The following is a 240,369-nucleotide window of genomic DNA, read 5'->3' on the forward strand; positions in this document are numbered from 1 at the left end:
CTCCTCCCCCTCCCCGGTTAGCCGGCCCAATATCGCGGCCGGCAGAGCCCAGCTCTGGCACCGGCGGGTGCGGCGGTATCTGTCCCTACCAGCTCTGGCACCGGCGGGTGCGGCGTTTCTGTCCCTACAGGCCGGTCCGCTCGGCCGGCCGGCAGCGCTGCCCCTAATCAGACCACAGACCACTGAACAGTGAACACTGGCCAGTGGCCACTGACCACTGGCCACTGACCACTGACCACTGACAGGTGACCACTGACAACGGACCTGTGACCTGTGACCAGTAACCAGTGACCAGTGATCAGTGACCACTGACCAATGACCACTGACCACTGACTACCGGCCCCTGACTAGCTGACCGCTGACCACTGACCACTGAGTAGCTGACCACTGACCAATGCAGGCCATGTTTGACCACTGACCACTGACTACTGACACCACTGACCAGTGACCACTGATCAAAGCAGGCATTGTATCAATGGGTATACGCTGCTCATCTGAAATTTGATGTTAAATCAAAATAAATTTACATGTTTCCTCTCTGTGGCATTTCCCAGCGAGTGACACAGTAATTTGGGCACTCCCTGATCATCAGCGCCTGACTATACGTATCTTAAGGCCGCCCCACACTGGACCTCGCATGCGGGTTGCGAGTTTTTGGTTTTTCGGGTTTCTTCAAAATCAAATGATACAAAAGCTGAGTGACCCACACTACCATGTAACAAGCGAGTCTGCATGTTTTTAGCTTGCGAGCCACCTTACATCGCATTCCAAAAGCTCGTTTTAAGTCAACTTTCGATTTTCCTCGCAGCGAGGTCTGCGAGTTCTGCGAGGCTTGCGGGTTTTTCGTTGGAGTCGAATTTTGGTTCGTTGCGCTGGTATTGCGACTAGATGTAATTTTCTGAAGGTGCACCGGCTTCACTGTATTCATGAAGTTACCATAAGGGAACGGTCTAATCACTCTATGAATTAGTATTATGCCCGCAAACTCAAAACTCGCAAACTCGCAACCCGCATGCGAGGTTCAGTGTGGGGCGGCCTTTAGCCAGTGAGGCACTGTCTGAGAGATTCGCTCTTACAACAAAATAAACGGAATGTAAAGTGCTGACTCTCTGTGGCTCACTCTCTCAGCCGATGAAAAGGTGAGGTACGGGCAGACGATTCGCTCCCACTCTTGGTCGTTTGTCATCCAATGTCACACTGCACTGCGCACCTAAATGAAGCAATGCATGATTGAAGCAGTGTACACGAATAGCCCCCTAAGAAAATTCAATTCAAGTTGATCCCATCCCGGCTTATATACCAATTAACGATGATTCATTAGAAAGCACCGCCGTGAAGTGAGCCGATCTTACACTATCCTGAACAAATCATTAACTTCGCTGTCGATCAATCGAGGATAAAACTGCTTATGCTGCTCGATGAATAATTCAGGTAGAGTTAATTAAGTGAGATGTTCTCCAATTTAGTAAACTTGAAAGTTAAATTTGATTTCGGATATTTTTCCCCTGAAGAAAGCCGTAATATGGTGGACAAAAGAGTAAGAATGATATAAAGGCGCAGGCCAGTAACTACCCAGTAAAGCAATTGAATACCGTGGCCGATGTGACAATACTTGTATGTGTAGGTCTTCGAATGCTTTACTTTTGTGAATGCGTCTGATGTATGACCAGTTTCAATTTGCTTTCACGCGTGCTGGAGTCCACATTTTTTTTTTTGTAGTCAGATCAGATCAGATCAGATCAGATCAGATCAGATCAGATTAGATCATATCAGATGTATTCGAAAGAGGTCCACACAAAACGGTGGCTTTTCGCTCAATTACGTCATACGGTAAAACAAAAGGGAAAGCATGACATACGCACGCATGCACATATTTTTTTTTTCGAACTACTCCGCCACCCATTATTAGGTGACCAGGAGTGCCCCCACCCTCAGCCCAGCGACTCACAGCACCTTACGTTAACACCAGATAAAAATAAAAAAGGATAAGTCGCGGCACTCCCAGCTAGGAAAATTGAAAAAAAACAAAGTAAGCAAAAGAAGTGCGGGAACCGGTTAATAAATAAAGAGAGCCAAAGTAGTCATTGCTGAAAGCAGCGGATGACTGTTCTACTACATCTAAGAAAGAAGTCATTCATACATGCATACATAATTGGTTATTAGAGTGCATTCAGCCTTTCACTCCTAGAAGAAAAATCAGCAAATGGCAATCCAGTGGGGAAACATTTCTGGTCAATTCGAGCGCAGGTCAACAGCCAGACTTTCTAGGGCCCACCAGCTAAGCAGGGCTTGTTGCTGATGGACCCCTTCAAGTCCGGCGTTCCATTTGAGTGGGGACGTATCTCCTGTGTTGATAATCACAAAGGTAGGTTACATTATCAACACATCATTGTCAGCCTAGCCCAACAATAAATGCACCAATATGTCCATTTATTATTGGGACTGTCGGAATGATATCCATCACCATATCCATCACCACAAACATTCAAACACATCGAAACTGAGTGACACACTGCGACCGTGCGGCAGCAAACCAGGGGAAGCATTTGGGCTCAAATAATTTGAGGTTCACAGATATAGCTTATTGTTATACATAAGTACATGCCTGCACGTTAATACACAGTGAAGTGTTTCTCACAAATATTTTGAGAGAAACACGTTTGCCCCTACTGTGAAAGGCGGTTTTCTCTGTGCTGTTGACAGCCGATGTTTAAAAACTTTCGAGCAGTAAACAGATCATTTAGAACGGAGAGAACGGAAAACGGCGACAACATGGCTCCCGTCGTTGATGCGTTGTATGACAATCAATATTGATAACGTCAGGGGCTGAAAATAAATGGCACTGCCACGTCAGCAGCGCTGAATATATCGTCCTGCCGTGAAGGTTTCATTAAACTATGGCTAGCGAAACGAACAACCCATCAACGCGTCTGAGGCGCTCATAGTGTGGGCGGATATGCATCGATCAAGATTGGTGTAGTTCGGCAATGTATTTTAAATATTTTTGAATTATATTCTTAGAATGTCGGCGCAAGGGAGTGGATGTTTTATCACAGTTCGGTAATTGGTTGCAAAAGTGAACTGCGAAGCTTAGACTGAATTATGTGTTTATTACTATTATGTATTGCCTCAAGAGCGGGTTTCTAGCGACTAGTACCTAGTTGAGATGAGGCCTGAAAATGGAATATCAGAAGCTATTTGATCGGCAGCCTTCAACTCTCAGAATGACCTCTGCTGTCATATTCCGACAGAGTCATATTCCCTGGTCAACTCAAGTGATGAGCCGAGGATGAGAGTCGGTGCATCCAAAACTTCTGGCCGCTGGCACTCTAAGCTTGGGGCCAATGGTGCCTACTTTAGTTTTTGGTTTTGTGCTGAATAGCGCTATTTTAGTTTTGGTAGAGCTGGATGATAGAGCTGGGTTTCATGATTCACCCCTGTTATGTCCTACTTGTGGAAAACGGAAGTGATGTGCAGCGATATTGACTTCAAATTCCTTTATTAGAGATATTAGGGAACAGAAAATATTTTTGAAAACGAGACGGTGTAAGTCCATTAAAGGGACCCTCCCACCTTCAAAAAAGTTAATGAATTGGCACGAAAGTGATGTCGCTCGGTTCAGAAAGAGCGAAAATCTACCAAATTTCATCGAAAAATATTCACCGGTTTTCAAGATATTAGACTTTTACTTTTGTTTACTTTTTGGGATCTCCGCTGTTCCTAGCGACTTTATTTGAAAGTGCGGCATTTGTTGCGCGCAAAGCAGCATATACCACCGCGTGCTACCAAACGTTTTAGTAAAAGATTTAAAAATCGTTAGATCTCCGCTGACGTCACAAATTCTAAGGGGGCATACCAATGCACTAGCCCCTTAGAATCCGAAAACTGCAAGTTTGAAATTCCATATCTCCGAATTAAAGCATTTGTCGATGTTGTGAGTGCCCAAACCGGTATTTGCAGGCCATGGCCACCAATTTGGCTATCTCAACTCAAAACTAATGTTAAGGTGGGAGTGTCCCTTTAAAAAAGCTGAAAGTGAGCACTGCGCAGTCAGCAGTCTGTCTCCAAGAGAATAGCGAATTGTCTTCTCCTGGACAATTTATTGCCTGTGTAATTAATTTATAATGGTGTTACTTACAGGTATTGTGTGTTTTTCCAGATGTGGATGGATCACAAGTTTGTGTGGGACCCCAAGGAGTACGGCGGCGTGGAGCAGCTGTATGTGCCCGCAGAACACATCTGGCTCCCCGACATCGTCCTCTACAACAAGTGAGACATCGACTCCATTCAGCAGTGTAAAGGACTGATACGTTAAATATGGACCCTTGCAACTTACGCCAATGCCATGCCATATTGAATAAGGTATTACGACGGTCACAAAGAAAGGGAAATATTCCACATGAAAGAAACCCATTTACTATCTAATGAAACATAAAGCCGTTATGGTTGTCATTTCGAACCGTGATTGAGGCTTGGAAAATTGAAGAACTCGGCACAGGCGAAATCCCAGCCAGCATCCGCATTCCGCATGCCTTGGGAAGTCTATTACTGGGTTCACAATGCACAAGGACGCATTAGCCGATAATGACTTCCTCCCCCCCCCCCCCTCACCTCCCCGACATCATATCTTGAATTAGAGTTTTCAGTCTTTTTTAGGCAGTCTGATAAACTATTTTAACAATTTATATGCGTCGTCTTTTTGGGTTCTTGTCGGCTTTCATCGAATTGACATCGATAATTAGTTACAGCCCTCTGTAGACTGCGTGGTAGGTATTTTTTTTTCGACAAAAACGAGAATGAGGCAAATAGTATGCTATCGGTCATTCGGAAATCGTAACAGCAAGACGCGCGAGACTCCACATCTTAGATTGGCATCAGCACCGTATTCATTTTCCATCTAGTTCAGCAATAAAACCTAAAGGTTTATATTTGCCCCCAAAACAAACTTTTGCATTTTGTTGCCACACAAGGCGCATACTTCGTTTAGTTATAGACCCAATCGAAGGAGTGGAGCATGGCGCATCTATATGCAATGAGTTCCGACCGACTGATAGCATAGCCTTTGAGTTATTATCGGTTTTGTCGAAAAAAGAATACCTACCACGCAGTTTGCTGAGGGCTGTACAATGCACATTGCACAAAGCTGCTTAGTGCTTGTAGTTGTTTTATGACAGACAAATGAATTACCGACGATAATTTCATGAGCATCGCAGCAAAAGCTCAGTGTATCAGAAAATTAAGCACTTGGGTAAAATCAGTCGATTTAATGACAGAGCCAATTTCGAATCCAAGGAATCAAAGCGGCAGTTTCTAAGTATGCTGTTTAAGTTGCTTCACGCATTCAGTTAGCTGTGCAATTATGTTTATATGCAGTATGCACGGTTTCTATGTAGTCATTGCTTCCCCTGTAGTGGGGCTACGACATAATTCAAAAGTATTCGCGTTTTACGATCTTGGCCGCCTTACATTCAGCAACATCAGCCTACACAGCAGGTAACATTGGCAACTTTTCTCATTTCCGCTCTCGGAGCGAGCGGCTGTGAATATGCGGGCGAATGGCAGGGTCGTCTCTGGGGCGGCTGGTGGCGGCGCTGTCTGGCGCTGCGTGGGCTGGGACCGCTGTCATTGGGCTGTACCGGCCAGTGAGGTCGTACCGGTGGCACTTCAGCTCGTATACGGCGCGTCCGGCGGCCGGGAACTGCAGCGGCACCGGCCTGGCGGCAGCAGTAGAGAACCCACGCAGCTCGGAGACGGCAGTAACCAGGACGAAACCCAAACAAGAGGAGAGCAGACCAGGCCAGACCGAACCAATTAATCGAGCTTGATGGGGCCGGACCAGGTCAGGTTTGACCATATCAAAGCCTTCCAGGCAGCTCCACACAGAGCTGGATATTAGTAAACCGATGTACCGAATAATAGAAATTAGCAATAGAGCGTTTGGCAATCTCCGCATCCGAATCGCAATTTCACATCACATTTCGAGAACTGCTTGGTTGACCACATTTCTCTTGATATCTTCATTGACGTATGATATTAGTGGGACCAAACACAAATGCAATTTCGTTTTGGGCGTCTGATGTTATTACGGCCGAGTGGATCCGGTGGTGGAGCGATCCGTTGATCTGTCGGGCGAGCCGATCCAATATCGGCTCCCGGCCCGGCCGCGGTCGTTTCACCGGACAGCGGTGGCCACCGCTCACCGAAGGCGGCCCAACGGATGGCCGCATTTGTTGCCGTCATTGTGGCGCAGCGGCGGCGCTGGCGGCGCGCCGCGCCGAAGGTGGCGCGCTCGGCCGTCGATATTCGGCCCCCGGTATGCGTCTCCCCCCGGCCGGAAATATGGGGCCGGCGCCGTTTCCTGAATGCTTCATCGGTGTGTCCGGCCGGCCGGGCCGCGGCGGGGCCGATATTTCGCGGCGCTCTCTCGCTCCGTCGGCGCTGCGGCGGGCTGCACAGCGTCATAGCAGCCAGTCAGTCTGGTGTGGTCTGGTCTGGTCTGGACTGGTCTGGTGCCCATACCACAGAGGCGGGAGCCGGCAGTTACCGGACCTTCATTTTGTCCGAATTGCTCTGGGCATGTGTGAGTGCTCCCACCTCGGCACTATTGTGGGTACCGTCTCCATTCTGACGCTCCTTTACCCGTCCTTCTTTTCCTGATCACCTTGTCATCTCTCCCTCCCTCTCTCTCGCTCTCTCTCTCTCTCTCTCTCTCTCTCTCTCTCTCTCTCTCTCTCTCTCTCTCTCTCTCTCTCTCTCTCTCTCTCTCTCTCTCTCTCTCTCTCTGTCACTCTTGATTTCTCTCTCTCCTCTTGGGACCTTTCACCTTCCCTTGTGATCCCTATTTTCGCACAAGCGGCGAGGCCCACCACACTGTATCAGCGTTCCATTAAAATGCACAAAAAGCCATAACCATTGACTACTACCTACCATTAGTCGACACTCAGAATGAATCAGAAACCCCTTCTGGTCGAGCTAATCGATCAATTTATCGAGCAGTCACGGTCAATTTGTATTTGTGTGTCAATGCATACAGACGAGTTTCGTTCCGGACGCTATTGCCTCAAGACGGCGTGCCATTTGTTTCAGCGCGGATGGGGAATACGTAATCACCACTCTGACCAAGGCCATGATTCACAACGACGGCCGCGTGCTCTGGGATCCGCCGGCCATCTTCAAGTCCTACTGCCAGATCGACGTACGCTACTTCCCCTTTGACCAGCAGCAGTGTTTTATGAAGTTCGGCAGCTGGACATATGATGGCCATCAGGTGAGAGGAGCATGTGATCGGTACCATTTTGCTATTCAATGCTCTTTAGACATAAAATTAAAATCTTTTTTTTTTTTAATCAGGAAGTTTCTGTCGGCGTGGAAAGAGATATTCGTATTCCGCCTTACATGAAGGCTTGTGATAACTTAATCCTAGGTGAGATAACGTGAATAGTTAATTATTACGTATGGCCAGACATTCAGAGGGAAGCTGGGTAATCAATCATGTGCGTAATTAACGAACCGTGCTAAAATATGTATGCACGAAGTTCATGGTGTGATCCTGCACCTTGACTAATTGCTAATGCTGTGATATCTTCATTCTTCAACCCTTGTAATGGCAGGACTACTCCGTATTGTTTGATATATGAAGAGGGAGAGGGAGAGGTGGAAGGAGAGAGAGAGAGAGAGGGGGAGAGAGAGGGAGAGAGAGAGGGAGAGAGAGAGAGAGAGAGAGAGAGAGAGAGAGAGGGAGGGAGACGGGAGGAGTAAATGCCATTCAGGCAAGGCGGGTTTCATTCCGGCCGGTGCCGCGGCGCAGGTGCCACTAACTGTTGCTCTGTCATCTGCATGGGTGCCGAAACGACCGCCGCCCCCGGGGAGCTCAGTCGTAGAAAAGCAGGCGCAGTTTTCTCAAAAGGCACACTTAACATGAAAATATCTAGCCTGTGAAGAAATTTGCAACAATCAGTCAAAAAAATCACACCAGTGCACTTATTTCTAAACAAAGCGAAAATGGGTCATTTACAGAACTCACGACAGAAATGGCCCCAACTCAGTAGTTTGCCGTGCTCACTGCTCAGCTTTAGCTATATGGCTTGTCCCTTGGGAAACGTTCTGGTTCGGGTCAGGTCCCAGAACCATTTGCGGGATAATGTGGCGCTCCTCCCATACGTAAGCAGCACCAGTTCCCCCAGGCGCCCATTGACGCCAATGTCTGTCTATATAACATGAGCGGCGAACCTGGTGACCCCTGGGTGTTCTCAGATCGACCTGCGGCACATAGATCAGACGCCCGACTCCAATTTTGTGGAGCTCGGCATTGACCTGAAGGAGTATTATCCGAGCGTGGAGTGGGACATTCTCGGAGTGCCGGCCACGCGTCACGAGAAGTTCTACCCGTGCTGTGTGCAGCCCTACCCAGGTGAGAAGCAATCGCATTTGTTCACTGCTCATCTTTTGTGTGAAACTGTTCGTAAGATCGACGACTTTGCGCTCCAATAGTCTTAAGTTGGTCTATCCATGCACATCAACATTCGCATTTTTGATACAAGGTCTTAAATGGCTGGAGAAGCCTGCATCAGATCCAGCTATAAAAATAGGTCACTTATTGGTCGGAGCATTCAACATTCTCCAATGAGCGTAACATAAAACATTCAAAATTTTATCAGCAATCTCAACGTACATACGGCGCTGTTCTCGCGTATGCGGCTCCCCGGCTCAGACGACTGGAGATGTAGACTGTACCGCCGGGCACGAGAGTGTTGCGGAACAGCCTACCTTACAGTTCTCGTGGCGCACGCTCAATCTGTGCCGTTACCGAGTCGGAATGAGCGGACATGTTTTCATTTTGCCAGCGCAACTAAGTGTCTTCCGGTTGCTGCGATAGAAGCAATAGTGTTGTAACATGTTCACTACTTTGCAATGAGATAACAGATGATGATCGTGAGGAGCACAGCATCACTGACGACGCGATGCGCGCTACGCTGTACGACGCAGTAAGACGAAAAGCTGTACTCTTAACCCTATTAGTGGCAGGGGGGGGGGGTGTTTTTATCCACCCCTCAGGTTTTTCGGGAATATCTCCGAAGCCGCTGAAGCTACAATGCTGAAATTTTCTGACTTTTCCTAAAACTAAATTGGGCACATTCCCTGAAAATTTCAAGTTCATAACTTTACCAGGGGCGGCTCCAGAGCACTGGGAATTGGGGGTCCTATTCGTGAAGCGAGTCATTTGGGCGAAGATCACGATGCTGCACCAGTTTTACGAACAGTGAATGAAAGGTATCATGTGATAACATATACAAAGTTATTGTGCATCCTCTTCTGACACGTTTTTGCTATAATAGGCGGATCCAGGCGTCCAAAAAGGGGGGTTATTTTTTACCTCCCAACATAGGTGCCCTGACACCGCCTATGCATGACCAATACAATTTTAGTCGTTCTCTCATAAGAAAATTGTAACATAACAAGTCCATTGCCACCCTTTTTAGAAACAGTACCTACCAACAAAAACCTTATTTACTATACTTTTTGTGTACCCCCAATCTCAATGATCTGTATCCGCCTATGATTTTTAAAAATGCGTATTTTTAGGATCCATGTGAATTCCTGGTTCATTCTCTATCGATCGGCAAAAGTTGCGTTAAGATTGGTTCAGAAACCTGGCTGTGATAAACAGTCTAAAATGTATCTGCAATTTGCCCGTTTTTACCCCCCTCTACCCCCTATTGACATTATTTAATTTTTTTTTAGAAATGTAGATCTCGTTGAGCCAAATCGAATGCCGTTTGAATTTTGAAAATCGGCCGGTTAGATCTCGAGATATCAAGGGGGGGGGGGTCGTAAACAGCCCCCCCCCCCGCCACTAATATGGGGTAGCCAGGAGCCTGCCACTAATAGGGTTAAGTTATATCAAGTTACGCAACAAAATAGAAAAACCGAATGCTAGCAATGTCATTCCTCAAAAGTCTGTTAAACCTCGCATGTATAGGGGGGTCGGATGGACCCCCCCGATGGTTTTTCGCGAATAACTCGCGTAAAAAGCGGCCGATCGCGACAAAACTTTCAGTACCCTCACATTGATCAATTTTACACCTACCCTGAAAATTTCATGACCCTGACCCAAATGACCTTTGACCTGTGACCTCTTTTCCGAGACCATGTTTGGCCGGAATCGCGATTCTGTGTATGTCGGCTCGCATTAGCCGCGCGTTTGCAAGCTTTTCGTGGTTTCAAACGTTCAAACATGTGATTTGATGTTGCTTCCATGCATTAGGGTGGGTGTCAAGGTCACCTGAAGGTCAGGTCAGGTCATTGACCTTTGGTGACCTCGGGTGACCTCGGTTCACTTTTTCGAGCTGTACATGTTTCTACGCTGGTTTTTGGAGCTGAATTCGAATTTAGCAACCATTTGAACATTTACGAAGTAGTTTTGGTGCCTTCGTAACATGTTACGAAGCTGTCAGAGGCGGTTGACACGTACTACGAATACCCGTCACGATGCCTACTGGTTGACCTGACCTGACCTGACCCGACCTGGTCTAAATGCTTAAAGACATCATCTGTGATCAAAACTAAAACGATATTCGTGATCAGCACCCCGAAAAACCCCTTAGCAGCCACACTTTACGACTTTCTAACAGGTCCCGATTTTCCCGACTTTGGGTCATTGACCTGACCTGGAAGGTCACCCAATGACCTAGGACCTTAAAATTGGGTATCATCGGCTTCCTCTCGTCACGGGCAACACGCTCGTTTTTTCCGCGAAGCTCTAGCTCGATCAGGGGCCAAACGGCAAGGGGGGTTCGACCGACCCCCCCCCCCCCCCCCCGCCTACACATTAGAAGCTGGCAAACGCCGCACACATGCGAGGGTTAACTTCTTGATTTGGTTTTTCGCGTTCTGGCACATGTATGTTTCAAAACTTTAAAAGAACTCCATTATCGTAATTTATTTCTTTTCGATTAACGAAACTTTCTGGGCATGGCGAAATTCTCCATTGAAATGTGGAACGAGTGAACAGCTCATTTCTCGCAGATTCTGCTCTTCTCTGGAGGTCAATGCTGGACGAAAATGAATGGCATAAAAAGAAGAAAAATATTACAATAGTAAACTACTTTTAATCAGCAAGTAGTTGGCTTTATTTGAGAAAATAATTGTAATAAGAAACATTATTGCTGTTTTATCAAATGCACACGTATGTAGCAACTCTGCGTTCATTGAATGAGCTTAGTCCTGTATTCTCACCTGTGATCTGATGACGAGTCTTGCATAATGTCGGAGGGCTGAACATTTATCTAAAATAAGTTATTTATACGACGTCGCACTATGTGCTGCTATTTATTGCCTCGTTTAAATTTTAACGCAGAAAAATGGACCGTATATGTCGGCCGCCATGGCAGGTCTTTTGTGCCGTGGGATCACTTTGTTTTCACCAGCGCCAGATGGAAGAGGTCAATTCGTGTCGCCGTTTTGTTTGATGGTGACATGGTGCTCCGCGCGGAGATGTGGCGGCACTGAAGGCGGCGGACGATATGACGCTGTCCCGCCGCCAGTCTGGACAGCCTCTCGGCTCACTGCCTCGCTGAAGGCCTCGCCGAAACTTGGTTTGACGTTTGGCGGCACTTGAATACTGATGAGGCCTGGGGACTGAATCCACCTTCGGGACGCTATTTTTCACCGACGTGCCTCCGAGTGGGAAAAACTCGCCAACTGGGTCCCAGAAAGTTTCGCTCAGTCAGCATTAGTCAATAACGTTCTGCTGAACTGCGATACTAACGCGGCACTCGTCTGTTTTTGCAGATATCTACTTCAACGTGACGCTGCGGCGGAAGACGCTGTTCTACACGGTGAACCTCATCATCCCGTGCGTGGCACTCTCCTACCTCTCCGTCCTGGTGTTCTACCTGCCGGCCGACTCTGGGGAGAAGGTGGCCCTCTGCATCACCATTCTTCTCTCCCAGACCATGTTCTTCCTGCTTATCTCCGAGATCATACCCTCCACGTCTTTGGCGGTGCCGCTGCTCGGCAAGTACCTGCTCTTCACCATGATTCTTGTCACCATTTCTGTGATCTCCACCATCGTCATCCTGAACATCCACTACCGGAAGCCGTCCACGCACCGGATGGCGCCCTGGGTGCGGCGCTTCTTCCTGCAGGAGCTGCCGCGCCTGGTGCTGATGAAGGTGCCGCAGCGGGCGCCGCCGCAGCCGCAGACGCCGTTCGAGCCCACCCAGCCTCCGGGGGCCACCCTGCCCGGACAGTTTCACCCGGTGCATGCCGAGGTGGCCGACAGCGCCCGCCTGCAGGCGCTCAACTTCTTCGGCGACGAGCGCCGCTTCCCGTACGAGATCGAGCGAGCTATCCAGAACGTGCAGTTTGTGCACCACTGCTGGAAGGTGCAGGATCAGTTTGATGAGGTGAGAACACGTGAGAGGGAGCTCAATGAGGTGAGAAAATGTGAGCGAGGAGCTCAACAAGGTGAGATTGAGAACACGCGAGCAGTAGTGTTGATGAAGTGAGCACTCAGCAGGAGCCTGCGCTGAGTCTGAACGAGGTAAGTCGATGACTCAGACCAGGGTGATGGTCTGCTAGCTTCGCTGACTGACGAAGGTGATGACTCGTGTGTTAGCAAATAGCCGAGACGTAATTGGACGGCGCTGACCACGCACTCGTGACTCGCAGCGGAAGTCTGATGGTACGCATTTTCTTGAAAGTCCTTGAAAGTGTGGTGAACAATTGATTTGCCTACTACTAGTAGTTTCCTTTCCGTTTTCTCTTGCATGCAGATTATATATTTTTTCAATTGTATCCTTCATATTCCTGACGCGTTTATTTCACTCTCCCTGTGCTTGTATGGTTCATCAATCATCTCCATCAACTGAATACTTCGGAATGGGATGTTTGCCTACCTGCATGCTCCCATACGCATTAATAATGGCTGTCAAGCTAGAGTATTTTATGATAGGCGAGTCGCCTGGTAGCTTGCGACCATCAACGATTGAGTTTTCTATGGTCTCTCTCTCTCTCTCTCTCTCTCTCTCTCTCTCTCTCTCTCTCTCTCTCTCTCTCTCTCTCTCTCTCTCTCTCTCTCTCTCTCTCTCTCTCTCTCTCTCTCTCTCTCTCTCTCTCTCTCTCTCTCTCTCTCTCTCTCTCTCTCTCTCTCTCTCTCTCTTCTCCTTTCCTATTCCTGCAATGGTGTGTATGTGGCACCTGCCCGGACTGGGCCCGGCCGGTCCAGTTTCGCTCTCACCCGCTCCCCACTCGGTCCTACTCCGTGCCACTCTCTCCCATCTCTGTCCCACTCTGTTCCACACTGTCCCTCCGTTCCATTCCGTCCCACATTGCCCCACCCCGTCCCACGCCGTTCCGTCCCACTCTGTCCCACTCTTTTCCACACTGTCCCACCGTCCCACTCTGTCTCAGTCTGTTCCTTGCTGTCACCATGCCGTTCCACCCCGTTTCCAGCTCTGTCGGTATGCCTGTTTGGTCTGCGGCCCTATCAGTGCCGGTTGGCGATCTGCCATCCCCCGGCGGCGCCGCACCAGTTGAGCGAACCACGGACCGCCCCTTGTCGCCAAACGGGGGGGGGGCACTGCAAGGGAGGGCGGATAACGGTGGGGAGGGGGAGGGGGACACGATTGGGGCGGACGTACATACAAGATTTGGGGGTGGACGGACATGGTGGGGAAAGAGCGGACACGGTGTGGGGAGGGGCGGACACGATGTGGGGACATTGGGACGGACATTTTTGGGAAACACCTGTAAGACAGTAGGGGATCAGAGGGACAGGACGGGGAACAAGCAACGCATAGTGTGAGGAACCGGCAGTGACTTTACATGTAAGATATTATGGACATGTATCAGAAGCAGATTCTGAGGACCGGCGAGCCTAGCCGAGACGGCGGCCGCGCCCGCCTGTGAGTCGGTATCAGCTGGGTGCCGCCATGGCGTCCAATGCGGAGTCCCCTCCCCTCCCCCCGTCCGAGACGGCACTGGTAAACAAGCCTGTTTGGGAGCGAGCTGTGGAAGCCCCTCGAACTCGGCTCGAGTGGATGGGAGTAGGAACGATGGATTGGCTAGCTTTCCTTCAGTGTGTGCCTGTGTTTCATCCTGATCTCTTCTTTTCCATTCATCACTGATGATACTCGGGAAAGCCTGTGTCCTGAGCTATTATGTGATCAGGAGATGCTTCTCCCTGCCCCTAGATGCCCTCCTTGCGGCCTTGCCCCTCCCCGCCCGCCCGGAGCCGGTGCGCCGGCAGACTGGCTGCTACGGGCGGACGGCGGCGGGCGGCGGCTGCGGGCGGCGGCCGGCGCTCTATTGATCGGCGCGGCCGCCTGTCTGATTGCAGGAGGACCAGGACTGGGCCTTCATCGCCACCGTCATCGACAGGGTGCTGCTGATCGTCTTCAGCGTGGTCTCGCTGCTCGGCACGCTCATCATCCTGTGCGACTCGCCGTTCCTCTACGACACCACGCAAGCCATCGATATTCAGCTGTCAGAGGTCGCCCATCAGATGGGCATGTTCGCGGGCGAGGCGTGAGAGGCGCGGACATGTGGTGAACCTTGACGACCGGGTGACCTGGTGATTGACGGTGCCCTTGGTGACCTGGCGACCTAGTGACCGAGCTCAACAGTGATGAAAAAAGTGAACACAACGGTGACGGGGAGTGGGGAGCAGTGGCGAGGCTGTTCACTGTTGGTTCGTTGCTAGTTTGGCCGCTGACTGAACTGTGATCAGAGGGTGACAGGGCGATGGACGTGGCATGGACACAGAGACGACGGATCCCGTTAGAGACGAGAGTAGCGACACGTCCGGTAGATATAATGCTGGCTCTCTAATGCAATGGCGAAGGGAGAGCAGCGCGACGATGGGGAGAGCTGGAGAGAGATGGAGGGAGAGAGAGAGAGAGGGGGGAGAGAGGGAAAGAGGGAGAGGGAGTGAGTGAAAACTAGGCAGAGAAGAGCGGGAGTCGGTATCGGTTTGACAAGCGGGTGATATCGGTCGGTTACGCAGCTATGCTGGAGGAATATGCAGTGTCACTAGGTGGTGCGTACAGTGACGGAGCTGAGGAGTGGCGGAGTAAATGGGCGAGGAGCGGAGGAGTGAAGCGGAGACGTCCGCCGGCGCTGTTTTGGCAGGCTGCTGCCGGTCGCTCTCAGAGCAGCTGACGGGCCGACACTCGGAGCACGCTAAACCCGATAAAAAGGCTGACGACGTGCCACCAACTTGAGAGGAAACTTTGCAACTTGGCGCCGGGGGAGGCTGCAGCATAGAGTGATCATTCAGGATGTTTCCTTCGAAGGCGCTCGAAGTTGGCGCTCCGCGAGCCATTCACAGATAATGTGTTCGGATATTCACTGTCAGAAAAGCCACAGCGCTCCCACTTTTTTTTCTCCAAAGAGTCCCTTTAATCACGGACACGTTGCCGGAGATGGCGCTGTGTATAAAGGCTGCAGAGCCTGTGATGGCACCGGCTCAAATGGGACTGGTCCCCTAATGATCAACATAATGACTTTAGTGCTTAATAGTGCGCTGAACGTCGGACGTTTAATGCCGAGCGAACGCCCGGGCCGACTTCGCCAGCGCCTCAAAACGCCGACGAGGCGATTTTGCTTCGCAGAAATGATGCATTAATCATTTCCAATGTCGATTAGGAATAATTGGCATTTTGTTACGTTTTGTCAGCGGAGCTCAAGTAAATCGTACCTCAGTGACAGCTGTTGGAATTAGGATCGCAGACTGGCAGACATGAGCTTCCATATTTTATCCGGCAGTGACATCCCGCACGGACTTTTGACTTATCAAGCGGCATAATTGCGCTAGGAAAACACGGACGAAGCTTTATATGCCGAAGCACATTTTTACAATCAGAATTATTATAATACTCATTTGCATCGGATACATTAGATTGCACCTTTCCATGATAATATGCACACTGCTCAAAGTTCTTGCAAGATTCAGTCTGAGCTCATTACCGGGATCAATTACACGGTGCTCATAAATCATACTCACAGGCTAGATTTTAGCGTAAAGTTTTCATACAAGTGTACACACATGCAAGTGCTCAGCTCTTTTAGTCTGGCCAGCTCAAGCCTCATGCCCTGTGTTAGTGCTGACTTTGTGTGGTCTGGTAGGGTTTGTTTGTGTTTGTTTGGCTCCTTGTTACTTTTATTTAACATCCTTATTTATCTAGCTGCTGGTGTTCCAGCTAGAGCCCATTCTCGGGATTTTGCTACCATCCGTCGGAGTGGGATCTCGCTCCGCTACATCGACCCGTTAAACACGACCCTTTGTCCGTTTCTGCCGCTTCCTCGGTCCGGGTGTTGCCAGTTATCTAGAAACTCACACAAAGAACTGGCCGAGACTGCTCGCTCTATTTGTGGGGATTTCTGCCGTAGCGCTCTGTTGCCACGAAACGAACTGAGATCGTGTCACGCAGAGCGGGATACCTCCACCACATTGTGACTGGTTTCGCGGCCGGTTTACGACTGGAGTCCATTTCCTTGTTCAAATGCAGCTGGAATTTATTGTTGCCGTGGCATTCGGCAGTCTTGATGCAGCTGGAGACCAAAGCAGAGCGCCGGTCTCCCATCACAGAGAAAATGACACCACTGCTCGGGCCGGTATCGATCCACAGTGGCGAGCGCGGAGGTCGCGGACGGCCGCTGGGTCGGCTCCGTGCGGCCCGTTAGCAGGCGTTCCAAACCGAGGCACGCTCCCGACGAAACGGGACGCGTCGGCCTCGCCGCGATCCGAGCCGTTTGTCGCAGCTCTGGAACGCTGGTGCGTAAACGAATCGGATGGTTTCAGGACGAGTGAGCACAGCGCGAATCACTGCCGGGTGCGAGCAGGAGAATTCCGACAGCCGCCGCGAGCTGACCCGGCCGACAGCGGGCGATCGAGAGCCGCAAGACGTTCGTGATCACAACGATCAATAGCGCGCGGATGTTACCGACTGAGACATGTGCCACTGACGTGGCTTGGCTTTGAAGTTCTCGATCAGACAGTCGTCATTCCAGTCTCAACTACTGAGGAATAGGCTCAGTTTCTTCGAGGATGGGCTATCCGAACATGTCTAAGGGTTTGTTTGCGCATGGATTGATCGTTCAATAATAGCGAAGCCACTGAGATGCCACTGGGCTATTTCTAGGCCTCGGGGGTTATCTCGCGGGGATACTACCAAAATAGATTGCTGACCTCAGTTCGGCACACCCGAACGATGCAAACGAACGATACTCGACCGAACGACTTGCGTATAGTCCTTTCCATGACCGAGCATTGGACACCGATTTAATTGAAATTAAAAGCAAAGAAGCCAACCAATCGACATTTCATTTGAAAGGCTCTTCTAGCAAACAACCACTACCTACATAAAATTTTCTAGTTAGATAAGTACCAAACGGATCAAACGGATCAAATGGGTGCCCAATATTCCGTTGTGAGAAGTCGTGATAATGACAACTTTTATGGAAATATGGTGCCGAAAGAGATCATGCCTCGACTATATGATGGACGATGGTGTCATGTATGCAGACCTCGATTGAACTGGATAGTAACAGTGTGGATGAGCTCATAAGCGGGCACCCTATGCAATACAACATCAGCAATGTCTCATAGGCTACATAATCTGCTCGAATGTAATCGCAACTTGTTGACGTTGTCGCCACATGTCCCCTAGGGGCTCGGTGTATCCCCGGAGCCGGAGGCGGGTCCTCTGGGTCCAGGACGGGGTCCCGGTGCGGATCCTGCGGATCCTGTTCGAAGGGACCGGCCACCGGTTCCGAGTCACTTGCTCAATGTTACGCGCCGCCTGTTTCGATGGTGGTGCAGTATGCGGTGGTTGATCTGAATCTTCAAGATCTGGCAGCAATAACGAGTGTTAATTTGGCAGCTTTGGATGCGTGCGTGATCACTGATCTGTGGTGTATAAAGTGTGCGTTTTCGCGTGTACCATATCTGCGTACGTGTCTGTATGCGCGGATCTGTTTACGTTTGATCATCCCTGCTGAGCGCTAGCGATATAAATGTTTGCGGGCTACAGAGCCGAGAGAATAGAACAGCACCTACCTACACTCAATCAGTTCTTACAGTCACCCAGCTATAGCGCATACCTCTAGCATCCCTATTTTCTGTCATCCACTGTGAGCGGGACGCGTCAGACTACGGCGGTGTTATGGTGTCATCAGGCCGATCAGTAAAAGTCATCGGGCGCATTGGATGCGCTGTTCTGTACCTATGTGATGACGAGGCCCATCACCGGAGGGAGGCCAGGGTGCATATACCTACCGTTTGCTGTGGATGCATGTGGTGGACCTGAGATCGGGAAGAGACGGCTGCTGAGAGCGGCTCAAAGAGCCCGCTCTGCGCGTCATACGGGGCCCGGGGGATGTCCGGTGGACTGCGACTGACATCAGTTGGGTGTGAGACAATCAGCGAGCGAGGGCTTTTTACGTTGCAACTCCGGTGGATGTCAATAAACGGGTCGATTTCGGTCGTGTCGGTGTTTTTATCGCTCGGAGATGCCGTCTACAGCTGCGTCGCGCGGTGCTGCTGACACCGGACGCCGCCATCTTGCCAGGCAATTTGTGCGGCGGCAAAACGGCTAATAAACCTGGGCTATGTCTGTGTCTCAGAAACGCTCTTGAAGCTGCCATCGGTGCACCGCGGCGGGATGCCAGGCAGAGGAAAAGCTGAAATATGTAGGAGTGCTTGATTGGAAATATGAAGTATTTGATGTAGTAGTAAAGTAAGTGCGCATAAAACATTCCATGCAATGTAAATTAGTGTTGTAACGTAATTACCTGACTCCTGTCTGTACGACGCCGGTGGTGTAAGGAAGTAATTGGTATTAAGCTTTCCGAGCTAGCTCAGGACGCCAACAGAATGATCGACCACCATCCACAGTTCGATTTGGCCGCCAGGACTGATAACAGAAGTTTGGACGTGAAAGACGGGAGATAGCGGACATTTTTAGTGGCCCATCTGTCTTCCAACTATGGTGTTATTTGGACTTTTATGTCTCATTCTGGCTGCCCCAGCTTCCATCCCGATTAAAGCCGTTAAGTTAAGCTCATAAAGTTTATGATCATCCATCACGATAACGTAATCCACGCTAAAAACAGATGTGATCTTTCTGTCATTTTCTTAGAAACGCCGTTAAGATGATAGTTCAGGTGTCCAGACGAAGCAAGAGGTTGACATCACACAGGTCACCTATTAAACGCGTCATACAAAATCTAGGTAACCTCAATCTAAACGAAGATCAGCATCACGGGATTCAACAATCAACAAACTGATTTAACAATTGATAAATATCTTGGCACGGTACACACTTGGCACCTGTATAGAAAGCTGTCGCATATGTCACTGGTTGCAGCGAAGCACGGTCAAACAGTGCGGCGAAGCACGATCACTTGGTTATCATTCCAACAGCACTGTCACACACCATGGTTGCAGCGTAGCTATGTACAGTTCTCACATTTCTCCGACATATTTACAGTTTACTACGGTCTAGAGGATTGCTTACATGATGCACAGAAACCAGAGAGAACTAATCCACGCATATGTACAGGAACATAGTGTTATACATAGACTGCCTACATTGAAATAGCACATTGCATAAATCGAAAGTGAATCACACTGTGTTTGGCTTTACATCTTCATATAATTGATTTTTGCTTATATTAGTGCCAACATGGAAACCAGCACGATAGCTACAATTGAATTCATAACTGGTTGGATATTTATCAGAGCATAAAGGAAGCACCTTAGAGCACATCCCTCACCGTCTGGTCTCTGGGACAGATATCACTTACGCACGTATGCACATTACATGTAGATTGTAGGTACATTTACACACACATTGCGTCGCCATGTTTTTAATTTGATTCTCACTTTGGCTCTCACTTTGACTTTCAGAAAACTAGCGAAAGCTGCTACGAAACGGGCTGAGGTTAAATCGGCCTACATGAAAAAGATGTCATGGGCGAAAAGATGGGCGTTCATCTTCTCATAACTTACTTTTTAATATGGAAAGTCAGCATTCGAAAAGATTACACGACCTGCTTAGTTTTCACCGAAAAGATAAAGGAACAGGTTAACCGCAAACTACGAGCATGTGATTTCAATCGCCTAATATTGATCCACACTGACCCACATTGACATTAATCCGCCCATCGCTACACTTTCCGGCCACCTATGCACGATGCCCATGCACTCTACTTGCCAACAGTCACCGAACGGTGATAACCCCACACAGACCGACTGCGGGGACCGCTGCCATCGTACATTGGAGTGTCCACAGTGACCGGTCAGAGAGTTTGAGAAGGGAGGTGGACTCGGGAGACGCCGCTCTGTGATACAGCCGGCGCCCCACGCAGTCGGTATACGGTCGGTCGCCGTCCAGTCGCCCGGAGTCGGCCGCGGCGGCAGCAGTGCTGCCCCCTGCTGGTGACCTGCTGACTGTTGACGGCCGGCGCTGAGCGTCCGTCGCTGCTGACCGCTGACGCCTGCCGACTAAGCTGCCACCGCTGACTGACTGCTGACGGGTGCCGGACGGGTTTTCTCGTTTCACGGCTCGCTGCCGGGTGATAGGGTTATTGTCGCTGCAAGCTGCGGTCAGCGCTGCTCAGCCACCCGTCCAGCCGCCCAGCAGCCCAGCCGCTCAGCCGCCGTAGCTGGGGTCGGTGGTGGGCACCTTGATATTGGAGTACTGCGAGTCGATGGCGTCCCGCGTGTCGTACAGAGACGGCGCCTGGAATATGATGGCCACCGTGCCGAGCACGCACGCCAGAGTGAACAGCCACAGGAAGAGCCGGTCGAGCACCATGGCCACGTACTTCCAGTCCTGGATGATCTGCAACACGGCGGCACACGGGCACGGGGCCGGTTAGAGGGTAGTGGTGGCGGGTGGGCGGCACGAATAGACAGGGTCACTGGTATAACACGGACACATCGTGAGCACCGAGATAGTATCAGCAGCGAAGCGCATCTGTCCATCAAATATCGCGGCACCTGAGGCGGTTCCCGAGCGATCACAGACGAAAACCGCCGAGCTGGCCGATAACGCCGCTGCTCCGACGACCGCCGGTCACCGCCGCAGGCAAATCGTCGGTGTCGACGGATGGACCGTCGGTGTCGACGGGCGTGCCGTCCCCGTCGACGGTGTGATGGAGTGGTCCCCCGGGGAGCGGGTCCGTCTCCGAGCGGCAGAGCGTCCGTCACACACTCCACACGCCGCTTAGATAGCGCGGTCCGGCTGAAGACGACAGTGGGACCCAGCTGGAGACGACGGCAGGACCCGGCTGAAGGTGGCGTGATGTTCAGTGGAGGACAGCGTCGGGACCCAGTCGACATGTCCTGGATTGACGGTCTGCTGGACGACAGCTCCATATTTTCATCCATGATAAGAAAACTAGCAGTTGATAGAAAAAAGCACACACACCTAGTCACCATAAACTATCACAAATATTTACGCGAGCGTGGCAATTAAGCTTCATCACTGACAATGCCTCTTATGACATGAAAAAAACGATATCTTCCGGAATAAATTCAACGAAATAAGTGAAATGTAATTTACTTGAAACAATTAGTCAACAACAATACTTTCATCGATTCAAAAGACGTTTACCAAATGAAAAAAAAACATAGGCAGCGTTCGACGGTGATAAGGGTTTCCAATTTCAAAATATCGTATTAGCCCATTAGGAATTGCAGGTCTACAATTAAGTCACCAAAGTCTAGCTCGTCTCATCATCCACATCAATCAAATACAATTCAGAAAGACATAACGCTGTAAACGGCCTCCGAATTAATAAGACATCACATGGTCAACACTATTCTATCTATCACCGTCACGTAAAGGCGGGGTAGCAGCTGTTGGTTACCATGGGTCCGTCTCCGAGCAGGCTGCATTAGACTGCGTAGAGGTCATAAGACATCAATCATTTGACGCATTTTCCCTCGTCGCACCTGTACCGCATATGCTTATCTATTATAATCAATATTATCTTCTGTAGATTATTTTGATCCAGCCATGGTGCATTTCGCTTTCTTGCGAAATTGACGGCGCTTTATGCGTCCAGTGCAAGCGAAGGTGAAATGACTATGCCCCTCCAGCCAAGGCCGTCAAAGCTGCTACGATGGGGTATTCGATGGGTGCTGTCCTGAAGGGAAAGTCGATGTTTTCTGTTTGATTCAATTATGTTCCCTTCTTTGCTACTGACCGTTTCTTATTCAGTTTTGAATCTGTGATCGACTTGCAGCAATAAGTTTTTTTTTTAAATGTCCGGAATTACCCTCAAAAGTTTGTCAGCTCTCAGACAAGTCACTTCTGTTTGTCGTTCTTACTTGCTTCTGATGGCACCCGCTGATTCACTTGTCACACATCTCTCATACCGCACCTTTCCTCGCGCCAAATGTTCCCAGCAGCCTGTTCTAGCGCAGGCTGTGTTCATTCGTCGCAGCGCACCGCCGTGTCAGCGATTCCGATATTTTCGCCAGTCCGTCCGACCCCTTATACCGAGACCGCGGCGCCCCTCCCCCATCCCGCACACTCCCTCAGTTATGACGACTTCTGGTGAGCAGCGTAACAAAACAATAAACCATTTCCAACAGTCAGATTCAGAGATAGAGAAAGCACGCCAGACTGGGCGTGATGCAGCACCATGCGAGCCAACCATTCCAGCCCAAACCGACGCCATGATAGCAGCACCAGCAGCATAAGCATCAGCATCAGCAGCAGCAGCATCGTCAGCATGTCAGCAGCAGCGGCAGCCGAGGCTCAAGTAGGGTAGTGGTAACTTCAAGGGCATGACATGCAAGGTTAAATTTGTTAAAGGAAGGATTCTTTTCTAAGGGAAGGCTGATGAAGTGGTAGGCAAGTCATGTTTGGAATTTGATACGAATAGTTTGGATGAAATTTTAGAGTAGATAGGGCAGCTTTCATACTGAATCAGGAAATTCATCATATTTAAATATAAAAGAAATAACAAGTAAATGGCGAAGTACTTGTATGAACAGCATTATGACATATATATGTTTTCAAATATAACCTTATGTTCAATGATTGCGAAATGCAAAAGGTTCCAAAATTAATTACAAAATGAATATATTTCGGACACTGTCCTTCAGTTCAGAATTGCAAATTAAATCATTTAGTCACAACAGCGCCAGAATATGTCGATAACAGCTAAGTTAGGAAGTCTCACATTGGTAAATTCTCGCGCAAAATAGACAACCATCTTACAGTTGAAATGTTCACAAGGTACCCTTTCATATAAATATAATACATGTGTCCACAATTTACACATTAATTCATCCCTATCATCTATCAATCACTAGACCACAAGCATCTAGTCGTCTATTCAACCATCGAGCCATGCAATCCATCAAACATCCAACCATCCATGTACTTCACACATCACTCAGCTATAGATAATTAGACAATCAAGTCATCAAAGGCCACCACCTTACATCAAAGAGCATAAGTACTGTACCATTAAGCCATTCATTCAAACCTCGAAACAATACTCAATCGTTCAATCATTCATGTTAATCCATACATTCATACATTCATTCGTTCATTCATTCATTCATTCATTCATTCATTCATTCATTCATTCATTCATTCATTCATTCATTCATTCATTCATTCATTCATTCATTCATTCATTCATTCATTCATTCATTCATTCATTCATTCATTCATTCATTCATTCATACAACCTTTTGGAATGGAACCTTTTGCATTTCGCAATCATTGAACATAAGGTTATATTTGAAAACATATATATATAAGAAATAACTCTAATGCAAGAGCATGAAAGAAACAAAATGAGATAGCAGAACAGCGTGAAGTTCGAAATGGTTCGAATATTACGTATAGATAAGAACGAAGTGGAGTGAAAAAATAAATGAACCAGCTACTCTGTACAGTAGCGAGGAACCAAGAAGCTAATGCGTTCAGTATGTAAAGCGTTTTATGAAACACAAAAGAAGGTTCGGAGAGAAATAACAAGTAACAATTCAATACCTTTAGAGCGAAAGCATTATAAAACGACTAAAACCCTTGAAAGAAATAGCACTGGAAGAATTTGAGGACACGGAAGGGATTGATGAGTATTAGTGAGTTTGTTATTCACAATTCGTGCACCTTGTAGGGCCCTACATCAATTCGAAGGCGATTTGCGTGCATTACGTGAAAACATTCATCGTCTAGAAGTAAATTAGCATAGTAAAAGCAGATGAAGGGAAAGTATCTGTGATGCATAGGTATGAGTGATATTTTTGACAACACCGAAAAGTTAGATTGGTAACCAAACAAAACTCGTCGCTCAAAACTAAAAATGACGAGAAGTGTCATCGGTAGAAACAACTCATTGAAATGTAGAAACCTAGATGAACTATAAACTAGATGAACAGTGTGTCATTGGAGGGTGACTGTGTCTACAATCGCCTACGAATGAGACGGTGATCGCGCCGCCAAAAGTGCAGGTGACAGCGTTTGAAGGTGGGTAGAGGGGCAGAGAGGGTAGAGGAGGGCGGAGCGCGGGCGAGAGCAGCGGCCGACAGCCGCACTGTGCAGGAGGTGAGTGCAGGTCTGACAACAGCAGCAGCAGCAGCGGCAGCAGCAGCAGCGTTCACAACAGCAGCATCGACACGCATACACACCTCGAGCGAGGCCCAACCGGCAGCCAGAGAGAGAGAGAGACGCGGCGCTGAAGAGAGAGTGAGAGGGCGGACTGTGAGAAGAGAGAACTCAGGTGGAATGCGTGTACTGACTGCTCACCAGAGTCCGACTTGTTCAGTTAATGAGGGAGAGGAGGCGGGCAGCGCTAGCCGGCCGGCTGTAGCGCCGACAGCGCACAGGGAGCATGCCCAGCAGCCTGGGATGACTCGGAACCCGACTAGGACACATGCTTACCTGAGCTGGAGTCTCTCGGAGAGCCCTGCAAACCTGCACCGCGCAGTACAGAATACAGAGTTCGTGGAAAATGACCTTGAACGTAAACTAGTTGTTATTCACTTGTTATCTTTTTTTAATAAAATAATATTAAAACTAGGTAATAAAGGCCGGTAAGTAAGGCCCAAAGCCGGCGCAAGTTAGCTCATCATTGGTTAGGCCGTGTGATTAATATCGTTTAGTAGATGTGTTTATCAGCTGACCTGCGGGCGGGCCCGCCTCCTCTCCCAGCAGTGGTCAATTTACGGTCCATTTAACTGCGCTAAGCCGGCCGACACGGTCATGCGATACTGAGGGCATGCGCAGTAGCTGGAAGCCGTCCCATGTGTGCGAACCTGCACGGCACGGCACGGCACGGCACGGCACGGCACGGCACGCGGCTGAACCACACGACACGCGCAGGCAGGTGACGGCCACGTACCGCGGGTGGGCGGCCGGCGCCCGCCGGCGCCACTACGGGCCAATGTTATACATGCCCACATCCTCCGGCTCGCCCGGTGACGGCGCATAGATGCCGATGGTGCTATGGTCGATATCTATGGGCCGGCTATAGTCGTACAGGGACGGGGCGCGCAGGAAAATGAGTGCCGTGCCGGCGATGTTGGAGGTCAGGAAGAGGAGCAGGAAGAGACGGTCCAGCACGAGTGCGGCGTACTTCCACTCTTCGCGAGCCTGCAAACCACGAGCCGGGTCACGAGATGTCCGCCGGCCCCAAACGGGGAGAGACGAACGGAGAGGGAGGGAGGGCGGAGGAAAGGGAGGGATATAGGAGGGAGTGGGACGGGGACAGGAGGGAGAGTTGATAGGAGAAAAGAAGGCGAGGAGCTCTGTGAGACTGACAGGAAAGCGATGAAGGTTTACGTGTGAGAGTGGAAGGGATAAATATAGGTACAGGAAGCAGAAGGTGGAACAAACCAGGAAAAAAGAAAAAGAGAGAAAGAGAATGATAGGATAGGAGTGAGTGAGAGTGAGAGTAATAATAATAAGAGAGAGTGAGAGTGAGAGAGAGAGAGAGAGAGAGAGAGAGAGAGAGTGAGAGAGAGAGAGAGAGAGAGAGAGAGAGAGAGAGAGAGAGAGAGAGAGAGAGAGAGAGAGAGAGAGAGAGAGAGAGAGAGAGAGAGAGAGAGAGAGAGAGAGAGAACGGAAAGAAAAACCATAAGGCAGACAGAAATAGAGACGGGGACGGAAGCCTGGACCATCCCTGGACTTACTGACACGTGTTGACAAAATGGTCAACGGTAGAGCAACGGACTGAGGGACTGAGAGACATCAGGAAAAGGTTCACGGAGGACGGAGGAAACGGATAAGGGGAAGGACCAAATGTTGTGAAGAGATGAATGAAGAGAGAAAGAAAGCCTCAGTAGGGAAAGAGATAGGGGGCGCGAGTGATAGCTGTAAAGAGAATAAACATGTTGAGATGGCCACAGAGACGTATAGGGTGTGTGACATGTCAGATAGAGGGGACAAGAAAAGTTTGGAGGCAAATCTATCTTGCTCAGTGTGCTGATCTGATGCATCATGATGCATCACATGCATAGATATCCAAGATTCCCGAATGAATGCATTCGTCAACAGTGGTACGGCGACATTGAAAATCTTTGAGCCCACGTATATAATGATGTATCTGAAGATCGGCAATGATAGTGAGTGGGAGCTTTGGTCAAGAATCTAAAAAAGAGGGCGGCAACACAAACTGACTTGCACCAGCGCTTGTAAGTGACTCTTCCACTTACCAAGTGAGCCTTTTTGGAAAACACAATGCATCTCAGGATGAGTTAGATTAGTTTATTGTATGTAAAGTCATCAATAAGCGTTTTCATAGCAAGAAAGGCAAATTAATACAAGTACTTAGTTAACTTAGCATTGTGGTTTGCTTTCCAATTTTCTTTTTCGCATTCGAGCAATGTGCAATTTCCAGCGCTGCTTGCCGTTGGGCCAAGAGCTTGCATGGGTATGCCTATATACATTAATATATACATAAATGCATAAGTATGTACACGAATGTATACTTGAATAAATAAGCAGTCGGACCTTTGATATCCCTTGAACGAGGAAATTTTCCTGGCAGCAAACGACGAAGTTTAAGATTTTATGTTCCTTTCAAAGAAAAGACCAATACAAATTTACGTCCTCTTTGAACGTCTGGTAGAATATGTTGCCACAAACGTGTGACTTGAATGAGAGCAAATCAACGGAGCATTCGAGCAATGAACTGTTGGCGAATGATTCACTGGCAGCCCAACCGCCAAAGCTGAACATTTTTATGTGGGCATGTTCTGGCGTAATATTTGAGAGTTGGCGACAAACGGCCTGAAAATTGTGTGTTAGACATTTTCCCGTTTGTTTTTACAATGGCAATGTCATCTGTCAAAGCAAATAAACATAATTATTTTATTGAAACTTTTTGTTTAACCCGCGCCCTGATGGGGGGGGCCATTTTGCCCCCCCCCCCCTGTGGTTTTTCTTAAATAGCGAGAAAACGGCGGCGCGCAGCGCCGCCAAATTTTAAATACCTTACCGGACATCAATTTGACACCTTCACACAAAATTTCAAGTCACAGGTCACCTCAGGTCAGGAGTTATTGAGGTCAAACTGAGGTCATGTTCGAGTAAAAATGAGCAAAAAACATGACATCTTGAAACGCTCACCAATTCTACAGTTCACAAGCAATTTTAAAGTTCTTTATGTGGTTGTGTAGAGAAAAGACGGCGCTACAAAACTGCTATCTCGGATTTTTGAAATTTTTGGATTTTGACCCCCAAAAATAAAAAAAAAATGATTTTTTTAGAAAAACTCAAAAAAATTCCAAAAAATTTTCGAATTTCGAAAAAAACGGAATATATGTGATAGTCCCTGCGCTCTTCGATATACATACCAAATTTTAGATCGATACCTCTTTTTTTGGCCAAGTTATAGCGAAAAAACTGTTAAAAATTGATGACGTCAAATTTTTGAACTCAATTTTTAGCAATTCTAGACCTCGTAGCGCAAAACGGAGACCACCATTGAACTCCCCGTGACGAGCTGCATCGAATCGATACCCATTTTATACAAAAATATCAACTTTGAAATTTGACCTAATTTGACCTGACCTTGACCTGACCTTGACCTGACCTTGACCTGACCTTGACCTGACCTTGACCAAAACGTGACCTAAGCTGGCCCTAAAGTCTGTCTGACCCACATAATCGCATTTGTCATGTAAAATGGACCATAAAACATGTATCACACGACACTTTCATATTGTGACCCCCCAGTGACCTGACCTCTGTGACCTGACCTGGTATCAGTGACCTCAAATAGCAAAATATGTGTTTGAAGAACATTTCCCCATCGATGATTTTCAATGAAATGCATTTTACACGATTTTACAACGCATTTCTTGAAATGCCTGTAAACGGTGAAAATTCGACCTTTGACCTGACCTGTGACGTCATCGGTTTGACCGAGGTCAATGAAATTGGGTCACAAGGTAGTTCCCTGTTGGGGCTATCCAACACCGTTTACCGCTTGTCGCTATGTTGCGTGGTTCTCGAGATCTGAGGGGGGGGGGGCCAAAATGGCCCCCCCCCCCATCAGACCGCGTTGCTCGGCAGACCCCATCTGGGCGCGGGTTAACACCATGTAGTGTTGTGACTTATTTTTTTTTTTACTTTTATAACAAGATGACACAACAATTGAGAAAAAATGCGATAAGAAGTTGATATTTGAAATTCAGTTACCCGTTTATTGGGTAATTTACCTCACTTCCTAGTGGTTTTCAGTATTGGTACCTTTTAAGGTTTCCGTGATACAGTTCGATTTCGTGCCGCGGAAATAACGTTAACAATGCCGTGCAGATATTTTTTTAAATGTGTCGCTCTCAGAATACATCAGGCAGTTTGTCACACAAAGGTAGGTGTAGTCGATGAAATCGGATGTCTAAAAGCGAGCACTTGAAGGAGGGTCCACAGGATAAGTACTAATAATTGACAAAAGTATGGACAGGTCGAAGAAGGGAACTCTGAATGAACACAACACCGAGTAAATATAAATATGGACATTTTTACTTACCACAAGTACACGCATACGTTATTAGGTTACATTTAGTTTGGGTAATATAATATATTTAAATGTTTGTTAAATGATGACTGGAGGGAACGTAGCCCGAAAGCTGTCTAAGTTTAATACGGCTAACATCAATGTTAAGTTTAAAATGAAACATTGTTTAACTCCACTAAAAGAGAAGAGTGATTTGATATTAATGTGCAGGCTGTCAGAGCTAAGGCTAACAACAAAATGTGCAAACTGACATTAACTTTTGTGTTGAAATGAATGTGCAACTGACTACCAACAATAATACAAAATGAGTATCTTGTCGTCGTCATAAGTTGATACCTCGTTGGTTTTATCTTCTTCCTTGATATGTCGGGCGATGAACTGGACGCCCTCCAGCGCCCGCTGTACCTCCGGAGGGTACTGGGGCTCCTCGCTGGTGCACCCGAATATATCTGACAGTCGATACACGAACAGCGTCACTTACAACAGTGAATTTATCGTGCTCAATGATACGGTCCATGATGAGGCAGTCCAGCCAGCGAGTAATTAGGTAACATATTACGTTTAGTTTATCGGCTGTACCATTGACGTTGCAGAAGAATGCATGACATGATATAAAAATATCGGGAGTATAAGGAAATTCTAGGAAGGATACCATGACCAGAACAAACAGTCACTAATTCGCTGGTGTCAATCACGCCTTTCTTTGCTAATTATGAAGTAAAATTATGTTTCTCAGTGATGAGTATTGCCGGACATCACCTACCTGAATTTTGTGCACCACAACCACCGTTCAGTTTAAACGCAGACGGCGTGGAGTCGTCTGCGTACGGGTCCCGGAACGTGTCCCTGAAACGAGCCAATGACGTCATCAAACCTGTCGCTCCAATAAGGCAATGCTGTCATCGGAAAAAGCGTCAGATAATTGAACTCCGAGAGAGAGCGTTTGTTAAGCATTAGGCATTAAGGTTTTCATTTCAATGATTTAAACAAAACATATTTAATTGGAATGCATTACTGCAACCGACAGGCGTAAACAGGTTCACATCACCGAAAGGTTAACAAGGACATCAATCTATCAATGCTGATATGTCACGGACTTCTTAATACGACATGTGCCTGATGTAAGTGCCACTCAGGCGGCGGCCAATACACACCCGTGTAATCCCAGACAGTCGTTACTATCCCACTCACCCGGACATATACTCTGCACCGGCGGTGCACACGTGGTCATGCAGGTGCGTCTTGGGGTCGAAACTCTGCCGGCGTGGACCGTACAGAGGCCTCCTCATCAGCAAAAGACGCGGCATCAGGTACAGGAAGATACGCCGCACCCACGGCGCCATCTTATGAGTCGCTGGGGACCTGAGGACACATGAGATCAAAGTGGATTAGGTCTCATGAAAAATAATATATCGCTAAAATATTACACCCATCATAGCAAGTTGTAAAATCGCCATGGATGAGCCGTATATACTGCGAGTGAAGCATTGCCGTCTCCCAGGCGCATTTTGCCGTCACCGCCGTGACGGTATGCAGAGCCGCGCGGCAGCCAAGTTATCCGGTACAGCCTACCCCGCAGGCGCAATACTACTGGTGCCATCTAGGGACAGCGGGTGGAACTAACACGACTTCGGGAGAAGCATGCCGGGCGGCCGGGTTAATTTGAATGCTAATAAGTTGGGGATGGATAAACATTGTCTAAATAGCACGCGATGGATAAACATTGTCTAAATAGCACGCGATTGTCACAATGAAGACATGAACGCACTGCGCAGTGCACAGTGCATCTGCTACAGCCACAGTTGCGTGTAAATATCTGTACCTATTAACTAACAGAGTTGTAACATCAGCATGATGCCGCGGAGCGATAGACAAATTATACTAGCCTCCATACGGCCTACACGTAGGTAACTGTCAAGAGTCAGGTCACCTCTCTATATGTTTTAATTAAAGGGACCCTCCCACCTTCAAAAAAGTTAATGAATTGGCATGAAAGTGATGTCGCTCGGTTCAGAAAGAGCAAAAACGAATATCTATCAAATTTCGTCGAAAAATATTCACTGGTTTTCAAGATATTAGACTTTTACTTTTGTTTACTTTTTGGGATCTCCGCTGTTCCTAGCGACTTTATTTGAAAGTGCGGCATTTGTTGCGCGCAAAGCAGCATATACCACCGCGTGCTACAAAACGTTTTAGTCAAACATTTAAAAATCGTTAGATATCTGCGCTGACGTCACACATTCAGAGGGGTATTCCTATGCATTAGCCCCTCTGAATCAAAATGCTGCAATTTTGAAATTCAATATTTCCGATTTAAGGCATTTCTCGATGTTGTGAATGCCGAAACCGGTAATTGTGAGCCAGGGACCCCATTTTGGCTATCTCAACTCAAATCTAATGTTAACCCTCGCCCGTAAACGGCGATCTGCCACCTTCGCCCATGCAGGGGGGGGGGGGGTTGGTGCGACCCCCCCCCTTGGCGTTTGAAAACGGAGCGTCGTAGAGCTTAGCGGAAAAAACCAACGGATTTCTCTCGCCGAGATCTCGCGATTGGTGGTATATTTTTTGGTCCTAGGTCAACATTTGACCTACTTTTGACCGGTCAAAGGTCAAATTTTCGGAAAAATAGACTTTTTCAAATTTTCCGCGGTGATTGCGGCAAAATGGTGGGAGATATCGACTTGAAACCTTCACTATCGTGTTCCTTGATCAATTCTCTATCGTTTGGTATGTATTTCGTTTCCATAGCTCTAAAAATGGCGCGTTGGGAGCGCCGGAAGTCGGCAAGGTCACAGTCGGCGGCAGAAATTCGAAAAATCAAAATTTAAATTTTTGAAATCTGATTGTATTTTTGGATTTGGGATATCCATTTGCTCCCTATAGAAGCTAATATTGCTGCATATTCCAATTGAGGTGACAAGAATTAGCAGAATAGTGGTTCGGGCGCTTTTCAAAAATAGTACCGGACACTGTTCCTCTTGTGACGTCATAGCTCCGTGACCTGACCTGACCCGGTCAAGTTTCTTATACCATATGATAGCCAATACTTGCCTTAATATGCATGGCAAGTTTCATCACGATCCATCAACCGATGTCCGTACCACCGGCAGGAAACCTCGGGCGTTGGCACTCAGTTTGTGAAAATCCGGCCGGAGGCTGTTCCCTTTGTGACGTCATAACTCCGTGACCTGACATGACCCGGTCAAATTTTTTTTATCAAAAGATGCGCAAGGTTTGCCCCATAAGGTACCCAAAATTTGGCGGCGCGCAGCGCCGCCGTTTTTGCACTATTTCCGAAAAACCTCAGGGGGGGGGGTTGCACCACCCCCCCCCCTACATGGGCGAGGGTTAAGGTGCAGGAGGGTCCCTTTAAACTAGCTCATATCGAATTTAATATTTGCCCTGCCATACTAACTTCACTGCAGGCTTGTAAATATTTCCCTGCTCAGCTGCAAGGCTAGCCTATCCATTATCTCACTATAGTAGTCACGGTTTATCCAGTCCAGACATATATGAGCCATGAATCTTCACTACTCCGTGTGCCCAGTCCCAGCAGGGGACTTCCTGACACTGTTATTCATTACAGCCATCAGCTAAATGGCGGGGGAGACGCGCTCCATTTGTCTTCAGTTTTATCCGAGTAGTATGTAGGTTCAAAGCTCCTCGAATCCCTAGAGGCGAGTAGCTAAATGAGCGCCAACGATGGGCGAGCGCGCGCGCAGCGACTGCGACTCCGGCTGAAAGACCTCCAAGATGACGAGCGTGCTCCTCAGTCAACGCCAAATTATACAATTGTTTGGAAGACGGCAGGAACATTTAATGATATCGTAAAGTAACCTTAATTTATGCATTATTGATTCGTGTAAACTGTGAAGGATTAGGCATAATCATGGTTTATGTAATTATAGGTTTTGCAATAAAACATTGTTTAGTTCATTTCGATATCTTTATCTTTCTCTCAATATACATGCTATGGAGGACCGATGGTGCAGGCACACAATTTGAGTTGGTTCCAACCACCATAAAGACACGTCAATAGTCCACCTGAATACGAACTTACCTCTTCAACATTCAGCGCGCGTGTAATATGTCAAATACCCAACATACCACAATTGTCCCTAACGTAAAGCACAGGGCTTATGAACACCCAACGTAGTGGACACACTCATCAGATGTTATGGCCTCGGCACAGCGCGTCGCTTTGCCCAAGATTGCCCCATCTCCTGAGCGGAGCCCCGGCTATTCCACCCGATGTGACGGCAGTAGGTCAGCGTCAGCCCATAGATGGCTCTCCGGCAATAGTTGGCGCCGTCGCCAGTAGATGGCTCTGACCTTTATGGACCGCACAGTGGGTGGCGGACATTGCTGAGTTATGGGCGAGGCAAGTAATGAGTCGCGTGTAGGCTGGGCGAGTTGTGGGGTGTCAGACGCTTCCAGATTTAAATGTCGTTGGTGTCACTGGATGCAACAGGCTCATTATGATAGAGGAGCTAGCAAATAATGCTTTAATTAAAGTTGTAATTAAAAATGAACTGATGCGAGACGAAAGCAGGTAAACTTGAAAATGTCTTGCTGTCATGCTCAACAAATTCACGATTATACCTATATCAATTTTTCCCGGAATATATTTCTATGTTGCGCACTGTACACCTCTGTCATTATCAAGAATGCCGAATTTTCTTTGAGCCACTGAGAATACAATCGGTTACCGTTGTTACAGCTCATACGAACCTTTCTACAATGCTCAGAGATTTTTGACGTAGGACATATAAAAGTATGAATACGAATCACCTGGGTAAAACGAAATGATGGATCATAACAAACAAATGAATTGAAGCGAGTAAGATTTTCACTACGAATTACGATCCAATCGATTCCTATCCTCATTAGAGCGTTATATCAGTTGCCTGGATAGCGATATCTCGGTGGTTTTCTGGAAAAGTTATGGATGTGGCCACCGGCTTAGAGCTGACGTCTTGCCTTCTACTAAGTGTGAAAACGGATAGCGGGATTACCGAAACGGCCCATAAAGATGGCTCACATGCGCCGGCGGAAGACCCTTCACTTTAGTTTATGAATGTCCGATAGATATAGGGAAGCGTTCGGGATTAGCTTCACTGGGGTCCAAGATCTTCTACTGAACAATTTCGACAAAGCTTTCGTTCTTTGTTGCGTCCAACTATGCATGTGAATGCATGTTATTGTGATATTAGACAATCGATTGAATTGCTGAAAAGCTTTTATGCTTCCATAAAGCAGATAACTTGATCGGAATAGCTCAATATTTTAATAGAAGAAAGGCACGGTAGCCAACATCTCAAATATACATCAACGTTGTTTTGTACAATCATTTCGGTCGCCCATAATGCATCGCATTTTCTGTTTGTCACATACATAAGATAAGAATAAAATAAGAAAAGACATAAGAAAATAATAAAAGACTATTAACGTATCTCTCAAAGCTTGTCTTAACTGCGTCTTATGTTTTATAAAAAAAAAGACACTAAATATTTAGTGTGTTTTATATATAGCAGGATGTCCAGGACTGACCTGAAGTGGACGTTGAGCACGCCGACAGTGACGCAGATGGACAGCGTCACCAGCACCATGGTGAAGAGCAGGTACTTGCCGAGCAGCGGCACCGCCAGAGACGTCGGAGGGATGATCTCAGCCAGCAGCAGGAAGAACACTGTCAGCGACAGCAGGATCGAGATGCACAGGGTGACCTTCTCGCCCGAGTCGGACGGCAGGTAGAACACCAGGATGGTCAGGAAAGAGATGCCCACGCAGGGGATGATGAGGTTCACCGTGTAGAAGAGCGTCTTCCGCCGCATTGTCAGGTTGAATGTGATGTCTGCGGAAGAACAAAGCCGACTGTGAGTGATATGGTCAGCCAGCTTTGTACAAAACGTTGGGGCGTAACATCCTCACTATCTCAAACGACATCTTCCTTACGAGTAATCCAAATACCTATAGTAGGTACACATTACACAGTCTATACCGTCCCTACATTTTAATGAGCTGTCTGGGCACGTGCACTGTGCAGTCTTGGCAATAACACGCGGCAACGGGCAATCACCGGCCCGAGTTCACCCAGACGTGGCCTTAATCCTTCAAAGGGCTGCCTTATTGAACTGCATGTTCGGCAATTTATTTATCCGAGGAATTTACGTGTCTTGAATAAGCCTCCGTCCACTGAAAAGGGTCGGCACTCGAATAGTTCAGTCTATGTATAGCACAGGGTATAAACTACAATATGGACGATGGTGGCGATGGGTATCCGTGGCTGGCTCAATACGAAATTTGAGGCCACCGAGGGATCTGGGATGTAATACGCATTGCTGAATGATTAACGGCATATTGCATTCACTTTAGATGTAGCACTGAGCTCTGTCCGTTGACGCAATATGTAGTCTAGTCCTAAATCTGGCAGCAGAATGAATACCTTCGTACAGGATGTCTGTCCAGCGGCGCAATGCTGCTGACAGCTAATAAATCCTTAGCAGTCACTTATATGCCTCGCAATACGCTACTTGATTAGTCTACCCAGCAGCACTGCAACGTAAATACACCATCTTTTCGCTCAGCCCAATCCCAAAGAAGAACAATGCCAGCGAGAGAACAGTCTGTATCAGGTTACGCTTCCGGGAATGTTTGAGCCGTCTCCAATTAGTTTCAGGTGCCGACTCCCACTAAGATATCATCCACCAGCGCGGCGGTCGGCCGACAGCGCCGCTCGGGGCGGCGCAGTCACCCGGAGACGAGCGGCGCAGTGCGCCAGAAACGTCTCACTGCAGCGGCGCCTACCTGGATACGGCGTCTGCACGTACAGCTCCTCGTTCCGCTTGGCCGGGATCTCGAGGATGTCCCACTCGACGCTCATGTAGTACTCGGTGAGGTCGATCCCGATGTCCACGATATTGCTGCCCGACTTCTGCTCCATGTGCTTCAGGTCCACCTGAGGACGGAGGGAGACGAATGTCGTAACCGTGTTCTCCTCCGGTAGCGACCGGTTTGTCGTATATCTCTCGAACGATTACGCATACATGTCTAAACATTGTGAATGTTTTGCTTAGGAAAATTCGCCCAGTCTCATCCGCAACGTGGATGGCATTTAGAGTGGAAAGAAAAAAATGTATGCATCGAATAAATCAGTTACAAATGCGCATAATTTTAACACATTTATGCGATAAAGGGAGACACGACATATATAAATAACAGCATAGCATCAATCAGCGTAATGTCACGGGTGAAATTGCAGCATTTGAAAAGGGAGATTTTACTGGATTTCCTCGGGGATTTGACAGATTGGGAAAGATCCCAGTAGACTTTAAGCGTAATGTATTGCGGATATCGAGCAGCCAGTGAGCAGTGACCACATACATCTCAACAGATTCCAGCTCTAATTCCAATTAGACATCGGCGATCCTATGTGGACCGTAAAATCTCGGCAACAGTTGGCCGGCCATTTCACGGCGTGACGTCACTGACGGGGCGATATAGCCTCGGGCTGTCACGTGACTGCGGAGCGGCAGCCGATTGGGCGCAATGGCGGCCTCCCTGGAATTCTGGCCGAATCGCTCCGGGTCCAGCCGCGTCATCCGATCCAGGGCAGAATTTCAACTGACGAGACAAAGCCGCTGCTCCCGGCGCGGCAGGGGGATGTCGCCGGCTGCTGGCTGACCGGCCGGCTGGCCGGCTGGCAGTGGCGATATCGGCGGCAGCACAGGCCTGATTCAATCAGACGGCGCGGGAACACAGGGAGCGGACACGTATTGGATCCGGAAACACACCGTATCGCCGCCAGACCACTCGACTGGCGCCACTCCTGGTCTGCCTTTGTCGCCACACCACTCGACTGTCTCTGCAGTCCCCTGCTTGGGGGGATGATGGTAGACGCTGGCCTCTCTCTCCGTGACTGGTCACTGGTCACCCGTGAACAGACAGGGTCTGGGAGGCAGCAGGACGAAACGCTCACCTAATAGAAAGAGCAAAGTCTCAAAAGTTTTGTTTGTACATACAGGCCAGCTCAGCATTTCATTACCTCATTAGGACGCCTCAAAACGGCAGACCAATCAGCTTACGTATCTTTCCTAAGTCATTGAGAATGACACTGTTGAACACACCAAGCTCACACCTTTGAAACTCCTTGGATTGCCACGTAAGAATATATCGTACAAAAATACACAAGCGAAATTTAGACATTTTAGTTCTCCCTTAGTGCGCATCCGGATCTGCCCTTGGATTGCCACGTCCTCCGTCGTTGTAGCTTCATTTTCAGCAAAATAATAATATCATCCGAATCAATTCAACTATATGTAGTGCCGTTGGGCTCCGTATAATTTCTAAGTATCCGCTTCATTAACTTAGTAGCTGATTAGATGGTAGATCTGTGAACAAGATTACTATATAGTTTTCGATGGAGGACTAGCGTTTTGTATGCGTTGAACACAAACAGGGCAAATTAAGTGACTCAATCAAGTAATTTAAACTAATAAAGCTTTAATAATCTCATCCAGGGCTTCAATAGTGCTGCTGAAACCTTTATAATAGGCGTAGGTACCGTTCCTTCAAAGTAAAACTTTTTGTTATTTCTATATTCACAAACTTCAACGTAAGTACATCCATTAAAATGACATGGACCCTCTGTGCCAGTCTGCCGGGCGGCACTTCTGGCGCAGTCAGAGGTGACGGGTGGCGGACGGCCCGCGGGGCGGTCAGCGGGAGGGGGCAGCAGCCCGCGGGGTGGGGGCGGGGGTGGGGGGTGCGTCGGGTGCTATATCCCGCCGGGTAATTGCCCGGCCGTCGGAGCCGTGACGCCCGGCCGCCGGCGGGTGTCGGCCGAGACTGATCGATTCTGGACAGCTCGCCACCGCCACTGCCACCTCACCGAGACCGGACGGGCAGCGGCGGCGAGAACGGGCCGGGCCGGGTCAGACGGCCGCGGGGAGGGAGGGAGTGAGGGAGGGAGAGAGAGAGAGAGAGGGAGAGAGAGAGAGAGAGAGAGAGAGAGAGAGAGAGAGAGAGAGAGAGAGAGAGAGAGAGAGAGAGAGAGAGAGAGAGAGAGAGAGAGAGAAACAATGGTATGCTGCTGTGATTTCTCTATCCCACTTGGATAGTGATTTTACATAGTTAAGTTAGAAGAGTTTTAATGAGTAGGTTAAGAAGTAGGTTCTGGTAGTCTTAAGTAATCTAAAATTCATAAGATAAGTCAAGTGAAACTAATTGAACATGCAAAAGGTGTTAGACTAGATACTTGTGAGAAGTTCCGTAAATATTATTTGGAAAGCAGGCTAGATAAAGCCGGGGAGGCAGAAGAAAATTGCAAACCTATAAATAATTGCAGGACAAGTTTGCTCACAAAATAATCCGTTACTGATTTTTGTGCGGCATAATATGGGCATAATAACATCCAGCCAGCTATATTTACAAAGCCTACTTCACGGACAAACTGATGCTGCAGGTTAGACTATTAAGGCGGCGATACACACACGCACAGGGATGAGAGGCTGTGGCTGAACCGGTGTGTTACGAGCTCACTAACCGTCGGACGCGGGTTATCGCCTCGCCAGCCAGCCCGTCCGTCATTCAATGCGCCCCGCTGAATCTCCCCGAATGGGCACCCACGGAAGATGAACTGCCGCATATCTCCCAGAAAACGTGAGCAGGAACCGGTGAATTATCAAAGAAGGAGCACAAAAGAGACGCTTTGGTTTAAACGGTGAAGAGCGAAGGATTTTGATCGGCAAATATGAACGGGCAAGCTATACGGGCCCATGTAAAAGTGTTTGCTTTTTATCATCCATGCTGATTGGATCAAACAAAAAAAAGTTCCGGAAATAAATTTTGAATGTCTCACAATTCAGAAAATATTCCCAGGCCTGTTTTAACGCCATGCTTAGAGTACAAGGCGGTTAACATTAGGATAATTAATGACGTACGAGAAGCACTTCATGTGGACTTTACTTTTTTACCATTGCGTCCTGGCTAGCCAAAGCTATGGCCGGGACCTTACATTTAGGCTATTTAGACTGAAAGCCGCATTAAAATGGTGCAATCGTGTCCCGAAGGCTGGATGCCTATGGACAACCTAAACAGATGGCTTCTCCCGCTGAATGGGTCAGGCGGTGGGGTCTGGCGTTGCCACTGCCACCGGACTAGCCGCCACGATTCCGCCAATCTCTCCAATTAAAGTAGTCAATTGGATTAACGGTTCTATCCGGTCACTCCAGCCCGTGGTCTATGCTTCTCGCGGGCTGAGCAGTAAAGAGAAGCCTAAAAACTGAGATATTGCATAAATTTAGAACTTCCAACATATGTATCTAACGTTGCTTGACATGTTGTAAACATGCTTGTTCATGTATTGTTGAAAAGGTCTTGTCTAAAAATATACGTTGCATGCTGATAGACGGACAAATCTCGTACCAGAAAAGTTTTGTGAAATACTTTCAATCGCTGCCTACAAGCTATTCAAACTGATACGTAGGAAATTATATTAAAACCGATAGGATAGGAATGGCTGATTGGAATTGAAGACGGTCTGATTGCAGATAAACATAGGCATTTTATAGGCTTCGCAGATTCGAGCTATAACCAGCACGCCATGAGAGGTTTCTCAACACAGCGATACCTCTTTAAGCATAGCCTAAAGAGCAGCAAAGCAACACCGCACCCTTTCTGAACTCATTAACCATCCACATTAGCATACTTATTTGTTTCCATCCGCCAAATTAAATGGAGCAGAGTCAGAAGTGGGGTTCCCGCTGTCATAACTGACACGCCTACAAACTCCTTAGCCATCCTCGCAGGCTCTTCCTGCTCTCTGCACCGATTACAAATGTCCTTAAGAACAATGGTGTGTCCACGACTGGCATTGAGCGGCAAGAATAAGGGGAGGGGTTTATGCATAAGCATTAAAAACAATATGAAGAAGCAAGTGCATATACCGTTGCATAGCTGGCGTACCTACATTGCAAAGTTTTGTATTATATCTCGTCAGCTATCCGGTCAATATCTTTCATTGTGTTATGTCCACTCAGTTGACTTATCATTTACGGTCAATTGACCATGCCCGTCCTCTCAGAGTCATCAAAGACCTCGAGGACTCCTAAACACTGCCAGAGCCAGACCAATGTCTGAGTGTGCCATGCTCTATTCGAAGATCTCATCTCAGGCACGAATAGGAGCTTGAGAGCCAGTCAGCTCCAGAAACGATACTGGCCATTGCCTGTCTACATCAAGGGTCCTCCGACTGTCCACTTAGACGGCTACTGTCCCGTTGACAGAAGCAGCACCGCCGTTATTACCTGGAAGCCGTCGTAGGTCCAGCTGCCGAACTTCATGACGCAGCTCTGCTCGTCGAAGGGGAACCACTCCACGTCGATCTCGCAGGAGGACTTGTAGATGGCCGGCGGCTTCCAGACCACCTGGCCGTCGTGGCGCAACGTCGCCTTGGTCATCAGCGTCACCTCGTAGTTGCCGTCAGCGCTGCGGAATCACGTCACAGAGCGGCCAGGGCAGGGGGAGAGACGTCAGTATCATGGTCAGCGCTGGGGAAGGGACATCAGTGGTATACGTTCAGAGCTGAAGATACGTCAGAAAGTGTTCAGTGATGTGCCGTCAGAGAGCGGTCAGTTATGTGACGTCAGAGAGCGCTCAGTGATGTGTGACGTCAGTATCAATTTAAGAACTTCGTCATCAAAACATTCTTAAGCTAGCCTATGGGTAATGGGTATGCTTGTTCAGAAGTTATTTTCATCTTTACTGACAAATCATTATTACCTCAAACCATGTTCACTTTGGGGAGCATAACCGTACTTGCCGACTTCGCTGGGTTTAAGTATCCTTGCATACGCAGAATTAATGAGTCTTATCAACGCCACTGAGAGCACGAGGATGCTCGGGAGTTTTAATGGGGAAACTTTGTGCAGTTCTGGGAAGGGCCCTGTTACGGTATACTGACTTGTTGAAGAGGACGATGTCGGGAAGCCAGATGTGCTCGGACGGCACGTACAGCTTGTCCACTCCTCCGTAATCGGCCGGGTTCCAGCTGAGCTTGTAGTCGAACCATTTCTGTGCAGCACGTAGAGGGAGTCAGCATTGTATCTAAAAATGCAACATGCGAATGCGTAGTTCTCGGTTTATCGAACGCTTGGTTAGTACAACAGCCACTGGGTAATGAGCATACTCATCTAACTAGATGATTATCTACCCTCCCTCCCCACTCTAAATACCTTTGGCTTGCATATATTTTTTTCGAAAAGCTTGTAGCATTTCTTCCTTCCGCGAAGTGCACATGCACTCAGTCATTTGTGTGCCGCACTAGGTCCCAACCATTGCTTTGTCCGCTTATAGATCTGACCTTCAGAGGCATTACGCCTGGGACGGCATCCGTCCGACTCGGTTTGGCGCAGCGCTCGCCGCTCGCAGCTTCGATTTAAACTGCTGGTCGCCAGGGTAACATTGCGGGCTTGTAGGGATCAGAATGCAGCTTATAGATCAGTTTTGTTTATGAGTGTCTTCTATCAGCATTTATTTTCATTGCATTGCAGCCAATATTGGACATGCTTGGACGGTCATATTTGGCCAGTCCACTACACAAGACGTCTTTCAGCTTATATTTATTTTTTTCTAACATTTTATATAGCAGTAGTACTTGTGGCATTGTCCCGCTGCACTCAACTTGGCCCGTTTTTGGATATGTGGAAGCCATGTCCGGCGGGCTGTCCGGGGCTACAAAGGAGCGGTCGTCCGGCCGGTCGCTTCATTTCCGTGTGACAGCCGCGCCGTTTGTGAGGCAGTTCTGCGCCGAATGCGACATCGTCGGTCGGTGTCAGCGCTGTCTGACACTGACCGACACCGTCTGACACCGTTACCGGTCCCTCTGACACTGTCTGACACCGTTACCGGTCCCTCTGACACTGTCCGACACCGCTGCCGGCCCCTCTGACACGGTCTGACACTGCTGCCGGCCCCTCTGACACGGTCTGACACTGCTGCCGGCCCCTCTGACACTGTCCGACACAGCCGTCTGTCCGCCTGTCTGTCTGTCTGTCTGTCTGTCTGTCTGTCTGTCTGTCTGTCTGTCTGTCTGTCTGTCTGTCTGTCTGTCTGTCTGTCTGTCTGTCTGTCTGTCTGTCTGTCTGTCTGACTGTCTGTCTGACTGTCGTTGTCGCCCCTCTGTCGTCGTTTGTTCAGCTGCACTCCGCCGCCACCGCCGCCCGTCCAGGCCGATCGGACGAGTGACATCTTCCTCGACAGATCCACAGGTGATTTAACACTTGTCGCCGCCTCTCCCCTCGGCCGCTCACAGCGCGCGCGGCCGAGGGTGCGCCGGTGGATAATTGATCCGGCCTGATCATATGTCGCCGCGTAGAGGGAGCCGCGGCGCGCGCCAGGAATACACTGAGGCCATACAAGTTACCGTGGCTTTTCAGCACCGCGTGTATCAGGCATCCTTCCGAAAGACTACAGTGGCCTCTTGGCTCTTAAGTTTACTTCTCTTCATTTTTATTGGGACACTCCTCCGACATTTTAATACGGCTGTTTAAAATAGTCACTTTTAAAACAGTCAATAATGTATGGTACATGCATAGGTATTTGACACAAAAATAGGCATCGATAAGTTTTCGATTCATACTTATTTCAACCGCAAAAAATCACCTTTTTCCCATACAGGAACTGAAACAAACCACAGAAGGCAGGCAGATAGGAACCCACCTGTTGGACCCAGACGTTGGTCGTCATAATCTGATTCTTCAGGTTCTAAAACAAGAAAAACACGTTTTTAGCTACATGGATAGAATGATGTCAATAAATTGCAGGAAGGAAGTTATTTGCATTACGGAGATTATGTCGTAATTGTTCGCTGTTTAACACATTTATATTGTAACCCGCGCCCTGGTGGGGTCTGTTTATAACGCGACCTGGTGGGGGGGGGGCTATTTTTTGCCCCCCCCTCGTATCTCCGAAACTACTGGACGGATCCGAAAAATTCAAACGGCGTTCGAAAGGCCTGTCAAATTTATCGAAGGAAACCAAATTTTATTGACCTCGGGGTCACCGATGACGTCACAGGTCAGGTCAAAGATGAAATGTTTCACCGTTCACGGGTCTTCTAGGGAATGCGCTATAACACCGAGGAAAACGCATTTTGTCGGGAATCAGCGATAGGGCGTCAGTTGCCTAGTAGATATGTTGCTGTTAGAGGTCACTGGTCATACCAGGTCAGGTCAGAGGTCAGGTCACCAAAGGTCACCAAGGGTCACCACATGAACCCAACTTTACTAAGGTTATGCGATGCATGTTTTATGGCCAGTTTTTCATTTCCAACTCAATGGTGTTGGTTATAAGACCATCAGGTACGGTTTAGGTCACTTTCTGGTGGAGGTCAGGTCAAGGTCAGGTCAAAAAAGGTCAAATTTCAAAGTTGATAGTTTTGCATAAAATGGGTATTGATTCGATGCAGCTCGTCACGGGGAGTCTAATGGTGGTCTTTGTTTTGCGCTACGAGGTCTAGAATTGCTGAAAATCGAGTTTGAGAATTTTACGTCATCAATTTTGAACAGTTTTTTCACTATAACTTGGCCAAAAAAAAGAGGTATCGATCTCAAATTTGGTATGTAGATAGAAGGCGGTAAGGACTATCACATATATTCCGGTTTTTTTTCGAAATTCAAAAAACTTTTTGGATTTTTTGGCTATTATATTCAAAAAATCTATTTTTTGATTTTTGGGGGTCAAAATCCAAAAATTTCAAAAATCCGAGATAGCAGTTTTGTAGCCCTGTCCATTCTACAGCTTTTATGTCTGTATCATTTTTCTGCATTTGCAAAGCTATAGGCCTGACAGCTCTTCCCGCGAAACCCTTTTTTGGGTCGAAAACGGCAGAACATGACATCACTCTGACGTCATTTCCGGCCAACCTATCATAGCCTTTGGAAAAAATTTTTGGTCACAATGTGTAAAATTGATGTCCGGGAGGGTACTGAAAGTTTGGTGACGATCGGCGCAGTTGTTCTGGAGATATATCGAAAAGTCTGGAGGGGGGGCAAAAAATAGCCCCCCCCACCAGGGCGCGGGGTAATGCATATTACAGAAAAGACTATGTTTGGCCGTTGCGAAATACCTACTCACAACGAAGAGCATTTCTGCCCGAATTCTTATCATTTACTTTATTTGCATATCAGCAATTAAAACAGCTTTGCCTCATTTCTTTTCACTTTACATGCATTATGCATTCATTAGCTGCCTCACCAAGCGAAGCGAGAAGCTGTTCTTACCACATCGATGAGCTGCGAGAGTTTGAGTTTGAGCCAGACGGTGAGTTTCTCGGTGTTATTTCCCACGGGTCGGATGAGCCGGTTGTAGTTGCTTAGCAGGTCATCGTACAGCCGTTTGGCGTAGGGATTGGCGTCCGAGCCATCTGAAACATGGGTCAGAGACGGACGAGCCCCGTGTTAGCGGGCTGGAACGAGCCACAAATCAACTCCAGCCGAGTCGCAGACACGACCAAACGGGAGCACAGAGCGCGCCGATATTGGAGGTTCGAGAGGCGGTCCCGGGAAAACAAGTCTTTAAAAACAGGAGTTGTTGGAAACCTAGACGTTAACATAGTCATTCTGATCAATATCTCAAGAGGATTCTGCGACACAGCACTGCCTAGTCAGCGTGTTTTATGATGCACCCTCTTTCCCTGCTGTACCAGCTCTTCCTGCAGCCACCGTATCAATAATCATCAGCAGGTCATCAGTGTCACCCACGGACACGCTCCATTGGTGACACCCTCGGCTGTGTCTGCGCGAGGAGAGACCACCCCTCACACGAGAGCGACCGGGATGGGAGCCAGCCGACACTCCCCCTCTCAGCGTAGTGGCCATTGGCCACAGCCAGCCGACACTCCCTCTGAGCGCAGCAGTCAGCGGCCAGACATAGCCGACCGTCGCCCTCTCAGCAGACGACGACCAAATATCTTTCACCGCTCCACGTAGCCGAACGGTATACCGTCCACCACCCCACACAGCCAGCAGTATATGACCCACCACCGTTCCACACATCTGGGAGGTATACATACCGTCCACCACCCCACACGGCCGGGCGGTATACCGTCCACCACTCCACACAGCCGGGCGGCGTATCGTGTCCTCTCAGACTCGGCCGGTCTGTTGACTCTGCTGTTTCCGTTTGCTCTCGGTCCGGTCACAGTGACTACCTCCATCTACTCCGCCCCCGTTCCCTACCCCTCCCCCGGCGGAGCGGCGGCGCCACTCGGCTGCCGAAGCGCCCAGCCACTCCTGTTCCACCGCCCCTCTGTCGCCAGAGAAAACAGGACTCGTGTCACCGGCCGCAGGCCCTGAGGCGGAACAGCCGCTGTCCCCCACCGCTCCCCACCCCAGCGACTCGATGTGGGCTCTGACGACCTTTCAGCGAGCTCAGCACGGGCCGCAGAAGCCAATAGAGCCGATAGAGCACACTAAGTGGATATTATAAGGACGTCAATGGGTCCAACAACAGGCTCACAAGACTGACAGACATCACAAGCACCAATGGAGGACCAGCTACTTTACGTCACGTCTGAAGTCTGGACAGAGCCTGGCCTTGGCCCAGGCCATAATCATCAGCTCGTATCCCTGCCAGTGTTCGTATCCGTGTCCGTGTCAATGTCAGAGACCCGTGTCCATATCCATCTCCTAGAAACTTATAACTTGCGTTCATAAAACTTTTCCAAGAAATATCACAAACTTCGTCTGATCTTTTGTCCAAAGTTTACACTTGCGCTCCGTATTACATTCATTGATTGTATGAGTGAATCATAAAGCTTCTCGTTTCCAAGTGTCGGGAACTTGTCAGCCCGTTTAATTTCTAAAGGGTGTTCGAAAATCGCTGCTTGGTTGAGAGTGAAGTAATTCCCTCCTCGGGTGATGATGCCGTGAAACATGGTTCGTGTTGAGTCTGCCTTTCTGTCGATCTGTCTGTCCGTCGTTGGGTTGTCGGTCAGTGAAACTGCTGGTCGGTTGGTTGGTATTTCAGCTGGTCAGTCAGTTAGTTAATTTACTGGTCTGACGGTCAGTCGGACGGTCGGTCGGTCGGCCTTTATGTCGGTCGTTCGGCGGATCTGTTGGTCAGTCGGTCTGTTGGTCTGTCAGTCTGTCGGTTTGACGTTCGGTAAGTCTCTGGGTCGGTGGGTCTGTCGTTTTGTCGGTTAGTCGCTTTACCGGTCAGCCATTCGGTCGGTGTGCAGTTCGGTCGGTCGGTCGGTCGGTCGGTCGGTCGGTCGGTCGGTCGGTCGGTGTGCAGTTCGGTCGGTCGGACGGTCGGTCGGTCGGTCGGTCGGTCGGTCGGTCCGCGCTGTGCCGACTCAGCTGGCCTTCGGAGCGAGACCGGCGGCGGCTGGGGACCGCCAAGATGAATGGCGCGATAGCGGGTCGAATGGAGCCCCGCGGACTGAGGCGACGCAGCGACGGCCGCCCTCGAATCGGCCGTAAAACCACGTCACTGGCCGCTGGTCTGCTCCATTCGATATAATGAACGGCGAACGAGTGTCGCCAAACGGCACCTGACGAGCTGCGAGCGAAAATCCGCCCAGCTTGTGTACCAAGTGGGACGCGACGGGGGCGCAGATGGAGCCGGAGTGCGCTAAGCCTGTTTTCTCCAGAGACCCACGAGATGATGAAGAAGGGATATGGAGGATGAGATTGATATCGGAAAGGAGGAAGGTTGAAAACAGTAGAAATAAGGCTGGAGAGGACACAGACGAAAAACAGTGAGATATCAGAAAATAATAAAAAAATAAAACGGGAAAGATGCTGTGTACTGCTATTCATGACTTCTTGCTGAGTACCCAGTAGGCATAACTACACTGCGAGGACGGGGTATATAAAGCATAAAGAGATTATGTATGTAGACTTGAAGCAAAGGAATGAAATATAAATGCACATGCTTTAGAAAACACAATTGAACACTATTCAGGTAAACTGCGCGTTTAACAATGATGCACACCGATTTTTCGTGTAAAATATTTATGCTATGTATTGCATTAGGCATACGAATTTCCATGACAAGCAGCGCATGCTATCTGTGTGACACTATTCACGAAAAGTCAATTTAAGCCCCCTGAATAAAGCGAAATAATTCCAGAATAGTTAAAGCCATTTTATAGATTGACGTCTCAATGAAAGCTGCCATTCCACAAAGCTATGGGAATAATGATGTCATGAACGATTGCCATGATACTGATCATAACAACGATAATGGCTCGGGCTACTCTCTGGGCACCCGGTCCGGATAATCCGCAGACTTCCCGGCGATTCCGTCTCCTTCATACAGCCACCATCAGGCCATCCTCAATCTCCATCTGACCCTCATAAAGGCCCATATCCCTCCCTGACCGTCGTCAAACAGGCTGCCCCTGGACAGTGCGCGGCCCCGGGGCGGCGACGAGCGACGGCGTCGACGCGTGGCGCGTGCGCCCGAGCCGGCCGTCGCAGCCGACAATGCCGGCCATCCGTCAGTGGAATGGATTACGTCCGGTCACTGTGAAGGGCGGGCGACGACGTCCGTCACAGTCACACACAGGCACACCGCACAGGCAGCAGTCACAGTCACACGCAGTCACAGGCGGTAGTCACAGTCACGCACAGGAACAGGCGGTAGTCACAGTCATGTCACACACAGGCACAGGCGGAAGTCGCAGTCTCAGAGCCACAGTCGCAGTCACAGTCGCATAGTCGCAGTCTCACACAGTCGCAGCCAGTAGTCACAGTCACATAGTCATCGCACAGTCCCAGTCACGTAGTCACAGTCACAGCAGTGCGACTGCTGTGAAACACATCCCGAGGGGAAATCAGCCTGGATATCATGGTTGTGGTGACCGTGCTGGGGCGGCGGCATTTTGGCATGGAAAATGTAGCCAATGATACTCAAAACCAAATACTTTGGAGCATATTTGTCTGATAAAGAACTTCGATCAGAAAGTGACAGAGCCAGTCCAAGCCTGTGTAAATTCCAGCCATATAGGATAGAGCTGGTGTTCTGATTTAGTCCTGTCGTGTCCAGTATGAGCGGCCGTTGGTTCCTGACGTGCCGACTGCTCACTGAGCTCAGTGGACACGATGTGTCGTCTCAGACTGAGGATACGAGCCACTCAGAACGTCCGTCCTAAATTAATGAACTCTTAGACCTCCGGGAATACATTTCACCGTCTGCTGAGAACGCGTTCCTCCGACTGTCAAGAGCATCCCACCCGATATAGACAGAGAGTGGGCGAAGTTTTGGTGACGTAGGTCGTAGCCATCCACTTGGAAATGTTTACTGTAATGAATAAATGAAAAAAGAAAAATAACAAACAGAGCAATGTTTGACAAAAATATCCACCCCAAGAGCTGTTACATACATACCGCCAGTCTGGACACCGCCACCCACGCGCTCAGACGGATCATTGGGCGGGCCGACGGCCAGCGGGTGGGGCTCCGGGGCTTCTCCGCGAGAGTCGAGCCAACCGGTGCGCCGACCTGCGCAAATACACAAACATAACGCACACAAAGACGGTCGGCAGGCTGGGTATATGCGCATTCCAATCTATCTTCCGGAACTCGGAATCAGGCGAACCCTTTCAGTTCGTCACAAGTTATCAAACTATAATTAGTACAAATTTGATGGAGAACCTTCAAGGTTTGCCATCAATTAGCTTTCGAAAATTGTGCAAATCGTTGAGCGGGTGTATGTGGTATGAGTGCCACTCTGAGCAGGATTTTATGAAAATGGCACTACAGAGCCACCTCCTGCCCTTTTCCACATCCGATTCGTCAGTTTCGACCAATGATGATCCACTAACAATCTTGAATTCTTTCCTTAGCATTTTAAGATATGGCGTGCCAAATTACGGGGCATAGGTTTAGAAGTGTTCGCCTTATTCCGAATTCTAAATCATAGAAAGGGATGCACATAAAGCTAACCTGGCAACCGTGAAAAGCGCGAGCAGCACACAAAAACAAAACAAATATGCTTGAACACAGGTTAAAAATAGCAAACATTGCTTTCCAATAAAAACTAAAACATACAAAACGATCAAATCAAAAGAAAGCAACTATGAATAAAAGTAAAGAGATGACGGCTAAACACAGCCAGACTTAGCCACAACAGCCTTCCCAGAGGACGGAAAGAGAAATAAGCAATGAACCATGCATTCTAGGGTTTAGTGAGGATTATCAACATGCATATCGTAGGGTTTAGCCAGGGGCGCGGGAACTACTTTCCGACTGGGGGGGGGGGGGGGGCACACCATAATAGAGATCAGCCTAGGGTAGGGGAGAGTGGGGTGGGTTGTATCAGTTTTTACTCCGAGACCCATAACCTCGTAACTATCCGTGATAAACTCATTATTTCCATACTATCTCCTTCCTTGATTCTTCTGCTTTTTTGTGCAAAGTAACTTTTCCGCTACCTCTACCAGTTTTTCTTCTACGGTCTGCCGAATAGAACAATGTTTTTGATACAACTTGCCCCATGGCTTGGGTGAGTTGTATCACATGGTGGGGTAATTTGTATCACTATATATTTCACGTTTCAGGGAGTGTGCTTGCTACTGGTTTTGAACATAACAACAACATTAAATGGGGTTAATACAATGTATATGCTCAAAAACTTCACTTTTATTAGACCAAACTTAGGTCAATGCAATCCGAACGAAACATCGAAACGAACGAAACATCAACAGACTAGATGCAAAAGTGGCCCGTTAGGAGCAAAGAAGCCAACACATTGTGCCGAAATGGAACGAGTATTGACTAGCTACCTACAAACGCGAGACAGGGCCTAGCTTTCGCGATCAAAAGCAACATGCCCATACAAACATACATGTTACAACATACCCCACCCGGCTCTGATACAACATGCACGTCGCCGCCATCTTGGAAAAAAACATCCTCGTGCTCAAAAACAGCGGACAGCTGGAGAAATCCATTTTCACTCACGCAGCCTTAGAACCTACACTCACCACCGCTACGGAGATCTTTCAAATTCGTGCACATCTAAATGCCCAAAACACACATTTTCTTGCAGCTCATTTTTTTAGAATGACATTAAAAAAACATAAAATCGGCTCTCACCTCGAGACGCGTCCACCCAGCCACACGATAGAACAGGGAAATATTGCGCCCGGAAAACCACGTCGGCTGGTCGTGTCCCGAGCGCTATCTATTGGATAAGTTTGGCACAATTCGCCCTGATACAACTTGGACATGATACAACTCTCCCCGCTCTCCCCTACCTCCAAATCTAGTTTTCTCGCCGGTTTTAGGCCACTTAATTTTCACCCCTCGGCTTTTTCAACAAAAAATAAAACATTTGCAAAAAAGTGTGGTATTCCGTCTCAAACTGTGGGGCACCGCCCCCACGGCCCCAGAGTTGGGAGGGGGGGGGGCAAGCTGCCCCACTGCCCCCCCCCCCGGCTCCCGCGCCTATGGGTTTAGCGGTAGTTGGGGACAGACAGACTCAGATGTCTGCGGCTCTGCCAGTTTCGGCAGACACAACTGAAGCGTGCAGATCATGCGGGCAAGCAAAACTAGTTAGGCTTATTTTCGCAACGTTTGTCTTGTGCTACGTGTCTGTCGGGTGTTTTCTGTTCGACAGCTCACAGCAATCATAGATATGAAAGGCTTGCTATAAGGATAAACCTATACCTATTAAAAAGGACAGAACTAATGACGCGCGCAACAGTCGTCACTCGGACTACAATAGACACATCCTATCGGCTCAAGCTGGACGAATCGGCTATACAGCCAAGGCAATAACTGAATAACGAGCATAGAAATGAATGCGACTTTGATTCTAGCCGATGATTATTCGACGAACGGCACTCAATGAACAAGAGCGTGAACGAGCTTATGACTCCGCTGCCGAGTACTGGTGAGATTCAAATTCAGGAGTGGAAGATCATGTGCCACTATCGGCAGTAAATAGCCGGATTTAGGCAACAGTCGCCACTGGATCTCAGCAAAAGGCGGAAAATTGCTTCAGCTAAATTAGAGTCGTGCGACGCTTATCGCTCACTCTTCTGGTGACAGTGGCCAGCGGAAACGCATCACTCCGTCTCAGAATCGACCAATTTCCCGTACCATCAAGTCTAACCGGGCATCCGACCGACGCAATGGTCCCACCGATCCCGCCAGTGTCCCCATGGAGCCGTATTGGGGTCCCACCAGCGACAGTGTCCCGGTCTCTGTCAGCCCGTCAGCCGCCTCCCGTCAACCACCAGGGCCTTCCCGTCACGTCCCACCCTCCCCCGCCCCTCCCCCGCCTCTGTCCGCCTGCCGTCCCGCCCCGCCCCGCCCGACACAAACCGTCGCGTCGCCGGCCCGCGGGACCGCTCCAAGAAGAGATGTGACCCGACTACACAGCTGGCCCGGCAGAGGTCAGGGGTCGCATTGGGGTCGCCCGTGCCCTCGCATTGATCGGTGTGACCGCACTCACTTTAGCGAGTGGTTCGCAGCCGGCTGCGGGGGCGTACGCAGACTGTGCGGGGCGGGTCGTGCTCGCTGGATGTTACGCATGGAGTGGTCCAGGGATCCATTTTGGGCCCCGTGCTGTTCATCCTCTTCACGAACGACCTGCCACAACACATACCCCATGGTAGGATCGTGATGTATGCTGACGACACCCAATTCCTTGACGCTGACATCCCATCTAACCTTGAAGCACTTAAAACGCGCATTGAAAGCTCTCTCGCTATTTCACTCAAATGGTTCACACAAAATCGGCTTAAAATCAACCCGACTAAGACAGAGATGACCATTTTAAGATCTTCCCGTCAGACAGTCCGTTCGGACTTTGCCGTTCACTTCGGCGGCGATGAAATTCCTCCCAAAGATAGTGTCAAAGTCCTGGGTGTCGTCATTGACCAACACTTGTCTTGGAGCTGTCACATTAGCTCAGTCGTCCAACGGTGCTACTGCGTGCTAGTGAGTCTTGCGCGTAATAGGCACAAACTACCAAAATGTGTCAGGCAACTTCTGATAGAGTGTCTCGTTTTCCCCCACATTCGTTATTGTTTAACAGTGTGGGGAGGGTGTAATGCAACCCAAAGGCAGCGCCTGCGAAAGGCCATCAACTTCGGTGTCCGCATTGTGACCGGCCTCGGCAGACGTGAACACGTCACGCCATCGCTGCGCGATCTAGGGTGGCTGAGTATCGAGGAGATGATAGCTGAACGTGATATTGCCACCATGCGCCGTCTCATCACCTGCCCCGACGCTCCTGAAATGCTGCGCCGCCGAGTGTTGGCGCGGTCCGATGTGTCCTCTCGCCGCACACGCGCCAGTGAGAGCGGGCAGGCTGAACTACCCCGAGTACGGACTGAGTTTGCCAAGCGCAGTTTCCTCTACCGTGCGGTGAAGGCTCTGAATGCTACGATGTAGCTGGAGCTCACCTAGATTGGGTGCGATTTTATAGCAACGGCCGTTTTTTACTGTCTCATTTATCGCCTTTTATCACACGAAGTGTATTGTATTGATGTGTTTTAACCATCACTTTTGTACTGACGTAGACGCTATATAATCCATGTCATGGAAGGTCTTAATACATTATCTATCTATCTTAGTGCCGATCTTCGTGCGGCCAATGACGAGGCGTGTCGCTGCGTACCGCACTGTGTGCGTGAGATCAGCGCGTGCACGCTGAAATTGCGTCCAGGTATAATGACGGGTCTCCCTCGGCTGGGTCTTCTCACTGGTTCCAGTAGATGATAGCGTCATGGCAGATGTGAGATAACTCGGCTCGACATATCACTAGAACGGGAGGACGGTTTTCTTTTGGCTTTCACGTATAACTATCGGCGTTAAGGCCAGGAACCAAAATTACAAGCAAGGCGTATGGTTTCAGAGATGTGAAGATATACCGCAGGTATTCCAGAAATGCTTACCCAAATGCAGGTTATTGATATACCAGGAGGTAACTACTGCTTCTCAGAAAAAGTTAAATATTGAGCAATGAGCTCGCTGGTCACACATTTCAGCGCTATACCTGATATCATTTAAACAGTCGGTGCTAGAGGCTACATTGCATGATAACTCAACTCGAGAGCAGAGTCTCGAGAAGAGTCCGTATCCCGCAACTATAGCTTAGTCGATGCCCAAACTCGATGCGTTTAAATGCAGCGTTCGTCTCCAAACTTTGTCGTCTATCCCGAATATCTCATTCGGACGGAGTGAAGACCAGAACAACCAGTCTGAGATGCATGTAGAGCAGGGGTCGGCAAATGGTGGGGCATGCCCCCTTTGGGGGTAATGGAGCCCTTTCGGTGGGGGTAATGAGGGATTCTGAGAAAGCCTATCTTTTTAGAGTTTGTAGCTCCAGTGATGGAGCCATCGTGACTGTTGCATCCCAGGGTTCAAAGATTAGCCCAGGCCAAAGGCACAGCACACATTGATTAGATACCAATTTTCACGTACCTGCTCGCCTCACCATCTCACCCCTCCGTACAGTCGTTCAAAAGCAGCTGCAACTTTTAACCGTCGCCCGTCTGTTGGCGTTTCAACAGCCGCTAACGTAAGGGGGAGGAGTCGATCGGACCCCCGCGGCCTCTCGGACTCTGATATGGAGCTGTGCATAAAAAAGACGAGCGTGCTACCCGTGACCATAGGAAGCCGCTGCTGCCCATTTTTAAGGTCTTTGGTCATTCCGTCTCATTCAAGAGGGCAATGATAAGTGTCGAGAAAATCGGGACCCGCTATAACTTCTTGAAGTGAGATTTTATGGCTCAAGATGATCTCCAGAAAAAGCTCATAAGCCAACGGTCATTATGGGTCCAGAGGCCAGTTTTACCAACAGAAAAATAGCCGCCTGCCGGAATTTTTGCCTAAAGATCGTTTCACATATGGAACGTAAACGGTAAAGCCCTATCCGCTTACGAGCCCATCGCGTTTACGCTCCGTATGTGAAGCGGTCTTGAGGCAAAAATTCCGGCAGCCGGTTATTTTTCTGTTGGTAAAACTGGTCTCAGGTCATTATATTTTCCGGGCTGGCGAAAAAAAAAAAAATGATGGGCTCGAGGGTACAATTTGGTCGTGATCCAATGCCTTTTACGTTAGCTTTTAACGAAAAACCACCCGCCGCCCCTATACGTACAAGGGTTAATGGGATATAGCATAGGCGGCGGAACGGGGAGGGCACCGGGGCACCGTGCACCCTTTGATTTTTGCATTTTAACATTAGCCCTATGGGCGTTGCATGGAAAGAATGGGACCAAAAGTCGGCAGTGCTCCCCCTCCCCCTTAATTGAAGGTGTTCCGCCGCTACTGGGATATAGGCATTAAATGTTTTATGGAGGAAGTGTTGTTTTAAATTTGATGCATTGGAAATGCACAAACACCCAAAGAGTTCCAGGACGGTATGGAATTTCAGTAAACTTAGTTGTGTCAGCAATGGGGTCTGGTAGGTGGGGGTAATGGCCCTGCCTGGCGCCCAAAAAGGGGGCACGACCCCGAATGACCTGCCGACCACTGATGTAGAGGGTGCCGACTTCCGTAACAAGTCCAAAGAAGATTGGCCTTCCACAATAAGGCCATGTTAAATGACGTGACTCGGGAGGTAAGAGTCTTGGTGATGAGGTATGAAGGATATGGGAGGGTCAGGGGACATAAGTATTGTTGCTGTAAGCTGGCATGATATTGATACAATTATTTTGAGCCTTTGCCTGATGATTGGTTAAATTGAAATCCGTCTGAAAGTTAAGTTTTATTATTCGTCGCAGTGCGGTGGGAAAGGACAGACTGTTGAGTGTTCATTGTCCACAAAACACTTGCTTCATAAGGGACCGAACAGCGACGGGTTGTCAGTCCCCTAGCTTAGCCGTAAGAATGCACTTGCAGCAAACCGCTTGAGATAACTATGGCAAGGTGTGTAAGATAGGTATAAGACAAACAATGTAGACGGCCATTGGATACGTGTATGAGCTCATATCGGGTAAGACCAAATGTATAGCTCGGCTGTCATTGGTGGCTGCAAAAAGACGGATAGCTATGACACAGGGCACTTCCCGGTTGGTATAGGTAAGCATCAGAAGTATCAGCAAACGGTATGTTACCATCACCACCGCGCCGCGGCGCGGCCCGCAATGCACACTGACGTGACCGAGCCTCTGTTATATTACACGCGCTGTTTCCCATTATCAGTCGGGTTTCCGCACCTCTGCAGACCAAGACAGGGCTCGGTCAATAACGTCTATTAAAATTACTTCGAAATTAATACGCCACAAATCATAGAGCATGACGTCATTATATAAAACTTCAGCTAACTGCTCATAGTTGTTCCAAAAGTTCGGCCTTTTGCGAGTTGAACATTGTTGAGCGCGACGCAAACTATGCATGTTAGCTTTCTTTTGCTGAGTCTTTTTTCTACAGGACCCGTTTAGACCATGCACGTTGCTATCTTTAGGTCAATCCCGTGAAGGTGTGAACATCATCAGCTTCAGTCACTCACCAGTCACCGTTAGCTGATGATCGCCCCCCCCCCCCCACCCGTTTCTCTCACCTGACCTTCCCTCTCGCATTCTGACGAACGGAGCGAGAGACACGGGCGACCGAGTGCACTGAGGCGAAACAGAAAACAGTTGAGAGAAGGAATGCACTGCTGAGATGGGGCCGGGTAGGTGGGTGGAAAAGGCTGTGAGCTGCTATCACCTCCGTCACAAACACAGCCATCCCGACCTGGCCGGCTCACTCGCGCTGCCTGAAGTGAGCCCGACACCCCAGCGCGTGGCCGCCCGCCGATGACGTCATGGCCCCTCCGGCGGTCAGGTCAGGTCACTGCCCCGCGCCGGCACTGACCAGCGCGCTCCCGGACCCGACCCCGGGTGATATGAGCAAGTGTGTGGTGCTACTTAACTAACATTTCTTACGGGACATCGGATGACAGGAGACAGCTAGGGAAGACATTGGGCAGACTAGACGGATGAGTGAGTCGCAGTGACTGAGCTCGTCAGTCGTCCCTTGGGACGGGCATGTTCCGGTGGGGCAGACCACTCAGCCACTGAAACGGTCACTCCTGAGGAGCATGTCCTGTGGTTCCAGCTTGGAAGCCGTCGTCCCGAAACAGGAAGGTGTCATCAAGGATGATGGTGAGTTCGTCCTAAGGATAAAAAGGACGAATTTACTCTGGCCAGTACCTATAGTCGCGCTCGACTTATGTAGAACATGACGAGACGTCTAGTAGTGCACGTAACCGGAATGAAGCGTATTAAAACTCCCTTTTCCAGTCTAACGACTCTACGAGCCCCCGACTAGCGCCCATCCAACACCTCTGACGTCGACGGTCCATTTGCCTCAGAGCGGTCGCTGCTGCTTCGTTGGGTACGCGGGGAGCATCCGGCGGTCGGTTAGGTGACCCAGATCCAACTGAACGTTTCGCAGCCAAGTCATAGCATCTGAGGGGTTGCAAAAAGGAAGGGAGCACCAAGAGTCGCAGCGGATGCGCCGAATGGTCTCAATGCGCTTGTAACGCATGCAGCGCACATGCATGCAGCATCGCAACAAACCGTTCTGTTTGCCGTCCTATAGGCAGCCGGAGCCGGTGAGTCTTCACTCAATATACCCTGAGTCTGACCCGCGCCGTCGCCCGTACCTCGTCCTCTGGTCCTGGGCGGTCACCGTCTGGCCGAGGTACTCACCGATCAGCGCCGCCACCAGGAGCAGAAGCACGACCGCGGTACTCGAGCCACCGCGCCGCTGCATGTCGCTGCCGCCTTGCCGACCGCCGCCGCCGCTCTCCGCCCCACTCCCAGCCCGGCGAGCCGCCGCCGCTCGTCGTAGTTCGGCAGCCTCCCGCCAGGCGGCAGCACCTGACGCCACTCCCAACCATTGATCGACGGGAGAGGGCAGAGCGGGGACCAGCAGCCGGCGGCGACAGCTGGCAGGCAGAGCAGAGGCAGCGCACACGGGAGGGTACTTTGTGGGCTGGGACCTCCCTCTTCCTCGATTCTTATGTTAGCAGTAATTTACACGATATCTTCCTAAGATCGGGCATAGACATCGCCATCGGAACCCGATTTTGTTGCCACTTTTTGCCTTTATCCAGTTTATCGAAGCGTGCATAGCCATTGAAATTCGAAATAGGTAACTGTCATTCCAACTAGCAATAAACCTAAGCATAAAGTAAGCAATTGCAGAACCAATGATGACCCTTTTATGTCTTGAGAAATTTCGCAAGTTTTCGCAAAATTTCCGCTAGAAAAGGTGGCAGCACTGAATCAGCTGATTCACCAATGGCACCGCGGCATAAACAAAATTTAGGAGTTGGGGTGATGGCGTGCGTGGGAATAGATAAGGGAAATTAATGTATCATTGTGTGCTGATGTCCTCCAAAGTGTCATGTCATGAACTTCAATAATGGGTCTATTCCATATAATGAAGGATCTGGAGACGAACATTCGATGTGCGAGCTTGATTCTAGGAATGTGTCCAGCGAGGATGAGATCAATCTCAACAATCATCCGGAGCCGCAAGCATCGACGTCTGAATCTAGAAATCAAGAAGACGATGAATATATTTTTGATGTTCTTTCTGCCGATGAATTAGTAGAATTCATGCTTGCGGAGATCAATCAAGTGAACGAGATCATGAAGGTAAGGCCTTGGCTGGCTGGAGATTGTGTCTCCCTTGATTGCCGATAGATCTGCAATTGCTTATATTCGTTAGATTGACGAACTAATTTTAAATTTATTGCGTTTGAAGTGAAGCAGTGGTACGTATTTGCATATTGGATTCGCTAAAATTGTTGACAAAAAACAGGTCTCGGGATCGCTTTGGTATGCATGACTTTTGTCAGCTGACTTGAAAGTTGAAACGCGATCAGATGACGTCACTGGGGTGGCGAATGCTAAAGCCTTTCCAGCACTTTATGCGATCTAAGCATTCGTCATTTAAATCAAAATTCCATTACAAATGGCGAAGTAATGTCTAGCAATCGGTAAAGCATGCATTTTTTTCTAACTACATTTCCATCGCTGCTTGAAACGTTCCGCCCATTTTCTGCGTTTTGGTCAAAGGGGAACGGTCGGCTCCCTTCCCCATCTATGTATGTACAGGTCTCGCGAGATTAAGCGGTAGGTTTTGCACTTTTACATTTCCGGTTATATCTCAGAAACTAATCGATCTACGATGAAGCCATTTTACACGATCATGGCCGGCTTGTTACCCAACAAGTCGATCGCATCTTCAACACTTAAAAGCTTAAGACGACGAAGATATAGCCTGAAGTACACTAAATTTTCTAGGTGCAAAACCTACTGCTAAAACCCGCGAGACCTGTACATACACCAAATATCTAACGCGCTCCCACCGTATCCCTCGTAACTACTGACTGTATCCCGTTGATCTACCGACTACCGTCTACCACCGCACCCGCTGACTTTTTTTTTTTGCTCGGCCAGCCTAGCGCCAGTCTCGAGCGGTGGGACAGTTAACCCGGCAATTTTGGCCGGGATGCAAAAGTTACGTTAAACCGGTTTATATTAACCCGGGAGCAAATAACAACGTGGGAGCCTATCGCATCCAGTAACCACCCCGTCCATTGTTCAGTGACCACTGACCAGTGGCTACGGCCGCATTCGCTGTGGGCTGTGGCTGTACTCGCATACCCTGATTCAATTCATTCATACCCTGATTCAAATCCAACCTGATGGATTCGATACCTACCTATGTATACCAGGTGACCGGCCGGCGGCGGCCGTGTGACCCCGTCCGGCATGAATTCTCATACCGTCCGCAATGTGTTTCCCCAACCAAAACGTTCTCCTTTTTTCCATACCAATGTAACCTACGTTGCCACGATGTATAGTTAAGTGACGTGACCCAGAGCAGCAGGTGGCACAGAAAATACATACTGGGGTCGTGCATGCATGCATGTATGTATAGGAGGTCGCGGGGCGCCTGGACCGCAGCCCGGGCCACTATTTCACGTCCACCCGGCGGCGGCTTCAGGGTGCAGTTGATGGCCCCGAAAGTGCAATATGTATGCCGCCCGCTCAGCGGGTGGATTAAAGTGCCATGGGCTGGAACGGCACGGCATTGCGCTTGGTGTGTTAACCACGCCGTCCTCGCTGAGGTATATTTCCCAGTCGGAACCACAGTGAAGCCGTACATATGTTCACTGCACAACCAGTGTCATATTTATCTCGTACAGACGAGCGTGGTTGGAATATCATATTCTTGAGCCCTTGCACGTGGATGAGGCATTGTCTGTGTGGTGTGGCTCTTTATCACGCTATTTTAGCGCAACACTACCACGGCGCATAATATATCGTTTGGTTGATAGTAATATTCGTTCGTAAATGAAAAAAATGCAAAATGAAAAAATGACAAAACGAAAAAACGGAACGTGAAATAGGCCCACTATTCTTAAGCCTAACAATATATCTTATGTTGCAACATTTTGTTTGAGTTTTTATACTGAAGTGCTCTATTTTTCAGCTGCCAACAACGATGGTACGAATCCTCTTGAATCATTTCAACTGGGACAAGGCCAAGCTTTTGGAAAGATTTTATGATACGGACCAAGAACAGCTCTTCAGGGAAGCTCATGTAGTCAGTCCCTTCATAACAAACAAGGTCTGCTTCGATACGTAAGGTATATTTATTTTGGGTAATTTTAACCGTCCTTCCGTATGCTAGTTAAGCTATGTAAATAAACATCAAGGAATGCTTGAAATAATTTATTTAGCCTTAAGAAGCAGTAAATGCGATACTAAATCGCAAACAGCAAACGTACACATGTGAGCATGTTCAATTTGTCCATGCCTCGTGTGCAATGTTGACGCCGACAGATAATTAGGAACAAGGCACTTCGCTTTTCCGGATGCCATGTTTGTGTACGTTGACATGTCGCTATTCATCTTATGCAAGTGCTCAATTATATACTCATGTACGAGCACATTACTTGCTCTGTCGGCTGCTGATGGGAGCTCGTTTCAGGCGACCGGTCAACCCCAGTTGGGCGGTGTTGAACAGTGTGAGATTTGCCTCACCGAGCAGCCCTCTTCGGTGAGTTGCAGGGCGAACTTACGAGCGGTCCCCACTGGTGAGTCAGTCGCAGTCCAGTTCTTCAGAATCATCTGTCAGAGTCAGAGCTTCCATTTTACCACCGGCTAATATGAAAATCGCTTGCATTCTGTAAGATTTTTATTTACCGTTGCGGGGTAAAGTAAGGAGAGGCTGAGCCCAACTGATGAAAATGAGAAGTCGTATGTCAGCATGTGGACATCTTAGCTGGTAGAATGTAAGCGAGAACCTTCAAACGATGAGCAGTTCATCTAGCCCATGCCGTCCTGACTCCCTCCGCAGGCTATGTCCGGCCTGGCGTGTGGTCACCGGTTCTGCTCGGACTGCTGGTCCGGCTACCTCACCACCCGGGTGATGGAGGACGGCGTCGGCTGCACCATCTCCTGCGCCGCTCACGGCTGTGACATCCTGGTCGACGACGAGACGGTGCTGCGACTGGTGACGGAGCCGCGCGTGCTGGCCCGATATCAGCGCCTCATCACCGACACATTCGTACAGGTGGGGACCGGCGCGGGGTGGATTACCCGATGACAGTCCACGCTCATGGCCATTCAGATTTCGAGCCATCGAGTACTTTAAGTATGTACAAATGTATCAAAATATCGATTGAGAACTATCAAATCTGGCGAATTGAACCATGCGTAGAGCGTTTTACTACGAAATTGTTTTAATAAAACGGCTTGTCAAGTAAAAGATAATTCACTCATTTCGTTGCTGAGCCAGTATATCGCTCGCCCCATAGCTGGGATACTTCGCCCACTCGTAGCGCCTGTTGTGCCTTCGTATCCTCTTCCCGGAAACTGAGAGCTCCGTAAGTTGATCGTTTATCGGATTTGTCCGTTCCAAACAGCCGTCTCGCTGCTGAGGTAAACAGACTACGTAGTCTAACTTGCTGCGTTCTCGACGGCGCAACGCTTTTAGAAATTACAAACTAGCAAAAACACGCGTGCTGGAAGAATATAGGGCTAGTGGTGAAGAAGGCCGGAGTCGAACTATTTGTATCGATGATGTGTTACCCAGAATTTGCGGTATGACATCTTGAGCCTATAGCGGTGCGGGATTGCGGGAGCGACCTCTTTCTTTCACTTACTAGTCTACGAAAAAAAATAACGTGATTGCACGTCAGAAGATAGATTTGTGTAACCGCCGTATGCGCTGGTGTCTGCAGAGGCGCAGAGTACCCGCCGTCTGCTCTATATAACTGCCTTCTGTGCTGGTGTCCGCAGTGTAACCGCCGCCGGTTCTGTTCACAGTGTTAGTAGTAGTAGTAGTTTATTAACCTTCGCCCCAGTGGGGGGGGGGGGGGGCATATGTTACCACCCTGTCGCGTTTTTTTGCGTATAAATAAAAAACCGCGGCGCGTAGCGCCGCGCCGCTTGGCATAGCTTTTTGTTCATCAATTTTGGGTAATGTGTGAAATTTTTGACCACAGGTCATGTCAGGTCAGGTCACCAGGTCAAGTTAACTGACCAAGCCTAAAAAAGTTTGCAATCATGTCCAGCCTGCAGTCTTTGTCAGAAAGGTTTTAAACTTGGTGGATTGCATGCTGTTATGGGCGCCTACAATTTGTATATCTCGGATTTTTTTTATATCCGTGACCTAAGGTCAGGTCAGTGGCGTGACCTTTCCATTACAAGTCAATGGAGAAAAATGAAAATGCCTCTAGATCCGTGTGTACGCATCGGAACAGTCCAAATATTTCAGAATCACAATGATTTAGTCCACTCGTGATGACCAAGGTGTCATTTTTGCTGATAGCCTCTAGACAGGTCATCTGAGGTCACTTGAGGCTACAAACAGTTTTTTGCCAATAACTCGCGATTGGAAAGAGATAGAACGCTGGGGATGGTCTCATTGTGTTTGTCTTGTTGAGACGCATCCACTGATATGCAACATGACCTTTGCCGGTAAGGCCATGACCTTGACCTGAGGTCAAATTTTCAAGTTGACCTTTCGAGGTCAAATTATAGTTCATTCGACGCGTCTCGGCAAGGGGAACACGATTCTGAAAATAGAAATGTCGTGGCTTTTTGTAGTCGAAAGTTATTGTCGAAAAACACTTTTCGTAAAAACAGCTATTTTTGGAGTTTTTGCCCTCTGCAGGCTAAACCGTTGACCTGAGGTCAATATTGATAATAACCTTTTCAAAACAAGAGTTCAAAAGCTATCGTTTGCTTTTCCATCCGTTTTTCTAGCTACCATAGTTCCTGAGATAGCGGCATGTTTTCTGAGAAATATAATGACAATTGGCAAAATTTGACCTTTGATGACCTCTGGTGACCCCAATATTGCTCTAAGGTGAAAAATGACCGAAATACTTTCAAACGTACGCATTGAGAGCTATCGACTGCTTTTTACCGCGTCTTTCTAGCCCTCTTAGTTTTTGAGATAGAGGTGGGTGGTAACATATGCCCCCCCCCCCCCTCACTAGGGCGAAGTTGGCTGAGACCGCCACTGGGGCGCGGGTTAAAGAGCCATCCACAAGACAAGTGGCTATTATGGCCTTCACGTCAATAAAATCGGATCATAACATGCAGGGTAAAATATACACTCACGATGTTACACAACCTGAAATATACATATAGCTCAGGATAAAAAAAACACCACCTGCACGGCATCATGATAAAAAACGCGTTCATTACGTGTCTCGTCTCGAGAGTAGGTGGGCCTTCAGGGCTCGCCTGAACCGCGGACCTCGCTGGTTCCGCACCGACATGGGCAGATCGTTCATGAGGTGGGGCGAGCGGTATACAAACCGTCGCCGGCCCGCCTCCGAACGGATGGGTGGCATGTGCAGGAGATCGTCCTGTCTGGTGTGCCGGACATGGCCATGATGGTCCCGGTTGAGGCAGACCTGACGGGCAATGCATTCGGGCTGGCTAGAGGAGAGGACTTTGTCAAGGAGGCAGAGGGATTGGTATTGGAAGAGTTGAGACGAGTCGAGCCACCCCAGCCTGTCTCGCACAGCTGACACGCGGTCAAACTTTCGTTTTCCCGCGATCACGCGAGCCGCAAAGTTGAGCAGCTTCTGGATGGTTGCGAGGTTGCCAGCGCTGCCGCTGCCGTAAACAGAGAGGCAATAGCGGATGTGCGAGACGGCCAGGGCGGTGACTATCTCGGGAAGAGTGTCAGGAGGAAGGAAGTGGCGGAGCTGGGATAGTGTTGCGAGGATACCGCAGCATCTACGCGAGACAGCCCTCACGTGCGCGTCCCATGACAGGTGCTGGTCGAAGACCACACCAAGATTTTTGACCTCAGTGCTGGGCGTCAGGCACGTGTCCTGGTATCTGATTTTGATCGTCGGGAGGTTGCGCAAATTTTGTCTAGAACCAAAAGTGATGAGTTCGAATTTGTTTACGTTAACCTTTAAAGGGACCCTCCCACCTTCAAAAAAGTTTATGAATTGGCATTAAAGTGATGTCGCTCGGTTCAGAAAGAGCGAAAACGAATATCTACCAAATTTCACCGAAAAATACTCAGCGGTTTTCAAGATATTATACTTTTACTTTTGTTTACTTTTTTGGGATCTCCGCTGTTTCTAGCGACTTTATTTTAGAAGTGCGGCGTTTGCGGCAGATGTTGCGCGCAAATAGCATATACCACCGCGTGCTACAAAACGTTTCAGTCAAACATTTAAAAATCGTTAGATATTTGCGCTGACGTCACACATTCAGAGGGGTATTCCTAAGCATTAGCCCCTCTGAATCAAAATGCTGCAATTTTGAAATTCAATATTTCCGATTTAAGGCATTTCTCGATGTTGTGAGTGCCGAAACCGGTAATTGTGAGCCAGGGACCCCATTTTGGCTATCTCAACTCAAATCTAATGTTAAGGTGGGAGGGTCCCTTTAAGCCGTTCGCAAGGAAGTAGTTGCCAAGAGAGGAAAGGGTGCTTTCCATGCGCGATGCAAGCGCTGGAAGAGCAGATTTAGGGCCGGAAACCAAGACCTGGGTGTCGTCGGCGTACTGGATAACCAGTCCATCGGAGACGTACAAGCTCAAGTCGTTGGCAAACGCGCAGAAGAGGACAGGGCCGAGGCTAGAACCTTGAAAAACGCCCTGGTTGATGGGTAGAGGAGGTGAGATTTTGACGCGGCCATCAGAGGAAGTGAGGCTTACACTCTGCGAATGACGGGAGAGATAATTTTGAAACCAGGATGTGTCGACGCCCAGCAGCTGGAGTTTTTCGAGCAATTTAGCATGACTGATAACATCGAAACACTTGCTAAGGTCAATGAGACAAAGAATGGAGAGAAGCCCAGAATCTGTAGCAGCAAGGATGCTGTCGGTGACGCACGTGAGGGCGGTCTCGGTAGAGTGCTGCGGACGGAAGCCATGTTGGGTTGGGGAGAGGAGATGGTTGGAGGAAAGGTAGTAGTAGAGTTGGCGCTGAACTGCCCGCTCCACTATTTTGGCAAGGACTGGGATGATAGAAATAGGACGGTAGTTGGAAGGATCGGCAGGATCACCGGACTTGTGGATGGGATGGACGAGGGAATGCTTCCAGGATTCCGGGAAGATATTGGAGATGAGGGAGAGGTTGACGATATGGAGGAGGACGTGACTGATGGCGTTGAAGGATAGCTTGATGGTTCGAATGCAAAGTCCGTCAGATCCGCGGGACGGGGAGTTGCTCATGGAGCTGATGATGGCATGTAGGGTGCTGAGCGTGATCGGATGTAGCCGGAAGGCGCAGGCTCCCACCCTGGGCAGTCGCGGGGGAAGTGAGGGGGGCGGACCCTGCGCGGCGAGCTCGGCGGCAACGCGTGGGCCGACATGGACAAAAAATTCGTTCATCTGTTCGGCGGAGATGGTAGGTGGTATCGTGCACGCTGTCTTTTTACTGCCCAAGGTGTCAGCCGCGCAGCGCCAGACAGACCCACGTCCCTGCTGAGACACGCGGTGTCCGATATGGCGCCGCTTGTCTGCTCTGAAGGCAGCGCGGGCCACACGGTTCGCCTCCCGGTACCCATCAGACCCGTGACCCCACAGGCGCAGCGCTCGGGCGCGGTCAGCCAGAAGCTGACGCGTGTCGTCCGAGATGGGGGGAGCGGAGGGGTTGCGCAGTTTCACAGTTCGGACAGGGGCGTGACGCTGAACAATGGGGGCGAAAAGACGAATAAAATGAGACCATGCATCAGAAATGTTTGAGGCTACAAAGACGCAGGACCAGTCGATAGCAAGTAAATCCGCATCAAAAGACTGCATGTTGAAGCGTTTAAAAGAACGACATTGCACGACGCGTGGCTTGAGACGAAAACGAGGGACACTGATCAGAACACGAGTAAAAAGGTGAGAGCTAAAATGGCAAAAACGAGTTCCCCTTCGAGCTACGATCTCTCGGTTAGTGATGATGACGTCTATGGCAGAGCCGGATGAGAATGTCGGTTCGTTGATGTGGTGAAACATAAAATATTTCGATACAAAGTCGCTGAGAGCTCGCTTCGAGGGTCCAGCCGCAAGCCAGTCACAGTTTAAATCTCCGGCAAGCACTACGTCACACTCTGGGCAATGAATCAGAGCATGCTGATACTGCTGCTCTAAAAGAGTGAAGTCGGCATCGAGTGCAGCGGCGGTGCGACGAGGCGGGCGGTACAAAGCGGCAATGATTAATCTACGATTTTTATCCCAGGTAAACAGTGACCAGAGCGATTCTAGCTTACAGTTTGGATCGTCAGAGAGAGGGACTTTGATCGGTTTCTGCACATATGAGTCACGGAACAGAATGGCGACACCACCGTGACCGAGTGGCGCATATGAGCGGTCAGAACGTTTCAAAGAGTAACCTGGAAAAGTGAGTAAGCGGTTTGGTACAGATGATTTCAGCCACGTCTCCGATAAAACGACAAAATCATAATCAAATCGGGTAAGCCGCCTGTGCTGTAACCGCCGTCTGCGCTGTAACCACCGTCTGTACTGTCCGCAGTGTAACCTCTGCCTGTGCACACTGCACAGTGTAACCGCCGACTGTGCTGGTGTCCGCAGTGTAACTGTTGTCTGACGCGCTGTACTGCCTGCAGTGTAACCGCCGACTATGCTGTGCTGTCCGCAGTGTAACCGCCGGCTGTGTTGGTGCCCCAGCCCGGATTGCGGCCGCGCGGTGCTGGTAGCCTATCCGGACGCCCGGCCAGTCCTCTGTAGCTGTGGACACCGCTTCTGTTTCGCGTGTGGCGACCTGTGGCACGAGCCTGTGCGGTGTCACCTGCTCAAACGGTGGCGGAAGAAGTGCGACGACGATTCGGAGACGTTCAACTGGCTCTCCGCAAACACCAAGGTATGTGACGTTGTGATATTTAGGAACATAAGAGGCAGCCTTGACCATTAGGGATGGAGATTGTAATCGTTTCTATATCTAGGTGAATGAAACCAACTACACAATCAGTTTTTCATTCAAGAAAATTCACTTGCACCATTCGCACGGCATTTCGCCACGTTTTCCGGCAGGAATGTCCAAAGTGTAAGGTCACCATTGAGAAGGACGGCGGGTGCAACCACATGATCTGCAAGAACCAGAGCTGCCGGGCGGACTTTTGCTGGGTGTGCCTCGGACCCTGGGAGCCGCACGGATCGTCCTGGTGAGTCACGTGCCCGGCTAGCCCCCCTCCCCCCTTACTCTCCCACCGCCGCCACTGCACTCAGCCCGTCGGTGCACCCGAGCCATTACTGTGCGTGCGTTGGTGGTAACGGTCGGACTGCAGCATCGATTCGGTTCTATGAAATCCGGAAAAGTTTCGACGACTTTGACTTCGCCAACTCGACTGCCGTATCCGTGTGGTTTGCTATTCCACTATGCGACCACATCGTAAGTTTCTTTACATCCCTATTCGTACCGGGCGCCCGAATTTCAAACCACCGTTGTTACTCCGGTCACAGCGGCCGGTCGCTCCGCCCTGTGAGGCTGTAAAGTCGTCCTGTTCTGCCGCTAGTTTACCGTCCGTCACATCGATCTTTGGGGCGCATTGGCGGCACATTTCCCGAGTTCGGGACACGGTGATGGACGAGCCCTCAAACTCGTCCCAAGCCGGTCATTGGCCCGCCGAACTTTGGCCACGAGCCCGCGACGGTACCATAATATCAGACTCATGACACTACCCTGGTCTGGGCTTATGTCCTATCCTGACACCTGAAAAGATCTGCGTCAGATATCGATCAGGTACCGCGGCTGTGTTGACAAGGTTTTGTGGGCGTTGAGGTAACCCCACTTTCAGGAGAAACGCACCATATCATGTTTTTGTTATGTGCTAAACTGATTTCAATGAAGGTCTCCGATATCTCATTGTCCGATTTCATGTAAGTACCCTTTAGGATCTTCAGGTACAGAATACAGATGTAACTGTTTTAGGGCATTGGATGTAGCATTGCTTCTTCCAGAGGCGGATCCAGCTCAGAGGTTTGGGGGGGGGGCAAACCATAAAAATTTATCGATTCTTTCCATGCATCGTCCATAGGCGTAATGTTAAAATCATGCCGTTTGGGGGGGGGCAAATGCCCATTTTGCCCCCCCCCCCTGGATCCGCCACTGGCTTCTTCGACTCTGGAGCACTGTGCTTATGTTGCGTCGTCACCCTCAGGTACAGCTGCAACCGGTTCGACGAGGCCGAGGCACGGGCGGCGCGCGACGCCCAGGAGCTGTCGCGCGCCGCCCTCAACCGCTACCTGTTCTACTTCAACCGCTTCATCAACCACAGTCAGTCGCTGCGCTTCGAGAGCCGGCTGTACGCGTCCGTCCAGCAGAAAATGGAGGAGATGCAGCAGCACAACATGAGCTGGATCGAGGTACTAATGCTGGGTCCAGAGAATAGCTGGAAGAAGGATGACTTTGATACACTCTCAGGAATTTATCCACCTACTTAGATTTCTGATGAGATTTTTCTTTGTCACACTGAGAAAACAGTTTCTCCATTTTCGGTCTTAGAGACTTTCGAGCTAATGTCCCCTATTGAAAACAGGCCACACATTTTGAGAATACTTTCTGAGCAACGCCATTGATCGCAGAAACAGATCTCAGTGAGTACCCATTACTCGTGCTCAAGCTTTAAAATTAGTCTCACTATGAAACCAGTTTTCAGCCCGATCCCCGATTTCGGTCTCACTGGAATCCAGTATTCGGGCTAAAAGTACATGAGCCCTAAAAGGAAGCCTTACTGAAACCGTTTTTAAAATCAGATACATTTGAGGCTTATTTAGCACTCAATTGAGTCTTTATTCAGAAATGTTCTCAAAGTATTTTCTGAGTGCATATAGCTGGTTGCTTGCCAGATAGTTGATGTTATTTGTGACATTTACAGGTGCAGTTTCTGAAGAAGGCGGTGGACGTGCTATGCTCCTGTCGACAAACGCTCATGTACACTTACGTCTTCGCCTACTACCTGCAGAAGAACAACCAGTCCACCATCTTTGAGGTGGGTGTCACCCCAGCCTGTCCTAATTGGATGCTGTCTTTTTTCCACTGGCTTATACTCCATGGATATTTGAACAACGAATAATCGTCCGCTCAGGAAAACCACCGGGCTCTGAACAGAAGCGGTATTGATGGCTGACCTCCTTCCCTCATCCCCTCAGGAGAATCAGAAGGACCTGGAGCGTTGCACAGAGCTGCTTTCCGAGTACCTGGAGCGGGACATCACCCAGCAGCTGCTAGCTGACATCAAACAGACTGTCCAGGACAAGTACAGGTGAGAGCTGTCGTCACCCTCCTCCAGCCCCGCTGCGTCCTCGCACAGCCCAGTCCTCCTTCCTTTGATCCGTCACCCCCGTCCCGTCTCAAAAGACTTCTCCTGTGGGCGGCAGGTACTGTGAAAACCGCAGAAAGGTGCTTCTCGGACACGTGTTGGAGGGCTACGAGCGCGACTGGTGGGTATACAGCGAGCAGTGATCGCCGAGATACGAGTCATGGAACGTCTCAGCACCGTTCTGTACCACGCTGAGTCGGCCGGACACCGAGTCTGCTGGCTGCAGTGGTCAAGGCGAGTCGCTCTGGCCCACATTGTGTGCCGAGAGTGGAGTGCAAGCTCTGTCTCGTAATCTGTTGCTCCCTGAGTTCACCAAATACGTGTAAGAAGGGGAGGTGGGTCGCTTGTTGATGGTGAGGTCTGCTCATGGCTCTTTGCATGAGGTTCGTGTTGAAGCTGAAGAGCTTTACCGCCTGAACCGGGCTGAGGTGAATATCTGTGATCTGTCGTACAAACACTGCGATCATAGCTGCATGTTATCGATGACCTATCTAAACGCTCCTGTGGTGTTAACAGTTAACGCATTGTAGGTTGTATTCGGTATTTTTTTTCTATTAGGCATTAGCGTAAATAATGGCTGGCGATAGCGGAACTTTGCTGTGTCAAATTTTCAATTATTTCCCGAACAGCTTTACTTGTTGGCCATAAATTCCATGTCTGGATTATTCAACTACGATAAACAACCTTGGCAATAGTCCAACAGCCTCCATGTCCGAATATTTCCACATCACTGTGGACGAAACTGGGCCGATGTCGAATCCGCTTGAATGTTAAATGGGGACCGTAATTGAATACAACCGTTTATTGCCACAGCCCATCTATTTGTTAAACGAAACCCGACTAAGTTCTATCAGCCGGCTGGCTCAAACCACAAAGCTCTAAATGAAGATAAAGTGGAGGAATTATGTTGCTGTCCCCAGTGTTAAATTAAACCAGAGACAAAACATGGAGCCGTGGGTCGTTGCGAAGATATATTACGACCGCACGGCTCGACTGAGACGCCACGAGCGGACGCTCGGTGAAATTACGGTTTGGAGTATGTAGATGTCGCGACCATCCGGCCAGTCCGCTGCCGTCCCTGTCCCTGTTTTCCGGCGTGCTTCACGGTCCCTCCCCACATACACAGACCAGCCAGTGAACTTAGGAAGATACTTGTGAAGATCGTGAGTCGATACAACCTTCAGAAACTCACTTGTACGAGGAGATGAATACAAATTTGAAGTAACAAACATGTGCACGGCAGTAATGCGTTACAGTAGGTCGAAATGACCCGCTATCTCATTTTAAGAATCGTTTGATCGTTTCGTGGTAAACATACATAATAGAAGTAAATTGATCAATCGAGTTTAGCTTATTGTCCCGCAGCGTTTTCTCCCTTTAGTTGTCGCGAGCGGCCTCGGCTGTCTGTTTATTACGTTTTCATGAGCTGTCTCCGGGCTCCGGGCGCGAACCACAGCCCAGCGACTGCAGGTGCTCGGTGGCCTCTGTTTATCATATGGAGCGGCGGTCCGGCCCGGTGGACCGACCCGGCGATCCAGTGCAAATGAGATCCGCGCAGGCACCGTCCCCGCTGAGTGAGGGGTTGAGCAGAGAGCACAGCTCAGATTTAGTACGAAAGATGAACTGACATTCTCAAAGGAAACGTTAAAAAGTTACGGCGTAGATAAGAATATGTTATCATTACTTCATGTTTGTTATTAACAAACATTTGAATAACAATACACCGTAGGTATGGCTCAAATGACCGACGAAAACCAGATGACAGTCAGCATGGTAACATAATGAGCGGCTTAGATCAGATGCAATGATCGTTTTCGCCGAGCTAGGCATTGATTTTTTTTTCCAAAGTGAAAGCAACTTCCCGCGGAAGGCACCGTCTTCAGCAAGTGAGTGTGAGCCGTATTTGGGCCGGCGATAGTTAACCCGCGACCTGGTGGGGGGGGGGGGGCTATTTTTTGCCCCCCCTCCAGACTTTTCGATATATCTCCAGAACCACTGCGCCGATCGTCACCAAACTTTCAGTACCCTCCCGGACATCAATTTTACACATTGTGACCAAAATTTTTTCCAAAGGCTATGATAGGTTGGCCGGAAATGACGTCAGAGTGACGTCATGTTCTGCCGTTTTCGACCCAAAAAAGGGTTTCGCGGGAAGAGCTGTCAGGCCTATAGCTTTGCAAATACAGAAAAATGATACAGACATAAAAGCTGTAGAATGAACAGGGCTACAAAACTGCTATCTCGGATTTTTGAAATTTTTGGATTTTGACCCCCAAAAATCAAAAAATAGATTTTTTGAATATAATAGCCAAAAAATCCAAAAAGTTTTTTGAATTTCGAAAAACCCGGAATATATGTGATAGTCCTTACCGCCTTCTATCTACATACCAAATTTGAGATCGATACCTCTTTTTTTGGCCAAGGTATAGCGAAAAAACTGTTCAAAATTGATGACGTCAAATTTTCAAACTCAATTTTCAGCAATTCTAGACCTCGTAGCGCAAAACAAAGACCACCATTAGACTCCCCGTGACGAGCTGCATCGAATCAATACCCATTTTATGCAAAAATATCAACTTTGAAATTTGACCTTTTTTGACCTGACCTTGACCTGACCTCCACCAGAAAGTGACCTAAACCGTACCTGATGGTCTTATAACCAACACCATTGAGTTGGAAATGAAAAACTGGCCATAAAACATGCATCGCATAACCTTAGTAAAGTTGGGTTCATGTGGTGACCCTTGGTGACCTTTGGTGACCTGACCTGTGACCTGACCTGGTATGACCAGTGACCTCTAACAGCAACATATCTACTAGGCAACTGACGCCCTATCGCTGATTCCCGACAAAATGCGTTTTTCTCGGTGTTATAGCGCATTCCCTAGAAGACTCGTGAACGGTGAAACATTTCATCTTTGACCTGACCTGTGACGTCATCGGTGACCCCGAGGTCAATAAAATTTGGTTTCCCTCGACAAATTTGACAGGCCTTTCGAACGCCGTTTGAACTTTTCGGATCCGTCCAGTAGTTTCGGAGATACGAGGGGGGGGGGGCAAAAATAGCCCCCCCCACCAGGTCGCGTTATAAACAGACCCCACCAGGGCGCGGGTTAAGGCTGTTTCGCTCAAACCCCAGCTCCTGGGTGGCTCGGTCCGATCAGCGCTGTTACCGGACCTGGCGCGATAGTTTGATGGATGCCGGCGCGCGGCATGGGGTGGTGGGACTGGCTCCACACTGAACCCACCACTGAGTTAGCGTCGCCAACTGGTTCTGTAAACGACCACTGATGCCCCAGCCTGCCGTGTCGGCGGCCGGCGGCTCAGCGTCGCGGTCGACCGAGTTGCAATTCAATTGATTCAATGACATGCAGCTGCCATGCCGCGCCAGAGCTGAGCTGTGTCTGTGAGGCACCGCCGGCTGGGATTGGCAACCAGCCGGTCAGGAAACAGTGGAAAGGGGATTCTCCTCGATCATGTGACTTATCGAAAAAGCCAATCATGCCTAGAAAAAATATTTATAACGCCACATTTTTGAAAGCTGTGTGTAAATGCGACGGGGCTAACAAATCGGAACACTAAATGTTTTTTTTTTTTGTCGAAATTCACCTCCACATCAGTCGCAATACTGCCAGGGTTTCGGTACGTTGGTTTTGTTTGTTTTGTTTTGCTTTGTTTTGTTTTGTTTTGTTTTGTTTTGTTTTGTTGGGTTAGGTCCTTTCGGTCTGACAAGACCATTTCAGAGCCGGAAGGATGATAGGAACTAGGGGGAGACATTGGTCTGGGCAGACACCCTAGAGTGTCGCCGGGGCTGAGCCCGTCCGAATGGACAGGCCGACCAGCCCCCAAGCACTCTCTACACCCGGCTACGGGGTGCGCTCCCACGGGAGCAGCGGTGCCGCTCCAAGGGAGCAGCCCGCATGAGATAAAGGTGCCTGTCCAGCATGGAGTGGGGGTTGCGGCGTGGAGAAGGATTTCAGTATCCTGAGGATAGAAGCACGGAACGGTGGTACGGTGGTCAGTTCCAGCCTCTTTGACCTTTCCGCTCAGCTCAGGTCACTAGGTGTTGCGGTGGCTGAGTTTACGTTTACCGAATTACCGCAGCGCAGAGGCTCACTGCTGCGGCGCGGCGGTGCGCGGCTTACTCAGTTGGCTGACGGTAACACCACCATGGACTGATGCAAGAACGGTGACGATATGATTATTGTTTACCTACCCATGACTAACCTGAACGGATAGCTTTGATGAAGGCTCAGGCCGGTGAAGCACGTGAAACGGCTGGCAGTGTATTTCAACTTCATTCCCTTACAGAGCTTCGGGCTCAGTGCATAAATTTTATCGGGACATCAACTGGTTGTGCACTGACTTGGTGTGTTGACAGTTTCGGTTCCGTCGATACACCCCTTGCAGTTTTTGGTGTCTCACTTTCAATTTCACATGGTACTTGACTTGTACGCCTAGGCCATACCGAGAGAGTTACATTTAGGGACGGACATCCATCTAGGACAAAAATCTCACATCTTTACCGCTAAGACACAGTCACATACCTACGTAACCATCTATGTTGGACAAAGTATGTCCATTCAGTGACCAATGTCTCACATGACGAGTTTCACTGCTCTTCAAGAGCAAAAGAGATCGCTCGACGCCTCGACACTGCCTAGCCGACGTGCTTGGCGTGCTCTTCACTGCGATCCACCATAAACTGTACCCCTCAACTTCCACCACTCTGAGTTGCAACCCGTCGTCACATTTGCGTCACGTCACTAACACCGTCGCTGGACACTTATGCCCCTTCACTGGGCGTTGTTTCATCCCGTCTACGTCTCACTCCGTCACTGTGCCCAGTCCGTCACGCGTGCCATCCCGATCCCTAGTCTCACCCCGTCACTGCGCCCTCACGCCGCCGAGTCCGCCGTCGGCCCGCGGTCTGAACACGGCTCGGTACGGCAGGCAGTTGCGTGTGAGCGCGATCTCGGCGTCCTCGTCGGGCGGCGTCTGTCCGGGCGGCGGCATCACGTCCAGCTGCTGCACCAGCCAGCTCACCATGAGGAAGGTGTACAGCTCGGCCAGTCGGCGGCCCGTGCACCGGCGCGCGCCCACGCCGTACGGCGCCAGGTGGTCGCTGGGCACAAACTGACCGTCCCGCAGGAAGCGCTGCGAGCGGAACAGCTCCGGCTGCGGCCACAGCCGGCCGTCCAAGTGGGTGGACTGGATGCCGTACCGCAGCACGGCGTCCTCAGGCACCGAGAACCCCTCGATGGTGAGCGGCGCCGTGGCCCGGTGCGGCACGCTGGCCGGCGTCAGAGACGAGCGCCGCATCACCTCTGACAGGAAGGCGCGCGTGCGCGGCAGCCGGACCATGTCGGCGCCGCGTGCCAAGAAGCCCAGCGTGTCGAGCTCGGCGCGCACGGCTCCCAGCTCGGCCGGCTCCCGCAGCAGATACAGCAGCGACCACTCGCCGAAGGAGCTCGTCGTCTCGCAGCCGGCGTTCAGGAAGTCGAACAGGAACATGACCAGGTCCTGGTCGTCTGCCGGCCGCCAGCCGGGGCCGCGCTGAGCGCGCAGTCGCGCCACCAGCGTGCCGTCCCGGTAGCGCGAGTCGCTGACGGTGGCGGCGAACGTGGCTCGCAGCTCGTCTCTGAAGCGGAGCACGTCTGCGTACCCGCTGCGCTCGGGGGCGAGCCGGCGGAGCAGCGGGCTGTCCACCCAGCCGTTCTGCAGGCCGGCCAGCTCGGCGGCTAGCAGGGCGGTCAGCCGCTGTGCCTGCTGCTCGGGCAGCCGACACCCGGTGACGATCCGCCAGCTGAGCGCCACGTACGGCTGTCGGAACAGCGACTGGACGGGCACCGCGCTGCCCGTACCCAGCCGCAGCCGGTCGCACAGCCGCGTCAGCTCCTCGCAGATGAACCGCTCCGCCTCGCCGGAGCTGATCATCTCCTCCAGGGTGGCGTAGAGGAAGGCCGAGTTGGTCCTCCAGCGGTCTCCCTCGGCCACGATCACTCCGCGCGGCCGGCCGAACGACAGGGCCATCTGAGCGGAGCCCGCGGCGCGTCCGTGCGCCGCCGGCTCGGCCATGGCGCGCCGCGCCGCCGCCAGACCCTCCACGTACACGTGGTACGTGGCGCCGGCGAAGAACCCCACCACGTGGCCGTAGCGCTCCGAGAGAGTTTGCAGCGTGTTGAACAGCTCGGTGCGGGTGCGCGCGCCCAGGAAGGCCAGCGTCCCGAGCACGGGCACCGGCGTGGGACCGGGCGGGCCGCCGGCCGGCCTGCGCGGCCATACCACCAGCAGTAGCACCAGGAACACTAGCGCGGCGAGCGCCAACAGCATGTCTGCGCGGCCGGGCGGACTGCGCCGCACTGCCGGCTGCCGGCGTGCACTGCAGGGTGCAGAGCGCCCCCGCTACCCCGCCTACCGCCCCGTCAAGGTCTCGCGTGCCGGCCGGTGTCGAAACGGCCGCCCGTCACGCCGGGACCGTCTCCCGCGGGGCTTCGGCGCCCGACTGCGCGCGATCAACGGGCTGACGGCGCGCTATCAGAGCTGGAACATCCGTCAGACCCGATACATTTACATAACATCCGCCCAGTGGTGACCAGTGGATAGCGCCGCCTCCCGCGCCCCGAACCAAGCAGCGTGCAGCCCATGCGCCCTTTGTGCTTGGACCGGTTCTGCAGCCCTTAGCGAACTTATATGGATTGTAATGCATGTCTATGGCAAATTAGGAAAATGTGAACAAGGCGTCCTGCTCTCGGTGATTCGTAGCGAATATTTTCGGTCGTTTTTGCCTTTCTCGTATAAACTTCCACATGCCACATTGCACACGACATAAACGTCGCATTGCGCTTTACCAAACCCTCATTTAGGTGTCATGGCCAGAGCAAGAGCCTATAAAGTTCAGTGACCCAGCACATACCGTCTGTTATAGCTGTTCCAGACCGCTGGCTATACCACACGATACCACACAGCCAGCGAATGTGTCATTAGTCATTACAGCATCCAGCGGCACCTAACCAGCAGTGCAGTGGGCCGGCGCGGCGCTAATGTTTATCGGTCCAATTCAGCCCGGCATGCCAGGCCAAGGCCTGATTATGATGCTGCAACGGGGCCGGCATACCAATTTCCTAACGACTGACTCGCCCGTTTCAATTATTAGTCAACAAGTAGCTCGTAGATACAAGAAAAATATAATTGAAATAATAACGGATGAGCTATAACGCCAAACACGAACTTAGCAAGAGAACATCGTAGTTATCACCATGCACAATAATAAAGACTGCAATAAATAATTATCAAGTGTATTCGCTCTTCAGCCTATGCAATACAATACTGTCGATGCAAACATCAACCGCCACGAACATTACACATGTACCGTGCGTCAGCAATGGTTCATCTCTACGGTCTTTACAACGCTTTGTCTGCCAACTCTGCTCTTGACAAACAAAAACACAAATGTACAACCAACACATGACTTGGCACATCAGTACAGCGAACTAAAACACGTGGTACAATGAAACGGACATCTGTGCTGAACACGATTAAAAAAGACTCGTTGCCTAGGTGGAGCCTGCCCGTCGGGCTCTCCGTTAATCGCTCGAATCGGGCGCCGTAGCCAGCACGGCGACTAGTTACCTCCTCTCAGTTTCGGTACGATCCGAGACGAAGGAAGCATATCCGCCGGTTACACTGACACTCAGTCAGCGTGCGAGCACAGCCAGCCGCGACAAACGGAGGATCTGAGCTGGATCCGCTGACCGGAAGAAGGTGTCATGCGAACGCGCTCAGAGCGTGCTGGCAGCCGTGCCAGGACCAGTGAGCTGAGCTGGGTCGCGGGTTAACTCACCTACATACCAGTATCAACACATGATACATGACATCAAGGCATACTGCAACACATGACACAAGCATGACACATGACACAAGCATGACACATGACACATCGACATGACGCATGACAAATCGGCATGACACTGCCACACATGACAATGAAATGGTCAGGTATGAAAGTGATACCCGATCTTCTCTTGAAGTGAGTCTCTTCTTGCTCTTCCTTCTGGAAGGTGGCACACAATCCACTTGTAGACCTCACTCCAGTTGCTTGGACACTACAGTCCAGGCTGCAAGGCGGCGGCAAAGCAGAAGCCACTGACCCTCCCGTTCTGTACTTCTGGCGCTGACGGTGCGAACCTTGTTTGTGGAAACGTGCGATAGATGGCGCTGGACGCTACCTCATGTTGGACGCACCGCTTCACCATGGATGAACCTAATCCATGGCTTCACACAGGTTGTCTTTACCGCAGCGGCGTATCCAGTATTATTACAAGTGGAACGCTTCCGCACGTGACTACGTGGCACGTGTTAGAATCATCACAAAGATCGCTGAGCACGGCGCTGGACTGCACGGAATAACACGTATCCAACCAGGATCGGGTTCCCGTGCTCGACTCACCGCACTTGTTGGGGCTTCGGAGGAGGCCGGACCGATCTCGAGCATCAAATGAAGCATCGGATGAGTCAGTGTAATGACTACAGCCAGGCTACCACCCCAGGGACCAGCCCTGTCAGTCTCTCGTACGCAAGCGGCAGCGGAGCAGGCCACTCAGCCCACCTCGCTCGCTCAGTTTGGTCCCCTGTTTTTCGACCCGCTGAGCTCACCTCTGGCTCAGCGGTAGGAGCTCACCGAGTTGGGCGTGGTGAGTCCGGAGGTCGTCTCCGATCCGGCCACGGACCGCGGAGACATCATGTCTCCGTTCCTCGGTGGGGGCGGCGGCGGCGGCGGTCCGGACCGGCCCGAGTAGGCGCCGTAGGCGGGCAGGCCGCCGGCGCCGGGCGCGGAGCCGTGCGACCGGCCGGCGGCACTGCGCTGGTTGTGCGCGTTCTCGGCAGCCGCCGAATGGTAGCTCGGGTACTGCGGCTTGGAGTAGAGCTCTGGCTGTTTGCCGTAGACGGCGTAGTCGTCGTGCCGTGACACCGCTGGGTAATGGCCGTAGTCGTCGGCCCGGGAGCTGGCCGTGAACTGGGTGGTGGCAGTGCTGTAGGACAGCGCGTCCTCCTTGGTAGAATACAGCGGCTTGTGCGCCTCGGCCTGCTCGGCGGCGGCGGCGCGGCGGTCGGCGTAGGTGGGCTCCTGGCGCGCGCAGCTGCGGGTGGCGTACATGGACTCTGTCTGCGCCAGCCCGCCGCCGCCGCCGATCCGCGGGTACACGCTCTGGGCGGCCGTGATGCCGGCGCGGCCCCCCTCCTGGGCACACCGGCGGTCCTTGGTGTACACCGACTGGGACCTGTCGACCAGGAACCGACCGTCAGACCGGGTGCACGGCGCATATCGCTGTGTGGACGGGACGTGAAGGGTGGAACGTACGTACAATGTGGACAGAACAAAGGAGAGCACGTTGCAATGACGTTACATCACTGGGTACCATTTTCTTAAACCTTCACTCTCAGAATCCGTGTGAGAAGTTCGTTGAAACACAAGAGAAAGGGTCAAGCGAATGGGGATTCAAATGCAATACTCTAGTTACACTGGACTTGTTACAGTACGTGCGATGAAACTTAGCCAACACCTCCCCACACCCTCCACGTGCTTATCTAACATAAGCAGCCCATCCTCCCTGCATCTCCCCTCCGCCCTGTACCTGGCGAGGTGCGCGCGGCTGGGCGGCGGCGAGCACGCGTACAGCGACTTGGTACCGCCGTACACCGACTCGGCCCGGTGTACGCCGCGGTACGCCGGTACAGAGAACACGGAGCGCGCGCCGCCGGCCGGGCTCGGCTTGGAGCCGGCGCCGTAGATGGCGTACGACTGCGAGCGCAGCGTGTTGTAGTCGGCCGAGGAGAGCTTGGGCCGGTCCTCCTCGAACACTTCGTCATCGCTCTGACCGCCCAGAGATTCTGTGGAGGGAAGGGGAGAGAATCAGTGACCTACGAGGGCCTGGCTGTCGTTCTGACATCTAGCGGTCACTTCAAACGGCTCGCCACCAGGTGGCGGCGGAAGACGGGACAGACGGACATTGTCATGGGTCACTGGTCAAAGATACGTTGTAAGAAGTTGGCATGCTTTGGTCCAGGTGTAACGCAGTGCTGACAAATTGAACAAAAACAAAACAAAAAACTGAGGGACTGCACTTTGCGAACAGAACAACTACAACATCAAATCGCCCTGAAAAGAAACTTCCCTTGAAAAGGGAAGAACTACACCGATGTATTTACTTCACGCATAATAATGCAAATAGAGCGGCAATTTACATGAGGCTATTAGCGTAGCAACTGTCCATACCTGTATCCATGGTGTCCTTGAGCCGGTAGCGTCGGTTGGGGTTGAAGATGTACTCGTGCACGTAGGAGGCCACCACAGCGGCGGTAAGGGGCGAGAACCAGTACACCTGAAACACAGGAGGCGACAATAAGTCACACGGAGATCAGAGGCAGCCCTGCTTTTAATTCGTAGCTTTGAGCTAGGTAATGGGAGCAGGAAAGTATTGCAATTGTTACAGGATGAATGCACATTATAAAATATAATTTGCCATTCATTTGTATTTTGTACATTTCAAGTGCCAATTGAAATTCAATTGTGTTAAGTTTACAGCGCCAAGGCTTTCAACAATCGATTTGATCCATCTCACTTCGTAGCATTTAAGCAGCGTTGTATGATACTGTTGCGTGCCTTTCAAACCGAGCCGTGGGAAAATCGAACAGCTCTCGTCGCTCGTGCAGTGCCATCTGCTCGATTCGGGGAACGTCATTCTGGTTATGACATCTGCTGAGCCATATCAAAAGCCATCCGGCGGTCTGTGTGGTAACATTATCTGTGCGACGGGCCCCTCCCGCTGCGGAGGCCACAGTTTCAGTCCGGACCCGGCGACAGATGGTGAGGACTCGCCACACTGAGCACCACTGAGCGCGTGAAAACACTGAGCGACCGAGCGGCGGCCGGCGGCCGGCAGCTGGGCGAGGGAGAGGGGCGGCGGAGGACAGCCATCTGCGCCCTCCCTCTGTCTCCGAACCGTCCCCGCGCGGCGTGCTCCGTTCACAGAACACCCCACGGACCCGTCTGTCAGCCGCGACCACCGGGACAAAGACTGGTCGAACCGCGCCCCAAACAGCCGGCTCCACCGCCCCGGGCGACGGACGACATCCCGCAGTAAACCGCGGCCGCTCGCCACTTCACACACCCCTCCCCTCTGGCCGGCAGGCTGTCAATCGGCGCTCACACGTGACCAGCGGGGCAGGGGTGAGCTAGAGCCTTTCTCAGCCATGGGAGCGGGCTCAATGCGTTTTAATGATGATTGCCTGCATCTGGCGACCTGCCGCGCGGCGTGTGCGGCGCGCAGGGGACAAGTGTGACGCGTTCGCTGAGCCGGGGGCGGCGGCGGCGGGACGCTAACTCAGGGACAAAGGCGGTGCCGGTCGCGGCCCGGCGTCTCACGGCTATTACGGTAATAAAGGCCGGTGGCCGGGCCGGGCTGGGCCAGTAGCCGGCGATTAGAGCGGAGGCTAATGCGGGCCACCAGGGCGGGCAGGCGGGTCGAACGAGGATCGCGGTGGGTCTACTCTAAGCGTCCCGGAGGTGATCGGTCCAGTCCTCAGTGGTGTCAATCTTCCCTCAGTGTAGCGGCAACGACGCCAGTCGGCACCAAGGTGGTCCCGTAGAGGTTATCAGTATCGCATGTTCACTTCCAGACCAAAGAAAATGGCAGTAGGCCGTTTTGAATATTTTAGGTATATCCGGATACCCACTGCCAGACCAAAGCTGACGGCCCGAAGCTATTAGGAGACTTGTGAGTATGTCGCCTGGGGCATTTTACATGGTAGCATATATAGCTACATGTAATGAGCTCTATAACATAATTAGAAACATGCATATGTATGAGGAACGTATACGTCATTGACCCTTACCCAGTGGTCCTTCCAGATGTTCATGACGAAGGCCGGTCCCAGGGAGCGGGCCGGGTTCACGGAGGCTCCTGTGCAGCGGATCTGCAACAAACAGACAGAGATACACGGTCAGCACTGCAATGGGCACGTGGTGATTATTGGTGCCAATCGGAATTTCTTTTCTTGGAATTCCAATTTTTGTCCAATTCCAATTTGGAATTTGGACGGAATTCTTAACATTTTTTGGAAATTAATCGGAACACAAGGCCTTTAAAATTTAAAATTTTAAAACGGAGGCCTTTAAAACGCTTTTAAACACTTTTAAAATTTACGCAAAAAATGCAAAAATCGTTAAAAATTGGAATAGCGCCCGCTTTGGACAAAATTGGAAATTTACTTGGCAATTTCTTGGAATTGGATCGGAATTGGAATTGAAATTTCATGAAATTGGCACCACTAGTGGTGATACATCGGCGTGGGGGACGGGAGTACCAAATGGCAGCACATTATGTACAGTCATTGTTCCATAAGCCATGGTAACAACATAATGTGTCCAGCAACTCTATTGAAAGAAATAGGTGCCGTTTTGACTTTTGAGTAACTTCGTGTTACTAATTAATGCCTGTCTTGGCAATTCGGGTAGCTTAGCAATACCTAAAGCAACAAGAACACTACCTCAGCATGAACATTGCAGATATCTCGCCTCAACTTTGTACTCCGTAATCGCTTGAGCACGCTCATAAGCTGCGACACTTCTACCAGCGCCGGCAGTCGTTCCTACCATCCAATCCGAATGTAGCAACCAGTTGCCCCACACGACGGCACCGGGCACAGTGCCGCCTGGGACCAACGCTGTGTCTCCCGCAATTAGACACGATAAATCTCGAGGCCGGCGTTTACATACAGCGAAATGGCAGCGGCTGCCATCCGGTCGGCATTGTGATGCCGCTGCCGTTCTGCAGCTTTCACCTGCAATTAGCACGCGCTGCACGGCTGTCGCCCGCCGCCGGGCTGTGCTCCAGTAGCGGTTCATCCGCCCCGGGTCGGTCGGGATCACAGGCTGGCTGGCCGCAGATGATGGGTGGGGTCGAGTCGGTAAATACTGGGTACCCGGATTGGAGGAGGTTTAGCGCGTGCAGAAAAACGTAACCTCACAATGTCCATCTTTGGTGTGATGGATATGCTCTACAGAGTTTATATTGCCATGCCAGAAAATTGCGTAAATACTGGGTACCCGGATTGGAGGAGGTTTAGCGCGTGCAGAGAAACGTAACCTCACAATGTCCATCTTTGGTGTGATGGATATGCTCTACAGAGTTTATATTGCCATGCCAGAAAATTGCGCTCTAGAAACCAGATGAATCAGAAGCTTTTGGGTCTTCTAAATGCTTCACCTAAAAAACCTCTTGACAAAAGCCTTCAAGTGTATTTGTAGGTTTGAATATGAAATACACAGTTCCAAGTAATTACCTGAACGAGCAGAGCAATTGAAATGCGAAACGATCGTAATTTATGTAAATGTCCAACACCAGGCGTGCGCATTGCGTCGTAGCCCGTCAGTAACGCGGCCCAACGGTTCAGTTCATGGCCCATTTCGGGCTGGCGGGTCTCGGCCCACAGCTGACTCCCCTGGCCTGATGTCCCATTCGGTGCACCCCGCGGCTATAGGGGACCAAGGTCGGACACGACGAGAGGCTAGTTCATCAGCCACGGGGCGAGACGGGCGACAAACCGCTGTGTCACGACACACGGCCGACCGGGACCCCTGACACGACCTGACCCGACCCTTGACACCCGATCTGGCCGGCCCCTGACAGTTGACAGCCGGCACGATATGACCTCTGTCTCTATACGTAGGCTGTGTCGTGACATCGCCAGCGCGGGGATGTTCCCGTCTATGTGGTCCCTCGGCCGGCCGTCTGCTACCCTCACTCCGCGGAGCGGGGCCTGGCCTTGAACAACTCCCCATCCACCTCTACCAGGTAACCACTTCCTCTGTGCATGCGGGCGTCGGAGGGTCGCACGCCACCCTTCCTCCCCTGCCTGGTTCTCGGTAACGGCCGGGACGGACAGGACACACGCCGTGCCACCGGCCCTATGTAAATCAGCACAGTTCTGCCAGTAGTCCAGCCCCCGGTCCTGTTTTGTTCTTCTAGCCGCGACAGTGTTGGTGGCCGGGTGGCCCATATCCATCATCAGAGTCCCACCCCTCACCCCCTGGGTCGGTCCGAGCAGCCAGTGTCCTGGAGGCGCCCCTCCCCTGCCCGGTTCCCCGTGGACCAGGTGGTGGCGCGTCCGGCGGTCCCTGACGGTCCAGCCGGACGCCACCTGGTGCACCTTACAGACCTCTGGCACCACACTGAGTTCGAGTCGGAGTGTGGACAGCGTCCCCCACACCTGAGTCATTCTCATTACTCATATCTCATCCTGTAGAGGAATAGGGAGTAGAGGTGTAGCTAGCAGGACGGCTAACTGCAGCGTTAATACCGTCTTTCTTTAACGCTCGTCTCTGTAGTAGCCATGGTTGAGTGCTGAGGCCGCCAGTTCTAGCGTTAAAGGCTAGTGCTGAGAGTGTTAAACATCATTTGCTATTGTCAAGCCCTGATATGTGTTGAGGGCCCAACACCGCAGCGTTTAGCGCTGAACTCACCCCGGCGAGGCTGACGGCCAGGTAGGTGAAGCCGATGACGACCGCGCTGTTGCCCAGCGGCCGGCGCGACGGCTCCGAGACCGAGAACACGACGAACACCAGGATGAAGGTGAGGACGAACTCGACGCCGAAGCCCTGCCAGGCGGTGAGCGGCGGCGTCACCACCGTCACGCCCAGCGAGCCCTGCAGGCTGGTCGTCGACGACCTGCGGACGGGGAGAAAACACTGTCAGACACAGGAGGGACGGGCGGCGACAGGACTGCACGCTTCGGTCGTCAGTAAACATGGCGTCCCGCGCATGGCGCGTGCACCCCTCAGTGAAGATCTGCTTGTTTCCCTCACAAGAAGCGTGCGAAGCCCATTTGGGCGTCAGCGGCAAATTCCGCCGTCACAACTCCGGCACAGGCTGCATTCCGCCGCGACTGCAGCCCCCAGCCCGCGTCCAGCGTCAACAAACGTAGGGAATACGAGACGGGTCGGGTGCTGGCGGCGGCGGGGGTGGCGCCCTGAGGCACATCTGGCCGACAGTCCCGGCGACTGGAGACTCCCCTTCCCCTTACACCCTCTGCTGTCGCCCCTGGCGGGTCGCATGTGCCGGGCAGATCTGCGACACAGGCCCAGCGGGGACGCGGGGAGGGGACGGTGCGAGGAAGGAGCCGCCGGGGCCGAGCGAGGCGCTGAAACACCGGGAGCCGGCGCGCGGGGGTCCGGCCCTGTTTGCGACGCCCGCCCGCCGGAAGATCCCGGCGCCAGTTGGAGCTGGTATGTGCTGACGGGCTGTCGGCACGCGCTGTCCCCACCCCAAACAGTCCTCATCTCCCCGCCCGAGTATTGGAATCCATCGAGGACATACCGGATGTCACGACACAATTTCGTAAAATCCGCTCACGTCGCACAAACAGGTTTAGCCAGTGCGGCGCTGAAAAGACCCGGTATGTCCTGATCTCGGCTCGCACACAGCTGGTGAAAGCTCGCTTCATGCCGGTCATGTGCCGAGATGTGCCGGCGGGGACATCAGTGGGCAGCTGAGACGCCGCCGGCCGGGCAGACCCGTTCACCCGTCTGAATGTGGGCCGTCTCAAGGCTGCAGGGGCGAGTCACGGCTCGTCACTGGTCGTCACAGCCACCACCTGCCGTCGGCGGCTCCGCGTGGCTCCGCGGTGTGAGCCGGCGTCTTGTCGTGATCTCGGGACCTCTCCCCTCCCCCTCCCCTGTGCGGAGTTCCCTCCCCTCCTTATCGCCGCCGCGCCGGTCGGCCGAGGGAGGGGGAGGGGAGGGGACGGACGGCCCACGAGCGCCGCAGAGCACCTGGCGTCCAGGAATGTCGCCCCGCACCGTGTCTGTGTGTCTGTGTGTCGGACCATTCAGGTCACCTGAGCCGGGCGATAGGAGAGCCGGCGCGACGCATTCAGTCCGACGGTCGACACAATGCGCCGGCCAGTTAAATCGCCGCGCCGCGCCGCCGCTCGTCGACTGTGCGTCGCAAACGGCGCGGCTGCGACTAAGGCGCCCCACAACGGTCTCTGTGGCGCTCGGAGCTCGCCGATTCAGAGAGCAGCCGGTCGAAATAAGCCGGCTCGGCCCCACGTCAGCCCTTTTTCATGGCTGATTGGTTACGGTCGCAGATACGAAAGAAATATGACCAAAAGAGGCGAAAGGGAGCCGAGGACGGGAAGCAGGTAGAGGCAGAGGCGAGAGAGACAGGGAGAGAGGGAGAGAGATGGTCTCATTATAACTCTCTGTCGCCAGTGGGCCAGTGGCCGTGATAACGGCCATAACAAAAACTTCGGCTACAATGACAGGGGACGAACCCGTTTGACGGGCACTGATGAAGGAATTCGCTGATCGGCCCGGGCGGAAAGTGCGTTAGCCAATGTAACCTTGACGCTACAACATACCAGCCGATGCTTTTTTTAAGTTTCTCCAAGTCTTGGGCGTTCGTTCAAGCTAAAGTAGGTAACGAAATATTGGCCGCACGGGTCGTAGTGTGTTTGAGGTGGTTTTACCGGCGTTATTTGCCCAAACACCGCCAATGTTGCCTATCTAATCTCATTTACAGTCAGAAAACACTTTTTTGCCTTAGATAAAAACCAGAAACGAACACCTGAAGTGCCACCGATCACTAAACAGCTGCCCACACCGATCGGTCACTATCACAGCTACCTGTCAAGCCTGTTAAGACAGTGAAAAACAGTCGCTGGACAACGTCGGCCATTGGTCTTGGGTCGCTGATGATAAGTCAGTGGTCACTGGTCAGCATTCACAGGTCAGTGGCCAATGGTCAGCACTCAGCGCCCGGCGGTCACTGTTGTCAGTTTCCTGGACATACAGAGGTCGGGTGACGGCTCAGTGCCCTGGCAGAGGGAGGGTGAGGGTGAGGTCACCGGAAGCTCGCAGTGGTCGTCCATTGTCTGAAGAGCCCTGGGGACCGTGCTCAGCCCGGTGTCACATGACGACTTCACTGCAGCCGGGGGGTGACCTTTGAGGCACCGCGTCAGCACAATCCACCGGTGTGGCATTACATGTCAACGGCTACCGACAGTCGGGGATGTCCGTCACTTCCCGGAAGGAGCGGGATGCGACATTATAAAGTGGTGTCAAGATACCGGCTCATCTATCGCTGGTGGCTGTCAATTTCTGGAGGATCGGGTCAGTATCCGATTACAGTAGAGTGCTCACTGCTCACTGCTGAGACAAACAGCCCTCCAAATGCGTTCAATTTTACATGGTATATGACCTACTCTGAAGATGGACGCCAGTATACGGCATTGGACTTTGACCTCAAACACCGAGCACGGTGGATTCGGCTGCCTGTCGACCTCGCTGGGAGGACCGTATCAGCCGATCAGGCCCACGTAATGTGAAGATTTTGTCAGCACTTTACAGAAGCTCTGTCCCAAACCGCGCCGAGTGCCGGACCGCCGCTCTGAACCAAGGCCGGTCCCGTGGGCTGGGTTCTAATTAATTGGCGGCGCCGAGATATCAGAGGCTGGTGATACCGGTTTGACCTGGGCGGTGTCACAATAAATTTACTGCTCCACGACCAAAAAACTAGTGCTGACAAATGTCCTTGTCCATGGATCTATGACCCCGCCCAGTAGCGAGAGAAATGAAGAACACAAATTAAACAAAACGAAGAATGCATCGAAACTTACGACGAGAAAGCAAAAGAACAACGCAACAAAGAAACGTTAAAATGAAACATGGGTAGGTATACAGACGTAATAGCGCAATTGTGAAGCCATTAGCCAGTGGGCCAGTGTTACGGTTAGATCAGTCACGCGGGACCTGTGAGGCGGTCCCAGGTCGCCCTATGCCACGACTTGCGTTGCCCGTTTGTCGCGCCAGCCTGTCGCCATGGGCCGCACAGCTGCCCGCTCGAGTCAACAATCAACACGCGTCTAACACAAACACCCAGTGAGGCATATGGGGGAGATAGCGAGACGACCGCTCACCAGCCCGGCGCATGAGCCCGTGGAAATGATGCGAAAACATCTAGACAAATACATAACACCAATCATAGACCCCGGCATACATAAGTCTAGGCACCAACATAACCGACCAATAGAGCCTGGTGCATTACCAATCTCATCGCCTTCACTTCGCCCTGAAATAACAGCGACGGACGGAAATAACAGACCACCACCGTCGTATGTCCTCGAGCCCAGACTCGACTGCCTGTGCGACGCTCCAGGGTCGAGCCGGAGCCGGGGCTCAGATCCAGGGCCGAGCGGTGTCGGGTGTCGTCGGCCGCGGGCCGGCCGGTCGACGGCGTCCCCCGCCCGACCGGCCGGCGTCCCTGTGTCACCCCACGGGACCGGAAGCGGGCCATCTTCACCCGCCGGCGGCAGCTGACACCGCGAGCGGCGAGAACCGACGCCGCCAATTCACCGCCGCGAGGACCCAAATGGCCACCGAACGGTGGTGAATGGAGCCAACTGAAGGCGAGGTCGGCGCCCTCTGGACAGCGCGATTATTTACGCATCCCAGCTCTCCTTGATATGTAATAAAAGAAACTTTCAAAAAGCAGAGCCTAAAAGGCATATAATCGCTACAAAAGTTGACAGTCCTCGACATTAGAAGAGCCACGAATCCAGTACCTACCTAACGAGCGTGCCTACTCGACAAAAAATCGGTTCCCAACGCCTGCCTGCCAACGAATCAGAGTCGCGCTCAAACATTGACATCTGCAATTCCTGTCCGGGTGAGGTCTGCAGTCATGTTGCTGAATGCTGACTGCAGGAACATGAAGATTACAACGTCCAGGAACAGAGCAGATCAAGAGCACGTTGACACGAACGACCAGCGTGAACCGAAAAAAACGACAGCCTGACGTCACGACATCGTGGATTTCACGAAGCAAGAAATGATAAGGTCACAACGAGACAGCAATGCAATGTCACGCTTACTTACTCTGTACTCATTATAACACTGGTTCTGTGACTATGGGACTGGACTGCCCCAGAACTGCCATTCGTGCTGGCTCTGGCCTCGTGAGACTCGGCAGCGATCCCGGTGTGTTTTGTCACGGGGAGCCGGGTCGGCGGCAGGTCACTGTAGGCCGGCAGCCCGAAAAAGCGCTAGAAATTCCCCCAAACTGACTCTCCGCAATATGAACAAAATAGGTATCATTTAATCCCAAATTGATCGAAGAATACGATTCCGATGCCAGTTTTTCCCTAAGGTCAAAATTGAGGTCGTCAGTTGTCACCAAACACAAGACAATTTAGACTCTCTAGTGGCCACCACATTTACCGATTTTCATGATGATCTTCAGTGGTAATTTATTAGCTGACCAATCGTCGTTTTGAACGAAATTTCCTCACAGACTAGTTTAGGGCACTGTTGTTCACTGTGCCAACATCATTCTTACATATTGCATCGCTTTTCTGCAAGATAAGCTAGCTTTTTGCAAGCAGCTGCAAGACGTAATTAAAAATCATATCTAATTTTTTAATTAGACTTTTATAAAAATGTGATTTCGAGCAGCTAAAAAGGAAAATTTTATACTAGCCTCTGATTACTCATATTTCGTTCCATATAGGTGCTTTGCTGCTTTTCCCTGCTACTTTTCGAGATATGCGCAAGTAAACCACATGATGTAGGGGCAATTGTCACCTCGCCGCTCTACTGAAGGCCCAGCGCTGGAAGTTTTGAAAAACAAACGCGTATAATCAGAATAGAATATATGTCCCTGAGCTCAGACTTGATCAACGCACACAATGCTGTTAAAATTTTTGGCCCAAACTAAAAAATTCAGTCGTTATTAACCCCCAAACACAAGTCAGTGATAATCAACAACAACTTGCTCTTTAGTCAGACTTTTTGAGAAATGTTATTTCGAGCCGCTAAAAATGACCATGCCATACAAACCACTAATCATCTTTCTGTCATGCCCTACTCGCAATTTTTGCTAATGCCTGCTACTCTTCGAGGTCACGTGACCTCACCAATAAAAGTCAATGGGGAAATAAGGAAACTGTTGTTTTTGCGCATGAAATGATCTCAAACTATCTCAAGCACTCGGAATCGTGATTTCATGCACTCCTTGCAAGATCCGATGCTTTACTTTTGCATTTTTGACCTTCCGTGACGTCATTTATGACGTCACTACGGTCATAGGAGTTTCTCGTCAATAACTCATGATCAAATTGAGCCAGCGACTCGGGAAAGCCACCAATGGACTCGGGAAGACCTCCCGAATCGAATGATATGCAATACGACTTCCTTCGATTAAGTTCGTGGCCTGATGGGCTCTGAACTGACCTTGACTCGAGGTCAACACCTTAATTTGACCTCACCCGGACAAAAAGTATACCATTCGACGCGCCTGAGCCAGGCGAACACGATGGTGCCAAAATCGCTGCTCTGCGGCCATTTTTTTGCGAAATTATTTACCAAAAACTAAATCCTACCTTGGGCTTTTTGACTTCACCTCAGAGCAGACTTGTAAACGACTCTGAGTTGATTCGTGAATCGACTCAGAATCAAACCGTTTTTCGATGAGTCATGAGTTGATTCGAATCACTTCATCGAAGAACTTGATGAGTCATGAGTTGATTCGAATCAATTAAATTTAACATCATGAGTCATTTGATGAATCGATTCAAATTTTCAGACTCAAACAAAGAATCGACTCAAAAAAAGTTGAGTCGTTTACAAGTCACCATCAACACCCTAATAATCAATGCTAGATCACCCCCTCAGCTTTAGCCATCACTTAACTCCATATTTCAGACTTACAAGAGCCTCAGAGGCTCAGGCACAGGCGCCTAATGAGCCAAAAGCATTTGGCAGTTGGTACCTAAGTACTAGAGGTGGCAAAACTGGAAAATTTTGGGACCCGGACCCGGACCCAGTCTGACTGGCACATTTCCAGAACCGGTCAGACCCGGTCTAGGTCAGCATTGGAACCAGATGGACCCGTTCCCGAAATTCATTTGGAAAATTGTGTACTGTGCAAGAAGAAAATATTTTCTTTCCAATTGAGCAACCTTGTGTTGCAAAGTAAAACACTCATGCCATGGTCATTTCACTTCGCTTCGCAGTTTGTATTTTAGAACCAGATTCAGGTCATATTTAATAATATAAGGCGTAAGAAGAACAATGAATTTCATGCTCACCTAAGCCCCTTTTACTACAGCTGCTAAAAATGATGTGAACTGGGGATCCATGGAGCAGTGACTTCATCAGTCAGAACCTAACATCAAACATGGAACAAGATAAATATACTGATACCTTTGCTAATATTCTTGGTAAAAGATATTCGTTTTTAGAATGGAATACATAAGTCCTTCAAATATCAACTACATAACGTCCCAAACCAGAAAATCAAAATCAAAATAGAGAAACATAAAACTGTAAGGTCCGCCAGAAATGTCGACAGTGACACCAATAGCAAGACAAAGCAGGCGTTAAAACACTGCAAAATTTTGTTGGCGTTAAAGTACTGCAAATTCGAAATGGCATTAAAGTACCGCAAGGTTGCGATCATGACTTTTCATTAACGTAGAAAACGTGCCAATTCATTAACGTAGAAAACAAACTACAATTTGTTGTTAGTACTTAGATATAGAATAAAAACCAAAGTTTCTGGGACTGACCTGATTTTGATCTTAGCGTCTTTGAGCTGGGATCCATGAGCAGAGTAATTGCGTATTACAAACGTATCACTATGATGAACAAGTAGGAAAATCCGTTCCTGATGCACATTTACTCGTCAATGCATTCGGGGTCTTTGTATCAATGTCATTAGGCGTTTAGTATGTGCTAGAGTGGAGACTTTGTCCTCTTCCCGATCGTGTTCCAAAATTGTTACCTTTATGCAGTAGATTAGCGTGCGTAAGGCTTAGCATATATGACGCTCAAATGCGCCGTTTTCATATCAACACGGAATCATTGGCCTTGGAGAATGGCATTGGTATTGACTCAGTTATTTGCCAGCTGTTGCCGTATGATGGCGCTAGTAGAGCGCTAGTGTTATACGCTCTGCTAGCGCCACCATGCGGCGCCAGTTGGCTAAAAATCTGTTCAATATCACGGCTTCTGGAGAATGCCTTACCCCGCGTTCGATGTCTCCCGGACGACGAAGATTCTATGCCGTCCGGGCCCAAAAGGCCGTTCGATGTCGCACGGACGGCAAAGATTCTACGTGACGTCACGTAGAATCTTTGCCGTCCGCGCAGAATCTTTTGAGCGTACTACGGCGGGCAGAGAGGCAATGATGGCGCGTATTTCAAAAGCGGCGCAGCAGCTGTTTGCAGAAGTTGTTGACATTTGTGCGCGGTCTCTATGGAAACGTAAATTTGGACCTTTTTCGAAACTGACGCACCTCTGACGCACATTGTGTAAGTGGTGCACAAAATGGCCGGTCTCGTCGTCCGACTGTGTGCTTCATCGAACGCAAAATAGAATATTCTGCGTAGAATGTTCTTCGTCCGAGGAGACATCGAACGCGGCCTATGATTCATTTCATACAGATAGAAATAATTTCAAAGCTGATTGAGTTATGAAATGCATTTACCTAAATATCAAACCAAGGCCATGGGTATCAGACATGAACTGCGATTTCCGGTGGGCACAGTGACTTTGGTAATTGGTATGTCAATGTCTTTGAAAAGGCAGGTCAAGGTAAGATTTGCAACTGGTCAGCCTTGCTTCAATTGGATTTGTGTCCATTTAAATGGATTTCAGTCATACTTACCTCATATTAGGGTGGCACTTAGCAATAGGGTGAATTTTATGTTTTCCGATTTTTAGGCGTGCGGGTAGTTTTCTGGTTCCATTCCCGTAAAAAATAATGTGTGCAAAATGATTTTGAAAAATATTGATATTTAGGGGTCGCGAATTGAGGTCAAAGTTGACATTTTTTGGGGAAAAATCAACTTTTTGGAAACTGCTTTAAACCTATTTGGAATGACATATGTGGTCATTAAGCGTCATTTCCGACGTATTTTGACCTTTATTTGTATAACAATTGTTTATCCCATCACTTCCGGCCGATCGTAGCCAGTCTAGGTCAGGCCAAGACAGGTCTGATCTGGGCTGTTTTACCCATGTCAGGCCTGTTTTGGCCTGCGACCGGTGCCTTCTCACAGTTGAGGTCATATCCCCCATATATCCTCTGATTATCCATCATATATATCCTCTGATTAGTGTGAGGAGTGACCGGTCTCCCTTGTTCCAAAGGGAGGACGAGCCCCACGGTTCTATCGGTTCTTGAGACATGCTCCTTTTCTGTCGAAGAGAATGTGAAGAAGTTGGAGTCAGCCTATCGTCGGCGGGCGAAAGCAGAGGCGAGAGTGTGCATTGAGCTGCACTGGTTTATTGTGCTTTCGGGATGTTCTTCCGTGGGCGCTTCTTCCGACTCTAGTGTCAGTGCCAGCAACAGACTTAGCCGGCCATTGCGGCGCACAGTCGGAGGGAACGTCTTTGACGATGGCTACCATGAGAGAGAAACGTCGACGCACACTCCCAAGCGCATGCGGGCGAGCGCCGAGCGGACGTCTCTAACAGTGAACTGGCCTCGACCGGGCCAAACTGCCCAACCGTAATGTGTGAAGAACACGTGAGCCTGTTATCAACTGCGGCATGGAACTTAGGATACGACTCCGGCTGAACCGCGAATCCTGAGCCGCGAGAGAAGGAGCGTCGACCGATTCTAGGTCCTGGTGATGGGGGGGGGGAGGGATTGGGGTGGCCAAGCTCCTCGCCGTTCCCAACCTCCCCTCCATCCAAGCACAGGAGGCCATGCTCACAGCTCTGGGCGACTAAGAACTGGAGAAGCGGAACTGTGGCCTTTTGCTTCGACGCCACGACGGCGAACAGCATGCTGGTGAACGGTACTTTAGCCCTTATCGAGCAGAAGCTGGATCGGCCCGTCCTTCAGCTGGCCTGCCGGCACCACGTGTAAGAGCTGGGCCTAGAGAAGGCCTTCTCCACCTGCCCTAGAATCTCGAGCGGCCTCTACATCCGGCTGTTTAAGAGTTTCAAAGGCGGGTCAGGGTGGGAGTTCATACTTCATTGACAGGATCACACCGGTGGCGTTCGCCGTCGACGACGTTCTGGAGTGGGACGAGCTGCTGGTCAGCTTCCATCGCTTCCATCGCTGGACTATGCCAAGCTCCGGGAAGACTACCGAAGACTTCTGAAGCTCTGCGTAATTGCTCTCGGTGGAGTTCCAAGCACGGCATCCGTTTCTCCGCCTCAGAGTACTCAATTGAGTTAGGTGGATGGCAAAGACCATCTGCACTGTTGATGCCTTCCTCTTCAGGGAGCGGCTCCGGCTGACGGCGGCCGAGGCCCAGGTCATCAAACGCTGTGCGCTGTCCGTTGCCTGCAAGTTTGCCGTCGCCGCCACCGCCTGGTTTGGGACTCTATTGCCACTGCGCCGGCTCTGGACCTGACCTTCGTGAACTCGTTCTGCACCTACCCCGACAAGGAGCTGTCGAAGGCGGCAGTCCTGGTCTTCGGCCGTCACCTGTAGTACTTGAGTGATCGGCTGCCTGGTGACTCTGGAGCTTTTAGACCCCGACCCTCGGGCTCAATCAAGACATGGTGCGGGCAATAGACTTGTAGGAGAGGGAGGACCCTCCCCATAAGTCCTTAGTGGACACTATGAACGCCGCTCTCGCGACCGAGACCTTGGTGAGCTTCCTCACATCGTCATTCAAAAAGCTCTCAAGGATCCACGACCTGGACGCTCATCATCAATGACCAAGGCCACTGGGAGGACAGCAGCTACCAAACCGCATCATGTGTAGTCCGGGAGCTGCGGTTGGTGAATGACTTCACCAGGCGCGGCATGGCGCTGATGTAGGACTGGCACTCATGAAAGACAAAGATTAGCGCCAGTTCTTCCTCCATGCCGTTGAAAAGATCACAGAAAACGCTAACCTGACACCCGAAGATCGACTGCAATTGCTAACCAGGCTACAAACAAAGTGATCTGGGTGCCCGTTGCCCATGATACCCCTCCCTACAATGAGGCGCCAATAATCTACTAAAGAGGAGGCACTTGAGTAGTGGAGTACATAGACCAGCGTTCTGGTGTGACCGAAGCTGCATGAAATATCAAAAAACAATATGAAAATGACTAGGAAATGCTTCATTATCATCCGATTACAGCGTAATAGGAAAGTCAGAAACGATTTTAATGATATTGAAATCTGCCACCAAAATCCGAATTTTGACCTTGATTCGCGACCTCTAAACATCAATATTTTCCCATAAAAATTTGCCTCCCTTATTTTTTACGGAAAAGGAACTGGAAAACCACCCGCACGCATTTAAAATCAAAAATTGATTTTTAAGTGCCACCCTACCTCATATGTTATTGGTATTTGATTTCTACAGCCCAAAATATTGTTGGGTGTGTACAGCAAACTGAATGGAAGTGATGTGTACAAACATTTGAAGTATTTTCTGGACTGCTTGCAGTTAGAACTTGTTTGCTTTGTTGTAGGTGACAAGATAAGAAATTGAAGCAAGACTGACCAGTGACCAGTACCTATGCTACAGAATAGGTAGCCCAATCTGCAGGAATATTAGAATTCAAAAGTGGAATTGGGACTTAGGAACTGGAAACTGCATCAACCATGTTTGCCAAAGTAGGTACCTATGTACCTAGTCCTACTAGGTAGCTGCTTGAATCTTTGGTCAAGGCTACTATGCTGCTTAATACAATTGTGGTATGCGGCATATTCATTTTATCATAGCTTTGAGTCAAATAATGAACAAATGCCTATAGTGAGTCATGGGTTGAATGAAATAAGTTCAATAAAAATGTCGTGTGAGTCATGAGTTGATTTGAATCGATTCATCAAAATGTGTGAGTCATGAGTTGATTCGAATCATTCCGTTGGCTAGTTGCTCGAGTCATGAGTTGATTCGAATCATTTTATCGAGGAACTTGATGAGTCATGAGTTGATTCGAATCAATTAAATTTAACATCATGAGTCGTTTGATGAATCGATTCAAATTTCCAGACTCAAACAAAGAATCGACTCAAAAAAAAAATTTGAGTCGTTTACAAGTCTGCCTCAGAGGTTACCGGTTGACCTGGGACCTTAAAATCGGGTATCAATCGTTTCGTCTTGAAACGGCGCACACGCTTGTTTTTTTCCGCGAGGCTCTAGCTCCATTAGGGGCAAAACGGCGAAAAGGGGTCGTACCAACCCTCCCCCCTCGGCTGGCCGAGGGGGGGGGGAGGGTCCGACAATAGGTCCGGCGAGGGTTAAGCAGCCCCACGTCGTTTTTAGCATGTTTGCCTGTCACTGAGATCAACAACTCAATCACAGATAATTTCTAGCACTTTTCCGGGCCCCCGGCCCAGTGTGAGGTGGTGGCCGGCAGGCAGCTGGTGGCCGGCCCGGTATGCGGGCGACACTGCAGCCGGCCCCCCGGACCCAACCGGGGAGGTGCCGGTCACTGTCCGCAGAGGGCGGCTTTCTTAGTGAGAGTATAGCACAAGACCACGAGAAGCATACGAACTGCAGCGGTGACACGAGCTTTATGAACAGCTCATCGAGCCATCCAGGCAGCTAGACTTCTTGGGTCACCAGAGGCCGAGGGTTCAGTATGCAATACGCTGGGGACCTGGGCCGTAGGTATATCGCAATGCCATGATCTTATTAGGGCATCGAAACGTTGCATGACGGATACAATTAGGTGCTCCTCCAGTGCTCATCGCATGCCGTCGATCGGTCCCTTAGGCTCGCGCTCCCAGGGCTCGTATCAACCCTTTGGGTATTCATGCAGCTGCCCGTTCAGAGACCAGCTGCTATCCACCAAAACAGGATCAAAACAGGGGGACATTTCCCTCCCCGAGCCGCCACATCACATACACTCTTGGACCGCTACACGCTGTCCCTCTCACACTGACAGCTTCACACTGACGTAAGACCCGATCCACGGCGGCTGGAGATAAGATCCACTTCTGGCCCTACCGGTCCGGCTCGGCGGTGGTTCCGGTTCAACCACGCGACAGAAGATGGTCACGAACACCACCCCTCCGTCCCTTCCGCCCGCACCGATCCGAAACCCTTTCTCCTGCTGTCGGTGCTTCAGAGGCTACCAGCGCGAACAGCGTGACAAAAAGGCCCCAATTATCCCGAAAGACTCGGAACCGCCTCTTGAAAAAAAACACTTCATGAAGGCCCATTTTCTTCACTGAAAAGAACAAAACAAGGACAACGAGAATTCCGACAAGATGACGTATGGACGCTAATGTTAGTTATTTCTCCGTTCTTTTCTATGAACAATAGGTTTAAAGGGTAAAAATATTTCAAGGAAAGATCCATTTTAATTAAAGTGATGCATAGTACGACCTCGAATCGAAAGAATCGAGGCCCCTGAAATCTTACTAAATTTCACAAGACAGACAAAACATTGAACTAGGACCGGTCTCGCCACCTTCCAACCTGAGCACTCATTGCACGGCGCCGCTGTGGCCGCTGTCCGAGGACGGGTGCACTGGAGAGAGCAGGGGACTATGCCGCCGCGGTGGGCGGACCGGGCGGCAGCTGGTCCGCGCGGCCCCGGCCTCTGGCGCCGGTCCGCCGCGCACCTGCCGGCCGGGCGCCAGGTGCCCCGCGCCGCCACCCCGTCCGCCGCCGGACAGTCCCGTGGTTAGCCCGGTGACCAGTGGTTACCAAGACAGACTCCGACAGCCTCTCAAATGGACGCCGGAGAGGCTCCCGACACTGGACTCATCTCCGGGCGTCATTACGGCGACCGCTGCACCTTCCGGCGGGCAGCGGGGCAGGTGCGTGCCGGCGCCGCTCCCGCTGATTGCGTCCAGATTAGGCGTCCGGCACCGCCACCACGCCGGGAGGCGGGAGGTGGGCGGCGCGATCGTCCGCCCCGGGTCATTACAGGGGCGGAGAGCGATAGCAGCGAGCGGCGAGCGCGTGCCGCCGGACGCAGTGCGCACACCGCACCAGTGCGCGGGGCGGCGACCGATAGTGGGTGGAGCGGCACTCAGAAACGGTGATTGGAGGGGGAGATACGGGCAGACAGCGGACGGGCCATGGAACGATACAGGGAGGTGGCGCGACTGGTGTTGGACATTGCCACTCAAACATCATGGTTATGCGTTGATGCTCAGAACGTAATAATAATGCATTTCAGTCCTCCAACAAATCAAAATAGAGTTACGACTAAAATGTTGTGTAGGTCGACTCGCGTAAGATACGAGCCCCGTAGCGACCGCACGCTGACAGTACAGTGGAGACTTGACATGAAGACATAAAGGATTTGACATGATAACAAATCACTTCCGTTTGAGGGGGTGCTATTACCGTCTCCATGGGAACTGTCGTCGAGCGATACGCGTATTCTTTTCGACATTTCGCTCTGATTCCTTTACAAATGCAAAATATGCAAATTCAAACTGTTCACTGAGTCACTGACAGGTCACATGAGGCCGAGGGCAGCTTTCACGCCCAATGCCTACGGCCTAAAATAAACGATCGAATCGACGAGGAACGTACTTACCAACGGGCAACGGCAACCATTACGTATGCATTACAAACACCACGAATGAATGAATGATCGAAGGAATGAATGAATGAGCACGGAATGAATGCATCAAGTATAGAGTTCAGTGGCATCAAGTCATGCAGGCGGACAAGGTTGAGGTGTTTTTCTTGAGCGGTGAGCCGTTGGGATACGGGAAACCTCCCTAGCTGGGATAGACCAAGGCAATGGAGAGACATCTTCCTGGCCAGGATGTCCGTGAAGTTAGCGTCAGCAACAGCAACGAATACAGCGTCGGATTCAGAATCGCTTCAAAAACTGCCATCAGGTCAATTGGGGGACGGGGAACACGAATATGACATTTATTTTGCCCTAGCTCCCTTCCTTCATCCCTTAATCGTCCCTTAAAGGACGGGGCGCGTCAAAAGTGCCCCAAGGCTTCGTCTGATCGCCAAAATAATGGTCGCAATCGATTCCTCGGGTCAATATCTAACCTCAGTCGAAGGTTCCAGACCTGTGGCTCCTATCCCTCATCCCTTAATCGTCCCTTAAAGGACGGGGCGCGTCAAAAGTGCCCCAAAGCTTCGTCTGATCGCCAAAATAATGGTCGCAATCGATTCCTCGGGTCAATATCTAACCTCAGTCGAAGGTTCCAGACTGTGGCTCCTATCCCTCATCCCTTAATCGTCCCTTAAAGGACGGGGCGCGTCAAAAGTGCCCCAAGGCTTCGTCTGATCGCCAAAATAATGGTCGCAATCGATTCCTCGGGTCAATATCTAACCTCAGTCGAAGGTTCCAGACCTGTGGCCCCTATCCCTCATCCCTTAATCGTCCCTTAAAGGACGGGGCGCGTCAAAAGTGCCCCAAGGCTTCGTCTGATCGCCAAAATAATGGTCGCAATCGATTCCTCGGGTTAATATCTAGCCTCAGTCGAAGGTTCCAGACCTGTGGCTCCTATCCCTCATCCCTTAATCGTCCCTTAAAGGACGGGGCGCGTCAAAAGTGCCCCAAGGCTTCGTCTGATCGCCAAAATAAGGGTCGCAATCGATTCCTCGGGTCAATATCTAACCTCAGTCGAAGGTTCCAGACCTGTGGCTCCTATCCCTCATCCCTTAATCGTCCCTTAAAGGACGGGGCGCGTCAAAAGTGCCCCAAGGCTTCGTCTGATCGCCAAAATAATGGTCGCAATCGATTCCTCGGGTCAATATCTAACCTCAGTCGAAGGTTCCAGACCTGTGGCTCCTATCCCTCATCCCTTAATCGTCCCTTAAAGGACGGGGCGCGTCAAAAGTGCCCCAAGGCTTCGTCTGATCGCCAAAATAATGGTCGCAATCGATTACTCGGGTCAATATCTAACCTCAGTCGTAGGTTCCAGACCTGTGGCTCCTATCCCTCATCCCTTAATCGTCCCTTAAAGGACGGGGCGCGTCAAAAGTGCCCCAAGGCTTCGTCTGATCGCCAAAATAATGGTCGCAATCGATTCCTCGGGTCAATATCTAACCTCAGTCGAAGGTTCCAGACCTGTGGCTCCTATCCCTCATCCCTTAATCGTCCCTTAAAGGACGGGGCGCGTCAAAAGTGCCCCAAGGCTTCGTCTGATCGCCAAAATAATGGTCGCAATCGATTACTCGGGTCAATATCTAACCTCAGTTGTAGGTTCCAGACCTGTGGCTCCTATCCCTCATCCCTTAATCGTCCCTTAAAGGACGGGGCGCGTCAAAAGTGCCCCAAGGCTTCGTCTGATCGCCAAAATAATGGTCGCAATCGATTCATCGGGTCAATATCTAACCTCAGTCGAAGGTTCCAGACCTGTGGCTCCTATCCCTCATCCCTTAATCGTCCCTTAAAGGACGGGGCGCGTCAAAAGTGCCCCAAGGCTTCGTCTGATCGCCAAAATAATGGTCGCAATCGATTCCTCGGGTCAATATCTAACCTCAGTCAAAGGTTCCAGACCTGTGGCTCCTACCCTCATCCCTTAATCGTCCCTTAAAGGACGGGGCGCGTCAAAAGTGCCCCAAGGCTTCGTCTGATCGCCAAAATAATGGTCGCAATCGATTCCTCGGGTCAATATCTAACCTCAGTCGAAGGTTCCAGACCTGTGGCTCCTATCCCTCATCCCTTAATCGTCCCTTAAAGGACGGGGCGCGTGAAAAGTGCCCCAAGGCTTCGTCTGATCGCCAAAATAATGGTCGCAATCGATTCCTCGGGTCAATATCTAACCTCAGTCGAAGGTTCCAGACCTGTGGCTCCTATCCCTCATACCTTAATCGTCCCTTAAAGGACAGGGCGCGTCAAAAGTGCCCCAAGGCTTCGTCTGATCGCCAAAATAATGGTCGCAATCGATTCCTCGGGTCAATATCTAACCTCAGTCGAAGGTTCCAGACCTGTGGCTCAATCCCTCATCCCTTAATCGTCCCTTAAAGGACGGGGCGCGTCAAAAGTGCCCCAAGGCTTCGTCTGATCGCCAAAATAATGGTCGCAATCGATTCCTCGGGTCAATATCTAACCTCAGTCGAAGGTTCCAGACCTGTGGCTCCTATCCCTCATCCCTTAATCGTCCCTTAAAGGACGGGGCGCGTCAAAAGTGCCCCAAGGCTTCGTCTGATCGCCAAAATAATGTTCGCAATCGATTCCTCGGGTCAATATCTAACCTCAGTCGAAGGTTCCAGACCTGTGGCTCCTATCCCTCATCCCTTAATCGTCCCTTAAAGGACGGGGCGCGTCAAAAGTGCCCCAAGGCTTCGTCTGATCGCCAAAATAATGGTCGCAATCGATTCCTCGGGTCAATATCTAACCTCAGTCGAAGGTTCCAGACCTGTGGCTCCTATCCCTCAACCCTTAATCGTCCCTTAAAGGACGGGGCGCGTCAAAAGTGCCCCAAGGCTTCGTCTGATCGCCAAAATAATGGTCGCAATTGATTCCTCGGGTCAATATCTAACCTCAGTCGAAGGTTCCAGACCTGTGGCCCCTATCCCTCATCCCTTAATCGTCCCTTAAAGGACGGGGCGCGTCAAAAGTGCCCCAAGGCTTCGTCTGATCGCCAAAATAATGGTCGCAATCGATTCCTCGGGTCAATATCTAACCTCAGTCGAAGGTTCCAGACCTGTGGCTCCTATACCTCATCCCTTAATCGTCCCTTAAAGGACGGGGCGCGTCAAAAGTGCCCCAAGGCTTCGTCTGATCGCCAAAATAATGGTCGCAATCGATTCCTCGGGTCAATATCTAACCTCAGTCGAAGGTTCCAGACCTGTGGCTCCTATACCTCATCCCTTAATCGTCCCTTAAAGGACGGGGCGCGTCAAAAGTGCCCCAAGGCTTCGTCTGATCGCCAAAATAAGGGTCGCAATCGATTCCTCGGGTCAATATCTAACCTCAGTCGAAGGTTCCAGACCTGTGACTCCTATCCCTCATCCCTTAATCGTCCCTTAAAGGACGGGGCGCGTCAAAAGTGCCCCAAGGCTTCGTCTGATCGCCAAAATAATGGTCGCAATCGATTCCTCGGGTCAATATCTAACCTCAGTCGAAGGTTCCAGACCTGTGGCTCCTATCCCTCATCCCTTAATCGTCCCTTAAAGGACGGGGCGCGTCAAAAGTGCCCCAAGGCTTCGTCTGATCGCCAAAATAATGGTCGCAATCGATTCCTCGGGTCAATATCTAACCTCAGTCGAAGGTTCCAGACCTGTGGCTCCTATCCCTCATCCCTTAATCGTCCCTTAAAGGACGGGGCGCGTCAAAAGTGCCCCAAGGCTTCGTCTGATCGCCAAAATAATGGTTGCAATCGATTCCTCGGGTCAATATCTAACCTCAGTCGAAGGTTCCAGACCTGTGGCCCCTATCCCTCATCCCTTAATCGTCCCCCAAAGGACGGGGCGCGTCAAAAGTGCCCCAAGGCTTCGTCTGATCGCCAAAATAATGGTCGCAATCGATTCCTCGGGTTAATATCTAGCCTCAGTCGAAGGTTCCAGACCTGTGGCTCCTATCCCTAATCCCTTAATCGTCCCTTAAAGGACGGGGCGCGTCAAAAGTGCCCCAAGGCTTCGTCTGATCGCCAAAATAATGGTCGCAATCGATTCCTCGGGTTAATATCTAGCCTCAGTCGAAGGTTCCAGACCTGTGGCTCCTATCCCTCATCCCTTAATCGTCCCTTAAAGGACGGGGCGCGTCAAAAGTGCCCCAAGGCTTCGTCTGATCGCCAAAATAAGGGTCGCAATCGATTCCTCGGGTCAATATCTAACCTCAGTCGAAGGTTCCAGACCTGTGGCTCCTATCCCTCATCCCTTAATCGTCCCTTAAAGGACGGGGCGCGTCAAAAGTGCCCCAAGGCTTCGTCTGATCGCCAAAATAATGGTCGCAATCGATTCCTCGGGTCAATATCTAACCTCAGTCGAAGGTTCCAGACCTGTGGCTCCTATCCCTCATCCCTTAATCGTCCCTTAAAGGACGGGGCGCGTCAAAAGTGCCCCAAGGCTTCGTCTGATCGCCAAAATAATGGTCGCAATCGATTACTCGGGTCAATATCTAACCTCAGTCGTAGGTTCCAGACCTGTGGCTCCTATCCCTCATCCCTTAATCGTCCCTTAAAGGACGGGGCGCGTCAAAAGTGCCCCAAGGCTTCGTCTGATCGCCAAAATAATGGTCGCAATCGATTCATCGGGTCAATATCTAACCTCAGTCGAAGGTTCCAGACCTGTGGCTCCTATCCCTCATCCCTTAATCGTCCCTTAAAGGACGGGGCGCGTCAAAAGTGCCCCAAGGCTTCGTCTGATCGCCAAAATAATGGTCGCAATCGATTCCTCGGGTCAATATCTAACCTCAGTCAAAGGTTCCAGACCTGTGGCTCCTATCCCTCATCCCTTAATCGTCCCTTAAAGGACGGGGCGCGTCAAAAGTGCCCCAAGGCTTCGTCTGATCGCCAAAATAATGGTCGCAATCGATTCCTCGGGTCAATATCTAACCTCAGTCGAAGGTTTCAGACCTGTGGCTCCTATCCCTCATCCCTTAATCGTCCCTTAAAGGACGGGGCGCGTGAAAAGTGCCCCAAGGCTTCGTCTGATCGCCAAAATCATGATCGCAATCGATTCCTCGGGTCAATATCTAACCTCAGTCGAAGGTTCCAGACCTGTGGCTCCTATCCCTCATCCCTTAATCGTCCCTTAAAGGACGGGGCGCGTCAAAAGTGCCCCAAGGCTTCGTCTGATCGCCAAAATAATGGTCGCAATCGATTCCTCGGGTCAATATCTAACCTCAGTCGAAGGTTCCAGACCTGTGGCTCAATCCCTCATCCCTTAATCGTCCCTTAAAGGACGGGGCGCGTCAAAAGTGCCCCAAGGCTTCGTCTGATCGCCAAAATAATGGTCGCAATCGATTCCTCGGGTCAATATCTAACCTCAGTCGAAGGTTCCAGACCTGTGGCTCCTATCCCTCATCCCTTAATCGTCCCTTAAAGGACGGGGCGCGTCAAAAGTGCCCCAAGGCTTCGTCTGATCGCCAAAATAATGGTCGCAATCGATTCATCGGGTCAATATCTAACCTCAGTCGAAGGTTCCAGACCTGTGGCTCCTATCCCTCATCCCTTAATCGTCCCTTAAAGGACGGGGCGCGTCAAAAGTGCCCCAAGGCTTCGTCTGATCGCCAAAATAATGGTCGCAATCGATTCCTCGGGTCAATATCTAACCTCAGTCGAAGGTTCCAGACCTGTGGCTCCTATCCCTCATCCCTTAATCGTCCCTTAAAGGACGGGGCGCGTCAAAAGTGCCCCAAGGCTTCGTCTGATCGCCAAAATAATGGTCGCAATTGATTCCTCGGGTCAATATCTAACCTCAGTCGAAGGTTCCAGACCTGTGGCCCCTATCCCTCATCCCTTAATCGTCCCTTAAAGGACGGGGCGCGTCAAAAGTGCCCCAAGGCTTCGTCTGATCGCCAAAATAATGGTCGCAATCGATTCCTCGGGTCAATATCTAACCTCAGTCGAAGGTTCCAGACCTGTGGCTCCTATACCTCATCCCTTAATCGTCCCTTAAAGGACGGGGCGCGTCAAAAGTGCCCCAAGGCTTCGTCTGATCGCCAAAATAAGGGTCGCAATCGATTCCTCGGGTCAATATCTAACCTCAGTCGAAGGTTCCAGACCTGTGACTCCTATCCCTCATCCCTTAATCGTCCCTTAAAGGACGGGGCGCGTCAAAAGTGCCCCAAGGCTTCGTCTGATCGCCAAAATAATGGTCGCAATCGATTCCTCGGGTCAATATCTAACCTCAGTCGAAGGTTCCAGACCTGTGGCTCCTATCCCTCATCCCTTAATCGTCCCTTAAAGGACGGGGCGCGTCAAAAGTGCCCCAAGGCTTCGTCTGATCGCCAAAATAATGGTCGCAATCGATTCCTCGGGTCAATATCTAACCTCAGTCGAAGGTTCCAGACCTGTGGCTCCTATCCCTCATCCCTTAATCGTCCCTTAAAGGACGGGGCGCGTCAAAAGTGCCCCAAGGCTTCGTCTGATCGCCAAAATAATGGTTGCAATCGATTCCTCGGGTCAATATCTAACCTCAGTCGAAGGTTCCAGACCTGTGGCCCCTATCCCTCATCCCTTAATCGTCTCTTAAAGGACGGGGCGCGTCAAAAGTGCCCCAAGGCTTCGTCTGATCGCCAAAATAATGGTCGCAATCGATTCCTCGGGTCAATATCTAACCTCAGTCGAAGGTTCCAGACCTGTGGCTCCTATCTCTCATCCCTTAATCGTCCCTTAAAGGACGGGGCGCGTGAAAAGTGCCCCAAGGCTTCGTCTGATCGCCAAAATAATGGTCGCAATCGATTCCTCGGGTCAATATCTAACCTCAGTCGAAGGTTCCAGACCTGTGGCTCCTATCCCTCATCCCTTAATCGTCCCTTAAAGGATGGGGCGCGTCAAAAGTGCCCCAAGGCTTCGTCTGATCGCTAAAATAATGGTCGCATTCGATTCCTCGGGTCAGTATCTAACCTCAGTCGAAGGTTCCATACCTGTGGCTCCTATCCCTCATCCCTTAATCGTCCCTTGAAGGACGGGGCGCGTCAAAAGTGCCCCAAGGCTAAGTCTTATCGCCAAAATAATGGTCGCAGTCGATTCCTTGGTCTAAAATAATGACCTCGGTCAAAATAATGGTCGCGCCCCGTCCTTTAAGGGACGATTAAGGGATGAGGGATAGGAGCCACAGGTCTGGAACCTTCGACTGAGGTTAGATATTGACCCGAGGAATCGATTGCGAACATTATTTTGGCGATCAGACGAAGCCTTGGGGCACTTTTGACGCGCCCCGTCCTTTAAGGGACGATTAAGGGATGAGGGATAGGAGCCACAGGTCTGGAACCTTCGACTGAGGTTAGATATTGACCCGAGGAATCGATTGCGACCATTATTTTGGCGATCAGACGAAGCCTTGGGGCACTTTTCACGCGCCCCGTCCTTTAAGGGACGATTAAGGGATGAGGGATTGAGCCACAGGTCTGGAACCTTCGACTGAGGTTAGATATTGACCCGAGGAATCGATTGCGACCATTATTTTGGCGATCAGACGAAGCCTTGGGGCACTTTTCACGCGCCCCGTCTTTTAAGGGACGATTAAGGGATGAGGGATAGGAGCCACAGGTCTGGAACCTTTGACTGAGGTTAGATATTGACCCGAGGAATCGATTGCGACCATTATTTTGGCGATCAGACGAAGCCTTGGGGCACTCTTGACGCGCCCCGTCCTTTAAGGGACGATTAAGGGATGAGGGATAGGAGCCACAGGTCTGGAACCTTCGACTGAGGTTAGATATTGACCCGATGAATCGATTGCGACCATTATTTTGGCGATCAGACGAAGCCTTGGGGCACTTTTGACGCGCCCCGTCCTTTAAGGGACGATTAAGGGATGAGGGATAGGAGCCACAGGTCTGGAACCTTCGACTGAGGTTAGATATTGACCCGAGGAATCGATTGCGACCATTATTTTGGCGATCAGACGAAGCCTTGGGGCACTTTTGACGCGCCCCGTCCTTTAAGGGACGATTAAGGGATGAGGGATAGGAGCCACAGGTCTGGAACCTTCGACTGAGGTTAGATATTGACCCGAGGAATCGATTGCGACCATTATTTTGGCGATCAGACGAAGCCTTGGGGCACTTTTGACGCGCCCCGTCCTTTAAGGGACGATTAAGGGATGAGGGATAGGAGCCACAGGTCTGGAACCTTCGACTGAGGTTAGATATTGACCCGAGGAATCGATTGCGACCATTATTTTGGCGATCAGACGAAGCCTTGGGGCACTTTTGACGCGCCCCGTCCTTTAAGGGACGATTAAGGGATGAGGGATTGAGCCACAGGTCTGGAACCTTAGACTGAGGTTAGATATTGACCCGAGGAATCGATTGCGACCATTATTTTGGCGATCAGACGAAGCCTTGGGGCACTTTTGACGCGCCCCGTCCTTTAAGGGACGATTAAGGGATGAGGGATAGGAGCCACAGGTCTGGAACCTTCGACTGAGGTTAGATATTGACCCGAGGAATCGATTGCGACCATTATTTTGGCGATCAGACGAAGCCTTGGGGCACTTTTGACGCGCCCCGTCCTTTAAGGGACGATTAAGGGATGATGGATAGGAGCCACAGGTCTGGAACCTTCGACTGAGGTTAGATATTGACCCGAGGAATCGATTGCGACCATTATTTTGGCGATCAGACGAAGCCTTGGGGCACTTTTGACGCGCCCCGTCCTTTAAGGGACGATTAAGGGATGAGGGATAGGAGCCACAGGTCTGGAACCTTCGACTGAGGTTAGATATTGACCCGAGGAATCGATTGCGACCATTATTTTGGCGATCAGACGAAGCCTTGGGGCACTTTTGACGCGCCCCGTCCTTTAAGGGACGATTAAGGGATGAGGGATAGGAGCCACAGGTCTGGAACCTTTGACTGAGGTTAGATATTGACCCGAGGAATCGATTGCGACCATTATTTTGGCGATCAGACGAAGCCTTGGGGCACTTTTGACGCGCCCCGTCCTTTAAGGGACGATTAAGGGATGAGGGATAGGAGCCACAGGTCTGGAACCTTCGACTGAGGTTAGATATTGACCCGATGAATCGATTGCGACCATTATTTTGGCGATCAGACGAAGCCTTGGGGCACTTTTGACGCGCCCCGTCCTTTAAGGGACGATTAAGGGATGAGGGATAGGAGCCACAGGTCTGGAACCTACGACTGAGGTTAGATATTGACCCGAGTAATCGATTGCGACCATTATTTTGGCGATCAGACGAAGCCTTGGGGCACTTTTGACGCGCCCCGTCCTTTAAAGGACGATTAAGGGATGAGGGATAGGAGCCACAGGTCTGGAACCTTCGACTGAGGTTAGATATTGACCCGAGGAATCGATTGCGACCATTATTTTGGCGATCAGACGAAGCCTTGGGGCACTTTTGACGCGCCCCGTCCTTTAAGGGACGATTAAGGGATGAGGGATAGGAGCCACAGGTCTGGAACTTTCGACTGAGGTTAGATATTGACCCGAGGAATCGATTGCGACCCTTATTTTGGCGATCAGACGAAGCCTTGGGGCACTTTTGACGCGCCCCGTCCTTTAAGGGACGATTAAGGGATGAGGGATAGGAGCCACAGGTCTGGAACCTTCGACTGAGGCTAGATATTGACCCGAGGAATCGATTGCGACCATTATTTTGGCGATCAGACGAAGCCTTGGGGCACTTTTGACGCGCCCCGTCCTTTAAGGGACGATTAAGGGATGAGGGATAGGGGCCACAGGTCTGGAACCTTCGACTGAGGTTAGATATTGACCCGAGGAATCGATTGCGACCATTATTTTGGCGATCAGACGAAGCCTTGGGGCACTTTTGACGCGCCCCGTCCTTTAAGGGACGATTAAGGGATGAGGGATTGAGCCACAGGTCTGGAACCTTCGACTGAGGTTAGATATTGACCCGAGGAATCGATTGCGACCATTATTTTGGCGATCAGACGAAGCCTTGGGGCACTTTTGACGCGCCCCGTCCTTTAAGGGACGATTAAGGGATGAGGGATAGGAGCCACAGGTCTGGAACCTTCGACTGAGGTTAGATATTGACCCGAGGAATCGATTGCGACCATTATTTTGGCGATCAGACGAAGCCTTGGGGCACTTTTCACGCGCCCCGTCCTTTAAGGGACGATTAAGGGATGAGGGATAGGAGCCACAGGTCTGGAACCTTCGACTGAGGCTAGATATTGACCCGAGGAATCGATTGCGACCATTATTTTGGCGATCAGACGAAGCCTTGGGGCACTTTTGACGCGCCCCGTCCTTTAAGGGACGATTAAGGGATGAGGGATAGGGGCCACAGGTCTGGAACCTTCGACTGAGGTTAGATATTGACCCGAGGAATCGATTGCGACCATTATTTTGGCGATCAGACGAAGCCTTGGGGCACTTTTGACGCGCCCCGTCCTTTAAGGGACGATTAAGGGATGAGGGATTGAGCCACAGGTCTGGAACCTTCGACTGAGGTTAGATATTGACCCGAGGAATCGATTGCGACCATTATTTTGGCGATCAGACGAAGCCTTGGGGCACTTTTGACGCGCCCCGTCCTTTAAGGGACGATTAAGGGATGAGGGATAGGAGCCACAGGTCTGGAACCTTCGACTGAGGTTAGATATTGACCCGAGGAATCGATTGCGACCATTATTTTGGCGATCAGACGAAGCCTTGGGGCACTTTTCACGCGCCCCGTCCTTTAAGGGACGATTAAGGGATGAGGGATAGGAGCCACAGGTCTGGAACCTTCGACTGAGGTTAGATATTGACCCGAGGAATCGATTGCGACCATTATTTTGGCGATCAGACGAAGCCTTGGGGCACTTTTGACGCGCCCCGTCCTTTAAGGGACGATTAAGGGATGAGGGATAGGAGCCACAGGTCTGGAACCTTTGACTGAGGTTAGATATTGACCCGAGGAATCGATTGCGACCATTATTTTGGCGATCAGACGAAGCCTTGGGGCACTTTTGACGCGCCCCGTCCTTTAACCCGCGCGGGGCTGGGGGGGGGGTAAATTTTACCCCCCCCTCGCGAATTTTTGCGATATCTCAAAAACGGCGGCGCGCAGCGCCGCCAAACTTTCAGTACCTTTTCTTACATCAATTTGACACGTTCCCTGAAAATTTGAGCGAAATCCGTCGGAAAATTTTTGAGAAATTGACGTTTTAGTGACGTCATGTTCGTCATTTTCGCCTCAAAAACGGCAAAAGTTCAAACGCCGCTAACATCTTCATTTTTAAAGGAATCAAGACGTAACAAAAAAGGTTATACGTAATTTTACTTTGTCTATCAAATGGCTATCTCGGTTTTTTGAAAATTTTGGATTTTGGCCTAAATTTTTTCAAAAAACTGACTTTTTTGGGAAAATCATTATAAAATCCAAAATTTTGAGTCTATCGAAAAAACCGGAATATATGTCAGAGAAGTTGTCTATGTGCACCTACATACCAAATTTTAGAAGAATCGGTTCAAAAATGTAGGAGTTATTCAAAATTTTATGACGTCACGACACACAAATTTTTTGAAAAATGACTTTTTTGGAAGTTCTAGACCTCGTGCGGAAACACAAATAGCACCATTCGATTCGCCGTGAGAAACTGCATCAGATAGACACCTTTTTAGGCCTTAACAACCAACTTCAAAATTTGACCTCACTTGACCTGACCTTGACCTGACCTCGACCTGAAATTCATCCAGAGGTGGTCCATATCACTTATTGAGTGTGCCTATTGAATTCTATGAGTAAAATGACCCATAAAACATGTGTCGCACATGCCCTTTTCGATATTTTGTTTCTTGGTGACCTGACCTGACCTGACCTGACCTTGACCTTGACCTCTGAATGATATTGTATGCAACGAATATTGTCTTGGTAGCCTAAGAACACGTTTTGGGCGATCAGTCTCAGTCCATGACTCCATTCTTTGGCAACTACGGTGGAAGGCCGATACTGTAGAATCTTGCAATTTGTACCCTTGACCTGACCTTGACCTTGACCTCAAACCTTAAATTAAGTACATGTTTTTAGTAGTTCGTGATGAGAGCTTTCGATTGGCGTTTGAATTTTCCAAATCGGACCGTTAGTTCGGGAGATAACAGGGGGGGTAAAATTTACCCCCCCCCCCAGCCCCGCGCGTTCGGCTGGAGACCCCAGCCCCGCGCGGGTTAAGGGACGATTAAGGGATGAGGGATAGGAGCCACAGGTCTGGAACCTTCGACTGAGGTTAGATATTGACCCGATGAATCGATTGCGACCATTATTTTGGCGATCAGACGAAGCCTTGGGGCACTTTTGACGCGCCCCGTCCTTTAAGGGACGATTAAGGGATGAGGGATAGGAGCCACAGGTCTGGAACCTACGACTGAGGTTAGATATTGACCCGAGTAATCGATTGCGACCATTATTTTGGCGATCAGACGAAGCCTTGGGGCACTTTTGACGCGCCCCGTCCTTTAAAGGACGATTAAGGGATGAGGGATAGGAGCCACAGGTCTGGAACCTTCGACTGAGGTTAGATATTGACCCGAGGAATCGATTGCGACCATTATTTTGGCGATCAGACGAAGCCTTGGGGCACTTTTGACGCGCCCCGTCCTTTAAGGGACGATTAAGGGATGAGGGATAGGAGCCACAGGTCTGGAACCTTCGACTGAGGTTAGATATTGACCCGAGGAATCGATTGCGACCATTATTTTGGCGATCAGACGAAGCCTTGGGGCACTTTTGACGCGCCCCGTCCTTTAAGGGACGATTAAGGGATGAGGGATAGGAGCCACAGGTCTGGAACCTTCGACTGAGGTTAGATATTGACCCGAGGAATCGATTGCGACCATTATTTTGGCGATCAGACGAAGCCTTGGGGCACTTTTGACGCGCCCCGTCCTTTAAGGGACGATTAAGGGATGAGGGATAGGAGCCACAGGTCTGGAACCTTTGACTGAGGTTAGATATTGACCCGAGGAATCGATTGCGACCATTATTTTGGCGATCAGACGAAGCCTTGGGGCACTTTTGACGCGCCCCGTCCTTTAAGGGACGATTAAGGGATGAGGGATAGGAGCCACAGGTCTGGAACCTTCGACTGAGGTTAGATATTGACCCGAGGAATCGATTGCGACCATTATTTTGGCGATCAGACGAAGCCTTGGGGCACTTTTGACGCGCCCCGTCCTTTAAGGGACGATTAAGGGATGAGGGATAGGAGCCACAGGTCTGGAACCTACGACTGAGGTTAGATATTGACCCGAGTAATCGATTGCGACCATTATTTTGGCGATCAGACGAAGCCTTGGGGCACTTTTGACGCGCCCCGTCCTTTAAAGGACGATTAAGGGATGAGGGATAGGAGCCACAGGTCTGGAACCTTCGACTGAGGTTAGATATTGACCCGAGGAATCGATTGCGACCATTATTTTGGCGATCAGACGAAGCCTTGGGGCACTTTTGACGCGCCCCGTCCTTTAAGGGACGATTAAGGGATGAGGGATAGGAGCCACAGGTCTGGAACTTTCGACTGAGGTTAGATATTGACCCGAGGAATCGATTGCGACCCTTATTTTGGCGATCAGACGAAGCCTTGGGGCACTTTTGACGCGCCCCGTCCTTTAAGGGACGATTAAGGGATGAGGGATAGGAGCCACAGGTCTGGAACCTTCGACTGAGGCTAGATATTGACCCGAGGAATCGATTGCGACCATTATTTTGGCGATCAGACGAAGCCTTGGGGCACTTTTGACGCGCCCCGTCCTTTAAGGGACGATTAAGGGATGAGGGATAGGGGCCACAGGTCTGGAACCTTCGACTGAGGTTAGATATTGACCCGAGGAATCGATTGCGACCATTATTTTGGCGATCAGACGAAGCCTTGGGGCACTTTTGACGCGCCCCGTCCTTTAAGGGACGATTAAGGGATGAAGGAAGGGAGCTAGGGCAAAATAAATGTCATATTCGTGTTCCCCGTCCCCCAATTGACCTGATGGCAGTTTTTGAAGCGATTCTGAATCCGACGCTGTATTCGTTGCTGTTGCTGACGCTAACTTCACGGACATCTGGCCAGGTGGGGTAACGGGTCGCCCTAACGTCCAGAGATACGTCGAGGCGTTTCGCGAGTGACGGAGAGACTGACGGGACAGCCAATATAATGGACACAGTAGACAATCTGAATCGTTTGCCGAATACTCCCCACCCGAGCCCAATGCAAATATCCCCGTAAAACTGTAACTTACCCGTAGAGGAGCGCAGCTCCGGCGATGGCGCCGCCGCACTGGGCAGTGATGTAGAGCAGACATCTGAGCGGCGACACTTTGCGCGTGGCGGCGTGCGCCAGTGTCACGGCCGGGTTCATGTGCGCGCCGGAGACGCGCCAGAAACACTGGGTAAGCGCTGCGGCCGCCAGACCGGCCGTGAACGCGCCGGCGAACAGACTCTGCGCCGCCCAGACCGTGTGCGTGCTCCACGGCACGTTGGCCGCGCAGATCAGGAACACGAAGAAGAACGTGGCCATGCACTCGGCGATGATGGCGCGCCAGAACTCGAGCCGGCGCACCTCCACGTGCATGGGCAGCCGCGCCGGCGGCGGGCTCAGCTCGCCCTGCACGTGGTCCAGCTTGTCTATCAGCGTCAGGATGTGGCTGTCCAGCGTCTCCGCTGACAGCGACGTGATGGCCATGGTGGCGACTTTGACAGACTAGGAGACGAGATACACCCGGCGCAGTCCGCAGGATTCAAAGACGATGAATAGCTCCGCCTACCGCGAGCATCACACGGAACAGTGACTTGGAGCTGGCTTCTTTCTGCACTGAATGCGCTGCTGCGAAGACCAAATCGTGCAAAGTTCACACAAACGACGCCGTTCCAACCGATCTACGTCGGCGCCCCCGTAAGACACCCACCCTCTCCGCTCACGCGCGACCGACTACCGCGCGCTCTCCCACGAGTCCCCCCCCCCCGAACGGACCGACAGCTAGCGCCACCACCGGCGCGGCGGCCAGAGTCGGAACTAACAGTGGTCCCACGAAACGCCGGCTGTTTATCACAATTTGTCCGGGACATGTGGGAGTGGGGGGGGGGGGGGGGGGTACATATTTCAAGTTGCCGGGCAGTCTGATCGAGATTCAAAACATCGGCCGTGCAGACATGCACTCGGCGATGATGGCGCGCCAGAACTCGAGCCGGCGCACCTCCATTTGGCGCCTTCAAATTTGAGCGGGACATTAGACTCGACGCGGGTCATGAGCGTGGGAATCGCGGGGATGGGGGAGGGGCGGTCAGGGGGGCGTGGTCCCTCCACTCCCATGGTGTGTATTGTGTGACTTTTGAGAACTTCACGTCAGCCAATGCGAAGGCGGATAAATGCGTGGCCGAAAATGAAAAAAAAAAACAAATTAAGAAATTAACGTTTCTTCTGCGTGTGATCAAATGATTAATGAAGGCACGTTCAAACGTAAACGTAAGCAATAAAGGTTTGAATGCGAGAGCCTGGTATCGTCACCGCTAATCGTATCACCGTGGTTCGTTTAAACGGTTACTAAAGCCCCAGCCCCCAGAAGAGAAAACTTTGGGCAAACAATATTTATTCAGCCAGCACTCGCACCCTCTTGGACCCTATGCCGAATTCTATCGATACAGGAGCCAAGTCAGATCACCGCACACAGCAGCGCAGCTGACTAGCCTAGGTACACGTCATTGCAACGGAACAAAACACATCCGAGAGACACTTGTGACTCACGCATAAATCTAAACACTAAATCACAATGTAGCTACGTCATCGTAGCAACAGACAACACAGGCTAAGCATACATAATTACATAGTCGCAAATAATGATAATTTCATACATCGTCCTACGCTTATAATAGGCAACTGACCAGGAGCGTTCGCGTGTCGAGGGCCGCAGCTCTGGCTCCCGAGGCGCGAGGTCGGTAGGCCCGGTCAGGTCGGGTCAGGCGGGTCACGAGGGGTCAGGCGGATCTCCCACAGAGGGGCGCCTCTTGGGTGTCGAGAGAGCCGCGTCAGCGTCAGTTGACGCAACAGGCTTCTCGGAGCACGCAGTAGCGAGACCTAATATCAGAGCTACCACTATATCCTAAAATAAAGTGGGGAGAGTCCCACCGGAACATTGTCAGCATTGAAATCGATGGGATAGCCTTTTAATTAATCAGCGCCTCAGAGGAGCGCACACAGACTCGCCAACTCGGTTCACTAAAAGCAGCATTCGCAGACAGCTCGTCCGAGAGCGTTGAACGAAGCGGAGCACGCCTCTTTGTCAGTAGCCAAGAGCACAGAAGAGGAGAGGAGTACCACTGCTGTCGCCAGCACCCGCCCTCGAGACGCTATGATAGAGCGAGGATTGTCCATACAAGAGACACCGTTCGCGGAGGACGTCGGTAGCGGAGAGTGCCGACCAGCACAGGTCCAGTCCGGCCGTGAGAGGCGACACAGCGCCCCGGCATGCACCGAAAACACTCACACTGCGACACACAAACACTCGCACACAGACACGAAAACAACGCCTATCACGCCGACCAACAGGCCCACAGGTTGATATGCATCCATTTCCCAAGCGAAGGCCTCGTTTAGGGTTAATATGTGAGCAGGTCTATGAAAAGCCGCGATGCTGCTGATCGCACATCTCGCTACAGCTTTAGTTTCCCTAGCTAGCCTTGTATTGCTCATACACCTGTCACTTTGAAAGCTAGCAATAACTGCCTCTACAGGATCTACAGAGCTATGTTCACGTGAGATTCTAAATGCACACAAACAGTACAAAGTCTGCTCACTAGGGCAGCGCGCCTGGCCGCGGGCTGCCTCGGATGGAACGCTGATATGTTGAGTTCCTTCAGGGTACGGAGGGATCGCGCCCACACCTCGCACGCAAAGGCTCGGCTCCACGGAGCGGACACCGCACGCGGAGGCTGTACGAGCACCGCGCGAGCCGCCGCCGTGGTAAATACAAACACTGGACACGGACACACGAGTCTCAGCTGCCGGTAGCACGGCGACGTCCCGGTATAAGGCAATGCAGGGTCGCAGTTGGGACTGGGACCGACCGAGCGGTCTGGACAGGGCGGTCAGTCCACGGGCAGAGCTGGACGAGCCGACCGCCGCGCCCTCGACAGGGAGGCAGCCCCGCTCGCCGCCGGATCGCCAGTCTCCAAAGCGCCGGGCCGGGCTGGGTGGGTCTGCACGGACCGCAGTTTGATACACGAGCCCGGTCGGTGACGCCGCCGGCCCGCCGCTACAGGCGCAGATCGGGCATACTCGGCAGCGCGCGGTCACATACTACAGCTACAGTGGACGGATTCAGACGGCAGCCGCCGAGCCGCTGACTGCTGGGACAGCGCCGACGGAGCGCCGCGGAGCGTCCCACATCAGTCAGAGCCAGCGGACCGCGGGGCGGGCGGGCACGACCCAGCCCTCCCTCGGCCCACACCGGCTGAGCCCGCGCGGACCGACCCGCGCTAAGGCTCTTACATGTATGGACTATGGATAGGAACGCGCCCGAACAACAAACTCAGGCTGCCGATCTGACTGATTGCCGCTTCACACACGGAACATAGGTTAGGGCATGACAGCTACCCACGCACGTACTGGTAAATAAAACAGCAAGGCTCACGCCTGCCTTATCTTTGGTTAATCAACACAAGCACATTACTTTTTACAGCAATACGGAATGGATGCAGTTAAATCGTCATGAATCCGATGGAAATCAGCGTACCGCAACGCTGCGTTTCAGCATTTTAGCTCGACGATCGGGGCATTGTTCACTGCTATTGCAAAATGCAAAGCACTAACGTAGAATGCCGATAGTGTCACCTGACCAAACTGTGAGCTGACGCGTCCAAACTCGCGAGGAGACACCGCATTAGAAAACACACAATGACACTGGTCTAGTGATAAAGGCTGGCGTTGATATGCTGTGAGTAGTTTCCGAGCCCGGAGAGCTCTGGACGGGCCCGGGTCACCTGATACGGCGGCAGGGTCCCGGGCGAGCGGGTCCTGGGGGCAGTAGCGCTGCCTCACCGGCCGGGGCAGGCGGGGGCGGTCCGGCACCTCACCACTCCCATAGGTGGCGCTCAGCAGCAGCGGCCGACCGCAGCGCCGCCCAGCGACAGAAGCGTGTAGCAGCTGCGAGCTGACCGACAGCGGTCGCTGTGGGTGGACTTCAGGCTCAGTCCTGGTTACCTGAAAAAAACAAGCCAGGTTAGACTCAAATAAAACTTGGAATCGAGAAATATAGCATAAAATGTCCTATAAATGGTCTTGCTAGCGTTACAGACATGAAACCCGTTACGTTTTCGGCTTTTGCTTCGTAAACATGCTACGTGTGTTTAAGTCGAGTAAATTCCAGGGACCCCTATCAGTTCCCGGTGCAACTTAACAATTGCCCTTCCGTCGTTTCCATCCTCAGGATGTTCAAATCCTTCTCCTCCACGCCGCAACCCTCGGTCCGGGCTGGACAGGCAACTTTATCTCATTCGGGCTGCTCCCTTGGAGCGGCACCGCACCGGTAACGGGGGCACGGCGGACGGACAGGATTGGCCCGACGCTCCGGGCTCTGGGATGGGAGCGGGTGGAGCGGTTGGTCGAGATGAAGGACGCCATCAAACTTCACAAGCTCCTGACCCAGGAGCTCGGACCACCAGCAGTCCGATCTATGTTCGTGGCCCGATCGGCTGTCTCCCACCGCTCCACCCGTTCCACCGAGGCGGGCCGCCTTGAGCTGCCGCGGTGCTGGCTGGTCGGCACCCAGCGCGGATTTCGTTATCGTGCCGCGGCAACGTGGAACATGTTGTCACCAACTGTCACCAACATCAGATCTGCCCGAGAGTTCAAACGCGCTATTCAATAGAAAGTACGATAGATCTCTCGCTACTATTCGTCACTCAGTGCATTCATTTTGTGTTTAATTTTCATGCAACACAATGTGCGAAGTCTTCGCTTTTAGCCTCACATTTTAAACCTTCACCTTTTTATGTATTTTATGAATATGGCGAGTGTCTGCTCTAATGTCACGTTTTATTCTGTCGTTTTATGAGTGTGCTATCTTGTATTGACGCAAATCCCGAAAAGCCATCATGTGGACGGATTTTAGATGAATACATACATACATACATACATACACCCGTAGCCGGGTGAAGAGAGTACTTGGGGGGCTGGGCGGCCTGCCCATCTGGACGGGCTCAGCCCCGGTGACTCTCTAGGGTGCCTGCCCTGACCAACGTCTCCCCTAGTTCCTATAATCCTTTCGGCTCTGAAATGGTCTTGTCAGACAGAAAGGGCCTGACCCAGCAAAACAAACAAAAAACAAACAAACAAACTTCACAACCATCCACCTTCCTTTCTCGAGCCGAACACTACTCACCATTGTCCACCATTTTCGTCTTGGCGTACTCGATGCGTATGCCGCCCCGCTCCGGGCAGAGCACGATGCCCTGGAGACGCGCCATAGCCAGAGCTGCCTGGGTGGTGTCCTGGTACTCGACAAACGACACTGGCGAGCCGCCCTTGGTGAGCATCCGCAGCCGAGTGAACCCGGCCACACTGCGGAATGAGGAGAGGTCAGAGGCCGCCTGTGTCGGTTGTCATTAAGCGGCGTGGTGCGTTAGAGAGGATGGAGGAAGGTAAATGGCAGCAAGATTACCTTACTAATAGACTGGTAAACTGACGCTTCAGAGACTAAGGACTGAGGAGCCCATCGGGCAAACGGCTGATCTCAAGATACCAATTAGCAACAGCTACGAAATTCGAGGGCACATCATTTTTCATGCCGTTAAGGTCCACGATTCACGAATATTTGTTTGGCAGCAGCGCGTTTGCGCTTGGGAAAAGCACGCGCACATGACTTGGATCAAATATGAGCGAGACAAAGCAAAGTCCAGACGAAGAGGACGCTTACTCTTATCAGAGCTCATGGGCCAGAGCATGAGGGTAACTTTTTCGAATCTCGCTATGATATTCTAGAAAAGAACCATACGAGCCATACCAAACAATGGACCCGGTAGGTGGCGCCACTGTCGCCCACAATAGGAGCTGAGGTGGAAGGTCGGACGGCGGATCGGACTCACGTGCTGAACACCTCCTTGAGCACCTGTTCGGTGACGGTCTGACCCAGGTTGGCCACGAACAGCGTGGAGCACGGCGTGTTACCGGACAGGGGGGCCGCAGACGGACCCAGACCGGCGGCCGAGAGCAGCGGCAGGGAGCCGATGGCGCTCAGACCCGAGAGTTGCAGCTGACTCTGAAACATACAGAACATACAACGCCGGTTAGCACAGAACAGGCATATCACACAGCAGCGACAGAGAGCCGATAGCGCTCAGACCGGAGAGCTGCAGCTGACTCTGAAATGGACAGAACAGATACAGCAGGAGTCAGACTATACAGAACTGACAGACCCATTGACCTCTATTATACCTAGACGGCCCACTCACTACATTTATCCTTTCCCAAAACGGCAGCGCCGCAAGTGGTCAGAGATTCTTTAACACGCGCAGTGGGAGGGGGAGGGGGGATTTCGCCCACCCCTCCTGTTTTTCGCCAATAACTCGCGCCGTAAACATAACATTAATGTGAAATTTTGGCTACCTGGCCAAAATTGAATTGCGGATCTTCTCGTGCAAGAAATAAGAAAATTGGCTCACAAATTTTCTAGCAATAGCGGTGTAAAGTCAAACATCCTGCCGCCGCGGCGGCGCGGCGGCGCGTCGGCCGGCGTCAGCCGTTACGCGCCGCCTGAATTGTAGACTGTGCCGGGGCAGGACGGTTCCGTCTTTACATCGCGCTCCTTACCGCTGATTATATTCGATTCGTGTCAAATTTTGTGTGAAGACTAAGAAATGTACAGGCAATCTTATGGTCAAAGAATTTAAAAAATCGGCCGGTAAAAATTTCAGTTATGAGAGTGTAAACACAAAATTGTGATTGCTGTGTTTCCCGCGTCGGCCGATCCCGCTTCAGCCAGCGACATCTTACCCTTAGCAGGCTTCTAATTGCCATTTTTATTGTTGGATTTACTAGAAAATTCATCATACATTCTCACAAATTTATGTTCTTTGGTATAGTGAAAGAACAAAGAAAACCGGCCGGTAACTTTTTGAGTTATCGGCGTGTAAACGCAAAAAAGTCGCTCATATTTGACCTTAATTGACCTCATTTTACCTTGAAGATATTGACCTAGGGTCATGAAATTCACATACAACAGAGTTCCCTAGGGCCCCCACCTACCATCCAAATTTCGTCTTTCTAGCTCCAGTGGGAGCTGAGATCTTAGGGGGCGACTCCCCGCCCCCCCCCCTTCCACTGGGCGTGTTAACCCGCGCTGGGTCGGGGGGGGGGGTGTTTGAACACCTCTCTGCGGTTTTCCGCAGATATCTCAAAAGGTGATGACCTGAGGTCAACTCTGAGGATATGTTGGCGAAAGAGCGTTAAAAGAGCTATCCAATGCGCTTTTTCGCGGCGCTGTAGCTCTATCGGTTCCCGTCCCGAGTTAGACGTTGGCAGTTGCCAAAATGTTGAAATAAGCAACATTTTACTTTTGGTGACCTCTGGTGACCTGACCTTTGACCTGACCCAAAAAAAATGAAAAGGTCCTTGAGTTGTGAAGGTGCGCACTGCGCATGTTTCGGACTTTGACCTCACCTCGGGACTTGACCTTTTGGGCTAGGGGGTCAAAAGCTGCACACAAGACGTGCTATTTAATTGTGCACATGCATGCCAGGTTAGCCATGGGTTGCATGCCGCCGTTTTCAAGATATTCGCGGAAGTCAAGTAGGTGGGAAGGCAGATTCCGCCTCCCCTCCGGTGTTGCTCCGGTGCGCCTTATCACCATTGTAACCGTCGTGCTGAAAACAAAGAGCCTGATGTCATATGAGAAAAGCATGATTTCGTTTTTAAGAAAAGTGTTAAATGTACCACGAACACGATATTTCCCGCTTAAATCGCATTTAGAAAAGTGCCACCCATCATTGCCGACTGTGGCGGTCGGGAACTTCTGACCACTTCCAGGTGGCGCTAGTGAGCCTCCATGCGGGAACGACTCGGCGCTGGTGGCGCCGCGCGAGTGGGCCGTCTAGGTACTAATAGAGGTCAATGGACAGACCACACAGAACAGAGAGCATACAGAAACACACAGAACAGGCCGGCCGGTACAGGGCAGACCAGACAGTATGCGTCAGCAGAGTAGACAGGACACGTCAGTTCAGACAGACCGCATACACCGAACAGCATGAGCATGTAAAGCGAGTAACCGCTCAGGCATATAAAGCATCATATACAATACACGGGTCACCAAATGGAACAGAAACTGACTCACACAAAAGGCAGGCCTACATGGCGGAACACTTCAATTGCACGGTTGGCAGTGACACGGCCTACAGCACAAGCGGCATTTTGACAACCGCGGGTTTTCCACTGTCCAATTCTGGGGAACCCTTTGCCACATCGCACCCATGGTAGCATATCCATTGTCGTACCGAACAATGTGGCACCTCCCACATTACAATACCAGACCGACAGAGCATACCACAATCCCCACAAGTCAGACCGATCGCGCCCCTACCCCGTCTCGCATATTGCACACAGGTGCATGCATACCCGGAGCCCCCCCCCCCCCAGCCCCAGCCCCCGCAGTACGCGTGTCACATCTGTGCCGACCTTTGTGCAGATTGCGTGTTATTGCAAACAGAGCCGGAAATGGTGACAGCGGTGCACGGCAGAGAGGAAGGGGAGATAGGTGGGCTGGGAGGGGAATCATCAGCCAGGAGAGCGGTTAGTGCGGGTCCTATGCCACTCAATGTCCCAGCCAGATCTGTGTTGGTCAATCAGCAGAAGTTCACCCTGCTATCAGTCAACATGTTAAGCCATCGTCTCAACGCGATCGAGTCCTTGGTCACCGCCCGTCTCTAGTAAGTCAGCTGAACTGACCGTACTGAGTCTGGCTCTATCGTGTGTCTCCCACAAAGGTGCCAGCTCCCAGTTCCGACTCCGTCACCCAATCACTCGACTAGTCCAGTGAGGTGGTCAGTGCCATCCGTCTGACCCGTCCCGGTGAGGACAGTGTGGTCTGACCCGCACCGGTGAGGACAGTGTGGTCTGACCCCCCCCCCCCGAGGTGAGGACAGTGACTCTCAGTGAGGACAGTGTTGTCTATCTGACCCACCCCGGTGAGGCGTCCAGCGCCGTCGGTCTGATGGACACCGCCGGTCGATCGGAGCCCCACTCCAGCCAGGGGAGCCGCTCATTAGTGTGCTGCGATCGATCGACCGGTCCACTGTGCACCGCCCCCGCACTGACCGGCCACCAGCCCACTGTGCACCGCCCCCGCACTGACCGGCCACCAGAGAGCAAACTGACCGGCCACCAGCGAGCAAACTGACCGGTCACAAACCAGAGCAAACTGACCGGCCAGCAGCGGGCAAACTGACCGGCCAGCAGCGGGCAAACTGACCGGCCACCAACTGGCAAACTGACTGTGCTGACCATACTGACCGACCCGTGGGGTGAGGACTGACCACGAGTACCGACCACACTGACCGGCCAGCAGCGGGCAAACTGACCGCGCTGACCGACCGATGGGAGACCAAACTAACCGTACTCGTACTGACCGGGCGAGCGAGCTGACCGGCCACCAAAGAGTGAACTGACCGGGAGAGCGAACTGACCAACCGACCGACCGGCGACAGCATTCACCGACCCACGGTCGAGCGACCGCAATGACCGACTCGTACTCTACCACACAATTATTGTGACCTTTGTTTCTTTATAAGTCGCCCATAAGGTAGGTATCTGTCGCCTTAACCAAAGCCATTATACCTTACTAATAATTATGGTACAAAATCAAATTTAATCAAGTTATTTTTGCTTTATGTGAATGTATACCGGATCCCTGGCTTCGAGGCCAGAATGAATCAATTAAAATGTTCATTTCCGAGCTCAAGGGGCGAAACCTATGCTAGAATTTTACTACTCGATTGAAAGCAATGACCTAGGAAGTAGGAAGACCAAGTTTGTATCGTAAAACGGTCATCTGCTATGCTATCATTCCTTTAGGCTTCATGTTGCTTACTGCATCTCAAAGTTTAAGGGAGAGAAACTGCCTCCTCCCGGGGCGAATTATGCTCATACCGCCCCCAGGGAGCGCAGAAACCACATCATTTGCTCTACGAGCCTCGCTAAATCCCTTAATAGGTCCAGAACACGTCTTCTCCTAAGCCCACTGGCTAATCAACAATCCAACTAAGCCATCCGCGTTAGAGTAAATTACCGTGTTCATTAGTTAACCACAAACGATGTAACAGAAAACCAAGCACAAATTAGATTAATTTGGTATCTACCCGAGTTGCGCACACCAAATGAGACCCAGAGGCCGCTGATGGACCCAGGGCTCCTCACTGGTGTTAGACCCCAGACTTCTCACTGACCGTTGCGGACCGGGGTCGGTACCTGACCGGAGGAAGCCGTATTAACTATTCAGCGCGGCCGCCAGCGGACCCCGTCACCGTCACGCACACGCGCGCACCGATCAATGATACGCGGACGGAAGCCACACAAGGCCGCCGGCGGCGCGGGGGCAGAAATCACAGCCGCACGGTGGGCAGAGCCAGAAATCACAGTCACAGTGAGGGCACAACAGTCAGAAATCGCAGCCCCACACAGGGGATACGGCAGTGTCCGAACTCCCAGCCCCACGAAGGGGAGGACATGTAAGCGATGGGTCAGGTGTTATTGTTATACGCGGGCTGCTTTCTTTGCCGACTTAAGATACGTTGCTAAACAAGGATGGGGAATCAACAAGCGATATTGTCGCATTTCACCTAAGATTAGGGGAGACTGGCTACCTTCGTCGTAGTCACCGTTAAAGGTAGTGTGCCACCTTTGAAAGATTTCCCATTTTATTTTTCCTAAGATAAGAAGCTTCTGTTTTTACCTAATATCGCAAAAAAAAAAATAAAAAATTGGCCTGGAATAGTGCCTTTTTCGCCTAAAAGTTTATCGGTTTTTCGATATGTATAACAACTGTAGTGGGCTCACCTGTAAACAGGCGTCGGCAACAATCGCGAATGCGGCGCACATGTGACAATAAGCAAAGGTCATTATACAGTTACGACGTAGGTACGGGAATGAGTTATCAGCTGTCTAATCGTAGACAACACAATGTCGAGCCTTAAACTGTAAGCCTGTATTGGTATTGTTTCTTTTATTTGGCTGTCGAACATTATTTATGGTTTGAAATATGATTTTATGTAAAATAATTGATATGAAAAAGCCGTACCTATCTTAAGTTATGACCCCATTTCACCACACGCAAGTGGCAGAAATGACAATGATCAGCTGACGCATTTTTCTTGGCCGAAGTCAGAGCGCGCGGCCCGACGCACCACCACCGCACCACAAAGTATGAGCAGAAGCCGCGCCCAAAGCCAGGGCCCCGGTAACGTGAGGTAGCCGAGTCGGGGCGGCGTGCGCTGACCCAAGCCGGGGCCGCAGCTTTGGGCGCGGTCTACCGCATCCCCGCGGGCAGCCCCGGGCTATCACATGACACCGGGAGGACGCGCGGCCCCGGCTTGGGTCACCGCACGCTGCCCCGACTCGGCTGCCTCACGTTACCGGGGCCCTGGCTTTGGGCGCGGTCTACCGCACCACCTAACAGGCGTGTTCGAAACTGCAGGAGATGATGATGAACGGGTTTATCGAAACTTGATTGGATGAGCATATCGGTAATAGCGATTTCAGTGTGTGCATTTATTGTTCATAGTGGTGTGAAATGTGGTTGGGGTACGACCGACAACCCGTCGGGGCGAATTTCGCACTGGGGTACTCAAAATTTGAAGAATTTAAGACGTTTCCATGAGTTTTGAAGGTATGGATAAGTTCTAAAAATCCGGTTCTCCTTATCTGGGCCATTAACTCCATACGGTCCAGGAAAGCTGGCACACTACCTTTAAAGTCATCACCATCTGACCACATTTCCTTGCTCTGCCAAGCTCTTGGAGAGGTAAGACGACCACTCATAACCTAATTCACAGTCGTGCCACACACTAAGCACCCGTGTCCAAAATAGCTGACTGGTAAGCCGAGCCGGGCGGTGTAGCACCACTGAGCGCTGGACGCCGGGCGCCCCGCGGCGGCCCGGCCCGGCACGAGATCGCCCTGTGCGTGCCGGGTCATACCGCCAGCTACCCGCCACCCGTGCCACAGAATATCGGGTGTCGATTCAACGGAGGGCACGGCTCACCAGCGCTGAGGTGGCGGCGAGCGAGAGAGAGAGAGGAGAGAGAGGAGAGAGAGAGAGAGAGAGAGAGAGAGAGAGAGAGAGAGAGAGAGAGAGAGAGAGAGGGAGGAGAGAGAGAGAGAGAGAGGCAGAGAGCTGACGCGGCTGAGCGGGTCGCGGGTCACCCAGTGCCAGTCGCCGACAGATCGGCCGATGTGGGATACAATGTCAGCAGAATGTAGAAACAATGTCAGCTGCCATAAGTGAACCAGGTCCATTCTGAGCTATTAAAACGGCTACTAACCGGCCACCAACAATTTAATTTCCTCTTCTTAACAGACTTGAAGCAAACAACTGAGCTCCAGTGGCAACAGCTCAAAAGTCATACGCACGCACTTGAAAAATTCGTAACTGTTGCCGTCATTGAGTGGCTTGAGATCGCTTTAGTAGCTGCTTACATAATGGTGCGGAGCCAAACAAAAACGTTGGTGGTGTCGACAGCATGGATTCGGATATTCTTTGACCCCTATAGAACATAACTGTTATTGGCAACTAGCAATCGCGATAAGTTTCAAACTTGTAATTCAGATTCCCTGGGAGCGGCCGCAGTCGGCTCCAGTCCAATGCGGAGCGGTCCCTGGCGGGCGACTGGACTGCGTCTGGGCCAATGAGGTCTAATAAATGATCCACTGCATTGTGCATTCTGCAGTCGGCGGCCGAGAAGGGGATGAGTGGTGAGCGCAGCGCGGCACGTGGGTGCACGGAGGAGCCGACTTGGAGCCGGGAGTAGCGAGAGGGTCAATGGGTACATGTACCCGGTACTGTCGACTGTGTGTACAGCTCACACGTTTTTGGCCGGTGGTGTGCCGCTGTACATACTTTCCTTTGGTCCGCGGGTGGGTGCGCATTGTGTATATCACTGTATCGGGGGTACCGGGGCGGGTGTAACTCTGTACCCCCCCCCCCTCCGGTACCCCTCTCTCACCGGCAGCTGGGTGGCCTCCAGCGCCGGGTGTACGTACCGCTGTATACCGTTGTACCTCCTCCGGTTCCCCCCTCTCACCGGCAGCTGGGTGGCCTAGCGCCGGGTGTCTGTACCGCTGTGTGTACCGCTGTGTACCGCTGTGTACCGCTGTACCCCTCTCACCGGCAGCTGGGTGGCCTGCAGCGCCGGGTGCAGCAGTGGCGCGTGCTGCAGCGTGGTCGGTACGTCTGCGCCGTACGCCAGGGCCGGGTGGGCCTGCCAGATATCCGCGCCAGGACCGTAGAAGTTGCCCACATCTGCTGACCGACACAGGCACAAGGTCACAGGGCGGGTCACAGGTCACAGAGCGGGTCAAATGTCACATAGAGCGTTACGGGTGACAGGTCACAATGTCATTGGGGATCAAGAGGCGGCGGTAATATTTCGAACCACAGGTCACTGAGCAGGTCACAGGTCACCGGGCGGGTCAAATGCAGTCAGAGATGAGATGATAAAAATACAGATATGCATCGTCAATGTATTTTTTTTTAGAAAAGGTAATAAAAGTGTATGAAGCATGAAGCTCCGAAAAAATGTGTGCTTAGGGAGCTTTCTTTGAGCTTTCAAACTGATATGAAATTAGACCGTTGATTTTGATTTCGGTCTCAGCCTCGGGAGCTCTGTGTTTGATTTCAGGAGTCCTGGGTCCTGGTCCGTTGGTGCTGGGTCTGAAGTCTGTCACTCCGGGGTCCCGGTCCCCGGGTGTCGGTGCGCTCAGTACTTACGTCCCGGTGTGAACGCGTGGTGCATCAGTGCTGGGTGCGGTGCGGCCGCCGACACCTGCTGCTTAGGCTTGCTCACTTTGGTGTTGCTCTTGGCAAACTCCAGCCGTATGGTCTGGGGTAGGTCGGGGTCGAAGCGAGCGCCCTATGGCACAGACAGTGACGTGATGAGTGCAGGCGACTGCAGACAGCCGCGTAGGGGGCTGCTGAGTGAAGGAAGTTAGTGACCGAGTGAACAGACTGTGAGAAATACGGTGAGGAACGAAAGAGGAAGGAAGAGAGACTTTCTAAGAGTAAAAAGAAGGCAGGAAGGAGTGGAGAGAGAAAGAGAAAGAGAGGGGGAGAGAGAGAGAGAGAGAGACAGAGAGAGAGACAGAGAGAGAGAGAGAGAGAGAGAGAGAGAGAGAGAGAGAGAGAGAGAGAGAGAGAGAGAGCGAGAGAGAGAGAGAGAGAGAGAGAGAGAGAGAGAGAGAGAGGCAGAGAGGGGGAGAGACGCTGAAGAGCACGTGGTACAACATGGTGTCGTGTCGAGGTGCGGCAGCGATACAGGCCCGGCCGGCCGGCGGCGGCTGAAGCGCTACACGTCGTCCGTGGAGGTTGACCGATCAGGACCTCAGCCGACCGGCGGCCATGCAAGCACAACGCACACCTCTGGTGATCAGTGGCCGCCTAGTCTGATACCGTGAGCGAGTGCGAACGAACAGGACCATGGGTGGAGAACCTGCCCCGGCCTTCCCGGCCGTGGCCGGGGTAACTTTCAGTCTACCCCGGCGCGGCCGGGGTAACTTTTCCACTCTTGTAAATCCTAAAAAATGTCTCCATACGAGCAAAGAAAACTCCCTCTTCGAATGTTGACTTCCATGGGCATACCATTGCAAATCAGGTAGGTATTTAAGATTTACTTAACCCGCGCGGGGCTGGGGGGGGTACATTTTACCCCCCCTCACGAATTTTTGCGATATCTCAAAAACGGCGGCGCGCAGCGCCGCCAAACTTTCAGTACCTTTTCTTACATCAATTTGACACCTTCCCTGAAAATTTGAGCGAAATCCGTCGGAAAATTTTTGAGAAATTGACGTTTCAGTGACGTCATGTTCGCCATTTTCGCCTCAAAAACGGCAAAAGTTCAAACGCCGCTAACATCTTCATTTTTAAAGGAATCAAGACGTAACAAAAAAGGTTATACGTAATTTTACTTTGTCTATCAAATGGCTATCTCGGTTTTTTGAAAATTTTGGATTTTGGCCTAAAATTTTTTCAAAAAACTGATTTTTTTTGGGAAAATCATTATAAAATCCAAAATTTTGAGTCTATCGAAAAAACCGGAATATATGTCAGAGAAGTGGTCTATGTGCACCTACATACCAAATTTTAGAAGAATCGGTTCAAAAATGTGGGAGTTATTCAAAATTTTATGACGTCACGACCATGGGTGGAGAACCTGCCCCGGCCAACCCGGCCGTGGCCGGGGTAACTTTCAGTCTACCCCGGCGCGGCCGGGGTAACTTTTCCACTCTTGTAAATCCTAAAAAATGTCTCCATACGAGCAAAGAAAACTCCCTCTTCGAATGTTGACTTCCATGGGCATACCATTGCAAATCAGGTAGGTATTTATGTTTTACTTAACCCGCGCGGGGCTGGGGGGGTACATTTTACCCCCCCTCACGAATTTTTGCGGTATCTCAAAAACGGCGGCGCGCAGCGCCGCCAAACTTTCAGTACCTTTTCTTACATCAATTTGACACCTTCCCTGAAAATTTGAGCGAAATCCGTCGGAAAGTTTTTGAGAAATTGACGTTTCAGTGACGTCATGTTCGCCATTTTCGCCTCAAAAACGGCAAAAGTTCAAACGCCGCTAACATCTTCATTTTTAAAGGAATCAAGACGTAACAAAAAAAGGTTATACGTAATTTTACTTTGTCTATCAAATGGCTATCTCGGTTTTTTGAAAATTTTGGATTTTGGCCTAAAATTTTTCAAAAAACTGATTTTTTTGGGAAAATCATTATAAAATCCAAAATTTTGAGTCTATCGAAAAAACCGGAATATATGTCAGAGAAGTGGTCTATGTGCACCTACATACCAAATTTTAGAAGAATCGGTTCAAAAATGTGGGAGTTATTCAAAATTTTATGACGTCACGACACATAATTTTTTTGAAAAATGACTTTTTTGGAAGTTCTAGACCTCGTACGGAAACAAAAATAGCACCATTCGATTCGCCGTGAAAAACTGCATCAGATAGACACCTTTTTAGGCCTTAACAACCAACTTCAAAATTTGACCTCACTTGACCTGACCTTGACCTGACCTCGACCTGAAATTCATCCAGAGGTGGTCCATATCACTTATTGAGTGTGCCTATTGAATTCTATGAGTAAAATGACCCATAAAACATGTGTCGCACATGCCCTTTTCTATATTTTGTTTTTTGGTGACCTGACCTGACCTGACCTGACCTTGACCTTGACCTCTGAATGATATTGTATGCAACAAATATTGTCTTGGTAGCCTAAGAACACGTTTTGGGCGATCAGTCTCAGTCCATGACTCCATTCTTCGGCAACTACGGTGCAAGGCCGATACTGTAGAAACTTGCAATTTGTACCCTTGACCTGACCTTGACCTTGACCTCAAACTTTAAATTAAGTACATGTTTTTAGTAGTTCGTGATGAGAGCTTTCGATTGGCGTTTGAATTTTCCAAATCGGACCATTAGTTCGGGAGATAACAGGGGGGGGGGGGGGTAAAATTTACCCCCCCCCCCCCCCAGCCCCGCGCGTTCGGCTGGAGACCCCAGCCCCGCGCGGGTTAACTTGCCATAATCTCCAACCCTAGGACCCGCTTGTGGTCGCCACTGCCAACTCAAATCCTGTTCACTGTTCAGTTTCGAAAATTTGGCGCGCCTTCGGCGCACTTTTTCAAAACCATTGCCCGAAGTCGGAGGCGGAGCTGCAGCGTCGCTAAAATCTTAACGACTCCGACTCCGGAGTTGGAGTTAAGACTGCATGGCTCAAAGCCATGCCTTGCACCTGGTTGCTTGACGATTTTTCTTTCGTTGACCTTTCAAAATCAGGTTTTCTTGAATATAAGGACCTCTTTTGGACCAGCGTTTTTATTTAAAAAAGCTGAAGAAGGCTGCTGCGTCAAAACCTGTTTTTATTTTGCACGCTATTTCAAGAGTAGGTACTCATTTGCAATACAGGGCCTTGGAGCGCGTAAAATTTCGTTTCAGGCAAGATGAAAAATATCCAACCTAAAATGTGATTTCATTATATGGACTTAATGAGCAATGCCCGGAGTCGGAGCTGGAGTCGGAGATGGAAATGGAGTCGATTTTTGAAGCCGGAGTCGGGGTCGGAGTCGGAGTCACCTTAAAATATATCGACTCCGCACTCCGCAGCCCTGTTCAGAATAGCACTGGCTGTTTATGACGATCGTTGACAACAACGTGAGCATTTCGTCTTTCCGACTATCGGTCGCCGGCCGGGGTAACTTTTTCAAACATTCTCCACCCATGAACAGGACCGTGAACAGACTCAAGATACAACCGCCTCACCTAAAAGGCATGTTAGACTCTCAGTGAAAAGCTATATACTATTCGAGCTGAATAGTATATAGTATGAAATGCGATCGATAATTGAAAGTTACGAAAAATACGTGGTGATGTTTGTTCATGTACGATTTTTTTCATAGCTGATTTAGCATATCAAATATAGAACCAGCCGCAGCTGTTGATACTTTTGCTGCTGGTGATGCTGGTGAAAGTGACGGTGGTGATGGTGATGGTAGTGTCGGTGTCTGCCGATGTGCCTGGTGGTGACTGGTGAGCGGTGCTCGTCGAGAACAGCCCGGCCTGTCGACACCCACCTGGGCCCTGTTCTTAGCGATCTCCGCCTCGTCCCGTGTGTTGAATTTGACGAAGCCCACCGGCGACGAGGTCTTGCCGTTTTTGCTGGTAACGTTCAGAGACGAGCCCTCGTAGCCCTGGAACGGGGCGGTCGGCGTCAGATGAAATCGGCGGAGTGAGCGAACAAAATACATACCCACACTTGATCACTCTGCATGGAGTAATGGGCATAGCTATTTCTCAATATTCCATGAACATCAGATACAGCTCTCGACACTTCAATTCTGTGTACCTCCCCAATAGTTGTAGCGGTCACACGAGCAGACCTCGTAACGTGACGCCTGCTTACCTCGTACTCCCTGAAGAGCAGGTAGAGCTCGCGAGGTTTTGCGTCCATCGGCAGGCCAGACACGAACAGTGTACGAACCTGCAGCAGACGGACGCACAGCGATCGTAAATGACGTGGGACAAACAGGCTTTGAAGTTTATGGTCGGAGTTGACGGCTCAGTCTGCTCCCAAGCGTAGGTAACGTCTTAACGCACTCGGTATCACACAAGCAAAGAGAAAGAAAACATTATCAAAGCAAACTGCTGTTATACACTGTATCATGATTAGAGTCAATGATAGGATCACATCGATGATCCTTCTATGAGCGATATCGATGCCATCGGTTGCGGCTGGATGCAGACCACCCCGTGCGTGACCGCCCGGTGCAGCTAAATCCAACCACCCGCCGTCGGTTGCTACAACAAAGTCGTCGATATCGGCATCGGAGTTCCATGCCACAGACGGCAAAATCCGTCGGCGAGCCTAACCCGACACCACGTGCACCTGGTGGCCGAGCGATTCAAGCCAGTCCATGTGCATGGAGAGCAAGTGTCATTTTCGGGAGGTTCAACTTCAGGCACACGCCTACGCAGTTTGCAATCAATTGCTTACCTATCTGCAACGACTTGGAGCACGACCTGCTCAGAAATCGCCAAATTTGCTCGGTTCACTTTCGCAAATAAATTACCAAAATGTGGCATTGTCCACGCCTGCTTTCTTCTGAGCTCGACATGCGCAATTTTATATGCATTGGAGAGAACGGAATAGCCTGATGGGTTGGATGCCATGTTCGATAAGCATTTGATGACCTCAGGCCTAGGTACGCTCAAAACATTGTATTATGGGTAAGGCCTGGTCTACCACTTCCATAGACCAGCGCTCATCACTTTAGCTGAACGAAAACTTTAAACGCATGCTGCTAACGCAATGTGCAACGTGCATCCCATATTCACAAAAAGTTCAACAATATTCGGAACTACGAGCCCAATCGCCAATCAATATCCAATCGCCCACAATAGGTATGCCACCAGCCCACTCCTGTCCGTCCGGCACCTGCGCCCCTCCCCATGCCCGGCGGTCAGTTTGTTCATCATCGGTTTACGGCCAATCGACACAGACATGACAGACAGCCGGCTGTGCGCCGTCATTGTTCTGAGTCACTCGCGCCGCGCCGCCGTCCTATTTGTTCGCCGTTACGGCCGTCCGGGTGCCATGGGTAATTGACGGCTCCATACGGGTTTGCACACAACAGTCGGCAGTGGCCGTCAAAGGACTGCCACTGCCGTGCAGTGAGGGATAGGAACGGGTGCAAAGGAGATGGGAGGGAGAATGGTGGACTATAGACTATAGGCGTATGGCACGGAGGGCAGTCGGTACTTCTAAGCTGGACCTCTCTGACCTCAAACTCAGAAACTGCGGAATGAATGCCTATTACCTATTTTACTTCATTATCTGAGCAAAATAGGCAGCTCAAATGTAGTCAACTCAGTAAGCCCGAATGACCATGTACGTATGCCGTAGCTCGACCGAAGTTCTATAAGAACGGAATGAAAATATTAATAAGTAACAGCCACCATCCGATGCCAGGACATCCTCCGACCTCCCCGGCACGGTGAGGACACCAATCCTCGTGGATGCGGGGAGGACACCGCCGCACATCAGCTCGCGGGGGAGGACACCGCCCACCGGTGGCGCGCGCCGGAAGCGTCACAGACGATGGCGTCGCGCCGTTACCGCCACGGCGCGGTGAGTTCGGCATGAGCGGCCGTCTGCATCGGTCCGGCACCGAGCGGCACGAGCGGCGTCCGGCGCCGGCGCCGGAACCAAGGGACGGAGACGGACGGTACGGACTACGGAGACGGCACACAGACGGGACGGACGATATTCGGTTGAGAGGGCCGGTGAAGGACCATGGCGAATGAAACGCACAAGAGCTGGAGTAAAACTGGGCTAGTATTCATAGCCGCAAATTTGAGGAGCTCCAGCGTCGTCCAAAAGTACTGAGGACCTCACCATTCATCGTCGTGCGACCTTCATGCGAGCAAATCACAGAAAAGCGCCGCCTACGGTAATGCGGCACAGCAAACTACAGGCGTTTATACTAGCGACATCTGTTATTGGAATTTAAAAGCTACGCGGCACAGCATAGATGCAGGCGTTTCATACTAGCGACATCTGTTGATAGAAATCAAACCATACGGGATAGCACGCATCCGGGACTCGGGAGCAGCGGTGTAACTTTCTATATGTATGGGGGTGCAGGTGCACCCCCATCCCCTGAAAGTGCACCCCCATCACGTCAAAGTGCACCCCCATAGGTTAAAGGGACCCTCCCACCTTAACATTAGATTTGAGTTGAGATAGCCAAAATGGGGTCCCTGGCTCACAATTACCGGTTTCGGCACTCACAACATCGAGAAATGCCTTAAATCAGAAATATTGAATTTCAAAATTGCAGCATTTTGATTCAGAGGGGCTAATGCATAGGAATACCCCTCTGAATGTGTGACGTCAGCGCAGATATCTAACGTTTTTTAAATGTTTGAAAAACGTTTTGTAGCACGCGGTGGTATATGCTGCTTTGCGCGCAACAAGTGCCGCACTTTCAGCTGTCAAACTATTGGTTCCAAATAAAGTCGCTAGGAACAGCGGAGATCCCAAAAAGTAAACAAAAGTAAAAGTCTAATATCTTGAAAACCGGTGAATATTTTTCGGTGAAATTTGGTAGATATTCGTTTTCGCTCTTTCTGAACCGAGCGACATCACTTTCATGCCAATTCATAAACTTTTTTGAAGGTGGGAGGGTCCCTTTAAGCGGCGTCCCACACGCCGCCCGACACCGATAAGCTCTTGACCAGATGGCGAGGGTGATTTCCCGGCTACATTCCGTCTCGTGACCGGCGTCGTGATGCTTGCGGGCTTGGGAAGCGTCCAGTCGTATCGTCCCCCAAAAATGGGTGAAAGGGGCACCCCGGCAAAAGCGGGACTTTCTCAGCAAAAGTGGAGCGCCCGAGGCAGAAGTGGGGCACCTCCAACGTAGGTTGGGATCGTCAAGCATAAGACTGGCGCCCCAGCGGAGGAGAGGCGCCCCCAGTAGAAATGAGGCACCTCAAGCATGGGTTCGCCCAGTAGAAGAGCGTCCTCAGTAGAACACGGGCGACTCCAGCAGAAAGGGGCGCCTCACCAGAAGAGGGGTGCCCTAGCAGAAGAAGGACACCCCAGCAGAAAGGGGGCGCCCCACCAGAAGAGGGATGCCTCCAGCAGATAAGGAGCCCCCTCACCACAAGAAGGGCTCCCCAGCAGAAAGGGGGCACCCCACCAGAAGAGGGATGCTTCCAGAAGAAGAGAGGAACTCCAATATAAATGGGGCACCTCAAGCAAAAGTTGGGCTCGTCCAGCTGTGTGCTGTAGTGGGGCGCCCCCAGAAGAAGAGCGCTCCCAGCAGAAAGGAGCGCCACACCAGAAAGGGGCGCCCTACCGGGAGAGGGATGCCTAAAAAAGAGAGGCGCCCCAATACAAAAGGGGCACCTGGAGCAAAAGTTGGGCTCGTCCAGCAGCAGTGGGATCGGGGGCGCCCCAGCAGAGGTGGTGGGACGCCTTTAGCAAAAATAGGGCATACCCGGCAAGGGAAATGTCAGACTCCAGCAGAAAAGTGAAACCCCAGCAGCCCATCAGAAGTGAGTCTCGCCGAGCAGAATGAGGGGTGACAGCAGGAGAGAGGGAGAGGCGACCCCAGCAGTAGAAGGGCGCCCAATGAAAAAGGTGATTCCAGTAAAAGTGGGTCTCGCCAGTCGCCGAGCATAAAAAGGGCACCCCAATTCTATAAGAGGTTGGAATAAAAAAAGTAAAATGCAATTCGTTATAAATTCAATTGATTGATTGATATTCGTGCAAACGAATTCAATGTTATTTCATAATACCCAACTTTGTAGGGGAGAGTACCCTAATTGCGCCCGCGAGATAAATGCGCCCTCCCAAGCTCCAGAAAAATTGGCACACCAAAGTACCTAGTGGTGGTTGCAAAAGTTGCCCACCTCGATCATACTTCCTTTTCCGGTGGAACCTTGGCAGCGGTAGGGTACCATGAGCTTAAGTAACGATTTTGTTTAAATGTTGAGGTTTCTTAGCGAAAAAGCATTTTTAAAGCTGTAGAATAAGGTTTAGTGATTGTTTGGACAAATGTACTAGGTACCTACTGATTTTTCGGACAAATGGTTAATTTTGAATGATTTGAGCACCTCAATGCAAGAGATTGTGGCTGCGGTGAATAGGGACGCCATGTTTTGTCGCACCACTACGTTTTTCCAAATGCGACCGGGGTAAATGCGCCACCCGGGATAGTGTTTATGAAATGGGTAATATTAATAATAATGGCTAATATTCGAAAGGCTTAGGCATATCACAAAACCACAAGCAATTTGAGGTCACAGTGCACTTCTAATAAAGTTTCTAAAAAACAGATAGTAAATTAATGATATTCATGACACATCATACAACACATTATCTACTCATCACTTATCTTTACAGCCCATAGCTAATGCATGTATTTGCGGTGGGCGCATTTGAATTCAATTGCGCCATGATGTGGGCGCATTTATCGAAGGTATTCGACAATTGCGCCCTTTGCAACACTTTCTAAAATGACCGTGTCTGGCTAATGAGTTGAAGTATGCGATAAATTAGTGTCTAAAAAATGTAGGAAAAAGGTTTCTAAATATAATGTGAAAAAAGGCTAGCCTGTGCTGTCTTTGTATTCCAAGCTGAAGCCATTTTCGCTTAACGTGGCGCAATATGGCCACTCTCCCCTACCATTGGACTCATATGCATCCATAGGCGTCGCCAGAGATTTTTGGTTGGGGGAGGACAAAATCCAATTTGGTCTTTAATCGTGCCTTTCAATAGTCATTACACGTTTTATATGTCATTCGACGCGCCATGGCGCGAGGAATGCAATGGTGATGCAGTTTTTCCTCTAGCTATGAAATGTAGTATTTTTTTTAGGATTTCCTGGGCAAAATCAGTTACGTCAGTTAAAAACGCATTACCCGTTACGTTAGTTTAGCAGGGTAGAGCCTATTAATGGGAAGGATACAATGGGTCTGTAGGGCCCCCTCCCCCTCCCTCCCTCGGACGGGTCCGTGCAGATGATCCCAAACCTTATCCAGAAAAAAGAGTTGCAAATGATCCAGGGAATCGGTTCGCCCTTCTAAAAATCCATATTCTAGCATGCTCAGTTTCCGTGATGGATTTATCGGTGCCTTCGACTCGAATCCGACCCCGGCTTCCAAAACCGACTTCGACTCCGGTCAGAGCTGTCGACTCCGACCGACTCCGACCTCCGGCCTCGCAGCCCTGTTCAGAGGCACACGTGGCCCCTCTATGATAAGGCCCGTGTAGGTCTTCATAGGCCTGTCGTAAGGATGGTCGTCAAAGTCGAAAGGGCCCTCAGAGACTACCATGGGTCCGCCCCTTGCACACCGATGGACCCTCAGAAGCCAATATGGGGCTGTTGAGACCGGCGGAGGCCCTTAAAAGGACTGCCAAAGTGGCTCTCAAAGATTTGCGCACGAGCCTTCAGAATCAGCGGTGGAAGATCTTAGTGGTGTTCATAAGTGCCGGCCTGAAGGTCCTCAGAGGTCAGTTTGGGTCCCTCGGAAGCTAGCGTGGGATCCCTTCTTAGAGTTCAATGGGACTTTTTAGGAGCCTACGCACGGCCCTCGTTAGCCCTGTGGCACTTTAACGGCACTTGAACATGTCACAGAACTTTGGCCAGAGTCGGAAAAGACCCCAACCCAACCCCAAATTTTTCGAGCTAGGTCTTGACACTAAAATTTCGTGTCAGCGTGCTAGACTGGTGAAACCCGAGTGTAAAATTCAGCTAACATCAGCTAAGACATGGATTGAATCGAAGTTTTGATATGCTCGAATCTGGAGTCGAAGTCCTGAATGTTTTGGCGACTCTCACTCCGACTCTGGCTGGGACTCTCGACTCCAACCGATTCTGACTTTACAGCCATTCATGAAAACTACCCCCATTTTTTGCCGAACCCAAAATCTCATCGGATCTGCATCGATCTCAGGGGGAGCCCGGTCGGGGGCTGGGGGGGGGGGGGGGCAAGCTGCCCCGCTTGTCCCCCCATGGCGACGCTAATGTATAATGTATGCACCATCTATGCACCTTGGAAGCGCCCCTATCCTCATTGAAGGTCGCCCCCATCACCAAGTGCACCCCCATCTCAAAAGCAAAAGTTACACCCCTGCTCGGGAGGCTTGCAGCCATGGCATTTGGAGATCTTTATTACTTTTGCATCACAGAGGCTTGCTTCTATTTACAGGTGACGACACAGAACGAGTCTATTGTGATGCCTTGATTACAATTTTTCCCTACGCAACCAAAAAATCCCGGCACCGAGAAAATAAAGAGCGCTCTCGCTGTTTCGGTAATTTTCAATGTGTAGTAATGTCATCCAGGTCATCAGCGGTGTCGCAGGCTCCGGCTTGCCTCTATTATGAATCTGCAGCATGTGTGCAAAATGTTATTCAACAAAGCGTCCATGGGTGCACTGTATGGAACTGCAAGTTCCCTGTGCACGAGAAGCGTAGCGATCCATGATGAGAATGAGATATGTGTTAAAATAGTCATTGCCAAAAAGATAAGAGAGTCAGAGCACTAGCCACTAGGCAAAAGACAACAAACACAATATGTGGCGTGCTCTACAAGACTGGTCTATATGTCGATCTTCTATGCGTCAATTTACTCCATCAATCCATTATGCTCTCTATAGGGTATGCTGCCGTGTTCCCTAGCAGGAGACTGTCCACTCCACCTAATCTCACCTAAAGTGACGCATCACACCTGCCCCACCAGACGTCACGTTTCACGTGGGCTCTATCTGCGGCGGTGCCGTCACGTCACGTGTCAACTGTCACCTGACAGCGGCCGGTCAGCACGTGACGGACACGGGGTGTGACAGTCCGGAGGTTCGGACATGTCGGGTGCCGGTGACTGGCCGCCCACGGTCCGACACAAACCACGGCGCGGTAACGGCAGATCGGGGAGGGGGACAGGGACAGCCTGACAGGGGAGACTATCGTGTCTTGCCAGAAAGGCGACTTCGAAAACGAAGGAACTTCTGTTAGCCCCGGGTATACAGCGCGACCGTCATGCCGGCGTTTTGAAAAAGTCTCTGCTGCTCAACTGCTCCCTGTAGCGAGGTTGGTTCGTCCCCACGTGTTGCTTTTTCAGCGACGCTGAGTGGGGACATCCTAGATCACGACCGGGCAGAAACGGCGGCCAATGGTGCGTGAAATTAGATCGGTGTCGCGGGGTGACCCTGCAGCTGGGACGGGCCCGCCTCCCCGGCTGGGTCGTGCCTGTCCTCCCCTCCCATCTGAGGGGGGCGGCTCGGCCAGAGCCGGCGGAGCGGGACTGCCCCCAGTCTGGGTCTGCAGGCCAGTGTCCGGCGCGCCGGCCCCAGCCCACTCCGTCAGCGCCCGGGGAGGGGAGGGGAGGGGCGCAGGGTGACAGGTCAGCAGTGCACGTGCAGCGCTGCACTCGGCAGCCCGTCACAGCCGACAGTCACGCCGTCACTCTCTGTGACGCCGCGTCACGACACGGCAGACAGAGAGCGACGCTGACTCGCTGATGGATGAAATCATACCCCGGAGACGGAACATGACTCGAGCTGCAGCAAGCTGGCCTCCCAGACAAAGTTCTCATTCAACCGTATCTCGATCGACCGTCTACGCATATTTCTGTGTGGGAATATGAACAGGTATTACAGCCCGTGGTATTACTCAGTCAGAGTTCAACCAAAGGCCCAGGGTATACTGCAAGCAGTGTTCTGCAGTAGCATCCGTTTCAAATTCGCTCCATTTCAGCTTCAGTTCACTCCTAATCCAGCTCCAGTTCAAACATATCTCAGCTTCAATGGATAAACATCGTCGCCCCCGTCCCACCCAGTCTAACCATCATACCATCATCACATCCCAGCCGAGGCGGGCGCGATCGGGCGCCGTGCCGCTCTGTCCTGTAGCCGCCGATATATAGGGTTACCAGCTCGGTTTCCGCCGATAACCCGCGTCATCAGCGCCACTCGGCCCACCGGACACCGCCGCTTGGATCCCGGCCGGGAGTCGCCGCTCGGTCGGAGCGCGCCGCCGCTGGTTTTCTGGTCGGCTGGAGGTGTTTCTCAGAGAGCTGTGGGACGGGACTGACTTCCCGACCGATTGTCAGCTCAGCAGCGGCCGGGCTCAAACGGTGGACGGCTCAGGAGCCCGGTGATCGACTGGGGGCAGAGGCTGCATCGGCCGTAGGCGAGACGACTCCGATACAATGGCCGCTTCGGTGACAGAAGGATATGCCGTGCAAAGGTCCCACACTGACTTCTGAGGCAGGTCGTAGCAGAGGCTTAGACCACGAACGCTGTAGTCATCAATGATTCTTCTACATTGTGCGGCGTCAATGATCAGTGATTAACTACGTCTATTAGAGCCAGCATCTGACAAGATTCCAGAGCGATATCTTATCTACAACTCAGTGAGCTGCATCTGAGCGAGAATCTGGCCAGATCACAGGGCAGGCGGCCTCTGGTCCGTGAACTATAACTGAGCTATGTGAGCTGTGCCTAACAGTAAGTCGACCGCACCTCCGGCAACTCACGATAGTCCGTGACTTCGTAGAACTTGAGCCGTATCTAACTCAAGTGAGCTGTATCAGAGCCACCATCTGGCCAAATATCAGGACAACTCTTCCGCAGCTCCGTGAGCTAAATCTACACTAAGGGTGCAGTTTCGGCTCTTAGCGTGCTTCATCGGAGCCAGTATCTGACCAGCTCCCCGGCGGTCTCTGGCCCGTGCCCCGTGGCTCCGCCATCATTTATCCGTCGGCCGGCCACTCGAGGAGAGCTCGGGGCGGCCGCTCGGATGGTGCCGACGACACCGGCGGGACCGGGCCGTGAGTGTCGACCGCGGTCCACGCCCCTCCCAGCTGCGCCACAGCTCAGAGCTCTCTGCGAGCTACGACCGCGGAGCTACCCGGCTTACTCGGCCCTCCCTGTCAACGTCCAATCCATCACAGCTCAGCCCTCTACGAGCTCCGAAGGGGTGGGTTGGGGGGGGGGGGGGACCCCGCCTCACTCGGTCAACCCGTGTCACACCCTGGCTTTGCCGCAGCTATAGCTTCACTCTGCTTTCCGACCTGGCCATCTACCACAAGTCCCCTACTGATGCTAAAACACAAGACAATTTCAACTTCCAATGCATTAATATTTTATAAATGTCGTTTGAACAAGATCGCAGTAGGAAGATGTTAAAGCTCTGCTTCAGATCGCCCAGCTGAGGCTATCGCAGAACGCAGGCACCGAGCGCTGTGGGCTGGCAGGGAACAGCGCTCCAGAGCCACCGTTTGATGTGGGTTTATAGCGGGGACCGCCGGGACGGGTCGTTCGGTCACAGGTCCCACCACGCCAGAGCGGTCGGCAGTTTCCGTCATCAGATCCGAGCGGGCCGCCGCGCCGCCGGCACCGGATATACCCCGGCCATGGCTGGTCAGGGCCGGTGCGACAGCCGACATGTGATGAGGTGAGCATTAGGATCGGATGTAGGTGAGCGTTAGGGTCAAATGGGGGACAGTAAGCATTGTGATCGGATGGGGGGCGAGCAACAAGGTGAGATGGACTAGTCTCGAGTAATGTCATAAATTGGGTGGAGTTAGGTGCCATGACAGAGCCTGGAATGCCAGAAATATCTACGATATGTAATAGTTATTAGATGACAAAGACTGGTTTAGGAAGGACAGATGGACGGTAGAATAAGTGCCCAGCATAAATGAGGAGTAAGGGGAGATAGATATATGTTCAAGTGGAAGGAAACATATGAAAAAGGTAGCACAAGCCGGCGACCAAGGTGCGACCAAAGTGAAAACGCCGTATAGAGCACAGCAGAGCAGCCCGACTCGGAGCGGACGAGGTACAGTCCACAGCAGAAGTAATGTGTGGTTTCAGTCATGGGTATGTTCTGCTTCTGAAGCCTAGGAACGATTAGCCAGACTGCAACGAGACTTTAAATGTAGCTTACATGCATCTTCACCCTTGCAGCTACAACTTTATCTATTGACGTCTTCTTTTCCATCAGTTCGCATTTAAAAATCGTCGGTCAAAGCCATCCGTTGAGATTGGTAAAACCACACATTACTTTAGCGGTGGGCTGTACGTTTACCCAGAACGCGGCGGGACACGGCGAATCCACAGCGGGCCACGGCAGGCCGCCAGGGCCGGTCACGCCATCGTCACCGTCAGCAGGGACGGGAAGCTCTACCGCGTATTTACAAATTGCAACCGAGCTCCGCCGTGGGGTAAGGTGGGCAGGGGTTTTCGCACTACGGCTGCGGTTGAACTACCGTCTGTGGTAGAAACTTCAGGACGATGCACGGTCTTGCCGAATACCAGATTAGCGCGAATTTAATCAAAAACCCGACTTTCGATAAACTGTTCTTTATACCTATCAATGGGTAGGAAATTGTGTGAAGTTATCGGATAGAACCTTATTTTTAAGCCACTTTGCCATTTGAGGACTTATATCCCTGCCGAAAGTAGACCCACGCTCCGGTTCCTGAAATCGGGCTATGGTACTGATAAATATGTCCAGTTTTTAATGTAAATTTTACGGAAGTTTCGGGAAGATATATGAGAAAATAGCATATCACCGGATAGCACAATTCATCATGAAGCTGTTTCTACTATTATGGTAGCTTTTCAATGAATGGTTTTTGAGTTTAATGAGTTAGAATAGGAGCCCTGCATGTGTATCGTTCTCACGATAGTATTTCATAAAGAAGTTGAAAAATGTCAAAATGGATAAAAATGGATATGACGAATAGGGCATGGCTGAACTCTCCGCACCTTTCTGAACATAAGCGACCAAGTTTCAGCTGCCAGTTTTTGCCTATTTGCCGTTGATTCAGCTTTGAACATGTCTAGTCGGCCGCCCGGCGTGACCTGACCAAGGTCGGGGCCGGCGCGGCCGGACAGGCTCCAGCCTAATAAACTATCTCAAGCACACGAAATCGTTATTTCATGCACTTCTTGCAAGGTACGATGCTTCACTTTTGCATTGTTGGCCTTACGTGACGTCATTTATGACGTCACTAGGGTAATTATAGTTTTTCGTCAATAACTCCCGATCAAATTGAGCTAGCGAGTCGGGAAATCCACCAATGGACTTCGGAAGACCTGCCGAACCGAATGATATGCTACATGACCTCCTTCGACCAGCTTCGTGATCTGGGGGCTCTGACCTGACCTTGACCCGAGGTCAACACCTTAAGTTTACTTCAGCCGAAGAAAAAGTATACCATTCGACGCATCTAAGCAAGGCGAACACAATGATGCCAAAATTGAGGCTCTGCGGCATTTTTTCGCGAAGTTATTAACAAAAAACGAATCCGTACTTTGGGGCACTTGACCTGACCTCAGAGGACACAGGTTAACCTGAGACCTTAAAATCGGATACCAGTCGCTGTGTCTCGTAACGGCGCACACGCTCGTCTTTTTCCGCGAGGCTCTAGCTCCAGCAGGGGCGAAACAGCGACGGGGGTCGTATTCGCCCCCCCCCCTTTCGGCCGGCGCGTATTTTGAAAATCAAATAGGTCCGGCGAGGGGTGAGTGTCAGTTTTGGAACCAGGGAACCATTTTCAGTGGATTCGAGCGGCGCTGGGATTAAATTCGCGCTAAACTGGTGTTCGGCCACACTGTGCGATGGCGCGTTTCATACGAAATCTGGCGCAATGTTTGTTTGCTTCTGTACTTGTACTGTTATTTGCTGTGAATTCTTGAAGTGGGAGTGTTTCAATAACAATTTATGGATTATTTGAGTTTCTTTATATAAACATAATACTGATATGATCAATTACTTAGTTTGGGAAGTGATACACATTTTGTAGAGATTTGTCTGGCAAATGGTGTAACAAACCTCAAGCCTATCATGATCTGAAGCTGTTATAGGTAACATCAAAATTGCTTCAATGTTACCTTGTACCTTGTTGGAAAGACTGGAGCATGGTTCAAGATGATGCGTAAAAATTCAAGATTTGTGCGAAAGCTTGTGACTGAAGAACGAAAACAGTTTGATATGATGGCTCAATCAAACGTGGAAATGGACGACAAAAGTAGAGTTTCAACATTCCAGCATGTGAGAATAACTTCAGAAATTCATAGTTCTTGTAGTATTGCATTATTCTTATGTACAGTTAATAGGTTTTGTTAGGGTATTTCAAATTCATTGTGTCAGTTGTGAGTTGAGACATAGATGGATTGCGGAAAGTTTTTTAGAATCATTGTATGGTACCTAGCTAGGTACCAACTTGTTTGGTAAAAAGGTATGTGCTGAATTCCATGAGAAGGTTTTTTATGATTTAATATATGGTCGTTGTTGTACCTACAAAAATGCAAGCTTACTAGCAACTAGTTTCTGAATCAAATCGAAAGTACCTATTTGCCATGAATGTAAATATGTACCTGCAAAGTATGTCAATAAATTTGTGTGATGTTGACCAGAGAGTTTTATCATCTGGGCATTTATGTCGCTTCCTACATTAGGTGTTAAGCATAGTAATTACGGATGAACTTTGTGCCAATATCTTCAATGCACATTGCACAATGTATTAGCATGTCTACAACCCTCACTGATCCTGCTATAGCTATAGGCATTTGGCACCAGCTTGACCAAGGGCATGAACTTCACAGTTGTACAACCTTTTGTTTTGTCATGTACCACCAGTCATTTTTTTGTGCACCAGTCACTTTTTTGTGCACCAGTCACTTTTTTGTGCACATAGCAGTGCACACAACAATGTGCAGAGGGCCTACACAAAAACAACATGATTAGTGTGCACTATGCACAGCATTGTACCCTGATTATTTGAATATTTTGACCACTCAACAGTCAACAGTCAGGAGATAATTATTTAATATCACATTTGTTATACATCACTTGTCAAACAATAGCATGATGACACACATTTTGACAAGCATTCATGGTAGTATTCCAATAAGTTGGACAGTCACCTCCCTGGGCGTCATTTTTCCGGGAAGGTACCTCTGCAGTGTTGTGGTAGGCTAGGTTGAATTGGGTTAAGTTAGGCGAAGTAAGGTGGTTAGGACCAGGTCAGACCGTAAGGCCTGGTCAGGTTGATTTTAATCTTTCACTCTAATTTGACATAGATACCTATTCCCTATGTTTTTGCTCCAGCCTGAATTTCATTAGGTAATGAGTTAATTTTGCTTTGTTTTTATCTGTCTTGTTTTGTGTTTTTGTCCCTTATATTTTGCCCCATAGGCAAGGGTGGATCTTTTCCAGGAAAGGTGGTGGAGCATGATTGGAGGCGCTCAACCAGACGGCATAGGAGGGCACGATTTCTGAACGCGCACTGATGCCTGATTCAAGCCACGCTGTCTTCATGCGGGGCGGCGCGCTACTTAAAAGTCCCTAAAAGAACGGGAAATGATGCCGATAGAACCTTCAATCATTCTGGGCTAACGCTTATGACTTGGAAAATGTCGCGATCCCAATTCAATCGAAAACCTGTGGGCTCTTGTTCAGCAGGAGGTGTATGAAGAGCCACCCGCCATAACCCTATTCCTGGCGGGGGGGCCTCAGGAGCCCCCCCCCCCTGAGGTTTTTTGGTTATTTCTCCCAAACGCGTTGAGCTAGGAAGCTCAAATTTTCTGACTTTTCCTAAAAGGCTTCTACGCAACATGTCTGAACATTTTGAGTTGATCTGACCTCAGGTCAGGTCACCAGAGGCGGTTTGGTGACCCTACCTCAGAAAAGTTTGCAATCACGCCAGAGCTAGAGTTTTTGACCGATCAATTTCTTCTCTTCAGGCTTTAGTTAGGGTACCAGTATGTGCAATTTGTATATCTCGGAATTTTGATATCGGTGACCTAAGGTCAGGTCAGTTTCGCGACCTCCCCATTATAAGTCAATGGGGGAAAAATCAACTCCCTGTTTTTACCACTAAAACGGGTCGGAATGGCCCCATATACCATACATGACTTCATATACGATCAACCTTCACTACCTTGAGGTCTGTTTTGCTGTTGGGCAGCTGTGAGGTCATGTGACGTCATCAAAGGTCACCAAAGGTTTTTGGCCAATAACTCCGTACAGGAACAAGATACAGACGCATGGATGGTCTCATTGTGTTCAGCTCGTCAAGACGCATCGAATGATATACATGATGACCTCGAGGTCACGTGACCTGAGGTCAACCTTTGACCTTGACCTTTCGAGGTCAACATATATATCATTCGATGCGGATTGACGAGAGGATCACGATGATGCCCTTAGTTTGTTCCTATCTTGACTAATTCGAAAGTTATTCGAGAAAAACTCTCTCCATATCTAGCGCCGCCATTTTGACTTTTTCGACCCCTGTGACGTCATCTTTGACCTGACCTGAAAATGACCTTAGTAAAAATTGTAGACCTTGTCCATGCGTATCCGATGCCGTTTACCGCTTGTCGCTATCTTGCTTCGTTCTCGAGATGTCAGGGGGGGGCCGAATCGGCCCCCCCCCGCCAGTTTCTTGTCCCGGCGGAGCCCGCCAGGAATAGGGATAAGCACTGCTCAACCGCAGGCACAGGTTTAGACGGCGTTGGTCCGCATCAAAGCCAGTGTGCTGGAGAATTCATTGGCTGAAATGCTCCAGAACGTTCACCACTGTGTTTTTATGAAAGGTGGCTACAAGCTCAGTTAAAAGAAAAAGTACCAGATTGTTTTGCTTTTTAATTACAGCGGGAAGAAAGGTGTCCGGATAATTTCGTTACACCCCCTGTAATGTTCAAATCCTTCTCCTATAATTGGGACAACACAAGAGCCCGTTGGAGGGAGGCCTGAATAAAAAATAGTTGCTAAATTCGAAATCAGCTCCAAAAACTAGCCTAGAAACATGTAAAACTCGAAAAAGGAACCGAGGTCATCAAAGGTCATTGAGCTGACCTGACCTTCAGGTAACCTTGACACCCACCCTAATGCATGGGACCAGCATCATATCACATGTTTCAACGCTTGAAACCACGTGAAGACTGCAACCGCGCGGCTAATGCGATCCGACATACGCCGAATCGCGATTCGGGCCAAACATGGTCTCGAGAAATAGGTCACAGGTCAAAGGTCATTTAGGTCAGGGTCATGAAATTTCCAGGGTAGGTGTAAAATTGATAAAATCGGGGGCATTGAAATTTTCGTCGCGATCGGACGGTTTTTACACGAGTTACTCACGAAAAACCGATAAAGCGCACCCAAAAAGGCAGAAATATGCACATGCTATATCCTATACTGCAAAAAAAAGTGCATCATTTTTTAACGTCGCCGACAAATTGTAATTACCCTAAGCTCAGGCAGATGTATGGTAGAAAATGCCCCAAGTGAAATACACTACGGCGGAAATAAAATACCCTACGGCGGAGCTCGGTTGCAATTTGTAAATACGCAGCTCTACCGGGGCACCATCGATCGCCGACCGCGCCGTCCTACGGCTTCGGGGTCGGCGCGGCACGGCGGCGGCCGGCACCTTTTTGCCCCGGGCAGCCGGCTGGCCGTGCGACTGACCGGGCGGGGTGTGGGTCTGACCGGGCGCCCGGTGCGCGCGGAGGCCTCTCCACGGCCCGCTGCCGGCGGAAGGGGGCCGTTCCGGTGCGCCGGACGGTCGGTTCCGGTGGCAGCCCGGTGTGTCGGTCGGGCGGTGCCGGCCGGCTGACCACACCCGGCCCACGGTCACCGACCGGCGCCGCCGCTCACACCGACCTCCGAGGGGCACGGCATGCTCCTGGGCCGTCCGATACAGCCTCATACCGGGGCCAAAGTTGGGCAGAGATAATATTATAGTAAGGCATAGGTAGAAGGATTTGAAGAACAATAGAGCATACTCGAGAAACGGGTTTCCAGTCCCACGCTGTAGTTGTCTTATCAAACAGTCACGATCACCAATCATTACATTATCACAAGGCGGGACAGAACGGCAGCGCATGCCTATGAAATGACTGACAGATTGTCAGACAGAAGCGGGCCCAGCGGCCGTGCCGGCGGGTTCCGAGGGCCGCGCGCCGGTGCGTGTGCGGAGGGAGGGGGCCCGAGCGGGGCGCCCGTCTCCGAACCCTCTAATCAGTGTCTGTGCGGCTTCCCGGCGGGGTGGCGGGGGTCGATCGCGGTCGGGGGCCGCACGGAAAAACGCCACCGGCTCGCCGGTGCCGGCGGCGGCCGCCAGCTGAGCGTCGCTGCATTCCCGCCCGGTGATCAATACGGCCGCGGCGCTCACCTGGGACCGCCGGCGGCCGGCGGACGGCCCGCCCGGCGCCCGGGCAGCGCGTACACTCACCTCCTCGTCTCCTGTGGGACTCATCACCACGTCCAGGCCGGGGCTCAGACACGAGTCCATGGTGGCGGCGGCGCGGGCGGCGGTGCAGTGCGGTGCGGCGCGTGGTGGTCCGGTCGGCGCGGCGCACCACTAACGTCTGACGGAGCGGCCGGCGCGCCGCCGTGCTCGGCGCAGCACGGCGGCGGCGGGCGCGGATCCGGCCGCACCGCCGCACCGCCGCCGACGGACGGTCCATCGACCGACCGACGGCAGTGGCACCGACACACCGGAGCCCGCCGGCCGCAGGTCCGCACCGTAACCAGGCTCGACGGCTCTGCAACATTGCGTCCCAGCGGTCAGTCGATTACAATTGTATGTCGGCTTCAATCGTCGGCGTCTTGGAGGGAAATAACGAGGCACGTCGGTTCCGCTGGCCAGTGACGGCCACTGCGAACGGAACTATGCATCGGTTTGGGGTATGGAACAAGATTCCCGAGGAATGTTCTCAGCAATTTGATAAAACTCATCGAAGCAATGCAAATTTTGGGTGCCCTATTATCTCATTCCTCTAGCAAACTTTCGAGTACCATGGGCAGTGGCTGAAATGCAGCAATAGCTTGACAGAAATATTACCCAAATATTTTAGCACAAGCCGACGGCGGCATTCAATGGAGTTAGCTACGATCACTTAACAACTGTGGATTCATAAAAAAGAATCGATAGGAATCGGACAAATGCAGTCCAGACGCAGCACACTTGTAGCAGTGTACAAAACGAAATGAATGAAATGATACCGGGGGTCCCGGGACTTCAGATGCTGGGTGCACGGCAGAGAAGGAATGACCAACTCGGCCCCAGCCTACCAAAACTGGGAAGAGAATAGACGAAATAGCTAATACTTCACGCACTGAGTGGGGGCACGATAAAATACAAATAAGAATAATTCGTGGTGTGCACTGCGAACATGGCGCATAAATCGATGACTTTTGAGACCCACACACGTGCATAGACATTGTTCAAAAAGGAGTTGTATTCCAAAAACCAAGTTAGAAAGCAGCTTCGTAAGAAAAATGTAATTAGGACACAATAAACTTTTGAATGGACACAAAATGAATGCACAAAAAAGATGATCAAATGCATAGATTTCGTTCAACAGATGACGAACTTGTAATATACTGCAATTAGTACGAGCAAACAGTGGATAATCGAACGCTGATCCTTGCAGCAAAAACTCAACTTTATCTTGATATCACAGACACTGTTAAAACAAATCAGGGACAGCCAAACGCGATGAGATTCCCCAGTAATTGCATTTACGAAGCACATTGTACTCGTTGCAGCACAGCTTTGTTAAAAATTGTCCGCAAATGACGTTATTGAAAGCTCTATACAAGCGTACCGTCAATAAGCACACCGAGCGGCCGGTCGTGCCCGGCCGGTGGCCTGCCGTGCGCGGCGCTAATTTACCATTGTCGGCCGTGGCGGCGAGCGGTCGCGTCGGCGGGCCGGCTCGTGACGGCCCGTCACGCGGCGCCGTCCTCGCGCAGCAGCAGGAAGTTGATGGTGATGGGCAGGTGGATGTCGCGCGCGTGCTCGCCCACCTCGTCGGCCCACGACTCCATCTCGACGGGCCGCGGCACGACGCGGTCACCGTAGTAGTCGAGCGCCTGCAGCTGCGGCCGCTGGCGCACCACGCGCTCCACCACCACGTCCTGCACGTCCGAGCACTGCTCCAGGTTCAGGTAGCGCAGCTCGGGCAGACGCTCGGGGATCAGCCGGAAGCACTGGCCCGTGATGCGTACCAGTCCGATCAGGTCCATGACGCGCATGAAGCGCAGCCGCGTCACGATCCGCTCCAGGCCGGCGTCGGTGACGTCCCAGCACCAGCTGAGCGCCAGGAAGGTGAGCAGCGGACAGTTGGCCGTCAGAGCCTCCACCGTGCTGTCGTCCAGGTTCGAGCACTCGCTCAGGTCCAGGTGCAGCAGGTGCGGCATGTTCTGCCCGTCGAACAGGCGGCCCAGCGCCGCGGCGCTCAGCTGGTTCCCGCGCCGGATCTTGAGCCGCATCAGGTCGTGCAGCGAGCCGAGTGCCGGCAGGCTGGCGTCCGTCATGCCGTCGGCGAACGAGATGCACAGCTCCTGCAGGTTCCGGCAGCGGCCCAGCGCGCGGAACCCGGCGTCGGTGAGATTCTCTCCGTCGAGCACCAGGGAGAGGAGCCGGTCGCCGGCCTGGTCCACCAGCTCCTGGATGGCGGCGTCGGTGAGGTAGCCGATGCCGTCCACGTTGAGTTCCTCCAGGTGGCGGCAGCGGCGCGCCATCTGGACCAGCTCCGCGTCCTCCAGGCGCAGACAGTGCGACACGTTCAGCGCGCGCAGGTGCTCCAGACCAGTCAGCGCCGCCGTGCAGTCGGCGTCGTCAAACCGAGAGCCCTCGAAGTTGACACGCTCGAGAAGCGGGCAGTGTTTGACAAGCACCTCGAGCAGTAGTGAGTTGAGACCATCGCAGAATCTGGCCGTCAGAGAGCGCAGCTGTTTGCAGGTGTCGGCCACTTGGAACAGGATCTTATCCACCTGGCGGCGGGCCTCCAGCCGCAGCGATTTCAGCAGCGTGCTGAAGGAGAGGATGTTGACGACGGTGCTGGTCGGCACGAGGTTGTCGGCGTCAAAGGAGAGGTGCTGCCACAGGACGGGGTCGCGCCCCAGCTGGTACCAGTGCCGGCAGACGGGCAGCACGCTGGTGCACAGTTCCCGCGCCGTCAGGTGGGAGAAGACCAGCAGCTGCAGCTCCGGCGGCAGCCCCTCGAACGGGAACGGCTCCTGCGGCGGCGGCGGCGACTGCGCGCCGGACGGCACCATCACCTGCAGCTGCTTCACCAGCTGCTGCTTCTGCTCCTCAGTGGCGCCGTCCAGTTTCATCATCTCGACCGTGTGCCGGCAGAGCCGCTCCAGCTGCGGGTCGGCGGCCGCCGCGCCGCTCGGCCCCGCCACCGGACTGTCCTCGCCGCCTGTGCGGGTTACGCACACGGCGCACTGACAGCACGGGGGCGGCGCCGGAGCGCCGGCCGCGTCCGCGGTCCCCGGCACCTCGCCCTCCTCGGCGCGGCGCCGCTCCACGCTGACATCCTCTCCGACGCTGTGCTGGCCCAGACTGAGCACACTGGGGGTCGGCTGCTCGCCAACGCTCAGATGACTCCCGGAAGGCTGAGCACCACCACTGGCCAAAACCTGGCCCTCACTGAGCACCCTCACAGCTGGAGGGTGGTGGGAGTGGTCTGAGCCTGTGGCCACCAGGCCCGGTGAGCTGCTGCGCCTTAACGCTGCCCCTGCAGAAGCTGTCCTTCCTGCTGCAGATGGCTGTGGCTGAGCAGCATCAGTTGCAGGAGACTCAGGTGCTGCCTGAGCATTACTGGCAGGAGTCCCTGATGGCTCAGCCACATCTCTGCTGCTCATGGTGCCATTCTGGAAACAAGTTTATGAAAACATATGAAATAGGAGTACAGTTGGGCAAACTAGACCTTTGGAATCAAAATATGGAGGCATCAAAAGATTGATTCCTTTTGGGCATAAATGCAGACCATTTCTAACTTACCAATCACATAAAAATAAGAGAGTGTTTCAAGAAGGAGCATGCCTGATCTTGAACAGAAATGCTTGAACTATCTCCTAAGCAAAATAATATTGCTCTTATCATAACAATTTAAATTCTATAGGTAGTGAAAGGCAATCAAGGAATTGATTCACTTTTAACAGATAATCATAATATTGATTCCCCATCAGCTGGCTAATCATTATTTTGATTCACAGGTAATGTTAACAGATAGGCAACAATGACTTGCAAGAATACAGCATTTATCTTGCTATTATTCTCATTTAGTGGTATCCTCAGCACCACAACTGATACCTATAGCATTGTTGTACTTTACCTTCACTACATTTGATAACAACTCAAAATTTTTAAATGTCAAGAATACAAAAACTGAAGCAACAGGTAAAAACCATATAAGTAATATAAAAGCACTACAACAATGATAATTAGGGGTTTAAAAATTTCATTTTGCCATTTTACACAAATACTGATTGGTTAGTAAGTGATTCATGATACAGAAATAACATACAGTGTGATTTCCTCAAAACAGCTTTTACGTGATGGACAGTGGCTCTGTCTTTTTCCCATTCACAAGGCCAAGGGGACAATTTCTTAGCTTTGAGGTAACACTTTTTGCAAACCTACCACATTTTTCTACCTTTTAAAAGAAAAATCTCACCGTCATGGGCCTTTTTTCAACCGTAACGATTCATTTGAAGTCAAAAGTGTACCCAAATGAATCAAAAAATTGATTCCATGCCCATATTTGGTCATGGCTCCTCCCACCAGAATCAAATTATTGATGCCTCCATATTTTGATTCCAAAAGTCTAGTTTGCCCAACTGAGTAAAGTACAGACAGCATTTCAAATGACAACACAGTCACTAATATGGGTGTCAATTTCCGCCGAGTTGGGGGGTGCCCAGGGGCGGCAAGTCTGCAGCTGCCCTAGCGGCGACCTTGAATCCTTGACTGGTGCCATCTGTTACGGCTCCAAAGCCAAGCCGGCTGAACCGACGTGGAATTTGGAGTGCTTGGGCACCCCTATTTGGCAGAAATTGACACCCATGTTCACTAGTTTGTTTCCTAGACCTACAACATGAAAGAATAAGTGCCACCACAAAACACCTAACTCTTATACTTTACTTCATAAGCTCGCCATTTATTTATGTTTAGCTCTGTACCTAAAAATGCTTCAAAAGGGTCATACCTACGTGCCAGGAAACAAGATCAGATGAGCATGTCAATGTTGATGTTCAAAAAAAAATTATGACGACTAGGCAGTAGGCACATATACGGTCCGCAAACTCACCGATTAAATATCCGAAGGCTGTCAAGCTACCTTCTGGAGCGAGCTATACATGCTATCTTCATTGCCTAAGAAGGGCTCGACAGAATACCTAACTATTCCATATTTTTACTTCGTCGCTTTGCTCGTAAGATGAAGAGAAATATATTTTTTTGTTATGCGCCAATTTGGTCTCAAGCTAATTGTAGCTTTCTCTAGAAAAACTAAGTGATCAGTTTTTGTTACGTAATAAGCCAAAGAGCCAATGATCGCTCAGGCTTGCATTCTATTTTTAAATTTTTGGACATTGGTCTACAAAAAATGGAGAAATTTTGAATTTTCACACTCAATTTATGTAACATACCACTTAGAAATAAGATTTGAATGCAACCATGGACAGAACCAGAGTTGAAAAAATAAAAGTTTTATGACGTCATCAAAATAATGAATGCTTCTCCTCCTTTTCCCAAACTTGTCGAAAATAGCGGACGGAGCGGACCGTGGAGCGGACTGAGCGGACTCTCTCTGATTCCATGACGGTTTTTCGTCCAGCAGATTTTCGTCGGACATTTTTTCGTCCGCAGATTTTCGTCCGACTTTTTTTCGTCTCGCATTTTTTCGTCTGTACATTTTTTCGTCTGTGCATTTTTTCGTCTGTACATTTTTTCGTCTGTACATTTTTTCGTCCGCACATTTTTTCGTTCGTATATTTTTTCGTCTGTGCGTTTTTTCGTCCGGACATTTTTTCGTCCGGACATTTTTCGTCTACAATTTTAACGTAACCTTACCTAACCTATCCTAACCTAACCTAACCTAACCTAACCTAACCTAACCTAACCTTACCTAACCTTACCTACTGATGTTTGCCTACCGGGGGATAAGGAAAAAGTTACTTGCATGAATAGATTGCAAGCAATGGTAAGTCAAATATTTTTAGGTTAAGTGGTTATGCATCAGGCTTCAGGCCTTCGGCCTGAAGCCAGATACACAACCACTTAACCTAAAAATATTTGACTTACCATTGCCTGTAATCTCTCCTAAGGCATTGCCTTCGGCACTGCACTGCTTCGCCCCGAGTATTATTATGACGTCATTTGCCTCCACAGTTGAATAGCATTGTAGTATGTTTTCACTCAACCTTGGGCGAACAGACGTAAAATTTATTGAACGAAAAAATGTCCGGACGAAAATATGTACAGACGAAAAAATATACGAACGAAAAAATGTCCGGACGAAAAAATGTACAGACCAAAAAATGTACAGACGAAAAAATGCACAGACGAAAAAATGTACAGACGAAAAAATGCGAGACGAAAAAAAGTCGGACGAAAATCTGCGGACGAAAAACTGTCCGACGAAAAAATGTCAGACGAAATTTTGTCCGGACACGCTCTCTCTCGCCCTCCACGCTCTCACAGATAAAAAAGTGCCCGAGCGTGAAACGTTCGAAGTTTTGTGTGATTTTCGTGTAATTTTCGTAACTTTAGTGTGCACAGGTATGCTCTCAGCTTACGAAATCAATGGCGTGCATAGTTAACATCCTTGCACACTTGTTACCTCGCAGCTCATGCCTTTTCTAGCACTTACAAAACGTTGGCTTTATTGGTCAATTTCAATTTCTATACAATCAAATTATTATCCAAAATATGATTTTTTCCCATATCAATATTGATTTTCATAGATAGTTAGGAAGTAATGTTTTTCCGTTAGCTCAAGCTTATTTCAGTGACCCTTTTAAAATTTAATGGTAAATATGTGAAAATGAAGTGGCAAGTTTGTTCTCGTGCTGAAAGCTTCTGCTCTGAGCTTGGTTGATGCGGAACAATGTCGTGCTAAAAGCATATGACAGCAAAATAAAATATATAAGCTAGGATATGAATATCCTAGAGGAACAATCATATGCTCACTGCCTTTAGAGTTCTAAACTTAGCCTAAAATGAATGATTGTATTTTGAAGACATTCCTTCTTCAGTTCAAAATTTAAAGTTGCCTAGAATAAGATTAATATTGATTTTTAACCTGTTCATAAAACTTTTATTAAAAGTCTTTTAAAGGGACTATCCCACCTTCTAAAATGTTGTTAAGACCAGTTAAATTGTGCCGACTTTATAGATTGGATGACCAGGAACACGGTTCTGGCATTTATTTTTCATTAAACATCTTAGGCTTCCCATATTCCAAACACAAACTTTCAAATATGTGACGTCACAGCCCAAAATTACCTCCTTCCCCAGGCCACATTACTGCCATAAAGCTGAATTTTTTTACTCTGTAGGCACCACAACAAAGTTCAGACCAAGTTTTAAGCGATTTTTCAACGAACAAACCCATATAAATCAGAATGACTAAACGAGGTGACGTCACACTAACGGTCGCTCCATGTTGAAGATAGGGCCTTGCACAAGGCCCATTTTCAAATGAAGGGAACAAATTTCTTCAACACCAAGAGGCCGCGGGGGTTGCAACCTAGATAGATAGTGGTTTCTGAACCTCGCCACAAACTTGGCTATCTCAACTCAAACCCCATGTTAAAGGTGGGATAGTCCCTTTAATGCTATGTTATTGTGCCTTTTGGGCTTGATAACAATGAAAATGGAATACCGTAAGGTGGGGCTATTTGAGACAGTATTGAAAATTGTTATAAAATAAAAACCGTTTGAAATTTATGCCTAATTTTTGCTCAGGCGATTTACTACTCGATTCCACACCTTCCTGAGCAAAAATATCACATAAAAATCAAACGGTCTTCATTTTGTAGCGATTTCAAATACTGTCTCAAATAGCCCCACTGTCTCAAATAGCCCCACTTTACGGTACTTATTAGGTACTTGGTGCATACCTACTGCTGATAATGGATATCACAAAATGCTGGCAAAGCTTTTATGGAACCTGTGAATTTATTTTCCTTATTCTCTGGTCATCTGGCATCTTTTCCTGTTTCAGGCTTGCCATCATGGGTGACAACATTATAATGCAGCTAGATGCTGCTGCCAAAATCTTCTTGGTAAGTACTTCTTGATTTTTATGGCTTATCTTTAACTACTGTTTGTATGCCAATGTGAGAGATCCCCACATGTTGCAGTGATGCCTATTGACTTACATAGCTCAGATTATTCAAACCTAATAGGTAGGTTACCAGCTCCATGGTTTTCTTTTTGTTTTGGAGGAATCAAACACATTTTGGCTCTATTCATTATTAAACTGAACGACATCCTGTTAAGATGGTCCATAATAGATATCACATGCATTGGCAGAGATCAAGATGTGTAGTAAGTCCATGATTTTTCTTGATTGCTTGTGTAATTTATTGCATGTGTAGGAATAGCAGGCTATGCCCTGATATTTTGTTTATGATTCACACCAAGTCATTTGTTAGGTATTTTTATCAAGCTGAAGTTTTTAGTGCCTTTTCAAGTTTGGGCATCTTCGCCTTAGCTTCTGACAATTTTACTGTCACTAGGTCAGGTCACTGAGGTCATAGGAGACACAGAGTGATATTTCACGAAATTGTAAACATTGTGACATATAGGGTGGCTGACTGAATAATAATTTTCTAGATATCACTCTTGAATGTGAATGCTTGCCATTTTTCATCATCATTTGTAATTGTAATTTTCCATCATCATTTCAGCATGTCTGTCTCATGAGTCAAAATGATCTGAGATGATCTAGGAGCGCCCTGTGTGTGACTCAGTGTGTCATGCAGTCCGCTGCATATGTCCTGTGAATTCATGAGGCATCTAAACTCGAATCTCTCATTTATTTGTGTCAATAGCAAGCTTGGATAACGATGCCCCGACGACCGTGACGCAGGTGCTATTTCCGCGACTGAAGAATGCGTCCATCACGAGTACGGCTTAGAACTGCACCGTGTCGGCTGGCACGGTCCAGTAAAACAGAAACAAGTCCCTAATATAAAACGAAAACGTTGATATGGCTTTTGTTTTCTTGATTGAAAGAGAAAACTGGCTTTGCGTGCCTTGCATTAGTAGGTTTAAGCGTGAGGTCGAACCCCCTCCCCAGCTATCTGGCATTTGTTCTATAAAGACGCGCCCAGATCGGGCGATTGCTACCATCTGTACTTTGTGGGCGAGCTGACGAAAATGTCCACTATTTCAGTCCCCACCAACGAGCGTTTCCGCAGAGGAGCGACATCAGGCAGAGCTGTTCTTTCTCGAGTTTCGGAAGACTGCAAGTCCTTTTGCGTTATGTCGTGAAATTTTGGGTAAGTCCACTTTGGTTGCGTGAAGCTCGTAGATATTGTGTCAACTGTCACCTCTGACCTCTGTTATCAGTCATTTTTAAAAATAAGTCAGTCGGAACTAAGCACAAGCACGTCGCTCGGTCGTCATCGCGTCTCCCTAGGTGTATTAACTCTCACCCCTCTCCCGGTCCGCAGAGACCTGTCAGAACTCATACGTCCAGTTCGAGGCGGCCAACTTGCTGCGGGACGGACTGCTGCGCGAGTGGAAGCAGTTGCCGCCCGAGGCCACCACCGAGCTGAAAAACTACCTGCTCAACTACCTGGTGGCACACACGTCGGCGCCCGGCTTCCTGCGCGAGCGGCTCGTCCAGGTGGGTGGGAATGTCTGCGTGACGGGTGCACAGTGGCGGACGTGGTATACCATTCGTATGACAGCACTCTGTGTGGATATAAAAAGTTGATGACTCAATTATCCTTCTTTTTAAGTTTAAATGAGCATATGTTCGTTCAGTGTCGCCTATATATATGAAGGGTTCATAGCCCACTGGAAACCCACTTGCTGACAAAAGTGTACTATTGCGTCTAGTTAGATGTATTCCCCTTGTTCTGACCGCCAGACTGTGGCTATCCTGGTGAAACGCCGGAGTGTGGACGACGAGGGCGCCCAGCGATCAGAGCTGCTCTCCAACCTACAGCAGCTCATCCGCTCCCCAGACATCAACATGGTTTGTAAATGCGCCTCATGCCTTATCGAGCTATGATACCGTACACTCCCGTAATACGCATTATATCCTACCCGTAGGACTGATCGCATTTCGATAGGAACTCACAGAAGCCGTCCGTGGTGCGGTCAGTCGCTTTGTCATAGTTGTTACTTGTTTGTAGTGTTTATATGCATTTTATCTTAGCTAGGTGCTGTTTTCTTCGTCTTCCTCTGAATCTGTGGCGACGTTTTAAAGGGTGATGTTTTATGCTTGTGTACAAATGCTCAAAATATCTACACATTTGTTGACAAGCTTAAACAGTTGAATTAATTAACTGCTTTTAGGTGTTTCTTTTTAAACCCTAGCCTGTACTTTCATACATAGGTACACGTACAATGCACTGCACGTCACCTGAATATGCAATCGAATCCCTCCCTGTGGTATTGACCTAACCTCGTCACCCCACCTGACCTGACCTGACCTGGCACCGGTTGGCGTGTGCTTCAGCAACTGTTGGGCTGCAGCCTGATAGCGGCCCTCCTCCAGGAGCACGCCAACACACTCAAGTCGGCAGACGTGCTTCTCACGTGGGAACAGCACTTCATGGCCAAAAAGCAGTTCGAGGTAAATTGTCACAATCGTGACCCATTTGTACGTCACACACATAGGTCGAAATCATCTGCGGGGATTATCTGATGTTTTGGTAATATGCAGTTCTGTTACAAGTTTGTATGCAATTTGCATGTTCTTTACTATCATGGAAATATATGTTGCTTTTGATATCCAACTCATATTTACATAGCCCGCTTTGTTTAGCAGTGCAGTTTTTGTTCAAGTACTGTGGGTGGAAGAGTCGTTCACCCAGTCCGACCTCAGTGCTCGGCTGGGTCACTGACCCGTCCTTCTCCCCTTGCCCTGGCAGGTGTCTGACCTGCGGCGAATATTCGAGTTCTGTCTGAGCACGCTGGCAGAGGCGGAGAAGCTGCCGGCGCTGAACACGCCGCAGCAGATGACGTTAGTTGACCGGCTACTGCGCATCACTGAGAGCATCCTCTCCTGGAGCTTCACAAACTTCAATATCAATATCCTTTACATGCGAAGCGTTGGGAGGCAGTCTGTCGGATCAGTGTGAAGGCACCTTAATCGTTGTCTGGTTACACAATTTGCGTGTGGACAGAGTATTGTAACAAGTCGTGTTGCTCAATGCTCAGTATGTCCGTGTGCTCTTGTTCCCTGGTACGTGCGTTCACCCGTCGTCTCTCGGCTCTTTGTATGTCCGTCTCTCGTTTCGTGTGCCCTTCTCTCGTCTCGCTGTGTCTCCGTCCGCCCGTCGTGTCTCCGTTGTTGCCTTCCTTGACCGCTGTGCACAGTCGCAGCGTCTGATAGCCGTGTTCGAGTCTGAGCAGAACCCCTCGCTGCGGCCGGGCGTCAACTGGCGGCAGCTGATGCTCAATCCAGACGTGGTCAGCCTCTTCTTCAAGGTGAGTTTTGTGGTCAGACTGCTGGGTGTTGGCCATCCTTCAGCCACCCGGCTGATGATGAGACCATGTGACGGGTGGGTAAAGTGCTGAAGGACATTCTTGATTTGATTATTATTCGTTTTTTTTTTGTTTATTTATGAAAGCGATCTTTTTACCGTGATCATAATAATATCCGGTTAGATTAAAGCTGTGTACATTTTCTCGATATATTTGCTACTCTCTGTAGCCACCCGTAGTGTCTGTGACCCGGCACTATCTGACTACGATGTGTGTTCTCCTGTCCAGATGTACTGGAAGGTACACCAGGAGGACCAGTTGGCGCACACCTGTCTCAACTGCCTGAACCAGCTGGCGTCGCTGAACGGAACCGTCATCGGCTCACGGGAGCCGCGAATCACCTACGCATCGCACTTCGCACAGAACCTGCTCAACATCCTGGGCTTGTGAGTGGAACGAGGTGATGGCGGCGAGGAGACGGGCGTATGCGCGGGCTGCCTGCTAATTATGACGCTTGGTTTATTGTCATAATGGTTTTGCTTTAATGTTATGAGATTTGATTGCGTATGGCATAGGCAGCGTGCTGCCAGGGGGCAGTGCTTCGCTGTGTGTCTCCTGACTGACCCCCTGTGTCTCCTTTTCTAGTGATAGGTGACAGTCAGTGGATAAATACATGTATCTGTTGACCCCCTACTATGCTCCTCTCCATTCCCAGTGAGCAACTGTCGGACAACCAATGTCTAGGTGTCTTAAGTCTATCCATCCGTCTGTCCACCTGTCTATGGTTGTACAGAGCCCCGCCTCCCCGTTTTGGCCCTCTACCCTCAGCGAGCAGCTGCCGGACAGCCAGTGTCTGGGTGTGGCCGGCATCGTGCTGCGGTTCGTGCTGTTCTTCCCTACACCGATCCTGATTCACCTTCCGGAGGAGCTGGTCGGCAGTCTGCTGCAGGAGCTCACCAGGGTTACGTGTCGGTTCGCGCGCGCCGCCGCCAGGCAGGAGGAGGTGAGACGGCCGCGCCGCACATTTCCAGGGATGATACCTAGCGGCTGAGCGGCTGAAAACACGGGTTTCGGTTCATTTAACATTATTTTTGATGCATCAAACTTCATCGCTGCCGGCTTCATTGTCAACGTCATCGCTGTCAGCTGCGTTGTCCAATGTAATGTAACTTCATTTTGCCTAGCAGCTTTTTAGAATGAGAAGTTTCCGCATGAGCGCCCAACAAATTCAGGGTTGCGGTTTCAGCGCGTTCAGCGTGTCCAGCGTCTGTTGACATGCTTGCCTCCCCCTGGCACCCCTCTTCCATGCGCACAGCTGCACGTGGATGACCAGATGTACCGGGAAGCGTTCGGGAAGCTCCTCGAGGCGTGGATGATGCTGCTGCAGGAGGGTGACAGCTTCCCCTCGGACCTGTACCACATGTCCGCCACGCAGATCTTCGAGACCTACCTGCAGGTGCATCTGGCGGCGCCGGACGGAGCGCGTGGCCAGGTGAGAACCGGACGGCGGACGGGATCTGACGTCATAATTGCGCGGTGCTCATGGAGTGCCGAGCAACCCGGTGCACTGGGTGTAGGACACGTGACCTGTGAGACACGTGACCTTGCATATTTGTCACACCGCGATGTGAGAAACGTGATTGAATGTTTGGGTTTTGTATGAGAGTTTTTAGATTTATGGTTTTCTAGATTAGGTCTGGTGGTATGTTTCGCATGATTTTTTTTTTGCGAGGTAAGTGCAGAAGTGGTCGGGCTTTCCAGCTGGCACGTTAAAGAATGCCGTCTTATTCGCGCACTATGACCTCGCAGTCGAAGTGCCACTTCACCCACTGATTGTCGTGTCTCCGCTGACAGGTGTCTGACTCGTGTGACGACATTGACGAGACGGAGGAGAGTGACCGGGTGGCCTACCGAGACCAGCTGGCCGCCATCGGCGCGTTCGGCAGGAAGGTGAGCTCACAGCACAGGGTGTGGGGCGGCGGGCGCATACGAGTAGATGGGAGCGGTAGGGGGTGGGTAAGTGTTTCCACAACCTATTTGGTCATGGTTGCACTTCATTAAAAGAAAAACTACCTACTCGATCGGATTTGGATAAAAGAATCAGCTCCTTACTATATCATATGTTTCCCTGCCGGGGGTTAGATCTCGGAACGATCAGTGACCTGTCTGTTGCAGATCCCGGAACGGTCGGTGCCGCTGGTGACGGGCCTGCTGGAGGCGCAGACGGAGCGGCTGCAGCACCACCTCCAGCGGGTCTACCAGCAGGCCTCCCCGCTGGCCGACCGACACCAGCTGATCGCGCTCCACGAGGACCTCCACTGGACACTCATGATCGCAGGTATGACTCGCGCAGACATACGCACAGACAGGACAAGCACCAGGCGCGCCTGGGTTTCGGTGGGGGTGCGTTTCACGCGTAACGCTATGAGAAACGTTTTTCGTAAATATCTAGAGCATCGTTGCTTCGATTGCCTTTGTTTTTGGATATGTTACTAGGGTTACCCGCGTGCTCCGCAACGCGAAGAAGGGTTATTTTTGACCCGTGGGTATTGGGTTGGTCTGTGTCGATTTGGCTGGTATCCATTTCGTTCGATTGCTTTTTGACGGCCAAGCATTTTGTAAGAAAACATGAAGATACATCGCATCGAGGTGCCCGTGTCGTATTATCATGCGTTCTACTTAAGAATGATTCGAAAACTGGCATGAAGTCTTTTGAGGGCCATCGATGAATTTCGCTAAAAATGACAATGTAATGGTTTGGAACATTTACATTTTTAAGAATACTGTTGCTCATCATGCAAAAATGAAGAGTGAATATTGAACAGAATTGAATGCTCTATCCAATGGTACCATATTCATTTGCCAAAGGTATCAGGTTATGCAGCAAACCCCGTGTGATTAATAAAGTGGCACAAAATTGACAAACATCATTTTCTCCTGTGATTTGCACCACCTTGATTTGGATCAATCAGCTTTTCACAATTTTTATATGAGAGGCGGTACCTTTCTCTTGCAAATAGGCGTTGATTCAACTCGCTCCATTTAATGGTCGCATAAAAATAAAATTAATTCCAAAATCCCTCAAAAACCGCAATTTTTCAAATAAAAGTGCCCTCTCCGGTGCACGTGGCGCGTGCTATCCTCTGCATTGCACACCATTCAATAGCCCGTTCAATTCTGTACACGATGCTGTTTTCCCCGTGCCGGTCGGACCCCTGGTCACCAAGATATTGCACGGGAACTGGACCCGTGTCGGCCAAAATTAGCCGTTTTCGCCCGATTTCGCACGCCAATTTATACATGTAAAGTCTATGACGCGAATTTGCACTTTTTGGGCACGCGCCACGCACTCCCTATCGACCCGATCGAGCCCAGACCCCTCAAAGGCACGTCGCGCATCCTTGATCTATAAGTTGTGCAAATTTCAGGGCGCTAGGTGCAATGGTCTGGCCTGTAGTCCACGCAAAGCACCACCAAGTCGGGACCTCGGTAACGGACAGACGCACCCTCCTCAAATAGTAATATAGATGAAGGACGTTAACCTCGTCATCACAGAGCGGTTACCGTTATTCTGCAATCCACATATACTGAGCAATTTAGACAAACATATTGCAAAATCAAAATTTCAAACGAATAGAACTCAATAGCGGATTGTCGTACGACTGTAATGTTTGCAGTTTTAGACTGACGAAGTCAAGGAAAACATTTCCTAGCAAGCCTTTTTTTCAAATTTTGTACTACGTTTTGCATGATACAATTTTTATCTTGCAGTGCATTGCATGAAAGCCATGGCAACAATTTCAAAAATGTGGCTGCTAGGAATCATAAAGACATCGATTCTCTACACAATCCTGTAGAGTGAATCATCATTGCATGCATCACTATGCAGTTCTATTCATTTGAAAGTCATTGCACAGCTAGTTCATAAAATCGCCGAGAGATGTCACTGGCTGTATGGCCCGCGCGTTTCGTCGGCCCCCTCGGCCCGTCACTCAGCGGCGTTTGTTGACACAGTGTCACACCCATTAGTTACGGCGCTCCGCTGGCGTTCGGCCGCCGTCGAGGTGCTCTGAACCCTCCCTGCTAAATTTCGCCGTGACCAGACGGGTCGGAGACTCATCCCACGATCTATCCATGAGCGGCGCCCCGAGCCAGGCGTCTCCTATCGCGCGCCTCTCACTCTTGATCGGGAGTACGCCGGGAAGAGCTTGTGAGAAACTATCAATTTTGAAAGATGTCACAAGTTTGTGTGAGTGGTATTACGAACAGCGAACAGGTATATTTTGACAATAGGTATTTGACCTGACCTGGGCAGTCCGTAGCCCGTAGGTATTTGACCTGACCTGGGCAGTCCGTACTGAACATAAAGAATGAAAATAACCAGCAATGCCTACAAATTCCATGGAGACATAGACCCTGAGTGACGTGAGACCAAATATCAGTTCGACTGTTATGTCAAGACCCTCGCCCTGGCAGGGTATTTTTCATACCCCTCCCCCGGCGTTTCGAAACTAAGCGTCGTAGCTCGCTTCGCAACAAAGAGCAGTCGATTGCTCTCAACGAGTACCTACTCGCGATTGGTGGTATATTTTTATATTCTTTTAGCCTAATTTAATATTTGACCAAGTTATGGCAGGTCAAAGGACAAATTTCGGGGAAAGCTGCAATTATCCAAATTACTTAGCCAATATTGGCGAATCTATATGAAAGATAGCGACATGAAACCTTCATGACCGTGTTTCTCAACGAATTAGCAACAAAATGATGTATAATAATTGATTGAATTTCAGTCCTAGGCAAAAACTGCATAACAGCAATTAGGAGCATCGTAGTCCTCTCGTAATTTCACCTCGTAGCATATACATATGTGTTGACTAAAGTCAAGTCAAGTCAAGTCGAATGGTCATTAAGGTCAAAGATTGACCTCGGATCACATAACCTTAACCCTCGCATGTGTGCGGCGCTTGCGGTGTTGATCACGAATATCGTTGCGGTGTTGATCACGAATATCGTGTTAGTTTTGATCACAGATGATGTCTTTAAGCATTTAGACCAGGTCGGGTCAGGTCAGGTCAGGTCAACCAGTAGGGGTCGTGACGGGTATTCAACCGCCTCTGGCAGCTTCATAACATGTTACGAAGGCACCAAAACTACTTCGTAAATGTTAAAATGGTTGCTAAATTCCAATTCAGCTCCAAAAACTAGCCTAGAAACATGTAAAACTCGAAAAATTGAGTCGAGGTCACCAAAGGTCAATGACCTGACCTGACCTTCAGGTGACCTTGACACCCACCCTAATGTATGGGAGCAACATCAAATCACATGTTTGAACGTTTGAAACCACGAAAAGCTTGCAAACGGGCGGCTAATGCGAGCCGACATACGCCGAATCGAGATTCCAGCCAAACATGGTCTCGGAAAAGAGGTCACAGGTCAAAGGTCATTTGGGCAGGGTCATGAAATTTTCAGGGTAGGTGTAAAATTGATCAATGCTAGGGTACTGAAAGTTTCGTTGCGATCAGCCGCTTTTTACGCGAGTTATTCGCGAAAAACCTTAGGGGGGGGGGATTGCATCAACCCCCCTTTGTTTGTTTTGTTGGGTTAGGCCCTTTCGGTCGACAAGACCATTGCAGAGCCGGAAGGATGATAGGATTTAGGGGGAGACATTGGTCTGGGCAGGCACCCTAGTGAGTCGCCGGGGCTGAGCCCGTCCAGAGGACAGGCCACCCAGCCCCAAGGCACTCACTGCACCCGGCTACGGGGTGCGCTCCCTCGGGAGCAGCGGTGCCGCTCCAAGGGAGCAGCCCGCATGAGATAAAGTTGCCTGTCCAGCCCGGAAGGGGGTTGCGGCGTGGAGGAGGGATTTCTGTATCCTGAGGATAGAAGCACGGATAGGTGAACCCCCCTTGTGCCGGCGAGGGTTAAGTCCGGATGAACTTATAAGATGCTGAGACATACAAGTTGTAGCTACCAATGGCCTTATTACATCGTGCACTGCAACTTTCAAAGGACTCGGGCATCTACTGTAGCTCTGAAGCGGTGACAAAATTTCAAAAAATTGTTTTATAAAGCATATTCTTCTGTGCCTTCTCTCATGCAATAACCCGAGTTTCGAGCACGTAGGATATACCTGAACTGGGTGACCTTAACTTCTGAGACCGGGGTTCCACAATTTCACACGCGATTAGAAATTAATGTATGATAAGCTATGCCAAGTTTTGCGGCGCTTTTACGGGCAAAAATTGCCAGTTTGACCAAAAAACGCCCCACTTCCCCAAGTGAGGACTAATGATGCTAACACTATGAATGTAACTGAAGCTGCTTTCCTGTACCTCATTCTGTTAGCCTTTTCATTATTCCGGTCTTTCCCTATCCGTGTGTGTCGGCGCGGGTTCGGCCCAATGTGGTTCGACTGAGAGCATGACATCTGGTCCTTTCCGCCCGGCCTGACCGGCGCGGCGGACCCGTGCCACTCCTCTCCGAACTCGCGGGGCGCGGATGGGGAGGGGCGGCCCGGCAGTCCAACCCCTCTGCGCTAACAGATGGATGGACAGGGGAAATGTGATACTTGTCCTATGACAACAAACCGGCGTTCAGCGCTAGGGCCATCTACTGGTTTAGAAACGTATCTCTATGTCGGCAAGATCCTCGCCAGGTGGTGTAAAGGTCGCGTGAAACGCACCCTTAACCCTATTCCTGGCGGGGGGGGGGGGGCCTCAGGAGCCCCCCCCCCTGAGGTTTTTTGGTTATTTCTCCCAAACGCGTTGAGCTAGGAAGCTCAAATTTTCTGACTTTTCCTAAAAGGCTTCTACGCAACATGTCTGAAAATTTTGAGTTGATCTGACCTCAGGTCAGGTCACCAGAGACGGTTTGGTGACCCTACCTCAGAAAAGTTTGCAATCACGCCAGAGCTAGAGTTTTTGACCGATCAATTTCTTCTCTTCAGGTTTTAGTTAGGGTACCAGTATGTGCAATTTGTATATCTCGGAATTTTGATATCGGTGACCTAAGGTCAGGTCAGTTTCGCGACCTCCCCATTATAAGTCAATGGGGGAAAAATCAACTCCCTGTTTTTACCACTAAAACGGCTCGGAATGGCCCCATATAACATACATGACTTCATATACGATCAACCTTCACTACCTTGAGGTCTGTTTTGCTGTTGGGCAGCTGTGAGGTCATGTGACGTCATCAAAGGTCACCAAAGGTTTTTGGCCAATAACTCCGTACAGGAACAAGATACAGACGCGTGGATGGTCTCATTGTGTTCAGCTCGTCAAGACGCATCGAATGATATACATGATGACCTCGAGGTCACGTGACCTGAGGTCAACCTTTGACCTTGACCTTTCGAGGTCAACATATATATCATTCGATGCGGATTGACGAGAGGATCACGATGCTGCCCTTAGTTTGTTCCTATCTTGACTAATTCGAAAGTTATTCGAGAAAAACTCTCTCCATATCCAGCGCCGCCATTTTGACTTTTTCGACCCCTGTGACGTCATCTTTGACCTGACCTGAAAATGACCTTGGTTAAAATTGTAGATCTTGACCGTGCGTATCCGATGCCGTTTACCGCTTGTCGCTATCTTGCTTCGTTCTCGAGATCTCAGGGGGGGGGCCGAATCGCCCCCCCCCCCCCGCCAGTTTCTTGTCCCGGCGGAGCCCGCCAGGAATAGGGTTAAGTTGGTATGTACCTACATACGCCATACAAGTATACAAGACGCCAATTTTTCCTTTCTGGGATTGGTTTTTCATGAAGAGTCGTAATAAACGAAGAGTCGATGTTAGGGCAGTGGTAAATATTACGGCAGCATCCCAGCAGCTCCTGTCTGCTGTTGCACTTTGTACCTTTATGTCCCCTCCCGTTAACGGTTGTCGCCCCGTTACGCTCCCAGGTCACGTGTTGGCGCTGGACCTGCGCAGTGAGACGTCTCTCATCTCGCCGCGGCTGAACCAGTACTCGGCGGCGGCCGGCGGCAGCGACCCGGCGCGCCGCGCGGCGGTGGTGGCCGCCAGCGGCGCGGCACTGCGAGCGGCCGGCACCGACGCGCCGCCGCCCAGCGCCGAGCAGGCCGACTCCGTGGACCCCATCGTCAGGTGAGCGCGCTCTGTGGGTGTCTGCGGGAGGGTGACCAGTGGCAGGGTGGTGTATTGTGGTGTGGGATTATGGTGGTCATTTCTGTCGGGTTCTCATAGACGAAATTTGCTTTGGTGGTGAATTACGACTCCGTTCCGTTTCCCTTTGGCTGGTTTGCTGCAGTATGCGGGTCACTGTGCTGTAACGATCCCTGTAACTCGGTCCCGCCCACAGGCTGGTGTGCTGCGGCGTGCGTATCCTGCGGATGCTCGAGACGGCCGCCCAGTCGCGTCTCAGCGACGCCATCAGCCCGGAGGTCACGTGTACCACGCTGTGGTTTATGCAGCGCGTCACACTCACCTACCTGATGCCCAACGAAAACTACTACACCGTGGTGAGAATATATACGATCATCCATGCATATATTGATTTATTTCACTCTGGAATATTAATTTGTCGTCGATAAATTATATATTGTAGCTGGGGCAATATTGGACAATGTTAGCTGCCTTTTTGTGTTGTCATGACTGTCGTATGACTGACGCCCGTGTGAATGAGTCCCGTATGACGAACCCTCCTTCACCTATTTTCAGCTCTCGGACAGTCTTCTGAGCGCGTTCGGCATCGACACCGACTCGAGCCGCTGGCTGGTCGGGTTCATCCTCTCGGCGGTGCGCCAGATGCTGACAACCATGGCCGCCGAGCCGGACGTGGTGTCAGAGACTGTACAGCTGCTGGACACCCTCTGCGAGTCCAAAGAGCGGTGAGTAGACGTGGTGTGGCGTCTGAGACTGTACAGCTGCTGGACACGCTCTGCGAGTTTAAAGAGCAGTGAGTACCTACCCAGCGTCTGTCCACTGACCTTACCGTGCCGTATGGTGACATTCTGCGACCTGTCACTGTCTGGCCCTGTCGCGTTGTCTCGAGGGCCGTTCGATGACTCAATGTTTCCTGTGTGACCCCCTGAGACTTGTCTGACAATTTGACCGCCTCACACTAGGGTCCGAGTCACGGTGCTCCAGTGTTTTTGTGACCTATCTGACCCCGTTCACCGTTTTCGCAGTGGCCGCGTGGTGATCCGGTGTGAGCAGCTGGGCGCTCTAGTCAGCCTGGTGTCCGGGGACCTCCAGCTGCCCTCCGCCGCCCGCCGCGGCCTGCTCAAGGCGCTCGTCAGCGTGGCGTCCACGGCGCCGGAGCCGGCCCTCACTGCCGACTACCTGACCAGGTGCGAACGGATCGACCGAACAAATGGATACTAGTTAATGTTGCATGTATGTAACGACCAGTGTCGGACAACGTAGCGTGAAACTGACAACGCGTCTGTCTGATTGTTGCAAGGGTTTCCCGTGCTTTGTAAGTCGCACTACTCAATTCGTATTCTACCCCGCCTTGAAGTGACGACGAATATTTATATAACCTTTGATTACATTTCTCCTTCGAGGATCCCTCGCTGTCAAACTGTTTCCGTGGTAACGGACACAGTTTCAGTCAAGGCCCTAAAGTTTCAGTTGTCAACTGAGGCGGTTTTCGCGGTTTTCACACCTCGTTCTTCCGTTCTTCTGTCTGCTCCAGGCTGCTGGCGCCGCTGCGCGCTTCCTTCGTGTCGGTGCTGTCTGCGCCAGACTTCCGTCAGCTCTACCAGGAGGACGGCGTGCGACTCAAGGTCCTCGGACTCATCGAGGCCTTCATCGGTCAGTCAGAGGAATGGAGCCGGCGGGGGAGAAGGGATGCAGGGGAAACGTACCGGGGACGGGCCTCTGAAAAAGCGGTACACCAGTCACTCTGAGTCGGCGTGGTGCGATCGGTTTCAAAGGCTTCCTTTTTTAGTAGGGAGGGGATCGCTTGGTTAAACCGCCCGTGTTTTGACAACTTTGTCTGCTCCTCCCCAGGTGTGTCCCAGGGGGCCCAGGTGCAGAACTCTCAGCACGTGTTCCCCGTGCTGTCCGAGACACTATCCGACACACTGCAGCTGATGGATATCTACAAAAACTACCGACAGATCTTCGAGCTCATCATGCAGCTGTACGCAGAGACCGCCAAGCGGATGCTGTGCTTCCTGAAGACGGTGAGAGGTGGTCGCGGGGCCGAGCGGCAATGTAGGCAGTGGGGTGTTCGGGTGAGGTGGCTGATGTGACAGTCGCTGGTTATATGCTGGATGAGTTGGGGTTTCAGATTGTTTGAGACTTGTGATTGATACTAGACAGGGTTGTTTTTCCTATGCTTGTGCTAACCGCAAATTTGTTACAACAACCGACATAAAGGAGTTCGTTAAATTTGATATTGACTACAGGGTGTCCCAAAAGTCTTGCAACATCCGTTTTCTGGATTGTTTACGTATTTACCGCTGATATAAATGCCATAACGGTGGTCTTTCTGTTGCCATGGGTAGAAGGCACTGTTACACACCCCGACCATTGGCGGATGCCGCCTCGGGGCGTGGCTGACCTTGACTGCGGCGACCGCTGGCCGACCCTGGGTCAGTCGCAGACATGAAGGTCGCCGGGCGGGTCTCGCGGCGAGAAGCTGTGCGCTCGCGCGCCATTGGATTACTGGAGGCAGGCGTGGCTCAGCGGGATGTCGCAGAACGGTTCGGAGTCAACCGGACTACTCTCTTTCGATGGTGGCGACGCCATTGCGAGGGTAAATCCCTGGCCGACATGGAGCGCTCCGGCCGACCAAGTACCATGTCCAAAGTCGCCAAGATCGTTTGCTCCAAAGCTGCAGGGAAAAGAGGACAGAGCGTGAGGAAATTAGCGATAAGGCTAACAAGAAAAGGTTATCCGATGTCCAAGTCAAGTGTACACCGGTTCATGACGCAAACAAAGCAATTTAGGCCATACAAGAGGCAAAAACAGCCAAAATTGAGCGAAAAACAGAAACTTGCAAGATTAGCGTTTTGTAAGAGAGTAGAAAAATGGAGTTTTGAAGAATTTAAGCATGTCATCTGGTCCGATGAGTCTGTATTCGAACTCCAGCAGAAGCCAAACCGGCAAAATGATCGAGTCTGGGCGAGGTCTGGCGATCAGGTGCCACGCGTGGAAACCGTCAAACAGCCCGCCAAGCTTATGGTATGGGGTGGAATGACCGCGCAGGGTCTTACTGAGCTCCACGTGGTGCCCCCAAAGCAGACGGTAAACACCGCGTACTACGTGACAGAAATCCTGGAGGGCTCACTTTTGCCAGCGGTCGAGCGTACAAGCAAAACTGGCGGCATTACAGAGAGGAAACTCATCGACCCAATGTCGCGGGCAATTTTTATGCAAGATGGTGCGCCAGCGCACAATGCCAAACGAAGCCAGGAATGGTGCGACGAGCATCTACCGGGGTTTTGGGCCAAAGGTGAATGGCCTGGAAACTCGCCAGACTTAAACCCAATCGAAAATCTGTGGGCGATTTTGAAGGAGAGCCTCAACCAGCAGGAGCCCTCCACAAGCCTCAGCCAGCTCGAGCGACGCCTGAAGAAGGCCTGGAGAGAAATCTCGACGGACACGCTGCGTAGCTTGGTCGCCAGCATGCCGTCACGCATCCAGAAGTGTGTCCGACGACGCGGTGATTATGTCGGCTGCTGAATACAAAAGTACATACAAAAGAACGTGTCTCAAACCAGACGACAGCGATGTTGCAAAACTTTTGGGACACCCTGTACAACTAACACCAATGAACGTCACTGTGGCTAAGTACGTCAAGATATTAAAAGAAAACAAAATCATTAACTGAAACAGCTCGAACACGCTCCTCCCATGACCGCGTCCGTCCACTGATTTCTTCCTCTATCCCCTCAGACGGAGAGCCGCGCCTTCTACGACTGCTGTCTGAAGATGATCGCCACGTACGCGCGCCACCAGAGCAGTCTGCGCGCCGCAACCTCCGACTCGTCGGCCGAGGAAGACAGCTACTCGGACCTCCTGCTGCTCATGGAGCTGCTCACCAACATGCTGACCAAGGACATCATCGACCTGGGCGGGCACGACGGTACGCCGACGGCCGACCGTTAGCGCGTCTGTTTTCCCTAGTTTTATGCTTCTTTTAGTAGGTATCTGCACTGTCCTCGTTGGGTAGTCCACTTCTAAAGTATTGTCTTTATTTTCTTTATGACCTATTCTCAACCATACATTGTCCTTAAAGGTGCATCGTCAGTAATCGAATATGCTTCCCGTTTGCAGGCGGCAGTGACGGCGAGGACGTGGCTGCTGCAGACGTCTGTCTGTACGGCCTCAACACCATAATGCCGCTGATGAGCGCCGAGCTACTACGCTTCCCGGCGCTCTGCAGCCGATACTTCAAACTCATCACCTTCCTCTGCGAGATCACACCGACCAGGGTAAGGCAGACCTGCCCGCGGGATTATATTGACCACGGTAAGGGTAACACGGAAGACCTATTCCTCACCCTGACGTCCGGGGCAAGACCTTGCGTTGTAGCATCACTTCGACCAGGGTAAAACCTTCCTTTGTGAGATCACCCTGAGACTCGGTATTTTCAGTTTGTACATCCACTGTCATGGTTGTGAGATGTAACGTTGTGGTATTTTCCTAAGATACTGGAGCTGCCGGAGAGCCTGCTGGACAACCTACTGAGCTCGGTGCGGCTCGGTCTGACCGAGTACGGCCCGGAGGCCAGCGCGCTGGCGCTCGACTTCCTGCACCAGCTTACCAGCCACGTGGTGCTGCACCAGCTGCCACCCGACCACCGGGTGCCCCAGGCGCTGCGGCCCTTCGTCAAACACCTGCTCGACCTGATCCTCTCGAACGGCGTCAACTCTGAGGTGCTGCAGGGCTCCAGCGGCGCGCTATTCGCGCTCATCTGCTGCTTCCAGGTGAGCCTTGGCTCCGTTTGTCTCCAGACAAGCTCAGATCAATGTTTATTTCTGTGTACACTGTACATTCACGTGTAAGTCTTACTGTTTTGCTTGAACCTGCTCTTGCTTCTTGCCGCCGATCAAATGACACCCCTTCGCCCAGCTGGATTTTATAAATGCACGTTATTTGAGACGCGGAACGCGCAGTCTGGAGAGTGACTCATGTTTTTCGTTTCCAGGACGAGTACAGCCAATTGGCGATGGCGCTGATCAACAGCCAGGGAGAGGGCGAGCGCAGCCAGCGGCTGGCCAAGGCGTTCACGGGCCTGACCCAGTCGGTGGACCGCAGTCTGGACCGCGCCAACCGGCTCAAGTTCCGCGACGCCTTCAAGGAGTTTCTCGTCGAGATCCGCGGCTTCATGATGGTGAAGTAGTCGGCTGTGGCGGCGGCCCGGCCGGCGCGGGGTTAGAGCTGCGCGCCACCGCTGCTCTGTATCGTGTGCTTATGACGGAGGGACTATGTGTGATCAGCTCTCAGGACGGGGTCGTCGCGAGGAGCGGACCGGGCTGTGCGTGTGACGCTATGGAGTGGCCGCTCTGCCGACCGGGGTGTCGGCGCTGACGTGGGACGCGTCGTGATGGTTGGACGCCATTCGCAGCTTCACTGGTCGGCTAAACTGTCTCCGTCCTGACTGGTCGGAGAGACTCCCTACGCTTGTCTGTGGTCCGCGCAGAATCGGGTGCCGCCGAGTGTTGATATCGCTTCTCGTCATTATTTTGTGTTGGTGGATCTCGAGCTGATGCCACCGGTCGTGTTTCCTTCCATCTGCGATCTTGGCATTTCATCCGCAGATCATCTCATCTCATCTATTCTAGGTCTGATTTTTTTTTTGCATCGCCATCCCTTATTTAATAGTATGGATGAGCTCGCCTGGCGACTGATGAATTGACGATTTGGTTATCGAGCTTGTTCAAAACCCCGCTCCGAGTAGCCGATGATCTGGACGACGGCTATGAGTTTTCTCCAGAGACTCTTGAGTGTTCCAACCTGCCTGTGAATCCGCCGAATTGAGAGAGAGAGAGAGAGAGAGGAATGCATTTCAGCCATGTTGACTCGCCGTCTCCGTGTCTGACGGATGGCACAGAAGTGGCGTTTGCTGGCTTAGTCTTGATGGGTACTTTGCGCACGGTTGCTGCGCAGTGTTCTGACATGCCATATAATGTACATAATTGAGTTGATGTTTACAAGATGGTTTCATAAAATTATGTATTAAACAAAAGCCTTCTTTCAAAAGTGAAACACGTTGTATCTTAGCCTTTACAAGAGCAGCAGCAATGGCACATCTGGTCACAGCGCACACAATACACGTGAATATCACAATAATACACGTTCCACAGCACACATCGCTTCACGTTAGCGGACCAACACATTTTGTGCCTTCGGGTCCAATCGGCGTGTCTGATGGGTGACGATTTGCCTCTGACGGAGACCAGTATCCCGCTCGCCGGCGTTCACCGTTTGGCCGGCTCGGCTGACGGCGGCGCCCGCTCGTGCTCGTGCAGCCACACCTTGAGCGGGTTCTTGCGGCCGCGGCAGTAGTTGCCCAGCGCCCCGCCGGCCGTCACCACGCGGTGGCACGGCACCACCAGTCCGAAGCTGTTGTGGCCCATCGCGTAGCCGACGTGCCGGCTGGCTTCTGTAACGCGGCGCTCTGTCAGCAGCTCGTGATCCAGGGAACGGGTGTCGGGTGCAGGCTCCAAGGTTTCATTTAACCCGAAAGGCGCCGCGCCCCTGCCCCCGTCCGGCACTGGAGAGTCCCGACTAATTCCTCCTCAAATTACAATCCCCTGGGACTAGTTCAACGCGACCCGGTCGCGGAGATGTAATGCGAAGTCTACAGTTAATGCGCACGTAGCCTGGTGGCTAGGTCGATTATGATAAACTTTGGTATAGCTTCTTAGAATGGAGTTATAGTCAGTTCACAATCCATCAAATTATGTTGGACTGTGTAGGTACTTCAATGGGCGTGAATGTGACCGATTTACCTTGATACCCTCTTGAACTTATCAAGCTTTACTAGTATCATAGATACTAGACTTTCTTTCAAAATTAAAACATGTGGTCCGTACTTACTTGGATTTCCACACAGCGCCGCCAGTTGACCATAGGAGATGGTTTCACCGGGACCAACTTCATCCTTCAATTTTTCCCATATTGGTATACACGACACCGCTACGGAAAGTGAAAATATTTTTATTAGTGTTGATCATACCTTTTTTCTGCTACTAATGCTTTTCAATATTCTGCTCCTGAACATCGAGAACACCTCTACAGTTTGACCATTCCTTAGATTAACCGATCTACCAGGTTGGCAATCCCCTCTCGAGACAACGTGGATTCCTGAAAGACTTCATTTTGGAAGGAGGAAACGAGGCCCTTTACCTTAAGTGACACTAACAACACGACACGGTAAGCCATGGAACTTTATTACCTTTAACTTGACCATAGCAAAGCTTCGGCGCCGGCGTCCGTTGGTGGGGGTTCCTGAAGAACGACCTCAGCCACTGTGCGGCCTCCTCGATGTGCTGGCAGTCCGGTCCGCTGTGGCTGGTCACGTCTCCCCAGACTTCCCTGCAATCCAGAACATACTTATTCGGGGGAACCTGCCAATTACACATAATACCGGACCCATCCCTGGCCAAACAGATCAAATGGCCTTCCCAGAAGTGACCAGTGACCAGCAGCAAGAATGTTGTCAACACTTACAAGGTACACAATGCCTTATCTATGTCGGCCAAGGGCATTGGGCGGCATATAAATAAAATGACCGCTTTGACGGCATTGAATTAATAAAAATACAGCCGTACTTTAGTTCTGGTCATTATCCTCGCATATTGTATCACATATCCTAGAGTTTAGTTCGGTACCATCATCACGCTAAGCATTAAAATCTCTAACAAACACAATTCAATTCGTGGACTACATTAGCACTAGGATAGATAAGTAGTCAAAACAATCCCTCAAAAATAAAGTGTGATTTGGTATAAAAACCAGACCTGCAAGTAGAATTACCTCGCCTTTAACTCATCACAGGGGTCTCCCATCTCCCAAGAAATACTGTGCAGCCCAGCTTTACAAGCAGCTATTTTTATATCACATATTGGAGACACAAAGGTTGCCAGACTTGTATCTTTGTGCTGAGATGTTGCCAACCAAGCATGCTTGTCCCATTTTGTGGCAGAGTTGGAGAACTTTTTTGGCTTGGCTCCCATAATGTCTTGAGCATTGAATGTTGCGTTTACAACTGAAATATAAACATTATATCAGGGTTCACCCTTGTTCAACCTGACTCATCATCATCACACTGTTCAAGCTGGCAATGAATGAAAATTTCTGACTGTACAGCTTTTACTTGGTAAGCTAGATTTGGAATTACATTATACCTATTGCCCACTGCCCAGCTCTGTCATAGGTTCACGCAGTTCAGCAAAAGGGAACTATGTGGCTTAACACGAAGGATTTTGATTTGATTTCAACAAAACTAAGGAAGTAGGTACTTGGGCAGCACCTTTCTTGGTCCCCTGTTACCTGAAGTAATTATGAATTACATCTTCTGGAGTATGCAGTGGCCAAGGGACCTGCCATATTGATTTTGATATATAGTCTAGCATTACTGGCAACAAGCAGTAAATGAAAAATATGGCTTCCTAACCACTGTTCTTTGGATAACTTAGGTACGAAATCTGACAAAGCTAAAGCTGCTGTGTATATAATTCACAGTTTAAGTTATTACAATCACAGGATGCTTTCAGAGAGTGGTTTCAGTAACCAATGCCAGTGTCTTTCTTTTAAATTTTGGAAGCAATTAATTTGCCCTCAATTGATGATAATGTGCCTATTTATTGTTAATGGTAATACCAATCCAACTATGACAGAAACGACAGGAACAGAAACTTAATAGTCACAGTCATATGCCTAAGTCAAAAGGCATAAAGGTGCGTGGATGCTCTTACAACTACCTTAAAGGGACTATCCCACCTTTAACATGGGGGGGGTGTTCACGGGCACCGCACACTGCTGCGTGCGGTGTGTGCGGTACGTCCAGCAGGCGTGGGGGTAGGGGATGGGTAGGCGGCTCTGACGTCACGGCTGCGTGCGGTGGACGGTCCGCTGTGGCCAGTCCCGACCGGCCACAGCGGTCGCTGTGTGCGGTGACGCAAGGCTGACGTAGGGACGCAGTGGGCGGAGCTTGGAGGCTGTGTGCGGTCCGACCGCACACAGGGCCCGTGAACAGCCCTGGGGTTTGACTTTGAGTTGAGATAGCCAAGTTTGCGGCGAGGTTCCGAAACCACTATCTATCTAGGTTGCAACCCCCGCGGCCTCTTGGTGTTGAAGAAATTTGTTCCCTTCATTTGAAAATGGGCCTTGTACAAGGCCCTATCTTCAACATGGAGCGACCGTTAGTGTGACGTCACCTCGTTTAGTCATTCTGATTTAAATGGGTTTGTTCGTTGAAAAATCGCTTAAAACTTGGTCTGAACTTTGTTGTGGTGCCTACAGAGTAAAAAGAATCAGCTTTATGACAGTAATGTGGCCTGGGGAAGGAGGTAATTTTGGGCTGTGACGTCACATATTTGAAAGTTTGTGTTTGGAATATGGGAAGCCTAAGATGTTTAATGAAAAATAAATGCCAGAACCGTGTTCCTGGTCATCCAATCTATAAAGTCGGGCACAATTTAACTGGTTTTAACAACATTTTAGAAGGTGGGATAGTCCCTTTAAGTTATAGTAGGTACTAGGGAGCAGTTATCACTTATCAATAATGATAATGAATTAAAACAGTTTTGACAAGAACGTTTCATTGAGCTACTTGAGCACATTACTCTGATGTTCAAAACTTTGGGGTGACTGCAATATCTAATCAAATATCAGAAATTCAAAATTTGAATGCATGTAAGGCCCCCTCATACATTCAAACACCAATTGTTTTGTTCAAGGCCCTATATACCGTTTTGATACAGGTTTTGATATACCTAATATAGTCCCCGGTATTAGTATATATAAGGTCACAGATAACAGTAGTACTACTGTTATCTGTGACCTACTGTTATCTACTGTTATCTGTGATAAGGTCCGAGTGGCAAACCGATTACGAAAAGCATACTATACGATGTATTTTGACCTCCTCATTTCATATCTGATAGTTCTTCCTTCTGGAACCAAGTATCAAAGCACCTATGAAATACTTACAAGTTACAGTTACCGCAAATCGCTACCGCACTCCACACACCAACTCCACACTAGCGCAATCAGCGCAATGTGCCGGGCGGCAATTACTTGCGCAAAGCTGGCCAAGGTCAAGTAAATCAAGGATGATATCTAACAGTTGCTATTCAACTGTGAATAATGACGTCATAATACTTCTCGCGGCGAAGCAGCGCAGTGCCGAAGGCAATGCCTTAGGCAGCGGCGTATTTAGAAAATCGCGAAGAAGGGGGCCAAGGGTTTGGAGGGCGCCGCGCCACCTCACCCAAGGAGGGCGCCATACGGTCGCGAGATAAAAAAATCGCTCAGTGGGGGTTGGGGGGTTGGGAGGCGTTTTTTACCATGCCACCAGTTTTTTTTTGCGTAACCTCGTATAGGTCGTGCTGCATTGATTTTGCATCGTGTGTATTCTTTATACTTCAGGTCACAAAAGGTCAAGTGTTCTTGAAATGCTGCGCCGAAGGCGCGCGAAATTTTTGAAAACAACCTTTTCCTCCGCTTTTTAGGCACGCCTTTTATACGATCACTGTTCAAAGCTCCTCTCGCTCTTTTACCAAATTTGAAGGTGTAAAAAATACCTAAGGTTTGGTCGGGCCGCTGCCACACAAACTGTACAGAAAGCGTGGCTCATGGGTGTCGATGTATAAAAGTTTATTGGCGGTGGCATATCTACGCACCAGATCACCGTATCGGATTGATACCGGAGCGCGAGATGCGTAAACATCATCCAAATTACCTCAGACCAGCCTTCATAACCTTCTCACAGATGCATAGTGTACCCACATAACCAGTTTCAAAAGTACGTCGAGTATAAAGTACGTATGGAATAAGTACGTCAAGGACGGAAGTAGGCGTAGGTATCGCAGAGGTAGGTACATACAGTACAAAGTACGTATACCTAGACAAAAGTACCTACGTCAAGGAAGAAAATACGCATCGAAAAAGTACGTAAATTATAAATTACGTATATCGCTAAGCATAGATGTCGCAATCGGTCGCAACTACAGCGAGACATGCAGTGCAAACGGTAGCAGACAGCAGTAGTTTCCCCTACCAAAGTGGTGGTTTTCTACCACAGACGCTCGTCGAGGTCGGAAATTCCAAATACGCGTTTCAATCACCGAAACTTCAGATGCCTGCTGTTGCGCCCGAACCTGTTGACAATACTTAATCGTAATCCATATAGATGCCATGATGCACGTAAAGTAGGATCAATCCGTTAAGACCAAAGACGTGTTTTATGCATCGTAGAGCGTAGATAGTTTTGGTAGGTATAGATACTTCATTCATTGTGCTGAATGCACGTTCATTTGCGGCAGTTTTCACAGGCAAGACATCAACTATGTGCAATAGAACGACTAAGTTGAAAAACATGCCAAAGGAGTAAATAAATGATAGGAGGGCAGCGATCAACGGATGTTGCCAATAGGTAGAAGGGCTGCGATCCACAGGAGGGCACTAATAGGTAGAAGAGCCCCGATCAACATCCCGAGTTTCGACAGTAGGGCACCGATAGGTAGGAAGTTGGTGAGCAGCAGGAGGGCGCCAATGGATAGAAGGGCAGCGATCAACAGGAGGGCACCAATAGGTAGGAGGGCGCCGATCAACAATCAACAGGAGGGCGCCACCAGGTAAGAGGGTGGCGAGGAACAGGAGAGCACCAATAGGAGGGTGGCGATCAACAAGAGGTCGCCAATAGGTGGGAGGGCGGTCATCAACTGGAAGTCGCCAATGAGCGGAAGGGTGACGATTAAAATGGGGGTGGCAATGGTGAGGAGGGCGCCTTTGCTCAAGAGGATGACACGAACAGGAGGGCGTCTGTGCGGAGGGCGCTGGTCAACAGGAAGGTGCCAGTGGATAGGAGGGCGGTGATCAACAGGAGGGTGCCAGTGGTTAGGAGGGCGGCGATCTACACGAGGGCGCCAATAGGAGAAGGGCCGCGATTAACATTCAACAGGAAGGACTAGGGAACCAATAGGTAGGAGGGCGGCACTGAACAAGAGGGTGCCAAAAGGGAGAAAGGCGGCCTTCAAAATTTCACATGAGAGCGCAATAGGTAGGAGAGCGCCAATAATTATGAGGACGCCGATCAGCAGAAATGCGGCAATGTGTAGCAGGGTGGCAACCTACAGGAGGGCGCCTTCGGGTGAGAGGGCGCTTATTTACAGGACAGCGGCTTACATAGGCGACCACCGTTACGCTTAGAGAGCTACAGCCTACAAATGTGGTTGGAGGGCGCCCGAGGGAGCCCTTCAACCGTATTTGGAGGGCGTATTTGGAATGGGCGTCCTCCGAGGGCACCCTCCATCCGTATTTTCCCTGTAAACACATTCGCGATTGGAGGGCGCCCTCCAGTCGCGATTGTTTTTCGATTCGATTATATCACAATTGCATTTGCGATTGGAGGGCGCCTTCGGCGCCCTCCAATCGCAAAGGGCGCCTTCGGCGCCCAAGGGGGGGGCCATGGCCCAGTGGCCCCCCCCCCTGCCTACGCCCCTGGCCTTAGGAGAGATTACAGGCAAGAGTAAATCAAATATTTTTAGGTTAAGTGGTTATGTATCTGGCTTCAGGCCGAAGGCCTGAAGCCTGATGCATGACCACTTAACCTAAAAATATTTGATTTACTCTTGCCTGCAATCTATTCCTGCAAGTAACTTTTTCCTTATCCCCGGTAGGCAAACATCAGTAGGTTAGGTTAGGTTAGGTTAGGTTAGGTTAGGTTAGGTTAGGTCAGGTTAGGTTAGGTTCCTTTTTTGTAATTATGACGTCACTTTCATCACACCATTCGTATCATTTTCTTTTTCCCCACCCAAAACCCCTGTTCCTAAAATTTCCCCTGAAATGGCAGCAATCCACATATGGCAGCGCTACAACGCCCACGTTTTTCATTCGTCGCGTGTTAATGCCGCCGGGTGGTAGTGTTGTGAAATGGGTTGGTGATTTGGTGTTTTTTCCACGTTTCCAGTACATGTAAGTATCATTTTTGGATTCAGGATGTCAAATAATGTAAGAATGTGAAAACTTTATCTTTTAACAGGCACTCGGACCTTATGTATACTTTTACCTAGTCCCCTAATATACACCACCGCGTGCCCACCGTGGGCCCTGTTTCACCGGTGATAGCAGCACGCTGCTATCAAATTGCGCGAGCTGACGTAATGTGATGACGTCATACTGCTGACGTAAGGGGCAATTCTGGCGCACGATTGCCGCAATATTGTTTTACGTCATCAGCTAAATGTTCGAAGTTAATACGCAACCGAAGTGTGACGTCATGACTACTGGCTGGGGCATAATCAGCTGACGGCCCTGTGTTAAAGCAATGGGACGAAATTTTATCAGCATTTTTAGAACAAACTGGACCTAGTTAGATAGTTTGGGGGCCAGTTTCTAGGTAAACTGAGCATATTCTGTTTTTCTACGCCCAAAAAATGCTATGTTTCAAAGCGGAAAGGACCGAATTTCGCGAAATTGTTACGGGCGGCGAACTTGACGCACCAAATACATGACCTTGAGATGCGAACTGTGACCGCGTCGGGAGGATTTTAATGCGTAAGGTTTGACATATTTGAGTTTGAGCTGGATAAATAATTTTTATTCGTAAAAAGCAAAGGAGAAAATTCACCATATAAGTTATTTTGAAAATCTTTTTTATTTTAAATCCATTATTTTAAAACTCTTGATCTAAAATGTTTTGTATTTCTGCGTCAACTTCGCCGCCAATTAGGTTTTCACGAAATTTTGTGCTTTGCGTTGTTAGATTTTGCAATATTTTTTCATAGAAAAATAGATCATACATCGTTGTCCTAAATTCAGATACTAAAACTATCTAACTAGGTCCAGTTTTCTTGGGAAAGATCGGCAAAATATTGCCCCATTGCTTTAGCACGGGGCCGTCAGCTGATTATGCCCCAGCCACTTATCGTGACGTCACGACTTCGGTTGCGTATGTCCAAATTTTTCCTAAACCCAACTTCTTTTAAATACATCATATTGAAAAAATATATATCAAAAATATATATACTATCATGACTGCGTAAACTCTTACTTTTAGGCTCATACGTCACTTAATGCCGCCGCCAAGGTCGCGGCAATCGTGCGCCGGAACTACCCATTACGACAACAGTATGGCGTCACGACATGACGTCAGCTCGCGAAACGTGATAGCAGCTTGCTGCTATCACCGGTGAAACAGGGGGGTGTGTATCAAATGTACCCAAGTACAGTCGGACCCAGAATCCAACGGGACCCAAGATTCATAAGTACCCAGGTGCCTCAGGCTATACGGAAGTACCATAGCGACGTTGGGTCCCAAGGTCCAAGGTTGCCAGAATATGATTGGCTGAACAGGCAGACCAATCGAACGAGCTGTTAGAAACTACTGTACCTCAGTACACTCTCTGACAGTGGGCAAGTGCGGTGAAGAGTTCGCATACCAAAGTGACCCTTCCGGAGGACCGGCGGCCGGCGTCCAGTCAGGTAACAATGGGAAGGGTCGGAGCCCGGAGGGACGGCCCGCCGCGCCGCACGGTGACAGCTGATTCCCGGGACGCTCAAGTGTCGCCTGTCAGACGCGTCGCCTGCCTCCCCCCTCCCGCCCCGCCGAGCCGCACAAAGCAGCCGGACCCTGTCGCGGAACGAACCACCCGACCATGCTGTCATCATCGGCGGCGAACTGAACTGAATGTCTTTCTGAGTCGTGGCGCTGAGCAAGCCTGAATAACCGGTCATGCTTGCGTATTTCATGCTTCAGCCCTGCTGTGAGCCATATTTTATGATTGCGGATCTTTCGCCGGCTCAGGGGGGGGGGGGGGGGGGGTTGATGAGGTTTTTCGCGAATAACTCGCGTAAAAAGCGGCCGATCGCGACGAAACTTAAGTACCCTCGCATTGATCAATTTTACACCTACCCTGAAAATGTCATGACCCTGACCCAAATGACCTTTGACCTGTGACCTCTTTTCCGAGACCATGTTTGGCCGGAATCGCGATTCGGCGTATGTCGGCTCGCATTAGCCGCGCGTTTGCAAGCTTTTCGTGGTTTCAAACGTTCAAACATGTGATTTGATGTTGCTCCCATACATTAGGGTGGGTGTCAAGGTCACCTGAAGGTCAGGTCAGGTCATTGACCTTTGGTGACCTCGGGTGACCTCGGTTCACCTTTTCGAGTTTTGCATGTTTCTAGCCTAGTTTTTGGAGCTGAATTCGAATTTAGCAATCATTTTAACATTTACGAAGTAGTTTTGGTGCCTTCGTAACATGTTACGAAGCTGTCAGAGGCGGTTGACACGTATTACGAATACCCGTCACAACCCCTACCGGTTGACCTGACCTGACCTGACCCGACCTGGTCTAAATGCTTAAAGACATCATCTCTGATCAAAACTAACACGATATTCGTGATCGTGAAATTACAGGTATGGTAAAACGTCCCAACTTTGGTTGTCACCTGGTTATGAGTATGAGTTCCGTTTGTATAGATAATGCATTTAATATTCCAGTTTCGGCGGTACTACTCTATTATTTAGGTAAGCACTAAGCAGAAACGTATTAACGTCAGTAACGTGCTTTGGGAGTATATGATTGGATGGAGAACCGTTAAAAAAACAATACTTCAGCATTTGCAAGCAAAGCTACCTAGCTCAATAAATTCACCCATTGCAAAAAAAATAATGTTTTCAATGTCTTCGTCATCTATTTACCCCAATCAGCAACAATGCATCACAATATAGCCATTTCTGGATTGTGGCAAGCAAATAAAATGGTCAAGGCTGAAACAGATTTTCCGCAGTCAGGAAATCGCATGCGAGAGCCTATTCAAATACATTACAATCCTTCCCGCATCAAACGCATGCGGGAGGTGCGTACGATTGATGCGAGCGTGATTTAATCAATTTGAATAGGCTCTCGCATGCGATTTCCTGACTGCGGAAAGAGTCTGTTTCAGCCTTATTAGAAACCATGCCGGTGCGTTTTGTGAATTTTACAATGCTTGTTTGTAGCGGTATATCTTATATCTGTCATTTATCCCGCGTCGTACTTCGTAGTCAGTATTTTCAATTGCTTCACGTGCTAAGAGAGAAAATTATCAGATGTTGAGTAAATGATTTGTTTAACAGGTTCTAGACGTGTAACAGTTGTTAAACGTCTACTGTGACGATTAACAAACTGTTAAACGTCTAGTAGACATTACATGAAATATGTCGGCGGCACGGGATAAAATTATTAAACCGCTCGTAGGTAGAAAAATCTTTTAAACGTCTCGCCTATCGGCTCGACGTTTAAAAGATTTGTTGTAGGGGAGAGTGGGGCAAAGCGGCCACCCTAACGCTTCTCACGATGCCAACGCTTGATTTTTAAACTTGGAAAGATCGGTGGTCGCGCTTTTGCGAGGCTTATATCTCAGCAACCACTTGACCGATTTACATGCGGTAATTAGTAAAGAAGCTTCATTCCTTCTATCAAGTATTGGATTATTCCTGATGAATGTGGGTGACCCCTTATGTACGTGCTACTTGCAAAACAAAGAGGTGTCAGTTTTGTAACAATTGCAATATCGGGCCGATTGCGCTGAAAGTTGGCATGTACAGGGTGTCTCATAAGATCGTTCTCACCTAAATTTTACTTTTAAGGCGTACTCTTGTTTTACAACACGTTCAGCGTAACTCGCAAATTAACCCGCGCCCCACTGGGGTGGGGGTGGGGGGGGCTATTCAATATTCATAGCCCCCTGCCGTTTTTCTACTGCAATAACTTCTAAACCGCCGCCGCCACACTTTCAGTACCTTCGGCTGCATCAATTTGACATCTTGTGTCAAAATTTGAACTTCGTATCCATCATAGGTCGGCCGGAAATGACGTCAGAGTGACGTCATGTTCAGCCGATTTCGACGCAAAACATTGAACCGCGGGAATCGGTCCCAAGAGCTCAGTTTTTGAGCTAGATCCAATTTATTTGCATGAGAGGACTCCGAATGGACTGCGCTATCAAACTGCCATCTCGAATTTTCAAAATTTGTATTTTTATCTTTTTCAAAAACTTTTTGACTTTTCGAAGAAAAAAAACGGAATACATATGATATAAAAAACGGAATACATGCTTATGACTTACCTGCTCTATGCTTGAGGCTCAAAAAACGGAGCGCTGAGGACACCAGTAAGGTCATGTGGACTAATTCATGATCGAGATGAAACACTCGCCTAAATCCCAAAACGGTCTCATAAGCGCGAAAGACAGTGCCTCCTTTTCGCCCCTCTTGGTTCCTGTTCAAAAGGCCAGGGCCACGGTATTATGGGGTTATAGGCGCCCAGGTGCTAACTAAAGTTGCACGAGGTACCCCAAAACTAGTTTTTTTTACGAAGACTGGTTCACCAGAAGATCTAGGGATCTAAGAGAAGCTTCTTAAAAAGCTCATATGTTTTTCTGTAATTATCGCTGACGAAGCTTCAGGAGCGCCTATTCGATAACTTTAGATATAACTTTTTGGCTCCTATTTCTGATTTATATTATGAGGTTACTGGTTATTCTTATTATTATTATGATCTAAGAGAAGTCTCTACTTTCCAGCTTAACTCAAACCGTCAGTATGGACTCAGTTTTGGAGGGGAAAATGGCATCAGGGAGATCGGTCGGTCGGTGATACATTAAAGCATTGAGGCAAGTATGATGACTACACGTTGACGCTTTGATTTAAACATAAATTAATAAAGACTGATTCTATTCATGTCAATACCTTAATTGGTTTGACCTTGGTACGGCTACCTACCGTCAACCCCTACATCGTAGCAGGGCCTCGTCTAACATGTTAACTGGGGGTGGGGGGGGGGGGGGCAAACCCCCGCAGTCACCGGCCTGCCCCCCCCCCCCAGTCAGGGTAAAAATGTCACTACTGGGGGGGGGGGGGCGGCAAAAGCGAAAAGGCAAACGAATTTTTACTCCAAGGCGTCGATGCGCATAAAAACAAATGCGTAAACGAAACATGGATGCAATGTGAGCATATTGATATACCCGATTAGTACCTCTCACTGTTTTCACGTGTTTAGGTATATTGTTTACCTGATAGCATTGTTTTTTTTTCTTGGCTCACTGCTCAGCAATACGTTACATTTCGGGTTTTCAGGCGACCTAACTCCGTGTCCCGCATATTATCTTTCACGTATTCTCCTGTTGTTTCTGTCCTCGGGGCGTCAATCTATTGCTTCTACCCATCGTCGGCCTCACTATACGCGACGTCGAACTTCTAGCTGAACAGTCACCGGTGTGCGGCAAGAGTAGCTCCTAATCGTAATGAAGCAGGCTCCCATTCTGGGTGATCGTAAGTTCAGCTTGGTGGTCTGTCTCTGGGGACAGGAAAGACTAGTGTGGGCTACCAGAGGTCAACGTGGGTCCGGAAGCTGGCATTGGCCATCAGAGCTCGGCACCTGACGCTCATAAGCCAGCGGGGCCCATTAGAACCGATCAAGGCCATATATACAGGGTGTCCCAGAATTACCCGAACATTGTTAATTAGCGTATAAAATAAGGCAAACATGATTGCGCTTTTTTCTTTTTACCGTCCTATATAGTCAACTAGGGTGGCTGTCAAATAGAGCACATGCAATAGATACGCTTGTTACCAGATCAGCCGACAATGATGGAAAATGCCAGCCATTGCTGGTCTCAGTTGTTTTACGGGTCTCCCGGAACTGGGTGTAGGCCTGTTTTCTTTGACCTCTTGCCGGAGGATATTACGATCATATAAAGATAAACTTGACATCAAAGTGTTCCCAGGCCATAAGGTATTATCCCCCAAAACAAAAATTTCTGCCTACACCACTTTTGCTGCGTTTTTTACATCTGGAGTGGAGAAGCTCCATGTCTGAACATGGCGCGACCTTTGGCTTCCAACAGATTTGGTTTCCAAAACAAACCCGTTCATGGCCACTTGGTTCACGGCATCCAGTTTTTGTACTGGTAGAGTATTACCGCAGTAGTACTCTGTGCTAACGGTTGTCTTTGGGCCATCATATCAAGCCCAATGAGTGCACGGTGGCTCAAAATGTCTCACAATATGATTTTCGACGGGTGCCTGGCCGTCTCTGCTGTTTGGGCGTTGTAGTCATCTGACGTTCACACACGCCTTTTTCGGGCGGTTCGAATGACATAATACCTTCGTTAGACCACAAAGTGTGCTTCAATATACTGTTTTGTTGTATATGCTATGTTTTTGGGATGAATTGTAGTGATTTGCGCTGCTTTTCCCGTAGTTTTCGCATATTTTTTCTGGCGAAGGACCCCAACTTCCAAAATTTTGTCGAAGATAGTGGTGCAAGGTAGACTGATGTTTTGTAGATAATCCTGATCTATTGCTTAACTAGTTTTTAGCTATAGATCGGTGACGTTTGTTGTCTATGACAAGCAACCACCTGTTTGACAACTGGTGCATGGCCCTTTTTGGCCGAGCCCAAGCTTGTCAATCAGGTTTATCTCTTGCTCTCTCTCGCTTCGTTAGCTGATATAATTGCGCTTTGCTCAATCCTAACTGCATGCAGATGAGCTGCTGAAGCTCTCCAGCAAAAACCATGCCGAAAGTCCGTTTACAAAGTTGAGAACGGGAGTTGATTCACCATGGTTGCCTGTTAGTGGCTTAAGCTGAAAACGGAAGAGGACTACTCTTACTTGACTCTGGATCAGACATGTGCATGGATCCGAGAAAATGGATCTGGGATCTGATCCCACGGATCCTGATCTCGGATCCGTCGGGACCATAGATCCAGTTCTTTAATTTATCGAGAGATCCGTAGGGATCATAGATCCGCGTCTAGTATTTTTGCTTGAGATCCAGTGGGATCATAGATCCTCATTTTTTTGGCCAACACAGAAATCCAAAAAGATCACTCGTTGCAACTCACAAACGTTCTTATTTCGTGATTTTATGTGATAACACGTCATAATCCATAGTTTTATGGCACTTATTGACATAGAAACACTTGAAAACCTGGTTTCATATGTTGTGCATGGCGGGATCCACTCAGATCATAGATCCATGTTCTTAGTTTATCGTCAGATCCTGTGAGATCATAGATCCAGGATAAATTTTTCACACCGGATTCGGTGGGATCATAGATCCGAGCCTGCAATTTGCCTCGAGATCCACTGAGATCATAGATCCATTACTCAGATCCATGCACATGTCTGCTCTGGATAATAGGGGAAGCCGGGGGAAGCCCGGGCGCGGGGGAAGCCCGGCCACCCCGTTTCCGGCTAAATTATTCACAATAAAATGCTCAACTGTTTGTCCTTTCAGCGTGGCAGCTAAGGTAACGCCAGTAAAAAAGTTAAGGCTAACAAAAATTGCATATTGTTAAAGTTATAGAGCAAAAATGATATTTTAAGGGTTTTTAGCTAAAAAGTGAGATATGTTCCACTGTTAATGTTATACCATACAGTACTAATATTTATACGAATGTTATGTAAGGACCGTTTAAGTGTTTGTAGTGAGGGGTGACGAGGCAGGCTGGCTTAAGTATGACATTTTTTTTCGAACATCGCAGTTCTAAAATAAAAATTAGCACATTGGGGTAACCCCGGGCGAGTGGCCAAGCTTACCCCCAACCGAGAGCAATGCCACTAAACCACTGTTTTCCATGAGATAATAGGTACTGAGCAGGTTTGGTTTACACCTAGATCAAAGATAAATTTCGAAAATAAACATGTTATCATAGACAAAGCCAGTCATGTCACTTAAGGTCAACTAGGGTCAAACTACGTTTTTGCAGATAACGCGACAGACAATGAAGCTAGAGCTTCAAAAATGGTGTCGTTGTGTTCTTCTTCATCAGCCGAGTCGAATGATATGCAATATGATGCATTAAGGCAAAAAGAAAAATAAATTTTAAGGAATTTTGAAATACACATTTTTTGTCAATTTTGCATCACGATTTTCATCGACCTGTACTGTATATGTGGTAGACGCTAGCTAAAATACCAGTAGTGACATAAACTCTAAGATGTCCAGAGCTAATCAGTACCTTAGTACGCTCCGGTTGTTTTTCAATAGAAAAACACAATTCTAACGAATAGTGTTTGTCTTTTCAAACAACCTGCGGTTATTTCACTTTCCGTTAATATTTGGAAGACACATAATGGTTTCATCAACTCGTTGTAAAGCGCTGGGGAGGTGGGCGGCGTTACCCCTATGCCGGGCTTACCCCAGAAAAATCAACACTTTTTTAAAACTCGATTTTCTCAACCTTATACTTATCCTCGACATTTAAAATTATTTGAATAGCCAAATATTACTGTATTGATATTTCGACCAACTGGTCTTCTTCAGAATAAGACAGTGTACACAAGTGTACGAGAATACAATAATTGATGCAGCAGACTTATTCCCGCGGTTTTCAAATTCAAAAATTAGCGCGGTTTATCTCGCGCTCATAAAACAGTGGTACAACCAGTGATACAAGAAGTTGTTAAAAAGGTTGTACAGGGACCCGCAGTTGCTTCTGTACACACTAGTATTTCAGCGTATTCTTTGCCTGTGACACCGTTGGAGGCGAATTGGGAAATGATTGTGTGCTTATTAAAACCACCATCTGAAGAGCTTTAAACTGATGTGCTGCTCTCCTAATTCAGTGAACTTTTTATGGCTATATCAGCAAAACATTGTTTTCGGCGCTTTTTCCTGCCCCATTCCTTCTGAAACCTGGAACCGCTTATTCCGTTTACTCCTGCCATCTGACGATGGTCGTGCTGACTACTAGTTCCGGCGCTAGTTACTGCTCCAGTTTTGCACCCGGCACAAACTCAGGCGGCACCGGGCCGCGGCTCGACCAGAGGAGGGTCGGACCGAGCCGACTGCCTGGGGCGCGGTTAGATCGGACGCCCTGCTGGGGAAGGGGACGGGAGTGAGGGGGAGGGGAGGAGGTGGTCACGTGGTCCGTCCAAGCTCGCAGACGGCCTGTCCTGCGCCCAGCCATGTTCCGTGATCCAAAATGGCACGAGAGCTGTGGAATTCCTGGAGGAGACGCTTCGAAAGCGAACTTCAGCAGCACTAATTTACCATATTCTGTGGAGATAAATGAATATTATCTTAATGCAGAAAAAATTATATGCCTAAGCTGTATAAGCTGCATATCTTTTTAAAATTTGTAAATAGGATTATTTTTAGGGACTTATAGGTTTCGTATACACATGTGAATTGTGTTACATTAAGCCGTTTCGCTGTTATGGTTACTAACTGATGAGTTATCCTTTTTTCTCACAGGGAATGACAATGCAATAATAATACGAATAAAACAGACGTTTCGCACAAAAAAGTGCCTCCGTCAGTGGTAAGAAATAAGTAATTAGGCATATATGTTTTCTTTCGATAAAATCGATGAAGTAGTTATTTTTGTTTTGTTTTTAAAGATATATTTTCAGCAGTTTTTTAAGCACATCATGGAAGCTTATAAACATTTGTGTATTTTATCGGCAACCCGGCTGGCCAGACCGAGACGGTGCCGCATATAGTTCTCATCGATGTTAAGCCTATACACTTATTTTTCTCCACTGACGAAGGCACGTTGTTGTCCGAAACGTTTGGTTTTATTCGCATTGTTTTTATATTGTCATTGTCCGTGAGAAAAACATACCCATATGGACTGGTCTCAGTTCATGTAGTAATTGTTGCATATTAATAACACAGATAAAATGAATATTAGCCCTCACCACACATATAAGTAGAGGTAGGTAGACCGCGCCCCCTGTTTTTCACCAATAAATCGCGGCAAAGCGAAGGATTGCGACGATTCTTTGGTGCCCTGGAGTTAATCAATTTTACAACTTCCCGGAAAATTAAATAGCCCTGATAATTTTTGCATCTTGTCTGAGAATTTTATATCCCTGAACCAAATTACCTTTCACCTGTGATTATTTTTCTCAAGATCATGTCAGGCCAGAATGACAGTTGCAAGTCAGCGCACATCTGTGTGTTTCCATAGTCGTTTCGTGATTAGCAACGTGACAACATGTGAAATATACTATCTAATGTTTGTCTCATTGATTGTTGTGGGTGCCAAGGTCACGTGAAACTCAGGTTAAGGTCATTTACTTGAAATGATCTCGGTTAACTTCCTTAAATTTACACCTTTTTACTGTGGTTTTTAGGAAGTGTTGGTTTGAAATTTAACACTCATTTTAGCATTTGAAAACTAGGCATACTTAGGTATCAGTTATAGTGCCTATGCAATATGTTGCAAGGCTGTAAGTGCTGGTTAACATTCTATGGATAGCCGGCAGAACGCCTAATGGGTGATCTGGCGTGACCCGTCCTACCCCAAATGCTTTGATACATCATCTTTGATCAAAGCAAGTGCAAATTCGGAGTCAGAAGCAAGCCAAGTCCCAGCAAACTTCACTTGTAGAAATTCTAGCAGGACCCAATTTTCCGTGCTTTTGGGTTATTAGCCTGATCTGGGAGGTCAACCAGTGACCTAGGATCTCAGCATTGACCAGGACATAAAAATAATTGGCTTTCTCTCGTCAGCGATGACCAGGGCCCTCAAATCATCGGATTTCTCTCGTCACGAGCAGCTCGCTCTTTTTTATTTTTCAGCGAAGCTCTGGCTATTCATGAATGGCTGAGGGTTTCTACGCCCCTCCGCTACATATAAGACGCTGAAAAGAAATGCCTAAGTGGGTGAGGGTTAAATATCCATTGGTTTTTAAGTGCCGAAGCCCGAAACATTTAAATTTACTTCGATAGCAGTTTTTAGGACCAACGAGCTCGAATACTACTTCTTGAACAATGTAAGCACCACATAAAATGAATCGTAAAGGCCTGGCTACACTATGCGTTTTCTTCGTGCGTTTTTTGCGTGTTTGCGTGTTTTGCGTGATATCGTTCTAGAAAAAGGAACGATATTACGTTTTTGTGATGTTTTTCACCTTAAATTTTAGTTACATAAGAGTTATATTAGCTTTTGCATATAACCAAAGTAAAAATTTTATTATTTATAACTTTTTTCTTAGAACGATATTACGCAAAACACGCAAACCTGCAAAAACGCACGCAGAAAACGCATAGTGTAGCCAGGCCTTTAGAGAAGCGGCTCAAGATTAAGGAGCTATGAGACACTTAATAAAAAACGGCATAGATTAGAAACTGCACCTAACTTGCACTGGTTTTTAAACCTTTTCGTTGCAGACTGGTAGATTAAATTTTAGGATTGATTTAAGCTGATGCTCAAATGGAGCTATTCATTCGTCATTCATGCGACCATCCAATTCCATTCATAAAAGAAGCCAGTTACAAAATTGTTCATTTTAGATAAGTGTGAAATACAAACTCAATAAAAGTTTAATGATACGGCAAATTTGACAGCTTTTATAATGAACAGACAAACAACTTTAACAAATCAAAGTTGAGAGCCCCAAATAGCGGAGAGTGAGGTAAGATGAGCCAAAGGGCAAGTATAGCCACCCTTTGTTTCTCAGCTCCTATGGCGCTAATTGACTTGAGCTTCCATGTGCCTTCTCTTACGATGCTGCAGTCTTTCACGTGAGACGGCAACGTTCTCACGCTCAGCACCCGGTAACATGTGGTATCGCCCCTGATAACTAAGACATGTTTTGCCTTTAAAATGAGATGGTTGTTATCTGCGGTGCATGGTTATTTTCCTTAGCGGGTGTCATTAATCGAAAATGGCCACGGGTGGGGCAAGATGAGCCATTTTCACCTGGGGGAAGATGAGCCGGATAAGCCATTGTTGTCTCCGCTGTCGAAAACCAAACTGAGCTGCGCTTGTTTCTGCTGAATAAAAATGGTAGCAAATTGTTTTTCTTTGTTGATTACACAAGTTGTAAGTGATTTGCAGATTATCTGAAGGATAAAATGATTTCTTCCGTGATAGAAAATTGACGAGCTATTGGAAGGCTTAAAACAGTCACTTTTTGATGGAGGAAAAAAACTTTGCCATAAGTATCTATGCCATGGAGTAAATAAAAGAGCCCACTCCTCGCCGCGCCCGGGAAAAGAAAAGGTTCGCTTTTTCTATCCATGCTCAACTTTCCCCACGACGTGTCTCAGCTTACCCCGCCCATGGGGTAAGATGAGCAACGTGCAAGATGATTTTTGACGTAGCCTTTTCAGTACAAAAATAAGCGGTATGAAACATTTCTGGCCACCATTACATGCGCAAATCACCAATCTGTCCGTCCAACCCGTAAACGCAGAAAAATGATCAGGTTAGCCTGTAGCTTACGAAAACAAAAAGCGGCTCAACTTACCTCATTTTCCCCTACGTAACACAATTGAGGGCATTTTTTAGGCCATCACAGTAGTTGTCAACAATTGTTGTTTGGGGGGCTGGGGAGGGTAGTTACTGGCTCATAATCTGTCCCCCCCCCAAAAAAAAGAAAGAAAACGAAACCGATCATCCGCGAAAAGAACTATTGAGCTCAAACCAAGATGACGAATCGATTTATAGGTATGCAGGATGACTAACGATGCCACTTTTTGACTTCTTGTGTCAAATAAATTCCATCATCTGGATAGCACGTCAACATTCTATTTGACATTTTGCAACAAACGTATACTATTTGGCGCGACTAGCCTCATAAATGTTCTGAAACTAAAACCGTTTCTTCGCAATTAACTTGAACCACGTCATCCCAGCTTATGCACGACAAAAATAAAATAATGCTTCAGGATCACTGGCCTGAATTCCAATGCTTAAAGTTTACTCAAAACCGGTGTGGCTGAGGCACTCTTCGCTACATCTCGTGACGGCCACCATTGTGTTGCATTTTTCGGTAAGCTATAAGTTAATAAGGAAAGGATTGGTGAATGGGTTGAAAACAGCCCTCACCCTCCACCCCCCCCCCCCTCCTTCTTCTGGAAACATAGTAACCGAAAGATCTGGCGATGGTTTATCCACCTCCTCTGCCGCCGCGCTGCGAGGCCTCGATTCGTTTGGTATGTGGCTTCCTGAGCGGTCCTCACCGGAGGCAAGGTGAAAGGTCATGTCCTGTATCAGAATTTTATACGTTGCTGAGTATGTTTTATAGTTCTTCTAAGGCCTTGGACACCGTTTTATTATATCGGATAAGCATTGCAATTTCTTGTCAATCAATACATCTAAAGAAAACTTGATCATAATCTTATACTGCGGCAATTGTAGTTCTGCTTACGGTTGCCTCTTTATGATACGGGCCACCACCACCTCCACTGCGCTGGAGCTCTGGCGTTCTACCCCTCCCCGCTACGGACCGGCCCTCGGGCTAGGTGTGTTAGTACTGAGCGCAAACCTGTAGTAGTCACGTGACTTTCATTCACGTAGCGGGAACGGAAGCTATAGGCGATACCAAGGACGGGCTCTGGGGAGGCAACCGGCGCGGAAAAATAGCACGATTGTAGTTTTGGAAGAATATCTGTTGCGGTAAGAGGAATTATACAAAACATACGTCCTAGGAGCAAACATGTGTTATTCCTCCATACTTTGCACTACATTTCCTTTCTCCAATGGCCAGCACTTAGCAAATAATAGCGCAATTCTAAATTGGCAATATATGTGTACAGTAGCAACTGCGGGTCCCTGTACCACTGTTTTATGAGCGCGAGATAAACCGCGCTAATTTTTGAATTTGAAAACCGCGGGAATAAGTCTGCTGCATCAATTATTGTATTCTCGTACACTTGTGTACACTGTGTTATTCTGAAGAAGACCTGTTGGTCGAAATATCAATACAGTAATATTTGGCTATTCAAATAATTTTAAATGTCGAGGAGAGGTCAATTTTTCATATATTTTCTCTCTCTAATATTCATAATGTTCCTCGCAAGAGCGCTCCAAAGAAAACCTTATACTTATTCCACGAAACCGAATTTTTGGGAAAACACGGCAAATGAACTTAGCTAGCTAACAAGATATCAACATTTTATACAGCACGTATGGTATGTAATAAAAATGAAAAAGAGCTTACTATGCCGGGCTTCCCCCGGCTTCCCCTAATTGATTCGAGTCGTTACCGGCCACCAAAAGCACACAGTCCCCAAGCTCGATAGCTAAGGGATATCTTATAAAAGTATGATGCTTGTATATCATTAGAAGCGAGCGCAGTCGTACTTTTAGCCAGAAAATAAATGTTCGGGTAATTCTGGGACACCCTGTAGGAACCGATGTGGTTCGCAATAAAATATATGCGTTCGTAATAAATTGCTAAGATAAGGTCAATGTTCAGGTCATTCGAGGGCATCCATTGTCCATTTGGCTCGATTATTCTAAAAAATATTTGATTTCAACGTTTTAACTTTATCTTGCACAAACAGAGGAGCAGAAGCGCATACAAATAAGTGATGGCTCCCTTATAGCCATAACGGGAGTACGATTCTTAGATAAACGGAAATAAGTCGTTAAATTTGAACTCCACGAACAGTAAAGCATCCATGAGGGGCTGAAATCGTTTACGAATGACCGACTTAAAAAAAGGTGTAGCGGGTCCAAAACTACGGTTTCATTCTTTACATGCTTATTACTGTCTGGTGGGGCAATGTGAGGGGGTTGTAAACTAATGCAAATGCATGGGTTGGATGGTCTACTTTTTACTTATTTAGTGTTAAAAAGTTCATCAGGTTTCAGGATTTGTGGGCACAAACTATAGGTACACGCTATAAACAAGGTCATGTAAAGCGACTTGATTACGTCAACAGTGACACATGTAGGTACGACCAGCACCAGGGGCGTAGGCAGGGGGGGGGCCACTGGGCCATGCCCCCCCCCCCCCTTGGGCGCCGAAGGCGCCCTTTGCGATTGGAGGGCGCCGAAGGCGCCCTCCAATCGCAAATGCAATTGTGATATAATCGAATCGAAAAACAATCGCGACTGGAGGGCGCCCTCCAATCGCGAATGTGTTTACAGGGAAATACGGATGGAGGGCGCCCTCGGAGGACGCCCATTCCAAATACGCCCTCCAAATACGGTTGGAGGGCTCCCTCGGGCGCCCTCCAACCACATTTGTAGGCTGTAGCTCTCTAAGCGTAACGGTGGTCGCCTATGTAGGCCGCTGTCCTGTAAATAAGCGCCCTCTCACCCGAAGGCGCCCTCCTGTAGGTCGCCACCCTGCTACACATTGCCGCCCTTCTGCTGATCGGCGTCCTCATAATTATTGGCGCTCTCCTACCTATTGCGCCCTCATGTGAAATTTTGAAGGCCGCCTTTCTCCCTTTTGGCACCCTCTTGTTCAGTGCCGCCCTCCTACCTATTGGTTCCCTAGTCCTTCCTGTTGAATGTTAATCGGGGCCCTTCTCCTATCGGCGCCCTCGTGTAGATCGCCGCCCTCCTAACCACTGGCACCCTCCTGTTGATCACCGCCCTCCTATCCACTTGCACCTTCCTGTTGACCAGCGCCCTCCGCACAGACGCCCTCCTGTTCATGTCATCCTCTTGAGCAAAGGCGCCCTCCTCACCATTGCCACCCCCATTTTAATCGTCACCCTTCCGCTCATTGGCGACTTCCAGTTGATGACCGCCCTCCCATCTATTGGCGACCTCTTGTTGATCGCCACCCTCCTATTGGTGCTCTCCTGTTCCTCGCCACCCTCTTACCTGGTGGCGCCCTCCTGTTGATTGTTGATCGGCGCCCTCCTACCTATTGGTACCCTCCTGTTGATCGCTGCCCTTCTATCCATTGGCGCCCTCCTGCTGCTCGCCAACTTCCTACCTATCGGTGCCCTACTGTGGAAACTCGGGATGTTGATCGGGGCTCTTCTACCTATTAGTGCCCTCCTGTGGATCGCAGCCCTTCTACCTATTGGCAACATCCGTTGATCGCTGCCCTCCTATCATTTATTTACTCCTTTGGCATGTTTTTCAACTTAGTCGTTCTATTGCACATAGTTGATGTCTTGCCTGTGAAAACTGCCACAAATGAACGTGCATTCAGCACAATGAATGAAGTATCTATACCTACCAAAACTATCTACGCTCTACGATGCATAAAACACGTCTTTGGGATTGATCCTACTTTACGTGCATCATGGCATCTATATGGATTACGATTAAGTATTGTCAACAGGTTCGGGCGCAACAGCAGCAGTCTGAAGTTTCGGTGATTGAAACTGGTTATGTGGGTACACTGTATGCATCTGTGAGAAGGCTATGAAGGCTGGTCTGAGGTAATTTGGATGATGTTTACGCATCTCGCGCTCCGGTATCAATCCGATACGGTGATCTGGTGCGTAGATATGCCACCGCCAATAAACTTTTATACATCGACACCCATGAGCCAAGCTTTCTGTACAGTTTGTGTGGCAGCGGCCCGACCAAACCTTAGGTATTTTTTACACCTTCAAATTTGGTAAAAGAGCGAGAGGAGCTTTGAACAGTGATCGTATAAAAGGCGTGCCTAAAAAAGCGGAGGAAAAGGATGTTTTCAAAAATTTCGCGCGCCTTCGGCGCAGCATTTCAAGAACACTTGACCTTTTGTGACATGGAGTATTAAGAATACACACGATGCAAAATCAATGCAGCACGACCTATACGAGGTTACGCAAAAAAAACTGGTGGCATGGTAAAAATCGCCTCCCAACCCCCCAACCCCCACTGAGCGATTTTTTATCTCGCGACCGTATGGCGCCCTCCTTGGGTGAGGTGGCGCCCTCCAAACCCTTGGCCCCCCCCCTTCGCGATTTTCTAAATACGCCGCTGACCAGCACTTTGCGGTCCAGCACCGGGAGCCCGGCCGCAGCCGGGAGGGCGGGGTGCAGGAGCGCCAGACCGTCTGGGAGGTGGCGCGCACCCCTCCTATTCATATTCACAGCGCAGGCCCGGCTCGCCTAACGGTCACCGCTGCCACTACCGTTCACATACTCCCCCTGTCATGAGACAGCAGGGATGGGAAGCTGATTGATGAGGATACCCTTGAGGTGGGTCCGAGATTTGCTCCGCTGCCCGGTACGCTCTTACAATGGGCACATCCGATGGTCGGCTCAGTGGCGGGGCCCGTCCCTTGCGCTGCCCCGGCCCACCGGGGGGCCTCCTGTGGCGACACTCAGTCATCCATGAATTGAGCAACTGGTGCAGCCCAAGATGAAAGCTACTAAAAAATCAGCTATAAACATATGTATTTTAACCAGATCGCACCGAATGTCACAAAATGTGTTCCAGATAACCGTTCTAAAAATGGGTATTATCTTGTCATCTATACACACTTCTTTGGGATAAACTAACTACCTGTGTTTACTTGTTGAAATGGTGGGTGTCAAGGTCACATGAAGCTGCGGAGACGATGGATTTTAAGGTGACTCCGACTCAGGCTCAGACTCCGACTACGGCAAAAATTATCCGGCTTCAAAAATCGCCTCCAACTCCGACTCCGGACATTGCCCAGCAAGTCCATATAATGAAATAAAATTTATTGTCGGATATCTTTTTATCTTGCCTGAAGCGAACTTTTGCGCGTTCCAAGGCCAATACTGCAAATAAGTGCCTACTTTTTAAATAGCATGCATAAATAAAAACAGGTTTTGACGCAGCAGCCTTCTTCAGTTTTTTTTTTTCAATGAAAACGCTGGTCCAAAACGGGGGTATGTCCTTAGCTTCAACAAAATCAGATTTTGAAAGGTCAACAAGCAAAATATCATGAAGCAACCAGGTGTCGGGCATGACTTTGAGCAATGCAGTGTTAACTTCGGAGTCGGAGTCGGTAAGATTTTAGCGACTCCAACTCCGACTCAGGGCAAAACTTCCGACTCCGACCGACTCCGACTCCGACTCCGCAGCCCTGGGACTCAGGTCAAAGTTATTTTCCTTAGATGACCTCGTTTGGCGTTTCAAAACGTCTCAGCGTAGTTTTTATGAGCTGATTACAAATTAAGCACAGATATAAACATTCCGGAACTAGTTCTGGCAATATGTTACAAAACTGACAGCGATGGTTTATAGTTTATACCTAATGGATAGCCGTCGGGACGCCGCGCCGGTTGACCTGACCTGACCTCGTTTGATCTACTCAAATGGATGAACACATCATCTTTGATCGTAATAATTCTTAAGTTCGAAATCAGGACTCCAGAAACATAAAGCATCACTTTTAGAAGTTCTACAAGATCTCGATTTTCCCGATATTTGGTCATTGACCTGACCTTCGGCTTCCAGGTCAGACTAATGTAATGACCTATGTACAGGGTGAGGCAGAAAGATTTACCTGTTTGTTTTCAGTCCGTGACTGGAAAATGTATGAACGGATTTTATTAAAATTTTGCATGCGGCCTCCAAACTGACTTGTGCATTAACATTGATATCGTTTTTGCATTTTGTCATAATTTTTGATGAGCTATGGCGAAGATTATAATTAACCCTCGCCCTGGCAGGGCGCCCGAGCTTTTTTTGCGATGCTAACCGAACTATTAGTCGGATCGTGCTTAAATTTTAAATGGCCTCTGGGGCATTCTTCGCGCAACTTTTGGTAATAAAAAAAAAATCGGGTCATATCAGGTCACCGAGCTGCGACGTCATAATAGTTACAACCTCCGACCGTTTTTGACAAAATCGCACATACCGTAACTGGGCTTGGTCTCATCGACAAGAACGAAACTATCCCGTGTAATTTATGCTAGAATTTGGCTATCAACTGACCGGTGTGCAACGAGCAGATATGTATTGATACTCTGAAGTTGGCGTAAGCAACCTCAATAAATACAACGTCAGATTCAGAATCGCTTCAACAGCTCCGTAGCCCTATTGCTTATAGGTCAATAAGCGGTGGGCGTGGAACATCAGCATAACAATATTTTAACCCTCGCCAGGCGAGGGCCTTTTCCATAACACGGACGGCGAGGGGGGGGGGGTTGGTACGACCCCCCCCCCCTCGCGATTGGCTTCTATGGCACTAGAAACACTAAATGTACAGGGTAGGTGGGTCCATAGGAGATCTCGCCCCTGTAAAAGTTTGGTGACTCTAGGACCTAGGTCAATATTTAGGGGGGTTTTGGGGGGTATGAGTGCAAAAATTTTGCTTAAACATGTCAAACGTTTTTCGATTATAACTTTTTACCTAGTAAAGATAGTGCAAAAATAAAAGCACCAGTGAACTCAGAACGTCCGTGCGCATCGAATGATATACTTTGTTACCCATTTAAGTGAACTCTGGAATTAAGTTGCCGCTAAGCTAGTCCAATTTTCCCCTGACCTTGTACCGGCTTTTGTGACCTGGTGACCTGACCTGAAAAGACTGGGACTTCAAATTTTCAGGATAGGTGCGAAAAGGTTGCCCCAGAAGGTATGCCAAATTTGGCGGCGCTACCCGCCGCCGTTTTTACGTTATTTGCGAAAAACCTTAGGGGGGAGTTGCATCAACCCCCCTCGCCGGGCGAGGGGGGTTGATGCCACTATAGCCACTATTCTAGTCCCTTTTTATCCCTCAAACGAATGAGCGCGCCAAAACTGACCCAAGCGTTCGTCTGATTGTCAAAATAATGGTTGCAGTCGATTCGTCGGATGACATATCAGTAACTACGAGGTACCTAACTAGCCTCAGCAGCCCTGACTACCCTCGGACCTGCCTGAGGTAGCCGGGAAATGGGGTCAGATTGTGGACCCCTCTCGGGCTTTCCCAATAAGACGCGCAAAAAGGAGCCTATTGCAACGAAACTTCCTGTGACCTCGAGTTAATCAATTTTACACCTACTCTAAAAATTTATTGGCCATGATTCGAATATAGATGACCTTGGTTCACTTTTTTGAGTTTTATTTGCATTCACTTACAAGTGAAGTTTTTGGAACTGATTTCGAGTTTAGCGCCCGTTTGAACTTAAAGAAGTAGTTTTGATAAATGGTGGTTATGTAGTAACATGTTACGAAGCTATCGTTGGTGGTTGTCACCCACTCTAATCTCTATGTAGATGGCCGGCAGGAAGCCTGCTGGTCGACCTGACCTGACCCGACCCGATCTACCCCAAATGCATGGAGTCATCATCTTTGTCCAAAACTAACATCGAACTCGTACCCGGAACCCCGATAACAGCTACGGCTCACAAAGTTCTAGCAGGCCAGCTTTTTTCTACTTTTGGGAGTTGACCTAAGATGACCCGGCCAAGACCTTGAAATTGGGCATCATCGGCTTTCTCTCATCACGGGCAGCATCCTCGCTTTTCCGCGAAGCTCTACCTCGATCAGGGGCCGAAAGTATACCTTCAGCGTTGCGTTGGTAAACATTTTACCTTAGCGACCCGTAAAACACGAATAAGAGCTATAGTGACACAGAAAGCGTACTCGATAGCTTTTTTAAAGCTCTTTCGCCAACTTCGCCTCAGATAGGTATGACTTCGGGTCTATGGCTTGTGTACCACAGAGGCCAAACAGTTAAACGGACGGATTTTGCCGAAACATTTGTTCTGTAACAACCTATATGATTCAGTGAATGTGTATGATATTCATGTTAGGTATCACCATCGTGTTTGTTTCGTCGAAACACGTCGCATGGCTTACAATTTGAACTTAAGAACTTAACTAGAAAACTTGACATCAGGTAAAGGTTAATCAATGGTCATGTCCTGACCGGAAAAGAACCCGCTGCAAAAATGTGCGATCGATCTGTGTTGCTGAGCTGAACACACTTGACACTCCAGCACTGAACACTGAACACACACTGAACACACTCCAGGTGCTGTAATTGCTCTACAGCGTCTCCATCAAAAGTTGTTGTCGAAAATGTGTTAGAGACCTTTGATGACCTAACTAATAGTAATGACTGACCATTCGAGTCACCACTGGTCATTAACTGCACCTTGTCTCTAAAATGAGCAGAGGTGCCATGGCTACAAAAGTATCTTATAGCGTTTTTAGCATATTCGTTCAAACTTCAAAGCAGAGGGCATCTCGTGCATTTTCCCATATCTTATCATGATTGATTGGTGATGTCACATATTTGACCTGACTTCACTTTTCAGATGTAAAATCCCAGATTCATTAACTGTTGGCACTTATAATCCCATTCATTACAACAAATTTCAGACTTATAGGAGATAATCTTTTTTTAATAAATTTAGCTCGAATGTTTGAATGGACGGATTGACAGAGCCGGAGCCCACGCTAAGCAGAGCTTGTTGCGTAGACCCCGATCCCTACCGTCCGATCGCGCAATTCCGGGTATCGGGAGAATTTAGATGCCAAAGTTTAACGTGCCCTTCAAAGCCGGACACGGTCTCCCCCACTCAACTGACTTCAACTGGCTGCGGCTGCTCCCACCAACCGCAGACCATCCCCGTCAGGAGTCTCAAATACCGAGCGCCGGGGCGTCTCGAACCCGGGCTCTCACTACCGGGAGTCCAATGCTCTACCAACTGAGCTACGGGACAGGCAAATCTATAGGAATGACAAGATTGCAGCTTTTAGAGGCATTAAAACTGAACTGAACATGACATTGTGACCTGACCTCAGGTGGCCTGTGCTTGATTTTTATGCACGATGCAAAAGTGATGTATGTAGTATGTACAATAAGATACACCGCTGCTTTCGTGGCGCTGCGCGCCGAGATTTTTCTCAACACATGAAAAATCCGGGAGTGTGGCTACTGGCTAATAACACCTCTACCCATCAAGACGAAGACCGGAAACCCGACCCCACCCCACTCAAAAATCCGTGGCGACGCCCCTGCCTCCTCCCCCTCCTGCAATTTAAGTAGCCGCTGCGAACACTAATTCGTGCAAGGGGTCATTTTCACTTCTCCTTCGGACGCCGCAGCACGCTACTTCCCGCCGCGCGGGGGGCCGAGGGACGCTACCTCCCGCCACACCGGATGACCATCGGGCCTGGGCGCCGCTGCGGCGGGCGCAATCTCGAGAAAATCAATCACAAGCACACTGCCAAGTAGTGTACCAAGGTGGTCCAAATTTGTATCCGCCCCTCCTATTGGTCAACGTCACGGCCGCCACAGGGATGCATTACGTCATTCCCGTCTGCCAACGACCAATCACAGTATGGTACTTGCGTCTTCATGGTCCCTTCAAATCCTGGGGCCGAACGTAACCTGGGCCCCTATGTAACCTTGGTCCCGGTGTAACCTGGGTACAATTGTACTCTGGTACTTATGAATGTCACCCAAACAGGGCCCTGGTCTTATAGCGCGCGCATACAAAAATGGCGCGGCTATCGGTGCTCCGGTGCTGCCATATGCGCTAGCGACAAAATGTCTGTACCTTGAGAATTTTGTTAAAATATCCCATGGAAATATGAGACATTCCCCTTGGCCTATTTGATTCGCATTTTGGGTTTGTTTGACTCATAGACCCGGGAACAGGGGGGGGGGGAGAGCCGAGGGGGTGGCGCCCCCTCAACATTGAGGCAGCGAGAAAGGATCTTTCCTCCCTTTTCCATACTTCTTTCCTTCTTGTTTCCTTTATGCATCTATTCTAAACATCAACACACGGCATTTTCCTTGCCATCTGAGTTGTTTCTGTTGATACAGTATCGATTTGACAACATCTGCCATGGGTGGAGAACCTGCCCCGGCCACCCCGGCCGTGGCCGGGGTAACTTTCAGCCGACCCCGGCGCGGCCGGGGTAACTTTTTCCACTTTTGTAAATCCTAAAAGCTGTCTCCATACGAAAAAACTGTCATCTATAAAAGCGTCTCTCATTATTCTTATCTACCTTGAAAAATTCTTGAAAATTTACTTAGTTATCATTTGGAGCTTCTATGTTTTTAAGTCTTTTCATCGCGGAGCCCGACATGTTTCATCAAACAGAAGTAAATCATATTTAAGGGCCGTTATCGTAAGATGGCACTGTAATAACATCACAAGACAGGATGAGGGTAATATCAGTGAGATAGAAGGACGAGCTGCTGGGGCTCAAGGCTTCCCCAACTTAACCCGCGCCAGGAGGCCCGAGGGTGGCCTTATCGTAACACGTTGAGTCGAGAGGTGGGCTTTTGCCTTTTCACGCTCCTTCTAACTCGGCTACTGGGCTACGAGGCGAGAAGCGGAAGGACGTTTGAAAGAGCGACAAACGTGATCAGAGAAATCTGGTCATGTTTTAGGCAAGCTCAATTATAAAATCACCATAGATCATCATCAAAAGCCAAATTTCTCTGATTTTAGCGTTCTCCGACAACTTTTCTCACAGTTCATGAACATAACGGAGCTTAAACACTGCAAACAAAACATTCGATTACTCGTTTAAAGCTCGGTCGCGAATAATATTTCAGGTGCGAGCTCAAATCAATAAGAGGGTCAAAACGGTCAAATTTGACATTTTGTTTCGTGTGGGAAGGTTGCAACTTCCACGGAATAAGCTTTGCAAAGGGCATGATGGCATTTTTAGCACGATCATCCAGTAAATTTGACCTGATGACCTGACCTAGCACTAGGTGACATGCGTCCGAAATTTTAAGGCGTGTTCATCTTCCGCACCTGCGTGCAGCAGTTTTCCCTAAAACGTACAAACGGCAGACATCCATTATTCTATGCCACAGAAAAGGGGTTTGTTGATAACCGTTGACAAATATTTGAGCATCATCGTCTTTCTGACATTCGGTCGCCGGCCGGGGTAACTTTTTCAAACATTCTCCACCCGTGACATCTGCTATTGTCATCCCGCTTTGGTTTGGGCCTGACCTTGGCCATAAGTTTGGCAGACCATATTTTATGCTGGGCCACTTTGAGTCAACTTTGAGAAATATGCACATAACGGACAACGGTGGTAAAATCGTTGCTATAGGCATAACACAGTTTACACGCTCCGGGTGTGAGGGAGGGCCAGGGGTGTGGGGCAAGGGCAATGAGTGCACTTAGGTGGCGCCCTCGGAAGCTGACAGCTGTCTGGAAGCTGTCTCCTCGACAGCTGACCTCTTGACTGAGGAGCCGACGGCGGCGTGGCCGGAGAGTAACGGCCGGCTACCTGACTGTCAGGCCGACGGTCTGCCTCTAGCCGCGCTGACGGACCCAGTCATGGCTTGGGGCTGTGGCGGTGACCGATGGGTGTTGCGACCCTGGTTGACTGGGAGGATGGAGGAGGAGTGCTGACGTGAAGCCGTCAGTGAACCAGTGATGCTGTCTGAGGCTCCGTCCCCACCTGGCCGCCGGGCTGGTGGCCTGCCTCTGTCTTCCGAGCCATGGTGGACTCTGGCGGAGATAGGTGATGCCTGCGACCTGGAGTACGGATGAGCTGACGACCATGGCGAAGGAGTCCTACCGTGAACACGAGGGAGAACGCGTGGCGGAGCTGGGATCAGAGGTGCGGCTGCGGAGGTGACTTCTGCGCTTGTGCTGCTCTGCGGACCACTGGAGCTGTGTGTACTTGGTTGTTGGGTGCTCAGCTGACCATGGCAGCCTCCATGAGTGTCGTGGCCGTACCACAATGGAGTGGGTGATGGAGGTGCGGCCACTGGTTGGGTGGTGTAGTGCCGGTCTGCTTGGCGGCTGACATATTTGGCCTGTTGCTGATGAACTAATCGACCTGCTGATAGGTAAAGAGGGGATGCCGCTGACGAACTGAACGCTCTGCTGTGCGGTGAACTGGATGCGACGGGGGCACTAGTGGATGAATAATGGCCTTGACTCCGCGCTGAGTCGCTAAAAGGGGGAGGAGTGTTGCTGCCGTTGCGGCATTGGGTAATGCATTGTCCGATATTGTCATTGCTTCGACACTCTCGGCACCAGTATTACTGCTGGCGCCACCTATCACGTTATGGACAGTGCCACTTACCTACCGTATGTTACAATGATTGACGACTGGTTATTTTCACCTCGTATGGCTTAGGATCTGCGTGTATGATAACACGGTGGGTCTTTAAACAATGACACTACCGATTCCTTCCATGTCATTAACGAATAACATGGACTCGCTACTAACACGACTAACTGTTCTATATCCTTTTACCCTAACCTATCGGTAGTGTCACATTGTTCGTTATCAATACGGGCGAATTATGTTTATTTTGACCTATTTGCGAGTTAGCTCATTTATTGTTATCTGCACTAAATGCATCGAAAGGAATGTGTTGATGATAGTGTTCTCGCGTTGTGTTCTTGTTTCTTAATAGCTTAATTAAACTTAACTTTATATTCACAAACTGTTTTCACATTTCTCTCGTTTTGTATTTCTTTTTTTCTCTTTCTAGACATCAAAAACTTAGGGCCTTGTCAAAAACACACTATTTCAGCACAAATTTCTTTAGTTCCTCGCGCATGGAGGCACATGCTATTTCTGCTGTTTTACTTTCGAGAGTAACACCAGAGTATTATCCGGGATCCTCCGGAACATCACCCCCCACTCTGAATGAACCTCCGGCAGGGCCTCCTCTAACATACCCACTGGGTGGGCAAATGCCCACCCAGTCACCACAATTGCCCACCCAGTGGCGTCGATTTGCCCACCCAGAAGCAAATGCAAAAATAAAGGTCCGGCCAGACGTCCGGTAGGTACTACCACTTCGGTTTCCCGGAAAAAAAACTTGCTAGCAGCCAGTGCCCCAGCCCCCAATCACTGCAGTGCAAGTTATTTTTTTTTTTTTTACAATGGATGCATCTGAATGCAGGGGCGGTAGCAGACTTGGCGTTTGGGGGTGGGGGCAACTTGGCAACTTTGCCAACCCTCGGAGGGGGGGGGGGGGCGGTGCTAGCTTACAGGGGCCCCTTGCCATAGCGGCCTCAAAGGCCCGTATGGAACCCCAGAGGCCGATGTGGGCTCTCAGAGGCCAGTGCGTGACGCCTAAAGTTGTAAGTACCCAGCCAGAGAACAAAATAGGGCCATCAGTGGCCGGTTTAGAGACCTTATCCCTCGCCGGCACAGGCCATTTTGCGTCCTTCGACGGCACAAGGGGGGGGGGTTGTTACGACCCCCCCCCTCGCGTTTGGCCCCTGATCGAGCTAGAGCTTCGCGGAAAAAAACGAGCGTGTTGTCCGTCACGAGAGGAAGCCGATGATACCCAATTTTAAGTTCCTAGGTCATCGGGTGACCTTCCAGGTCAGGTCAATGACCCGAAAACCGGGAAAATCGGGACCTGTTAAAAGTCGTAAAGTGTGGCTGTTATGTGGTTTTCCGGGGTGCTGATCACGAATATCGTGTTAATTTTGATCAGAGATGATGTCTTTAAAGGTAGTGTGCCAGCTTTCCTGGACCGTATGGAGTTAATGGCCCAGATAAGGAGAACCGGATTTTTAGAACTTATCCATACCTTCAAAACTCATGGAAATGTCTTAAATTCTTCAAATTTTGAGTACCCCAGTGCGAAATTCGCCCCGACGGGTTGTCGGTCGTACCCCAACCACATTTCACACCACTATGAACAACAAATGCACACACTGAAATCGCTATTACCGATATGCTCATCCAATCAAGTTTCGATAAACCCGTTCATCATCATCTCCTGCGGTTTCGAACACGCCTGTTAGGTGGTGCGGTAGACCGCGCCCAAAGCCAGGGCCCCGGTAACGTGAGGTAGCCGAGTCGGGGCAGCGTGCGCTGACCCAAGCCGGGGCCGCGCGTCCTCCCGGTGTCATGTGATAGCCCGGGGCTGCCCGCGGGGATGCGGTAGACCGCGCCCAAAGCTGCGGCCCCGGCTTGGGTCAGCGCACGCTGCCCCGACTCGGCTACCTCACGTTACCGGGGCCCTGGCTTTGGGCGCGGCTTCTGCTCATACTTTGTGGTGCGGTGGTGGTGCGTCGGGCCGCGCGCTCTGACTTCGGCCAAGAAAAATGCGTCAGCTGATCATTGTCATTCCTGCCACTTGCGTGTGGTGAAATGGGGTCATAACTTAAGAGACGGCTTTTTCATATCAATTATTTTACATAAAATCATATTTCAAACCATAAATAATGTTCGACAGCCAAATAAAAGAAACAATACCAATACAGGCTTACAGTTTAAGGCTCGACATTGTGTTGTCTACGATTAGACAGCTGATAACTCATTCCCGTACGTCGTAACTCTATAATGACCTTTGCTTATTGTCACATGTGCGCCGCATTCGCGATTGTTGCCGACGCCTGTTTAGAAGTCAGCCCACTACAATTGTTATACATATCGAAAAACCGATAAACTTTTAGGCGAAAAAGGCACTATTCCAGGCCCATTTTTGATTTTTTTTGCGATATTAGGTAAAAACAGAAGCTTCTTATCCTAGGAAAAATAAAATGGGAAATCTTTCAAAGGTGGCACACTACCTTTAAGCATTTATACCAAGTCGGGTCAGGTCAGGTCAGGTCAATTGCAACCGGTAGGGGTTGTGACGGGTATTCGTAATACGTGTCAACCGCCTCTGACAGCTTCGTGACATGTTACGAAGGCACCAAAACTACTTCGTAAATGTTCAAATGGTTGCTAAATTCGAATTCAGCTCCAAAAACTAGCCTAGAAACATGTAAAACTCGAAAAAGTGAACGAGGTCATCCGAGGTCACCAAAGGTCAATGACCTGACCTGACCTTCAGGTGACCTTGACACCCTAATGTATGGGAGCAGCATCAAATCACATGTTTGAACGTTTGAAACCACGAAAAGCTTGCAAACGCGCGGCTAATGCGAGCCGACATACGCCGAGTCGCGATTCCGGCCAAACATGGTCTCGGAAAAGAGGTCACAGGTCAAAGGTCATTTGGGTCAGGGTCATGAAATTTTCAGGGTAGGTGTAAAATTGATCAATGCGAGGGAACTAAAAGTTTCGTCGCGATCAGCCCCTTTTTACGCAAGTTATTTGCGAAAAACCTTAGGGGGGTTGCATCAACCCCCCCTGTGCCGGCGAGGGTTATAGGCTGATTGGGGACTAAATAGTGCCTCAATTTGGAGCCCTCAGAGGCTAATTTGGGGCCTCAGATGCCAGTGTGAGGCCCTTATAAGACTGACATGGGTCCTCAGAGACCGGCATCGATCCTTCAGAAGCCAGTACGGGGCCCTCAGAGGCACATAAGGGCATACTGGGTCTCAGAGGCAGAAAATGGGCCGTCAGAAACCGGTGTGGGACCTTTGCAGGTCGGTTTGTGCCCTCAGAGGCCAGTTTAAGGCCCTCAGAGACCAGTACAAGGCCTGAAAATGGCAGTTTGAGGCCATCAGAGGTCGGCTTAGGCTCTCAAAGGCTAATGCGGGTCCTTACAGGCAAGGATGCGACCCTCAGGGGTCAGTGTGGCACCCTAAAAGACAGGCTTGGGCTGGTGTTGGACCCCAGAGTCCAGAAAAGGCCAAGTTGAGCCCTCAGAGCCGATGCAGGTCCTTAACCCTCGCCCGTATAGGGGGGGGGGGGGAGTCGAACGGACACCCTCGATTTTTTGCGAATAACTCGCGTGGTTTCAACTCTTTTCGTGGTTTCAAACGTTCAAACATGGGATATGATGTTGCTCCCATGCATTAGGGTGGGTGTCAAGGTCACTTGAATTTTAGGTCAGGTCATTAACCTTTGATGACCTCGGTTCACTTTTTCGAGTTTTACATGTTTTCTTTTTGCTAGTTTTTGGAGCTGAATTCGAATTTAGCAACCATTTGAACATTTACGAAGTAGTTTTGGTGCCTTCGCAACATGTTACGAAGCTGTCAGAGGCGGTTGCCACCTACTACGAATACCCGGCAAAACCCTTACTGGTTGACCTGACCTGACCTGACCCGACCTGATCTAAATGCATGAAGACATCATCCATGATCATAACTAACATGATATTCGTGATCAGCACCCCGAAAAACCATAGCCACCCTTTACGACGTTCTAACAGCCAACGTCCCGATTTTCCCGACTTTTGGGTCCATGACCTGACCTGGAAGGTCAGCCGATGACCTAGGACCTTAAAATTGGGTATCATCGGCTTCCTCTCGTCACGGGCAACACGCTTGTTTTTTCCGCGAAGCTCTAGCTCGATCAGGGGTGAAACGGCAAGGGGGTCCAACGCCCCCCCCCCCCTATATGTACGTTCGCGGCTGGAAAAACACCAATACAGGGGATGGTTAAAGGCCGGCATCGGGTCTTCAGAATCCAGTGCGGGGCCCTCAGAGGCTAATATGGGCCTTTACAGGCCAGCATGGGGCCTCAGAGGTCAGTGTGGGACCCTAAAAGACCGGCATGGGCCAGCAGGGTAGCGCGCTACAAGGCCTAGGATGTATTACAAGTGGATTAAGGTCAATATAAAGCCGTATTTAGATCAAGAGAACGCGTCAAGAGTAAGCTGACCATGCCTCCTAAAAAGAGGCAGCGAGCATTACCTACCTATTCAATTTCTGGTTCAAGGAGCAACCATAATAAGTTTAACCCTGCACATTTGCAGTCTTCTTATTTTTTTTTAAATGTATGTAGACTAGAGATGTCAATCGGATACCAACTTTTTGGTATAGGTACCGATACCAAACCGATACCAACTTGGTATTTGGTATTTTGATCCTAATGTTGTTGGTATTTTGTTGGTATACGAAACCGGCTAATGTATAAGAGGATACGAATTCGGATCATGATGAAAGTGAATTCGGTAAAAAGTTGGTATTTCCCTCATGTTCCCAAGTTGGTTTGGTTTCGGTATTTTTTCATGGTTTTGGTTGGCATTTGGTTTGGTATCGGTATCCTGGTTTTCCGTTATTGACATCACTAATGTAGACAATAGGCATATAAGGTGAAATACACACGAAATACCATATAACACACGACAAACGTTTAACTATAATCTTGTTTCCAATAATGGCACAGTTGGTTGACTGTGAAAGTGACATAGGCCTTACCCCGCCCTCCCCCCCCCCCAGTCGCAGGTGAAAATGGTTGAGCCCCAAAACAAGTGACTGTATCTGCCCTTGGGCAGGGGAGCGGCGAAAAATTTTGCCCACCCAGTAAAAAATCCTTAGAGGAGGCCCTGACCTCCGGTCATTCAGAATCACTTCAGACCACATCAGCTGCATCCCTGGATCATGACAGTCACCCACCGATGGCGTCTACAGTCATCCTCTTCAGACATCCAGCTCCAGTCGAACAGTCTTCGTGACTGGCCTCTTATATACACCTTTTGCCGTCTTAACTTCTACAACACGGACGAGCCCATCTGGTCCTGGGAACGTCTTCGTGACCCTGGCTAGCGGCCACAGTCCTCTGGGTGCATTTGGATCCACCAACAGCACCAGTTCACCTTCACGCAGGTTTTCAGATTGCTCAGTCCATTTTTGCCTGCCTTGCAGAGTTGGGAGGTACTCGCGAATCCAGCGTCGCCAGAACTCCGAGCTCAGTTGCAGCAGGCGGCGCCAGCGTCTTCTTGTCGTTTCTGCATCTCCATCATCATCAGGCATGAAGTCGAGCCTGGTTTGGCCCAACATGAGCGACGCCGGAGAGATGGGCGGCTGGTCATTCGGATCAGATGAGACACTCGTCAAAGGTCTCGAGTTAAGCAGAGCTTCAGCGCGGCAGAACGCTGTCTGTAGCTCTTCATCGCTGAGATGAGCCGATTCCAGCGTCTTCCGAAGCGCACGTTTTGCGCTCTTCACCATCGCTTCACAGCCTCCGTTGAAGTGAGGAGCGCCTGGAGGCGTGAAGTTCCACTTGACACGCAAGTGCGCGGTCCGCGTTGTGATGTCGCCCTGGTCCAGGCTGCTCGCCAGCTTCTGTAGTTCACGGCTCACTCCGATGAAGTTCTTCCCATTGTCTGAGGTCATTTCAGCAGGTACACCTCTGCGAGCTACAAATCGCATGAAAGCTCTGAGAAAGCTGTCTGTGTCAAGGCCAAAGGCGACCTCGAGATGCACCGCTCTGGTCTGCTGACACAGAAAGAGGCACAAGTAGCGCTTGGTTCTTGACTTGCATCGGCCCTGCTTGGTTTCAAACGGCCCAGCAAAATCCACTGCACATCTCAAGAAAGCCCGATAGGGCCCCTTTACTTCACCGGTGCGTTTTGGAGCCATGAGCTGGCTTCTGGGCAGTCGGCGCCTCTTCACACATTCTGGGCATGACCAAATGCATTTTTTCACTTGCTCTCTGGCGCCGATTATCCACACCCTCTGACGAAGCTCAGAGACGGTGTGTTCGATTCCCAGCTCGTGATCACCATCTTCATGAACGTATCGCACGAACAACTTCGTCACTTCATGATGCTTCGGTAGCAGCACCGGATGTTTGGCGTCGAAGGACAGTCCACTCTGCTGTAGACGGCCGCCAACTCTCACTAATCCGTTGCTATCCAGCACTGGACACAAGCGACGGATCTTGCTGTCTTTGCACACGTGCCTTGAGTGCACTACGTCATTGTCTTCCTCTTGTGCTTGCAGATGACGTCGCTCGTCCTCGAAGCACTCCTGAGCTTTCAGGAACCAGAAATACTCGGCTTGAGTCAGTTCTTCACTCGAGAGAGAACCACAGGAGCTATCCGAGTTCTCAGATTCAGCCTTGGTTCTTCTTTGTTTCAGCCTTTTCACGAAGCGGAGCACCCATGCTGTCACTCTGATGAGCTTCATCCACTTCGAGTAGCGTGCTGGCTGTAGCCGGAAGTCTGTGTCCATCTCCTTCGCCCGCGCTGAGTGAGAAGTTACTTTTTCTTTGCGGAACTCACTGGGGTCGCATGCCTGTCCAGAGATGTCTCTCTGTTTTGGCCAGTTCTCAGGTGACTCCAGAAGGAATGGAGGTCCTTCCCACCAGAGGCTGATGTGCTTCAGGTCTTCCAGCTTGACACCTCTACTGGGGAGATCTGCTGGATTTTCCGTTCCAGGAATGTGTCTCCACTGATCAGGACTCGTGAACTCCCGGATCTCTGAGACGCGGTGGGCGACAAACGGTTGGAAGCGCTTGACGTCATTTTTTATCCAGCAGATAACGTTGAGCGAGTCCGACCAGAACACCACGTCCGTCAGCTGAATCTCAAACGCAGCGCAGACCTTCTTCACGAGCCGCAGGCCAAGTAGCGCAGCCATAAGCTCGAGTCTAGGTATGGTGACCTTTCTTGACCTTGGTGTGACCCTAGCTCGAGCCAGAGCTATTCTTGACACGATCCCTTCTTCACAGTCAGTGACGACGTAAATCACAGCGGCGTACGCCTGCTCCGATGCGTCTGAGAATACATGCAGTTGTTGTGCGTTTTCACTGGAAAATGAATGAACGCACCTTGGGACAGTCAATGAGCTCACCTCCTGAATATCTTCAAGCCAGGTCAGCCATTCAGCTTCCATGTCGGGCGGCAGTGGATCGTCCCAATCCAGACCGCGTGCCCAAGTCTCTTGAAAGACGATCTTGGCGGTGATGGTGAGCGGGCAGATCAGACACAGCGGGTCGAAAACCGCAGCTATTTCCTTGAGACAGAGTCTTTTTGTTGGCCGGTTTTCAGGCGCGGCGTCTGAGGAAGTGGAAGCGCAGATTCCAAGAGTATCTTCATCAGCATTCCACAGAAGACCCAGCGTCTTGCTTGTCTGATTTGGGCCATCTTCGATCTTGAATTCCGGCTCCTTAGCGCGCTCCTTTTCCGGGATACTTGCTGTTACATCCGAGCTGCTGCTTCGCCATTTCCGTATGTGCATGCCTGCCTGCTTCATCACATCAGTGAGCTGCTCTCTTGCTTCTTTGGCTTCCGCTTCAGTTTTGAAGGAGCAGAGCGCATCATCCATGTAGAATGATCTTTCCATGGCTTGAGCGGCGAGAGGGAACTCGGCAGCGTGTATCTGAGCATTTTCCTTCATGACATACTGAGCAGCGAAAGGTGCAGCCGCGTTTCCAAATATCCATCGCTGGGCTTCGTATATATCTGGCGCCCTCTCTGCTTCACCGTCGCGCCATAGGACGCGGTGATACTTCTTGTCTGCGGTCGCCAGCTTCACTTGGAGAAACATCTCCTCGACATCACCCGTCAGAGCGATGGGATGACGCCGGAATCCCAGTAGAATCTCGATCAGATCGCTGCAGATTGAAGGACCTGGGTACAGCTCGTCGTTCAAGCTCCTTCCCTGGTACTTTGCCGCAGCGTCGAAGACCAGTCTGATCTTTGTTGTTGCCCTGTCTTGTCTTATCACTGGAAAGTGAGGCAAGAACCACCCTTCACAGGTGGCGGCTGTCCAGTTTTCATCACCGGCGGCTATCTTCAGAAAGTAGCCTTTCTTCACGTAATCTTCGAAGATCTCACCGTACTTTTTCTCCATGGCTTCATCTTTACGTTTCTTCATATTTTCCTCCGTTTTTCTCAGCCTGCTGAGCGCATATCCGAAATTTCCGGACAGATTGGGCTCATCATTTCGCCAGGGGACATTCACTTCATATCGCCCTCCTTCATGCTTCATCTTCTCAACTTTCTTCATCGCTTCTTTGTCTTCAACTGACAGAATCTTTTCTTTCTGCTCCCTTACACCGATCACTTCTAGCTCTGTCATCTCTCGCATGGCCTTAATCTCTTCCTGATTTTCCACTCTCAGCTTGCTTCGGATATGGGTTCTCAGGGTCTTGATGTTTTCCATTTCGGCTCCATTGACCGGCCCGAAGGCGGTCCAGCCCAATGGGGTTTTCACCGCCACTGGATCACCGGGAGGCCCCTGGATGGTTTCCTCAGGTAGAAACAGGGACATGGTGTCGCCCGTCAGGCCGATAAGCATTTCAATGCCGCCTTTCCTGGATACGGTCGGGAACGGGATCTTCTTCATATGATCCCAGCGATCTTTCATCAGGTTCCAGTCGATTTTTGTTGATGCGCTGGACAGATCTTTGATGACAAATGCGCTGAGCTTGGCCTTGTAGACTTCATCCACTGAGCTGAGTTGAACCTGAGTTTTCTTCATCCTCACTTGTGAGCTTCCGTTCACCGTCTCCAGGTCCACATCTTCTTCTTCTCCCTGCAGCTGTAGCTCATTCGCAGCGGCCTCCGTCAGGTAGCTGGCATCAGAACACGGGTCCAGAAGTGCACTCACAATGACTGATCTCCCATTCGTAGAGAGCTTCACTGGCACCGTCTGAAACGCCACTCGATCGGGGTTCGATTGAGCGTCTCCAGATGACTTCTTTGTGCGAAACGACTGCTTGGAACTTCTCTGTGTCTGGGTGGATGGGACGTATTCTGCACCAGCTACTTCAGCTTCGTGAGGTACCGACCGGCCTCCCATGGCTCCCTCACGGCCAGTAGTCGCGGGCTTGGCTGTAGCGTGCAGCAGTGTGTGGTGCGTGCCTTCACATGAATTCACCGAGCAGCCATTGAACTGCCGGCAGTTACGCCCCAGATGATGGCCAGACAGGCAGCGGAAACATATCCTGTTAGTTTTGCAGTAGTGGTAGCGACTGCTGACAGTCCACCGGGTGAAGTGCGGGCAGTTATCCAGACTGTGCGGCTCGTTGCAGTACAGACACGTTGCCCTTCGGTCAGGCTGTCCGACGGTTTCCGTGCTGAAAACTCTTCTCGGCTTCTTCGGTACGGTCTCCGCCTTGCCTCTGCCTTCAGGTCTCTGCTGACCGGCCAAGCTTATCTCCTGCGCCTCCCGCTCACATACAGCTTCATCTGCCAGCCAGTCAGCGAACAGAATCAAACTGTCCGTCCTGTTCCCATCCTGTTGCCACCGCTTGTAGGTTTTCAAATATGATGCCGGCAGCTTCTCCTTGACCAAAATGTAGTATGCTGACATTTCGGTCAGATCCGCCACACATCCACTGTCTTCCAAATTGGTCACTAGGTTCTGGACGCAGTCAGCAAGATCATCCAAGTCTTTGCAGTTTCCGGCTCGTACCGGCTTCATCGCTCGGATCTCTTCAAGTTGACGTCTGATCCGTCTTCCCGTTCCGCCGTATTTGCGCTCCAGCTCGCTTCTGGCCTTTGTATACCCGGCTGCCGTGGGATTGTATCGGCTGACGAGCTTCAGCGGGTCACCGCCGAGACAGGCTTTGAGCTGTATCATCTTGAATTTTTCCGGGATGTCCTCGTCTCCCACAAATGCGTCGAATGTTATCTTCCAATTTTCATAGTCCTCTCCAGAGAACACCGGCAGTTGAGGACTTCTTAGACCATGGGTGGTCCAGTCCATCTGCGTTCTTCTCACTCCTTTGTTTGCTTGGGTTCCGGACGTGCTCGCATCAGTTGAACTTGGTGCGTTTGCAGGCTGCGGGTTAATCTTCTCGCGAATGGCTTTATTGGTCAACCGAATGGTTTCTCGCGATTCTTTCTCAACCTGCTCCAGTTCCTGCCAAAGTTCTTCCTTTTCGCCTTGATCACTTACTTCTTCACAAAGTGATTCCGTCAGTCCATGCATATGCTCGATCAAATCCTCTAGTGATTCGATGGCATCGGTTGAGTTTCCAGTTGTGATCTCACCGCTCTCTACAAGTGAAGTGAGCCGTCTTTGTGTTCGGTGAAATTCACGCATAGTCTTGCTAATGTCCCTTTTCAGAGGCATCGTTGAATCTGATTTATCTGAACTTTCCGAGTTATCTTGATCGGCAGCTTCTGTATTGTCAGCTCTCCTTTTCTTCTTCCCTGCCATCTTGTCAAAGAGTACACTTAATTAATGCTTAACAGATGCTTACATTACTCAAGGCCAATTCAAGACACCAGTTACCTACGTTATTTCACATTACTTTACTCTTTAAATTTGCACAAGGCGTTCACAGATTTCTTAATCACCGGCGAATCCGGGTCAATACGGCTCCAGATGTTGATGATAGTGTTCTCGCGTTGTGTTCTTGTTTCTTAATAGCTTAATTAAACTTAACTTTATATTCACAAACTGTTTTCACATTTCTCTCGTTTTGTATTTCTTTTTTTCTCTTTCTAGACATCAAAAACTTAGGGCCTTGTCAAAAACACACTATTTCAGCACAAATTTCTTTAGTTCCTCGCGCATGGAGGCACATGCTATTTCTGCTGTTTTACTTTCGAGAGTAACACCAGAGTATTATCCGGGATCCTCCGGAACAGAATGGATTGATAATAATAAACTACCGGTTGAACCCGGACAAGGGAAGGCCGGTATGGGATAAAAGCTCAGCGACACTAAGGACTGGTGTGGTGCCTTCGGTTATCGGTAGCACCCTCAGAATCACCGGCGCAGGGCCCTCAGAGCCGCCGGTAAGGGGCTTTCAGAGGTACTGAGGCCGTCATGCAGGTGCCAGTGTGGGCGCTCAGAGGTGCTATTGTGATTCTCTCAGAGGCGCCGGTGAGCAGGGGCGGATCCAAGGGGGGGGTCACATGGGTCATGCCCCCCCCCTTGAGGCCCGGGGGCCCAAAGACCCGCCAGGGGCACCACCGGCCTATCAGGGGTATCACAGTCCTGACAGGGGCACCACAGGACCGCCAGGGGCACCACAGGCCTAGCAGGGACACCACGGGCCTGGTGCCCCTGGGCCCTGACAGGACTGTAACGCCCCTGACAAGCCTGAAGTGTCCCCGGCAGGCACGTGGTGCCCCTGACAGGCCTGAGGCGCCCCTGCAAGGCCGGTGGTGCCCCTGGCTGGCCTGTGGTGTCCATGGCAGGCCTGTGGTGCCCTTGCTAGGCCTCTGGTGCCCCTGACAGGCTTGTAATGCCCCTGGAAGGACTGTGGTGCCCCTGGGCCCTGACAAGCCTGAGGTGCCCCTGACAGGCCAGTGGTGCCCTTGCTAGGCCTGTGGTGCCCCTGGCAGGCCTCTGGTGCCCCTGACAGGCTTGCGGTGCCCTTGGAAGGACTGTGGTGTCCCTGGGCCCTGACAAGCCTGAGGTGCCTCTAACAGGCCCGTGGTGCCCTTGTTAGGCCTGTGGTGCCCCTGACAGGCCTCTGGTGCCCTTGCTAGGCCGCTGGTGCCCCTGGCAGGCCTCTGGTGCCCTTGCTAGGCCGCTGGTACCCCTGCGCCCGGAGAGGACTGTTGCCCCTGAAAAGTCTGAAGTGCCCCTCGGCAGGCCCGTGGTGCCCCTGACAGGTCCAAGGTGCCCCTGCGAGGCCGGTGGTGCCCCTGGCAGACCTCTGGTGCCCCTGGCAGGTCTGTGGTGCCCCTGGCAGGTCTGGCGCCCCTGGCAGACCTGTGTTGACTGGTGCCCCTGCTAGGTCGCTTGTGCCCCTCACAGACCTGTGGTGCCCCTGGGCCCTGACAAGCCTGAGATGCCTGGCTGTGACAGGCTCGTGGTGCCCCTGATAGACCAGTGGTGCCCTTGCTAGGCCTGTAGTGCCCCTGGCAGGCCTCTGGTGCCCCTGCTACCCCTGCGTCCGGAGAGGACTATGGTGCCCCTGAAAAGCCTGAAGTGCCTCTCGACAGGCCCGTGGAGCCCCTGGGCCCTGACAGGCCCAAGTTACCCCTGCGAGGTCGGTGGTGCTCCTGGCAGGCCTCTGGTGCCCCTGGCAGGTCTGTGGTGCCCCTGGCAGGCCTGTGTTGACTGGTGCCCCTGCTATTCCGCTGGTGCCCCTCACAGGCCTGCGGTGCCCCTGGAAGGACTGTGGTGCCCCTGCCCCTAGGGGTGCTCATGGGCCCAAGAGGCCCGTTGTGCCCCTGACAGGCCTGTCGTGTATACTTGCTAGACCTGTGGTGCCCCTGCTTCCTGGCAGGCCTGTGGTGCCCCTGGCGGGCCTGTGGCGCCCCTACAAGGCCGTAGGTGCCCCTGACAGGTTTGTGGTGTCCCTGGAAGGACTTTGGTGCCCCTGACAAGCCTGAAGTGTCGAGGACAGACGCTTTAGACGCCAGGGTCAAGTTCGTCGGACTGACAACGATTTGCTTACCTGATAACGTTCCTGGTAAGTACTCACTACTCAGCGTCCACAACATATATACACATAGCACATTCATATGTACTTGCTTACAATTGGTAAATGTGGTTGTGGCTAAGAGTTAAGATACTGACTAAAAATAAAAGATAAAAAAAAACTGAAAATGGGGGCACCCCCAAAATGAAGTGGACGAAATCCGTTGAGTTTTTAATTTTGGGTATAGGTAGGGGCACCACTTCGATTCATGACCCTCCCCTTGGAGTTTTCCTGGATCCGCTCCTGCCGGTGAGGGTCCTTAGTCTTACAGGCGTTGCTGTGGGCCCTCATAGACGCTGGTGTGGAGCCGTTACAGACGGGAGTGGGGCCTTTAGAGCCGCTGACGCGAACCCTCTACAAGCCGGCAGAGGGTTCTCCTCAGTGACCGGCAAGGGGCCCTTAGGCCGGCAGAAGAAGTTTTGTGGGGTCCTTACTTAGAGACCGGCATGGTACTGTCAGACGCCGGTGGGGCCCTCAGAGTCACCGGTGTGGGCCGGCCCTCAAAAGTCACCAGTGGCTGGCCTTTAGATGCGCAGGTGTTGGTTGGGTCCTCAGAGCCGCCGATATAGGGCTTTAATAGGCACTGGTGTAGGCACTCAGAGTTGGGGGTGTGAAACCCTCAGAGACACCGGTGGGGGCCGATCATAGGCGCCGACGAGGGCCCCACAGTTGCCGTTATGCGGCCCTCAGAAAAATAAGTGTGGGACCATCACATGTGGGAAATGCCCCTAGAACTGGCCCCTCATAGGCCAATAAGAACTCTCAGAGGCCAGTAACGGGCCTTTGGAGACCACCGAGGGACTCTTAAAGCCGTGAGAGGTCCTCAGAAGCCGGATTGGGGCCCTTATGGAGATCTTATGCGTGGTTCACACCGGATCCGTAATGACGCCGTAACCGTTACGGCCGTAATGAGCAAGACATTTCTCAAGATTCCCCAAGCATTGCGACTTTTCTAGACGAAGTTGAAATTTGGCAACCAGCCGCCGTAAACTGGCAGCGTCCACCGTACTCGTTACGGAACGTTACAGAAGTTGGGAAAATTGAACTTTTCGGCACGACCGACCGCCGTAATGACTTTTGTTGACATGTATCTCCAAAACGGTTTGACTGTTTGATGAGCGGTCTTCTTTGGAGAGGGGATGCATCTTTTCTTCATGGAACTGTGCTATCCATAAAACTCATGAGTGCCTGTTACAGCGCGTGCCACGTGCGACGAGAGAGGTTCCAGAAGAGCTCGTCGTTTCATAACTCGGGAACGGCTGAAGCGATACAGCTCAAAATTTGTTTGTTGTTTTAGCTGGGTGCACACTACACATCCGTTGACCTTTGAACGGCTTTGAATTCCTTCAGCGCGTGCGCACGTGCACACCCCTATTTAATATCTCGGGATCTGCTGGGCCGATAGCGCTCATATTTTGTATGCTAGAGGACACCACATGTAAATATGAATATTGCACAGGTTGGCAAAGACCTGTGCATGCACGTGCGCACGTGCGTACCCCTTTTTAGTATGTGGGGATCGGATGGTCCGATAGCGCTCATATTAAGTATGGTGAAAAGCACTATGTTTTTAAGCATATTGCACGGGCTGGCAAAGACATTGATTTGCACGTGCGCACGTGCGTACCCCTTTTTCATATCTGTGGATCGGCTGGGCCGATAGCGCTCATATTTTGTATGCTGAATAACACCATGTTTATAACCAGATTGCACGGGTTGGCAAAGACATTGATTTGCACGTGCGCACGTGCGTACCCCTTCTCCATATCTCGGGATCCGCTGGGCCGATAACGCTCATATTAAGCATGCCGAATGACACCATGCTGACCTGCAGCTTGTACTGGTCAGCGAGGGTATAGGCTAGCACGTGCGCACGTGCGCACCCTTTTTCTATAACCGCAGATCGGCTGGGCCGGTAGAGCTTATATTAAGTATGCTGAATAACACCATGCATATTAGAAGACTCCACACTCACAGGTCAGCGAGCGTATTGGTCTGCACACGTGCGCGTGCTTACCCTTTTTAATGGCATGTTCCAATTGCTTGGGATTGCATCTTTGGTAGATTAAGCCAAGGTATCGCCGAGCGGTTGTGAAGCTTCCAAATGTTGACTAGGGCAGCGGTCTGCTCGTGCACACGTGCAGACTCTTTGGCCTTTTACCTTAGCTTGAATCAACCTGCCAATAATTACTATTTCTTGCACACAGAAAAATATTAACACCGTTAGCGGTGTAATTGCACAGTACATATCTGAGCACTTGAGGAAAGTTAATTTAGTCCCTTCCCCGCTTAAATTACTCGCGCTTCCAAATGAACACCAGGAAGAAGGTAATAGAACACTGTTAGGAGGGTTGGGTGTTTTGCATCTTGTATGTGGAGTTTTCAGTTCTGAGTTTCATGGAGTTCTGAGTAAACATCACCGGCCATATTGTCCCTGCTACTTGCTAAATTTGATACTTGGACTTGTAGATATTGGCAGACGTTTGAATCCACATTGACTCTTGGCAAGCCAATCGAGCAAATGGTATACAATCCAGATTCTGGCGTCCGTTGGTATTCCCATCACCCACTGACCCACGAATAGCAAGGAATGTAAGAAATAAACTTCAGCGTTGACGGGCATAGACATGCCCGCTTGTAATGCAATAAATAATGCAAGAATCTCCGTCCAGTGTTCTGCCCACCGGCGTTTAATTAACAATGATATGACTCGATACAATTGCAGATCGCTATGTCAGAGCAAAATTAACAAATTAAAAGGAAGAGAGTAAAACAAGTCTACATTCTGGCGCTCCAATATTAAAAACAGCTCTTGGCTTTAGTCTATTTTCCGCTTGCCTATAAACAAAATAGAGTTTTGGCGCACTTGCTTCGAACGGTGACGCTCAGAGATGGCAATTCCCGGTGCACACCGAATCCGTAACCACTACGGCGTTACGGCGTCAAAAAATCGAACTACGCATGCGCGTTGCATTGTGCCCTCCACTTTCGAGATATTTTTTAATCGCCACCGTATTCATTACGGAACGTAACGATCATTACGGATCCGGTGTGAACCACGCATTAGTGTGGCTATTTAGGGCCCATGAGGTGTTCTAACGAACCCCATGGGGCCCTTCTGAGTCGAAATATGGTCATCGTTAACCTTCAGCGGTCAAATGGCGCCGCAGGGACCCTCGGACCTGAGGGTCCCTTGAACCCAATGGGGGGGGGGGGGGGTACGTGTCCCCTAAGAGCCCCAGCTACGCCACTGTTTCATATGCATCATGTCAGGTATTTTAGGCTCCCCCCCCCCCAACTTGAAAATCGGCACCTGCTCTATCCCCTTCGGCCGGTGAGGGTTAAAACTGTTTGAAACGCCGTTTCTCGCTATGTGACCCAGGAGCGAAGTCAAAGATCAAGTCAAAGGAAGTGCAGGAGCTCCGCTTCCCCGCCCTCGTATCGGCTCCATGGAACAATTGGATCGTCGTGGATATCCCGCGAGCCTATCATGTTCAGACAAAGTCCACTTTGATTAACATGCCTAACGGATATTGATCCCGTTCGGCTGCGAGCTAGTATGTCGTGAATTATGAAAACTATGACTGGATTACTATGGTACCCTGTTCGACCTCTTAGGCCAACCTTCGGAGGCGAAACTGTGTCAATATTTATATATTTTATTCCTGTATTCTAACCATGGTACATATGTATACAGTACATTCACGCAGAAGCCATAGCTCTGGAGTTGTCCTGTGTCCATCCTTATTTCCAATTCAAAGCAAATGGCACAAAGTATCGGCACTATTTCGTCTAGTTACATAAGGCTGTTTTTCGCACCTACAGGCTCTTGGCAAATATAAACACGATCACGATGATCTAACACATCTTGTTAGCTTGTATCCTGTCCACCATGCTGCTGGGGTAGGTACACACGGGTACCGCTGGGGTGCTTATAGGTACCATCTTATGTTAACCCTCGCCCGCACATGCCATTTTCCCATCCTAGAACGCACATGGGGGGGGGGGGGGGTTGCCACCCCCCGCGCCATTTCGTTCCTGTTGGAGATAGAGCTTAGCAGTAAAGACCAAAAAGATTCTTTGGGAAGAGACGAATCCAATGATACCCAGTTTTACCTTCTCAGGTCAGTCATTGACCTTCCAGGTCAGGTCAAACTAAAAAATGTTGCTGTTTTGGGTCACCGTTGGATATCAAGTGCGCTGCTTATCAAATACCGATGACGATGCTGTTTTCTGGTGCCAAGCCAGCTAGAACCTCTTTGTCACACTATCCGACCAGAATTTTGCTGCTGAGGTCATTTCAGGTCAAGTTAGGTCAAGGTCAATTATATGTGTTTGTATGTCTGTGTGTGTCTGTGTGTATACTGATGTGTGCACCGATTGTTTTTGGGTCCATATCACATGAAATCATGATCTGAGAAGCTTTTACCAAAAATGCAGTCAAAAAACTTCACAAAAAGTAAATTCAGCTTGCCTAAAACGCAATTATCTTAGATGACCTAGGTTGACCTTGACCCTGACCTTGACCCCTGTACATCGTCGAACAACATGTTCCATGATAGGTGGGAGGTAAGACTGGCAAAAAAGGCCGAAATCAGGGTGTCAAAAGCTCACAAGGCCCATGGCAAACGCAAGATGTTGAGAATTGGCCATTTGGGTCATGACATGACCTGAAAAACAAGGTCATAGGGGAGAGTGGGGAAAGATGCCCAGGGTTTTACTATGTCATATATTATTCGAAAATGACGATCGGAAAGCAAAAACTTGGAGTTTCAACGGAAGCCGACATCATTTTTCTCCAAAAATATCACACTTTCGTGCCTGAAATATGATAACTTTTTTTGCTATTAAGCATTTTCCTGAAGAAGTGAAAGGGGGCATCTTACCCCACAGGGTGGGAAAGACGCCCCCTGGCGTTGGGTAAGATGCCCCCTGCACTATAAGTGACATAAATGGGCACGTGAATCGCCTGAACGAATCAGTAGTCCCTTCGAGCCTGCAGTAGACACCAAACGTCATCGTAAGGGCCCTCAAAAGTAGTCGTAAGGGGCTTCAGAGGTCATCGTTAGGGCCATCATAGTCCAGTGCGACCAAACAAGCCTCCGTGGTGGCGTTCGGAGACCACTGTGGGGCCCTTATAGGTCTTCATGATGCTTGAGGGCCCTCGAGCCCATCGTGGGGACCTCAGATGCCAGCGCGGCCCGTGGAGCCAACGTGGGAGCCCTCAAAGGATGTCGTGAGGGGCCCTGGAGCCAATAATGGGGCCCACATAGGCCATCGTGAGGGCTCTCAGAGTCAGATGCCGCCCAAAAAGTCGCTGTGTGTGCCGAGAGACCGGCATGGGGAGCACCCGACCGTACTGGACTCTCAATAGTCCCAGATCGGCTTTTGTCTCTCATCACAAGTATGTAATAAATGATTTGAAGGGCTGCTTGAAGGACAGCCTACGGATTTAGGGGGGCGTCTTTCCCCATCAGGACAGGGGGCATCTTACCCCAAGGTACCGAAGTAACATTAAATCAGTACAATTTGTTAGCCATAAAACTACACCGTGAAACAAACTGTTTGGGTCACAGTACACGCATGTTAATGTATCACTACTATAGCAAGGGACGCAAAAATTATCTACCTTCTTTGATATTTACAATGTTTTGACACCAAAATATTTTTTGAAAGCAGCAAATAAAAAACATGCAATCACCAGCCAGCCGTTGCCCAACTGAGCTTCGCAAATTTTTGTGCAGTCAACAAGGCAGGCTTCCGCTTTACGCTAAAAACATTAATTTCCTGGTTCGATTCTTTGTTTCGCCGCTAGAGGGGGTGGGGCGTCTTTCCCACCCTGGGCATCTTACCCCACTCTCCCCTATCTCCGAAACCAAAAATCACAGAAACTTGAAATTTTCAGTGGACATCAAGAAAGGATAGACGAGCAGCTATACGAAAAATCAGCCTTCTAGCTTTAAAAATGGAGTGCAGAGCAGAAAGACTGCCTGGGGGGGGGGGTGGCAACCACCCCCCCCCCCCATGTGCGGGCGAGGGTTAACCGTTCAGCGGCAAAACCTCCCTTGTGTGTGCCAATAGACGCATCTGTGCACCGATTTATCGTGCTAAAACGAGTTCAACCATCCGCCATCGGATCTAGACAGTCGCAGTTTTGATGGTTGGTCGAAACTATCATCTAATACGAATCCTACAATACATACTAGCATCCAAGAGCTTGTCTTGTTTCTCACAACGCGAAAAGTACCCAAAACAAGAACACCTTCACCATTCTGAGTAACACAGCGACACAGCTGATGATAGGACGGACTGAAAGATATGTGTCTGTCTGTAAAAGGCATCACTGCTTCAGCTCGTAGGCTTCATCGGCCATCCGAGGTCTTCGGATAGCCGGGGGGAATGTGGGCGTCAGTTCGGTCCCCAGAAGCCACTTAGTCACAAGATCATTGCACGTCATGACATATAAGAGCCAGAACATCACGGCAACCACATTGACCAGACGGACCTTATCGTACTTGCTGACTGTTTATTGGTTTCACGAACCATCGCAGGACTCCTGGATCACCGTGACCACGGCAGGCCGGCCGTCGGAGGCCGCCCCCGTATCCCGCAGGTCCAAAGGCGCGTCCCTGAGCGCCGCGCGCGCTCAGCGGAACAGCGCCGTCGCGGCCGCCGCCAGCAGCAACAGCGTCGACAGCGGCGCGGCCGCCGACACCCCGTTGTCGTCGTCATCGTCGTCGTCGTCGTCATCGTCCTCGTGGTCGCCGCCGCCTCGGGTGCTGATGGGCTGCGGCTCGCGTGTGCATACCGGCTCATCTGTGGGATAAGGTCGGCCGCAGGTGAAATCACGCCTGACGATGGACAGAGGATCACATAAAACCATCGCACGAGGCCTGGAGCAAACACGACGAGCCAACTCATGTTACTTTTGAAGGGCCCAATGCCCAGGAAACGGACCTTTCAGATCGCAACAGAGATCGAAGCACCCAAGGCCCTAAATACAGAAGCACTGAGACTATTGAAAGCACGCCAAGCCTTTGTCTCGGTGCAGACTGCAGCGTGAATATGTTGTGACTGACGAAGGACCGATCACTAGTCAGCTCTCTGCCCTCCCGCTCCCGCCTGCACTGACCGGTCTTCCAGCCGATGATCTCCTGGTTCTCCTGGTTCTCGCGCTTCAGCCAGTCCTCCAGGGGCTGGAAGTAGTCGCGCAGCGCCGTGGCGTCCATCTCGCGCTGTCCCGTGATGGCCTCCATCGCGTCCGGCCACGGCTTCGACGCGCCCATCGACAGCATTTTACTGGCGACGGACGGAGGGCGGTCAGGCGGCTGGTAAAGGTGGGATAGGCTGGCCGCGGGCAGAAACCGGCGCGCGGGTTAGCCCGTCGAGGCTGGGTGTGTTCTATAACGAAGGTATCGCAGATTTTGAAAGGTATGATCGATAGTCTAGCGAAGAAGATGTCAAGGCCACTGAATATGCGAGGTACACGGAAAGGCTACATTGGGGTGTCACAGTAAACGTTTTCCCGAGGCCATCTCCATTCTGTCACAATTCTGAGCCAATATTTTTCAGCATCATGCTTAGGTATGCCATGTTTAGGCCTTCAAAGCAAACGTTCACGAATGAACCTGAATACGATATTAGACAGGACATGGATAATCAAGCGCCAAGTGCCGGTAGGTCATTACTAACGCCAGTTTTTTGCCGGCCTCCTTGTTGTTGTAGATGTCACACTGGTGCAGCGGCCGCGCCCGGTCGTTGGGGTCGTACTGGTTGGCCGTGATACACAGTGCCTTGTGGAACTGGAACTGGATGATGAACGACACGAAGTATCTGAAACCAGCAGACGAGCAGGTCATTGGCTAGACCAAGGATCACGGTAGAGCATTTACTTTCACCTGAGCCGGACAGATAGCTGTGACACTGCGACACGGTTGTCAGTTTATGGGGATTCAATGACTAAAGACCGGGATAGACGGTGATCGACTCCCTCCCTCTCTCTCTCGCTGTCTCACCTGATGTAGGGCACGTTGCCGGGGATGTGGTACTTGGCGCCCGGGTCAAAGTCCATCTCGGAGCGCACCTGCGGCGGCTCGATGCCCTGCAGGCCCAGTCGCAGCTTCCACCACTCGCAGTTGAGGTCGTCCTCGGAGATGTCGCCCGAGAACACGCCCCACCGCCACTTGTCCATCACGTAGCCGAACGGCAGGAAGGCGATCTTGTCCAGCGCCACCGACATCAGGAAGTTCATGTCCACCTGGGGTGGTACGGCGCCGTGACAGAACGGTGGGCGGACGGCAGTGATGGGCGGCATACGGGTCCGCCGAGTGCGGCGGTTTATGTGCAGATCAGACACCAATGGAAATGCGCTACAAATGGTGGACACGGAAAAAAAAGAATGGACGGAGCAGCAGCCCATCTATTTAGTTGCACGTTACGGTGAATGCTGCCGTAGAGCCGACCCCGTGTCCGACCTATTGTTGCCAGTCGGCAGAGAGCCGTCTTTCGCACTGTCCTCGGGACTCAAGGTCGTCCTACGACTGACATCGGAAGTCGGTTTCAGCGCTTGGCACTGACCTCGGGATCGTTGATGACCTCTTCCAGGAGTCCGATCTTCTTCAGGTGTTTAGGCGTGGCCACTGACAGGGCCAGCGTGTCTCCGACGGCCTCATGGAAACCTGCGGCACGTCACAGAGCTGAGGGCACGGCGGCGGGGCTCCCGTGGTCGGCGCGGCGCGGGATGGTCGGCCCTCTTACCGACTTCGGACTACGGCGGTTGTCAGGATCCGTTAAGTTGATGGAAAAAAGAAAACATCCAAAGTCTGTCAAGCACGAACAATTTGCCTCAAATGTGTACCGTCCAAGCAGCTATGCATACGAAGAGCTGTTATGAGTACGTGAATCATACATCCAAAACCAGTGGACGAAGATTAGTGCCAAACCAAGCCCGTGGTGCTGTTACCTGGATTGGCGCCCGTTTTGAAGACCTGCGGCTGCCGAGCGTACTGCAGATAATACTCGATATGGCCCATCTCGTGGTGGGCGGTGACAAAGTCTTCCATCGTAATGACAGTGCACTGCTTTATCATGCCAACGAACCAAACGCCAGCGGGCGGGGCTAGTTACCTGGGTTGGCACCTGTTTTGAAGACCTGAGGTTGTCCAGCGTACTGGAGGAAGTACTCAATGTGCCCCATTTCGTGGTGGGCTGTGATCAGGTCCTCCAGAGTGACCACCGTGCACTGTTTTATCCTGCAATGGATGAGACGTCACCACTGCTGCTCGCATCAGCCACGGGTCAGCTCTGTACATGTAGGAGAAGGCACCGGTGTTCCCGGATTTTCAAGAAGTGTGTGTCCCTTAACTTTCTTAAATTGTGTTTGCCAACTTCCCACTTTTTAGAGAATTTCTTCAAATGTATCGAACGTCACTTGCTTGGTGCGTTCAAGCGTGACATTTGATGACTGACTTATGCAAGCAATTATGGTTTTAGCTATGGCATCAGCTTGTTTTTCTCATTAATTCGATGGATGTGTGGTGGAGCCATTGCTAGTTATCGGTTGTCGAACATCCTAATGACATGTGACACCAATTAACGAGCATGACGCACACGTAAGATCATGTACAGGGTGTCCCAGAAGTCTTGAAGCTTTTTTATTTTTGTCGTGTGACCTTGCTATGCCACCGATTAGGGCAAATGATGCTTCAAACGAAAGAGAAAGAACTGAAATTTTGTATTTTCATGCTTAGAGCACCATTTTAGTCAGGTGGCCCCCGTTGTGAGTCGCACAAGAACGAGCGCGAGAGATCACGTTCTTCGCTGCCGCCAAGATCTCCCGATTTGCGAAACACCGGTGTCGCCATGCCCGTTTCTTGTCAGCTTCAGAGCCCGATTCCCTGAAGCGAGCCAGGAAACAGCGTATTGACCCCAGACCCCAAGAAAACATTTGCAACATAATGATTTACTGATCAGGAAGTCTTCTGTGATGTTTTCACGCATCCATTACGAAAATAAGGCTCAGCTGCTTGAGCGCGCTCAGCAACAGCCCATTTTAAAGGGACCCTCCCACCTTAACATTAGATTTGAGTTGAGATAGCCAAAATGGGGTCCCTGGCTCACAATTACCGGTTTCGGCACTCACAACATCGAGAAATGCCTTCAATCGGAAATATTGAATTTCAAAATTGCAGCATTTTGATTCAGAGGGGCTAATGCATAAGAATACCCCTCTGAATGTGTGACGTCAGCGCAGATATCTAACGATTTTTAACCCTCGCCGGCCGAGGGGGGGGGGGCGGGTGCCGCCCCCCCCATAGGGTTTTTTCGCGATAGCTCCGAACACGCTGGCGATAGAGAGCTGAAACTTGGCATACCTGACCTTTGATCCAAGCCGCATCTTTTGACACCAACCGCATTTTTGGGTCAGGTCAGGTCACTGACCTATGACGTCATAAGTGAACCTCTGCACGGTCTTCAGATGTCGCAACTTCGCAACGCCCTCACTGCCAGAGGAGATGTCACAGGGAAATGAAACTTGCAGGATCTAGTATCCATTATGAGTCCCACAACTTGTATATCTCGGATTTTTCCTAAAGGTCATATGAGGTCAGGTCATTTTCGTGACCTCACCATTATAAGTCAATGGGGAAAAATGAAAACTGCTATTCTGGCGCCGGGAACGATCTCCAACTATCTCAAGCACACAGAATCGTGATTTGATGCACTCCTTGCAAGGTTAAATGCGTCACTTTTGCAATGTTGACCTTGCGTGACGTCATTTATGACGTCATCAAGGTCAAATTAGTTTTTCGTCAATAACTCTTGATCAAATTGAGCTAGCGAGTCGGGGAAGGCACCAATGGACTCAGGAAGGCCTGCCGAATCGAATGATATGCGACATGACCTCTTTCGACCAACTTCGTGACCTGGGGGTGCTGACCTGACCTTGACCTGAGGTCAACACCCCAAGTTGACCTGACCCGGACAAAAAGTATATCATTCGACGCGCCTGAGCGAGGCAAACACGATGCTGCCAAAATCGGCGCTCTGCGGCCGTTTTTGGCGAAGTTATTCACCAAAAACTGAACCGTACCTTGGGGCACTTGACCTGACCTCAGAGGTCACCGGTTGACCTAGGACCTTAAAATCGGGTACCAATCTCTGCGTCTCGTAACGGCGCACACGCTCGTTTTTTCCGCGACGCGCTAGCTCCACCAGGGGCGAAACGGCGAGGGGGGGGGGTCGTACCCGCCCCCCCCCCCCTCGGCCGGCGCGTATGTAGAAAACCAATAGGTCCGGCGAGGGTTAAATGTTTGACTAAAACGTTTTGTAGCACGCGGTGGTATATGCTGCTTTGCGCGCAACAAGTGCCGCACTTTCAGCTGCCAAACTATTGCTTCCAAATAAAGTCGCTAGGAACAGCGGAGATCCCAAAAAGTAAACAAATGTAAAAGTCTAATATCTTGAGAACCGGTGAATATTCTTCGGGGAAATTTGGTAGATATTCGTTTTCGCTCTTTCTGAACCGAGCGACATCACTTTCATGCCAATTCATAAACTTTTTTGAAGGTGGGAGGGTCCCTTTAATCCTTTGATTCGTCGCATTATTATGGGGCGAAGACAAATATCAACCTGTCGCAAATATATGTCGCAAATGTTATTTTTGGCAGGCTGATATTTGTCTTAGCCTCATAATAATAATGCGACAAATCAAAGGATTAAAATGGGCTGTTGCTTAGCGCGCTCAAGCAGCTGAGCCTTATTTTCGTAGTGGATGCGTGAAAACATCTCAGAAGACTTTCTGATCAGTAAATCAATATGTTGCTGATATTTTCTCGGGGATGCAATACGCTGTTTCCTGGCTCGCTTCCGGGAATAAGGCTCTGAAGCTGACAAGCAACGGGCATGGCGACACCGGTGTTTCGCAAATCGGGAGATCTTGGCGGCAGCGAAGAACGTGATCTCTCGCGCTCGTTCTTGTGCGACTCACAGTCACAACGGGGGCCACCTGACTAAAGTGGTACTCTAAGCATGAAAATACAAAACTTCGGTTAATTCTCTTTCGTTTAAGGCATCATTTGACTTAATCGGTGGCATAACAAGGTCACACGATAAAAATAAAAAAGCTTCAAGACTTCTGGGACACCCTGTAGCAGTAGTCACTAGTCAGTATAATGACGTGGGTGACATTTTCTTGGTGATCGTGGTCGGTCTAACCTTTTACGATCGTACATAGGCAACCATTTAATTGACTCACGAAATAAACATACACAAGATATGCTATTGAGCATTGGGTTTCTGAAAAACATACGTAACACCAATGATAAGTGGATTTATTTTGGGTGACGTTTATTCGAGCCGTTCTAATCAAGTAGCTAAAGAAGGGAAAGTTAATTCAGCTTCAACAGGCGTCAGCAGCTTCTCACCAGACGGTGAAGCTCTAAGTGAAGTCAAGGACTGAACGCGGACGTGCGACACCGGCCTCCAGCGGTCACCTACCGGACATCCTTTCCGTCGTAGAAGTCCCAGGCGGACGCGTGGCAGACCAGCTCGCGGCCGTCGTCGGGCTTCTCCAGGATGGATCTGTTCCAGAACTCGGGCGTCATCGGGATCAGACCGAGCGAGGTGAAAAACTCGTCTGACATCTGGAACATCTTCAGCGGCGTGTAGCCCTGCGAGAGAGGAAAACCAGCTCACCGTCCCTTCCGCAACAGGCGCTCTGTCTCGTTAGCTACAACCATTGAATCAATAACTAGCTTTGTGTACATACGTCGCTCTAGGGTTGTCAAAGACTAGCACTCAATGAGTGCATCCGTAATATATTTATTATACCTAATTGGAGCGATTTATGTGAGGAGTATTCCTCACGGATCACTCTCAAGAATTCAGTTGTCCTTTCAAAGCAGTTACACATTGAAATATTTAAGCACCGCTTTGGTGCCGAGAATTTATTTCCCGAACTCAAACTCAGTAGTCAGAAAAGCACTTCAAACACAACAGCGCAGACATCGCTCCGGGTGAATGACTTTCTACATATTGAATTTGCTGGTGACATAACAGCTGCGTCAATAGCTGCGGGCTTCCTCAGTCACCGACTTACCTGCGCTTTCATCTGCGGTGTTACGTCAACGCTGGCCTTCTCTGGGTACGGTTTGCAGATATCGAGCAGATTGCCCCAGGACTGAGACCACATGTTCCCTGAAACGGCAGATGTCGTGGCGTCAGCCCTGGGGTCGGTCGGGTGGCGTGGAGCCGACGCTGGTATAGATATTGGTCCTCGAAAAAATGCAGCTCATGAAAACGTTGCCCCGCGGCTTCCTTATGTGTGGCTGACGCACTACAAATAGCCTTATCTAACATAAGGATACATTCAGGCATTCGGATTCAGGTACGGTATTTGCACATGGAGATATGATAGCTTGTCTTTCGCTTCTCTTTTTTGAATCTTTATTATTGTAAGCCGGTAGATGTCTCAACTTTTAGGCATTTCTACTGACAAATCGCCATTGCTTAGACCAGGGCAATGGCAAGGCAAATTCCACTTATAGTGGAATTTGCCATGTAGTTTCGATTGCTGCCAATAGATGGCTCTGCCATCGTTCGCCTGAAGGTATGCTGCACCGCATGACACGTGCGAGTAAGAAATGGGTCGGACGCCGTAGCGGTGAGCGGTGACGGCCATTGACCTATAATAAGTATTTCTCCGACAGCATCTTCTTAGTCGCGGTGGTGACTGATACAACCAGCGTCTTACGGGTAAGGCAAGAAATAATAGGTCTTATTATAGGTCAATGGTGACGGCACAGCCGCGTAGTTGGAGTTGTACTTGATGTACTTGATGTACTTGACGTATACTTGATGTACTTGATATGCAGGTAAAGAGTTGCTGTCACTAGATGGTTCTGTATTGCGCGCCTGAAGGTATGCTGCGCCGCATGACACGTGCGAGTAAGAAATAGGTCGGGCCGGTCGGACGACCTAGCGGTGACGACGCAGCCGTGTAGTTGGAATTGCTGTCACTAGATGGCTCTGTATTGCGCGCCTGAAGATATGCTGCGCCGCATAACAAGTACACACCTACTAGCTGCAGACAGCCGCAGCCGCGAGACCTCTGCACGCTTCCTAAGCTGAAATTCAAACCGAACGTCTACGCGGCCACAGACATGAAATACGCCCTGAAATAACGTTTAATTTGGAGTAGAACAGACAATTATCAATACGTGAAGGACCGAATATCGGGGATCCTCCGATGCATCTGTGTTTGGAAACGCCAGAAAATCAGCTGGTCGGCCGGCCGTTATCACCAGATCCCCACACGGTGGTGCGGTGTGTTCGGGTGTGATGGTCTGGCCACAGGTGGTTTGGGCTACTCGGACGATGGGGACGATGGAACGATAATGAGCGCAGGGGCGACAAACAGCTGGGCGGCCGCTGAGTGCGCTCTGTCCCCGTGAGAGGCCCGCACTGGCCAAACACGGGACGGCGTCCTGTACCCGTGACAGGCCCGTGCAGTGACCAAATATGGAACAGAGGGCCTGCTACCGGTCACAGCCACTCCTGGGCAGTCGACAATGGACCACAAAGCCGCCTCGGCGACAAACGAGACCAGTTCAAACACTCAGACTGCGCTACTATGTAAAGGAATCGCTCAATATTCAGTCGCGTATATAATGCAGCGGCAAGTCAGTAATTCAGCAATGTAGAGTTGTGGTTTGTTCAGATGGTGTAACGTACCGTAGGAACTGGAAGGACAGATATGGTGGGAATTAATCCTCCGTGAACGAAAAAAAAACGCAAAGACCGCAATTCGCAAACATCAATATGAAGGGTCGGACCATCAGCAATGGTAGTGAGAAAATCGGTCATGAATTTCTAGCTTGCAAGAATGATTACCATCCCAATGCTAAATTGTGTTTGCTCGTTTGTACTTCTTAGGGCCGTGTACTTTTGTTTTTAGAGTGTGTTAATCATCTCTGGATGCTGAATAACTTAGGACCCAGCATACCAGAGGCACAACGAAAATCGCGTGCTGGCAGACAACATATGTCACAGTCTATGGCGTGATATAATTACATTTTCAAGTTGTTTAAGCACATTCCTCGGGATACATACGCCTGTAGAAGTGACCGAGGAAGTATGAAAGCACTGAGCTGCCTCTTCTGTTTGCTGACAACGGAGGAAACGTTGCTGATATTGCGATTCAGTATTAACTTCAGCACCAGTTGCAGCCATGTCCCGTGTCCCACATATTGAATCAGTGTCCCACAAACAGTCTTCTAGTTCCCGTGTCCCACCGTATCCCGTGGCCTACTATGTCCCGTGTCTCATCCTAACCAGTAATGATGTCAAGTAGAGAAAAAATTTGAAACCGATACCAAACCAAATACCAACTTAAATAATGGCAAATTACCGGAAACCAAACCACCTAAAATTGATCGAAATACCAAGTTTTTACCAAGTTTAGAGGATCTTATACATAAGTGATGCCTCATAATGCCAAGTCTAATGACCAGTGTGCCACCCTATCCCGTGTCCCGTCTCACCGAGCAGGTGCGCCGGGATGGGGCCGTCCCTGCTGACCACCTCCTCGCCGTAGTGCTGGCGCAGCCGGCCGCGCACATACGCGTGCAGCTGCTCGTACAGGGGCGTCAGCTGGTCCCAGAGGCGCGCGATCTGCGACTGAAAGTCGGCGGTGTCGTACACGTCCAGCCACAGTTCGGTGCCGTCCGAGAAACCTGCGGCGCGTGGGTCCCGGTCAGGGTATAACGGCAGCGGGCACGGAACACATAGTCAGGGCACGACACACGGTCAGGACCCGACATTCGACAATGGGTAGGTATGATATTGTGATACAGCGCCGTCTCAGCCTGCGGTACGGTATACCGTGCCAGGGAATGGCAGAGACTCAGGGGACATCGGGGCGACTGGAAAGCGATGGTGTATACAGGTAATAACATCAGTGGCCGGTAATGGTATCGAACACGGTGCCATCAGCCGTGGGCAGCATAGTGACTAATGGTCCCTGTCTCGCTGGCAGATACCGCCGATCCAGTGCGTAGTTACACACGAGCACCGCTTTCATCACCCGATAACGATCAAATTTCTGGTGCTCAAATGTGAGAAATACGTTGCATTTTTTACATTTATGTCACATTGTACGTACTTTCCCCTTACGCCCCATATATAAAGTGACAGTTCTACCAATATATCATGAAATAAGAAATATAACGTGATCCCTAACGCTGATAACAGTGGGCAGAGTCGGACAACATTGCTGCGCTGTCAGTGCATCCATTAATGGATCTCTGCGCGGTCCGTAGGTATCACTCAGGTTATACATCGATGTCTATGCGCCCATCCACTCACCGTTTAGCTCAGCCGCCTCGTTGATGAGTTCCACAAACTCCTTGTACGAGTTGCGCATCTTCTTGCCGGTGTTTTCTCTCCAGGCGAGCCAGACGTGCTCGAGCTCCTCGGGGTCGCGGCTGTTGGCCATGATCTCCGACAGATCTGACCAGCGGCGGGAGGGAGCGGTCAGACAGACCCAGGGGTGTCAGACGATTACCCAGGGGGTGTTAGACAGACCCAGGGAGTGTTGACAGACAAAGCAGATTCAGAGAGGGTGTCAGATTAGCGCCCAGGGGATGTGAGATAAGCAGATGAGTGGCACGATGTAAGGGATATCGCAGCTGACTCTCAGCTGCTTGTTTCTCTGCGAGAAACATTGCAGATAGTACGAACGAGTGAGTATGGGCGCCGCCACCGGGGGGGACGGGGGGGACGCGTCCCCCCCACTCTCAGAATGGAAGGGGGACGTCCCCCCCAAACTCATTACGGAGCGAGCGAAGCGAGCGTAGTCTTTCGTAGGTTAGCGGAAATTTCTGAGTATGCCGTGGTCACGCTTTTGCTAGGCTTATATCTCAGCAACCACTTGACCGATTTACATGCGGTAATTTTTGTAAGGTAGCACTAGATTCGTTCCTTCTAACGAGTATCGGACTGTTCCCGATGCATGTGAGTGACCCCATATGCACGTGCCACGTGAAAAACGAAGAAGTGTCAGTTAGTTTGTAACAATTTCAATATCTTGGCAACTACTGGGCTGATTGCGCTGAAAGTTGGCATGTAGGTAGGTATACCCACTAGGCAATGCATATCCATGTGCCACAGTTGGGGTGCTGCTGCACGTGCGCACATGCAGGGGTCGATTCCAGATCTCGAGAACGGCTGAACCGATTGTGCTGAAATCTGATACATGTTAGGGACCGGTTAGTAGGGTGCCGTGCAAAAGTCAGTTGGGACCCATTTTGCACGTGCGCACGTGCAGGGTGCCGCTTCCAGATCTCGAGAACGGCTAGGCCGATTGCGCTCAAATTTGGCACATCGTTAGGGACCGGTTAGAAGGGTGCAGTGCACAAGTTAGTTGGAGGTATCCCCTCGCAATTTCGCACGTGCAAGGCCCACCCCACCCTCTCGTTCGCTCCGTTGGTCGCCCCAAAGGCGTTTTACTGGTTGTTATCCTACTCGAAATTTGATTAGGCCCTTCGGTCCAATGAGACCATTTCAGAGCAGGTTTCAGAGCCGCAAGTATGAAAGAATTAGTGGGAGACATTAGTCAGGGCAGCCACCCCAGTGAGCCACTTGGGATGAACCCAACCAATTGAACAGGCAGCCCAGCCCACTGGCACTCACTGCACCCGGCAAAGGACTATAGCTCCAGTGGAGCCATTCCCGCATGGGATAGAGTTGCCCGTCCAGCCCGGAACAGGGGGTTGCGGCGTGGAGAAGGATTTGACTGTCCTGAAGATGGAAGAAATGGAACGGCCGGTGCCGAACCTGAGAGGGTCCAGGAGGTTTAGATACTCAGTATATGGGGTGTGGGCCTACATGCATTGGTCTGACCCCTGCCATCTCGGCCAACAAAATCTCCAGCACTTATCCGACCCATGTCATCGCAGAACTGCCGATTTTTGATATCGTGATCAACGTGTGTCGTATAACACGACTGGCCGAACACGGGCCTAATATATTTCGTCTAACCAGCCAAGAACATGACTTTACACCAATCCGACCTCGAAGTCAAAATCCGAACATTTTCGAAGACTTCAACTCCGAGTTCCGACTCTGGCCAAAACTGGCCAAAACAGTCAACTCCGACTGATTCCGGCTCCGACCGCACACTTCTGCAGTCACGCTACACTAAATTTCCAGCTTCTAAGAAATAAGCTATACGGTTGACAGGACCACAAAACTTTGAGGCGACTTGACTACTTGACTTGGTTTTCCTGACCTAAGGTTTTCTGGTATCAAGCTTGTTACACGGGCTGCAAAATTCGTATTTTGGAGCAGTTTTGCCTAATGTTTTTTGCCAATTTTCGCGGCGCTTCGCGCCCATTCGTGCACAAACCAAAAAGAGAGATTTGTGACTATACAACGCCCCCTCCCCCACGCGGATATGCAATACCTATGCATTATCGATCATATTAGTGGCATACATCAGCAATTATACCGTGGTAGAACACAAGGCTTTGCCGTGTCAAACTGAATCGGACATCCGAGGCCTCTTGCACCAAAATCCTCTTGCACCAATGCTTGGATTATTTTGCAACGTATACCCAGTCCAAGCCTCAATTGTAACAATTTGCGTGCAAAATTTAGCAAGCACATGTAGGAGTATGTATTGGGCTATTGCGAACAAATATACCACCGTTAGATTAGCTTATTCTGAAACCGGTTTTTCGATTTTACCTAGCTAGGTAGTTTGGTGCAAGAGGCCTCAGATGTGTATATATGTAGGTAGGTACTCGGTGGGAATGCGGTCTATAGCCATTACTTTAAGGAAATACCTAAACATGGGTGTCCATTTCCGCCAAGTCGGGGGTGCCCGAGCTCTCCAAATTTCCCGCCGGCTCGGCCAGCAATTGGCTTTGGAGCCTCAACAGACCGCGCGGGTCAAGGTCACCGCTAGGGCGGCGGCGGATTTGCTGCGCCCGGGCACCCCCAACTCGGTAGAAATCGACACCTATGTACCTAAACTACTTTCCTCAAACCAGTTGTTTTGCCACAGTTTTATGAGTTTTTAAACTTAAAATGGTCAGGAAATAATGAATATTTGCAAAAGGATTTTATATTTATTTTTACATCACTATTTTCCATCTTTCGTAGAGGCTACTTACCTAGGTATATTGCAGCGGATGCTAATTACGCGTTGACCAAGCATAGTATGTAATTCAAACCAGCTGAATGCTGATTGGCTAGCATTTTTCCGTAAGGGAATGGATTCCTCGGTAAGAGAATGACAAGGTGTAATCTATGGGAATGACTTCAGTCTTCAAACCTAAAATCGATACCGATATATTTGGCTAGCTAGGGTGATCGTTGAGCCATAAAAGCTCCTGATTTGTTCTCGTCTCAGCTCAAGCTACAAAACTGTTACTTCAGTTCAAAACCCTATGTTAAAAGTGGCATATTTGCTTTAAACGTTGAATGCATCCGACCGAAAAAGCCACGGTAAGAATGTCTACTTTTGGGTTTTCAGTCGGTCAGTCCGTCCCCCCCAGTCAAAAATCCGTGGCGGCGCCCCTGCGAGTGACATTGAAAACCCTGAGTCGTATCCCAAAACGTGCCACTGTCACACCCGTCAGAGTGTGCCGTACCGGGCTCGAGGCTGAGGTCGCAGCTGGTGCCGTTCAGGTTGCACACCCTGGCCGTGCTGTACGTCCGCTCCATGCCACTCTGCAACTGGTCGTACTGCGGAAAAAACGAAAAAGGTGGAGAAACAGTCACACGTCAGCGCGATACAGGAGGCGGATCCAACGCTAAAACATGAGGCACGTACCGAGAGAATAAATTATGAATTTGAGGCCTATATCCCTTAAATGCATAGCGATGTTATGAATTATAAACTGGTTGATGATGATGATGCTGATATAAACAGAAAAATAGTATCGTAACATAATGTTCGCCACATGTTCCAAATCAGATTTATTTAAGAATTAAACAGTTGAAATTAAGTGAAATAAATAATCACTTTCAATATAAGTCAATCCTCAGCAGGCTGACATATTCCACGCCATTGAATTTACACGGTCATGCCAGGCAGTGTCGAGCCTATACCACGCAGACCAGCTAGAGCATATTGACTGAGGGATGCCACTGAGGCGCATTGTATGCAGTGAGGCGCAGACTGGCCGACGGCTCTCCTACGTGCCGGGCGGCAGAGGCGCGTGATAACCATCGCCGACCGGTCACGACTGTTCGCGACGCTACATAACTCTGCGGATGGTCCGCCACAAATTGTGTGCGGTTCGGAGGTGTGGCGCCGAAACACCAGGAAAGGTAGTGCGGATATTGCTGAAAGACGCCAATAAATGGCGAGCAAAGCAAGCTGGCTAGGTACCTAAATGTTCAGAAGCCATGTGACGCAGACGCGCTATGGTCGTAATTATTTAATATTGTCTTGTCCTATTATTTAACATTGCCTCCGCTACAAATAAAAGAACATAAAGCAGCAGCTCACCTTCTCCAACCTGTCCTCTGGCAGGGCAGCCGTGCCCAGCTTGGAGAGCACCTTGAACTGGCGCTTGACATTCTCATCCTTGATGGATTTCCAGTCGACTTGGGTCACCTGCTTCCAGCGATCCTTCTCGAACCGGGCGTACTCGAGCCGGGACGCCAACTGCGGAACAAGAACGTATCCTGCGTTATGTGGACAACACTGCGAGGTGTGAAGTGCACGGTGCAACAACATGCAACATTGTTTCATTGGTCAGCAGTTTGGAAGGCATTGCATCGTCAATAATGTTTAAGGGAATACAAATACGATGGTGCAGGCAAAAGTGTAGCAATCTGAGACAATTGACAATATAACCTAAGTGAAGCCCTTCGTATGCTCCAGTTCGGGCAACTGATCGACTAAATTTAGTAGTTAGTTGCAATATAGAGACAAGAAAAGCTCGGGGACAAACGGGTATTTATTTGCCGATGGTGTCCACCTCTGACCCGACCGTCACCTTCCCTGCCGGCCCCTGGCTCGGCCCTCAGATGACGTCACCGGCCGGCAGCTGAGTGACGTCATGTGTAACGGTGAACGGACAGCGGCCGTGACCGTCCCCGACCAGATCACTCTCGCTGGCGCCCCTCCCTCGGCGCCTCTCCCGCCCTCTCTCCCCACCGTGCCGCCCTCTCGCCCTCTCCGGAGGCAGCCGGTCGCGCGCGCGCGGCCACTTTCATTTCTCCAGTAGCTGGTGCGGCGCGGCCAACTGACCGGTTTGGTTTGTTCGGGTGTGTGCCCGCCGGCGCGGTGGGGTGGCACCCTCCCTGCCGTGGCGGCGGCACGCTCGCCGATCGTGCAGGGCTGGCCGGCGGGGAGCGGCCGACAGTGAATCCCCGGCAGGGCGGGATATGTATAGTGGGAGACACGACGCGACGGTGTGCCGTAGTGTTTGATTCTGTATTCAATGAAGAAGCTACGTATATTGGTCAAACCTCATAGCATAGGTATATCGAAATATAGATTCACAGGCATTCGGTTAGTCACACAAATATGCATCAAGTCTTGCTTTGCCAGCTTTCGGTCCTTTCACACTTACAAAAAAAGCGCATCCCTCGTAAAATCCATGGAGCTGATCCATGCCGGTCGAGTGCGGCAGCAGAGACCTCATAAAGTGACCTCCAGTGGGAGGAAATAGATTCCACCAGATTCAGTGTGATAGCTCAGCACTGCTCTTCAGTAAGATGGATCAGCACGCATAGTCTCTAACCGATTAAGGCAGCATTACGAGCCGATAGCAGTTTCCATATCTGAATATGAAATAGACGTTTCAGCCGAAACACACTAAACGAAGTGCCTATTAGATTTGAGTTCAGGTGTTGACTTCACAATGCGATGGCTCCGTTTTACGGGGACAGCTGACACATGGGGTCTGGCGCGGTGTGCGAACACCAGTTGTGCCTATCACACTTGGGGAACATGTGCTATTTTCACCCTGATTCACACCCAATGGTGGCTGGAACGCTTCATGAGGACGGAACCGAAATCATTTGACCCATCGAAATTTATATGGTCACGTATTCCCGTGAGAAACAATGTCGATAAAATAGGGCACATAACATGTCGTAATAAACGTTTTATTTCACGGCCATGCAAACATAGGTAAGGACAAATCTCTTGCATGCTGATGCGCTGATGTTGGATAGAATCTGTTTTTTTTTTTCAGAGCCCGATCCCAGCTTTCCGGGGCGGCCGGTGAGAGGACAGGTCACGGTCGACCGAATCCGCTCTCCGGCTGGCCTAATCTGGCGTAATTTCGAACATCTGGCGGAGATTGGGCCGATCCCGGTCCAGTGTCAGGACCCTTTACCACACGGAGCTCACATAGCCGTGACGCCATGACCGCACCTGACTAGCTCACTGGGGCCACACCTAGCTCACTGGGCCAGAGCGGCGGGCGTACAGTACAGAGCCCACTGGGTCAAACTTGAGTCCACACAGAGCTCACCGTCCGTACAGAGCTCGTGGAGCGGCGTCATCACGCGACACAGGGGTGCAGCGCAGCCGGGGGCGGCGGACGGACGGGACGGGCGCCGCGCCTTGCGTGCGCCGAGCTCCGGTCGCTCCATGGAAAACGATGCGGCGGCGCGGCGGGGCCGGTTTTCCTGCCTGTGACCTTGCCGGCTGCGATATGTACACTGCCGACTGCACCGGTGTGTATGTGTGTGAGTGATGTCCGGACAGCAATACACTGCCGATTGCACCGGTGTGTATGTGTAAGAGTACAGTGATTAATTCTGGACATTGGCAGGTCTGCCGGTTGGCCAGCGTCCCACGCTGGCTGCTCACCAGCGTGAATGGAAAATTAATGCAGCATTAGACGCGTTTACATAGGGTTTGTTGCAAGCTTATCCCGCGCCCTGGTGGGGGGGCTATTTTTTGCCCCCCCTCCAGACTTTTCGATATATCTCCAGAACCGCTGCGCCGATCGTCACCAAACTTTCAGTACCCTCCCGGACATCAATTTTACACATGGTGACCAAAAATTTTTCCAAAGGCTATGATAGGTTAGCCGGAAATGACGTCAGAGTGACGTCATGTTCTGCCGTTTTCGACCCAAAAAAGGGTTCCGCGGGAAGAGCTGTCAGGCCTATAGCTTTGCAAATACAGAAAATGATAAGGACATAAAAGCTGTAGAATTGACAGGGCTACAAAACTGCTATCTCGGATTTTTGAAATTTTTGGATTTTGACCCCCAAAAATCAAAAAATAGATTTTTGGGATATAATAGTCAAAAAATCCAAAAAGTTTTTTGAATTTCGCAAAAACCGGAATATATGTGATAGTCCTTACCGCCTTCCATCTACATACCAAATTTTAGATTGATACCTCTTTTTTTGGCGAAGTTATAGCGAGAAAACTGTTCAAAATTGATGACGTCAAATTTTCAAACTCAATTTTTAGCAATTCTAGACCTCGTAGCGCAAAACAAAGACCACCATTAGACTCCCCGTGACGAGCTGCATCGAATCGATACCAATTTAATGCAAAAATATCAACTTTAAAATTTGACCTTTTTTGACCTGACCTTGACCTGACCTCCACCAGAAAGTGACCTAAACCGTACCTGATGGTCTTATAACCAACACCATTGGGTTGGAAATGAAAAATTGGCCATAAAACATGCATCGCACAACCTTAGTAAAGTTGGGTTCATGGGGTGACCCTTGGTGACCTTTGGTGACCTGACCTGTGACCTAACCTGGTATGACCAGTGACCTCTAATAGCAACATATGTACTAGACAACTGACGTCTTATCGCTGATTTTCGACAAAATGCGTTTTATTCGGTGTTATAGCGCTTTCCCTAGAAGCCCCGTGAACGGTGAAACATTTTATCTTTGACCTGACCTGTGACGTCATCGGTGACCCCGAGGTCAATGAAATTTGGTTTCCTTCGACAAATTTGACAGGGCTATCGAACGCCGTTTGAATTTTGCGGATCCGTCCAGTAGTTTCGGAGATACGAGGGGGGGGGGCAAAAAATAGCCCCCCCCCCCCACCAGGTCGCGTTATAAACAGACCCCACCAGGGCGCGGGTTATATCTCCGTCCGTGATGTTGCAAAAGATGCCAATGGTGCTTAAAGGAAATAGTTCACTTTTTAACATGGGTTTTGAACTGGAATAGCAGTTCCGTAGCTTGGGCTGAGACGAGCATAAATCAGGAGCTTTTACAGCCCAACGATCACCCTAGGCAAAGATATTCTATTTCTCGTCCCGAAAAAGGTGTCTTGCGTTGAGGATGTGTGCCTTGCATATATTTCCATCCAGTATGAAAAGAGCATGGGTCCCGAAAATTCTTCAGAAACTAGAGAAATTATCTACGAGAACTCTAGAGAAATTCTCGTACTGATCAATTAGGACATTCAGGGGAACATTATCAGATCGAGCAGATCGCCCAAATGCCGGTGGCTGCGATAATTTCTCTGTTTCTGAAGAATTTTCGGGACCCATGCTCTTTTCATACTGGATCGCTTGTGCCTTACAGAAACTGAAAAGTTCTTCCTATATCAAAATAAAGAAA

At 50.1% G+C, this 240,369-nt stretch overlaps 10 protein-coding genes across 26 annotated transcripts; 3 read left to right on the forward strand and 7 right to left on the reverse strand.

Moving 5' to 3' along the window:
- Positions 1–4,159: 4,159 nt before the first annotated feature.
- Positions 4,160–18,490, forward strand: LOC122370198 (acetylcholine receptor subunit alpha-like 2; the record flags this gene model as incomplete). The annotated part of the gene is made up of 5 exons (XM_043345589.1): positions 4,160–4,269; positions 7,087–7,267; positions 8,254–8,410; positions 11,791–12,407; positions 14,342–18,490. Coding segments are annotated over 5 exons (1,257 nt in total), but the record flags the coding sequence as incomplete, so codon positions are not given.
- Positions 18,491–19,058: 568 nt separating this feature from the next.
- Positions 19,059–56,766, reverse strand: LOC122370197 (acetylcholine receptor subunit beta-like 2). 5 transcript variants are annotated; one of them, XM_043345584.1, is made up of 12 exons: positions 56,657–56,766; positions 48,393–48,506; positions 44,280–44,422; positions 42,718–42,762; positions 40,961–41,070; positions 40,305–40,485; positions 35,806–35,956; positions 34,549–34,852; positions 30,190–30,360; positions 29,762–29,844; positions 29,335–29,447; positions 19,059–20,849 (listed from the first exon to the last, which is right to left on the reverse strand). In XM_043345584.1, the coding sequence occupies exons 1-12, from the start codon at positions 56,718–56,720 to the stop codon at positions 20,658–20,660; spliced, it is 1,671 nt and encodes a 556-aa protein (XP_043201519.1). In that variant the 5' UTR covers positions 56,721–56,766; the 3' UTR covers positions 19,059–20,657. The 5 variants fall into 5 exon arrangements, with proteins under 5 accessions (XP_043201519.1, XP_043201521.1, XP_043201520.1 ...); XM_043345586.1 differs by lacking the exon at positions 48,393–48,506 and adding an exon at positions 25,378–25,628 and having other exon boundaries at positions 56,657–56,762; XM_043345585.1 differs by lacking the exon at positions 56,657–56,766 and adding an exon at positions 55,522–55,721.
- Positions 56,767–57,237: 471 nt separating this feature from the next.
- LOC122370203 (E3 ubiquitin-protein ligase arih1-like) lies at positions 57,238–69,588 on the forward strand. 3 transcript variants are annotated; one of them, XM_043345602.1, is made up of 10 exons: positions 57,238–57,610; positions 59,457–59,594; positions 59,958–60,026; positions 60,327–60,542; positions 66,097–66,318; positions 66,489–66,619; positions 67,616–67,820; positions 68,333–68,446; positions 68,607–68,719; positions 68,835–69,588. In XM_043345602.1, exons 1-10 carry the CDS (start codon positions 57,362–57,364, stop codon positions 68,917–68,919), a joined length of 1,542 nt encoding a protein of 513 aa, XP_043201537.1. In that variant the 5' UTR covers positions 57,238–57,361; the 3' UTR covers positions 68,920–69,588. The 3 variants fall into 3 exon arrangements, with proteins under 3 accessions (XP_043201537.1, XP_043201539.1, XP_043201538.1); XM_043345604.1 differs by having other exon boundaries at positions 57,242–57,610; positions 59,457–59,613; XM_043345603.1 differs by having other exon boundaries at positions 57,264–57,610; positions 59,457–59,608.
- A 4,075-nt stretch (positions 69,589–73,663) lies between these two features.
- LOC122370196 (methyl farnesoate epoxidase-like) lies at positions 73,664–75,109 on the reverse strand. Its single transcript, XM_043345583.1, has one exon. The coding sequence runs from the start codon at positions 75,107–75,109 to the stop codon at positions 73,664–73,666; it is 1,446 nt and encodes a 481-aa protein (XP_043201518.1).
- Positions 75,110–76,058: 949 nt separating this feature from the next.
- LOC122370205 (neurogenic protein big brain-like) lies at positions 76,059–112,241 on the reverse strand. Its single transcript, XM_043345606.1, has 6 exons — positions 111,551–112,241; positions 83,301–83,505; positions 80,672–80,752; positions 79,053–79,158; positions 78,412–78,667; positions 76,059–78,057 (listed from the first exon to the last, which is right to left on the reverse strand). Exons 1-6 carry the CDS (start codon positions 111,991–111,993, stop codon positions 77,439–77,441), a joined length of 1,710 nt encoding a protein of 569 aa, XP_043201541.1. The 5' UTR covers positions 111,994–112,241; the 3' UTR covers positions 76,059–77,438.
- A 639-nt stretch (positions 112,242–112,880) lies between these two features.
- On the reverse strand, positions 112,881–146,149 carry LOC122370200 (protein couch potato-like). Of its 2 annotated transcripts, none has more exons than XM_043345593.1 (8): positions 145,835–146,149; positions 129,478–129,555; positions 129,149–129,265; positions 125,282–125,423; positions 124,680–124,813; positions 117,390–117,562; positions 116,687–116,865; positions 112,881–115,506 (listed from the first exon to the last, which is right to left on the reverse strand). In XM_043345593.1, exons 1-8 carry the CDS (start codon positions 145,892–145,894, stop codon positions 115,493–115,495), a joined length of 897 nt encoding a protein of 298 aa, XP_043201528.1. In that variant the 5' UTR covers positions 145,895–146,149; the 3' UTR covers positions 112,881–115,492. The 2 variants fall into 2 exon arrangements, with proteins under 2 accessions (XP_043201528.1, XP_043201527.1); XM_043345592.1 differs by having other exon boundaries at positions 124,680–124,816; positions 145,835–146,112.
- Positions 146,150–146,825: 676 nt separating this feature from the next.
- LOC122370199 (F-box/LRR-repeat protein 2-like) lies at positions 146,826–151,081 on the reverse strand. The gene is made up of 2 exons (XM_043345590.1): positions 150,711–151,081; positions 146,826–149,271 (listed from the first exon to the last, which is right to left on the reverse strand). Exon 2 carries the CDS (start codon positions 149,260–149,262, stop codon positions 147,337–147,339), a length of 1,926 nt encoding a protein of 641 aa, XP_043201525.1. The 5' UTR covers positions 149,263–149,271; positions 150,711–151,081; the 3' UTR covers positions 146,826–147,336.
- Positions 151,082–152,081: 1,000 nt separating this feature from the next.
- Positions 152,082–170,809, forward strand: LOC122370201 (exportin-4-like). Of its 2 annotated transcripts, none has more exons than XM_043345594.1 (23): positions 152,082–152,182; positions 153,630–153,690; positions 154,806–154,911; positions 155,086–155,261; positions 155,508–155,615; positions 156,102–156,218; positions 156,517–156,676; positions 156,963–157,075; positions 157,361–157,518; positions 157,901–158,075; positions 158,388–158,564; positions 158,927–159,022; positions 159,248–159,410; positions 164,974–165,175; positions 165,390–165,549; positions 165,749–165,918; positions 166,219–166,380; positions 166,728–166,846; positions 167,045–167,220; positions 168,938–169,127; positions 169,319–169,476; positions 169,693–169,971; positions 170,193–170,809. In XM_043345594.1, exons 2-23 carry the CDS (start codon positions 153,640–153,642, stop codon positions 170,385–170,387), a joined length of 3,411 nt encoding a protein of 1,136 aa, XP_043201529.1. In that variant the 5' UTR covers positions 152,082–152,182; positions 153,630–153,639; the 3' UTR covers positions 170,388–170,809. The 2 variants fall into 2 exon arrangements, with proteins under 2 accessions (XP_043201529.1, XP_043201530.1); XM_043345595.1 differs by lacking the exon at positions 152,082–152,182 and adding an exon at positions 152,293–152,433.
- A 397-nt stretch (positions 170,810–171,206) lies between these two features.
- On the reverse strand, positions 171,207–178,316 carry LOC122370202 (methylated-DNA--protein-cysteine methyltransferase-like). 7 transcript variants are annotated; one of them, XR_006254536.1, is made up of 5 exons: positions 177,875–177,890; positions 175,205–175,412; positions 172,446–173,258; positions 172,088–172,186; positions 171,207–171,650 (listed from the first exon to the last, which is right to left on the reverse strand). XR_006254536.1 is itself a non-coding variant. In XM_043345596.1 (5 exons), the coding sequence occupies exons 2-5, from the start codon at positions 173,224–173,226 to the stop codon at positions 171,466–171,468; spliced, it is 624 nt and encodes a 207-aa protein (XP_043201531.1). In that variant the 5' UTR covers positions 173,227–173,258; positions 178,292–178,316; the 3' UTR covers positions 171,207–171,465. The 7 variants fall into 7 exon arrangements, 5 of the variants coding, with proteins under 5 accessions (XP_043201531.1, XP_043201532.1, XP_043201536.1 ...); XM_043345596.1 differs by lacking the exons at positions 175,205–175,412; positions 177,875–177,890 and adding an exon at positions 178,292–178,316 and having other exon boundaries at positions 172,446–172,585; positions 173,027–173,258; XM_043345597.1 differs by lacking the exons at positions 175,205–175,412; positions 177,875–177,890 and adding an exon at positions 178,301–178,313 and having other exon boundaries at positions 172,446–172,585; positions 173,027–173,258.
- Positions 178,317–219,436: 41,120 nt separating this feature from the next.
- On the reverse strand, positions 219,437–236,735 carry LOC122370204 (angiotensin-converting enzyme-like). Of its 3 annotated transcripts, none has more exons than XR_006254539.1 (13): positions 236,312–236,735; positions 235,449–235,542; positions 232,159–232,302; positions 231,336–231,527; positions 228,893–228,990; positions 228,292–228,464; positions 224,756–224,880; positions 224,371–224,471; positions 223,809–224,050; positions 223,486–223,626; positions 222,926–223,092; positions 221,838–222,609; positions 219,437–219,749 (listed from the first exon to the last, which is right to left on the reverse strand). XR_006254539.1 is itself a non-coding variant. In XM_043345605.1 (12 exons), exons 1-12 carry the CDS (start codon positions 236,555–236,557, stop codon positions 222,440–222,442), a joined length of 1,893 nt encoding a protein of 630 aa, XP_043201540.1. In that variant the 5' UTR covers positions 236,558–236,732; the 3' UTR covers positions 221,815–222,439. The 3 variants fall into 3 exon arrangements, 1 of the variants encoding a protein (XP_043201540.1); XR_006254538.1 differs by lacking the exon at positions 224,756–224,880 and adding an exon at positions 224,920–225,044 and having other exon boundaries at positions 236,312–236,732; XM_043345605.1 differs by lacking the exons at positions 219,437–219,749; positions 224,756–224,880 and adding an exon at positions 224,920–225,044 and having other exon boundaries at positions 221,815–222,609; positions 236,312–236,732.
- Between the last annotated feature and the right edge of the window lie 3,634 nt (positions 236,736–240,369).

This window comes from Amphibalanus amphitrite, unplaced genomic scaffold, assembly GCF_019059575.1.
Source record: "Amphibalanus amphitrite isolate SeventyFive unplaced genomic scaffold, NRLGWU_Aamphi_draft 001108F_arrow, whole genome shotgun sequence".
Lineage (NCBI taxonomy): Eukaryota > Metazoa > Arthropoda > Thecostraca > Balanomorpha > Balanidae > Amphibalanus > Amphibalanus amphitrite.

Bases quoted from the DNA above. Each gene is read 5' to 3' on its own strand.
- LOC122370205 (XM_043345606.1), bottom strand. From the start codon at position 111,993: ATGGCCATCACGTCGCTGTCAGCGGAGACGCTGGACAGCCACATCCTG. The intron at 83,506-111,550 runs GTAAGTTACAGT...CCCCGTCCGCAG, and splicing joins GGAGCTGCGCTCCTCTACGG to GTCGTCGACGACCAGCCTGC. The intron at 80,753-83,300 runs GTGAGTTCAGCG...TGTTTGTTGCAG, and splicing joins TGGCCGTCAGCCTCGCCGGG to ATCCGCTGCACAGGAGCCTC.
- LOC122370203 (XM_043345602.1), top strand. From the start codon at position 57,362: ATGAACTTCAATAATGGGTCTATTCCATATAATGAAGGATCTGGAGAC. The intron at 60,027-60,326 runs GTGAGTTGCAGG...CTCCCTCCGCAG, and splicing joins TCACCGAGCAGCCCTCTTCG to GCTATGTCCGGCCTGGCGTG. The intron at 68,720-68,834 runs GTGAGAGCTGTC...TGTGGGCGGCAG, and splicing joins ACTGTCCAGGACAAGTACAG to GTACTGTGAAAACCGCAGAA.
- LOC122370196 (XM_043345583.1), bottom strand. From the start codon at position 75,109: ATGCTGTTGGCGCTCGCCGCGCTAGTGTTCCTGGTGCTACTGCTGGTG.
- LOC122370202 (XM_043345596.1), bottom strand. From the start codon at position 173,226: ATGGGAGCCAAGCCAAAAAAGTTCTCCAACTCTGCCACAAAATGGGAC. The intron at 172,187-172,445 runs GTAATAAAGTTC...CACTTTCCGTAG, and splicing joins TTGCTATGGTCAAGTTAAAG to CGGTGTCGTGTATACCAATA. The intron at 171,651-172,087 runs GTAAGTACGGAC...GCCGCGTTACAG, and splicing joins GGCGCTGTGTGGAAATCCAA to AAGCCAGCCGGCACGTCGGC.
- LOC122370199 (XM_043345590.1), bottom strand. From the start codon at position 149,262: ATGAGCAGCAGAGATGTGGCTGAGCCATCAGGGACTCCTGCCAGTAAT.
- LOC122370200 (XM_043345592.1), bottom strand. From the start codon at position 145,894: ATGGACTCGTGTCTGAGCCCCGGCCTGGACGTGGTGATGAGTCCCACA. The intron at 125,424-129,148 runs GTGGGTGTCGAC...TCTGTGCCATAG, and splicing joins TCGCTAAGAACAGGGCCCAG to GGCGCTCGCTTCGACCCCGA. The intron at 117,563-124,679 runs GTGAGAGGGGTA...TGTATGTTTCAG, and splicing joins TGCAGGCCACCCAGCTGCCG to AGTCAGCTGCAACTCTCGGG.
- LOC122370197 (XM_043345584.1), bottom strand. From the start codon at position 56,720: ATGCAGCGGCGCGGTGGCTCGAGTACCGCGGTCGTGCTTCTGCTCCTG. The intron at 40,486-40,960 runs GTCAGTATACCG...GTGATTCCGCAG, and splicing joins GACATCGTCCTCTTCAACAA to CGCTGACGGCAACTACGAGG. The intron at 30,361-34,548 runs GTCAGTCCTGGA...ATGTGTCCTCAG, and splicing joins GTGCTCAACGTCCACTTCAG to GTCCCCAGCGACTCATAAGA.
- LOC122370204 (XM_043345605.1), bottom strand. From the start codon at position 236,557: ATGAAACAATGTTGCATGTTGTTGCACCGTGCACTTCACACCTCGCAG. The intron at 228,991-231,335 runs GTGAGACGGGAC...CTGCCGTTTCAG, and splicing joins CATCCCGGCGCACCTGCTCG to GGAACATGTGGTCTCAGTCC. The intron at 223,093-223,485 runs GTTAGTAATGAC...GTCCGTCGCCAG, and splicing joins GAGGCCGGCAAAAAACTGGC to TAAAATGCTGTCGATGGGCG.
- LOC122370201 (XM_043345594.1), top strand. From the start codon at position 153,640: ATGGGTGACAACATTATAATGCAGCTAGATGCTGCTGCCAAAATCTTC. The intron at 156,219-156,516 runs GTAAATTGTCAC...TTGCCCTGGCAG, and splicing joins TGGCCAAAAAGCAGTTCGAG to GTGTCTGACCTGCGGCGAAT. The intron at 169,128-169,318 runs GTACGCCGACGG...TCCCGTTTGCAG, and splicing joins CGACCTGGGCGGGCACGACG to GCGGCAGTGACGGCGAGGAC.